The sequence below is a fragment of the Mauremys reevesii genome, linkage group 4 (genome assembly GCF_016161935.1).
Source record: "Mauremys reevesii isolate NIE-2019 linkage group 4, ASM1616193v1, whole genome shotgun sequence".
Taxonomy (NCBI): domain Eukaryota; kingdom Metazoa; phylum Chordata; order Testudines; family Geoemydidae; genus Mauremys; species Mauremys reevesii.
The window spans coordinates 7,699,368-7,941,026 of NC_052626.1; the positions used below are offsets into that span (position 1 = coordinate 7,699,368).

The 241,659-nt window shown below is 48.7% G+C and overlaps 1 protein-coding gene and 2 long non-coding RNA genes across 5 annotated transcripts; 2 read left to right on the forward strand and 1 right to left on the reverse strand.

Moving 5' to 3' along the window:
- Positions 1-42,735: 42,735 nt before the first annotated feature.
- FRMD6 (FERM domain containing 6) lies at positions 42,736-201,287 on the forward strand. Of its 3 annotated transcripts, none has more exons than XM_039538054.1 (15): positions 42,736-42,835; positions 89,848-89,925; positions 160,295-160,544; positions 162,251-162,341; positions 166,439-166,518; positions 167,792-167,868; positions 170,546-170,732; positions 179,791-179,946; positions 184,092-184,157; positions 185,403-185,471; positions 188,411-188,585; positions 191,256-191,591; positions 192,667-192,798; positions 195,807-195,898; positions 197,477-201,287. In XM_039538054.1, the coding sequence occupies exons 3-15, from the start codon at positions 160,446-160,448 to the stop codon at positions 197,747-197,749; spliced, it is 1,833 nt and encodes a 610-aa protein (XP_039393988.1). In that variant the 5' UTR covers positions 42,736-42,835; positions 89,848-89,925; positions 160,295-160,445; the 3' UTR covers positions 197,750-201,287. The 3 variants fall into 3 exon arrangements, with proteins under 3 accessions (XP_039393988.1, XP_039393986.1, XP_039393987.1); XM_039538053.1 differs by lacking the exons at positions 42,736-42,835; positions 89,848-89,925 and adding exons at positions 127,889-128,008; positions 130,993-131,080; XM_039538052.1 differs by lacking the exons at positions 42,736-42,835; positions 89,848-89,925 and adding an exon at positions 127,885-128,008.
- Positions 54,633-68,183, reverse strand: LOC120404948. Its single transcript, XR_005598277.1, has 3 exons — positions 68,090-68,183; positions 57,729-58,054; positions 54,633-55,953 (listed from the first exon to the last, which is right to left on the reverse strand). It is a non-coding gene; the product is annotated as an uncharacterized LOC120404948 (long non-coding RNA).
- Positions 201,288-209,264: 7,977 nt separating the features above from the next.
- On the forward strand, positions 209,265-220,597 carry LOC120404846. The gene is made up of 3 exons (XR_005598212.1): positions 209,265-210,100; positions 218,657-218,812; positions 219,192-220,597. It is a non-coding gene; the product is annotated as an uncharacterized LOC120404846 (long non-coding RNA).
- Positions 220,598-241,659: the final 21,062 nt, after the last annotated feature.

A 241,659-nucleotide genomic window follows, 5' to 3' on the forward strand; every position in this document is an offset into this window, starting at 1 on the left:
TGTCTGGTATCCCAGTGACAGGTAAAATCCTACTGCTGCTTCCCAGCAGGATATGCAGGGCTATCCTCAGCTGATGCTACTGTACTTCCCCACCACCCCAAATCCTACTGGCAGCCATGAGAGCTTTGGGATCTGGGGGGAGATGAAATAGGGTCCGTTCACTCTGCCAAGGAACCCCTGCTCAGCCTAGGAATGCATGAGAGAGGCTGGGGAATTAAATGATTATTTTCAGGTAAGGTGTCTCGTTAATGAGAAAAATGTCTGTCTGAGCAACTTAAACACTGTCTGTGTGGAACCACTGCTAAGTCGACAAACTAATCCTAACAAACAGCTGAAAGTAGCTCCACTATGATTTACTTTGTTATTAAATGAAGCCATTTTGAAATCTGTTCTGCATGTTGCAGCTTTCCTTGTCCTGCATTCTTCCTCTGAAATGGGCTGTTTTCTACTCTGTGCAGGTGACTTGGCTTTTGCCTAAGGCAGCCGATGTTACATAGGGTCGTCACTGGAATAAATGTAGGGGGAAAACCCTCCCGACAAAGAAGGGACTGGAAAGCAGGCTTTTGCTTAGCATTGCAGAGCGCTGGTAATGTTTCCCCTCTGATCATTCGTGCTTTAATATCAAAGTAGAGGGGTAGCCATGTTAGTCTGGATCTGTAAAAGCAGCAAAGAGTCTTGTGGCACCTTATAGACTAACAGACGTATTGGAGCATGAGCTGTCGTGGGTGAATACCCACTTTGTCGGATGCAAGTAGTGGAAATTTCCAGGGACAGGTATATATATGCAAGCAAGAAGCAGGCTAGAGAAAACGAGCTTAGTTCAATCAGGGAGGATGAGGCTCTCTTCTAGCAGTTGAGGTGTGAAAACCAAGGGAGGAGAAACTGCTTTTGTAGTTGGCAAGCCATTCACAGTCTTTGTTTAATCCTGAGCTGATGGTGTCAAATTTGCAGATGAACTGAAGCTCAGCAGTTTCTCTTTGAAGTCTGGTCCTGAAGTTTTTTTGCTACAGGATGGCTGCCTTTCAATATCAAAGTAGACGACATAGGGCAGGAGACAGAGTTGAGGTTATCATTTCCGTGACTTATTTCCAATGCAATGTCAGGCCTGACGGGGTTGCGCGGGAGGAAACCGAGTGTCTTTATTATTATTGTAACTGGGTCCAGGCCATTCCTGGAACGTGTCTGGGAACAATCCAGAGAGTTTCCAAAAACCCTACCTCTTCTGGTGGGCTTTGGAGTTGGTGGCATGCAATATTTACAGTGTCCTGCAAGGAAAAAGTTAACTCCCTCTTCCTAATTTTACCGCAGCAGAGTGAAATGTTCCCTCAGAGCCATTCGGCAATATACGCCGTGTGAATATTAAATTTCTGCTTTATTACATGGGATGTCAGCCTGTCTATTCAGATAAGGGCCAATCCTGCCCCCACTGAAGTCAATAGGAGCTTTGCTATTGACTTCAGTGTGCATAAAATCAGGCCTCTAGTCTAAAAAGTTTCTAATAGATCAAAGGGGGATTCCCCCAGGATGCCAAAGGGGAGTGTCTGGTGCACGTGTTAAACTTAGAGAATAAGAAGATGGAAATGTTAAAGGGCCAGTCCTCATACCTGTCTCTCTATCGCCTAGCTTCCTGCTCTTCTTGAGGCTTCTCCATCTAACCCCCGCCCTCCGTGTGTGTGTGTGTGTGTGTGTGTGTGTGTTAACGCTGCGTGAATGTGCCAGCAGGCGTTGTGAGATTGAAGGACTCTTTAGTCACACTGAAGACCTACAGCACGGACAGGAGTGCAAAATTACTCATGCCGCCTAGCCATGTACCTCAGCTTGGAGACACCACTTCTCCATGCAATAGAGAAGGTTCTGTCTGTGTGTTTTATTCAGTCCATGGTGCGTCCGCTGAGCCTGCCATTAGCAGTGCCAATTCCTATAGTGGGTCTAATTCCCATTTACACAGAGGCCCCTTCACACAGGCAGAGTGGTGTAAAGTGGCCGTGGTGTACATGAGAACTAGACTCAGTGTTTTTTGTCCAGTCAGAACCAGACTGAAGCACTTTACTCCTCAATTAATCCCATGGAAATGAATAGAAGTACTTGAGGGTTGAAATTCTACTTATCTAGACTGCAAGCTTTTGGGGGCAGGGCCCATCTCAGTTGTGTGTGTGCAGTGCCTAGCACATTGGGCTCCAATATCTGAGTGGGGCTTCTAGGTGCTTTGCAATACAAACAATTAATACCAACTGCCCAGCTAAACTATTAAATTATGAAAGCGTCAGGTAAGCTCGCCATCTGTTTTACTTAATCCACTGAAGTTTGCAGAAAGCTTTGTATGGAATCACTCGATTGAAAAACAGTTGGTGAAATAGGTGGTGCTAAGAAGATCCATAAGAAGGAAGGCAATTGTAGCTTCCATTCTACCACCTTAAGTAACTTCCTAACTAGAAATAGAACAGTAAAGGAGCACCTCTTTTGGGTTTAGTATTGTACAGTAAGCCCCTCTCTACACATAATGCACAGTCAACCTGTGGAACTCCTTGCCAGAGGATATGGTGAAGGCCAAGACTATAACAGGGTTCAAAAAAGAACTAGATACATTCTTGGCAGATAGGTTCATCAATGGCTATTAGCCAGAATGGGCAGGGATGGTGTCCCTAGCCTGTTTGCCAGAAGCTGGGAATGGGCGACAGGGGATGGATCACTTGATGATTACCTGTTCTGTTCATTCCCTCTGAAGCACCTGGCATTGGCCACTGTCGGAAGACAGGATACTGGGCTAGATGGATCTTTGGTCTGACCCAGTATGGCCGTTCTTATGTCAATGTCATAATCCTTCATCTACCACCAGGAATACTTTATGGTTCCAAGGAGAACATACAATGCTTTGCTAACCACTGAGGGAGGCGGTAATGCTAAGGAAAACCACTACATTCCTAAGTCCAATTCAGAACAGCTAAATCCAGTGGCTGTCTTCATTGTTCTCAAGGGATGCAACTCGATCTCAGAGTCTCAGCTGGTGTAAATTGAAGTAACTCTGGGGATTTGGGCCAGCGTGTACATTATAAAAACAGATCGGGATTAGCCATGTCATTCAATTCATTCATTTTTGAGCAAAATCAGAACAAAAGTAGCTCTGAGCGCTCTAACACAAGCTTTCCTGGTATGTTGAAAGTGAAATTCTTTATACCCCAAAGGAATTAATAAAATCAACTGTTGTTTCCCCTAAATCAGACTACAAACCATTGTCCTCTTGCTCTGAGGACAAACTGAAGCTGTACGCTTGCCATTTAATGCCACAAGTATCAGAGTTGCTGTGAGGCGACCTCACCATTACAGCCGAGGACCCTTTAATCCCTTGTCTAGGCATGTAAAACCACAGGACTCACAGGAATGCATGTGATGTTTCCGCTAGCCTTTGAGACGCAAAGAACATGTGGTAGATCACTAGAGCAGGAACCCTTGAAGAGAAATGGAGTTAGTTAAGGAAACAGTGCATGGCTTTGTGCATGAAGAACCTATAAACGCTTATAATGGGCCATTCTGAAGACAGTTGAGGTGATTGTTTTCAGTGTGAGGCCATACCTCTTGGAGGGAACGGGCCCGTGGGCCCAGTGCCATCATACTGGTGGTTTTCTGACGAGTTCAAAGGGGGGATGGGAACTGTGAGGAAAAGCAACCTCTGTTTTTCTTATTAATGTTTAAGCCTTTGCTGCTGATAAGCAGCTTTCACATTTTGCAAACACAGATGGCTTTGTGTGTGAGTGGGGGGGAATATTCAAGGGTGGAAAGTTTTTTGTTTTCTTTTCAGAATGCATCCACTGTCTTTGTGGAGTGAACCATTTTAGTGCTGTAAATCCCTCAAAGTAGACTGTATTTTACTTTTTACTCTGACCCGACTCTGCCTGTCTGTAGGCTGCTGGGAGTAGGTCAAGCAGAGGTCGTATTCAAGTCCATTGGGCCAAAAGCTGGTCAAACTGATTGGAATCAGAATTGCTGGATCTTGCAGCATTTTTTATTCCAAGCAAGTCATCCTAAACCCTTAGGGTGACCAGATGTCCCAATTTTATAGGGAAAGTCCCGATTTTTCGGGCTTTTTCTTATATAGGCTCCTATTGCCCCCCACCCCCTGTCCCGATTTTTCACACTTGCTGTCTGGTCACCCTATAAACCCTTCCAAACCAAAGGGTAACTTTGGACTTGTCTACCCTACCCACCGAATTGGCAGGCAGCGATCGATCCAGCGGGAGTTGATTTATCACGTCTAGTATAGATCCGACAAATCGACCGCTGAGGGCTCTCCCATTGACTCCGGTACTCCACCAGAACAAGAAGCACAAGTGGAGTCGACGGGAGATCATCAGCTGTCGGCTTACTGCAGTGAAGACACCGCGGTAAGTAGATCTAAGTACATCGACTTCAGCTACGCTATTCATGTAGCTGAAGTTGCGTAACTTAGATCGACCCCGCGTGGTAGTGTAGACAAGCCCTTTAATGCTTGTGGCACCCTTTATAGAGTCTAAATGTGGTGGTGTGGAGCAGCCTGCTTTGGTCACTGGGTTGCTGTGCCACAGGCTGATGGTTCAAGGCTGCATGAAGATATCTAAAGTTGATGCTCAGCTATCCTGATGATGGCCACTGTACAAAACCCTGAAGAGAAACACTTTCCATGGGAGTTAGGTGCCTAAATAACTTTTGAGAATCTAGGCCTTAGGGCCAGATTCTTAAAGGTATTTGGGGGCCTGAAGGTGCAGATAGGCACCCAGTGGGATTTTTCAAGAGCACCTAGGCTCCTAACTCCCATTGGCTTCAATGAGAGTTAAGTGCCTCTCTCTGAATGTTTCCCTTAGTTAGGGCCAGTTCTAACTCCTGTTTGGGCCAGAGATTGCCTGCAGGCAGAATACAGATAACCTCTCCCAGGGCACATGTATTTTATGGAAGTAATTGGCTATGAAGAAGCTGCACCGATTGAAATGTGCTCTTTCAGCTCCTGTGTAATTAAACTGCCACACGTCTGTCCACTTGCCTGCCTGCAGCCTCGTTCAGGAGAATACAGCTGAACTGTACTTCCATCGGCATGTCGTCTGGGTAAGGGCCCGACTAAAGACCCATAGGACCCATTCCACTGACCTCAGCGAGCTTTCGATCAGGCCATAGGTGTGAATTCAGCCTGTGGCCTCCAGCTGTATTTGACCTCTGGAGGTTGCCATTAGAGGAAGTGATGCTTGTGGTCCAGCAGTTACGAAATGATAAAGCACCTGTGATGTTTTGGAGAGCACCCAGACCAGCAAGGCGGTCTGTCACCACCTGCCCTGAATTTTGGGGGATGTTGGTGCCATGCGGTTATGCTTCAGAACCCTGTCACCAGTAGCAAGCCCCCGAGCATACGGTCTCATCCTAGCTCTCACAACCCTAGTTACTCCATGCACGGTAACACCAGCTGCCCTTCCAGTCTCGAGTCTCCCCAGAGTTGGAAAGTACCAGACGCTCGAGCCGTTCCCTCTGATTCGTCATCTCCGAAAGCGTGAAACCAGCCTCTGCCCCACCCGTTATCATTCCTGTTGGCACCCCCACTCCATGCAGCTTGCACATCAGAGATCTGCGTGGGGTAAGAATAAACAAAGTTTATTTAATAGAAACCCCCCAGATTCAAAGATGAAATTGTAAAGAAAAGCAAACACATCCAAGTGACCCAGAAAATACACATCAAGGTGCAACCTCAGGCTTCACGCTTCCATAGGAGATCAAATCTCTTTTCTTCTACAAGTGACCTATTGCCTTTGAACCGTTTCCCAGCGTACCCAGTAGCTCTAGTGGGGAATTCAGTGTTTCACAGACAGCTTCCTGCCTAGAGGCTGTCCCCCAGGTTGTGGAGGAAAACCTCAGATTCAAGCCTCCTTTTCAAAAGATTTTTTTTCCTTTTGCTCCTGTTATGTTATTCAGAGCGGGGGGGGGGGATCCCCTCTTAACTTGAGAGCCAGGATGTCTCAGTGTCTTTCCATTAACTCTAATTATTGTCTTTTCCTGGGGGTGAACAATGGATGGTTACTTGGAGCCTGTTCCTGTGTAAACGCATGGTTTTGTGAGGTGCCCCTCCCTGCTAGGAGGTGTAGCTAAAATTGTACCACAGGTTGGGCAGTTTCCTATATACTTATAGATTCATAGCCACAGTCTGTGTACATATCTCAGCATGACCATCAAGCTCAGAACATTACAAGCTGTCATAAAATACCATACTCAATATACTCTTATAGTACAGTAATCTACAGTATGCAATCAGCTTAACTGCTCATTTTGGGGGGTTAAACCTTCTGTGCTCCCCTTGGGGGTGTCTGGACCCTGGGTTCAAAAAAAAAATTAGATAAGTTCATGGAGGACCGTTTCATCCATGGCTATTAGCCAAGATGGTCAGGGATCAACCCCATGCTCTGGGTGTCTATGAGCCTCTGAGTGCTAGAAGTTGGGATTGGACAACAATAGCCCTGTTCTGTTCATTCCCTCTGAAGCACCTGGCATGGCACCATCGGAAGACAGGATAGGGGGCTAGATGGACCATTGGCCTGACCCAGTATGGCCGTTCTTATGTTCTAACTGTCGATCGTTTTCTGTTAGCTGCACGAGTTGCCAGCATTCACTGCGGGAGCAGGTTGTTCTGTGCTTGGCTTTAATAGTGGTGAAAAACTGAATTTTAAAAATGTGCCTTGTATGAAAATCCAAGGGGACACCTGGGGAAAAAGGCCCATCTCACACCTGTTGCCTGACCAAATTGTTTGTTTAAGCAGCTCTCTTAATAAATAAGCTTCTTCTGTTCAAGGCTGTGAACAAGCATTAGCTGCTGCCCTCACCGGCCAATTCTCTGCACTCCCAGCATATAGCGAGCTCACTGCTTTGGAAAGCCCTGGGCCTGAAAGGGACCCTATAAAACTAGACCGAGTGCTAAAGCATGTCAGCTTCCAGAATTTACCACTGCAATAAACTCAACAGCCAATAAATGGTGGGGAGAAAGTGAAAAGGGGCAGGCGATGGCTGTGTGGTTGGAAGGCGCGACTCCTACTCTGCTCTGGGTAGCCCAGAAAACACGGTCCCATGTCAGACGGACAGCCTGGCTTATGCTGCTAAGGAGGAGGAGGCCGTTTTACGGGGCAGGAATCTGAAGCCGTGAAAGTGTTAACGCAGTGGGGGAGTTATTTTGCCCAAAGCAACTAGAGGATGAAGCATCTAGACCAGGACACCAGATCGGAGCATCTGGAGAGGCCTGCAGCTGGCCATTAGCCAGGATGGGCAGGGATGGTGTCTTTAGCCTCTGTTTGCCAGAAGCTGGGAATGGGTGACACAGGATGGATCACTTGATGATTCCCTGTTCTGTTCATTCCCTCTGGGGCCCTTGGCATTGGGCCACTGTTGGAAGACAGGATACTGGGCTAGACGGTCCTTTAGTCTGACCCAATATGGCCGTTCTTATGTTGGATTCAGGTGCTGTGGCTTGCTGCTATCTCTCCAGTGAGATCCTGCATCGCACCCCTGGATCAGATCACCCCAGAGCTTTGGGGACATGTGATGTTAAGCCATGGAGTTCAGAGCCTGATCTGTGTCATCTCTAATCAGAACAGCGTGTCTGTGTCTGCCTCAGCTGCTCGGCATATGTGCCTGACTTCAGACCTCTCTCTCTCGCTCTGCTGACCTGAGATGTGCAGTTAGCTGCTGAATAGGGAAGGGAAAAGTCGGGTTGGATCCTGGCCCCCGCACTGCTCTCTTTGCACTGCTCTGCAAGCACAAAGGGAGTGAAAAGCACCTGCATCACACCTGGCGTGGGAAGGTCCCTGGTGAGCATAGAGCTGGTTTGGTCAGCTCCTCTGCCACCCTTTCCTCAGCCCCCAGTGCAGGGTGCTTCAGGGCAGAGCGTGCTGGGGAGGAGGCCTGGCCAGAGAACGCACCATGCTGAAGCTCTCCCCAGCCTCTCCTCTGTTTGCCAGAAACTGGGAACGGGCGACAGGAGATGGATCACTTGAGGATCATCTGTTCTGTTCATTCCCTCTGGGGCACCTGGCATTGGCCACTGTTAGAAAACAGGATACTGGGCTAGATGGACCTTTGGTCTGACCCAGTGTGGCCGTTCTTGTGTTCAGCTGGCAGGCAGCTCCTTGGCATATAAAACCAGCTCCAGGGTCAGGGAACTGCTTCTGGTTCTTTGCTGGCTGGAGACCAACAGACAGGGATCAGCAGATGATCAGGGCCCTGCTGCCATATCCACTTCTCACTCCGCCAGCCCCCAAATGCCAGGGAGCTAAAGAACATTGCATCTGTACAGAGATGTGGCTTGAGATGTACTGGGGCTGTAGACGCACAGCTCCTACTGATTTTAACAGGATCTGTGTGGCTAAATCCCCCAGCTGGCTTTGTCAGTCTCAGCTGTGAGATCTCTAGCCCCTGTCACTGTTTTACAGGTAGCATTTCAGTGACCCAGTGCAACAGGAGACCATTAAGACTCACTTGGCCTCTCTGTCCCATTCAGAGATCCATGCTGGGGGGTTATGAACGCTGTAGGGGTCAGGGCTAAATTAACTCATGTCCTCTTCAGTTTGACCATTTAACATTTAAACAGCCTGCTTTTTGCTAGGGCGGCTGTTTGATAATAGACACCAGGGACCAAATTCAAGCCTGTTTAAACTCCTTTGACTTCACTGAAGTTGCATCTGGAATTTGGCCCAAGGTCAATACAAGATTGAGATGTTCTTTTACTCACTTCTTTACAAGTAAAAAGTTTTTGTCTTTCTCTTTTGTTGGTGGGTCAGAATGTTAGTAAGAACTAATTGAGCCATACAAGCACCGACTGGGAATAAACCATTCCGTTCTAGAACTGCAGGGTGAGGAGGGACCACAAGGGTCATCTAGTCTAACCCCCTGCCAAGATGCAGGATTTGTTGTGTCTAAAAACCATCCCAGGCAGATGGCTCCAGCCTCCTTTTGAAAACCTCCAGTGAAGGAGCTTCCACAACTTCCCGAGGCGTCTGTTCCATTGTCCTACTGGTCTTACAGTTAGGAAGCTTTTCCTGAGATTGAATCTAAATCTGCTGTGCTGCAGTTGGAACCCATTGCCTCCTGTCCTGCCCTCTGTGGCAAGAGAGAACAACCTTTCTCCATCTTTTTTATGGCAGCCTTTCAAGTATTTGAAGACTGCTGTCATGCCCCACCCTTGATCTCCTCTTTTCCAAACTAAACATACCCAGTTCCTTCAGCCTTTGCTCACAGAGCTTGTATTCCATCCCTTTGATCATCTTTGTCACTTGCCTCTGGATCCTTTCCAGTTTCTTCACATCCTTTCTATACAGCAGTGACCAAAATTGGACACAGTGCTCCAGCTGAGGCCTAACCCTGTGCCCAGTAGAGCGATACTATCACCTCCTGTGACTTGCATTCTGTGCCTCTGTTAATACAACGCAAAATTGCATTTTAAATTTATTTTTTTTGCAGCAACATCACATTTGAAAGTATAAAACTAAGCAGGATTTGCACTTACTGGGCAAGCAGTTTAGATGGTATAAATTGTGCTTGCTTTGTTGAAGTCAACGGAGCTATACTACCTTGCACCACTTCTGACTTTTCCTCCAGTCCATGATTAGACTTCTGCAGACTCCCAAAGAATAAAGAGCTTACTGCAGTCACAGTAATGGCCCAGATTCCTGGTGTAAATCTAGCCTGATGCAGATAACAATGGGAGTGGGTTTTTTTCTCTCTCACTTGTCTCAAAATGTAAACAGGAGTCTTAATAAAAGCCGACTTGGCCTATTTTTAAGCAGCCAGGGACTCAGAGGCTTACCTCTCATGTCCTCTTCAAGCTGCTCTCTTATGCTTACTCAAGCATAATGACAATGTCACTCATGGTATATTGTTCAGAATCCAAGCACGGCCATTCATTCTTTGCTGCTAACTTTGTCTCTCATTCATCAGTGATAAGTTTTATTCAGGCTCCCTGCTGGTTTTTGTGAATTCTGAACTGGTTACAGAAAATAAACAGATTCTTCTGCTGCAAAAAGTGTAGATTCCTGGCAGTGTACGTGGCTAAATGCAAAGGGCCAAAGTCTGCCTCGGTGTAAACCTGAGTAAGCTCACTGGGGCGGGAGAGATTGCACTGAGTGGAAATAAGGACAGAATTTGCCCCAAACAGTAAAATTTCATGCTATATTTAGCTTGATTTGTATGTTAAATTAGCATGGTACTCATGGCATACATGCTACCAGACTCAATTCCCTTATGGTGTAGAGGTCAGATGTTTTCACCACTGTGTCCTAGGTTCAATTCCCCATCAGGGAATGTTTATCTTTCTGCAGATGTGCTTTTGGTGGACAAATAATACAGAGGCTGGTACTAAATGGAGAGATGACCTGGCTCCATGGAACCTGGAATTATCCTTTAGATTGCTGTAGTGTCTGGGGAACCATTCAAGGGTCAGGCAAGGGTGTTGCCCTACAGAGGTTACAGTCTAAGGGTATGTCTACACTACTGGCCAGATCACCAGGTATCAGTCGATCCAGCAGGGATTGATTTATCGCGTCTAGTCTAGACACAATAAATCAACCCCCAAGCGCTCTCTCGTCGACTCCTGAACTCCACTGCCGCAAGAGGCGCAGGCAGAATTGACGGGGGAGCAACAGCAGTCGACTCACCGTGGTGAAGACACCACGGTAAGTCAATCTAAGTACGTTGACTTCAGCTACGTTATTCATGTAGCTGAAGTTGTGTAACTTAGATCAATCCCCCCCGCAGCGTAGACCAGGGCTAAGTTTATTGCAAGACACAACAGGGGGAGGACAAGGTAACAGTGAAAGGAACAAGTTATCAGCTCTGCCAAAGCAGGAACTATAGAGAACTCCGACTCCTGGCAAGAGGACTTTAATTAATACTGCAAACGTGTAACATAACAAGGGCTTCAGAGAGACAGTGCAGTCACTTAATACTGGGCCACTCTCTGCAGAAACATGTTATCTTTGTAAATATCTGCAATCTTCCTGGTGAAACATTGTCCAGATTCTGTCTGGTTTGAGTCTGCCCCCATTCTTCTAGCCTAGCTTGAAGCACCTCGTTGAAGAACACGGTAGACAGCATGTGGGAGCGGTGCCTGGGTGATAAGGTCCAAGGCAGAGGTTGTTTGCAGGCTCCCTGATGTACTGGAATTGCTTGTCCACCCTGGGATTTACTCAGTGCCACTAACTGCTTATTGCCAACAGACCCTGAAAAGCCAGCAATGCCCAATGCCAGAATTCTTGTCCCAATAGGTAAAATCTTTGCCTCGATACTTCTCCCCTGCTGATCATTTCCACCGGGGAAATTCCCACTAGCTGGTTGGCGGTCACTAAAACTGTGTGAAGTTCTGTTAATTGATGGGTGAGTTCATACCTATCAATCTCAGTGGGTGCTACCTCAACCCATAACAAGGTTTCACTCCGATGATAACAAAAGATAGTGCTCTGCACTGGGCAAAAGGGGTGGTAGAACCTTCTATGGAATTGTTGCATAGCAAATAGGAGACCCAGGGCTTGCTAGAGAAAGGAGGATTGGAAGAGGTAGAGTTCTTGGTTTTGTTTTTTCAGATCTCCGACCCCAAGCTGCAGCTGCATAATAAGGATACTGACAGTTTAGAGAAGAGCAGCTTCATGGGGGATCTGCCAGGGAGTTTAACTGATGGAGCCAACTTGGGGAGGAAACTGCTATGGAGCAGTCGATCGGAAGCTATGGCATTAAATTCTTTTGGCAACCCAGCCCAAGCCAGCGCTTGTAGCTGACAAATAGAGGGGCCTGCTCTTGCAAAATGCATAGCAAACAACCCAAAAGAACAAAAATGTCTAGTTTAATGCTTAGTCCTGCCACGAGTGCAGGGGATGGGACTAGATGACCTCTCGAGGTCCCTTCCAGTCCTGTGATTCTATGTCTTGGAGCCAGTGTAAGATGTGTGCCTGTCATCACCCTGATTATCCAACGTGGGTGTTGTAGCTGGAGCTCATCAGCATTTTGGCCAAAAAATGGGGTGTGGGTGGGAAATAACAAACTCGTGAATTTTTTTTTAACCCTCTCTCGTTGTATCGTAGCTCATGTTCCCGTCCTTCATATGTCCAGGCTTTCTGCTCTGTGGGGGATGGGCCGTGACCTCCTATGTGCATTTGGGGCACAACCAACATTTCCAAAATCTATTTAAATGACTCAGCCCCAACAGGGGCTAACATCCTAACAAGTACTAGCAGGGCCGGCTCCAGGCACCAGTGAAGGAAGCAGGTGACTGGGGCGGCCAGTAGAAAGAGGTGGCACTCCGTGTGTTATTGGGGCGGCACGTCCAGGTCTGTGGCGGCAATTCGGTGGCAGGTCCTTCACTCCCTCTCTTCCTCTTCGGTGGCACTTTGGCGGCAGGTCAATCGGTTTTTTTTTCCTCTTCTCTGCTTGGGGCGACAAAAAACCTGGAGCCAGCCCTGAGCACTAGTAAGAATAGCTTGTCCCATTCTGTTTCTCAGCCATCTTTAATTTAAAAGCTTTCTACTCACACATACTTTCCCTCCGGGGTATAATTGAGTAGAGGCTATGCATCATGTTGGAAGCATAAAATATTCCATATCCATTTTTTGTCTATATTGAAGGACACGAGATGTCTTTTAAAAGGGGGGGGGCAGTGGACCAGAACCTCAGTTGGTGTAAGCCAGTAGAGCTCTGACTTCACTGGGTCTCTGTTGATGTACATCAGCTGAGGTTCTGGCCCAGTGTGTGGTGAATTTTTGCAAAGAAGGCTTTTTAATCGGACTGTCTGCTGCAGTCGGTGGCCTGAAATCCAGTACGGTGGCCAGCACTGCCACATCAAGGAGCTGGCTGGATCCTTCAGCTCTCATGAATACAAAGCAATCATCTTTTCTAGAACACTGAAGAGACATTCCATCAGCTTGACCTGCCGCCACACAATGCTAGAAAGTGAATGGTCTCAGGGAAGATTTATACAGGTGCATTGTGGGAATCATTGTGTTGCTATGGAACACATTTCATTTGACTCGCCTTACTCCTCTCCTACCCCTACCCTGGGTTAATTCTGAATAATGTTTCTGTCAGTAGTAGTATGCATGAGCAACACTCAATGGTCACTTAGGACTAGGGAGAAGAAAGGAGATTCAAACGTTTTGTCTTTCCCGGCATTTTGCACTGCAGCTTGTAAATGTCACCATCTAGCGAGGGTTTCCTTGGTGTGGTGGTAATGGCAGATGGAAATGACTTTGACCCTTTGCTGGGAGAACAGCTTGGTCAAAGGCCAGTATTTCTCCTGTCCCTGCATCCATCTGCAAAGACCCCAAGAGGCTCGGTACACGCAAGGGTTCTTAGGCCAATGGACCCTCTGCACATTTTTCAAAACGTTCAGCATGTGTAAAATGTTTGCTCAGCCAAGACCTCCTTTTCAAGGCTCCCTCGTAAGTCATTGCACTTGATAAACTAAAGATAAACGTGCCCCTTATTGAAATGCTCTGGAGCCTGCTGGACTTTGATCATGCAGTCTGCCTGAAGAGTTGTTTATTTTCCTGTTTGTTTAATGTGCGTCAGTGGGGAGGGTTCTGCTGCCTCCCATCACCACAATCAAAGCCTCAGTCTAATCTCTCTGGAGGTCTGTTTCTAACTCGCAAGAAAAATGGCTGTCGTGCAAGCCAAGGGGAGGAATGAAACTCCCCTTCTCCTTCTGCAGGAACATGCATTCAGGACATCACGCCTGACCTGGCTGAGTCAGATAATGATGTGTGAGGTCAAAATTGTGACTTGACAGCTCTCCATCAGGGTGATGAGACTACAGTGTTGAGGGCTCTATAATACCATGTCAAGGGGACTTATTTTTCTGAGGGAAGGAAGATTATTTTTGCATTTCTTGGCGCCTCCATTCTATTCCTTTTGAAATCAATTAGAATATGGATTGGTCGCACACAGTCCTCTTCATTGGTCAGCCCATCTTTTTGTCATTTAGGCCTCCAAATTGACAAAGCACATGCTAAGTTAGACAGCATGAATCTTTCAATCCAGAAGAACCTGCAGTTACTTACAGAGACCTTCCTTTCTCAGACCTTACTCTGGAAGGCAACGTTCTAGGTGGAACAGGTGCTCTGGAGATAGTAGATGACACAGCTCGGTAACTACTTAGAGGAGAGAGCGCTCGAAGAAGCTGTCTGAGTGTTTCGTGCATGTGCACCTCCTCAAAAAGGGCCCATCAGGAGAAGAAGCTGCAGGGAGTGAATTATTTTCAAGGGAAAATAATTATGAAAGACAAAGCAAAAGGGAATATTCTCAAATGTATCCCTTTGCCTTGCCCATCCAGCCCAGCTTCCCATAGATGAATGGGGGGCAGGGGAGTGAGTCACCCACTGGTCAGTGTGTGTCACAGGTCCCCCTTTGTGCCTGATCCACAGCGGATATAAATCTTTTACAGCTGCCAGCTATAGCACTTTAGCAGTCTAGCTTGGGAGGTTCCTGGTGTGTCTGCCAAGATGGCGTCCATCGCATATGCAGGAAGAGAGGGAGAAAGTGTAGATTAGAACCTGGGAAAGAGTTGAGGCTCAATGGACTTAGAAAAAAGGGCCAGACCAAAACTCTGCCGTTTTCCGGTGGTGGAGTGTTTGAACCTGGATCATGGCTTTTGCAGTCTGAGCCCATTCTAATTGGAATCATTCACGTAATGCAGGTGAGGACTATGTTGCTATGGTTTAGGTTTGTTGTGATGGGGTGTTGGCATTTTCCTTTCCAGAGTGGGCTGGATTGGCAAATAAATGGGACCTGCTTGAAAAGGAATAGACCCTTTTGCTTTGCCTATGTCTTTCACAATTGTATTTCTCTTCGGTAATTCTTTCTCAACTGAAACCAAGGACTAATGCCCTGGGAGACTTACTTCCCCCTGAAAATGACTCAAAATATCAAATAAATTCAGATGGAGTCTTCAGTTTTCAACCTCTCCATTCTCTGTGCATGTGGATTAACCCCTGTTCCCCCACTCTTTTCTTATCTACTGCAGTATCTACTGCATTTCAGTGCAGAGTGGAACCTCGTGGTGTGATGTTCAGAGCAACGGGCAGGAAGTCAGTGAAAGCTGTGGGTACTCATCAGCTTTGAAAATCTTGCCACCAGTTCTTTGAACAGAAACTGAATGGGATTTAAATTCTTTAGCTAATGATATTCCTAGAGCTGGCCGAAATCTTTCACACAATATATTTTTATCCAAAAATGGGTCTTTTTTGTTTCTAAAACAAATCTTTTCATGGAAAAAATGTGGACATTATTGAAATTATATTTCCATTCCATTTATTATTTATTATTATTTGTATTATTATATGTAGGAGCCACCATCATGGACCAGGACCCATTGTTCTAGGCACTGTACAGACACACAAAAAGACAGCACATTTGAATCAATAATTTTACTGAAATAACTTTCCAACTCATTCTTGAACTGGGAAAGCTGACTTTCTGGTTAACATTTTGTTTTGGCCAATTGAAATTTTTTATAATATATTGTGAAAAAGCAGAAGAGGGAGCCATTTTGAACCCTAGAAAGTAGGAACAACTTCAGAAACTCTTGCAAAATTAAACCAGCTCTAGATATTCATGGGACAGATTCTGCCAGCAAGGAGTTCCACAGTTGAAGGTGTGCAGCAGCCCAATGTGTATCTCCAACAGACTCCACGTTTTAGAGTAAAGAGCAAGATGGTAAGGGACATCCTGGTACATAATTACACAGTAAGATGTACGAGGCCAAAACCGCCCAGCATTTTAAAATACAACCCAGGATTTTAATAATATACTCCGACTCCAAAAAACCTCACTTGCCTCCAGATTGTGATGCAGATAATCTGCTAAAATGCCGTGGAGTAAGTGAGGTCTCTAGAGACTTAATGCTCTACTCATGCTGGTTTAACTCCATCTACTCTAATGGAATTACTCCTTCAGTACAACAATGCGAGGGGGCGTTGGGGCCTTAGCTGGAAGTGCATCTCATGAGTTTTCTGTTGCTCTGGTAAAAAATAGAGGTGGTTGGAGACTTTCTGATGTAATATTTTTCTGTCAGAAAATAATAATTTGTGGTAAATTGCTGGGTATTTTTAGTGAAATTTTGTTTAGGAGAAAAAAATGGAACAGAGCAGTCTGATAACATGGTTATCTTCGGGAATGGAGAGGAGTTGTTTTGTTTTCTCCATTTTTGACTGCTAGAAGCTGAGACTGGACGACGGAACAGATCGTTCAATAATTGCCCTGTTCTGTTCAATACCTCTAAAGCAGGGCTGCTCAAACTGGGGTCAGACCCCTCAAGGGGTCACGAGGTTATATGGGGAGTCACGAGCCGTCAGCCTGCACCCCAAGCCCCGCTTTGCAGCCATCATTTTATAATGGTGTTGAATATATAAAAAGTGTTTTTAATTTATAAGGGGGGTCACACTCAGAGGCTTGCTGTGTGAAAGGGGTCACCGGGACAAAAGTTTGAGACCCACTGCTCTAAAGCATCTGGCACCGGCCACTGTCGGAAGACAGGATACTGGGCTAGATGGACCTTTGGTCTGACCCAGTATGGCCGTTCTTATGAAATGACCATTAACATTTTCAAAGATTAAAGGGTGTTTTTTCATGTTGAAATCAGAATAAAATGCTTTGACTAACCTGAATCCATTAAAAAAAAAACAAACTTCATTGTGTGGGAACTTTTTTTCCTTTCCATTTCAGGAAGGGAAATTCTAAACCATGGAATTTCCTGCAAAACAGAAAATCTGCCCAAGTCTAATGAGTAATGCCTTGCAGTCTTCCAGAGGGGATTGCATAAACCATGGACAGCAGTCCCCCTCCTGAGACCAGCTCTCCCACACAGTTCCTAGTAATAGCTAACCCCATTACATCTGCCCTCTTGTGAGTGATGCTTTCTCCGGGTCTCTCATTTTGTGCTGAGTTTGGTTCCAGCTGAATAGCCTTTATAGCTGTGGGTTGGCACGATGAGGCAAATAACAGCCGGAGAAATGTGTGGAAATTTGTAATGACAAGGGTGTGGTGTAGCAAACTGAAAGGACGCCCCCAGTGTACTGAGAACTGAGCCAGAGGGCCAGATTTGGATCTCTTGTTATGCTGGAGCAAATCTGGAATAGCTTCATCAGTGTGGATGGAGTTACTGCTGATTTTGCTCCAGTGTCAGGGAGATGAGAATCTGGCCCGGAATATTGTACTGGGCTGGCTGTTTGGCCAAACTTACAGGAAGATTAAGTATTAAGGGGGTGGGGGGGGGGAGCAAGCACAGTCACTTCATGTTCTCAGTTTTCCAGAAACAAGACCAGAACCAAACCCATTCTCTTTTCGTCCAGAGGATCTTGTCTGTCATTGGAGCAGGCCGGGAATGGAAAACCCAGCCCAGTGCACAGAGGGAATCCAGGCACAGTGGTGTGGTCAACGCACGCCCCAACCCAGCTCCCACCATTCTGCTCCCACGGATGCAGACAGGAAAACTCACCATGCCCAGATGATGAAGCTCCCTGCAGGAAACTGCTGTGGGGTTTCAAGCTGTTGGAAACCTTTCGGCTTTGGTCCCCCCCCACACACACTTTTTTTTTTTGTCCTGCTAGTTTTGGGCACTCTCAAAGTAACCAACAAGCCGGAGCCTGGGGTGGAGGGACAGGGCTTCCTTCCCACCCAGCCTCTTAGGCACACGGTGCCATGAAACAAAGAGCCTGATGGGAGTCATGCTAGCATAAAACTGGGGTAAACGTGTTGGGGAAACCAAGCCCAAAGCCTTCCCCAGCCCTGGGTGTCTCATTCCCAAAGTGCTAGTAGATGACGTAGATCAGAGGTCCCAACCTAGGGGGTATGGGGGAATGTTTGGGGGGTGTACAGCGGGAATGGGCCAGCCCCCACAGGGGGTGGGATGGAGCAACACCCAGTCCTGCTCTGCCCCCAGCCCAGCTCCGCCCCCCCGCCGCAGCTCCACTCCGCCCCCCAGCCCAGCTCTGGCTGCAGCTGTGCTCCACTCCATCCCCTGCTCCGCCCCCAGGCCAGCTCCACCTCTAGCCCCAGTTCTGCCCCCAGCGCTGCCTTCAGCCCAAGCTTCTCCGCTGAGCCCACTGTGCAATAATAGAGGGGGAGCGCGGACCAGACCCCGTTACTGTAAGGGGTCGGGCGCAACAGGAAAAGTTGGGGCGCCGCTGACTTAGATCCTATTTTTCCATCCAGGGCTGCAGATTTTGATGCTTATGATTGAAAACAAAGTAAGCAAGAGCACTCTAGCCTGGACCAGCGTTTCTCAGACTGGGTCCTGGGGATCCGTGAGGGTAGTCCAAGGGGTCAGCCAGCCCCACTGATCAACTCCTCCCCCGCCCTCCCAGTGCCTCCTGCATGCCGGGGAACAGCTGTTCAATGGTGTGCAGGGGGCACTCGGGGGAGGGGGCAGAATCATGTCTGGGGCCACTGGCCCCGCTGATCAACTCTTCCCCCACCCTCCCGCAGTGCCTCCTGCACACTGGGAGAAACGGGGACAGGGTGCACTCAGGGGAGGGGGCAGAATCATGTCTGGGGCCATCAGCCCCACTGATCAACTCCTCCCCCTCCCTCCAAGTGCCTCCCTACGCCAGGGAACAGCTGTTCAGCAGCATGCAGGAGGCGCTGCGAGGGAGGTTGAGGAGCGGGGACGGGGTGCGCTTGGGGGAGGGGACAGAAAAGGCAGGGAAGAGAAGGGGCAGGGTGGAGTGGGGCTTGGAAGAGGGAGGGTGGGGCCTTGGGGGAAGGGGTGGATTGGGGGTGGGGCCTGGGGCTGAGTGGGAGGCTTCGGGGTCCATGGAAATTTTTTAAATCAAAATGGGAGTCCTTGCGTTGCTAAAGTTTGAGAACCACTGGTCTAGACCAACTAACTGCACAGGGTGTGGTCCTGTAAGGAAAAAACCTCAGTCACTACTACAAGGGGATGTTCCTTGGCACAGAAAGGTGGCACATTCCAAAGCAATAGAAGGAAATACTTTTTTCAATCAGTGCGTAATTAGACTGTATATAATTGCCACAGGACACTGCTGAAGTCAAGAATTTAGTAAAATCCAAAGAGGGATTAGACTTTTAAATGGATAACAAGACTAGAGTTGTTCTAATTAACACCGAAGAGCAAAACATTTTGGAAGGGAAATAGACACTCCTGCTTCAAGGCTGAAACCAATCTCTAATGATTAGGGATTAGGATGAGGCCTTCAAAGGGGCAGGCTATTGGGGAGTTTCTTGCACCTTTCTCTGAAGCATCAGGTGCTGGCTGCTATTGGCGACTGGATACTAGATTAGATTGGCCACCGGTTTGATGCAGTCTAGCAATTCCTGTCTTCCTATGTGGACCTGACTTGTTTGGCGTGACGGGTTATACGAGTATTGCCAATGCATGGAAAAGGAGACTGGTATTGTGCCTTCTTTTCAGGGCCGGCTCCAGGCACCAGCATTCCAAGCTGGTGCTCGGGGCGGCATTCTGCAAGGGGCGGCAGTCCCTGTTGTTTTGCCCCCAAGCAGCGCGCCGAATTGCCGCCACGGACAGCGGGGGGAGTCCGTGTGCCCTTAGGGCGGCAGGCGCGTTTCCGTGGTGAGGGCAATTCGGCAGCAGCTTCTATGTTTAGCTGTCCGGGGCGGCTTCAGCTAAACATAGAAGCTGCCGCCGAATTGCCGCCGCCGCGGAAACGCGCCTGCCGCCCTAAGGGCACACGGACTCCCCCCCGCTGTCCGTGGCGGCAATTCGGTGCACTGCTTGGGGCGGCGAAAACTGTAGAGCCGGCCCTGCTTCTTTTACAATGCGTCTGTTTCTTTCCTAGACTTCACTGATTCGCCTGTTTTCCTCCACTGGCTCTGAAATGCTGACCCTGTTATAGTTTTACCTTGTAAAAGGATGGCAGCTTTCAGCAGGGCCGTTAAAGAACTACACGCTGAAGTCCTGTTCTCCTGATGTAAAGTATTTCTTTTGATTAGATTCAAGTTTGCTGCCTTCAGATAAAATCAGTTGCCCCTTTGCAACTCAGCTTCTCTAAGCTATTCGTTATTTTGTATTCCCTACAGTATGGCCTCTCTTAACTTCTTTGTCCCTGAATAGTCTTTAACCCAGTGTGGTGTGTGTTTCATCACAAAGTGCAATGGTGAAATAAGCTGGTTTTCCCAACCAGACCATAGCGCTAAAATATTTGAGCTTTCCGGTGGTTGAAATATTAACAATCGTGGCCCAAACCAACGAGCAAATTGTAAAAGCAGCAAAGAATCCTGTGGCACCTTATACACTAACAGACGTTTTGCAGCATGAGCTTTCGTGGGTGAATACCCACTTCTTCGGATGCAAATTGTAGCAATTCATGCCCTGTGCCAACTTCTTTATGTTGTTCAAGTAAAGTTGTTACATCTCCAAGCCTCTCAACCCAACGCAAAGAGACTTTATTCCAATTCTCTCTGATCAGTAGCTGAAATGATGCTGTTCCTCTTCCCAACCCATTTATTTTTAAACTAATTACGGGCCTTAATTATTCACCATTCACTCATGAAGGATGGCCACATCGGCAGCATACTGAATATTCACAGCTACTTACTCCCAACAAACGTGGGCATTCTCAAACAGGTTTGTAAATGCAAAAGGAGAGCTAGAGGGGCAATTTGTAATAACTCGTTAGAATCTGGTTAGATGGGTCTTGGCTTTTTTCCCTCGTCTGTTCTTCAACTGGCTGCAAAGAGATGATGCTTTTCTCAGCTGTGTCAATTATCTGATACGATCTGCCAGACAATTTCTGTGACTATCTCTTGGTCTGCAGATTGTTCAGGAACGGTTAGTGACTATTTGATATTTGAGAGTCGAACTGCTCTGAACGGACACACAAGCCTTGCTTTTCAACAGTGGCTAGTCACTTTTAGCTGCCCAGAAAGGGGCCTGACTTTCAGAAATTACCAAGGGAATGGGGCATAGGTGGCCTGGCCTAGTAGTCACGGCTGGGCTGGTGTCACCAAGCGAAGGGCAGGCATGAGGTGGTAAGTCAGTGAGCAAAGATCAGAGTAATCACTCGAATCAATAGGTGAGAACCAGCGTCAGAGTCAGGCTGGGCTCAGAGACTGGAGATCAAGGGATGAGAAGTCTGGAGTCACAGCAAGCCAGAAGTCTGTGAGGCTGCCCAGACGACTTCCTGGGGTACCATCCAGGGCTAAGTAGTGAGCATGGGCCAACCAGAATACCACAGGGTGCTCTCACACTGGGCCCTTGGGCGGCACTTCCTGCAGCACCTAATAATTCCTGCTGCTCTTAGAGGTGACTTGGGTTCCAGTCCTGTGGAGCCTCACATCACCACCCGCTGCAGGGGCCCTTCCTCTGGGCTGCTGCCAGGCCTGGTTGTCCAGATGGTCTTGGTGAAATCTTCTTAACAGGTCAGGGGCATGGACACGGACAGCAGGTTCCCAGGAATACTCCTCAGGACCGCAGCCCTGCCAATCCATGAGGTAGTGCAGTTTAGAGCCGAGGACGGCATGGAATATATATTCCTCATGGGCTTGAACCTGGACTGATAGTACCAGGCTGGAGTCAGGAGGCTGTACCAGGCTGGAGTCAGGAGGTCGGAGGCAGGCTGGGGTCAGAGGTTGTACCAGGCTGGATTCAGGAGGTGAGAGGCAAAAAGCTGAATCATTCATGGACATGTGACTTGCCCAGGTGGCTACAAACTCCATCTTGTTGCTGTGATTTTTCACAGAAGAACCAAGGGGTTTCCGCCCACAAAAGAGAGAATATAAAAGGCCGTGGAAGCCCCTCCATGTTGTCTTCAGCTGGCTCAAGAAATGGCCTCTCCACCCCCCAAAGAATTGCCTGAAAGAAACTGAAACAAAGGACTGTACCTATGTGTGTGGGGGGGAGGGGTGAGTGATTGCTGGACCCAGGCCATAAACTACAACTTGGTCTGAAAAGGATTGTACCTGAGATAACATCTAGGGTGAGAAGTTAGTATTTGTAACTAGATCCTTAGTGTATTAAGTTAGCCTTGCGTGTTTTGTTTTATTTTGCTTAGTAACCGACCTTGTTCTGTCTGTTATTACTTGAAACCACTTAAATCCTACTTTTTATACTTAATAAACTCTCTTTTATTTATTAATTAACCCAGAGTAAGTGATTAATACTTGGGGCAGCAAACAGCTGTGCATATCTCTCAATCAGTGCTCTAGAGGGCGGACAATTTATGAGTTTACCCTCTAAGCTTTATACAGAGTAAAACTGATGTATTCGGGTTTTAGGCTCCCAGAAAGAGTGAATACTGGGTGCTGGGAAGGTCCCTGTTAACCGGGAAGCCCCTGGGCTAAGTGAATCTTAGTTTCTGTGAACTGCACAGGGACATGGCCCAACCTCTTGGTCTGTGTTGGAGCCGACTGGTGTGTCTAGCACAGCAAGACGGGAGTGGAGGGAATAATAGTGTCTCCTCCTCCATTCCTCTGTGGTACATAGCAAGCAGGACGCTTGGGCGGACATTGTGCCACACTGCACTGCTTATATCCTCCAGCAAATGCCAGAGCAGCAGAGGTAACTGACAGCGGTTGGTGACCTTCTGAACCAGGCTTTCTATCCTTTGGACACTGAAATAATGTTGGCCCGTTTTTGTCTGTAAAAAGGAGCCCAGGCAATGCTGTGAGAGCATATGCACCCAGGGTAAAAGTAAGGGCCAGATCCCCCACTTCTGTAAATTGGTGTAACGCCACTGAAAGCAACGAGCCTATGCCAATTTACGCGGAGCTGGCCAGCTGTGTTTACTTAGGACCAGTGTCCAACAACCTGAGCCCTCCTATTATCCACAGTTGCTTCCAGAGCTCCAAGGATCCCGTTGTGCAAAGTCTGCAGGATCTATTCAGTGGGGATAAAAAGCATTCGGGCTTCTTTGGGGTTGAGATTGGGCCTGAAATATATTCTAGCAGGGGTGATAGCACTACCATTCGCACTCTTTGTCTGTCTCGTCCATAGAGATTGGGAGCCCCTTGGGGCAGGAAATGTATGTACAGCGCCTGCAGCAACAGGGACCCTCTATCGTGGCTGTGGCCTCTGGCCTTGCTGTAAAACAGATCATGAAAAATACTTTTCCGCACTTCCAATAAAAGTGACCCGCCTTCAAACGGAGTTTGTGGAGTTTGGGTCAGAAGTTTGAGGTGGCTTTGGTCAGTCCTTGCTTGTAACCCGTGGAGGCTCTTCATGCCACATACCATCAACTGGAGAAGCTTCGGCCAAGGAAGAGAGAACAGTTGAGGAATCACTTCGCTCCTACCCATGGCTCCTCCATGGATGGGCGATCCCAATGCAGCTGGTTGTGAATGTGCCTCGGAGCTGCAGGGGAGGAGAGGGATGAGCTGGGCCGTTCTGTTTTGAGGCCGTCAGTTGGGAGTGTTTGGTATTCTCCTTTCAAAAGCCCTCCTCGCTTCTCAGCAGGCCCCAGGCCTTTGTCTGGGCTCACTTAATTGACTTTGTGGCACAGATGGGCTTCAGTTGCAGAATTCACAGCTAGATTCAGATTGTGAAGACCCCCATGTTTGGGGTTGGTCCAGCCTGGGGCTCAGATCTGGTTCCAAATACAGATTTCAAACAGACCCGGAATTAATTGGAGATCTAGGTTTCAGATCCATCTCTAATGAACACTGTCATTACTGCAGTAATTCCCCAGGGGAACACCAGAAACTGTGGCAGGGTGGTCCAGCGGCTAGGACCACTGAGACTGCAACTCAAGAGGCCTGGGTACTATTCCTGGCTCTGCCACTGACCTGCTGTATGACCTTGGTGGAGTCACTTCACCTCTCTCTTTGACCTCCTGCCCCTTGCCCATTTAGACTGTAAGCTCCTCAGGGTGGGGACTGTCTCTTCTTATGGGTACGTACAGTGCTTAGGACAAATCTAGAGAACCTGGAGACTTCAAATGCCTCCGTAATATTACTAAGAAGTGGCACAATCTGGAGCTGTTGCTGGTGCCCAAAGTATGAGCTGCAGGGATATTTTACACAGAGATTTCTACCTCTAGAACAAGTGGGCAGTAGAAGCCCGCAGAGGTTCCCGGCTAAAGCATGCGTGTCTGGCTAGCCTGGGCAGGGCCCAGAATGAGAATGTTAAATGACTAAAATGAACAGTTGGTGTCTTTGCCATCAGCTGGATCTAGCGGCCGCATTTCCAAATGGCATCTATTATTATCAATACATTCCTGGCAGCGCAGGGCCCTATTTACTGGAGTGATTGTGTAATAGCTGGGGCGAAAACACAACTGTCAAGACACTTTTCGTGGAAATGGCAGCTTTTCTTCCAAAGGCCGGTTCCAATGGAAGCACAAAGCGCAGCGTTTTCCTTCTTGGGCATTCGACAAACCACACAGAGGTTTGGATTTAAAAAACAAAAGTCAGAAATGTGATTGGGGTGATTGTCGAGTTCGGCAGCGGCAGCACCTCTGTTGTGGACGCTGATTCCCCACCTGAAACTGTTGTTGCCTTTTGGACCTGATCCTGCTTACTCTGAGCTCAGGACAATTCTGGCAACTGACTCCATTTGAGCAGGCCAGGGACCTCTGTGAGTTTGAGCTTGCAAGGCAGAATGAGCCGTGGCCTGAGGCTGCCTCTGTAGTTACTGAGCTAGAGCTGTTACAGGGGAGGACAGTAAAGGCTCTGAATCAAGCAGCTAGTGTAGGGAAAGCTTATGAGGGCCAGAGGCTCCAGCTGGGCAGGGCCGCCCGGGGGGGGCAAGTGGGGCAATTTGCCCCAGGCCCCGAACCCCGCAGGAGCCCCCACGAAAATATAGTATTCTGTAGTATTGCAACTTTTTCTTATGGAAGGAGCCCCTGAAATTGCTTTGCCCCAGGCCCCCTGAATCCTGTGGGCGGCCCTGCAGCTGGGAGGGATCAGCCGACACTCTGGCGAGCAAGCAGCAAACCCGGTCTGCCCACTTGCCTGAGTGCCATTGCTGAGCCAGCTGCAGTACACATCTGGATACTAAGGATGGGCTGGGGCTAGTGATCCATTACAGCAAGAGTAGATAGGGCAACGAGGAAACATTCCCCTTTCCTCCCACTGCTTTCACTTTATCTCCACCCCCTCCCTGTTCTGTATTGCTAGTGCTCTGCACCCAGAGGAGAACGAATATTATGGGCCTTCCCTCAGCAAAGCACTGAAGCACATGCTGACTCCCCAGTGGAAGTCCAGGGGACTTGAGCATGGGTGTCAGTGCTCTGCTGAGGGAAGGCAGACAGCTGGAGAGGTGAAGGGTTTTTCTCTCCAAGTAAATCGTCAGAGACTTTGGGATCTTCTCACCCTCCTGCAGGGCTGCTACTCAAGGAGCTTTTGGTGAGGTCAAGTAATCACATTCATCAGTTTCCTGCCTGCCCTCAAATTCCATATTACTGTAGCTACCACTCCAAACTGGATACCCTGCAAGCCCACATTTTCTCATAAGAATTCCAGCATGCTCTGGTCTGGGCCAGGCTGAAAACTGGATTAGAACAGCCTGTTTGGTTTGTCTTTCGCTACAAGCCAGATTAGAGAGAGCACAGGTTAAAAAATAGTTCGATGTATTCAAGTTGGTAGGGCCTGTTGAAATTCATCCTAGGGTACTTAAGGAGCTAGCTGAACTGATCTCAGACCCATTAGCCGTTATCTTCAAGAACCCATGGAAGATGGGTGAGGTCCCAGAGTGCTGGAGAAAGGCAAACATTGTTTTAAAGATAGGTACTAACAGGACCCAGGGGATTATAGACCAGTCAGCCGAACTTCAATACCTGGAAAGATACTAGAATAAATGATTAAACAATCAGTTTGTACGCACCTAGAGGATAACGGTGATAAGCAATGGTGTAAGTAGGGTGGTACGGTACGTACACCATACCAGTAAGATACTTATAGCCGGTACACTGTACCAGTAAGATATTTATAGCGGTACACCATGCCAGTAAGATATCTATAGCTGGTACACCGTACCAGTAAGATATTGATAGCGGTACACCGTACCAGTAAGATATTGATAGCGGTACACCGTGCCAGTAAGATATCTATAGCCGGTACACCGTACCAGTAAGATATTGATAGCGGTACACCGTACCAGTAAGATATTGATAGCGGTACACCGTGCCAGTAAGATATCTATAGCCGGTACACCGTGCCAGTAAGATATTGATAGCGGTACACCATGCCAGTAAGATATTGATAGCGGTACACCGTGCCAGTAAGATATCTATAGCCGGTACACCGTGCCAGTAAGATATTTATAGCCAATACATCATACCCAAAAGACACAGGAGAAGAATGTGAGGCAGCTCCTCCCATATGGCTGTATCGCCCCCAGTCCCGCCCCCAGCCCTTCCAAGCAGCTGCGTCTCCTGTCTGGGGTCTGTAGAGCAGCCCCACCAGAGGACATGGCTGGGGGTGGTACAGCCGCGCCAGAGGAGCTGCTGGCGTGGGACTGCCTGGCAGCCCCACATTATGCTCCTTTCACCGCTGTGGGTCCCAGGAGAGTCCTGAACCGCAGGGCTCTCCCAGGACCTGCAGCAGCGAAAGGAGCTGAACGTGCAGCTCAAACTGGCAGGCTTATCTCGTGGGATCCTGTAAAGGTCAGTCTTGGGTCTGGCACTATTCAATATTTTCATTAGTGGCTTGGCTAATCGGGTGGAAAGGATCTTTATAAAATTTGCAGATGACACCAAGTTGTGAGGGGTTGCAAGCACTTTGGAGGGCAGAATTAGAATTCAAAGCAACTTTGACAAATTGGAGACTTTGTCTGGATTCAACAAGATGAAATTCAATAAAGACAAGTGCAAAGTGCAAGTTGCAGTCGTGCATTCAGATGCACGACTGCAACACAGGGAATAACTGTCCTTGTGCTAGCGCTGCTGAAAAGGATGTGGGGAGTTATCGTGGATCACTGATTGCAAATGAGTCGATAATGTGACACAGTTGCAAAGAAGGCTAATATCATTCTTGGGTGTGTTAACAGGAGTGTTGTATGTAAGACATTGGAGGGAATTGTCCTGCTCTACTCAGCACTGGTGAGGCCTCAGCTGGAGGACTGTGTCCAATTCTGGGCATTGCACTTTTGGAGAAATGTGGACAAATTATAGAGAGTCCAGAGGAGAGCAACAAAAATAATAAAGGTTTAGAAAACCTGACCTGTGAGGAAAAGTTAAAACAATCTGGGCATGTTTAGTGTTGAGAAAAGAAGCCTGAGGTGGGGAAGTGATAACGGTCTTCAAATATGCTAAGGGCTGTTATGTAGAGGATGGTGATCAATTGTTCTGTGTATCCACTGAAGGTAGGACAAGTAGTCACGGGCTTAATCTGCAGCAAGGGAGATTGAGGCTAGATATTAGGGAAACGTTTCTAATTCTAAGGGTAGTGAAGCTCTGGAACAGGCTTCCAAGGGAGGTTGTGGAACCCCCATCACTGGAGGTTTTTAAGAACAGGTCGCACAAGCACCTGTCAGGGCTGGTCTCGGTTTACTTGGTCCTGCCTCAGTGCAGGGGGCTGGACTAGATGACTTCTTGAGGTCCCTTCCAGCCCTACATGTCTGTCATTCTGTGATCATCTTCCGGTACCAGCTGCAACTATGGAGCAGAAAGAGACAGACTAGTTAAAAAAACATTAAATTAACTCAACTTTTGTGATGCCTAAAAAGAGTTTGTTCTGAGTTCAGCGGGCATTTTGGAACAAAGTGAGGGGCTGTTCTTGGTCTTAACTGGTTCATTGATTCATCCACTTAATGAATACCTGGCACCAATTCGGCACACTGCCAGTCCTGCCTGGGTCATGACAAGCTGAGTAAAGTTTTAGGCTGTTTAATTTTTCCAGACTGCGGGAAAAGAAGAAAGCCTTATTGTTCTCATGGCCAGAGAAGAACAATGTGTAGAAATGGGAGGGGAGGTGGCAGGAAGGCAGCTGAGTGCCATCGGTCAGAGGTGGGCGGAGGGGCGATATTTGTGGAACTGCTGTCAGTAAGATTGTTTAATAATAAACAGAAATGGCACAGTCATTCATTTTTGCAGCACTTTATACGCATTGATAAACATGTTCCCAAACTTGAAGAGGTTAACGTCCAACTAAGACAAGGCAAATAAATGTCAGACAATACAAAGCTCCCCAAAATATGTTGCAAAAGCTCAAAACTCATAGCAGTTGGTTCTGTTTGGCACCTATACAGCTGGATGGGTGTCCCTCCAGCTTGCTGTGACAAGTGTCTGATAGCAAAAGAGCTGGTTTTATACCAATTAAACGTGTATTACATCCAAAAATCTGGGTTAAAGAACATTATTAAGGTTGCAAAGTCAAGCACTCAAAAGTTATGAAATGCCAAAATTAAGATTGCCCATTCAACCTGAATTCTGCTCCCTTGTGTGTGTGCATTATAATACAGTTTTTAAGTACATAATCGCACAATTTTTTTCTGCAGGAGCCCTCCACACTGCCTGGGTGCCACTGAGAGCACAGGAGAGACAGTCTCCCTGCACGGTGCTGGTGCCCAGTGCCCAAAAGCAGACAGAAGTAATTGCAAGGAAAGTCTGGCTCTGCCCATGCAGCCCTGAACTGGAGCATGTTCAGTGCAGATGGAATCGTTGGCAATTTTAGCTGTTAAATCCTAACAAGTCTCTACTGAGCATGTGCAAACTAAGATTCTTTTTTCAGAGGTTTATAATTTGGATGGATTTTCACAGCGATGGCAAAAGGCATATGCCTGGCAACCAGGACAACCTCTCTGCCAAATTTCAAGTCCCTGCTTGAAAGCATGAAGGCACTGAAGTGTGTCAACAAAATGGTAGTAAGAATTTTTTTTTTAACGTGGTGAGACTGTGTACCCTGGTTCTGAGAAACTATTGAACTGTTTTAGCTGAAACTTTCCAGAAAAATACCTATTAGGCAGAAACCTGGCCTGAAAAATTTCAGCCCAAACAATTTGGCAAAATTCTAAGCAACGGACGATAGCCTCTTATAATGAAAAGCTTTGGGCAGCTGTAACCTTAGGCATTGCTACATGCTCAGCTTATAATAGAATCGTAGGGCTGTGAGGGACCTCAAGAGGTCAGCTAGTCCAGCCCCCTTCGCTGAGGCAGAGTTAAGTAAACCTGGACCATCCCTGACAGGTGTTTGTCCACCTTGTTCTTATAAACCTCCAATGATGGAAATTCAACAGCTTCCCTTGGTCACTTAGTCCTGAGCTTAACTACCCGTTGACTGGAAAGTTCTTCCTAATATCCAACCTAAATCGACCTTGCTGCAGATTAAGCTGATTACTTCTTGTTTTACCTTCAGTGGATATGGAGAGCAATTGATCACCGTCCTTTTTATAACAATCTTTTCCATATTTGAAGACTCATGCCCTCCCCCAGCCTTCTCTTCTCAAGACTAAATGTGCCCAATTCTTTCAACCTTTCCTCATAACTCACATTTTCTAGGCCTCTCATTTCTGTAGATCTCTGGACTCTCTCCAATTTCTTCTCATCTTTCCTAAAGTGCCGTGCCCAGAACGGGACCCCGTACTCCAACTGAGGCCTCACTAGTGCTGAGGAGAACGCAGTAATCGCCTTCTGTGTCCTACGTACATGACTACTACAGATGTAGTGTGTGCATGTTCGTCACTTAGTCCAACAGGCAGCGCGCTGCAAACTGGAATCATAACATCAGAATGACCATAGCGGGTCAGACCAAAGGTCCATCCAGCCCAGTATCCTGTCCACTGATAGTGGCCAATGCCAGGTGCCCCAGAGGGAGTGAACCTAACAGGTAATGATCAAGTGACCTCTCTCCTGCCATCCATCTCTATCCTCTGACAAACAGAGGCTAGGGACACCATTCCTTACCCATCCTGGCTGATAGCCATTAAATCGTGACTGTGTTCCCTTCCTCCAAGGCTTTCACAGCCCTCCCCCGCCCTCCCCCCCCCCCCCTCCCCCCGCCTGGCACCTTCCTCCAGTATTTCCTTGGGTGCATTCTATTATTTTCCCCATTATGTCCCAGGCCAGAGGAGCCCTCAGAAATTGCAACCACTCATGAGGTGCAGCTTTCAGCCAGCCCCTTGCCCGGGTCTGTGCTATAACTGCTAATGCCCAAGTGTGAGTCTGGAGAGGTGGGAGTGGAGCAGCGCTTTCTATTTTCTTGCCCATGGGCCCAATCCAAAGTGCACTGAAGTCACTGGGAGAGTTTCCATGGATTTCACTGGGCTTTGGAGCAGGCCTTACATGAGTAGCATCTGAGAGCCCTCCCGCCCTCGTGCTGCAGACACATGATGAAGAATGAGCTCTCATCTATATCTCCTTACTATATGTTCCAGTCTGTGCATCCGATGAAGTGAGCTGTAGCCCACAAAAGCTTATGCTTAAATAAATGTGTTAGTCTCTAAGGTGCCACAAGTCCTCCTGTTCTTTTATCTGTGACATGGCTGATCATTTGAATCAATGGAAGGCATTGGGCTCCTTTGATTGATGGACTTGATTTGAGGTCCAACGTTCTTTAAAGATGATTTCTCACCGGCTTGATTTCTGCTCATGTTTAATTAAGCTCTCTCCAGCTTTACAAGCTGTTCCCCCCACCCTCCGCCTCCCAAGTTCGATTTCCCAAGCTGGCTTCTCTCTCGAAACATCACGTAATCAGGAAGATCTGATAGAAAGTGTATCCGACTTCTGTTAGCAGCAGGGGTTAAATGTAATAGGCTGACACAAAAGAATCATCAAAATATATGAGTAACAGAACAGAAAAAAGCTTCCTTTTTTATCTTGGATGAACGGAGACTGAATTTCAAAGCTGTTCCAATAGCAAAGTAGGGTCTGAGCAGCGATGATGAATAAGAAATCGCAGACAGTGCAGTGATGTCCAGATGATGGCTATTGTTCTTGCACTGTGAAACCAATCTCCCTGATACATTATTAAAACACAATACTGCATTTCCCCCATCCCTTCTTTGCAAACAAGGAGGACGCGAACTCTGCCTGCATTGAGATGAATAATAGCACAAGCCGGCACTGCAGGAATTTGGAATTGTACTCGGAAATGACCAGGGCTTTTTGTTTGCTTTGCCCTTCTAGGGAGATTAAATAATATGGACATAGGTGATAGTGTGGTCTAGTGGTTACTGCACAGCCCAGGAGCCAGGACTCCTGTATTCTCTCCTAGCTCTAGCACTGTGGGCAAGTCCACGTTGTGCACATAGGTGCCAACTTCTGCTGGTGCCGGTGGGTGCTCGACCCCCCTCTGACCCTGGCCATGCCCTGACTCCACCCCTGCCCTGCCCCCATTCCTACCCCTTCCCCAAAGTCCCTGCCCCAACTCCGCCCCCTCCCTGCCCCTATTGGACTCCTTCCCCAAATCCCGGCCTTGGCCCCACCTCTTCCCCACCTCATCCCCTGAGCACGCCACGTTCCTGCTCCTCCCCCCTCCCTCCTGGAGCTTGTTACGCTACAGAACAGCTGTTTCATGGTGGCAATCACTGGGAGCTAGGGGGAGAAGCAGGGATGCCGCATGCTGAGGGGAGGAGGCAGGGGAGGGAGCTTTGCTGCCGGTGGGCGCAGAGCACCCACTAATTTCTCCCCCGGGTGCTCTAGCACCCACGGAGTTGGCACCTACGACTGTGCAGCTGAGGTAGTGACCCCAGGTAAAACCCCTTGTGCAGGTGCAAGGTACCAGTATAAACTGGGACTTGTGCTGCTTTCCCCAGTGTGAAGACAGTGCAAGTCCCCGTTTACACTGGCGTAGTTCATCTGCGCTAGAGCAGCTGCAGCAGTGACTAAAAATTCTATTACAGGCACAGCCCAATCTCTCTGTTTCCCAGCGCAGCCATCTGCAAAATGAGAGCCGTGATCCTGAGGCACAGGGGGGTTGAGATCGTGAATTAATATTTGCCAAGCACTTTCAGATCCTGGGATAGAATATCAGCAGTAGTAGGAAAAGAAGAAAGTATTTATACAAATCTGGAAAAAAAACATCCAGAGCGTAATAAATCTGCCTCTTGTTTCTCTCACTGTGAACACGGGTTCTTGTTTATTGAGGTCATTACTCCTGAAAGGGGTAAGCTCAAAGTTTGATCCTCAGCTAACTGACCAGATCCTCAGCTGGTGTAGTTCTGTTGCAGTTAATGAGCCTGATCCTTGGCTGGTGTGAATTGGATTAGCTCCAGGGCCGGCTCTAGGCACCAGCAAAACAAGCAGGTGCTTGGGGCAGCACATTTCCAGGGGGCGGCATTTTAGCCATCCTTTTTTTTTTTAAACTCACTTCCTCCCCTCTCAGAACCCTTCAGAAGCAGAGCCATGGAACAGCTGGGGATCCAGCTTGGGAGCTGAGAACCCATGGGACCCTGGGAGCTGTAGTTCTTTGCCTAGCTCCCTGCCTATAGAGCCAGCCCTGGAGCAGGGAAAGAACTACATTTCCCAGCAATCCCTTGGCAGCTATCAACAGGAAAGGGAGGGGAGGGAGTGAGGTAGCTGAGCCATGCTGTGAGTCGAAAGGGGTGGCACTATGAATGGGGAACAAGTGTGCCCAAGGAGTAGAAGGCTTTGCCCCAGATATCCCCTTCAGAAGACATCCCCAGACTGCATTAGAGATACTGGTGTGACCTCACCTTGCAGCCCCAAAAGAAGGAATTGGGTGGACTAAATGGACAGTGCCCCTCTCTATCTGAAGCCTAGCAAGGGAGGTACGTGGATCCCACTAGAATTTAAAATGAAAAGTAAGGGAGGGGAGGCTCTGCTAGGGGACTTCGGCAGCTTTAGATACAGTACCAGGCACGTAGGAGGATTTCCATGTCTGAGCCATGGAAGCAGAAATTGACTTTTCCTTTCCAGATTTAGCTAATATTCAGAAAGGGAATCTAGCACCTGCGTTCCAGATTTGAGCACCTTCAAAATTCAGGAGTGCTCAAGCTCAATTTGGGCAGCTGTTACTTCATTTCTCAAAAATCAAATATACTGACCCACTGTAACTTTCTGTAGAAAAAGTAGGATAAGAAATGAAGAAGCAAGAAATGCTTCCCAGTGGTTTTTAGGACTGGAATTGCTATTTTCAACAACTATTGCCCCCTTTTTTTAAAAAAAAGTTTTATTTGTTTAAAAGGAAGACAGTGATATTGCATTGGCAAATTCCCCATAGAAAAAAAGAGTGGAACAAAAGAATAATAAAGGCACCTCAACTTTTCCTCATTTATGGAGGACAGTCTTATAATATGCATCCAGATATCTTCCAATCACACAAGCTGAAAATTGTTGCACTTTACTGCAGTTCTGTAACCATATGGGAAACAATTCTGTCTGTGTTCTGTGCTCATCCAAAATTCCTGCTGAATGACCCACCCATGGGAGCGAGTTACCAGTGACCCAGGGCTGGGGCGGCAGGAGGGTGCAGGTTGCGGGGGAGAGCCCAGAGCTGGGGAGTGCAGGTGGGGGGAGGGCACTGGTGGTGGGGAAAGGAGGGAACCCAGCGCTGGAGTGACAGGGGGTGTGGGTGGGGGGGAGTCCAGGGCTGGGGCAGCAGGGGAGTGTGGGGGAGAGCCCAGGGCTGGGATGGGGGGGCAGTCAAATTTTTTTTGCTTGGGGTGGCAAAAAACGTAGAGTTGGCAGTGATTATCTCTGTTGTGTCAACGCGCCTGATGAGCTGAGGGATGGCACAATATGTATTTTTAGCTCATGCGATTGCGCTTCCTGAGGTTCTTGGGAAAGTTTTTCAAGTTCTTGAAAGTAATTTCAGACTAAAAGAGCTTCATACTCACTCAAAACTGAGTGACTGGGCAACAAAATGGCAGATGAAATTCAGTGTTGATAAATGCAAAGTAATGCACATTGGAAAACATAATCCTGTATATACATATAAAATGGTGGGGTCTAAATTGGCTGTTACCACACAAGAAAGGTCTTGGAGTCATTGTGGATAGTTCTCTGCAAACATCCACTCAGTGTGCGGTGGCAGCCAAAAAAGTGAACAGAATGTTGGGAATCATTAAGAAAGGGATAGATAAGAAGACAGAAAATATTATATTGCCTCTATATAAATCCATGGTACGCTCACATCTTGAATACTGCTTGCAGATGTGGTTACCCCACCTCAAAGAAGATATATTGGAATTAGAAAAGGTTCAGAACAGGGCAACAAAAATGATTAGGGGTATGGAACAGCTTCCATATGAGGAGAGATTAATAAAACTGGGACTTTTCATCTTGGAAAAGAGACGATTAAGGGGGATATGATAGAGATCTATAAAATCATGACTGGTGAGGAGAAAGTAAATAAGGAAGTGTTATTTACTTCTTCTCATAAGCAAGAACTAGGGGTCACCAAATGAAATTAATAGGTAGCAGGTTTAAAACAAACAAAAGGAAGTATTTTTTTCACACAATGCACAGTCAACCTGTGGAACTCCTTGCCAGAGGATGTTGTGAAGGCCAAGACTATAACAGGGTTCAAAAAAGAACTAGATAAATTCATGGAGGATAGGTCCATCAATGGCTATTAGCCAGGATGGGCAGAGATGGTGTCTCTAGCCTCTGTTTGCCAGAAGCTGGGAATGGGCGACAGGGGATGGATCACTTGATGATTACTTGTTCTGTTCATTCCCTCTGGGGCACCTGGCACTGGCCACTGTCAGAAGACTGGATACTGGGCTAGATGGACCTTTGGTCTGACCCAGTATGGCCGTTCTTATGTTCTTATGTTCCAGACTGTAGAAAGCAGCAGCAAAACACAAAACCTCCCTAAAAGGTTGACTATGTTGATGTTTTTCAATAGCCATTGATTTGGCTCCCAGATTGTGTCAGTTGAGAGAAATAGGATAGCAGGTTGTAATGGGAACTGCTGAGTTTGGAAAGTTTCCTTCCGATGTGAATGCTCAATGTTTGCCCTGGTGTGTTTCCAGGTTTAGGATACCCTCCAAAGTCACTGCAGTGGGGTGGAATCCCTTCCAAAGCACGAGTCCCTGGGCACAGCAGAGGATTAATTAGAAACGTGCATGACAATAGCCAATTCAGCACGGAGGGAGCCCATTTCTGAGGTGCTGAAAATGCTGTACTAGAGAGCAGACTGTTCCTAGACAGCTGGAGAGAAGCACTGTTGCTTATTGTAACACTGCAAGTGGTTTCTGTATGGATGTGCACTCTGAAAGTGAAGGCTTTTGATGGATGGGCCCAATCTGTTTTAAACCATAAAATACATATGTGCCCAGATGCTGTGATCTAGTGAGCTGGTTCAACAGAATGCAGTTCAGGTGCTCATATAACTTGGCCATAAAAGTTTTTCTGTAATGAAATTTGGCTCATGAGAACATCCATCCTACGTTGGTCTGAGCAGCAGAGGGGTTTGAAAAACCCCAGCTATTTTTCATGGGAATTTTTAATTTTATGTGTGTTTTTTTTTATTTCTGCAAAAAATATATTTTAAATAAATAATGTCAATAAATAAAAATTCCTGAAACTGCACACTGAAAAAAGGTCACTTTTCAAAAACCTTTCTCAGTAAAAATATTTGGGTTTTGGTTAAAAAAAAAAAAATTAAGGGGAGGCAATGGATGGGCTTCCTGATACCTAATCCATGGCCCCAGGCTCAGAGACGTAGCTGCGATTTTGTTAAAAATTGCTACCCCAGCACCAAAGGAGGAGTCGCTATAGATAGGCAGCCAATGATTTGGTTCATAGAGTTATGGATTTTAAAGTCAGAAGAGACCATTAGATCATCTCATTTGACTTCCTGCCTGTTACATTTTAGCTGGTTACTCTTGCATTGAGCCCAATAGCTTGGGTTGGATTAAAGTATCTCTTCCAAGAAAGGCCTCCAGTCTTGATTTGAAGACACCAAGGGATGGGGGATACATCCCTTCCCTTGGGTCCATTCTGGTGGTTAATCACCTTCCCTGTTTAAAAAAAGACAACAGTTGTGCCTTATTTCTAATTTGAATTAGTCTGGCTTTAACTTCTAGCCATTAGTTCTTGTTCTGCCTTTTTCTGATAGATTGAAGAGGCCTTCGGTGCCAGATCTTTTCTCCAGGTGACGGTATTAATACATTGTAATCAAGCCATCATGAAATCTTCTTTTTGATAAATTTACCAGATTGGGCTCTTTCAGTATCTCACTGTCAGGCATTTTCTCTAGCCCTCAAATCATTTTTTTGGCTTTTTTTCTGCACCCTCTCCAATTTTCCAACATCCTATGAAAATGTGGACACCAGAACTGGACACAGGATTCCAGTATCAGTCACATCTATGCCCTGTACAGAAGTCAAACCACTTCTCCTTGCTATCCCCCTGTTTCTACAGCCAAGGATCACATTTGCCCTTTTTGCCACAGTGTTGAACTGGAAGCTTATGTTGAGTGGTTTGTCCTCCATGACCCCAACTCCATTTCAGAGTCACTGCTTGCCAGGACACAGTCCTCTCTTGGGAAGGTGCGGCCGCGGCTCTTTGTCCCGCTAGGAAGAATGTTGTATTTGGCTGTATGAAAACACATTTCGTTTGAATGGGCCCATCTTACCAAGCAATCCAGATCTCTCTGCATGACTCCGCTGTCATCGTCATTTACCATACCACCAATCTTGGTGTCAGCCACGGATTTTATTAGAAGTGATTTATATTTTCTTCCACATCATGGATAAAAATATTGACTAGCACCGGGCCCAGTATTGATCCCGGTGGAACCTCCTAGGAACACCCCCATTTGATGATGATTCCTGGCTGACATTCAATAAGCCAATTCTTAATCTACTGAACGTGGGTTTCATTCATGTTTTGTTAGTGGTGGGATTGGACAGATGCTCCCCTCACTCAGGTGCATACTTATGCTCTGAAAATGTGAGGCCAGATCCTCAGCTCCGCGTAAATCCCATTGCACGGGCTCCAGTGGTGCAGAGAAGACCATGACACCTAAGCAGGCAGTTGTAGAGTCCCCTAGCCCAGCAGGGGAAAGGGATTATGCATAAAATCTTTCTAAGTGCCCAAGTGGCTAAGAGAGGGGACTGGTTGAACTATAAAGGTGAGTGGAATTTAGCAAGAACTTACTAAGATGCAAAAAGCGGTTGGCCATTCACATGGATAAGAATATCTTGGGTTGTCAGAATTAATTATATGAATTTTGGAAGGGCTATTAAACCTTGGGTGTCAGGGCTTAAGTGAATCTCTATTAGAGAACAAGATGAGGTCTAACCAACGGGGTAGATTACCCCATTTCTGCTACTGTGGGGTTCTTACATCTTCCTCTGCTAGCCAGGATACTAGACAAGATGGACCTTGGGTCTGATCCGGTCTGCAAATTCCGCTGTTGCACCCACAGGAAAAAAAAAACACAGTGGGTGCTCAACACCCACCAGCCACCCGCCAATCAACTGTTCAGCGGCAGGCGAGAGACGCTAGGAGGGAGAGGCGAAAAGAGGCAGAGTGAGGGCAGAGCACTGCGGGAGGGGGCGGAGCAGGGGTGGAAAAAGGCAGAGCGAGGGAGGGGCATTGGGGGAAGAGGTGGAGCAGGCAGAATGGGGGTGGAGCACCCACCCAGAAAAGTGAAAGTCGGCACCTGTGGAGGGGAGGAATAGTGATTGGCTGCAAACTGAGTTAAAAGCCTTCAAATCTGCTGTGTGTGGCCATTTCCAAACAAACTGGAATTATCCAGTAGCAAATAGTGAAGGTCTCGTGCATTGACATGTGTCCCCCACTCACCCCAAAGCTGTGCCTTTTTGCAATTTACAAAGGGCGGCGAATACAGAGTGATGCCGATGTGATGGAGCAGTAGGATTGGAGAATCCACTCCAGTTAGCCAGGCTGCTTTGACCTTTGAGCCGTATAAGAGCTGCGGTCAGTGACTGCGGTGACGTAACTCCGGGCTATATGGGAGAAGGACAAGAACGAATTTAGCCAATGTTCTTGCACAGCTGGAGAGAAGCAATGGTTTAATTGGAGTCACTGCCAGACGCTCAGACTAACAAAAGCCCCTTTGGGGACTGAGCCAGCGGTTGCAGCGGCGGAGACAGTAGTAAGGCACAGTTGTGAAAGCAGTGAGCAGCACAGCCGTGTGTGTTTAACATGCTCACAAGTGCCAAAATGCACATACGCTGCCATTTCTTAGGCTCACTTCAGTGCAGAATAATGGTTTGCTCAGCTGGCTAGAGCCAAATGGGCTCTTCCCTGTCTGCAATCGGGAATTCGTGTTAGCAGGTGAAATCTTGACTCCACATCTAGTCCTCAGTGAATCTGGCTGTATTGGTAAAACTGTATTGGTAAAACTGGTTCCTTTGCAGTCAGAGAGGATCCTGTTGCTACAGTAATGATAGCATGGCCTACTACAGCCACTGTTTCACTCTGCTCCCAAGCATGCTAGAACTGCACTTGCATCACAGACCCCAAAGCTGCCATAATACTTATACAGCACCCTCCTGACAACTCTGAGACCCATCCTAACAATATATATATATAAATATAAATAAATAAAATACAATATTGTATAGCACCCATCAGCCATAGAGCTCAACACACGTTACAAGGGGGGTCAGGATCATTATCCCCGCTCTGTAAAATGGGGAAACTGAGGCACGGGGAGGCATAGCAACTTGCTCAAGGTCACCCAGTGGGGCCATGGCAGCACCGGGAATAGAACCTTGGTCTTCAGAGTCCCAGTCTAGTGCTCTATCCACTCTTTGTCCCCCTCTAGTGGCTGGTCCACAGGAAGGTTTGAATGTCATACTGTTCATACTAATGTACTTAGACCTTTGGTGCCGGTGGTATAGCCTCATGCTTTTGGTGCTGAAGGTCCTGTGGTCAAGCCCTGCTGTTAGCCATGACAGGGTTGGTTAAATCTGTACCACAGCATCATCCTTGCCTCTAGTCCCTGCTCAGTGGAACCGCTGAAGACCCCGGATAAAAGACCGTAGACCAATAACGACGGAATGGATAAATATCCACCCCATCAGCTCCTTTCAAACCCCCATCCATCGTAAAAAGGATGCCCCCTGCCCCCTGATCAACTCACTAACTCGAGGAAAGCCTGTGAGAATAGAGGGCCCTTGTAATGTAGAGAAACTGGAAAGGACCCAGAGGCGAGCAATGGAATACAAGCCCTGTGAGCAAAGGTTGAAGAAACTGGGTATGTTTAGTTTGAAAAGGAGGAGATTAAGGAGGGGACATGACAGGGGCCTTCAGATACTTGAAAGGCTGCCATAAAGATGGAGAAAAGTTGTTCTCTCTTGCCACAAAGGGTAGGACAAGAGGCAATGGGTTCAAACTACAGCAGAGCAGATTAAATCTCAGGAAAAACTTCCTAACTGTAAGAACAGTAGGATAATGGAACAGATGCCTCGGGAAATCCTGGAAGTTCCTTCACTTGGTCTGTTGCGTTTGTGAAACACGCCTGAGTAATGCAGTTCGCAGCTATCGTAAACACTCCTGAGGGTCTATGGCAAGGGACAGTAGTCGTCCTGCAGCAGGGTTCTTTAACCAGGGCACTGATCCTACAACTACGCCAGCAAGGGAGTAAATTTAGTCCCATGAGCAATCCCATTGACTCAGCTGAGTGAAGTTATGTGTGGGTGTGATGTTTTGCAGGATCAGAAGCCCTAGGGTTTCATTTGACCTCAAAACTGGATCCCGTGAGCAGCAGGGGCCGTGGAAAGCAATAATATGTTTCCTGAATTTGCAAAAGGCAAAATATTTAGCAGTTTTGTCTCTGAATTTTCCACTTCTCCCAGGAACGAGAAAGTCTTTGGTCTTTTTTAAAGTCAAAATGGCCTGCCTTATTTGTGCCAGAAGAAAAAGGCAATTCCACTGGCAAAACTGACTTGGGCCTCTGGGGCAAGGAGTGATTAGCCAAAACCGCCCGTAGAAATGGCTGGGGCCCTGGTCTTGCAGGGAGCTCCATGCAGGCAGCCCTGTGAGGCCCAGATAGAGGCCTGTTTAAGTTATCAGAGCTCTGTGTGGGCGCTGTAGTGTATAGGACCTGGGGAATATCCCTTTAAATACTTTGTGAGCCCTCTAGTGGCGCTCACTGTGTTCTCCGGGTTAGCAGCAGTCAGCAGCACCCAGCCAGAACAGCCGTGTATATCTGTGGAGTTCTCCCTTGCACGTTGTGTACGTTCAGTCAATACAGTTTTGTCCTTTCCCCCTCCCCCCCACCCGTTGCATCTTCATGTTATGTTTGTTGAGTAAGGAGCAAAAGACACATGTGTAGGGCTCCTTGTGCATGGAACTCACTGCAGGATCAGACCCTAACTTTGAAAATCACCCTTTGGTGAAAAGGGTGAGTGTTTTTGGAGAGGGGAATGAATGCAAATTGAATAACTCTCTCCCCCAGGATGGGACGATTTGCCAGGGACTCCAGTTTTTATGGGTGAATGGGGCTGGCTCACGGAGCACTGGCTCACTCCGGGTCTGATGAAATGCAGCCCAAGCCTACAAGCAACACAGAACGTTCATTTGTGGGGTTTGTACAACCTACAGGAATGAAGTGCCTCAAGCCCCAGCCCTGCTCTCGCCAATTCCCAGCCCCTCCCTCTGATGGCTATCTCACATGCCAGTAAGTCATGCTCAGCCGGAGATGAGGCTGTACTAACCTCATTATAAATGGCAAGAATAACCTATGAACTTAGGGTGCTCTGCTTTCTGATGACCCCTCAAGTGCTTCCCAGACTGTAGGGATAAGGAGCGGGAAGGCAGCAGCTATGCTGTTCCAGCAGCACAATGCAGGAGGAGGTTCGGAAGTGAAGGTTTGAAACAAACAAAGGGAAGTATTTTTTCATACAATGCACAGTCAACCTGTGGAACTCTTTGCCAGAGGATGTTGTGAAGGGCAAGACTATAACAGGGTTAAAAAAAGAACTAGATAAATTCATGGAGGGTAGGTCCATCAATGGCTATTAGCCAGGATGGGCAGGGATGGTGTCCCTAGCCTCTGTTTGCCAGAAGCTGGGAATGGGCGACAGGGGATGGATCACTTGATCATTACCTGTTCTGGTCATTCTCTCTGGGGCACTGGGCATTGGCCACTGTTGGAAGACAGGATACTGGGCTGGATGGACCTTCGGTCTGACCCAGTGTGGACGTTCTTATGTTCTTATGAGTGAATAAGAACTCCTCTAGCTGGAGCTCCAGGAGGAGTTAGGCAGGCAGAACTCAATTACCCCCTTTGGAACGTGCCCAGCGCTGACTGGCAAAGACTTATTTCAAAACCAAAACCACCAAGAACAACGACCTGCCGTAGATAGCGCAGTTATTGGGAGGGCTTCCAAACCTTCTCCTGTCATTGCTCTACCACCACCCATCTGTGTGGCTGTAGAAGCTCCGACTTGATGGAGCAGGTGACCGCCTGAAAGGGAGTTTGGGGCAGGGCCAGTCGTCTTGTTCTGTATTTGTACAGCACCGAGCATAGCAGGGTTCCGGGCTGGGACGCCTAGGTACTACGGGAATAGTCATTCTCATTTTAGTCATGGCTGGGCATTGAACTAAGAACTCTTGGTGCAAACACAAGCTTGAGCTAAAGGAACAGCCTTCCAAGCTGCCCACCCATTGCAATCAACGGGACCCCTTGCATTCATTTCAACAGGCCTTCTGCTGGGTGGTGGAGCAGAATCAGATGCTCTGTGGATATATCACACACACTGACAGCTGGGTTTCATTTGCTTTTCTTCCATACTCAGTCGGTTGTGATGGATGGTGTGAAATTGTTCTACCTTTGCCTAGCCAGCCCTGGAAACGGTGGCTTTAACCAAGATCTTAACTTCTGGCACCACTGCTTTCTTGATTTAAAAAAAAAAAAAAAGCCATCTGAGCCTGACCTTAATTGTTATCTTTAAATAAAATATCAGAGGGGTAGAAGTGGGTATTCACCCACGAAAGCTCATGCTGCAAAACATCTGTTAGTCTATAAGGTGCCACAGGATTCTTTGCTGCTTTTAAATAAAATGAATTAACCTGAAATCCCCGATCCTGCTCAGCTGGGCCAGTTAGCTTAGTATGCAGTTGTTTTTCAAAACCATCTTTCTCCTACACTTTAAAGCACCAGGAGAAATCCACTCTTCAGAACATGTCAGCAACTTACACGAAGAGACTCTGAATTCTCATTGTATAATGTGGCGGAAATTAGTTGCCAAATGAGTTCTTAGCAGGCCTGCTCTGCTGCTTGATCTTGGAATAAGTTATGTTAAATACTATATCTCCTGGTATTAGACTCAAAGGCAATGTGATTACACAACTGTCATCATTTTACTCTGCTGTGTTGACTGCTCATAGTAAGTAAATCACATTCCTTCTCTGCTTAATAAGCTCTGCTGTTCCTTTCCTCTTCGGGGAAGCAAGTCCCAGCTTGCCATAGATGTATCTTTTGATCTGCTTGGAAGAAGCTAAGCTATTAGCCCCGGTGGGAGAGTTCACACCATGTTGCTCCTTCCTAAATTGGTTTTACTTTTTGTTTCTTTTCTATACATATCATTTGGCTAAACAGAAAAATAAGCCTGACAAGGTTGTCACTTGGTTAGCTTGGTTCTCTAAAAGGTTTTCGTGGCAGGACTCTCGTCTTGTGAGCAGGTAAGAACATGCTGTGAGAAGTTGGAAGCTAGTCAAAAAAAAGGGGGCAGGTCTGGTTCTAGCAGAGCAATAATTCCCAGTGACTAATACAGTAGCTGAGGCTTCACCAGAAGCAGAGATGGAAATGAATGTTTTACTCGGCTCCGAGAGAAAGGCACTTTGAGGACTATTTGTCCCTGCCCCAGTGCTGGCCTGAACTTCCTGAAGGATGAGATTCCAGACTCAGCCCAAGAGGAATCTGGCCTGAGTTATTCAGCCCTTTCAAAGACACTTAGGTTTTTCTCTTGACGGTTTTATCTTCCAGTTCAATTAAGTTACCCTGGAGTTTCCCATGGACCAGACGCAGGAACCCGACTCATAGATGTCTCCAGCAGCAGGTAGGCAAATGATCGTAAACCTTTAGAAGAATGTCTTTGGAAGGGAAATAAAACACAGCAGACAAACTTTTGGGTTCTCAAAGGCACCAGTGATGCTAAGCTGTTTAAACGTGTTGTTTTATAGGTAGTGGGCGAATGGCGTTAACATGTAAGGAGACACTGTACTCTTCTAGTTTGTTGTTAGCAGATAGTGTTAAAGGGTTTAAACGCCCGTCGGGGGCCTACTCCGGCGATGCAGCTGGGGATTTTAATGGGGAGCAACTGTAGACTCATTGGTCATTTTCTGCATTTCGGCTGAATGAGGCTTTGGGCCTTTGCACTGCAGCTGGGTTGTACGAGGCCCAGCCCAGGCAGACGGACTTGTGCTAGCATGCTAAGAAAAGCAGTGTGGATGTTGCGGCTCGGGCTAGCCAGCTGAGCTCGGACCCAGGGGGTGGGGTGGGTTTGGACTCAAGTGGCTACTGCAGTGTCCACGCTGCTAGTTTTAGCTTAGTGTGAGTGTGTCTATTCACGCTGCCTTATGGGTGTGACAAACCGTGCAAGTGTAGCCGAAGCCTGCAAGAGACAGATCGCTGGGGTCTCTCTCACAAGTAGTGGTTTGGACCCGGACGGGGCTTTGTGCTGTGTTTGGGGGTTGATCGTCAGTGTCCAATTATCACTGGGATATTTTAGCTCAAGACGCGTGATCCGTGTATTGCATCATGGGTCGGCCTTAAGAGCAGTCACTTAAACTCGTGACTTGCACTCCCTCAGCAACACCTCGCGCAGCGTTGTTTGGCTAAAAGCTTTTTTTTTAAAAAGAGTCTGACTGCTTGTGAGGGGCAGCTGTAAATCTTTCCAACCTGAAGTTACTGGAGAGCTCGGAAACACAACGGAGGCACCGAAGGGCCATCAGTTATGCGGCTGTGAAGTGCTGTTCTGCTGGCTTATTGACAGCGATGGGTGCAGACGTTGCATGTCAAATAGCGCTTTGCTAGGACAATGCTATATGGGAAGAGGAGACGAAATAACATGAAAACGAATGCTATGAACTGCCCCCCAAAATTACCAGGGCGCCTGAGAATTACAAAACCCAAAAGAAAATTAAGTGCATGTAGGAAGGAAAAATCAAACATGGAAAATGAGAAGGGTTTTGTGTAAGTTGGCTCAGCTCCATGGCTGCTGGGTCTGTGTAGAATAGGCTGACCAGGTGTCCCGATTTTGTAGGGACAGTCCTGATTTTTTTTTTCTTATCTAGGCTCCTGTTACCCCCCCGCCCCCGTCCTGTTTTTTCACACTTGCTGTCTGGTCCCCCTACTGTAGAATAAAGAGCAGACGCTGTGGATCACCAGCTTTGGGAGATTTCTAAAAGCAAACCTGGCTCGATAAGTAGGGTCAGACCTCAGGGGGAATGTAAATTGATCGAGCATTAGGCAAATGAGGGCAGTAATTCCTGCAATTTGAAATGTGTGTGTGAGAAGGACCCAGGACTGAATGCACCGAGGTCGGTCCCCTGCTCAGTCAACTGGGAGTCGCTGAAGTTGACGGAGTCCCATTCAGATAAAACTAGCCTGAGGTGAGACTCAAGCACATTGAATTGTTTTCCTGCCCCCAGTATCAGCTCCTGATAGCCTCCTCCAGGAGTAGTTTAACTGAACTCCCAAAGCAGGGCTCTGTTCAGCGTGAGTGCAGAGATCAGAATGTGTCCCGGAGTGAGGGCTCCGGTTATTCCTGGAAACGCTGGGTTTCCCTTTGAATTTCTCAGGAGAAGGCTCACACCGCTGTGATTCTCAGGGAAGCAGCTGGAAATGTGGCCTTGGACACATTGTGGTGCTGGGGAACGTGACACATTCACTGATATCGGGTCCCAGGGCCAGACAGCCCTGCCACACCACTGCCGTTCCACCCCCGGGGCCTCCACCTGCCCCATTCTGGGATGGGCACAAATCTCCTCTAGGAACCAGGCCAGGAGCTCAGGCTTTGCCTGAGCCAGATATAAGCCACAGAGCCAAATTCAGCCCTGCTCCACTGAAGCTAAACAAAGCCCGCGATCTATTGTGAAGCCACCTTTGCTTTCCTTAGCATTCACCCCCATGCTTCACCTCGTTCTCTGTGATCTGCACCACTTGTCTCACTCCCGCAGCCTCTCTCTCTGGGTGTGTCTACACTGCGATTGGACACCCGGGGCTGGCCTGGGCCAGCTACCTCAGGCTCGCAGGGCTTAGGCTAAGGCGCTGTTTCATTGAGATGTAGACATTTTGGCCTGATCTCTGGGACCCTTCCACTTCGCAGGGTCCTAGAGCCCGGCTTCCAGCTTGAGGCTGAATGTTTACATTGCAATTAAACCGCCCCTTAGCCCAAGCCCGAGTCAGCCGGCCCTTTTAATTCCAGTGTAGTCACACCCTCTCTGCAGGCTGCACTGCTCCCTGCTGTATGCACTGCCGCTCTCTGCAGAGCTGACGGGGCGATGTAGCTACACAACCTCCATTTTTTCCATTGAGTCGCAGAGGAGTTTTGCAAATCTGTGCCTTTACTTGTCTAAAGCAGGCCTTGTAACTCCTCCTTAATGCTGGTGGCATCTATGCATCCATTGCTGACAATGAACGCCAGCAAAGCCCTCTCTGAGGACAAAAGGACGAATGAAACGCACATTCGCTTCTCTTCCCTTGCTGTCTGGACTTGCTGTGCACGGAAAGCTAGAGAACTGGTATTCCTGGACCTGCCCTGCAAATAAGGGAGTTGTGGGGTATTGAGAACTCAGTTTAAATTGTAGGCTGTTGCTTTAAATTTCTGGTCCTGCTTGCTGGCTAGTGGGATCTACATGGTAGTGTGCCATCTAGGCCTAGCAGTAGTCAATCTGCAGCCAGCCAGCCTATGGTAACATGGAGGAGCTATGCCTCTGTTGTAGGAAGCAGCCTGCTTTGTCTCTCTCTGATCTGGGGTTCTTGTGTGTTCTGAGTTCTGAAATGAAGTAGGGTTATGCTGCAATCTTCCAGCAAGAGTTTCTTATGGTTTTTATCTAATTTCTCTGTTTGTAAGCCGTGAAACATAACAAGAGTCGCATCTCAAGGGAGCATCCTCTGTTTCACCATCTCTCATGCATTCTGTATTAATGTCTTGTTGGAAAGGAGCTGACATCTCAGGTCAGGGTGAATTGCAATGTACACAGGCTCAGCCTGACAGCGCAGGATGCTAGTCTTTGGTTCTTTCCATTTCCTTGCTCAATCTGCTGGAGCACGTCAATTTTTTTTTAAGCTGTAGAATAATTTGAAGGAAGACCACAAAGGTGCATGCTTAATGCTATGGCCTTTGCGGGACTTGAAAAATAGGCATTGCTCAGGGCATGCTGTCAACCCCTCTTCACGCAGCTTCCGAATGCCTGCTGCATGCATAGCCTGCTCTTTAGAACGACAGAGTCCACCCGGACAAGCACTCTCCAGCGATATGTCTGTGGGTAAATGTTAGCATTGCCGCTCCTTTCCTGTAGGCCTTTTAAATGGTCTTCAAGCAACCCACAGCAAGTGCAACAAAACCTAGAAACCAAGGCTGTGACCGTTGCAAAACCATGTCCTGAAACCCAAACCTTTTGTGCTGACATCTCTCGTTTGTTTTACCTTTTGAGGAACAATTTTCCAGGCACATCATTTAAAGAGAAATTTGTCATATTCTGGGGTCACTGACAGTTTGGCTGAGCCAGTCTGAGGTACATTTTATTCATGTGAACCAGGCCGAGGTGGCATAAGCCGTGAAAGGAGATACAGATACAGAGTCCAGGCACTCTACACTAGCATAAAAGCCACCATGTCAGGAAAACTGATCTAGAGACAACGTGTGTCAGGCTATAGAGCCCGTGCTCTTTTAAACAAAAAAATGCACCGTCTGGTCTGATCCAATAGCAGCCGCAAAAATGACTGCATTTCAAGGAGCCACGCTCGATAAACAGGAAGGTGAGACTAGCTGACCAATCCAATTAATCCTTTGATTCTGCTACGGCTTGTGGCACTGCAGTGACAATTTGGTGTTGCTGGGAGCAAAAGCCCTAATAGATGAGCCCAGGTGGAGTGGTACAGAGGATGTTTAGGCCTGATTAGACCTCAACCGGAGTCCAGTTTTGGGCGCCACATTTCGGGAAAGAGGTGGACAAATTGGAGAAAGTCCAGAGAAGAGCAACAAAAATGATGAAAGGATTAGAAAACGTGACCTCTGAGGGAAGGTTACAAAAATTGGGTTTGTTTAGTCTAGAAAAGAGAAGACTGAGAGGGGACATGTAAAAGGTTGTTACAAGCAGGAGGGAGAAGAATTGTTCTTTTTAACCTCTGAGGATAGGACAAGAAGCAACGGGTTTAAATTGCAGCAAGGGAGGTTTAGGTTGGACATTAGGAAAAACTTCCTAACTGTCAGAGTGGTTCAGCACTGGAATAAATTGCCTAGAGAGGTTGTGGAATCTCCATCATTGGAGATTTTTAAGAGCAGGTTAGACAAACACCTGTCAGGGATGGTTTAAATAATACTTAGTCCTGCCAGGAGTGCAGGGGACTGGACTAGATGACCTCTCGAGGTCCCTTCCAGTCCTATGAGTCTCTGTTAATGTGTATAATGCCACTGAACTGCCTTCCTCAGACACCTGCATGGTGACATGTGAGCGTTGCATGGGACTTGTAGTTTTCACTGAAGTGAGTGGGAGTTGTGCCAGTGACTTCAAGGGAAGGGCCTGTCCAATGTGAGATGTGGGTCTAAGCAGCAGTCTTCCTACAAAACCTCTGTAAATACAGCAGAGGGATGAACCCCAGGGAAGGAGCAGAGCTATTTGAGCTAAAGGACAATGTTGGCACAGGAACAAATTGGGATAAACTGGCCATGAACAAATTCAGTCTAGAAATTAAAGGTTTCTAACCGGCAGAGGAGTGAGGTTCTGGAACGGCCTCCCAATAGGAGGAGCGGGAGCAAGAAATCCTAACTGGTTTTAAGATGGAGCTTCAGAAATTTATGAACAGGGTGATCTGTCAGGGTCGCCGGTGATAGCTGGGACTGGACTCAATAGCCCAGGAGGTCCCTTCCGGTCCTATATTTGGAAAATTGTTCTGGGGTTCTCAAACCGACCCGTATGTGTTCCGTCTTCCATGTTGCAGGCATTTCTATTACGTCCAGCTGTGTATGGGAGATTTGGGTTGGATCAGGGTGCTCTGTACCAGAAACATGTTTGTGTACTCCTCTTTTCTTCCTACTGGTGGCACTTAGTTTTGTTTACATGGTGAAGGATCTGAGTTACCCCCAGGAACATGGTGTGCACCTCATGCTGCAAAACGTCTGTTAGTCTATAAGGTGCCACAGGATTCTTTGCTGCTTCTACAGAACCAGACTAACACGGCTACCCCTCTGATTCTTGGAGTCTGCATCTTTACCGAGCCCTTCCACCATGTATTTACTTCCCAGCCTTCTCATTTCAGAGTTGGGTGAAATTTTTAGGACAAAACATTTTTTTGCTGAAAAAATGCAGATTTGGGTCAACTGAAATTTTAATATTCCCCCCCCCAAATTGAAATGTTTTGTTTTGACCTTTTCTAAACAAAATGTCTTGGTTTTTATATTTGAAATGACTTTTTGTTTCAAATTATACTTCAATTTTATTGAAAAATGTTTTAAAATTTAAACAGAATAAAGTGTTTCATTTTGGGTTGAACTACATGTTTCATTTGACCCAAAACAATTTTTTTTAACTTTCTTGGGTTGCCAAAAAAAAATTAAAATAATTGTTTTGGGTCGACCCCAAACAAACTTTTTTTTTTTTCCAGTGGTTCCGTTTGGCCAGCAAACGGAAAAGTCAGCTACTTGCACAGCTCTCGTCTAGAACTAGGTTGCAGGACAGAGCCTCAAATGGCATAGCTCAGTGCAGCTTCATCAGTGTTCAGGTGCTACCTCAATTGAGGATCTGACCCATAGATACTGCGTTGTAAGCGTTGCCTACAGAAAATTGCCATTATAGTTCTAAACAGTTTATTCCACATTAGTTACAGAGAAATTTTTTTTCAGTTTTTCATAAGAACGGCCATATTGGGTCAGACCAAAGGTCCATCTGTCCCAGTATCCTGTCTTCCAACAGTGGCCAGTGCCAGGTGCCCCAGAGGGAACAAACAGAACAGGTAATCATCAAGTGATCCATCCCCTGTCGCTCATTCCGAGCTTCTGGCGAACAGGCTAGGGACACCATCCCTGCCCATCCTGGCTAATAGCCATTGATGGACCTATCCTCCATGAATTTATCTAATTCCTTTTTTAACCCTGTTATAGTCTTGCCCTTCACAACATCTTCTGGCAAAGAGTTCCACAGGTTGACTGTACATTGTGTGTAGCTATATTGAATATACCCCAAAATCTTGAGTGCATGTTGTATCTGTTTTTGAATAAAAGCTTGAGCTAGAGGAATTGTTTCTGGCAGAGGTCAAATTATACTTAAGTTCAGAGATGTTTCCTAGATGTTGATGTATTCACAATGGCATGGCTTCTCATTGCTTCAAGTTAATTTGTGAGGGTGTCTGTGGTGCCATCTTTAAATATTTATCACAGAGGAGGCTGGAAGTTACTAAATGTTTCCAGCCAATTTGTGGCCCAGATAAGAACAGAAGAACGGCCCTACTGGGTCAGACCAAAGATCCATCTAGCCCAGTATCCTATCTTCCGGCAGTGGCCAGTGCCAGGTGCCCCAGAGGGAATGAACACACAGGTAATCATCAAGTGATCCATCCCCTGTCGCCCATTCCCAGCTTCTGGCAAACAGAGGCTAGGGACACCATTCTTGCCCATCCTGGCTAATAGCCATTGATGGACCTATCCTCCATGAATGTATCTAGTTCTTTTTTGAACCCTGTTATGGTCTTGGCCTTCACAACATCCTCTGGCAAGGAGTTCCACAGGTTGACTGTGCATTGTATGAAGAAATATTTCCTTTTATTTGTTTTAAATCTGCTGCCTATTAATTTCATTTGGTGACCCCTAGTTCTTGTGTTAGGAGTATTCTCCTTTCAGTTACATTGCTGCAACTGCTTTGAAGCCAGTGGGATTGCACTGGTGTAAATGAAGGCAGGATTTGTCCCACAGACTGTATGTGTGAGAGTTTTTGGCCATAGTCCATTGAGAGTTTATCATCAGATTGGGAAGAGCTTTCTGCTGGTGTCAGGAGGAATAATACAGAAACGCAGGAAGATTAAAGAAGGCTACAAAGCTGAAAATGGAAACTGCTGCCTGTTGATCATATCTAGGATAAATTATCCAGGGCTGAATGGGAAATATGGAAATGATCTGGACGCTGCTTACCCTGCTAGCTTCTTTTTGTGCTATTGCATTGACATGTACTGGCTCTGTAGGCACCAACTTAGAATGACTCCGAGTGCCCCGCATACAGTGTCCCTGCAGTCCTTGTACAAGTGTGTAACTCTCACAGGAGTTAATGGGAGTATTGTCTGTGTGAGGACTGGGCCCCAGGTTGTTTTAAAGACATTTTCAACATGGCCAAGTGATGAAAAAATACGTATTTATATTATGGCACGAGCGGAGAATGAATCTGCAGTGATGAGTTTAGCAGAGAAGTCACCTGAGAAATAAATCTAGCAGCCACACCTATTTTCTCTGCTCCCAGGGTTAAGTGGTTTAAAACTCATCTCTGGTGAGAGAACAGCTCCCTTTAATTCAAATTCCTTGGATCTGCCTGAAGGCAGCTAAGAAGCATGAGACCTGAGTTCAGGCTGGTGTAAAGCTCCACTGACTCCCATGGTCAGTTACTCCTGATTTAAACCTCTGTGAATGCAAATCAGGCCCCTGGGCTCTTTGGCAAGATGGCAGGAACTTGGATTTCTGGGTACCTGTTCTGGGAAAACAAGACAGCTAATTGCCTGGGTTGACTGCCGGCCTCGGAGGACAAGCCTGCTTTGTGGAACAGAGGAAAGAGCTGCTTCCACCCACAACTCTTGCTCTTCTCTCCCTCGTGTTATGAAGACAAACGGGTTTCTTGGCTGTTCCTTTTCAAGTTCCTGCATGTCTCTGAACAGCAGGGAAGAGGGCACAGATGGGAACAGGCAGTGAAATGGATCTGTAAACAGAAGGCAGAGGGACTCTGCCAGGCGTTCTAGGCTGTGAGATGCTCTAGAACCTTAGAAAAGGCCCACGTGCTAACAAAACAAGTTCCCACATTGCGAAACGACCCACCTGCTTCACTAGGAGCAAGGAAGGGCGAGATCCTGGCCTGACTGATGTCGACGGCAAAGCTTCCATGGACTTCAGTGGGGCCAAAATTTCAGCCACGGTTCACAAAAAAATGTTTTCCTAATTCAACCAGATCCTGTTCTTTCAACCCTTACTCACGTGAGTAGGTTTTCTTCACAGGAGCTCTCCACTGAAGTCAGTGGGCTTCTCACTGCTATAAGATCACTCAGTCACATAAGGCTTGGCAGGTTGAGCCCTAAGTGACATCTTGTGGCACTTGAAAAAGTGTGTGAATAAAAACGTAGGGCCAGATTCTGCCTCTTTTATCCAGGCTGAATAGTGCTTGGTTTGCATTGATATGAATGGGCCTATTTGTGGAGTAGGGTATGTCTCGGTGTGAATGTAGCTGGCTCACAATAGAGATTCATGGCACTTATCGCTGGACAGCACTTTCCAGTCCCAATTGGCTGCCGGCAGAACACTTGGCTAAAACTAAAGCTGGTCAAACAAGTCTGCATGGGACCGATTTCTATTGGAAAAGGCTGTTTTATCACAACTCGATGTTTCACAGGAACATGTGGATTTTGATGACGTTTTGGATGGAAAAGTTTCAGACTGATTCAAAATCAAAAGGGAATATTTTGTTTTGACTTTCTCATTTTTGTTCCGACTTGTATGGGCTGTTATATTTCTTAACGTTTTGAGGTTAGGCACTAGTACTGCAGAAAAGGGTCTGGGGATTACCGTGGATCACAGACTGAATACGTGCCAACGATCTGACGCAGCTGTGGAAAAGGCTAATATTCTGAGACGTGTTAACGGAAGTGACGTATGTAAGATATTGGAGGGAATTGTTCTGCTCTACTCAGCGCTGGCGAGGCCTCAGCTGGAGTCCAGTTTTGTGTGCCACACTTTAACAAAGGTCTGCACAAGCTGGAGAAAGCTACAGGGGAGCAACAAAAACGATCAAAGATTTAGAAAACCTGACCTGTGAGAGAAGATTTTTTAAAACTGGGCACGTTTAGTCTTAAGAAAAGAAGACTGAGGGGGAACCTGATAAGTCTTCAAATAGGTTAAGGGCTGTTATAAGAGAATAGTGATCAGTTGTTCTCCATGTCTGCAGATGGTAGGAGAAGCAGTAATCTGCAACAAGGGAGATTAAGGTTGGAGATTAGGAAAATCTTCCTAATTAGAAGGGCAGTTAAATACTGGAGTAGCTTCCAAGGGACATTGTGGAATCCCTTCATTGGAGGTTTTTAAGACGAGGTTGGACCAAACACCCATCAGGAATGGTCTAAGTCAGGGGTTGGTGACCTTTCAGAAGCGGTGTGCCGAGTCTTCATTTATTCACTCTCATTTAAGGTTTCGTGTGCCGGTAATACGTTTTAATGTTTTTTAGAAGGTCTCTCTCTATAAGTCTATATATTATATAACTAAACTAGTGTTGTATTGTAAAATAAACAAGGTTTTCAAAATGTTTAAAAAGCTTCATTTAAAATTAAATTAAAATGTTGATCTTACGCCACCAGCCCGCTCAGCCCGCTGCTGGTCTGGGGTTCTGTTCACCTAGGCTGGCAGTGGGCTGAGTGGGGCCTGTGGCCGGGACCCCGGCTGGCAAAGGTCCGGCAGCCAGAACCCCAGACCAGCAGCGGGCTGTGCGGGGCCAGCGGCCGGTACCCCAGACCACAGGGGCGGCTCTAGGAATTCCGCCGCCCCAAGCAGGGCGGCACGCCGCCAAGGGCGCGCTGGCGGTCGCCGGTCCCGCGGCTCCGGGGGACCTCTTGCAGACGTGCCTGCGGGGGAACCCCTGGTCCCGCGGCTCCGGTGGAGTATCTGCAGTCATGCCTGCGGGAGGTCCACCTGAGCCGCCTGCCGCCCTCCCGGTGGCATGCCGCTGGGGTCTGGAGCCGGCCCTGCCAGACCGGCAGTGGACTGAGCGGCTCAGCCCCCTGCCGCTCAGCGGTTCCATCCGCCGGCTCCTGCCAGCCAGAATCCCAGCTGCCAGACCCGCTCAGCCCGCTGCCGGTCTGGGGTCCCGGCCCTGCCCACATACAGTGGGTACCTACCTTCTCCCTGGTACTGGCCCATTCTCTTCCTCTCTCTGCACTGAGCTGAGGGTGGGAGTGCACTGAGCACAGGGCTGGGGGTGCAGGGTCTGGCCAGGAGCTAGAATGAGGGAGGGGGCTCAGGGTTGGGGCAGGAGGTTTGGGTGTGGGGCACTTACCTGGGCAGCTCCCATTTGGTGTGAGGGGTGCAGGGTGTGTGTGTGTGCAGGAGCTCCCGTTTGGTGCTCAGGGTGGGGCTGAGTATGTGGGGGTGCAAGAGTCAGGGCAGAGGGCTGGGGGCATGTGAGGGGGTGCAGGTGTCAGGGCAGGGGGCTGGGTATGTGTGGGGTGCCAGAGTCCGGGCTGGAGTTGGGGGGGGATGAAGGAGTCAAGCAGAGGGTTGGGTGTGTATGAGGGGGGTCCAGGGCTCTGGGCAGGGGCCTGGGGGGATGCGGGGCACAGGGCTCAGGGCAGAGGATGGGGTGTGGGGGGGGCGGTGTCAGGGCAGGGGGTTGGAGGGGATATGCCCCTATTCCACCCACCCCTTCCCCAAGGCCCTGCCCCCACTTCTCTGCAGACCATGGGACTCCCCTGCCCCCTCCAACCCCCCCTGCTCCCTGACTGCCTCCTCCAGAGACCTCCCCGCCCCTAACCATCCCACCTGGGATCCCACCCCCTATCCAACCCACCCTGCTCCCTGTCCCCTGACTGCCCCCACCCCTTATCCAACCCTCTCGGCCCCGGACCCCTTACCATGAGGCTCCTAGCAGCATGTTCTGCTCCGCGCAGAGCCAGACACGCTGCCCCATGGGAGCAGGCAGCCTGCCCCTCAGAGCGCTACACGCGCAGTGGCAGGGCTCCAGGGGAGGGGGGAGTGTGTCTGTCTCCCCGCGGAGCCAAACACTGCCCCACAGGAGCGCGCAGCCCCGGCCCCCAGAACGCTGCGCGGGTGGCGGCAGGGCTCCAGGGGAGGGAGGAAGGCAGGGGAAGGGCCGGCAGCTTGCTGTGCTCGGCCGGGTGCTCCGGCCTGGGAGCGCAGACCCTGCAGCTTGCCGCGCCGGGAGACTGGGGCCATTTGCCCACTCCTACATTAGGGTGTGCCTGGGCACACCCTGTACGCACCGCACGCCCATGCTTCTGCCCCCTGTCCCCACGGGTCGGGGGGGGGTGGAGGGCGGAGAAGAGCGGGCTGGGCCGGGCAGGATTTTTAATGGCATGCTGCTCTGGCAGGCAGCAGTGTGCCATTAAAAATCGGTCTTTGGCACTCATGCCATAGGTTGCCAACCCCTGGTCTAAGTTTACTTGACACAACCTGCCCTACATTGCTTTGATTTTATAAGGATCAAATTGAAACATTTTGATAAGTTCATTACAATGTTTCTGAATTCTGTTTTTCCAGAAATTCTGTTCTGTGAAAAACTTTTACTTTTCGTCTCGACAAATTTCAGAATGTCAGAATTTCCCAAGGGATGGAAATTCTGTTTTCTGACCAGTCTATCCAAAACTAAGGAAGCTACACCCAGTTTGTTTAAAGCAGGATTAGGGTTTTAATCCAAGTTTAAAGAAGGTATCTGCTAGCTCATTTCTTCATGTCTGTGCACAAAGTTTCAAAACCAATGTAGCCTGGTAAAGGCATTTCTCAAGCTTTGTTGTGGTACAAACTTTCTGTTACTTCAAGTGTAGTGCCAAAGTAGTGGTAGCTGGATGAATAGAAACTTGTTCTGACTGAATTTTAATCTTTGGACCATCCAATATTATGGACCTCAGACCCAATAGTGACACAGGCATAGATTGTGCTTGGCATCCTGGGTCAAATAATCCAGTAAACTGTCTTCATTTGAAATGTGTCCCTTTGAATAATTTTGGCTGTTTGGGGCAGATGAAGTTCTCCTTCAACAGAGTCTTCCTCACATGATCTTCGGAGGGCATGTCCAATATCCTAGTTGAAGGGGAGCACATCACATCCTTATTCGTGTACTTGGGGATCTGGAATGTCTGAAAGGATACAGGATTTTAGTTCAGTGCTGTGAATGTGGCCAGCCAGTATCATCCCCAGCTGTTCTAGTGTAGCTATTCAAAGCCTTGTGAGGCCCACTAGTTTAAAGACTGGAGCCACATCTTCATTCAGTCTTGCCTCTTCGGTGTATGCTATTAGTTCAGCAAAGGCAATCTTCCCACGTGACATCTTCTCTGTGTTGCTTTGCTCAGTTTTGTTCTCCATGACCTTGTTGTAGAGAGACGTCAAACATCTTGCATGATACTTTGCCTCTTGGGCCACTAAGTCCCATGTACAAGCAAGTGCTGGTCTTGCAGCTGAAGTGCTCTCTTGTGGACTCGACTATCGATGCTGAGGGTGGAAGCTTCATGGAGATTTTCTAATGGTGCATTAATTTCACGCTTCTTTTTCTGGAGGTCCTTTGTGCTGGTCACTTAAATAGGTGTGTTTCCTCTGCAGTTCATCAGCGTGATCCACAACTTTATCCGTTTTAGCCTTTTAAAGTTTGGTCCTGTGAAACTTGATGTAGCAAGATTTGTTCCAATGTCCAGTGTTCTCGTTCAAAGTCTTTTCAATACCATCACCATCCTCTACATACCTCTGTGGATATTGGAAGTCCATTCAGCTTATGGAAACATCTGTTATTTTCTAGTAGAGTTTGTTAGCCAGATCCAACATGCTCTCTTTTTTATTCTGATGGATTACTCAACTCTGCACCTGTGTCTTCCTGACAAAGCGCACACTTGTCCCAGTCAATAGAGGAATGGATGTCAGACATGCTAGTATCATTTTGACATATTTGAAGCATTAATATTAGCCAATAGTAATATAATATACATCGCTGCTGTGTACAGGTAATATTACCCAATCGCCAAGCAGGTTTCAGGCAGCCAAAGTAGCATCTGAAAGAAAAGAGAACTGGGATTAAATTCTTCCAAGACCATGCTGACAATCAAAATTAGTACAAAATGTATCCTTACACCAGTGTTAAGGTCATGGTGAAGCAAAACCAAGACTGCTCCCCTTATATGTCCACCTGTAAAACAACAACGTTTCCAATTATGATGGTGTTGTTAAAATGGCTGCCACAGGCTACATGGCATGAGTTGGTGATGGCCCCATATCTGAAAATCTTTATTGGGTCATGCCCTAAGACTGTAGCACCTTTCATGCTTTTATCGTAACACCCACAATTCCATCTTTTTCCCCCCACAAATCTGATCAGCTGATGGTGCCTGGCTTTTCTGGCAGAGGCAATGTTTTGATTACGTTATGAAACCTGGGGTGTGCACATCAAAAAACTGGATACCTTCTTGCTTCCTGGAAAGGCTTCCTTATTGTAATGAGCATTTTTCCAGTGTACGAGCCTTCTGTCTCCATTAGAGATGGGCAGAACATGGAAATTCTTTCCCACAACAAATTTCACTTTTTTGCAAAAAAAAAACCAAACCAACAAAAACATCCTGAAGCGGGATGGAATATTTGGCTTCCCAGCTCGCCTCCTGAAAATCTCTTGTCAATTTTACTTTCTCTCTCAGCAGGCTCATCTTGCTCATCTAAGAGCCTTCCAGAAAGGCAACCAGGGAGCTAAAATTTTGATTTTCCAGATGGGAAAATCAACATTTCTTGGCCAAATAAAAGGTGGCAAGGGCATTTTTAATTGGAATGACTTTCCAACAAAAAAAGCTCCTGACCAGCTCTAGTCTCCAGGTCTATATAGTGTCTACAAGAGCCATGCTGAGCACGACTTTCTTTCCATCAATTCCATTCAGCCAACATGTGCCACTTCTTGGGCGGTTAAAACCGCTTGGTCTTTGGCCTTGTCCCTTTCTCACTCTGCTCCGGTTGTTCCCAGAAATGCACTGCCTCGAAGGCCTTATTGCATTAATAATGGTCAGTCCCCCAGACACTCATGAGGAAGAATAGTCATCAGACTGGCTAGCATCAGTTTCACGCCGTGAATAGTTGCTACAAGGCTATATGCACCAGGGAGCTTGCACTCAAGCCACATAAGAGCATAGGGTGGAATTACAATGGGCTGACTTTATTTAGAGAGAAGTTAATAAATAGAATAAACTGCTCAGAGCAGCAATCAGAGCAGCTAATAGGAACAGTCTTTAACTGAAGGTAGTAAAGTGCAATATTTGGGGGAAACAGCTGCTAGTAGAATAACACCGGGTGACCCCACTGGCCAAGTGGTTCCTGACCTCTCTCCTTTCCTGTCCTGGATCCTGGCCACATACACTCCAGTGCTGGTTGAGATGGGTTTAGCCACAATATCTGGCTCTGAATTTCAAACACCCCTAAGTCTGGGCAGTGTTTAGACCTGGAGTTTTGGTGTGTGTTTAAAGAGAGATGCCTCACCCATTTTCAAAAAATGCTGGTTTGGGCTGGGTTTTGGATTTCAAACACACCTCCCCCTTCCCCACCCCTCTTCAATAGTCAATGTTTGGATGTGTAGGGGCTGGGCACGCGCCATCGTTTTGTGGTGTAAGGGAGTGTCCTGCTTTTCCCCTTCTGGACAGAGAAGGAAGGAAAAAGCAGCTGCATCTGCTCCAACTTCAGTCAAACTATAGTTACGTTAATCCTGGAGCAAATACGTGGCTTCGTAGGAAGCTTGGAGCAAGGCAGGTGTCCGATTTAACAGCCCTGAGAGAAATAAACACAAAATATGTACCATAAAAGCTCTCCTTGTGCCAAGGAATGTTGCAAGATGAGATTCCAGGTGAGATCAGAGGCCCAAACCAAGATAAGGCTAAACTGATTTCCAGGCCGTGTGCAGCACGCTGCCATAAATCCAACCCACTGAGTCCCTTGAGCGGGAGCTTTAGCTGCATTGTTCAGCTTCCTGGACGCCTGATTAGTAACTTCATAGAGATGGGGCCTTGCCATTTTCTAAACATGAAGATCGGGGCCGTTTCCTATTCTGTCTTTTTACCACCGAAGGGTCTTCTGTTGTAAAGCCCGAGTGTTGAGCTTTAGTGGAGGCTTTAATTATTCTTTCTATTATAAAAAAAAAATATGTAAATATGGAGCCGGACAATAAGAGGGGTTATTAAAGCAAATAGACTATAATTGATGCACTCCTCCCTCTCAATCATATTTTCCTCTCATCTGTTTGTACAAAGCCGGCCAATCCAGTTGGGTTTTCTCCATCCATGTGATGCAGTATCTCTCCCTGGAGAAACCCACTGGCAGCAAGAATAATGAGTTTTCCAGTCCAAATCAACCAGAGGTAGCTTTTATTATTCCATTCTGTAGCGAGGAATGCATCATTTGTCACCAGTGATAACCATAAAAAGTCTTAATGAGGCTTTAATAAAGAGGAATATCTTTTTTCCATGCTGTTCATCCATCATGTGCCCATTAGCAAACCCAGTAAAAACAGACATGCTAAATGACCTACAGAGTATAAATCTATCTGCATTTTTGTGTTGTTTTCTCTCTCTTTCCCTTTGTTGGTAGTGAGAGAAGAGAAATATTGTTAGTCATGTATATGATGCAGAAGAAAGCCAGACTCTCCTGTACTGAAAATGTACATTAAATATCTTTGCCATAACTACAGTAGCTGGGACAGAGTCAAACACATTTATCTTCTGCAACTAATTTATGAAATAGAATACGAAAGGGAGATTATAATGATCAGATTAGGCTTCATTTCAAACCAGCATGTTGGAGGATGGCGTGGTATTGGATTTTGTCCTTATAATATTGAAAGAGTGGGATATACTGTGCAATAAAACAGATTTATATGTCATTAAGGAAATGCTACATGTACCCTCCAGCTTCAGAATTTGGGGAGCTGGTCAAGATGTTTTGAATGAAAAGGGTGGGTTTTTTTCTGATTGGAAAAAAATGGCCTTTTTGTAAAAATGAAAATGTTCACCAAAAAACGGAAAATGTGGGAAATGTCATCTTTTAAAAAAAATGATTGAAAACATTTCCCAAGTGGCTATTGAAATGTTTTGTTTGCAGAAAACCAGGTTTTTAGTAAATGAAATACTGCAATAATGTTTTGATTAAAAACATTTTAAATATCAAAAATGTTGGCAAAAAATGGTTCAATTTCTAATGTTTTGGAGAGAAAAAAAATCCAACTTTGAAACTTGGGGCAAAACTAGGTTTTCACCTTTTAATCAGCTGTCGGTGTTTTTCATGCTGAATACCTGCATTTCCCACTGGCTTCCCTGGGAGTTGCCCTGGGTAATAAAGAGTTGTCATTACAGATGCTGCATTACGGGGTTTGATGAAACCAAGAGCTCTGTTGTCTTATACCAGGGAGTCTTCTGAACAGGAGCTGTCCTGAAGGCAGAGCAAAGAGACCCATTGACAGTCATCCCACCCGGCAAATATCTGCTCTCAAAACCTTGCCAGCTGCATGTCTCTTTAATAGCACTGTATGGGTGTCCTAGGCACTCCCCACCTGGGTGGTGGGAAGGGTGCATGATGGGTTTGTGATGGTTCTGTTCAGACATAACATTTTCATCCTCCCCTTCCCTTGACTTGAAGGAAGTCCCAGGGGAGCAGCGTTCGCTGGAAGTTATTTTCTTTAGACCGGCCCTAAAGATGGACTTATAGCTTGGGAGAGGGGGAGAGGGTGTCCTAAAATGTAAGAGTTTAACAGAGACCTGGAGAGAAGGAGTCTTCATTGCGTGCTGCTGTGTGTTAGGTTCTCTAGCTGGTGTCGCTCTAGCTGGGCTAGGAAATAATAAAAGGTGGCAGGTTCGAAGCAGCCCCACCTCTCGGCTGTGCCTAATGAGCAGTGGCTTGTGCATTACTCCTGGACGTGCTTGAGGATGTAGCAATTGTATGTGACGCGTAGCCCTAGATTATATGGCTGGCTTCAGAAGAGAAACCACAAAGTTCTTCCACGGTAGGAGCTCCCTGTTGCTTTTTCCATCCTCTGAAGTCCAGATTGCAGCTGAAATCTCCTTGGCTGGGCACCCATCCAGCTGGCGGATAATTCCGAATAGCAAGGTGGGGGTTGGATGGGAGAATGACACCTTTACTGAAGTGGCAGTGTCTGCCTATCCTTTTCATCTGTGGGGTGATTAGCACCTATAGATGTCATTCATATGATAATAACCGTCCTTTACGCTTACATAGTTAAGCTGAGTTATGTCCCACGAAGGGCAGTTTTGTGGATATGATATTCTTTGCTTCCTGTCTCAAGCCTTTCAGTGCCGTTGCGGTGCACAGTTAAAACAGCTGCTGTACTCTACCTCAGAGGTGGCTGCATTGCAGTGGTGGGCAATATCTAAAACTCTGTCTAAACTCTGGGTTTGAATCTGCTCTCACTTACACTGATTTTCTCTTGTGTAACTTGACTTACTTGGGGGAAGTTGCTCTGGGTTTACGGCTGTGTACACATCTGAGAGCAGAATCCAGCTTGATGGGCCAGATTCTTAGCTGGTGTAAAATGGTGTAGCTCCATGGGCTTCACTGGAACTATTAATAGGAGTAGGGGGCTCGCAATCTGGGCCGCCCTTGCGCTTGGTGCACAGAGACGGTTTTCCCCTGTCTGAGCCGCAGGGCATTATTGTCTCTGTAGCTAGAAGGGACGTCTAACGCTTTGCCCCTTGCACAGCACCATGTCCCCAAGAGGGCATGATGGGATATTTAGGTCCAGCCACTCAGCCAGCTGGTGCTCTTGGTGGCAAGTACTAGGGCCTGGTGAGAGAAGCTCCCGCCTACCCCGGCCTGCCCTGGAGCTGAGACGGCACTGAGATCACTCACTGAGGGTATGAGCTGCTGACCCATGCCCAGCCCATGTGTCTCACTGATGCTTCGTTAGTGCCATCCTTGCCCTGGCACGAGCTGAGACCGTAGGGCCAAGGGGAATATTCCAACAATGCCTCTAAATCTTCCAAACTGAGACCTGACCAGGCAACACGGCACTCGGCATCTCTGCTTTCCCTCCTGGTGCAGGCATGGAGCTGTAGTTAGCAAAGTGATTCCAAACCTTAGGGACGAGGTCACACCATAGGTAAGATTCCCTTGTGATACATCCCATGTCCGAGAGATCCGATCCATCTTGGAGAAGTGCTGTGCTCTGGGCTGACCCAGAGCAGCACAGACCGACTGCTTGCCATGGGATGTGACTTCGGAGCATGTTAAGGAACAAGCCTGTTATGGTTAACGGACTGTGGGAGGAAGGATGGTCTTAGGGTTATAGCACTGGCTGGGACTCAGGAGATCCTGGGTCATTTCGCTGCTCTGCCGCAGTCTTCATCTTGGACCTCAGGCAGTTCAGTCGATCGCTGTGTGCCTCAGTTTCCCATCTATAAAGCTGGGACAACAATACTTCCTTTGTCTGTCTTGTCTATTCAGACTGTAAGTTCTTTTAGGGGAGTCACTTACTGTGTGTATGTACAGTGCCTAGCACATGGCCCCGATCTCAGCTGGGGACTGTATACTACTGTGATAGAGGTAATATTACCCCAGAAAACGGGTAACTGCTTACCTGAGTAACAAATAGTGGGCCAAATTATGGTCTGTTTTACTAGTGTAAATCCAGGGTGGCTCCACTGATACCAGCTGGGTCACTCCAGGATTACACAGATGTAGCCAAAGGAGAATTTGGCCCAGCTTTTCTGGCAATGTTTGCAATGCTTTAACGTGCATCCCGATGCTTGGAACGGAATCCCCCATTCCAGGGCTGGCAGGGGGTTCCTCTGTCTTTGTGCTCAAAACCGAGAAGGGGTTTGCTGATGATGGCTAAGGGGCCTAATCGCGATTGAAAGGCTACTGGCCAACACAATTTCATGTATTTAAATTAAACGATCTGTGGCCTAGATAATAGCTCTAGGCAAGCCTGAAAATTCAAAGGCCAGAGCCAAGCCAAGCCTCCTCGCTTGACTCTAGCTGCCAAAACACAAGCTGAGTCAGTGCAGTTGAGTGCAAACATCTGCAAGGGGAAATACACAGTGCAGGGTTGGGTCGGGGAGCGTTCCAGGGTGCCGTGCCACAATGTTCAATTAAAACAATTGATGCTTCTGCATTTGTGGACATGAACCTAGGCTGAAATTAGGCCCTTTTCTGCACGAAATCTCAGCTCTTTGTTGATTTCTCAATCTCCTTGGACAGGGCTCCTCTTCTTGCTAGCATGAGTGGAGGTCCTGATACCCAGCCCCCACCGGTCATTGCTAGGGATGGTAGCACTGTGTTCAGAACATGGTTCTCCTGGTGGCTTCATTAAAGAGAAGTGCATTAAGCTCGGAGAGTCACAATGGTGACTCACGGTACCTCTGAGCAACCGCATACATATCAGTTGATTTGGGGCTGCCACGGCCGGGAAAAAGGGCTGTGCATTCAAGGCAGGGTAGACATTCAAAGTGCCGTCTGTTGAGCGCTGGATTTTGCAGGAGCCAGGAAGTCCTGCCAGCAGCGATTCCAAAATACGCATTGTGACATCTTAGATGGAAGGGGCTTAGAAAGGTGATTCTCCCTTTCTCCATTAGATCTTAGGCCCCCTGGCTTCTTGGAGTGTGTGCATGTGCATGTGTGTGTGGGATGCTGTGTGGTGTTCACATTGTTGCATTAGAGAATAACATGGTAATAAGCCATGCTATGGCTTTCAAGGCTCATCAGCTAATGTTGCATAATGTAAGGGTGTGGAACAGCTTCCATACGGGGAGAGACTAAAAAGATTAGAACTGTTCAGCTTAGAAAAGAGAGAACTATGGGGCGGGATATGACAGAGGTCTATAAAATCATGAATGGTGAGGAAAAAGCGAATTGAGAAGTGTTCTATTTACCCTTTCCCACAATACAGAAACTAGGAGTCACCCTGTGAAATTAATAGGCAGCAGGTTTAAAACAGACAAGAGGAAGTCCTTCCTCACACAATGCCCGATTAACCTGTGGAACTCGTTGCCACAGGATGTTGTGAAGGCCAAAATTATAACTGGCTTCAAAAAAGAATTCGAGAAGTTCATGGAGGAGAGGTTCATCAATGGTGTAACCCCATGCTGTGGGTGACCCTAAACCTCTGACTGTCAGCAGCTGGGAGGGGAAGACGGGTGGATCTCTCCAAAATTGGCTTGTTCTATACACTCTCCCAAAGCTCTGGTACTAGCCACTACTGGAGACAGGGTATGGGCTAGATGGACTGTTGGTCTGACCCAGTATGACAGTTCCCCAGGCTGGGAAAAGACAGAGAGAGGCAACCCAGGAATGGCCCTAGGAGGGATAGAGGAGCAGATCATAAAGAAACTGAGGTGGGGGAAAATGCCGCTTAAACGCACTGTGCCCCAGGAGTGCAAGGGCATCTCCGAGTTTGAGAAGGAAGGACTATGCTTGCAAGAATAGTTCAGTCCATGCAACAGCTGAGCCCGAGGTGCTGGTAAATCAGGCTGTGACTGTCTGCATGGCCCGTCCCTCACCCCAAAACCCAGGTCCAGAGGACAATATTCTTTGTGTGCCGTTTCCCACCGGGGCTTTTCCAAGAAGCACACTGACGCGGGCCTGTCACTGGGGTGGCGATGGTGGTAAAAACCTCCGCACTTCTCCGCCAGCTACAGCAGAGGAAGTGCTCCATGTAAGGAGGCTGTAGCACCTGTTCTCGGGGAGAGGCGTCTGACCACGGTGCTTATGCTCACTCTGGAAGGGCTTCCCTTACAGAAATATCCGACCACTGCGGCTGGCTTTACCGCGGCCCCTGCGCTGCGGGAGCAAAGGGAAATCTTCCCCTGTAAGGGCGAGTGCCAGAGGTTCCAGGGGAGCGCTCAGCACCCAGGTAATTGGGCAGCAGCTATTGGTGCCCAAAGGGTAACCGTGCCAGCGAGGGCTGCCTTGTGATGCTGAGCCACAGCGAGTAGGGGAGATGCACTGGTCCGGAGATCCAGCAAGCACATAGGAGGGGACACATGCTGCACCCTCCCCTTGGACGATGCAGCTGGCTCCCTTCGGCACAGCTAGCCAGCCTTGCCCGTAGTGTGATGCAGCGTGTTCTACTGCGTCCTGGCATCACGTGACGGCAAGGCAAAGCCGAGGGCCTCGAGGGGGAAGCGTGTTTGAGCCATGACGGTTCAGAAAACGTCACCCCTGGTGCACATCAAGCCAGTGGTGTTACACTGAGGGGGCACTGGGCTCCCTCCGTGTAACGCATCAGCCTTTTTACCCCTCTGCACTAATGTACGCCCCCAGGTCCCCTGTCTTCAGACTCCCACCCGATCCTTGCTTTGAGCTCAAGAGGACTGATCTTTCCCCGCTGGAGATGTCAGCCGCCCATGTCGCAGCAGGGACCTGCCAGCTGGTGATCGGGGGCAGAGCTGTTCCTTTTTGAGCTCTTTGCCGGTGGATCTTGCTTCAGGCATTCTGCTCTCTCCACGTGCCTGGTGCTGGGAGCGGATCTGAGAGGAGGCGTTTGCCCGATGGCCACAATCTTGCTGTCACTCTTGGGTGAAGCAATCCGCTACACTCATCGCCCAGGAACGAGATGAACCCTGAGTGAGCAGGAGCGGAGGCTCGCCGCCTACTTCAGATGAGCTTGCAGTGACTTGTTCGGCACTTCAAATTCCTGTTGAGCGGCTTAGTGCGAGTATCCTAAATAAGGATCCTGCGTTCCTGAGCGGCGCTTTGGGAAGTGGCTTCATAACAAGCACCAATGTGGGTGCGTTACCCAGGTAGTATTTCCCAGCTGGGTGGCTTGAAGGCCTTTCCTGGCTTGTTCCTACTACAGCAGTGTGCAGTTCCGCTTCAAATCCAGCAGCCGGAACATCTGCTGGTAGCTGTGCTGGGTGGTGCTGAAAGCGAGGTGCTAACTCTGCTGGGCAGGGATTCCTGGGGACAGATTAGCATTGTAGCCCCATGCTCTGCTCCTGCTGCAATAGCTTCTCTCGCCCAGCACTGTGAAAACTCCACCAATTGGGAGGGTTCCTTCAAACTCACCCACTGCACCTTTCACCTAGCAAAGCTGCCAGCCCCACTCCAACCTCCCTCTCTCATTTGGTGACCGGCCCTTTGCAATCTCCTCGTTCCAAGCAGTTCAGAAGGGCCTCGTGTAACCATCCGCCAAACCAGTAGGTTTAAGATTTCAAGGCAGGGGCAAAGCACCGAAAAGTTGCTTTGTCAGGAAACCAGTTAATAAGCGGCAGGCCCTGCAGCGAAGGGCGCAGGAAGCCAGGATTTTGCGGAAGGGCGATGTCATTAAGGCCGAAGGCAGCCTGCCTGCCGTGCTTGGGGCGGCAAAATGCCTAGAGCCGCCCCTGTTTGGGCTTGACCCAGTATTCTCGGGGGAGCCAGTGGGATGAGAGGAGGCCATGTGCTCTCAGAGCTGGGGTTGCTGAGGAGATGGGCTATCAGGGCTGGCCTGAGGGGTGTGTGATCAGGGGTGACAAATCAGCACATCTTTGGGGAAGGCAGAGGTGGGGGGGGCACCGCATCACTAGGCTCGTCTGCCTTTTTTGCTCTGATGGTTCAGGAATGTGTGTGGGGGGGGAGAAACGTTTTCCACCCTGGGTAGAAAAACACCCAGGGCCAGCTCTGTGGGCTGTTGCATTCTTGACTCACTGAGGGTTTTCTGGTGTTCAGGAGCTCAGACCTAGGTCTAGTGAACTGCAGGAATCCTGCAGCCTGCAGGTCCCAAGGGTGCTCCAAGCTCCATGCACAGAGCAAAACTGGAGGGGGGAGATCTTGTGTGGAGCTTTCCCCTCTGTCTTCAGCAGCTGTGCTGGCTGCGGTGCCTGGAGCAGTCTGAAGTGCACCTGCGCTGGTTCATTCCACTTGCTGAGTCCACTGGGCAAGCGGCAATGAACTCACAGGCTTGCAGGGGCTTGTACTCTGCTTAACAGCTGCAGCTCTGCTTGCGTTCCGGGGCAAGGCACCAAAGGTCACTGGCTCTTCGACAGCTTTTCTCCCACTAGAAACTGCCGTTGGATCTCAAAAGATTTTTGCCGGTTGCCATTATCCAGCTTAAGGCTCTTGCTTTCTAGAGCAGGAGGATCTGCCTGCCAGACAGTCTCTTATGGGTGGGCACTACGAAGCCAGGACTTGTCTGCCTTAAGATGGCACCAGAAACCTCACGTGATCACTTCTGAAAAATATTGTGCATGGACGTTCCAGTGATTTCTCATTAGAACCAGGTTTCATTTGCCTTTGCCCACCTCCTGATTTGATTTTCACCCATGTTTGTGCGACCGGGGTTTTATTCACAGGAATATCTAGGGAAAGTACATTTCGTGGTTGTAACCCAGATTGCTTTCACCGTGAGATCCAGTTTGTTTGGGGCAGAAGTGGATGGACTGTTTATAAAGGTTAAGTCGTCCAATCAGGGAAGAGACACAGTACCATGTGACAGTCACACATCTCGGAGAGCGAGCCAGCCATTCCTGAGATTTGTTCACCCAAATCACTGGTGGAAATATTTCAAACACGCCCCAGCTTTGCTCACATTGAGTGAAATCACTGGCAAAATGCCCATTGTCTTCAGTGGATCAGGTTTGTAAAAACTGTAGTTTGTTTGCAGAAAATTAGTGACTAGGAGAATGGACTAAATTCTCCCACATGATTCTCCCAGCTCTGTTCATGATCCTGAAGGGGTGTACACATTTGTGATTAGCAAGGGAAACTGGAACACACCTGTCAAAACTAGGTTCTCTAGACAAAATCTGAGTGGGTGGCAACCTTCCCACCCAAAATGTGTGGGCTGTATGCACATTCATGACTGTTCAGTCATCGGGCTCATAATAAGTAGGTTAGCCGTAGTCTGGGCTTACCCAGATGGGTGGAGAATATTTTTACAGCAGAAAGATCTTAATAACTGTGAATAAGGCATAGCTAAGTAGACAGGGTTGATCAGGTGATTTACTGAAGCTAGCTAGGTGGGGCCATTTTCCCTACATATTTATACGCTTTATTCTCTGGAATTGTTTCTAATGAATCAAATGAAGAATTATGGAGCCCACCTGAACTTTCTCTCCTAGGCTGGGCGGTAACTGAGACACTCACTGAGCATTCGCTGTCACTGACCCTTCATTTCCTTAAAGAGAAGGGGTGCCCCTTCTTGCTCTGTTTGTGCGATAGCTCTTCTGGAGTAAAACACGCCAGGTGGCAATTGCACTCCTCCTTGGGCCAGGTCCTGGGGCCAGAGGGTAAAGGAATGAAAAGGATGGGAAGCATTCAGAAAGGCTTCACTAAGATCTGGCCCTACTGTACTTCTTCATCAGCTAGTAAACCTCTTGATCTACAGTGACAGGGCTAGATTCTCCATCCCAGCTGTGCCCAGCCTGGGAATGTCCGCTGGCCGGTGTCCATCTAGGAGTGGACAGTGTTTCACGGAGCACCGTGTTCCCACACTAAGGTATCAGTTTGCTTATACAACTGCTGTGAAAGCAGCCATGAGGCAGGACAGGAACTGTCTTGGCAAATGGAGGGGTCTCCTGGTTGCCAGGCCATGGAAACCCTGAATGCTACAAATCGATGGGCAATAGGGATTCTATGGAATGGTCCCTATAGGTTTCAGTCCATCAAATGAGTGGCAGGTAGGGTCAAGCCACAGATCACACCATAACCGATCTAGCGTATGTGAGGCCAACTGCAGGAATTCTTGTTTAGGCCTAAGCCAGTTTTCCAAATTGAGTAACTTTTTGTTCCAGAAATTTGTATGAACCAACAAACAGGGGGTGAGGGTGGGGGTGGGACCGGTTCAGCTCACTGAAACATTTCCTTTGAATACATTTGAAATGTTTCGGATTTGACCTCTTTTTCTTTAACTTAATTACTTTATACTAAAGTCATTTCAAAACAGAAACCTGAAACTTTTCATTTCAAAGGAGTCAAAATGGAATGTCTTGACAATTTTGAAATGTTTTAGAAGGATTTTTTTCAAGTCAGGAAATTCATCAAACCAACCTTTTCCCATGAACAATTTCCATAAATCTGCATTTAATGGCAACCAAACTTGTAATCTCATCGAAAACAGATATCAAATTAGATTGACAGGCTCTGTTTTCCATAAATGCAGGGTGATTTGCATTAATTACATTACTCTCCTTTAATTCTTTATTAATCTTCCCATTCACCTCTGGCCACACTAACCTGTGCTTTCCCAAAGCCACGTCTGAGTGTATGTTGTGGGCAGGGGAGGATACCATCTCCACTGGCCATGTCTCCTTTGCTTTTCGACTGCCGCTCTCTTGGAGCTAGGTGTGGGCTGAGCGATGGTGATAGGCAGTGTGTGTGTGTGTAGTAGGACCATTATGACAGCTCTGGTATTTCCACGTCAATTGTCCATTTTTTTTGCTACATTGTACAATGTGCTAGTGAGGCCATAAGAATGATTCATTCCGCTCACAACCCAGTATCCACCACACATGGCAGGTATTTTGAATGAATTTCTGTAGGAAAAGAGAGAAGAGATTGTTGTAGGATCTCTGCATATATTATGCTGGATTTGAGGATGAGGTTGCGCTACATTCATAACTATAGAGAGTTCTGACTTTGACTCTTACAAGTTAGAGATATGAATTAACGATCTTAAAGCTGGCTACAAAATCCACTGAAACAGAACAGCATCTGATAAGAGCCTAGGCTATTCAGTAGCAATTGAAAGAAAAATTGTCAGGTTAAACTGATACCCAGTTTCATTTACAATCAGTTTCACTTTCAGGGTCTTAGTGCTGCTATTTTTGAGTTGCAAACACTGCCGGGAAACTCTTTTCACTGGAATTGTTTTACAAGTAGCAAACATTTCTAGTGTTCTTAAATTCTCTAAGAGCTTATTCTTGTAAAACCTACATTTAGGACCAAATACGAGTTGGCAGTGTTCCTTTAACAGGATATATAATATCTAATTCAGGATTCTCCTGCTCATCTCAAGAGAAAAGTCCAAATTTCATTGGCATTTCCTGGATAAATTCTAGTTCCTTAAAGGGACATGGTTAACTTAAATAGATAAAAGTGTGATTTAAAAAAATAATCTACTATTGTTACAAGTGACGCCCACTCACTGCAACTAAAAGATCAAGGGAAAGTATTCCCATTTGTCTGAATAAAGTGGTTTCTTATCCTTCACAGATGATCTTTTTGTGCATGTGGCAGCAAGCCCTGTTGGTTCTGGTTCACAGTTTACCCCTGTATCACCCATTAGGCCCCAATCCTGCAAACTGTTCTGTGGCCACACCATGAGGTTCGTCACTCCCCCCAGGAAACTGATTGTAAAAAGATCACAGAGATGCATTCAGGGGAACTAGGATAGATGTGATAGCTCAGACTATGAACTCATTTTTATTAAAATTGACTAGCTCTCGAGTTTATTTATCTGGATTTATACAGCTGATGGCGTCCTTTTTAATACTAAAATAGCCTTGTCATTAAGGCCCTACTTGAATTGTGGGATGATTATCAAATAATGGTGGCTAAATTGCAAACACAAAATGGAAAATTTTGGAAAAGTAATAATGGACATTAATTGTGGTAATTCGGAAAAGCCAGAAAAGACCTATTTGTTTAAGAAAAAATTGATGGAACAATATAAACACTCAAATATTACATTATGCCTGCTTTTTTTTTTTTTATAACTAGACATTTTGATGCAACTATATTATAGTCCTTAATGTGTGGGGTTGACAGCAGGATCCCGGCTTCCAGCTGCCCCAGGCTGACATCAGAACACCCGCCATGTTCGGGGCTGACAGTGGGAACCCCAGCCGCCCCGGGATGACAGCCGGAGCCACACAAAATTGCAGCAGAAGCCTAATATTGCGGGAACCCCAATATTGCCAATTAAGTAGGGCCTTACTTATCATGCAGTCATCAGAATCAGCAACATTGGTGATAAAAATTGGCTCCTATAAACTAAATATAAGGGGGAGTGAAAGAGGACAGCAGTCCGGATTGACTCCTTGGTGTAAATTGGTGCAGCTCTCTTGAAAAGCGTCTCTGATTTACACCACTGAAGATCTGAGCCTAAGAATTAAAATAAGTAACACGGGGCAGTGTGCCGTTTTCAGACACTCTCCTCCTCTGGAGTTTTCACCGCATGTTTGCAGTAGCAGCTGCATGGTTAATGAGGTCACAGCCGGGGCATACCAGACATAAATATCAGCAATAACAGCACTCCGGCTTGCAGTCAGGGTGGGCTTTGAAGCTGAAGTGCAGTGGCCATTTCACAATGAACGGGACTTTAAATAGAAAATAAAATACGTGGCTCTTTGTTTTCCGCTATTCACCTCAGAGCAAGAGGCCACACTAGAGCGATCAAAGACTCTGAGGGAGACTTGAGGGGAGTCCGAACACAGCACGTTGTCTGGGGCTGAAGAGGCTTGTGGAGCACAGCCGGTGGGAGCTGGCTGTCACTCGGCGTTATTTCCTTACTCCAGCGAGTAAGATCTGCCTTCAGTGTGATGAAAATGTCTCACTCTTTACACCTGAGCAACTGGACTATCCATGACTGTGTTAGAGACACATCTCTGATATAAGCTAGGACCCTGCTCTTTCTTTCAGTCCCACCATCCCTCCTGGACTTTCCCCCTCTGTTTCCTTTGAACAGTTTGCATGGTACTGGCTAACTTCCCGCTGCTGCTGCCTGGGTGTGCTAAGGCGGAGTGAAGGATGCAGGGAAGACTTATCCAGACATTGTTGAGCTTGGATACTAGATAATATTTTACTGACAAAAAATACCCACTGTGTTGTTCAACCTCAGAGAAGAATAAGTGTGTGAAGGAAGTCCAAAAAAAGCAGCTCTGTGATGCTTCTAGGGTGAGGAAGGATGGAAGCAGCTGGCTTTCTTTACCTTGGCGGAGTGAACTAGAAAGCAGGACACGAGCCAACAGAAGATCTCTCTGAGGAGTAGACCCAGAATGCAGGAAGGAGATCCAAGTTGGGGTTTTCAAAGCAGCCTATGACAGTCAGATGTCCAACTCCAAGGAAAGTCAGTGGGAGATACGTTCCTCTCTCCCTTAGGCCTCTTAATGAATCCCAGCCTTCATGGAACGAGAGCACATCCCGGCAACATACTTGAAAACCCAAGGGGTGGGGAGAGAGTGCATGGCTTGCAGCGGCCTAGAAGTTTGTGGAGTACTTTGGATGAGACCTTTACCTTAGACGAGTGCCCAAAGGCAGTTCCCTAGGAGACACAGCATAGGTGGTTTGGACCAATAGCAGGAGGAGAAGGCTCTAATCCAGTTCACTTCACGCAACTTTAAATCTAATGGTGACTTGGGAAGAGTGAGGCACAGAGGAGATACTGGCATAACATCTGACTGACTCCGCTCATCATGGCAAACAAGGGGGGTGAGGTAATATCTTGAACTGGACTGAGAGGGACAAGCTTTCGAGCCACACAAGGACTCGATGTGGCTCGAAAGCTTGTCTGTCTCACCAGCAGAAATTGGTCTAATACAAGCTATTACCTCACCCACCTTGTCTCTCTAATATCCAGGTACCATCACAGCTACAACCACTCTGCTCATCATGGAAGATACATTCTGATTTGGGGTTTCTCAGAGTTACTTGCCTGTAGAATTCCTCCTCCTGAGCGGGGAAGAGAGCATGCCGATCTAGGGTATGGCCACAGGGTGTTCATTTTAGATGAACACCAAAAATTCCAGTATGAAGCTATTAGAGTTGTTCTGAAGGCTTCATACCTCTGTCTGCCTGTAGTTGTCTTCGTAGCAGAGAAGATTGTGCAAGAATCCTGGGACTTGCAGATCTTCAAAAGGAATATACACTGCTCACCTGTGCTTTCCCTGAGCAACCTGCCCTATTGTTGCAAAATTCTAAATCTCACTTTGAAGGACTGCTATTTTTCCTACTGCAGCTAGTCCTTTTATTATTATTATAATTGGAGATATACCTATCTCCTAGAGCTGGAAGGGACCTTGAAAGGTCATTGAGTCCAGCCCCCTGCCTTCACTAGCAGGACCAATTTTTGCCCCAGATCCCTAAGTGGCCCCCTCAAGGATTGAGCTCACAACCCTGGTTTTAGTAGGCCAATGCTCAAACCACTGAGCTATCCCTCTCCCCAAAAGTCCTAAAGCAGCGACACTGTTTAATGTGTAAAGGTATCCAGGTATGTAGTCTCCCTGTGCACCTGTAGGGAAACCTTGATTTCTAGCATGAGATTTTGATTGCCTGTGTTCATGCCACGTATGGTATATCGATCAGTGTGCAAAAAATAGGGGGAAAGTCGTGTTGTTTGATCATTTTAGGACTGTACAAAGTCTCTGGGTACCCATATATGACAAGGTACCCAAGTCTTCAAAACATCTTCATGTAAGAAATAGGAAGGCATATTTGATCATCTGATGTGGTCTGGTGTTCCAGGGTATACTTAGTTTAGTTATCCTATGATCTGAATAATATGGATGAATTGTAAAGTTTTCAAAAACAACAAAGGGGACAATCTTCCATTGACCTCAGTGGTGCAGGATCAGGCCCCACATGACTTCAAGGAGGCATAGCTCAGTGGTTTGAGCATTGGCCTGTTAAACTCAGGGTTGTGAGTTCACTCCTTGAGGTGGCCATTTAGGGATCTGGGGTAAAATCAGTACTTGGTCCTGTTAGTGAAGGCAGGGGACTAGACTTGATAACCTTCATGGTCCCTTCCAGCTCTATGAGATAGGAGTGTAAGTCTTAGGGGGTGTGACCCAGATTTTTAAAAGTAGCTGGGTACTGCTCCCCTCAGCATTGTAAGGCCTAAGGCCCAGATCCTCTAAAGTACTTAGGTGTGTAACTCCAATTGGAAGCCATGGGAGTTAGGCACCTACATAATTTTGAGGATCTGAAACTATCCATCTGTTAGTCTATAAGGTGCCACAGGACTCTTTGCTGCTATTACCCAAAAGAATTCATGACTTTCTCAAACTCAGTCATTCCATGTTAAACCTACTGCTCAGGCTCTTTGAAAGGAATTTTACAAAGCAGAATTACATATATTTAACCCCTGCCCCAGCGACTAGCCACCCTAATCAATGTAAATAATCAAACAGAATTTTTCAGTCATGTCTTAGTTCTAGAATATGGCTGACTGCACGTCACTGGCCCATGTACTGAAATAAAAACCACTCCAAAGTTACTGTAAATGGCCCAATTCATGCTGAGAAATACAGATCACTTGTAATTAAAAATGCTCCTGCAGCCTCCCTGCACCCCTGCTGCCATTGGTAATTCAGTACATTCTGCATGGCGGTTATTTCCAGTGTGCCTCCACCGAGAAATGGGTCAGCCACGTTTAGGGGTGAAAGGGGCTGATGGAATGAAGGTCACCCCGGTGCACCCCCTTTCCATCAAGTCTGGTGCTGCACGTAAGCCTGTGTCTCACTTCCCTTCACCCAAGTTATTAACAAGTCCAGACTGACCGTGTTTAATTAGACTCACTTTCCATAAACCCACACTCAGTCAAGTACATCTAGGGCCATTCATCTTTTCAGGCTTAGTCCCGCCGGCTCCTTCAGGAGACCACCTTGTCCTGCACCTGAAAACAGTCTCTGGTCTGGGCAGCCTTCCCCGTTCCTTTTAGGGGTTATCCCTTTTCAACCCCTCCTTAAGCCAGAATCCCCGGCTCTCCTCTGTGGACTTGGGCTGGTGGTGCCATCTTTCTCTTTACGCTGAGTTCTGGGTTAGCCAGCTCTGGGGCCTTTACCGGCTTCTCCGCTAGCTGGCCTCTTTTCCTCAATTACCCTTTAGGCTGCTCGGCAGCCCGCCCTTCCCCTGTGGGTATCTCCTGGTGTCTGTCCTGCTGTAACAGAGGAAGCAGCCTTTATGCTGGTCCCCAATTAATTGGGGGAGTGGGGAGCCTTGCCCCACCCTCTCTCCAAGGCTCCTGGCCCTTAAAGATATAGCAACAGGATTATCCTCCCAAGCACCATTCGTTCCTGGGACAACTTCCTCTCTGTCCATATCTCCCTTGATCCTTCTATCTATAGGTATTGGACTTTTCAAACTCTTAAAGGGCCATCCGCATTTCGGGGTGGGCTGACCGCTGGGTCCCATTACCCTTAATGGGCAGATTAGCCTGTAGGCGTTTTGTTCTCCTGATCCAATCAGCCTCGGGACACTGTCAGTTGCTGCACAGGACCAATCAGCGCAAAATTTGGCTGTGGTTTCTCCGTGGTGTGGACCGCAGTGGCCTGATCCCAGGAATTCATTTCACGTGGGCTGCCAGAGCCATCCGAGGATAATGGCCCAGTCACGTGACTTGCTCGTTTACCGGGGAACTGGTGAGCGGCTCGCTGCTGCTGTCCAGCAGCACGTGGCTTTTTGCACATGCTTGTGCCCCCATTTCAGTCGCTGGGTTGAGTGAGGCACAAGGAGCTCAAATGACTGGTATAAATTCGGTAGAAGCAAAGTTCACCCCAGTGCAGAGGTGGCTTGTCTGTCCGCTGCTGCATGGGCCTTGTGCTGGTTCTTGTGCACAGGACTGGAATGGCTGGTAGGCAGGGGCCAGCTCCGCAGAAAGAAGCTGTTACCTGAGGGGTATTATCACCTTATGCTGGATGTGTGGCCCAATGCAAATGAGAAGGCCTAATATTTGTACGTATCAGGTTTATATTCAATAGATTCATAAATAGGAATATGTTAATTTTACAAAGACAAGTGGAGTTTTGCTATTGACTCGAGTGGCAGAAGGATCAGGACTGATGTGATGCAGGTGTTTTCTGTAATGAGCAGCAGTTTTGGGTCCTGCAGTTTAATTTCTAACACAGAACAGGGAGGCTGGTGGAGTATTTGGTGCTAAGAACTAGAGATGGGCATAAATCTGAACAGCTGAACTCACTATCTCAGTCTGAATGTGATTGCTGGCTCTTTGTGATGCTTGAATTCCCAAGTGATGTGCCTAAGGTAATAATTGGAGATATACCAATCTCCTAGAACTGGAAGGGACCTTGAAAGGTCATTGAGTCCAGCCCCCTGCCTTCACTAGCAGGACCATTTTTTGCCCCAGATCCCTAAGTGGCCTCCTCAAGGATTGAACTCACAACCCTGGGCCTGGGCCTGCCTCCCCTCCCCCCGAGCCTCTCAGAGAGACTGTAGCTAGGCATATAATGGGCTGAATGTCAAGTCAGAAGACAGTTGCTCCGGTGCTTTGGGGACATTTGGATCTGAGTTCAAATCAGGATCCTAAGTTGGTGATTGTGCTCAGCTCAAATCAGAACCAAACTCTGCCCGTGTAACTGGGTTTGTCTCTATTTGAAAAATATGGACTCTCTTATGGGAATCACATTTAGAGTAATTCCCAGCCATATTCAGCAACATCGCACACCGGGGCTTTGCTAGGGAAGTGTTTGGATAAAGACCTCCAGCAGAAGAGCAGTTCTTTGATGCTCCTGCTCTCCAGCGGTGAACTGGCTCGTTACACAATGGACATAAGCCATCCAAAAGACTGGGGACAGTTTCATTTACCCACTTTGTTATGTTAGTGAGTTGCCATAGAGATTTATGGAACGAGGCCTCAAGTCTCCGTGTTTCTGGGTGCAGTTGTGCACATGTTGCCAGCAGGGTCTGAGACACAGATCTGACCAAAAAAAAAAAAAATGGAAACGTCATTTCTTGGCTTTAGTCACATGACCTGGGTTAGCATTCCCAAGGCTCATGCCCTTGTCCCATGCCAGGAGTCAATAGCCACTGACTCCATGTGCTACTGTTACACACACAATTAACAGTGGGTGCAAACGCTACTATATAGGCATCGAAGTACCTGAGTGCTGGACACGGAAATGTGCAATGGGTGGTGGCTGTATCCACAATTAGCTGCAGGGGGCGCCATTTTGTGCCTGAACGAATGGGAACCACTAGGGGTGGAGTGAAAAGGCCACCATGTTTCCGCAGGAGGGTGCTGAAGTTCATGGATCTGCTCCAACGTATGCCAGGTACAACAGGTCTGAGTGATCACTCTGCTGGCCAGGGAGCAGCAGAGTGAATCTTGCTCCGACTCCGCTCCTTCCGGCCCCGTCACGCTCTCTCGCCCCACCCCAGCTGGACTTGACATGCCCTCTGCACTGGGAAGGGGGCCAGCCCGGAATTCTCCCCCGCTAGGGGAATCCCCCATTGTTCTTTTAGAACAGTTTCAAGGTGGCTTTGTGCTGCTCCACCAGAGCAGAGCGACCTTGGCGGGGCCCAGTGTTTGGTCTGTGCCGTACAATGTACATAACCTGTAAGGCAGCGGTTCTCAAACTTTTGTCCTGGTGACCCCTTTCACATCGCAAGCCTCTGCGTGCGACCCCCCCCCCTTATAAATTAAAAACACTTTTGTATATATTTAAACACCGTTATAAATGTTGGAGGCAAAGCGGGGTTTGGGGTGGAGGCTGACAGCTTGTGATCCCCAGTAATAACCTTGCGACCCCCTGAGGGGTCCTGGCCCCCAGTTTGAGAACCCCGGCTGTAAGGCTTACGAAAACCAGTCCCCGGTAAGTTCACACTGCTCCCAGCCCAGTCGGACCTATGGCTTGGCATTTCAGGGCACCGTTCTGATTGATAGGCAGCAGGTTTAAAACAAACACAAGGCAGTAGTTCTTCACATAATGCACCATCAGCCTGTGGAACTTGATGGGGGATGCTGTGAAGGCGAAAACTGAAAGTGGGTTCAAAAAAGAATGATCAGTTAAATGCATGGAAGCTAGAACCATTAATGGCTATTAGCCAAGATGGTCAGGGTTGCAGCCCCATGCTCTGGGTGTCCCTAAACCTCTAAGCACTGGAAGCTGGGACTGGATGACGGGATGGATCACTCAGTAAATGCCAGTGCCATAATGAGGGCGAGGCGAGTGAGGCACTTGCCTCGGGCGCACAAAGCCGAGGGGCACAGAAAGCAGCGGATTGGGGTAAAAGGTCATGACATCATAGACCTGGCTCCACCTCTGCCTCATTTTTTCCAGGGGATGGGTCTAAAGCTCTCATTGCTGGGGCAGAAACTACTGAGCCCTGTGTTTCTAAAAATACCCCCTGGATTGTTCTGTGGTGCCGATCTCTGGAAGCAAAATTATACAGGCCGTGCAGGTTAAAAGAGCTGCTGGCAAAGGTTACTGCGGTATGCCCTGTCCCCCACGCCATGCGTATCGCAGCAGGGCTGGTTGTGCCACAGTAGTTAATGTTGTATCAATGTCTCCACATTAATCCCCGACATTGAAGAGTTTATAACTTGGCCATAGAAATTCACTATGCTTTTTACACGTCTCTAAGACAAAAAATGGCTTTTTTTTTTTAATACCCAAAGCTCTCAAGCTACAGTGTCTCAGCCCAGAATGGGGACCTAGTGCCTTTGGAGAGCTCATTTAGAAAAGCGGCTTCTGTAGATCCATAGTAGTAACTTCTTCTGCATAAAATTCATAAGGACTTTCAGTCTGGGGAAGAGAGCACATGAGTCATCGTCACCGACCCAGCAGTGGCTTTTCATCTGCACTGCGCCAATAATCTTCTTACTCTATTAAAATACTAACTGATATGCTAAGCTGCTAAAGGCTCCTTGAGATTATTGTGAGCCATAGTATCAAGAAGAACCCAGCCATCCCTATGGCCCAACACTGCACTCGCTGTGTGCAGGGCCGGCTCCAGGCACCAGCTCAGCAAGCAGGTGCTTGGGGCGGCCAAGGGGAAGGGGTGGCATGTCGGGCTCTTTGGCGGCAATTTGGTGGCGGGTCCCTCTTGGAGTGAAGGACCTGCCGCAGAATTGCCGCAGAAGAAGAAAGCGGCACGGTGGAGTTGCCGCCGATCGCAATTGCGGCTGCTTTTTTTTTTTTTTCCTCGCCGCTTGGGGCGGAAAAAACCCTGGAGTCGGCCCTGACTATGTGAAATTCAGGACCCACCCTTTAGTCATAGAAACACATAGTTTCACTAGACTAACGCACATCCGTCCTTTGGAGACTAAATTGTTGTGTGCCACAGGCAGAGAACCAGAGGGACTGAGGCGCCCCAGTGCCTGAGGTCTCTGCAGTGGCAGGGAATGAGACGTGCTTTGTTGTGCTAGCAGGAAACTGGGGAACAAAATGCTTGGACACAGTAGCAAAAACTAAGAACATTTGCCAAGCAGAGGCCTCTAAAGGCTATGGATGCTGATACAAAGGGTGGGTGACAGAAGTCGGGGTGAGGTGGTAGGAGCCCATGAAGCCGGTGGTTTTCTCTCTACATGGCTCCTGGAAAAGGTTTCCTATAGAGGAGAATATTCTGCCGCTGAGGCTACAGTAAGTACAGACGGTCTAGCTGTGGGATGAACATGGAGCTGAGCATCAGGCCATGTAGGTTCTGTCACTGACTTGCTGTGCGACCTTGGTCAAATCACAGCACCTCCCCGACCTTCGTTTATATTCTGTATGGAAAACAAAGATAATAGGTCAGATTTTGGCCCTGGTCTAACAAGCTGGATATTCCTCTGGTCTGGGGGAACCCCTGGGAGCCAGCACTAGTTAGTGCTGGCTCCAGTTCACTCCTCCTGGCAGCTGCTGGGTTGAGGGGCGTGTCCAAAGTCCGGCTGTGCTCCTGCAATCCCTGCCTGGTGTCACAGACCTTTGGAGGCCACGTCCAGCTGCACAAGTTAAAGCAACCATCAGACGTCTCTACCTTGTGCCAAGGGCTGAACTGGGTAAGGACTCAGGGTGGCGTAAAGCAACCCTTGTCTCCCACTACACGCCCCAGTAACTGCAGCAGACCTAGGGATTTGGAGATAATGCTCAGGGCCGCCCAGAGGGGGGGGCAAGAGGGGCAATTTGCCCCGAGCCCCACAGGGGCCCCCACCAGAGATTTTCGGGGCCCCTGGAGCGGGGTCCCTCACTCGCTCCGGGGGGCCCGGAAAACTCTTGCGGGGCCGGGCGCAGGAGCTTCTTCGCTCCCGGTCTTCGCCGGCGGGGGGTCCTTCCACCCCGGAGCGGAAGGACCCCCCACCGGCGAATTACCGCCGAAGACGGAGCGGGACCCGCCGCCGAAGTTCAGCTCGGTCTTCGGCGGCAATTCGGCGGCGGGGGGCCGTTCCGTTCCGGGCTGCACTTCAGCGGCGGGTCCCGCTTCGGCGGTAATTCGGCGGCGGGGGGGCCCCCGCCGCGGATCTTCGGGGCACTTCGGCGGCGGGTCCCGGAACGGAATGGCCCCCTGCCACCGAAGACCCCGGGCCCCCGGAATCCTCTGGGCGGCCCTGATAATGCTACTTTGTAAAGTCAAGAGCTATAGATGAAAACTTCTGTGTAAGCACAAAGTACTAGTATTAATTACCCCGGGGGGTAATGCAACCTCCCTGTCATCACTGGGGACCTAAAGAAGAAAGCCAGTGAGCCAGAAATGTATGTTTAACAATCTGCATGCAAGGTCTAAATCAGGGGAACAGTGGCTTATGGAAATGAATCCAATCCCCTGCCAAATGTGGTAACAGCAGAGAACAAAACAAGGTCATTAGAACCACTGACTACAACCCCTGGTGTATCTGCCATCGGTTATAGCTCCTAGCATTTGCTAGACTTTGTTTATGCTATGGTCCCTTCTCATATCAAGTGGTGAAATTAATCAAAAGTCCCTCCTAGCAGCCTAAGCTGAAATGATTTAAGGTGAGTTCTGTTTAATAGATCTTCGTTTGGCCCAACATCCTAGAACTGTGGTGAACAAACAGTGCATGGAAAAAATGTGTACTCTAGACAAAGCCGCCCCCACCCCCGCTGTGAATCACGCCTGCCAGGAGCAAGGTGTCAGACAGATAACAAAGGGCCTGAAAAGCAGAGCTGGTGCCTAATCTGGCAGAGAGACCGCCTCAGGGTATTGAAATGATTTCAGCCCAAGGGTCAGCCTAGCAGATGAGCTACAGACAACGGGCATGGGGCTGGAAATCCGGGCTGCTCCCAAACTGCGTGCAAGTGAACATGCCAAAGTCTCCTGTGTGGGACTGAGGGGATTGGACACAGTGAAACATTGAGGCCGGGACTTTCAAAGGAGCCAAGGTAAGTTAGGCACCAAACCCCGCTGCATTTCAATGGGAGTTCGGCACCTAACTTCCTTTGATAATCCGGGATTAACGGCCTAATCCTGGATCCTTTGAAATCCGTGGGCGAGCTCTCATTAACTTCAGTGGGCACAAGACCTGGCCCTAAAACATGACAGTCCTGAATGAGCATCACTATAACCTCTTCTAAGGGGCAACATTCCTAAGTCTGGGCTGGTGGTGGACGGTGGAGAAACTCCTAGAGACATTTCTAACTTCATCAGGTTCAGTTCCTGGATCCCAGTCAGAAGGGACCCACACCTGTCACTGGTTTTTAAGCAGAACTCTCGGTGGAGTTCAGTAAGAGGCTCTTCTTGAAAACGAATGGCCCAGAAATTGCCAGGTGGTTCTCTCTCTGTGTTCCTTTTAGTGCATCAAAAAAGCAAAGGGTTTCCGATGACCTGCTCGCTGGCTTTTTCCATGAGTCCCTGTTTGCCCTTCACCATCTGCAGTCAGCACAGACAGGCATCAACAACTTTTTCCATTATAGATGAGCAAGAAATGAAAGATTAAAGGATGCCTGACTCAGGAGGTGTTTATCTTCCCTTCAAAGGCTGCTGGGTCCAAACACAAGGACATACCTGCTTGCTTGGGGAAAACATCACATTAAATAACCCTCTCCATGACGGGTTATGTCTGTGACGTGAGGAAATGAAAGCACTGCACCCGGCAGGAGGATTGGAACCAACCCTAGTGTTTAATCACAGGACAGCAAAGTGCTGCTCAGAGCTGGCTAAGAATTGTTATCCATGTTTTAGAGAAGGGGAAACTGAGGCACAAAGCCATTAAGAGAGGTGGCCAAGCCAGGAGCAGGGGTCACAAATAGAACCTAGGTCTTCTGAGGCTCCATCCCCTGCTCTTACAGCGCTTCATTATAGAGCAGCTGAGGCTTTCCCCCCATGTGCTAGTGTGTTATGTGCCGTGCCCCGTCTGCAGAGGATGGGAGTGTGTTCCAGCCCTTGCCGCAGATGCTGGGTCTTTAGCTCAGGCCACAGAGCCATGCTTTCAGCTCTGGAGGTCCCCAAGGGGCTGGCCAAGATGGCAGGCGTCATGCTAGCAGGACCCAGGTGACAGTGGCCGATGACGGCGTTAGTGTAAATAGGGAGTGACACCGCTGCAGGGAATGGGGCAGCCTGGGCAGTGAGAGGAGCAGAAAAGCCACGTGATCTGGATGCGCCCTGCCCCCTTGCTGGGTGCCGGCCTTCGCAGGCGTTCCAGGGGGGTGTGGAGAATGTTCGTGGAACCGGCTCTCAAGGGCCCTTCTTCCATCGCTCGGCCCGGCAGCTCCTCCACATTGGCCCTGACAATCCCAGTTCAGTGAAACGTGCCCTCAGCCCTAGGAGCGAAGTGCCGTGTTGTGAGCGGCTAGCAGCAGCAGCTGCGAAGGGATGAAGGGGATGGTTTGTCCACTGCTTTGGAGCTGGGTCAGGAAGGCTGGTGGAAGGGAAGCCAATTCATTTGCTTCGTTTTCACTGTGCTTTAAACCAAATCTGCCCCTCCCCTGGCATGTTTCCCCTCCCAGCTGTTTGGTGCAGCTCCCTGGATCTCTGCCAAGCTCGTCCCCAGCCTCTGCGCCTCTCTTTTATCCTGGTTTCCGTCTGGATGAAGCTGCTCACGCCAGCTCCTCCCCAAGAAGCAGGACACACCCTTGGGGTTGCTGAGCTGAACTTCAAGCTGCCCTGAAGCTGCTTGTCCGTCCCGACCCTGTGGGGGAAATTCTTTCCTGGCTGCTTAAGTCTGAACCGTTGGAGCGAGGCAGAGCTTGCATTTCAGATCGTTTGGAAGAGCTTCTTAGCTGGTTGCAGCGAAGTCAGTGGGGTGGGATGAGTCCGTACATGCACGACGCTCAGCACTCTGCCACCGACACATTCTGGGGCCCTGGGAAAGTCAGTTAAGCCCAGTGTTTTCAGCAGTGCCCCCTCTCTGAGTGTGCCCCAGCGCTCAGGATGACAGACCTCACTGCTTCGCTTCCCGAGCGTGAGGCGCACTTCTTCCATCATCTCTGCTGATCGAAAAGCGGAGGACAGCGTGGCTGGAAGCAGCCCCCCAGGAGAAAACTGCTGGGCCAGGACTAGGGGAACGTGCAGAGCGTATGCAGCACGGCGAACGTGGCCATGAAGCGCCCCCCCTTACACACACCTTGTGCAAATGGCCCATACCAGCCTGACGGGGGAACACTCCCCAGCCCCTCTGAGCTCCCTCTGCTCTGCAGGGAGTGCACGAGGCCCAGGCCATGGAGAATCGGGCCTCTGGTGTTTATCCCGCAGCGACAAGGCCCTTTTAAATCTGCTGTTTCCACCGCGTGGTTCAAACCCTTCTCTTACTGCACCAGTGCGACACCATGGAAGTGACCACACAATGGACAGTTAATTCACTCAGGGCGGAGCATTGGGATCGCCTGGGCTGATCTGCTCTGTGGCAGCTGGATTTGCCAGCCCTGGTGCTCCAAATGCAGTTCACCAACGGGGAGCTGGAGCACGGGCTCACGTCCCTCTTTCGGCAAATGGATTTGTTCTGCGAACAGATTGTAAAAATGGAGGAAGGCCTGTGTCTCTATTTCTCGCCTTCCTGAAATCCGAGGGGATGGATTCGGAGGAGGAAAAAAGCCTTGAGCCATGTCTGCATGGGACTGACCTGATGACACATCTCAGCCCTAACAAGAACGCCGAAATGCAGCCTGAATTCTCTTCCCGCCCAGCCTGCGTGAAGGGCGGCCGTAAGGAACCTCTCCTCGTGACTTTAGGAAAGTGCGACTCCTGCAGATGTTTGGAGCAAGAAGCCACATTCCATAGACTGGCTCCTCGCTGGGAACATCTGGGCTACCTTTGCCTCTTCACACCTCTCCTGCCCCCTCCCCACAAATCATCTTAGCACTTTGATTTCAGTCTCTTTCCAGACACACTAAAAGCTGCTGCGTCGCTACCACAGGGTCTGTGTTAATTCCTCACCCTGGCTTTAGTTCCCCGCATTCCCCTTGGATGACCTGCAGTCACCTGCGCCGTTCATGTAAAGAGACCTGGGTTTGAGAGATTGGGGACTGTCTCCCCTTGCTTTGCAGTTAGCACATTCTCAGCCTCCCTGAATAAAACCCTCCAGCGGATGTCAGTTGTTCTCTTTCTCGGCCTCTGGGCCAGGTCCAGCCCTGCTGTGATGAGTGCAACTCCTTTTAAATCAAAGATCTCGCCTCCTGCATTCACCAACACAGAATTTGATCCAACACTCGTATCTCTGAAGAGTGGGATTTTCCACAGTGCTTAAGGAATTGAAGAGCACAAGTCCCATTGGATATGCTCCTAAATCCCCTAGGGGCTTGAAAAAGTACCGCTCAAAATGAATAGCCTTCTTTAGATCAATGGGATGATTTTTTTCAGATACTACTTCAAGGTCTCAGTTCTTTGGAGGATCAGTACTTGACCTGCCTGATTTAGTTGTGGGTACTGTGCATTCAGGTTATCTGGTCCCTAGCTGTGCTCGCGTGGATCTAGGGAGGCTGATGCATGCACGGAGGTCGCCAGATAATAACCCAGTGGCCCCATTCACCCTTAGGCAGGCTGAGGAAAGTCTGTGAAGTTCAGGTCCTGGAGGCCCTGTGCCTCTTTCCCGCAGAAGTGGCAGGAGTCCGTTCCCTCGGGCAAGGGGTCTTGTCAGAGACAAGGGGGCTTCACTCAAACACTTGGCCTGCTGGCTCCACGCAGCCCCTGGAGAGCCTGTCTCCTGCAGGAGCAATGCGGCCAGTGCCCCCCAGACCAGGCTGTCCTAGGAACCTCCTAAGGACAGGCAAGAAAGCCCCATCAGTCACTACGCCTGCCCTGTCTGCAGTAATTCACACGCTTTACTCCTTGGGTTTAGCAGAGGAACAATTAAGCAGAGACCAGCTGTCTCCGTGCCTTGTCCCTGGCTATATTCCCTCCTCCCTGGCCATGCCTCCGGCTCGCCTCCCGTGCAGGGGATGCCTCTTGAGGAGATGGCTGTCTGCCACCTGAGGAAGCCCCTGGACCCAGGAATGTTCCCTTCCCCCATAGCCAGATCAGCTGGTTTAACCGCTCCTTCGCACTGCTGGGTACCGTCCACCTGCGCGAGGGTGATGCAGAATCGGCCACTGTCAAGTGTGGGTAGAATTTATACAGGCCCTACACAAGCAGCCGCTTCAGGCTGGCCCCCATGCTGCCTGCCAAACTCACCCGATCTCTCCCAGTGAAAGCCTACTGTGAGGGACCTGCCTACCTTTGTTAGAGACCTGAACCGTGTATCCAGTCGAGAAGGATGTTGATAAATGGAAGAGGGCTCAGGGAAGAGCCATGAGAATGAGTGACGGATTAGAAAACCTGCCTTATGGTGATCGCCTCAGGGAGTTTGATCCATTAGCTGAACAAAGAGAAGGTTCAGGGGTGACTTGCTCACAGTCTGTATCTACCTACATGGGGAACAAATATTTGATAATGGGCTCTCCAGTGTAGCAGAGAAAGGTCGAACACGATCTGGTGGCTGGAAGCCGAAGCTAGACAAATAGACTGGAAATAAGGCGTACATTTTTAACAGTGAGAGTAATTAACCATTAACACAATTTACCATGGGCCATGGTGGAGTCTCCATCAATGACAATTTTTAAATCAAGATTGGGTGTTTTTCTAAGAGCTCTGATCTAGGAGTTATTTGGCAGAAGGTCTCTGGCCTGTGTCATACAGGATGTCAGACCAGATGATCACAATGGGCCTGTCTGGCCGTAGAATCGATGAATCAACCACTCAGCAGCTCTACTAGACTTCAGGGCCCAGAACCTCAAACATATTTAGGTCCTAATGTCCACTGATTGGTCCTGCTTTGAGCAGGGGGTGGGACTAGATGATCTCCTGAAGTCCCTTCCAACCCTGAGATTCTATGATTCTAAAGTCCCAGGCTCTGTTAGTCAGCCTGAGAGCAGTGCCTGCTCCATCCGTTGTTCGGGGCTCTTTCACCAGAAGCAGGGACTCTTACAATGGTTAGTCCAGGGGTCTCAAACTCAAATGACCCCGAGGGCCGCATGAGGACTAGTGCATTGGCCCGAGGGCCGCATCACTGACACGCCCCCTTGCTGCCCCTGGCCCCACCCCCAATCCACCCCTTCCATGAGGCCCCGCCCCTGCCCTGTCTCTTCTCCACCTCCTCCCCTAAGCGCGCGGCTCCCCGCTCCTCCCCCCTCCCTCCTGGAAAGTGCTAAGCGCCACCAACAGCTGTTTGGTGGCTTGGCGGCGGGGCACTTAGGCGGCGGGTCCCGGAACAGAAGGGGCCCCCCACCGCCGAAGACCGGGCTGCGCTTCGGCGGCGGCGGGTCCCTCTTTTCCCCACCCCGGCTGGTCCCGCTTCCCACCCCGGCCCTGGCCGGTCCCGCTTCCCTCCCCCACCCCCCAGCCTGGCCCGGCCCCGGCGGGTCTCGCTTCCCTTCCCCACCCCCGGCCCGGCCCGGCGGGTCTCGCTTCCCTTCCCCACCCCCGGCCCGGCCCGGCGGGTCTCGCTTCCCTCCCCCCCCCCCTGGCCCGGCCCGGCCCCGGCGGGTCCTGCTTCCCTTCCCCCCCCCGGCCCGGCCCGGCGGGTCCCGCTTCCCTTCCCCCGGCCCGGCCCCGGCGGGTCTCGCTTCCCTCCCCCACCCCCCGGCCCGGCCCGGTGGGTCCGCTTCCCACCCAGGCCCGGCCCGGCCCGCCCGGCTCCGCTTCCCCCTTACCCGAGCGCATCTCGGCGAGGCCTGAGCTTCGTCCCGCTCAGAGCCGCGTGGTGAGGCGGGGCTGTGAGCTCCGGGCCGAGCGGAGGCTGCTGCCCCGCCCCCTCCCCACGCGACTCTGAGCGGGGCGGGGCTCAGGCCCCGTTGGAGCTCCCAGCCCCGCCCCCTCACCACGCGGCTCTGAGCGGGGCGGGGCTCAGGGGCTCCGGCGGAGACTCGGCGCTTGATGCGCTGAGGCTCCAGGAGAGGGGCGGAGGCGAGAGCCTCCGCTTTTCTCTTGGGGGCCCCTGCAGAGCCCGGGGCCTGGGGCAAATTGCCCCCTTTGCCCCCCCCTCTGGGCGGCCCTGGGGAGCTCCGCGGGCTGCAGGGAAGAGCTCCGCGGGCCGCATGTTTGAGACCCCTGGGTTAGTCTCTAAACATGGATGATGATGCATTGGCAGCAAAAGGAGGATTGTCGTTGTCTGCTTTACGAGATCTTAGTTCTCTAGAAATACCCAGTGCAGCGGCAATGTCCTTTAAGGAAGGGTTGCACCTAGGGAGTGCAAGAACAGTGAGACCCCTCTAGAAGAAAGGAGGGAAGCTGTGTTTAATAATGAACTTAAGAAATAAGGCAAACTGGTTCCAGAAAACATGCATGACGTCCTCCTTATTCAGCTGCTGGGTCTCCCGGCCAACCTTTAATCTAACCTTGATGATCGTTGCTGCAAGATTTTTCTGAGTGTAACAGAAGATGCGTTTCTTCGGATGCAGATTAAAGCTGTGTATTTTGTGGATGGAGTCAATTTCAGTGCCTCCCAGTTATGCAAACAGATCAGTATCATAAAGATCCACTAACGATGTGGCATGGTAAAAATCAAAGGGCACAGGCAGAAGGCAGGGTTTCCGTATGCAGCATTAAATGGCCTCTGTAAATTCTGCCGCCACAGCTTGGGCTCTGATTTTGGTAGAGTGAGATTGAGCCTGGCTCGCACTTGGATGCAGGGTTGCCAAATGTCTAATTGCATAAACCCAAACACTCTTGCCCTGCCCCAAGGCCCCGTCCCCCTCACTCCATCCCCCCTCCCTCTGTTGCTCGCTGTCCCTCACCCTCACTCACTTTTACCGGGCTGGGGCAGGGAGTTGGGGTGCAGGCTCTGGGCTGGGGCCGAGGGGTTCAGAGTATGGGAGGGGGCTCCGGGCTGAGCCTGGGACGGGGGCTTGGAGTGCAGGAGGGGGTACATGGTGCAATCTCTGGGAGGGAGTTTGGGTGCTGGAGGGAGCTCCGGGCTGGGGCAGGGGGTTGGCGTGCAGGAGGGGGTGTGGGGTGCAGGCTGCAGCTGGGAGGAGCTTACATTGGGCCCATGGGAGCTGCGAGGGGGCGGCACTTGCAGGGGCAGGCAGCGTGCGGTCCGCCCCCCCTCCCACGCCCCCCCAGGGGCTGCAAGGATGTGCCAGCCACTTCCAGGAGCGGTGCGGGGCCGGCGCAGGCAAGGAGCCTGCCTTAGCCCCACTGCCCTGCCGGGCTTTTAGTGCCTAAAATTTCCTGGTTTGGCTTCAGTAGCCACCGCCGGGAGATATGGCCTGATTCTGGGAGACTCCCGGAGAAACCAGGAGGGTTGGCAACCCTACTTGGATGGGAGATCTTCAAAGAAAGCCCCAGTCTCCGCACAGTAGTGATTCACCTGGTGTCATTCTGAGTAAGGACTGAAGCAATGCCGAGCATTAGAGCCCTCAGGAGATATCTGCTCAGGTACCTAAATTGTCCCTCTTGCAAACGTCAATGTATGTATCCTCACCAGACTCTCCGTGAGTCCAGGACAGTGGTGAGGCACAGAGATCTTAAGTAACTTGCCCAAGGTCAGACAGGCAACGCATAGCGGAGCTGGGAATTGAACTAGGGTCTCTTGAGTCCTGGCCCAGTGCATTTAATCACCTGGCCTTCAGGGAAAAACTCTCTGAGAGGGACAGGATGCTCCAGTGGTTAGGTCAGTAGCCTAGAGACCTGGGGTCAATGCCTTGTGCTGGCACAGACTTCCCGTGGGACCTTGGGCAAGTCTCTTCGGACCAGCTTTTTAATGGTATTTAGGTGCCCGACTCCCATTGAAACCACTGACTAAAATATCTTTAAAAATCCGGCCTTTAGCCTCTGTGCAACAGCTCCCTTGCTGTCCCAGGGAGATAATAGCACGGCCCTGCCTCACAAGGGTGATGTGGGGATAGATGCAGTGCTGGCGGGGCCCTGAAAGTATCTAAGATAGCTCATAGAGTTTTCTTCGGCTTGGCCTGCTCCTCTGTGTTTTCCCATGGGATGGGTTGATTTGGTCCAAGACTCTTAAAAATGCTGTATCACTTCTCAACAGAGATACGGTAAGTGCATTCTGCTGCCCTAAGTGCTCCGTGTGTTTTCAGTGAGACGTGTTCTTCTAGACCACCTGTGCTAAACTGCAGTTCTGTCCGTTGCCGTATTCCACCCCAGAGGTGGCTGCATTTCACTAGCAGTTGAAGTCATTCTTGTGCATTTTACATGCAGTAGGTGAAACTTTTAGAGATTCTGTGGGAGGAAAGGCGCTATCTCACTGTAAGCTGTGATTATTAGTTATGATATTACTAATAATAAATCACACCAGCCTGGGTTAGGCCTGGAGGCTCTTTCAGCCAGCACAGATACCGTGTAGGCATTTCTTCATGAGAAGGTACAAATTGTATTCTCCTGGATTTTGTTTGTCTTTTTTTTTTTTTTTTTTTTTTTAAAGTAAGGCCTCTGAAGAAGTCTGGCTCTAGGGAAGTGTTGTGTAAACACAAACCAATGCAGAGCTGGAGTTACTGACGTGGAAAACAAGAAACACCTGGAATTTCTCCCTGCGTCTCTGGCCACACTCACAGACTTGAGGCTTTTTGTTCTCTCGATGATTTGTTGGTGCAAACTCATTGGAAACGACTGCCCAGAGCTGCTAGCGAGGGATTCTGGTTGGAACTAGACCCTGAGGGTGGAGGGAGCCTCGAAAGCAGGCTCATTCTAAAAGTTTTCACTTCTAATCAGTCAGGCTTCGCTTTAGCCACCACAATCAGCCCCTACGTCCATTTTGGATCTGACAAGAGATGGAAGTTGTGCTTTACTAAATTCTTTAAAATGTAGTAAATGGACGTATCTATAAGCTATTCCTCCCTGCAGTGTTGTCTGGTTTGATGGAGATGTTTGATTTGCATCACATTCCATTAAACACACATCGTGTTCCACTTTCCATTGTCCACCAAGGTCACTAAAGCAGAAATAGGCCTGCTGAGATATAGAGATTTCCACTCTTGCTGGCCTCTGGTAGGACTCTCAGTTGAGGGCTTGGATTGTGGTTCCTTGTCTCCCTTAACTGTGAGGACATCCAGCCTGATTGTGGCATTGTTATTTTTCCAGCCATGACATCATGGAGCAGGGCGGGACCTGGCTATCAATCTCATTCTCTCTTGCTGTACCTGATGTCTCACAGCAAGCTGTCACTAGAGCAGGGCAGATGTCGCTCTGCGAGGAGAATATTCCAATCACACTAGGGGAAAGGCAGACCTGAAACGAATGCCTTTCTAACCCGCAGAAGGCAAAAAGAAAGAGAATCTAAAATGTCCCTTATGGATCAGCCTGACAGGGATGAAAGCCATAAGGTGCTCTAGAAATTACTCTAAAATGCCATGGAATTTCACAGAAAATGAGATTCTTTACAATAGAGATTCTATTGAATTTTTAAACCAACAGTGCGGGTTAGAGACGCCACCTTACTCTTAACAAAGTAAATGTGCATGCGCACACACACAAGTGCATGCGCACACACGTGATTAGTGTCCAAATTCCCTCTCCCACTGCCCTGCAATTTGCCTTGTTCATTAACTTGAACCACATTCAAACATAAAATATAGTATCAACTTTTTCTGGAGCTTTGCTTGTTCCTAGACTTCCTGTAGAACCTCCTTTCCCCTTCTCCTAGTTCCCTCAGCCTCTGCGAGAGGCTCAGCCAACCCCCAACTCCACACCCCACCCCTTCCCTTATTTATAGATGTAGGTTGGACCTAGTAGGGCTCACCTGGTCTCGTGAGTCAGGAGAAGTAGCTCTGCATCTCTCTGCAGGAGACTGGAACTCTATCCCACCAGCCTGTGGAATGGAATAGAAAAAGTCAGCTCTGCTGTCGAATTCTAAAGGCTGGTTTTAATATGCCATCATTCTGTATTAATTTCTGCAGGACTTTTCCATATGGAGCTGACCTAATGGCCTACAAGTCAAACTAGCCCAACTAACGGACCCAGATTCGAGGTTGCAGGTATTTTTTATTGATTGATTTTATTCTTCTTCTCCAAGTTTCCTTACCTAGAATTTGTCTACCGAATGCTGTCAAGAATTGCTTTTGTGTATCGGGGTTTTATACAACATCTGGCCCTCAGTAAGAAATCGTTTTCACTGTGGAAATCCTAAACGCCTTTTGTTTTAAATTCCTTTCTAAGCACGATGGCAATAAACCAAACATTTCCTGTTGATGCCGTAAGAAGGCTCAGCTGCCCAAGCCACGTAGCAGGCCCAGACAGTAAAATTCTGAGGATGATGCCGTTCTGTGTGGCACAGCTCACGTTGCACCCCAGTCTGGCATGTGACAATGTGGCTGGAATCACTTGCTCCAGCCTTTTCAAGACAATTAATTCAATCCCTCATGGAGTTCATTTCAGTGAACATCAGCTTAACGTCCGATCTAGACAGATGCCTTCCCGTGATTTCCTGGTATGCTCAGCTGTACTCTCAGATAGCAAATACCTGATGCATTTATTAGTAATGCAGGATTGAGCTCTGCAAAAGCAATAGGAAAGCGAATTGCATCTAATTTATTAAATGTGCATGCGCTGTCCCTAAATTACTACTCAGGCTTTATGTACAGAATGAAGAAGTAAAATGAAGAATTGTTGCTTAGTTAGCTCAGCTCACACTGTATAACCCCATTATAATCCCAATATATTGCCAGTGTTGTTGGTTTGTAAAGCAAAATCCGATACACCGCAGCAGAACTGTTCAGAAATATACCTCTATAAAGGTGGGCACTGAAAACAATCAAGACCTGAAAAGCTTAAGGGGCTGCATTCAATTCGTGTGTGAGAAGGATGACATGCTTCCCCAGAAAGGAAGTAGTGTGAGCTTAGTGTAGTACTTTTGACTTCTTTTTGATTAATAAAAGAATTAACCATTCTTATTTCAAGCTGGCCACTCTCAAGTCAATGGGCGTTTCGGCCTTGACTTCAGTGGGTCCAGGATTTCCCCCCAGATGCCAAGCTACCAATGGCAAGACTTACTTGGGGATCAGACCTTACTCCAAGGCCTGAACTTGCTTCCACTGAAGTCCATGGTAAACCTCCCCTTGACTTCAATTGGTCTCAAATCACAGTTGCGGGCCACACTCCCACACCCTTACTCATGTCTGAGTGGCATGGTAACCTGCAAATGATCCCCGTTGGCTTTAGTGGGACTATCCCAAGTGAGCAAGGGTATCGAAATACAGCCTCATGCGAGGTTGTGAGCTCCTCGGGTTAGCTTCATCCAGGTGTTGGGATAGTTGTCTTCTCGTCAGAGAGTATATGTGTGGTACGTGGGTGGGGGGATGGCGGTGAAGATAGATGTGATGTCTATAGCAGATCTTCAGTGTAATCTTGACGAACGTGCGCAGATGTGCCATATTCACTCGACTGTGCTATGCTGCTTTCGTGGGAGTGAACGTTTAGAAGAAACAACTCACCCCAAATAACAGGGGCAAGGGGTCTCCCTCATTTTGTGGTGGAACGATCAGCTTTGCCAACCACACACAGGTCTTTGACACCGGCTGAGAATCTGGCCCACGATCAGCCTAGCTCCATTAGAATCAGTGCCAACTTATCCCAGTTGAGAAACCATCCCAGACCTTTTACTCCGTTTCTTACCTGCATGAATTGACCTGCATACCAGACCATGCTATTTATGTCACGAATAAGACAAAAGTGTATGTACAGTAGGCGGTTGTCTGTATAGCCTGGAAAATGATTGATTGTTTCTAAGCAACCTCTTCAACCCCTGTGAGAGGCAGGCTTGCTCCTCTCTGTGCCAGTGGAGAAGACAGCATATTCCATCCATGGGGGATGGAGGGAATAGAAGTTTTTAAGGCGTGGCTTGACAAGGCCCTGGCTGGGATGATTTAGTTGGGGATTGGTCCTGCTTTGAGCAGGGGGTTGGACAAGATGACCTCCTGAGGTCCCTTCCAACCCTGAGATTCTATGATTCTATAATCAGAGTGCCGTGCATTGATCTTTACTGAGCCCCATCTCACTGAATGCTGGGGATGATGTTGGTGGGCTCTGAGGGGACCATGTCCAGCCCTTCCTGGCTGCAGGGTGGCTCTCAGCATGATGACGTCTGAGGATGGTGTGGGGAAGTGGGTGAAATTGTGGGAGTCGCATCCCAGCGGCGGATCAGCTGAGTGCTGCACAGCACAGGAAGCCAGTTGAATGGAGATTATTTTGTAAAATGTAACTGAGAAACTTGGACCGTGCCTCACAATCAATCAAAAGGGTTTCTTGGCCTCGCTTGGCGCTGGGCTCATGTGAGAACGGAGTGAAGGAAAACGGGTTCTCAAATGTTTGAGCTTTAGCCATGTGGCAACGTTCTTTGGACTGAGATGGGTGGTGCCGTGTGAACAGAGAGTAACGTAACGTCCTGTAGGGTGTCTTCAGCACATTCCCAACTGTCCACTCTGGGTAGACTCGTTTATTGTTCCTTTTACTGCTAAAGTGCTGATTACTCTTTGATGGTGAAATTTGTGCAGGTTATCTGCATGGGGATGGGGAATCTCACCTTTCATTGCTTAGGCTGTTATTTAACAAACTCAGTATGTACTTAGAAGTGACAAACTTTCAGTGTTTATTTCCCGGAGGCCTTGTCAGTGTTAATTTGATGCTTATTTGTCTGAAAACTCAGTGCTTGCCTGAGCTCATTCTCCTCTGTTCGGCCTTGGTGAGGTCTCATCTGGAGTACTGCGTCCAGTTTTGGGCCTCACACTACAAGAAGGATGTGGAAAAATTGGAAAGAGTCCAGTGGAGGGCAACAAAAATGATTAGGGGGCTGGAGCACATGACTTATGAGGAAAGGCTGAGGGACCTGGGATTGTTTAGTCTGCAGAAGAGAAGAATGAGGGGGGATTTGATAGCTGCTTTCAACTACCTGAAAGGGGGTTCCAAGGAGGATGGATCTAGACTGTTCTCAGTGGTACCAGATGACAGAACAAGGAACAATGGTCTCAAGTTGCAGTGGGGGAGGTTTAGGTTGGATATTAGGAAAAACTTTTTCACTAGGAGGGTGGTGAAGCACTGGAATGGGTTACCTAGGGAGGTGGTAGAATCTCCATCCTTAGAGGTTTTTAAGGCCTGGATTGACAAAGCCCTGGCTGGGATGATTTAGTTGGGGTTAGTCCTGCTTTGAGCAGGGGGTTGGACTAGATGGCCTCCTGAGGTCCCTTCAAAGCCTGATATTCTATGATTCTAGGTCTTACCAACGCCACACATTTCTCTTGCAAAGGCTTGTGCAAGCCATAGGGACGGCACAGCCTGTGTGGCTGCACTAAATGCATGAGGGGAGGGTTTACAGAAGAGCCTAAGGGAGTTGGGAGACCAATCCCACTTAAAGGCAGCACCTCCCCACTAATCGTTTGCTCGTAATGGGACTGCTGCATTAGACACTTTTGAAAGTCCAGCCCCCAGCTGCGGTCCAGATGGCTTTTAAAAGTCCTGCTTTCCCCAGACAACAAAGGGCCTGATTTTTTGCCCTTAAAGTCAGCGGGTCTCTTTCTACTAACTTGCTTGGGGATGGGTGTCGCTTTCTCGAGTTTCCATCAACCAGAACTTCCTCTTGAAACAAGTCTCCCTTTTACAGCTCTGCTTTTCTTTTAGCGCCCTGCCTCTTCCCCATGGCTGGAGTTTGTGGTACTTCCAGGCCAGTGCTGAGAAATGTAGTCAAGCTGAGAAGGAATCTTGCAACCTGTTGTTTCTCTGGGAAGGGAACAGAGAGTCACTTACATGCAGAATCAACAGAGACGTCTTTCTCCTGCCTATGTTCTGATCCGTGCAAACATTCCTTTTCACAATGAAACCCCTCTCTGCCATTAGGAGCGGAAGGGGGGGCTACTTCACATACTCACCCATCTGGGGTTTCTTTTACCCTCCCCGCCTTTCAGTACCGGGGTCTGTCTCTTTCTCTCTCTCCCTTTCCGTGTGTGTATTACGGACAAAAAACCTGAGTTAAACGAACGTTAAGGCTGCAAAGTCCAGCACTCAGAAGTTAGAAAAGGGCAGAATTCAGGTTGCTGTGCAGGGATATTTGCTGACAGCAGAGGGATGATGAGACTCAGGAATCTTGGGTTCCATTCCAGGTTTGTGCAGGGGGTGATCTCTAGTGGTCACAGACTCTTCTGGCCCTATTCCCCCCAAGCCCTACCCCTTTGTCCCTGTCCCCATTCGCTTATCCCTGTGCCAGTCCAGTCTTCCCCAGTTCTTGGTTCCTTGCCCAGCCACTTGCAACATCCCCTATCCGACCCCACCCCCTGCTCCCAGGTGCCCATCCCAGTCTTCCCTTCCCACAAAACCCTTGTATCAATCCACCCCTTTCCAGTTCTTGTCCCTTGTTCTTCCGTCAGCCAGCTTCCTCCTCCTTCCCGCTGCCTGGACCACAGCAGGGGAGCACTGACAGCACAGGAGAGACAATCTACCTGCTCACAATTCCTGTGTCCAGCACAACAGCCCCCTGTAACCATTTGGAGGAGCAATTGCAGAGAAAGTTCTGCTCAGCCCTGGGCTGGAGCATGCTCAGTACAGACACAATCTTCAAGGAATTTAGCTGCCAAACTCCAACAGGTCTCTACTAAGTGTGGGCAAGCTGAATTTTTCAAAGGCTTACAAGTTGGCCAAATTTGGGCAGTTTTTCATGGAGACAGCATAAGGCACATCCCTGACCTTCCTGCCAAATTTCAAGGCCTTATTTCAAGGCACTAGAGTTTCGCCAGAAAAGATTGTAAGAATGTTTTCAAGATGGGCAAACACAACGTATCTTTTCCTAATCTTGCTCTTGAAAATGACTGACAATTTTTGCTGAAACTTTTCAAAAAAGTTCAGCCTGAGGCAGATATCTGGCATGGAAAATGTCAGTCTCATCAGCCAAAATTTGTCTAACTTATAAGCAACTGAAAACAGGGTCTTATAATGGGAAGTGTCAGGCAACATTAACTGTAGGCATTGTACCAGCTCCACCTGTAATATATCTGCACACATAGATAAAAGATACGGCTGTAATTCTATATTGATATCTCTAGCTCACATTAGAGATATAAAATTAGAATCAGAGCCGTCTATTTTATGCCACTCTGTAAGCTGGTGTCAGTGCTTCTATTCTAAACCTTCATTTTCCAGAGCTTTATATCTGGATCATAACAACTGAGGAGAGAAACAAAGCACATAAAAGACTTTAGCAGCTGCAGCTGCTTTTGCTTTGTTGTGCTCGTATAGCTCATAAACAGCTTTGTTTTCCAAAGTGAAAATATTCAGGCCAGCAGTACATAACACAGAATCTTCCCTTTTGCCGTCGGGTGTTTGCTTTAGCACACAGGCGCTGATGTCTTTCCAACAATAACAACTCACCAAGATTTTTAGGATGCAAACTCAGTGCGACTGTGCAGCAGCTCTACTGATGCCACAGCAACTCTGTACCTTCGACAAGCTTGGGCCCCGATCCTGCAAGCTCAGACGTGCAGGCTGCCCCTCGAAACCATGAAGAGCCAGCGGCAGGTCATGACCTTGGGAAACACATCATGCCATGATAGACTGTAGTGGTGCCATTCTGTTCTGGTTAGTGTATTGCACCCATCACCGTGAAGTCCCAGTGGCTTCCAGAAGGACACTGAGTGACATGAGTAGTAGCTACCCTTAGCTTCTTTCTTTCCCTCCCTTCCTCCCTCCTTTCTTCCTGGAAAAATGGCATGTGGATTTTTAAAAAAATAAATGTTTAAATGTGTATTTTGGTGTGCTGTGCCCTGTGCTCACTTTAGTGAAGGCAGGTGAAAAAAAATGCACGTGGCACTTGGAGTGGAAGGGGGTGAGGTTTGTGGCAGTCCCTGTGGGAGTTCGTTCTACAGTCTGGGAGAAGCCCCCCAAACACGCCTCTCCCCCACAGACAAGTTTTGCCCTTGCAGCAGAAAGCTCCACTATCCCTGCGGAGTGGAGTTGCTGACCATGATCTTCATCCTGATGCTTTACGTGATCTTTACCCCAGGCCTTGGTGGGAAGGACCAAGGAGGAAACCCTGCTCTCACTGAAATCAGCGGCAAAACTCCCAGCGACTGCACCCGACTCCTTGAGTCTGATGTGCTATTCACTGGGAGGCCGGGGTAGAGAGCAGGTCGGATGTGCTCACAGCAGCCGGTGTTGCTGAGGAGACGTGCTGCAATGTTCTGTGCTGATTGCAGATGCCTCAGGGCTGATGGGTTCATGTCCAGGCAAATTGCATTGCTGGGGTGGAGAGTACCCCATGCAAATAGGAGCAGTTTAAAAACGAAATAGTATTTCCTTCTCTCTCTCTGCCCCTCCTACAAGGGGAGTAACCTCGCCGTTCCACTCCCCTTCTCTTCCTGGGTCTCCTACAGACTCTGCCGTGAGGCGTCCCACAGCCTAGCCAGAGAACCAGTCGTCAACTTTCCAAACTGTGCCCAGGAACTGAGCTCCTGGCTGAATGTTCTCTGCAGGCCCAAACGCTTTGTACCATTGGAGGGGAATGTACATTTTACATGGGGCCGAGCGTGGGAGCAAACCCTGCAAGCCCTGAGCACTCTCCCGGCAGTACATACGTCATCTGTAAGAAAGCAGAAAGGAGCTTCACAGCTGAACCTTTTCTCTCGGCTCCTCCCCAGCCTCAGCCATGCTTAAACCCTAACGAAGAAACAGTGTGTGGGATCCAGTTCTCCTGGGCTCTAGGAGTCTCTGGCATCAGGGAGATCTTTGTACGGGCCTTTTATTCCTTTGTTAAGGGACCTGGTTTATTTCCCCAGCAGCACATCTCTCTGCTAGAAAAGGGTCACCCATGGCGCTGCGGGGTTGTTCTTACAGTTCATAGAGCTTGGATGTAATCAGCGGTTGTGGGTCACCGGTGTGGTTAGATGTTCAGCTGCGTGTGTGTGTTCTCCCTGTGTGCTGCCCCCACTGTGCGCAGAGAGCCGGCACAACAGATCTGGAGCGAACTGCCCAATGACCACAAGCTCTGTTAAGGTATGAAGGTGCCCAGCCAGGTTTATTGTTAATGAAGCCATAGGTGCCGACTCCGTGGGTGCTCCGAGGCTGGAGCACCCACAGGGAAAAATTAGTGGGTGCTCTGCACCCACCGGCAGCCAAGCTCCCCTGTATGTACTGGAGATCCCGTTCTTTTTGCACCCCCGGGTGTGACCCAACTCCGTTGATTTCTACTTTAGATTCTTAGCAGTCTGGGGCAGGGACTGTGTGTGGACACATAGTACTGCACCCAGCACCATGGAGCGCCTAGGTGGGACCCATACATCCTGCTGACTATGGTGATTTCACTGGGGTGGTTTGGGCCCCTCGCATACCTCTGCCTCTGATTGCTCTTTGCCCCCTGCCCCACATCTCTACTCCAGCAACGCCCCCGTTAGATGACTGAAACTCTCTGCCACTGTCAGTGTAAACTCAACTTTAGTTTGCAGGCTCCTTGAGGGGCAGGGAGCTTATGTAACTAGCACAAAGTCCTGTGCACTCCTGACAGCGCTGCTTATGGGAAAGCAGCAGTAATTCCCTAGATCCTGCTTCCTTGCTGCCTCCCAGCTTTGCCTGCCTGACTTCAGGGGCCCTCTGAAGTGAATTTTCCCATTGATTTAAGTGGGAGCATGACTCAGGCGTCTGCTTCACCCTCCAACCCTGCAACTCACCCACACAGGCCGGTCTAACTAGCTAGCCTTGGGGGAGGTGAGTCAACCCCTCGCTCCAACTCCCTCCTGCTCCGCTTTAATTAGACAAGAGTGTGATGAACAGCACTCCAGCTCCCAGAGCGGTTCCAACCCGCAGGCCCTGGGAAGAGTCATAAAACTCCCTTTACATTTGGATCCTCACTGGGGCTTCCTGATTCTTCCGTGCTGCTGTCACTTCTTGTAGGAACGATTCCCAGCTGGTCCCTCCTGCTTTTCACCAGCAGGGTGACCCAGCCCCATTCATGGGAGTGGTGCCGTTGACTTCAGCTGTTGGGGAGGTGATCCTGGAAGCTTTTCCACGTGGCCGTGATGCTCTTAGCATTAAACCTTGACCAGAGCCCTTTACAAACCCCAGCTGGGGGAGACCAGTGAAAGCAGGAGGGGAGCTCGCTCTCTCTTGCAGTCCTCCTCCCCGTGTCTGGCCTTTGCCCTCTCCCCTCTGGCAGCAGGGCAGGGGCGTCTCAGAGAGGCTGATGAGGTGGCTGCAGACAGAGCTCCTGGAGGCAGGCTGACAGATGCAGGGGGAAGCCGGCATGGCAGGGGTCATTTTGTTACATTTTTCCACAGGGCTTACTTGTAATTTCCCTGCATCATACGTCAACGCCTGGCCTGATTTACCATCACTTCTCTGCAAGCCTTCGGATCCCTCCCCTCGCCGCGCTGTGCCCACGTCACACGAACGACATGTCGGCTGAAGCCCTTTCCAGGCAAGAGCCAACCGGCTGGCTGGGGCCTTTTGGTTACCGCTGCAGATCACCACGCCCAAAATCCTGGCCCCTGCGCACAGCCCAAGCAGCCAGGCAGCATTACTCTGGGGACTGAGGGCTAGAAACCACTGCTCCCAGACGGCTGCTGCTGCAGCCTGTGAGCTGGCAGAGCCTCCAGATGGCTGACCCTCTTTCCCTATCAGAGCAATGGCCAGAGGATCAGCCAGATCCCCATTGCACACCGGGCTGGGCTCCATTGCATGCAGTGGGTACAACCCCCAAATCCTGTTTTCCCTGCTTTTTGCACAGCAGAACTGCACTGGCACCGTGTGCGTGTGTGGATGGATATAGATAGCAGAGTGTGCATGCGTGTGTGTGTATAGATAGGGTGGGGGGTGTCCATGCAGGGAATACAAAACCCTCCTCTACGTGTTTTATTTATAGTGTGCATTTCTTGTGCCATATTCGGTTACATTTCTTTCTACCCCCGGCTCTACTTTGACATTGTGCAATGAGACACTTGCATTTAAAAGAAGACAGGCTGATTTCACCTTGGATATATCCATCTGCTGTGCCGCTGCATTCTGCCTGCCAGCAACCTGGTGGGCCAAAGGAAACGGAAGGCAAGGAACATGTCGAGTACAAGCTGAGATCGCTGGGGTTTGCTGACTATCCCAGCAAAGTCTTTTTGACTAGTTCCGTAGAGATGAAGCATTAGGAGGAGGAATATTGTTTCCTAAAGCCACACGTGCAGATCCAGTTCTAGCTTTGGGGCCAAAGGCAGTATGGTTCTCGGGACAGAGACTGGGCTTCTCACTGCAAGTTTCTACAGTGCCTAGCACAAAGGGTGTGAGCCCTGACTGAGCCCCTACATGCTACAGTTATTATCAGCAAGCGGTATGTGCCTGACAAAGACGGGCATCTGATGCTTTCTCAAGTCCTTTTATGCCTGAATGTGTGAAGTGTAGCAGGAAATTCAAGCTCATCCTAGTATTTTCAAACGGCGTCTCTCCTAGCCAAGTCTGCTCAGGATAATTTGGCTCCATCACATGTAATTCCCTTTGGCTGCCCGGATCTTGCTGTTTTTGAGCATCCTCCGTTTCTGTCTTTATGCATCAGGATTTTTGATCTCTAATGGCGGTGTGGGAAGGGAGCAAGCACAGTGTAGGGGCCGGAGAAGGTCCTTGCACCCTGGAGCAGAGCCCATTTGCCAGGACAGGCAGTGCGGTCTGGTGGAGCAGGCCTGAGACCGGGAGTGAGGAGACCTTGGTCCTAGTCCTAGCTCTGCTGCTGCCCGGCTGGGTGACCGTAGGCACAACCCTTCTGAGTCTCAGGTACTCGTGTGGCCGCCATCGCTGTGGTAGCTGAGCCCCCGGGGGCTGTGCGGAAATCTGGTCCCTACCGGGCACCTCACCTGGCTGGGAGTGTGCTCGGGCCTGGGGCCGGAACCAGGCACCTCACCTGGCTGGGAGTGTGCTTGGGCCTGGGGCCGGAACCGGGCACCTCACCTGGCTGGGAGTGTGCTCGGGCCTGGGGCCGGAACCGGGCACCTCACCTGGCTGGGAGTGTGCTCGGGCCTGGGGCCGGAACCGGGCACCTCACCTGGCTGGGAGTGTGCGTGGGCCTGGGGCCGGAACCGGGCACCTCACCTGGCTGGGAGTGTGCTCGGGCCTGGGGCCGGAACCGGGCACCTCACCTGGCTGGGAATATGCTCGGGCCTGGGGCCGGAACCGGGCACCTCACCTGGCTGGGAGTGTGCTTGGGCCTGGGGCCGGAACCCATGGCAGCCCCGCTCCCTGCCGGGGGTGGAGGAAACCTTGACCCAGCAGGGAGTGGGGGTAAGGAGCTGGGGGAAGGGCTCTGGCAAGGCTGGCACCTGGAGCCTGCTCTGGCTCCTTGGCCCTCCTGCTGCTGGGGCAGGGGTGCCTGGTCAGCATGCTCCAGACAGCAATGGGGGCAGGGCTGGCTGTGTGGCACAAAGGGGAAGACCCTAAATCCCTTCCCCCAAGGAAGCTGTGAGCCAGCGGGGAGGGGTAAAGGAGCAAGGTGAGGGAAGAGGCAGGGGGTCTGGGAGGGGATGTTAGGAGGCTCCTGGGAGGGGAGTGGGGCTCATAGGGAGACAGGCAGGGGGTCTGGGAGGGGATGTTAGGAGGCTCCTGGGAGGGGAGTGGGGCTCATAGGGAGCCAGGCAGGGGGTCTGGGAGGGGATGTTAGGAGGCTCCTGGGAGGGGAGTGGGGCTCATAGGGAGACAGGCAGGGGGTCTGGGAGGGGATGTTAGGAGGCTCCTGGGAGGGGAGTGGGGCTCATAGGGAGACAGGCAGGGGGTCTGGAAGGGGTGTAGGAGGACAAAAGCAGGGGCCTGGGGGGGTGAGGGGGACAAAGGCAGGGGCTCTTGCTACCCTGGGTTTTGTGTGGTTTTTAACTCTAAAACTCTTGAAAGTTAGCAGGTGCTCAACCCACTGCACTGTGTGCCCATGTGTATCATCATCAATACTTTGTGCTTTTTCAGTGCAATATAGCGTAAGAAAATGTCAAAATACAAATACAAAAGGGTAAGCCTGCCCAGGGACAAAAATATGGTGTTCAGTGGAATTCGTAGACTGCTCAGAACAAAGATTTCAAGGGAAGGCGGCAGATTTCTCCCTACAACCCCCGTAGGGCTGTTATCCACATTGTACAGATGCGGAACTGAGGCACAGAGAAGCTAAGTGACAGGGAGTCTGTTGCAGATTAGGGCATTGGGTCCACCTCTTCTGAGCCCTAGGTTAGCACCCTATCCATTTAACCGCTCTTCTGCTTCTCCTCCCCGCCTTTCTGCATCAGGCTGCAAGTTCTCTGGGACAGTGACTGTCTCTTCTTATGGGTTTTTACAGAGCCTCACACCCTGGGGCCCTGAGCTCAGCTGGGCCTTCTGGGAGCTAGTGTAATATATACAATCTACTTGGGCTTTATGCAGGGGCTCAGGATTTGACCCAAAGTGTACGTCGACATTGTAAACCCAGGGCTGCGGAAAACTGTGCTTGTCGACTCGGTAGTTCCAAGCCTGCTCTTGAGCACCCGCACTGCATTGTAAACCTGGGCTTACGATTGCTGTACCTGGTCTAACAGCCGTGCTAATGCATCCACACTGCATTACACAGACCTCCTGACTCCGGTGTGCAGCTTGAGCTGCGTCCACACTGCACTACACAGACCTCCTGACTCTGGTGTGCAGTTTGAGCTGCGTCCACACTGCATTAAACAGACCTCCTGACTCCGGTGTGCAGCTTGAGCTGCGTCCACACTGCACTACACAGACCTCCTGACTCCGGTGTGCAGCTTGAGCTGCGTCCACACTGCACTACACAGACCTCCTGACTCCGGTGTGCAGCTTGAGCTGCGTCCACACTGCACTACACAGACCTCCTGACTCCGGTGTGCAGCTTGAGCTGCGTCCACACTGCACTACACAGACCTCCTGACTCCGGTGTGCAGCTTGAGCTGCGTCCACACTGCACTACACACCACCTGACTCCGGTGTGCAGCTTGAGCTGCGTCCACACTGCAGTACACACCACCTGACTCCGGTGTGCAGCTTGAGCTGCGTCCACACTGCACTACACACCACCTGACTCCGGTGTGCAGCTTGAGCTGCGTCCACACTGCAAAATGACAGGGCTTGGGCCCAAGCCTCATGCTTTGACCCACCTCCCAGAAGGGTCCCTGAGTGCTTGCTGGCCCGACTCAGGCAGAAGGGGTGTTGAGTTCAAACCTGAGTCAGAACCTGGACTTAGTGTGCAGGATAGACATACCCACAATGACAATTGCACATGAGGCAAAGCTAGTCAAAGCCAGGTTGTCTTAATGTGTCAGTTGTGGCAAGTTTTGAAAGGTCAGACCCACAAACTGGTCCTTGCAATGAACAGTCATAACATAACTCTCCCCAGTGCATCAGGCCCTAGATTTCATTGTGCGAAGACTTTGTGCAGCACTCAATGAACAGCACTCTGAGCTGTCCATGCTTCCCTCACATCGCAGTGACAGTTCTATGTAAAACCACTTATCTTCTCAAAGGGCTTCCCACGGTGGCTCCAGGGCCACCCAGCAGATTCAGGGGGCCTGGGGCAAAGCCACTGAAATGCTGCCAAAGACCCGGGGTGACTGAAGGGCCCCCCGCCACTAAAATGCCGCTGAAGACCTGGACCGCCACCAGGCCAGGGCTCGCAGGGCCCATGCGGGGCCTGGGGCCTGGGGCAAATTGCCCCACTTCTCCCCCCCCCCAACAGCCCTGAGTGGCTCCCTTGGGATCTAGATTTGGATGTGAAATCTAAATTAGCTTCAATTCAGACAAGAGGATGTGGCTGCAGGCTCAGCTGGAAGCCGTTCACCACTTCCCAGTGGGGGATTAGCGCAGCTGGGTGGAAATTGCCAGGCTCAGGTTATAACTGGGAAGAACAGGAAGGTTTCCCTGCTCTGCAGCGCCTCCTTGTGACAGAGCCACTCCATGTGTGAGGAAAGGGCTGTGTCTAAATGCCAATTCACTGCTCCTGGCATAACATAATCAGCAAACCAAGAATGAAAACAGGGCCTGGGAAAGAGGATTTGCCCCCACCCACTGTTTTCTTCCTTCCCACAGAGGAGAGTTTGCACCAGCATTTTGGTCCCATGCAGGGTACCTGGTAAAACTGCAAGGAGGGGGGTACAGCCCCAGGAAAAACCCAAAATAAGGTAGGAATTGAATGAGAGACTACTGCAAGGAGGATGTGGAAAAGTTGGAAAGAGTCCAGCGGAGGGCAACAAAAATGATTAGGGGGCTGGAGCACATGACTTATGAGGAGAGGCTGAGGGAACTGGGATTGTTTAGTCTGCAGAAGAGAAGAATGAGGGGGGATTTGATAGCTGCTTTCAACTACCTGAAGGGGGGTTCCAAAGAGGATGGATGTAGACTGTTCTCAATGGTACCTGATGACAGAACAAGGAGTAATGGTCTCAAGTTGCAGTGGGGGAGGTCTAGGTTGGATATTAGGAAAAACTTTTTCACTAGGAGGGTGGTGAAGCCCTGGAATGGGTTACCTAGGGAGGTGGTGGAATCTCCTTCCTTAGAGGTTTTTAAGGTCAGAATTGACAAAGCCCTGGCTGGGATGATTTAGTTGGTGTTGGTCCTGCTTTGAGCAGGGGGTGGGACTAGATGACCTCCTGAGGTCCCTTCCAACCCTGAGATTCTATGATTCTATGGTTTTTTTCTGCCAGATTAAAAATCCTGGTGCCCTGCGCTAGCTTCGCTGGCACTAGAAGGCCTGAGCGTGTTGCTCTCATGTGCCCTGTACTGTGTGTTTAGCTCTAGATTAGAAGCAGCTCTGAATTATTTGGTGATGTGATGCAAAGCCCATTGACACCTGGACCCTCAGAGCCACCTTTTCAACCGGCTTCAAACCAGCCTCTAAATGTGCATGTGCAGAATAATTGATAGCTCAGTGGTTTGAGCACTGGCCTCCTAAACCCAGGGTGGTGAGTTCAATCCTTGAGGGGCCCATTTAGGGAACTGGCGTTGGACTAGATGCCTCCTGAGGTCCCTTCCGATTCTATGACTCAGATTTCTATGAATTGGCAGGGCCAACCATTTGCATGTGCAGTTACCCAATTTGCATGAACAAACAGATCTTTGCATGTGCAACTCAAGTAGTTGGCAATCAGGCTCCTTGATTAGTGCAAACAAATGTTTGGTTTTTCAGTGTAAATGTAGATTTTCCAATCAGAGGCTGAGGTTATTCCAGGTGATACGTGGCTTTTACTCATGTTGTGCATAAAATAGTGCAAGTGGATTTGTTTAATCTGCTGCGGGGGAGGGAAGGATTTGAGTTAGAATAGAGTTGCCACTGTCCAGGCTTTCCCTAGGTTGTCCCTCCTTTTGAGTGGTTGTCATGGGAAGTCTGTAATGTTACCGGTTGTCCAGTTTTATGGGCTTAGGATCATGTCTGATGTCCTGGGTTTTTGTACCTGAGATGTGGCAACCCTCAGTTACAAATGTCTTTCTAACAAAAGACACACAGGGAAGAGACACTTAACTTGCTGGCCACTAAACATTTTGAATTAAAATTAAATCTCCCCCCAGATTAGAAATGAAGCCAGCAAACCGAGAAACTCCGATTACCAACTATATTATTAAGCAAACCAATCTCTAATTGACCACAGTTGTGCAGTACTTCAAATGCATTGAATTACTCACATAATTTAGACTTATTAGAACAGTTCCTGTGTGTCTAATATTAAACATCAGAAAATAGGTTCTTAATAATTAGTTAACCACACATTCCTATGTAGAACAGTGAACCCAGTATCTGCATAGGCACCGACTCCAAGGGTGTTCCTGGGCTCATGCACCCGCCGAAAAAAATAGGGGGTGCTCAGCAGCCACGAGCCACAGTCATAGGCAGCATGTGACTCTTGCATTTGGGGAGGCTGGGCGGGAGTGCCGGAAGCTCCCTAGAAGTGTGTGGGGGCTACCAGTGCCTGCCCTGTGATCCCGCCCCCCCTCCACCCTGTGATCTCGCCCCTGCTCCACCTCTTCCCCCCAGGTGCCCTCCACCTGCTAAGATACCAATTATAGACACACATTCATAGACTCATAGACTTTAAGGTCAGAAGGGAACCATTATGATCATCTAGTCTGACCTCCTGCACAACGCAGGCCACAGAATCCCACCCATCCACTTCTATAACAAACCCCTAACCTATGTCTGAGTTATTGAAGTCCCCAAATTGCGGTTTGAAGACCCCAAGCTGCAGAGAATCCTCCAGCAAGTGACCCGTGCCCCATGCTGCAGAGGAAGGCGAAAAACCTCCAGGGCCTCTGCCAATCTGCCCTGGAGGAAAATTCCTTCCCGACCCCAAATATGGCCATCAGCTAAACCCTGAGCATGTGGGCAAGACTCACCAGCCAGCACCCAGGAAAGAATTCTCTGTAGTAACTCAGATCCCAACCCATCTAACATCCCATCACAGACCATTGGGCATATGTACCTGCTCATAATCAAAGATCAATTGCCAAATTAATTGCCAAAATTAGGCTATCCCATCATACCATCCCCTCCATAAATTTATCAAGCTTAGTCTTAAAGCCAGATATGTCTTTTGCCCCCACTGCTCCCCTTGGAAGGCTGTTCCAGAACTTCACTCCTCTAATGGTTAGAAACCTTCGTCTAATTTCAAGTCTAAACTTCCTAGTGTCCAGTTTATATCCATTTGTTCTTGTGTCCACATTGGTACTAAGCTTAAATAATTCCTCTCCCTCCCTAATATTAATCCCTCTGATATATTTATAAAGAGCAATCATTTAATAACTTGAATATAAAAGTGTATAAATATGCTGAAAATAGCCTCCCCTCAAAACTGTCAGAGTCCCTCCTCCCCCTCTTCAAAAGCACTCACCAGCAAAAACAAAAGTGAGGACCGGTGGGTAGTTGCCTTAGAAAAACCTAAGATCAATGGGAAGATCCAGACACACGCAATACAACTCATCTTATGGTACTGAACCTTACAAGTAAAAATTAGTGCCCCTGACTTTGGTGGAGTTTTGCCGCTAGCTCCAGTGGGCCCAGGACTTGATCCTTAGTGTTTAACTTCAATACATTTTGGGGGGAAAAAATAATCTAACGTTTAATTAAAATTGTCTAATTAGGGTGGAAATTCAGCCAGGGCCAAGGGCTTCCACGCGGCTATGCACCATTCAAGCCTCACATGTAGGGCCTAGGAGGTGCATGGGAGCTCTGCACTGGAGTGATTCTTTTTTCACTCAAAGGCCCCATCCTGCAACTGGATCCATGCAGGCAGCCCTCTGGGCAGGCATGGTGTCCCAGTGCCTGCAGTGTGTGACTGAAAGGGCTTTGGGAACAGGCCGGGATGCCCCTCATGCAGCGCTCTGGGTATGCACCGGTGCTTTGCAGAGCTGAATGTTACTGTGTGACGACTGCATGTGCAAACATGGCCAGTGTGTTTCACAGCACGAGGGCTCAGTCTGCTGGATTGCGTCTGTTAATTAAACAGAACTGGATTATTAAAATCTATTTACAAAGGTCTAATGTTTATTGACTAGTCTAGAGATGGATCCTTGTACATAACCATTAATATCCCAGCTAATCTGTTCTAATAAGTAATCTGCATCTAATTAAAAGTCAACAGCTGCTTCATTAAATCTAAACACGATCCTTAGCAGAGCCCCTGTCTGTAAAGCCAGGGTGAAGTGCCGCGCAGGCATTCTCGCTGCCAGCCGTGGCAGTAAATGCCATGAGGAAAACTGCAGCTCCGGCAGCTTGCTCCCACGCAGAGCCTAGGACACAGCCCTGACAAGCTTAATCTGCTCCAAGGCTACCTACTAGCTGTGGGATTCCTTGCGCTTCGGGCCGAGCTTCCTTCGTCTGGGCTCTGACCTAGCATCTGAATAGGTTGCTTTCTGCTGACCCCAATGAGTTTTGGATTAGGCCTCTGGGGTGTGCTGAGAGCAGCTTGCATGAGGCTTTTATGCTGGGGGATACGTCGTAAATAGCACGAACATAAGTGCCCAAAGCAGGCCTGCTCAGAGCAGTCATCCTGCCCCCCTTTCAGCCAGCGTGAGGGGCACTGCAGGTTTCTAAGCCCATCGCAGGCCCCTCCTTCACAAAGCCGGAAGAAAAGAGAAAATGTGCCTGGAAGGGGAAGAATCCCCCTTGCACTCCTGTGCAAGCTACTTGGGTCTCAGCACAGAGAATTGTAGGACTGGAAGGGACCTCAGGAGATGATCTAGTCCAGTCCCCTGCACTCATGGCAGGACTAAGTATTATCTAGACCATCCCTGACAGGTGTTTGTCCAACCTGCTCTGAAAAATCTCCAGAGATGGAGAATCCACCACCTCCCTAGGCAATTTGTTCCAGTGCTGAACCACCCTGACAGGAAATTTTTCCTAATGTCCAACCTAAACCTCCCTTGCTGCAATTTAAGCCCATTGCTTCTTGTCCTGTCCTCAGAGGTTAAGGAGAACAATTTTTCTCCCTTTTCCTTGTAGCAACCTTTTGGGGAGGTAAGAGGACGTTGCACACCACTATTGCTCTCTGGAGAAGATGGGTATCCACCCCACACTCACCCACCTTCTCTTCCTACTTGCTAGCCAGAGCAGGGGTGGGAGGGCAGTGCAGTGTTCAACTCCTAGTAGAGACCATCAGCAACTCACTACCACTCCCCCGCAGAGCCGGGAAGGAATGGGTGAAGGATTATGCCAGAGAGGGGTTTCTCAGGATCACGGCACCTCTCAGTGTCACATCCGGGACGTGGGTGGTCTGGCCTAGCGGGTTCTTGTCTTCCAGATCCTTATACAGGGCCTGAGGGTGCAGCTGGTGCACTGCCCCTTGCTGTGAATTGCCTTGGCCATCCATCCCTTTCCTCTCATTCTTGTCGCGTAACATTCTAATTCTGCGATGTATTTATGTTGTTTTATGGGAGCTCAAATGGGGGACATAAATTCTCACTTGCTGCTTCCAACCGGCAGAGATTTACTGGCTGTTCAGTTACACTGCCTGTGCCTGACCCCGTAAGATTGATGTTCTGCACAACGAGGATGCAGAGAAATGTCGCTCTTGATGGGAGTGTGTAAGAATGGAATTGGGCCTCATTAAACCCACCTTCACTTGGGCATCTGTTTGTGTACATGCAGCAGTGCCAGGGGACAGAGAACAGAGCAGTTCGCCCTTTTTAGATGGAGAATAAGAATTGAAACCTTGCTTTTCCCAGCTTTACATTAGCTTGAAAGTAGCACCAAGAACAGTTTACGCAATCGCTTCCTTGAATCGTGCTTCTATACACTGGGAGAAATTCAGATCTTGGTTACATTAATGTAACTCTACTGACTGCAGTGGTGTTACTCTGGATTTAAAGCCAGTGTCAATGAGGTTAAAGTCTGCGTTCTCCACCTGTCTGTTATGGGAGACAGGCAGGAAGCTGCTGTGTATTTTTATTGTTTCTGGAAGTTGCTGTATATTTTAGCATGTCTGGAAGTTCTGTGCAATCCATTGACCCTAGCTCCAGTACAATAAACAGCGGTTCCACATTCCGATGATGGCATTTACTGCAGTTCATGGACACTCGCTTGAGTGTAGAAAGAGGATTCGTGTTGAAGCTGATCAAGGGTTCAGTGAGGATCCTTGTCCATAGGTGATGAGTAGGTGACACTAGTGAAATGCTCGATGCTGTTTCTTTCATCCTCTTTTCTAAGGAAAGAAATTCCTACAAACGCTACAGTAAAGGCAGTACTGGACAGTGAACACCCAGGGCCGAGTCCTCGACTGATGGAAGTGGATGTAGCTCCGTCAATAGAGCTACACCAGCAGATGATCTGGTCCCAATTGTTGATGGCGTCTTCCGTGAGATGGATTTTTCATGATCAATGACAAGCTGAATGTAGAAGACTCAGAAGAGCCTGCCTTCGCTTCTTCTTATTGGTCTTGTGGCAGTGCCCTAAAGCCCCAGTCATGGCTCGTGGCCCATTGTGCAAGGTGCTGTACAAATACAAAGCAGAGAGACGGTCCCTGCCCAGAAGATCTAAGCATCGTGTAATGATTGTTTCAAAGAAAGTCTAAGCCTCTTGCAAATAGTCTCATAATCTGCACATTGACTGAAACAGCCTGGTTTTAGCAGTGTTTGGGGATTGGTTGGCTCCAGAAGGTCCCCTTGTTCATTTATCCAGAGAGATTGATGACAAAAGGTTGTCCTACCCACCTGTGACAAAGCAGAGACTTTGTTGGCTAAGAGTTAAGAGCCGCGGAATGTCTTACCTTTTTTCTTCTTACGATAGTATGTAATGTACCTAGCGGCGTCCCCTCTAGCAGATGGTAACCTCATTTGGGATAGGGGCCCTTCTCGCCAGCAGCACTATATAAATATTATTCCTTCTGGAGTATTCCTCCCAAATCAGCTTAGGGTCTTAAATATTGGGGCTTCCTTTATCTGTGATCTTCAGGCTTCACTGTACCATGAAGCATGCCTAATATAGACAAGGGCATCAATATGTATGTACCGTATATCAGCTGAGCTACATAGAAACTAATAATGCTTCAGGAGCTGATCCAATACCCATGGAAGAAACTGGGAGTGTTTCCATTGACTTCAGTGACTCATAGACTCTAAGGTCAGAAGGGACCATCTCTGACCTTCTGCACAATGCAGGCTACAGATCTTCACCCACCCACTCCTGTAACAGACCCCTAACCTCTGGCTGAGTTACTGAAGTCCTCAAATCATGATTTAAAGGCCTCAAGTTACAGAGAATCCACCATTTACACCAGTTTAAACCTGCAAATGACCTGTGCCCCATGGGTTTTGATCTCACTGTACAGGCCTGATGTTGCTGTACAACACTTTTGGGGCAAAATCTGTTGCTGACGAGTGACTTTTCTATCTTGCATTCCCCTTCTGAACTGACAGGAATGAGGCAATGTGTAGGGCCAGGTAGTGTGAAGAAAAGGTCCTTGCTAATCACTAACACCCACTTCTGCAGGGGCACGTTTGTCAATTGTTGAACCTGATGGAACATCCAGAAAAGTAGCCTGTGTCGGGCACAGGGGATAGATGTTGTGTTTAGGGTAACCAGACAGCAAGTGTGAAAAATCGGGACAGGGGGTGGGAGGGTAATAGGAGCCCATATTAAAAAAAAGCCCCAAATATTGGGACTGGCCCTATAAAATCGGGACATCTGGTCACCCTAGTTGTGTTTCTCCCAGGACATAGAGAAAATTGTGCCTATTGTCAGGAAATAAAGGCTTGATCCTGTCCGACTGGAGACAATGGGAATTTGATCAGAATTTGACCAGCATTGAAGAGGTTAAAATCTGGTGTACATGTGCTGGGGTAAATTAGTGGACCCCCAATGACTGAGGGTCTGGCTGTGAATACAGTCCCACTGGAACATCATATAAAAAAGTAGAGCGGTGAGCCAGCTGTGCTGTAGTTAAGGTTAGTGATCTCAGAGGACTGCCCAGAATCCTGGCCAAGCCATGTGACATCTGCTGCTTGCCTGGCCTTGTTCAGATTGACAATTTTCGTACTGTTGTATCAATGACCCACTAGTGAACTGGTTGATACCTACACAATGAGTCATTGTTCTGGCGCAATTCCCTGCTCTCCAAACACATTTTTTCACCTACCTTTGGAATGTGGGACGACTGACCTTGCGAATAAAAACTCAAGCAGGAAAAGCGGGGCCGTCAGTGGCTTTACAATGGAGAGGACAAACAGTGGGGGAGCATTTTTCCATGCACGGTGTGACCAAATGATGATTTTAAAGTGGAAGGCCAGGGGCAGTTTAAGACAGATATTGTAGTTGCTCATGGGTCTGCTAAAGTTGCAAAGTTGCCCCCCCACACGCACACACAGCTTGTGTTTATACACAGTAGGCTAACACCCATGTAACTGACAGCAGCGTGTGTACACATTTAATTGCAGACACAAATCCCGAGCTCACTGAGAGCTATGAAGATTAAAGGATGCTGGGTGTCCACAATTTGCTATAACACTGAATCAACAAAGGATGTTGACATTCCTGCTATTCCTTACAGTCTTCAGCTGTGTACATAATGGCATTGAGCTGCTCACAAAAGGCATTACATACTTACGGGTGATTCGACTGATAAGCGAAACCAACCTCACCTTAAAGATGCTGCTTTGCAGTGGATTTCTGTTTGCCGAGTACAGTAACAGAGAATTATTAGAGGTGTTAACAAAACAAACAAGCGCTTACTCTTCATTATTCTGAAGTTGTTACAATAAGGCCAGCAAGTACTCTGCAGAAATAAATAACTGCGGGATGCGACAAACAGGTCCCCAAACACCAGATCAAATTAATAATCCTTACTCCCGCTGAGCTGTAGAAAACTGGCCTGGACGCATCTAGAAATCCCAAGTTGGACAGGTACATAGAGAGATATAATGTGCATCTTTTTGGTTCCACTTTATGATTGAATCTGGCCATGGAAATAGAAACACTCTGCACTCCAGAGGGTTGTACTCAGTGCCTCAGGATAAAGAGAGAGGGGAGAAGGGATACAAAGCAGGCTGTAGCATTCTAGGAGGACTTTTATGCAAGGAGTAATTATACAAAATCAATCTAGATTGGGGGGTGGGGGTGAGTCAGTGGATATTAGCTACTAGCTTGAAGAAGTGTGAAGCAGACACAGCCGTGGTGATGGATGCAAGAGGGAACAAATTCACTTATGAGGAGCAAACACTTTGGGATTGAACAGAAAGAAACAGAGGACGGAGAGTCTCCTGGTTAATACACGGAACAGAAGTTAGGGGCCTATTACAGCAGTGGGTAGGTGAGGTTCTGTAGTCTATGATATGCAGGAGGGCAGACTAGATCAAACTGTGGGTTGGGACCCCAAAGTGGGTCGAGACCTCATTTTAATGAGGTTGCCAGAGCTGGCTTAGACTTGCTGGGGCCCAGGGCCAAAGCCAAAGCCCGAAGGCTTCAGCCCTGGGCGGCAGGGCTCAGATTGGGCTTCGGCTTTGGTCCCCCAACCTGTAGCATGTGGTAATTTTTATTGTAAGAAGGGGGTCGTGGTGCAATGAAGTTTGAGAACCCCTGGACTAGATGATCACGATGGTTCCTTTATGACCTTAACGTCTCTGAGTTCATATCCTAGTTTTGCCACTCTCTTCCTGTGTGACCTTGGGCAAATCATTTAACCTCTCCGTGCTTAGTTCCCCATCTGTAAAATGGGGATAATACTTCCTTGCAGCCTTTGGCCGTCTTGTCTGTTTAGATTGTAAGCTCTCTAGGGCAGGGCGTGCCGCTCACTAAGTGTATGAACAGCAGCTGGCGGAACGGGGCCCTGATCGAGATGGAGTTCGCTAGATTGCCCTGTAATTCAGATGATGATGATAGTGAATAAATAGATCAAGTGCAGGGTTTGTCTTTGTGTGGTACAATGCTGCTCTGATCGCATGGAATAAGATCATAGAACTACAGGGCTGGAAGGAACCTCTTGAGGTTATCTAGTTAGCCCCCTGCGCTGAGTTCACATATCCATGAACTCGAAGCATCATGCTCATGAATAAAATGTGGCCCACTACCTGTCACAGCTGGGTCATGGGGCAGTCAGATCCACAGTCACGAGACAGGAGTCCAGAGTCAGCTAGGTTGGGATACCAGGAGGTCAGAACCACAAGTCAGGACCGAGAGTCAGGCCGGATCAGGATACCAGGGGTCAGAGGCAGGAGACAAAATGGAGGTGAGGAACCACAAGTCAGAGGCTTGGAGTCACGCCAGGTCAGAATGCTGGGAAATCCAGCCGGGGTAGCCGGAAGCACAAGGCATGCAGTCGATGGAGCTGGCATGATGGAGCGGAGAATGCTGGGTCACAAACAACCAATGTCAGATTCCCAAAGTAGACCAGATTCCAGGCAGGTGGAACTTACATGGCCCAATGCCTCAGAACAACTGACAAAGCCTAAGGACGATCTGCCTCAGTAAATGCATCTTGTGGAATTAGCACTGGCTTAACTCCTCTTGGTGTGTGACAGCTCAAAGCATGGCCTCTGGCCTATTGCCCTGGTAACACCAACCAGAGAGGAAGTAGAGGCATCATCTTCTAGGGCAGCAGAAGCTTTGGACTCAAAACTAGCAGAACCAGCAGACTGTGCACTAAAGTGACTCTTTGGCCATGTGTTGTTAAACCACTCAGCCCATGGTAGTGGAGTATGACTTTGTCGTGTCTAACTAACTCTGGGCCTTAGGCACTTCTGAAAATTGTACCTCTCCTGTAGGTATTGATGGATAGATTAGAAAACATAGTAAGATTGCCCAAGCATTTTATCTATTTATTCGTGAAAAATCTATATTAAAGGTAGGAAGGTAAGTTTTGCAGCCAATTGAAGTGTCAGTATAAGAAATACTCCTCCCCTCCCCAAGTAAATATTACTGTTGGAGTAATGGGAATATTAGTACTCGAAGGCAGCAGTTTAGAAACCCCCTTAAACAGTAAAAACACAGTATTAAGATCCTCGACTAGATGCCAAAGGCCCAGTCAGCATAAATTTCAGCTTCCCCATGCTGCTAACGTTTTTAAGATCTCATAATTGGTGCGTTAGTCACGCTTGTGGTTTGAACTGTGCTCGGATGAGATGAAGCGAGATGGCAGCCAAGTTTAAAACATGCTGGAGAATTCATAAAACAGAAATCGGTGGCATTTCTGAGTGGATCTGAAGTAAAACAACAAGACAGTGTGAAAAAGCACCAGGTTTCCGGGTAGAATCTGTTAGTAACATTTTGGGGTATGTCCCATTTTAGCATGGGAGTTTTGGTTATTTTAAAACCATATGGCAAAATTCTAATCTGGGTTATACCACTGTAAAACTGAATCACTCCAACTGGAGAAAGTCTATACTGACTTCAGTAGTTACACCATGTAAATCTGAGACCAAACTCTGACCTCAAGTGCCAAATTCCTTCCACCTGTACCTCCAGTGAAGTCAATGCATTTACACCAGGGATGGACCAAGCTTTGTCTTCATTTAATTCTGAGTGTAGTTACATCAGTGAAACTGATGTGGTCGAGGATAGACAATTATCCCATAGTGACAAAAGGAGTCGTTTGTTAATTTACGGTGAAGATTTGTCTTTAAATAGAATATTGTGTACCCAGATCAGAGTAGCAATCAGACACACTGCTGTTTAACTCTTTGATTCCTTGATGTTAACTTGATAGTTCATGTGCCCTCTGTGGGGCAGGAGGGAGAGAGAGAGAGAGAGAGAGACCCGCTGGTGAAGAGTTTCTCTTGAACTGTGTAATTGCCAATGACAGAGGTAGAACAATGTAATTGATCCAGTGATCTGAACCAAAGTGAAGGCTCTGATCCTGCAGTCAGATCTGCTTATGCAGACAGACCCTTGTACTTATGCAAAATCCCACTGAAGTCACTGGCGCTTTATGCGATTGAAAGGTCTGCCCCCACATCCAACTGCAGGATTGGAGCCTACACGTTTAGGTGTATCCAGATCTCACCTCCCCCAGACCCTCTTTTGTCAGTGATGATGTCACTGCAGTCATGCCTATCAAGGAGAGTCTAATGACTGAGACAGACAGGCCACTCAGTACTATGTCCAGTAGTCAACAATGCATTACTCTCTCTGAAGCAGCACCCAAATGGCTCATGACTACTGGTTTTGTGCCCTGCCACTTAGCTACTCCCTGTTGAAAATAGGTGTCTTTACAAAGCCCCCCACAAAGATATAAAAAGTTGCTGCTAAGAATAAATATATTAAGACTCCCGTACTTTACATGATTGTCTTAAAACTCTGTGCTTACAGCAACATCTTGTGTATAAAGATCTGACAAAAGATGATCCCCTAGATCCATTTTATAAAGTAAGTGGTGAAATGGGTCAATCATTCCTGGAGGCTAAATGCTTCCCCTGCCCCCGTTACTCGACTATGTTGGTTCTATTCCCTGTTAACACAGCACCTCTACAACTTCAGTACCAGAGTAACTCTGTTGCATAAGCAAAGCCGAGCACTTTCTGTGCAGGACTCCTGATCAGTCTGAAGATGACAAGAATAAAATAGAATCTTTAGCCAGACCCCAAATCAAGCCCTCCACTGAACTGAATCAGGTAAAGCATTGGAAATGGCCTTCTGCCATAGCTTTAGGCCTGAGATGGTGGTATTAGTATTTGGATTGCATTAGCTTTGAGAGGTTCCAGCCCTGGTGAACATCCCCCCTGCCCAAAAAAAGATGTTTTCAGATCCCATGAGTTGCTGCAGCAAATGGGGTGTTCCCCCCCCCCCCCCCCCCCCCCGCTTTTGGCCAAAAGGCTTTCAAGAATGGAACTAGACTAGAAGAGCCATAAAGAGGGGTGGTCTGAAAGTTGTAATCAGACTCAGAACCAGGGCCAGCTCCAGACCCCAGCGCGCCAAGTGCGTGCTTGGGGCGGCATGCCGCGGGGGGCGCTCTGCCTGTCGCCGGGAGGGCGGCAGGTGGCTCCGGTGGACCTCCCGCAGGCGTGCCTGCGGAGGGTCCGCTGGTCCTGCTGCTTCGGTCGACCTCCTGCAGACGTGCCTGCGGAGGGTCCGCTGGTCCCGTGGCTCCGGTGGACCTCCCGCAGGCATGCCTGTGGATGCTCCACCGGAGCCGCGGGACCAGCGGACCTTCCGCAGGCACGTCTGCAGGAGGTCCACTGGAGCCACGGGACCGGCGACCGCCAGCGCGCCCCCTCCGGCGTGCCGCCGTGCTTGGGGCGGCAAAATTGCTAGAGCCGCCCCTGCTCAGAACGCCTCCCTTTTACTTCTCATCTGTGTCATGACATTGCAAAAATACATCCCCGGAATGTCCTCACGGCAGCCATCTTCTCTTGCACTCTTCTAAACCTCCTGGCTGTCATGGCCAATAGATTTCCTTAACAAAGGGACTTGGGCAGGCAGAAATGGAATGGACACATAGGAGCCTGCAGTGTCGTCACATGGCAAACACTGTGACTTTCTGGCCTCCTAAATGACTGCAGGATAATTGATGCCTTTTTCAAACACAGTCATTTGGTTTCCAGAAGGATAACATTTTTAAATACCTTCTGTAGCCCTAAGACTTGAATTGCCTGAGCCATGTCAGACTCTGGCCCTCAGCCAGAAGAAATGTTGCTGGTCTCAACTGCAGAACTGAGACAGCTTGGCCATCCTCAGCTTGCCACACTTTTAGGCTCAGCAGGATGATAAAAATTCATTTTCAGCCTAAATTAGAGCCATGGGAACCCGGGAGAAGTTGCCTGGAAAGCAAGCTTGCTCTTTTTAAATTAAATGACTTGCCACCAAAGCTTGCAAGAACACGGAGATCTTAAAGTCGACAGAGAAAAGTGTTATATTCTTAACACGTCTTAAAGCTACTCCAGGAGAGGTCGTTGCTGCAGTGGTCTCCTGCAAGAAAATGTGGGGGCAAGGACTAAAAAACTGACTGGTAGAGGTGGTTGAAAAATGCTAGTTGTTGGGGGTGGGGAGGAGGGTTGTTTCTTTTTTGTTAGGAAGTTTACAAAAGATCTTTCCCCTCAAAATATCCTTTCAAAAATGTTTCGGGGTTTTGTTTTGTTGAGAGAGAGAGAAAAAAAAACTAAACAGAAAACTGGGGGGGGGAATCTTTTTCTTTTAAAAAACCAAAAAAAAGGGGGGGGGGGTTGGAGGGGGGGGTTCAGTAAAAATGTTCAGTTTTAGAAAACCAAATACCAACACAGTTTTATCAGACACCAAAAGAAAATTCCATTTTTGAACAACTGAAAAATGGTCATCCTTCGGTCTTTGAAAATCAAATCTTTTTTTTGGTAATTATTATTACCTTTACCTTACCTTAGCTTTTTTTTTTAGTAGAAAAATCAGAACATTTTGGAGGGAACAAAAGTCCTTGCCTTGCACTGAAAGGTCATGCTTTCAAGGGCTGCATGAAAAGTCTGGTCTCCAGGTATTCCCTCTATTATCTAGGGGTTAACCTAAGAAGGGAAGCAAGGGCAAGGCACCTAATCCTTTAAATCTCTGGGCACTAATTGAATTGGTCCCTGCCAGTTGCCCCCTTCTCGGGCAACGCTAGGCCTGTTAAGCAGGACAGAAGGACTCCTTGGGGACTCATGTTCAGAGCATTCTTTTTTTCCACTGTGTTCTAGCTTCTCCTGCTGAACTGTCATTTCTCACCATCCATCATTGTCTGTCAGGACCCACATCAGCATGGAGAGAAGCAACAGCTCCTGCTGATTGCCTGTAAGAAGGGGGAACGTTCTCACACTGAGCCAGTCTTTCGTGCAGACCATTTAGCTGAAGATTTTTGCTTCTCTTCCTGCTCCCAGCAGATCCCGGAGCAGACCGCTATTTTGGTTACTTTTCTAAGCCTGCGTCAGAGCCAAAAAGTAAACAACCAGCATAAATATAGGGCCCAGGTCATTCGCTTGCGTAAATCGGTGTAGCCCCATTGATTTCATTCATCCGGTGGAGCTGTGTCGATTGAGGCCAGCTAAGGATCTGGCCCTGGAGTTTAAAATTCTATTCTTTGAATAATATAAGGTGGTGTCCCTAATTTTAGGTAAGAAAATTTATTATTTAAAAACACAGGGCCAGAGTCTCGTCTGGTGTAAACAATGTAGCTCCATTGAAATCTATGCTAACTTATCCCAGCTGAGGATCTGGCCCATGATTCTTAGCCCGATAATGCCCTTTTCAAGTGCTTCCATTGTGCTTTGAGGTTCACCTAGCTCACTCTCTCTTCCCTCCACACTTTTGCTCCCCCAGCTGGTGTCCAACACAATTCACCACAATAATTCTCTTCAGAGCAGGGACTGTCTCTTTTATTCGGTGGTTATACCGCGCCGGGCACAACTGGGTCTTGACCCAGGCTCTTAATGCTACAAATATATAATAATAATAATCTATGAAAATATTATTGTTCCTTGATCTCTCCTCTGCCACCATCCTCTGTCCCCTTGAGCCTGGGCTTACGTGCACCAAACAAAATCCTGTTTCGAATGCACTAATTTCATTGTGAATGTTCCATGTGCTTTCAGTGGCTCCACTGAATCCCAGTGCAGTGCAGCGGGGAACACTCCGCCTGTCCAGAAGTTGATTGACAGGCCGTCAGGTGTATTCTCTCTCTGTAGTGAGTCGGCGTCTGTACAGAGCTTTGAACGTGTGAATCGCTGAGTCAGTGCTAAGAACGGTGATTATCTGGAGCCTAGCAGGTAGGTATCATTGGCCTTGGAACCTGGTGCTCTGGCTAGCGGCTCCCAGAGATTACCTCAGTTCTCACACTACAACAGGAACAGAGAGTAGCACAGTCCCGATTTTGGGGTCTTTTTCTTATATAGGCTCCTATTACCCCCCACCCCGTGTCCTGATTTTTCACATTTGCTGTCTGGTCACTCTAGGTATAGCTTCAGTGAAGACAGGGGAGCTGAGCTCTGCTGGGTGACACCAGCTAAGGATCTGGCCTCGTATCTATTTGAGTGCAAATCAAGAGTTCCTACTGTTCATTCTTGTGCTCAGGCCCTTAACCAACAGTCCCTTAAATATCTGCACATCAGAAGGCATACAGGGCCAACATTTCCTTTGTTACACCAGTGCAACCTCACTGACGTCACTGGGATTGGACTGGCGTGCATGACATGAGAATTTGACTCACAGCTTCGAAATGGTTCTAAGTCCTAGGCAGCTGTAAATGATGGTCAGAACACACTGTATCAATAGTAGCTGTATTTTTGTCTCGATTAAGGAGCTACAGACAAGATGTAAATTCCAATATACCAAGAGACGCTGACAATGGATCCTTAAATCTTTCTCAGTCTTTCAGACATTTCTTGTGAACTGAGGTTGGATCTTATTTCTTATCCTCTCATTCCAGTGTAACCCCGCTCTCCTCAGGAACTGTTTGGCTCAGCCCAGATCTTGATTCCTTTTGCTAATCCCTGTGTGTGTTAGATATCGGCTTCCTCAGCTAGGACAGAGCATTATTCCACAGTGTGTGGGGAACACATCTCGAATGAAAGTGGAATATACTGAGCTACTGGAGTCAATCAAACCAGAACCTGAACTCTCATTCGGCAAGAAGTTTACATTTATAACAGCAGTGTATACTTGTGTGCTCTTGCTGTGAGTTCCATGGAGCACACCAGGCCTCAATAAGGGGAATCCAGGCTCACTTTGCCAGCAGGCAGAGGGAAGGACAGTCCAGGATCCTGGAACTGTGTGTGGTTCTGCATTTCTGACATTCCTGCCTGAGTCTCTGATGGCTGCCTGCCACTGGCCTGGCAACCCCAGCTGACACATCCAGCTATCATCGATCATCGCCGGGTAAAGTTAACAATTTAGCTTGAAGTCAACAACTCCAGCAATTTCAAACAAAGCCTAAAGGTTGAAATCAGTTTCGGTGACAGTGGGTCAGTTTCCCCTGTAACCTGAACCAACTTCTCTTTCAGGGCAGAACTTTGTTTTCAGCTCCTGTGCACAGCTGGGAAGTTTTTTCAACACAGTGGAAGAAGCAGAATTGCAGATGGAATGCTAGGCGGTAGGTACAGTGGACTGGTTAATTCCCATGTCTTCCATCTCAGGAGATCTGGATCCAAATCTGATTAAGATCACCAGCCAAATGAGTTTGGTGAGGTCGAACTGGTCATGCTTGGACATTTTTATTAACAGAAAAAATTTTTTTTTTTTTTGCTGCAATTGATGGTCTGTCTGAGAGGCCTGGCTCAGCTAGGGATCACAACTTTTAATAATATTATTGTATTACCATAGCTCTAGAGTCCAGGAGCCTGATGTGCTAGGTGCTGCACAAACATACACAAAAAGATGGTCGCAGCCTCAAAGAGCTTCCAATCTAAGCCTAAGACAAGAGTCAACAGACAGATCCGGGCAGACAGAGGGAGCACAAGGAAACAATGAGACAGCGTTGGTCGGCATGATTGGCAGTGCTCTCTGCACATCAGTAACCTAATCATTGTCAGCTTCATTGTAGACATCACAGCAAAGGAGAGTTTTGAAGGTGGCTAATGAGGTATCTCTGCAAATGTTTACAGGGAGCTTCTCCCAGGCGTGAGGAACAGCATGGGAGCATGCCCGAAGTTGCTCGTTTGAAAGCATAACAAGGGGCTGCTGGAAGCTGGCATTGTGGGCCGATTGGGACGAGCACTGACAGATTGAAAGTGAATGAGAGATGATGGGCAGGGTGGGGATAGGCCATGAAGGACCTTGACAGTGGAGTATCAGAGGGGTAGCCATGTTAGTCTAGATCTGTAAAAAGCAACAGAGTCCTGTGGCATCTTATAGATTAACAGGCGTATTGGAGCATGAGCTTTCGTGGGTAAATACATATTAGGTGTTCACCCACGAAAGCTCATGCTCCAATACGCCTGTTAGTCTATAAAGTGCCACAGGACTCTTTGTCGCTCTTGACAGTGAAGACAAGCTGCTTTTGTTTGATGCAAGAGAGAAGGGGAAGACGGCAGAGGAATTCAAAGAGGGGGTGACATGGTCAAAGCAACAGGCTAGGAAAATGATCTCTGCAGCAGCACTTTGAATGGAAATGAGTGAGGCCAGGTTGCATTTGTCATGGCCAGAAAAAAGGATGTTGCAGTAATTGAGACGTGAGATCATGACAGCTGGGACAAGAGTTTTAGCACTGTGGATGGGTAGGAAAGGCTTAGAGATCTTAAGCAGAAGATAAGAAAAAACTACGGCCTTATTGAATAAGAAAATTGCACTGGTTTGATGTAAATTGGGTTTTAAACTGATTTAGTTAAACCGGCGCAAACCCGCGTGTAAACAGTTTTATTTCTGTTTAGCTTAAATTGATTCCTCATCGATTTAAGTTAAATCGAAATAAGCCTGATTTAGGCCAAAATAAGTGTGTCCACACAGGGGTTTGCAACAGTATATCAAAATCAGTTTAAAAACACACCTATAGTTAAAATGGTGCAAAACTGTCACATGTGGACGAGCCTTAAGTTGCTTTGGGCAGCTGTTTGAGCAAACTCATCCAGCCCCTCCCCACATTCGCTAGAGTTTAGCCTTTGCAATCATCCACCTCATTTTTAATGAACGTTCCAATTCACTCCATACTTCACTTCCCTGAGGAAGGCAGTTTTTATCTTCCGAGGCCACCCCTGTGATTGATTGCTATGGAAGCTGTGGACTCTCTCAACCTTGCAAGACTGGCCCCTTGATGATGGAAGTCAGATTTCCAGCATGCAGTCAGTTTCTGCTAATGGGGGGTATTTTATGGCTTGAACCAGACTAGTAGGAACCAACAGCAAGACCCAGGCTTTTACACAGATGCAAAACTCAAAGACAGAAAACAACCCCTCCGTTGGATTTGCCAGTAACTCTTTGGATTGCCATAGGGCAAAGCTGCAGACTAAGATAAGAGCAAACCAAAATGTAACATGGCTTGATAACTTTACAAGAGAAAATTTGAGTTGGTGGCATGGTGGATACAATCCTCAGGAATAAACCACTTATAGCCTAGCACAGATAGCTGGTGCAGCCCCTAAAACGTCAACATAATTTAAGACTGTTTCCATAAAAGAAACTCTAAAATGTATGTTGCAAAGGTTTATGATTTGAGTCCCCTCATATGTGCTTGTGTCTTTCTTTCAGCTGTATGGCCAATAGCTGGAGCTTACTGCTGGTTATTTTCAGCTCAGCCAGGTAATGAGGGAGCTGGTGCTGATTCTGTGGCAGAATGGATGGTACTAATGGATGGAATTTAGAATAACACAGCACTGCAGGAATAATGTGAGAGGCTATCAGGGAAAGTCTACCAGGAAAAGGGCACAGATAGGTATTTTATATTCAGTCTTCTGTGTGGTTTGGTAACACATTTTGTTCCTGGACTGGTAATATGAGTCTTCTATTTAATCTGAAAATGCCGATACTACAAAATGTTAATAAAGATAATAATACCACGCACTTAGAGAGAGGTTTTCATGAGTAATCTTAAAGCACTTTACAAAAAAGGGCAGTGTCATTATCACTATTTTATAGATGGGAAACGGAGGCACCGACAAAGTGACTTGCCCAAGATCATTCATAAGGCTAGTGGCAGAGCCAGGCAGGGCCGCCCAGAGAATTCAGGGGGCCTGGGGTCTTTGGCGGCGGGGGGCCCCCGCTTCAGTGGTAATTCAGCGGCAGGGGGTCCTTCCGCCCAGGGCAGAAGGACCCCTGGCCACCGAAGACTGAGAGCGGAAGAAGCTCCGGAGACCCGGGCTCCGCGAGAGTTTTCTGGGGGCCCCCAGAGCGAGTGAAGGACCCCGCTCCAGGGGCCCCAAAATACTCTCGTGAGGGCCCTGAAGGGCCTGGGGCAAATTGCCCCACTTGCCCCTCCCCTCTGGGCGGCCCTGGAGCCAGGAATAAAACCCAGGTCTCCCGAATCCCACTCTAGTGCCCTATCTTCTAGGCAACACTGCCTCCTTTCTTTCTGCAGTGAACCTGTGCAAGCCCAGTGCTGAACTCCTTTCTCAGGCAAAACTCCTACTCAAGTCAATGGGAATTTTATCTGATGAAGGAAAGTGTGTGTGTGTGTGTGTGTTCATGCATGAATATGCATTAGTGCCCATCTATTGTGCATGTTGTTAAGTAAGACATAATTATGTCTTTGTCTTTACATTGACAGAGGCTATCTCTAGAACCAAAATATAATGAGACTGTCCTGACGAGAGCAGCAAAAGCCCAAGCTTTATCTTTAGCAAATGGCTTCTAGTGTGATCCACTTACATTGCAACTTTTACTTATTCTAAACATGACCACAAAAGATTAAGGACAGAACCAGCCTCCCCCAGAATGTCAGGCTGTAATGATCTCAAGAAAGAGCTTCAAGATTTTAATTACTGGAGCACTAAAGTGATCTCTTCATTTGCTCTAGCGGGTTGTGAATATTGGTTGTAAAAAGGGCATTCTGTGGTGTTACTCATGACAACAATTGAGAGGCTTCAGCATTTCTCCAACACAGTCACACTTTTATTACTATATTTTCCCCCGGACATAAAGGTTTTAACTATAAGTGATGCCGCCTTCCGTTATCCATACCTTCAGCAAGATGTGCGCTCAAAGGAAGCCATGGGTGTGGCCTTCCTTAATTCTGCCCTCATGTGCTGGCACTGGCCCTAGTGGAAGCAGCTAATGGCAGTCCAAGGGCAGAATTTATCCCTGTGGTCTCGGTATACTGCACTGAAATGTTGATGCCATTTCTCAGCTTGTATGGAGATGCAGCAAGAACTTTCCCAGATCCTCTGGGGAAAAAAATGTCCCAAGTCTTCATTAGAGTTTACAACAATCAATATATGGTGGTGACTCTGTAGAGAGCGGCTCTTTTTAATTAAGGTCTAAGTCGTCCTTTAGCAAAACACTGATACAGAAAAAAACAACAACTTCTTCCCCCCTTCAAGATTAATAGAACTCCTTTTTTATTACATGGTCCATGCAAGGATTTCTCAGTAAGGTTTAATGTAACTGGAAACAAAAGCATTTGGCCCTGCAGCCAAGCCAAATAATGCTAAAGATACATTAGCCTTGCTACTGATCTCGCCCCCTCCCCCCCAGCATGAAGAGGGGGAGTTTCTTCACAAAAGACAATGGAGTTACGCAGGTGTGAGCAGAGAATCAGACCCCTGGTTATTTTGTCAGCCCTTATTCACACAAGCAGTCCCATTACTACTTACTCACCGTGAATAAGGCTTGCAGAATAAAAAGTGGTTGATTCCTCCATAAACAAGGTACCAGTTCCTGGAGATATTTTATACCATGTACCAGTGGCTCTGGATGTTTATAAAGACGACACATTATTAAAATGGTCCTTACTTACCCAAAAATGCATAAAACCAATTACATTAGACTTGTATTATGTAAAACATGCACAACCCCAGTACAGGCAAGTCCATTGATACTGAACATGGTAGAGCTCCTTCTCTATCAAGACAATGCAGGAAGCTCGTATTGCTGCTGTTCTTGCTGTCCCGGTCCTAAATTCATATTGCTGCTGGCATTGCTCTACCTGTGGTGAAGTGCTTTCCAGGGTTGGGGCCTATATGCTTCAGTCTCCGGTGATGTCAACCTAGCACCTTTCACAAGGACAAACTTCATATCAGTGTGTAAAATGGAGATGAGACTGAATTCCTTTGCAAAGGGCTTTGAGCTCTACCAATGAAAAGCACTAGGTGGTATTACTAGGCGGAGTACCCCTCTACCCCGATAGAACACGACTCGATATAACACAAATTTGGATATAACGTGGTAAAGCAGTGGGGAGCCCCGGGCCCTGTAAAGCACCACCCGAGCCCTACTGCTTTACCGCGTTATATCCGAATTCGTGTGGAGCCCCAGGCCCTTTAAAGCACCACCCGAGCCCAGCTGCCAGAACTCCAGCAGTGATTTAAAGGTCCTGGGGCTCTGGCCGCTGCGGGGAGCCCCAGGCCCTTTAAATCCCCACCCAAGCCCTGCTGCCAGAGCTCTGGCGGTGATTTAAAGGGCCTGGTGCTCCCCACAGCAGCTGGAGCACCAGGCCCTTTAAATCCCCACCAGGGCTCTGACAGCCGGGCTCGGGTGGTGATTTAAAGGGCCAGAGGCTCCAGCTACTGCGGGGAGCCCCGGGCCCTTTAAATCCCCGCCCGAGCCCCACTGCCAGAGCTCCGGCGGTGCTTTAAGGGCCCGGACCAAACCCGATATAACGCGGTCTCACCTATAAGGCAGTGAGATTTTTTGGCTCCGGAGGACCGCGTTATATCGGGGTAGAGGTGTAGTTTAAAAAGAATAGTAAGTGAAGCTGGAAAAGGAGATGTAAGAAACTTAAGAACCTCCTGATGAGGGCTTTATGGATTTAAAGATATTAGATGGAAGAGCATTAAAGTTTATATTCAGTATAGTTTTGGGTGAGTGGTACCACAGCCTTAATTATCACTGAACAAAGCTTTTGTCTGGGTTAAAACAAACTATATTTGGTGAGGCCCTCAGTCCAGCATCTCTCTACACCCTGTGGGCCTGTATTATTGTCAGATGTGTTGATATATTGTGTGCAGTAGTTTAGACTCTATTATATTAGTAAGTTATTTGAGGCTATCTTTTAATTACAGGTACACACCTAACACACAGGGCCGGCGCTTCCATTTAGGCGACCTAGGCAGTCGCCAAGGGTGCCAGGATTTGGGGGGGGGGGCGGCATTTTGCCGGGAGGACGGCAGGCGGCTCCGGTGGACCTCCCGCAGGCGTGCCTGCGAAGGGTCCGCTGGTCCCGCGGCTCCGGTGGAGCATCCGCAGGCGTGCCGGTGGCAGGTCCACCGGAGCCCCGGGACCAGCGGACCCTCCGCAGGGACGCCTGTGGGAGGTCCACCGGAGCCGCGGGACCGGCGGTGAAATGGGTAGAGCCGGCCCTGCGCCTAGGGTGCCAAAAACCCTGGTGCCACTCCTGCTAACACAACAGGACCTCAATCACTGATTGAGAGTTCTAGGTGCAAATGCAAATATTAAATAAAAATATAAAGGGAAAGCTCACATGTTGTTGTTAAAAAACCAACCCTCTGGATTTAATTATTATGGTATAATACACATGGTAAACCTGGTTATATCATGAAAAAAAATCTTAACTAATTATGTCAATTTTTTTGCAATGGCCTATAATTATAAAATATATTGACATAGGATTGTGCTCTATCCCGTCACAAACCAAAAATGCATAGAATTAAAGATGTTTAAAAATAATCTCTGTACTAAATGGCTCAATTAACTTTGGGTTGCCAATTTTTTCAAATGTTCTTTAATGGGCTTGGTACTCATGGACAAATGAATTCATTTTCTACTCTGGGTCATTGCTTACATTTTTCAACTGGTTAAACAAAATCATAGGAAAATCTGCATGAGAGAAGCCAGTTTTCTTCGTTGCATAGTTGTGTAGCTATTCTTGCCATCAACAATGCTACCACTGAAATGCTGTTGCAGAAGCAACTTGACCGGCAATGACACAGGATTGAAGAAAGCAGCTGCTAGGTCCTGCAGACTCAATTCTGTTAACGTAAATATATCCTAGTTTGAAATATTTATATTTATTTTAAGTGAATGATATATTCAGCCACAGTAATGGCTCCCTTTCTGAAGTTTGCAGAAAAAAGCCATTGTTAAGACTCTATTACATCTTGTCCAAAAATAATTTAATTTATTGCAGCTGCATTTTCCATCTATACTTCCATTTCCTGTTTTTAATAGTATTAATTCCAGAATTTGTAATGGAGCAATTGTTTGTCCTAAAAAAAAAAAAAGATAGAGAGTATACCAGCTAAAGTTTATTTTTCTCTCTCTCTGCATAAAGAGACAGATTGTCAACTGGTATAAACTGGCATATCAAATTGGCCTCCACTGGCTATTCTGGTTTATGCCAGTGGAGAATTTGGCTCAAAAACTTTCACTTAGCCATTTAGCATATATGTAAATTAAATGAGCATGTTAATTGTATTGCTATATGTACTGTACATCTTGTTATAATCACAGATAAGAAACCCCTGTAAATTATTCAGGTTTTCGAATTCTACTTCATTTGCTCCATCTAATCATCTCAATTTCTTTGTAGCAAGGTTTCATACCCCAAGAAAATGAAGTATTCATAATGCATAAAATGAGCAAGCTCAAATGATGTGGAAAAGGCAGGCTAAGAAACTGTGTTTATGTTCCAAGATATTAAACAGAACTAATTTATCTTTCCCTATGAGATACAAAACTACTTTTTGGCATCAAATGTGTCTTAAGAGCTAGCAATGTAGAGATGATCATGAACCAATCCTAAGAGGAACATAAAAAATATTGACTATGCCTTTTCCAGATGTCTGACCTGCAACAACTTTGTTCATTTAAGCACAGGTGCTGAAATATTTGGTGAATTGAGCTAAAATTAATGATCATTCTCAATAGAACTCCAAGAAAGCAATGGTATTGGTTCTTACCAGATCAGTCCACTCATATGGTAGACTAAAGTAGAACATATTTTTCCTGGTACTGTGCTCATTTGTTTGACTAATCCAAAATCTGTCAGGGACATCTTTGCCTACACAATTACATGTCCACTTTTTGTAATGATTCCCTTTTGAACTCCAGTGCAACAAAGGCATGTCTCTTGCAGATAGCAATATAACAAATTCAGTTAACTAACCTTGTCCGAGTACCATTGAAAAGCAATGGGATTATTCGTATAAGGCGGCTCTGATACAAGAAAATGCTTACATTCATCCCTGTTCAGAAAAGCACTTAAGTATGTGCTTAAATCCCACTGGTGCCAGTTTAAGTGTTTTGCCCAATACTAACGCTTTCCTGAGTCATGCCCTAAGCTACTGCACAATATGAGTAAAGGTGGCATAATTGGACTTGTGATATGACTGTTTTAGTGATGATAGGTGCCTTTGATGTCTATGTGGGGGGAGGCACATACAGGGGTCCAGACACATGGGGGTGTGTGCTAAGAGCCATTGAACCAGTCAACCCTGTATATAATGGAATCCACTTCAAGCCAGGGGGTGCAGCTGTACCCCTAGTTCCAGCATCTATGGGCATGTACTTGCATAATGTAATCAGGCAACACAAATTGTGGCTCTGTGCTGCAAACTACTCCACGCTGTGAGCCGTTCTTACTGGAACTGCTCTTCAGTTTGGTTTACAACCTAACGACTGTTTGCTCTTGAAAACTGGGCACTTGTTCTGGCTTTGTTGGGCTGGGCGGTTTGCTCCAGAATTACAGGGGCCGGGCTTGAACCCCGGGCACAGCAGGATTCAGGCTCTGAGCCCCCACCGCGTCCTGGATCGCGGCTCCTGGGCGCTCGCTGAGCCAGTCAGCCTGAGGCTCAATCCGGAGTCACTCCCGGGGCTCAGTGTAGACATCCCCTGGGAGGCTGGGGGCGGCTCTCAGGGCTGTACCAAGGGCTGCCCTGCGGGGGGGTCCGAGGCGCCGCGAGAGGAGGAGGCGGCGGCGGCCCTGGGGAGTGGCTGCGCCGTGTCGGCGGGGGGCGCTGCGCTGCCGGAGCGCCCGGGCCCTGCCCCCCCCCCCGCCCAGGGCTTGGTACGTTCCCGGCTGGCGGCGCCGGGGCCGCGTTCCGGAGCTGGCCGCGCTCTGGGGCCGGCGGGAGCAGCGCGGAGCCGGGAGCCGGGCGCGGGCGGACGGAGTGCGGCAGCCTCTCGCCCAGGTACCGCAGCGGCTGGAGCCCGGCTCGGCTGGGGTGGGCGAGGCGAGGGGACCGGGGCGGGCAGGGAGCCGCGTCCGGGGACCCCCCTGCGGGGAGAGCCCCGCTGGGCCGGCGCCCCCGTCCCCCAGCCCGGTGCCGGGGCTGCGGGAAGGGCTCCGGCGCGGGTCCTGTTGCGGGAGGGGGGTTGTCCGAGGGCCGCGGCGGGATGCAGCGGTGGGGCTAGGGGGCGAGTTTGGGGAACTGGGGGTCAGGGTCGTGCCTCCCCTGGAGCGGCCAGGCAGGGCTGCCCTAATCCCCTCTGGTCTCAGACTCGGATTCTAAATACAAACTCATTCGCTCTTTGTCTTGCGTTTACACGGTGAGGTCCTGGCCCATGGCCGGGGCTTCCAGGAGTTATTCGAAAACTGGCTTCTCCTGGCACTTTGCATGACATGTACGGGGAGTGCAGACCTGAAAACTCTTCAGGGCAGGTGTGTCGGCGGTGTCTTGAACATAGAGGGCGCTGCTAAAATGCAAATAATTAAGAGCCATCGTTTCCAAAAGTGGCTAGTGATTTGGGGTGCTTCTGTGTTTGGGTGAGAACCTGCTTTGCAGAAGGTGGGTGTTTCAGAAAATCCGACCCTTATAGGTAGGTCAGGTTGAGAACCATTGACCGTAATAAGGATTGAAGGCATAAACTGGTGAAAATGTGTCAAAACAAGGAGATTTTAAAGCACACATGAAGGCTGCAAGTTTGTTAGATGTATCACCCGTTAAGTTGGTGATCACAGGAACCTTGAAATTTTTGCTGAAGCCAGTGTCTTGGTGAGAGATTTAATATGACACAAATGTAGCAGCAGAAATAGCTTCCTTTAGAAATAAAAGTCAACCCAGTTAGTAGATGCCATTATTCCTAGTAGTGTGACATTCAAAACACTCTTTGTTTGTCCTACAAAAGTTTGAGTTTAAATGTATTTTTTTTTATTTTGAATGTGGTCATTTGAAAAGCTGAGACGATGTAATAAAATCTCCATGGATTGCCTTTCCTGTTCGTTTGGGAACATATGGACGTTTTCAATGTTTTGGTTTCATACGCATCTATTTTAATTTTGCTGTTTGTTGCATGAACTACTCTTTATTGCCACAGGGTGCAATTTTAGGGATTAGTAAGTGGTGTTGGAGAAACTGCAAGTTGCTTCATTTTCCAAGAATGTTAGTCATTTCCTTTCAGTGATTTCAGGGAGTTGAAATTTAACAGCATCCGTACTTCTAGAGGAAAACTTTTCCATGCTGAACTGTCATTTCAGCTCTCTGCATTTCCTTGCCTATCTCACAGAAGCAGTTCTTACTCCTGCACAAGTAGGCCTATTGACATCAATATAGTAGCTCATTGATATGAGTAGGATTTACCCAAAATCAGATTTAGCCTTATCCTGCTCCCATTTTAATCAATAGTTCTGCTAACCATTTTGTGGGAGTAGGAAAGGGGTCCTTAAGTGAATTATTAGTTTGGTGATTTCATATCACATTATTAGGATTTTGTAGGAAAACAACTTTACAAGTAAACTGATAAGACAGTTCTGTTAAAACGTGTGACCAGTAAAAGAAATAAAACAGATGAATCCTCTCTGGATTATGGAAGTCTGGTAGATAAAATTACTTAGCTTTTTAATGATGCACTTTGGTGAGAAAGTGGAAATTTAGGTCCCAATCCTGCAAACATACTTAACTTTCTTCATGAAAGTAGTCCACTAGGGAGCAAGTTACCATCTAAATTGGGACATATTACTCCAAGATTTCCTAGTGTGACTAGTGATTTTTGAGTGACTCGGTTTTGGGGTATCCTTTGGGGCGGTTCACATGAGTAAAGTTATATGGGAACCTGAGTCTTTGCGGAATCAGGGCCTTAAATATTTACTCTTCTACTGAATATTGAAAATGAAGTAATACATTTTTAAAAAGTAAAATGAGATTTTTAAATCTGTATCTGGAGTAATATATCAGTTAGAAAGATGTCTACAACAGAGTGCTATTATCTGGTTATTTTATCTGCATGATATCTTGTCCAGACTGCAAAATACCTAGAGTTTGAGTTGGTGTTTTAATTGACTTGCAAGAGTACATAAAAATCTGACCAGTGGGTGACCACAGCAATCGGCACGTGTGTCATTTCTCATGGAAGCACTGCCGAAGCAGACAGGAAGGCCTGGCCTTTGCCTAAAAATTAGATTGATCTAGCTACATTGCTCAGAGCTGTAAAAAAATGTTGTGCTGTGTGCGATGTAGTTAGGTCGACCTAACCTCCACTGTAGATGCAGCCTGGTTGATGGAAGAATTCTTCTATAGATCTAGCTACCACTTCTTGAGGGGTGGATTTACTACAGTGACAGAGAAACCCCAGTAGCTGTCCTGCTGTAGTGTAGACATGTCCAAAGTGTGTGTTAGCAACATTGTTGCAAGGGGAAAAAGTTATACAAGTTTAGAGTTGCTGTAGGGCAGAGGTTACGCGTGGTGGGGGGCAGTATGCTGAGTCACGTGCCCCCCAGGTTTACTGCTTGGCTTGTACTGAGCATGTCCACATGCCTTAGCATCCTCAGTAACACCGCTGAAGCCAGGGCTGTCCTCACTCTACTTCTCCCCCGGTCCCATCCCGTCGGCAGGCATGGGTCGTCTCTGCTGTAAGACTTAGCAGCTCTTCTAAAAATATATATTGTAACACAAAAAACTATTTTAAAAGAACAATATTAAGGTTGCTAAGTCAAACATTCAGAAGTTAGGAAAAACCAGAATTCAGGTTGCCTGTGCAACCTGAATTTGCCTCCTTGTGGGTGTGTATTATGATACAGTCTTTAATTACATGCCTAGCCCAGAGCTGCAGTTGCAGGGAAAGTATTGCTGAGCTGTGGCTGGAGCGCGCTCAGTGTGAACAGATACTGTGTCTTTTAGCTGCTAAAATCTAAGTTTCTACTGAGCGTGTGCAAACCGAGATTTATTTTTTTCCCCAGAGTTTTATAACTTGGCTGAATTTGGGCAGTTCTTTATGGGGACAGCAAAAGGCACATCCCTTGCACAAAGGCCATCCCTCTGCCAAATGTAAGTTGTTGGGGGTTTTTTTTTGCTCCAAAGCCTGGGGGTGCTAGAGCTTTTCAGAAAAAAAGGTCAGCAGAATTTTGTAACCTGGGTAAAACAATGTATTTTTCCCTAGTCTTAGTCTCAGAAATGACAGAACCATTTTGTCTTTAATTTACCCTCCCCACATTCCTCCCTCCCTCCCCCAAAAAAACAAATCAGTCTAAGGCAGACACCCAGCATGAAAAATTTCAGTCCAAATGGTTAAAGTTTGGCAACTTTGTCATCAACTGAAAACAGGGTCTTATCATTAGAAGTGTCAGGCAACTTCAGTGAGAAGTGGTGTTACTTGCCTGACCTATTTAGTCAGTGTGAAGAACTTGGCTAGTGCAGCAAAAACATTTGAATATATTTGCCCTGTTGGGACAGGAGTCAGCTTTTTTGTATGTGGCTGGTATATTTTACTTTCATAAGAATGTTTTCATGCCAAACCAAAGCCTTTTTTTTCCCAGAAGAAAAATTACAAAACTATGCTGATTGAACTGCCAGATCTTTTCTATTCCTAGGTTGATTTAACATTTATATAAAATCTCTGACTCTTTTAAATGGAGGATAAGTTTGTGGATTAGTTTGGCCTTTTTGGACAAAATGCTTGAAACTGAGGCTATTTCCTTTAACTCAGCTACTTTTAATGGCGAGTTCAGATTTGGACACGTGTACTTTGTTTCCAGGATTACTTTGTAAGGGAGTTCTTGGTCATACTCATTTTTAACTCTTAGTTTATTCAAACTAAGAATTCCACAACGAGTCCTGCATCTTGGCAGGGGGTTAGACTGGATGACCCTTGCGGTCCCTTCTAACCGTATGATTCTGTGATTCTATGAAATGTTCTTTTAAATCAAAATCTGCAAGCAATTATTCCTTTACATGAAAGTCAGTGCTCTGAAAAGATTAATTCAGACCAGATGTAAAAATAAATGTGAATTTCAAATTAAGATGATCTCAACTCCTTCCTCCCTGTTTTTTAAATGCTGTGGACCCCATATGGAATATACAAATTATGGCTGTTAAAATATCTGCCTGGTGGTTAATCTAGCTTTATGCGCTTTCTGGAAAGATGGTTTATGATGTTTTTTTAAAACAATCAGCATTTTCCTGTTTCTGCTGAGGAAATGAAGTTTATTAACATTGTCAATTGAAACAAAGCACATTGCTGCTCTGGTTTAGTAGAGGTTATTTCCAGCTGAAATGTAAGCAGCCAGTAACCTAATTTGTAATGTGTGCTCATTGTAAGGATGCTAAATTCATACTGGATTATTTAAGAACGGCAATATTGAGTCACTTGTAGAAAAACACCTCAATGCCATTTTGTTTGTGGCCATTTGGTTGCTCATTTATGGAATGCCATTGAAGATGATTTCAGGGATTAAAAAGTAATTCCTTATGGTTTAATCTTTCTCCCATTTGACATTAGGGCAAAGCTGCCAGAGACTTCAGTGAGAACAAGATTGGGCCTCAATCTTGAAGGATCAGATTCTGTTCATTTCAGCGTAAATGGAGTTCACTTTATTAGGGTCTATCAAAAATCCTTTAAAGTCTTTCTGGGACCGCAGAGTGGGTTGCGACCCCATTTTAATGGGGTTCCCAGGGCTGGCTTAGACTTGCAGCAGCTTGGGGCCAAAGCCCAAGGGATTCAGCCCGGGTGGCGGGGCTCAGGTTACAGGCCCTCTGGCTGGGGCTGAAGTCTTTCGGCTTTGGCTTTGACCTCTTCCCCACCCAGGGCGGTAGGGCTCAGGCAGGCTCAGGCTTTGGTCCTATCTCCTGGGGTCGGGTAGGAATTTTTTGCTGTCAGAAGGAGGTTGCGGTGCAATGAAGTCTGTTTTTGGATTAGGCCCATCATGTGCCTTCCAAGAAGCTTTTGGTTATCTTCCACTGTTGATACCCATCGGACTATTTTGTAGGCAGATACTATCTTTCTCTGTGCAATGTACTAAACTGCTCTGGCTAAACTAGTTCTGTGATGTTGGATGAGGGAAAATGAGATGTAGCTAATAAACAGCTGAAGAAAGTGCAGCTGATATTCATCCTGGGGAAGTCTAAATAAGAGAAAGGGCAACAGTTGTCAATGTGGTTAAGAAGAGGGACGAAGAGTCGTAGGAACAATACACAGAAGGCTTTCAACAATGTAACCATTCTAGCAGGAAAGAGCATTGGAGGAAAAAATTATAAACAAATTAAAAGTACTTTCATTGGACCAAAAAGGAAACATTGGTTCTTGGATTATAAGGAGCTCAAGGCAGGATTCTTAACTATAATCCCAGTAAACAGAAGGTGAAGAAAAGAATGGTCCATTTAAACAAGTGATGGAGAACTAGAATTCTTGGTTGGGAAGGGTTTACAAGAGATTTACTGGTATGGGGCAGAATCTCCTTTGTGAAACATCTGGATGAGAGTAATAACCCCAGCAGACGTTCCAGTCAACACCATTAGTCTTTCTGTGGGTGCTCAAATACTGCAATGATGTAAATATTTAGGTAGGGGCCAGGAGCCTGGACACAAGTAGATGAATCAATCTGCTGCTCTGTTGCAAAACCTAGCAGACCAAATGGAACTAGAGGAAAATTTTCAGCTGGAATTTCTAAGGAAATGTAAAATGTCATATTTTTTTCTTGACTGACACCAATGGCAACAGTTACGTTAGCAACTAGGGACAAAGTGTTTTTAATTGCGGTCAGCGCGTTACCTGTATGGTTTACTCTTGCCATCACTGTGCTTGTCTGTGTATAACCTATGTGGGTGTGCTATAAAGGAGCAGTTGTGCAGTGTACATTACTGGCGAGGAAAAGGATCTATACTCAGATCCTCCAGCGTATTTAGGCCTCTAACTTGCATTGATTTAAATGGAAGTTACGGGTTAAAATATCTTTGAGGTTCTGGGCTTGAAAGTATGTTGTGGAAAAATCCTTGAATCCTTCAGGTCACTGTTTAAGTCCAATGGAAAATAAACAAGCTACAGGAATGTGTCACAGACAGAGAGAATAATGTCTTTGAATTTATATTCTGTTGTGCTAGGCACTGGGGAGATATTGTCTAGAATTCATTTTGGACACCTTTCCATTGGAAAGAGATTGCCGTGGAGAGGGTGCAGCATAAACAACTAAGATGGTTGCTGGTTTTAAAGACAATTCTCTGTATAATGTGGGATCATAACTAGGTTCTGAATATTTCCACTTTCATTTGTGTTGCTTATTACAGTTGTGGATAAACAAATGGATTCTGCCTCCTCCTGCAGCCAAATCATAATGTCTGAACATATGACGTCCCAGACATTCCCGTGGCTGTGATTTCGCAAAACACTGGTTATTACTTAATTGTAGAAAGAGAAGCCGTGGAGGGAGACGTCTCTTACTCAAATGCATGCTTTCGCATGTTATTTGCAGAGTTCTTTTAAAGAACCCAATTCTGCACCTTCACACTGAGTAGCTGTTACTCAAGTGAGTCATCCCAGTATCTTCATTGAACTGTTCCCATGAGTAAGGGATGTCTAATGGGGTCCATGGAAAATAGCCTTTTGTATACATGTTCCCTCTTTCCTCTTAGGCTCCGTGTAAAAAGCTCTATGTAAGAGGCGACGTACATAGTTACGAGAGAGGCTAAAAGCTTGAATTTGTTCATCATCCTTATTTTGGGCCAGATAGGGACAAAGGGCATCACGGCAGTGACTTGAGTGGGCTTTCTTGTGGCGTTAAGGCCAGATTTTTAAAGGTATTTAAATCCCTAATTTCCATGGAAGTCAATGAGTTAGGTGCCTAAATACCTTTTAAAAATCTGCCCAAAGGTACTGTTAATTATGAGCAAGAGCCTCCCTGTCTGGCCTCAGATGTGTTAATCCCCACTCTTCACACAGGAAGACACAGCCTGGAATGAGGTGCCCAGCTCCCCTTGATGTCATCTGGAAGTGACATCTGCCTGAGGCACTTTTCTAAATCCCACCCACAGTCCCTTGCCCTGCAGAGCTCCTGCTCTGAAAAAGAAAAAAGAAGGCTTGGAGGTGACTCCTGAAATCTTGTGAAGGGCAGGGGGCCTGGGTCACTTGCAGGTTTAAACTATGTAAATGGTGGATTCGCTGTAACTCAACGGAGGTCTTCAGTAACTCAGCCAGAGGTTAGGGGTTTATAACAAGAGTGAGTGGGTGAGGTTCTGTGGCCTGCAACGTGCAGGAGGTCAGACTAGATGATCATGATGGTCCCTTCTGACCTTAAAGTCTAGGCATCTATAAATAGGAAATCAAGAGGGGACAGGATATTTTGACTAGATAACTTAGAGAGAGGGAGAGAATGGTGAAGGATTGGCCTTGTGGCTAAAATAAACAAATGGGACAGACTTATTTAGCTGAGTGCCGCCTTCTTGTCCAGCAATTCCTCATGTCCGTTGCCCCCTTAACAATGTCATCAGGGCAGACTGGAACTTCTGGATACAAACGCAGTGTAAACTGTGCCAGCTGGCCTGGTACATGATACCCCTGCCAATTAACTGCAATGCTAATTGATCCAGTTAGCTCTTCTAATTCTTCTCTAATACCCAGCAGCCTCCATTTTAAACATAATTATGTCTCCCCTCCTAAGCTCCTGCCTTGTAGTATAATTGTTTCCATCCAGATACAACAAGCCATCCTTAAATTGCACTATAATTGTGCTCAGCTTACCCATTCTATTGATTAATATTACATGGGTCATTTAAAAACAAGAAGAGTTACAGCCTTCAGAGTCTCCTCGCTAATTGCAGTCCTGAGGTACCACTGCCTGTGGAAAAATATTCATTGTCAATGTAATGCCATTTTTATGCTACGCCAGGGTGAGCTCAGCTTTGCTGGGGTTTATTATAAATCAGAGGGAAAGAGATTGTATGTTCCAGCAGCGTTGGGTCAAATAGTAAGATTTGTTCCTGACATTTTACTATTGAAGAATATTAAAAAATGATGAACAGAGCTCTGCCTTGATATTGCTATTTAATCATTTGGAAGGGATGAGGGATTCTCCATATCTTACTACTAACTGTTTCATTAGTTACGACTATAAAGCAAAGCAACACATGGGAACTTCTGTGTCCTAAGGATATGCTGGAGGAAAACAGGAGCCAAAACAGAGTGGCACACTTACTATGGTGTAGGAAGACAACTGGTCAGAGGTCCTGAACTTGCTTCCCGTTTGATCAGAGACAAAGCTCCCCTAGATTTCAGAGGGAGCAGGAGCATAAAGATGAAGTGATCTCTCTCTCTCTCTCTCTCTCTCTCTCTCTCTGTCTGATCTTGCAGATTTCCCCTTGACATCAGTGGGAGTTTTCAAGAGAGCAGTATTGGCGGCAGAGTGTTTAATGCCCCGCTGCTCCCTAAGGAAAGGTGACAATCTGAAAAGGAGCACTAGTTTACAAAAGGGCTCTGTGTGTTTACAGGTTATGCGGTTTTGTTTAGTGTCGTAGCTGTGTTAAGAAAAGGCAGGAGGCATCCTCCAGTGGACAACGTTAGTGGACTTCTCTCAAGTGAAGTTTTAAGGACTTCTGTGGTTTCCCAGATGAATTCAGCAGGGCCCCAAACTGCTACAAATTGAGCACCGTCCTGCAGCCTGCACCCATCTGAGTTCTTGAATGAGCAGTCTGACTACACTCAGCGGGGAAAGGCTGCAGGATCAAGCCCAGAGTGCCCCGGAATTAAATCTATTCAGTAGTTCTTGTTACTTCTGTATAAAGAAAGGGGGATGGGATTCTGGCCCTAGGTCCTTATTCCCTCCTCTGGAGGTATATTGGGGTTGTAAAGGCACTGCAGCTTGCTGGGGGGTAATCCCCCTGGTACCAGAGCAGTGCAGGGCTACATGGCCCCCCCCGACTCTCGCAGGGCCTGGTGATGGGGCAGTGTCTGGGGCTGGCGAGGTGTTTCTGCAGCACTGCTGCGAGGAAGATTCTGGGTTGCTCCAGGCTGCGGGACAGCAGCATGGGTAGGGCTGCTGCAGACTAGAGCAGCCCTCTGTCTGCTTTCCTCTATTCCAGAAACCGCATCAGCCCCCAGCTGACCCAGAATATGGGGGATGCAAATATGGCTGGCAGCCATCTTTGCCCCCGACCCTCCCCAAGTCGTTCCTTATGCCTCATGCCCCCGGACCATGTCCCCGAACCATTCTGTGCTCTGGGCGTGATCCTGCGACGTGCTGAGCGCTCTGAGCTCCCGCTGACTCCACGGGAGTTGAGGGCATTCAGCGCCGTGCACAGTCGAGCCCACAGTGAAAATGTAACCACATAGGCTGGCCAGATTGGGCCCTTCCTCACTCAGGCGTTGCCCCGGTTCCTGTGAGAGCCCTGCCGCAGCAAGAACTGCTTATGTGAGTAGGAGTTGGTGGAACGGGCCCAGCGTTAGTCTGTGTTTTGCCTGGGGTTAGTGCAGCCAGGCTGCGCGCCTCTTCTGGAGACGGAGGTTGAGTTGTGAGTGTACCAAACGTCGCTGTCATCAAGGCAAATCCCCCCCCGTCTGTCTATGGCAATTGCCTCCCTTCCCTTTAAAGCTGTTCAGTCACATCCCTGCCGTTGTCTTCAGCTGCAGCTGACTCGGCTCACGGGGCTCAGGCGTAGGGGCTGTTTCATAGCGATGTAGAGGTTCAGGCTTGGGCTGCAGCCAGAGCTCTGGGACCCTCTGTCTCGCAGGGTCCTGGAGCCGGTGCTCCCGCCTAAGCCCGAACGTCTACACTGCAATTAAACAGCCTCTATTCCTGAGCCCAGGTCAGCTGGCACGGGCCAGCCGCGTGTGTTTAGTGGCAGTGTAGCCATCCCCTTAGAGGTTCTGCCCTAGGAACAGACCAGAGAGTGAATTGCGGCTCAGTCACACCCTGGTCTCTGGCTCCCCTGCCCCCCAACTCCTCTGGAGCAAGGTACCTGGCACAGATTACTTGTGTGAGTTGTGAGGCAGGGCAGAGACAAGCCTGCCCCCCCCCCCTTCCACAGAGGCTGCTCTCCCCCTCAGTCTGGGATGAGGATAGGAAGCACAGGGGAGTAGGGAGGGTGCGATGTTGAGAGCCCTACTGCCTGAAGCTCTTTGTCTGGCTCTAGAACGAACAGACCTTGCTCAAGCAAAGCTGCTGCCGAGTCTGTGCTTGACTGAAAAGAACAGGGCTTGGTCCCACAGGTGCATCGTGGGCAGCAGGAGTTTGCCTACTCTGGCCCACCAGCCCTGCACAGCAGTTCAGGCTCAATATCCAGGGACCGCCGGATGCTGCCAAACTTTCAGAAATAGGTGGCTGCCCCCTTTGGTTGTCAAACCTGTGCAGCACCCACTGCAGGGGCTCAGCATCTCAAGCTGGGAACTTGCGAGTAGTGAGCCCTTCCGGACGTTTGGTTTTTGCAGCCTAAATAGTCAAGACAGCCAAAGCGTGGAAGAAAGGAAGTATTTTTATCCCCATTCTCCAGATGGGGGAACTGAGGCCACAGAGCAGACAACGTGATTTACTCAGTGTCACACAGGGAGTCCGTCACAGAGCCGGGAACTGGATACTGATCTCCAGCATGCCAGTCCCTTACAATTACATCCAGCCCCCACAAAGCAAGGTCTAAAACAAACACTATTTACAGTGCCACCATTTGTCATATGCTGCCTTACGTCAGGTCCTTTCTGTTCTTGTTACTTGGTATGATTAAAACAAAAAACACAAACAACATTTCATTTATGTGTGGTTAAAACAGCAGGCCTGGTGTATTTCCATTGCTTTTTGCAGTGTTGCCTTTCTTCAGTGGCATATACCTCTAGTGGAATGTCATGGGTTCAAATATTTTCAGGGTTGATCGCAATCAGAAATGGTTTTGGTTCTTGTCTTTTGTAGGAAATCACACTTCACGCCAAAGATTCAGAAGCAAATAGATCAGGAAACCTGTTTGTTAGCATGATGTGGTGGTGGGTTGAAACAAAGAGAAGACTTAGCAATTCTGGGGCCCATTAAGCAAGCAGTTGTTTTTCTCCTGGGAGGTAACAAGTTAGTGCAGACGAAATGCCTTACGGGTGCAGTTGTCAGTAAGTGCTTTAGGTGTACAAAACACCCAGGATTTGGACCTGAATGGTTGAGCCTTCAGAAATGCATTTCCTCAGGAAATTGGCTGCAGGTGAAGCTGTATCTTTACAAATTAACATAGAATATCAGGGTTGGAAGGGACCTCAGGAGGTCTAGTCCCACCCCCTGCTCAAAGCAGGACCAAGCCCCAGACAGATTTTTACCCCGGTTCACTCAATGGCCCCCTCAAGGATTGAACTCACAACCCTGGGTTTAGCAGGCCAATGCTCAAACCTCTGAGCTATCCCTCATGAAAGGCTGGCTGCTCAGCTGGGGTAGGTTTTTGCATAGTTACAGTGGAGCTATGCAGATCTATACTTTGCCAGCTGATGCCAGCTGAGTCTTTGGACCTTGAAAACTGTCAGGCGTTCTGCACCCAGACCAGCACAGCTATGACTGATACTGTGTTGTGCCGCAGGGCATGCTCTCCCTTTTCATGATATCAGTTGGTTTTGTTTCTGTGTTTGAACAGAGCAAATGACACATGATTTCAGCCAAATCTCCTTTGCAAGTAGCGTCGCTGACCGTCTGTCCCTTGCAGCGCAGCTCAGCCAGGGCTCTGTACATTCCAGTGAGAAGGGGTGGCAAGGGGTAATCCGTCTACAGAGGTGTCTGAAGCCCTGGGTGCTGCAGGAGGGACAGCAGAGCAGCTGCACAATGATCAGTAGAGTGTGAAACTTACAAGGAGTTGTGAGGAGAAATATGGTGGTTATGGGGGCCAGGTCAGTGGATTTACACCAGTTTTAGTGAAACAGCATAGTTGAGAGACCACCTTCCGCTGATACTGGAAAACTTACTCCGTTTTCAGTGTTTGTCTGGATGTTCAGGTTTTTTAAAATCTTTCAAAGCTCATTCCTCATTCTCGATTGCCCTGCATCTTGGTCCTGATTCAGCTCCTGTTGGTGGCAATGGGGCACCTTGACATCAGCGGGAACTGGATCAGGGCCCTTGTGTGCTCATTTTTATTTGTGGGAAAGCTTGGCTGTGCGGCGGAGTAAATGAGTGCCCAGAGTGCAGGGCAAAGGAGAATTGGGTCCCGTTTGACTTCTGCCATCCCCCTCCAACAGCTCCCCCAAGCGCTGTTTGCTGACCACCTAAGCTGGGGTACACCCCCCTGGGGTAACAGCATTGGCTTTACTGGAGTTACGCTAGGAATGACTTGGCCAGTGATTTTTATTTTGTGCTGCAGTGTACGTTCTTCGTATATTTACATCATGAGAGGCAGGCCTTCCCTACAGGCTTTGCCCCGACATGTAAGGATTCAGCTGCCCAGGGTAGATTGGCAGCACTTGCAGAAACACCTATTTAAATCCTCAGAGTGCCACCCCTTTGATCTTAAATGAACAGTCTTAACTTAGCTTGGGCAGAAACCAACTTTGGCACAAGAATTCCTGGCCTCGGTGTGGCTGGAAGTGCTTTCCAGATATTCCACTTAATCCCTGGGGGTCATGCAGACGTTTCCAAGGAGAGAATAAACTTTACACCAGGCGGGGCGTGAAGGCCCGAGCTCAGTATTTGAGCGGTTTTTTTGCATTGTTGGGGCTGATGGATGGTGGTGGAAGCTGGGCACCAGCAGTTTTCTGTGTGCATCTTTTTCAGGGGCCGGAGTGCACCATTTAATTGCATTGGGCTTGAGGTAAAGAAATGAAGACAACTGAAATGATTGCCCCTCAAATACGGGTAATTTACATGCATCTTATGCAGCTGGAAAATGGAAGTATGATAAATTACATGGTTTTAGGGCCAGCTCCTGCTTTTGCATTGCGATTGCGGGTCAAAGCCTGTGCTCAAATTACTGGCTGTGTCTTTGCTAGAGACTCTGCTGTGTGGTAAAATGAACAGTCATGGGATTTTCTCCTAGGAGAAATTCAGCTTCTTGTACGTGTCACAGGAACAAATTTAGAGCAGTCTCGAGGCAGCTGTAATCTGGTTGGGGGCTGAATCGGAACCCAGCCTGCCCCAGGATCATGGGGCAGTAAAGGAAGGATAAAGCCATCTTTATTGCTCAGCTCCTCCTTCCTGTTGTTCATTATTTGTACTGTGGCTGGGATCCGTAGTCATGGATCCAAGACCCTGTTGTGCTAGGTGCTGTACAGACACAGAACGAAAGAGTCCCTGCCCCAAAGAGCTTCCCTTTAGCTCCTGCACTGACTACAGCTCTGCTGGGCCTGAGGATTTGACCCTAAGACATAACCTTCAAATCCAGTTAGTTGCTTTATGATGGAGTAAAATAAAACTGCAATGACAGATTCGTGCTGGAAGGGCTAAGCAACTGTCAAAGGAATGTGATTCGCCACTGGGAGTAGCCACTGAGCATTCAGTATCCTGGTCAGGTGACTAATTCAAACTTCCCAAGGCTGTTTGTGTAACCCTTTTTGGTGAGGTTGGTAACTAACCTGTGCAGTTACTGTATCTGCAGCTCAAAATGGCCACCGACTCTTACCACCTTTATGAGACTCTTTTAATTGATAAATTAATGAACCAGTTGGTATGTGCCCTTGTGACACTGTACTTCTTGTCAGAGCCTATCTTGATAGGACGTCACTCTTGGATCTGATTGATGACCATTGGAACTGGGCCATTCAGATTGACCCGATGGAAACTTACATTTTTGAGCAGTTAACTTTAAGATCTGCTCTTTTGAAGGGTAAAACGGTATTCTGCCTTCATCCTTCACAGAGCAGTCCACAGTTTGCTTGTTCTTAGTTCACTGTGTAAGCACATCAGCTACCTTTCCATCCTCTCTGTGCAGAGGTATGTGCTCTGGCAGCACTCCCCTTGGCTTCAGAATGAGACATAAGCAGGATGGTGCTGAAGGATGTCATGGAATCAAATCCTGTGGCTGGGTTTCAGAAAGGATCTGGAGAACTGTGACCATTGCTAATGTTTGTAGATAAGGGTAATCTCGTCATACGGTCAGTTGCAGAGCGATTGGGCCAGGTTCTGATCTCAGCCTCAGTGTTGTAGATCTGGAGTAACTCTCTTGACTTCATTACAGCCAAGAAATTTTATATCAGTGTTAAGATGCTCAGGATCCAACCGTCATCTGCTATGATCAGGAATGAATTGTTCACCCATATACAGCAGTGCATAATTGGCTATCTTGTGTTCATTTTTCCTTCCCCCAAATCATCAGTTATCGGCCACCCCCAGAGGTGGGGTATGGAAACTGATGGTTCAATCATCTAATTCAATATGGCAAATCCTCTATTTCTCATTCTACTTTGGTTTTTCAACATCCAATCTCTGGCTTTTTGTGGCAGATGAAGTAATCTGATACTTATAATGAACAGTTCTTGTTCCAATGAAGGTCTCTTTCATCTGCTTGCATTTAGTACATGGAAACTTTTTAATGCATGCAGAATTGGAGACAATTTTAATTATGTGGCAACCACAAACATGAATTAATCCAGCTTTAGGTTAGCAGAAGTTGTGTTAAGTGAGGGGTTTAAAACTTGTAACAGTAGCTTGCTGAATACTACATTGAAATGATGTATCATAGAGCAGACATTTTTAAAATTGAAAAATAAATTCCTCCAGAGTGAAATGAAGCATGATAAATTTCATCTTTCCACTCTCCCTCGCTTGGACACTTGATCCTTACTTTCCTTTCCTTGCACACATCTTTATTGTATAACCCTCAATTCATCCATTCCTTTTCATCATATTAGAGGCTCTTAAGAATTAAGGGCTCAGCCAGTAGTCGGTGACTAGTGAGTTCGTTTAATACTCTAAGGCGGCTGCATGAAAAACATTTGGCAACATTTGAAGCTGGCATTTAAATGTTGTAAAAATATGCAAGGACTTATTCAGAACTCCGTTTCTCATGTCCATCGATAATCCCTTTGCTATTTAAATACGGTAGGTGGAAAATCTGTTGTAATACTCCGAAGAGGAATAAATGTGTCATTGAGCGATCGGCAGATAAACCCTGGAGCTAGTCTGCATTGCTTCAATACCAACCGGTTGGCATCGGAGCAGTGCAGACTAGCTCCAGGGTTTATCTGCCGATCGCTCTGAACTGGTGTTCTCAATGTTCGCCTTCTATGATCATTATTAAAACTCACGATGAAGGGAGGTCACAAATAGCATTCTCGTGACGATGCTAACTCGGTGTGTTCTGGCAGGGAATGTGATTGGGGTGAAGGAAGAAATCTGTGTTGTAATGAGGAAAAATGATACAGTGTGAGAAATAACCAGCCTTCTATGGCCACAGGGGAAACGTGAGCAGAGCAGAGGCCCTGGTTGGGTGCGCCAAGGTGAAACTCATGGAGTTTCCTTCGAGGGGTCCACTCGGGAAGTTGGGGACCACAGAGGAGCTGGGGGCATGGACCTCCAGCCCTGCAGTGGCCAAGGATCTGCAGAAAGCTCTGCTCTCAATCCCACAGATCCCAGAGCTTTTGCCGTAGAGGGCCACTGTTCCTCTGTGGTGAGCTGTGATCTACCTCCACTTCGGCAGCCAAGCAACCATGACCTTGCCCCTGTGCAGATACACAGCACAGCTCATTGAAGGGACCGAGTGGCAGATAACACTGCTTGGAACACCAAGAGTTCCCGCGTGATGTCCGGAGAGGGAGGCCTGACCCTCTGGAGTGGGAGCTGAAGGATTTTCATGAGCTCGGAGACCAGGGAAAACATGTTCTGCAGCTAAACAGCACCCACGCTGCACCCCCATTCATCCACCACAGGATGAGAGCATTAGCTCCTTATAGGCTGGTTTTTTTTTCCCAAAGAAGTCAGCACCCCTTCCCCTCCACCCCCCAATCCAATTAAAGTCAGCAGAAGCTGTGAGTGTTTTGGCTTTTCTGGAAATCAGGCCCTGGGGTTTTTAATGCCTCCTTTGATCACATAATGGATGGAATTCGTCCAGGGCAGTTCAGTGTGTCAGGATCCTTCTTAGAGGTAACAGATGCAGATATTTTAGGGACAGAATAACCAAAGTTAAATGTGCAGATTCAATTCTTAACTACCAGATAATAGGAATTTCACAGTAGAATCACTCACTCACTGGTAAACAGCACGGCATATATGCCAAAGGGAGCTCTGTGGAAGACCCATGCATGAAGGAATCAAAGATTACATTGTAGAAATAAGAAGCAGATGCTTGAAAAGAATTTTCCAGAGTCCAGCGTTTTCCCCCTCCCCCCCCCCCCTTGGATACAGGCTGGATCATGATTGAAAGGAATTTTTTGTGCCTGGTTGCTAAATCTGACATGGCCTCATATTGCAGATGGTTGTCAAAAAAAAAAAAAAAAAAAAAGGCAAGTGGATCTTGGCATTTAAAATTCATGAATTTTAGAAGTGTGCACAGCCTGGTTGTACAGTGCCTTTCAAAGACACTTGTCAGCCTAAAAGTTGAGCTTTACTGGACCAAAACTAAATGTCTGCATCTCTTTCAACATGGAAACCGATTTTTCAGGGATGGATCAGACTAGTCATTTTGATGGTTATTTGTATTACCGTAGCACCTCTGAGCCTCAGTCAAGGACCAAGGCCCCACCGCGCTAGGCGCTGTACAAGCACAGAACCAAAAGACAGCCCCTGCCCCCAGGAGCTGACAATCCAAATGTAAGACAAGGTGGATGCAGACAGGCTGGTGGAATACAAGGAGACAGTGAGACAATATGGGTCAAGAGGCTAGGCACTGGTCTCAGACTAATCGAGTGTTTTGTAAGCACCATGGCAAAGGAGAGTTTCGAGGAGGGATTTGAAGGAGGCCAGTGGGTTAGTTTGGGGGCTGTTTATGGGGAGCTCCTCCCAGACGTGGGGCAGCAGGGGAGAAAAAACAAAGGAGATTGTTTGTTTGACAGCATAGCAGGTAGGCAATGGAGGTTGGTGTCCTGGGTGGACTGTAAACGGGAGTCGACATAGCAATAGTGAATGAGAGATGACCGGTCGGCTGACCCATTTGCCCCCATAAGTTTCAAATTCACTGGGAGTTCTTGGTGTGTGGGGAACTATTGTTGTTGTTTGAAAAAGAGCACAGCTTATGGGTCCCACTCACGGATCAAAGCCCTTTTGCACTAGGTCCTGTACAAACAAACAATGGAGAGTTCCTGTCCAAAGGAAGTCATAAAGCTAGTTTGTGAGAAGGCACAAGTGGATGTTGCAGACAAATGGAGTGAGGGAAGAAAAATGGGTACAGGATTGGTCCCTAAAATTTTACTTCTGATAAGCAAGGGACAACTTATGGCCAGTGTCCTTAGTAAGCTGCCTCTTTGTTATTGGACCATTTAATTAATCCTTCCTGACTAATGAGCATTTTTAGTTCGGAGGAATTGTGTTCATGCACCCAAGCTATGCTCTAATGATCTTTCAAAAGTCACTCTAGCTGCTTCCTTGCAAGTAAAAATCTAGTGATCTGGTTATTCTGATGTGCGCATCTCCTACCCTTCAGAGCACCTTCTGGCATTTTTGACTAGCCTTTGGTGGAACAGGAACTGCTGGGTGAATCTGAGTTGACAGGTAATAGCTGCAGGTTGCATCTCTGAATGTCGAATTGTATTCCTGCCCTGGGAACGGCGTGAACTTTCCTTTATAAAAGGATACTCTTCATGCTTTCATTTTGTTTTTTTCTAAGTGTTTAAGTCTACGCTACAGTGACACAGCTGTGACCGTCTAGTGGTGCTGCTGTTGCATAGATGCTCTCTACGTCAACAGAAGGGGGTTTTCTATCACAGCCATTAATCCACCTCTCCAAAAAGTGGGAGCTAGGTCCGAGGAAGAATGCTTCTGTCGACCTAGCAGTGTCTAGTCTGGGGCTTAGGTGTACCTACTCAGGGTGCGATATTTTTTCATAGCCCTGAGCCATGTAGCTAGATTGATCTAATTTTTAAATGTAGGCCAAGCCTTATTCTACTAATATTGTTATGAAATCCTAGGGAAATGAGGGAGCTGGCCCCAGAGAATTGCTACAGGCCGCTGATTTTTTGGCAAGGAGGAAAGCTTGGGGTCAGGAATGGACTGCAGCTTACATTCCCAGAGATGGCAAAGACTAGTCATTAAACACAGGAGACATGCTTTTGCCTTCTTGGGTTGAATGGGTGGCTGCCCATTCAGCCACTGCCCAGCACCGTTTACTGTTTGCCGCATTGACTTACCACTGACGCAATTTGCGGTGATCACAGCAAGCGGGAGGGAAAAAGAAGGATTCCAGAGGAGAGCAGGGGTCTGAATTGAGCAAACCGGCCCCTGACTGCCCCAGGAAAGAACAAGATCGGCTGGGTGATTAGTGGTGTATGTGAAGGGAAGGGAAATATGACACCATCAGCAAAACACCTTCTTTGCATCTGACATTCCTTCTCTTGCTGAAAGTTCGTACCCCGAAGCCATCAAGTGGGATGAAATAAGAACCAGACCTGTTTAGAACCACTCACCCCACCATCACACTTTGCATTCTCCACCTGCTGCCCCTTCTCTGGATTTCTCAGGGCTCCAGGAAAGAAGAGCCTCTACTCTTCACCCAAAACCTCAGTCATTGTTTTGGGGGGAGGGATAGCTCAGTGGTTTGAGCATTGGCCTGCTAAACCCAGGGTTGTGAGTTCAATCCTTGAGGAGGCCACTTAGGGATCTGGGGCAAAAATTGGTCCTGCTAGTGAAGGTAGGGGGCTGGACTTGATGACCTTGAAAGTTCCAGTTCTAGGAGATTGGTATATCTCAAATTATTACCTATTTATTACCTATTACCTATCTGTGTTTCCGTCCAGCATTTATTCCTAGTTTATTATCTCAATTGTGTTTTGTTATAGCTGTGTAGCAAATACAATGCTCCCTTGTTCTGATACAAGTAGGATCCTTCGCCCTGGCTTGGCAGCCTCTCTCCTGCACGCATTCTCTCTCTGGCGCCATTTCTGACTCCTCTCTATTATTGGTATTGCAGTAGCACCTAGAGGGCCCCGGGTCTCTGTGTTAGCAGCATGTGACCAGTGCCAGCGGGCATTGCACACAGGCAGGGCAGCTGGGCTTCTCTGGGGCTCTCACCAAATAGGAAACGCTATTTTGCTGCTGTTACTCATCGGTTAAGAGCAGGGCTGATGCAGGATTACAGCAGCCAACTCCCATCCTGGAACTCGGGACGCCAGTGGAGACCCAGCTTGTGCTATGTCTGGAAGTGCTTAATATTGCAAAGCAATTAATCCTTCTGCATGCCTACAGTAAGCAGTAATGGCTAATGTTACCGGGTCCGTCTAGCTTCACAGACCAGATCCAGTGTTCTTAAAGTTACTGGTGAAGTTAGCAATGGTGTTTTGGATGATATTTTCTATAGGTACAGGGCTAAATCCTGCTTGCCTTACTCAGAGTTTATGAAGCTGTTACTCATCATTATTATTAATGATTTTATCATACTGTGCAGGAGTCAGTCATGGTCCAGGACCCCACTGTGCTAGGTGTTGCACAGACACAGAACAGAAGGACCATCCCTGTCCCATAAGCTTGCAGTTACAAACAACAGACGGATGCAGACAGATGGGGAGTGTCTCCTTGTTTCCGGGTAACGTTAGTCAGCATGATAGGTAGTGGTCTCAGCATACCACAGGCTCACCACCATGGGTAGTTCCTTACTCTAAGCAACCTCCTTGCTCTCCTGACAGAAAGTCCTATTCCTGGAACAATCTCGATGCGAAGAAGGGTTCCCCAATTCGGCTCAGCAGGGCTGCTCTGCTGAATATGATTTGTGGGCCTTAGGCTGTAATGTAATCTCTCCCTCTGGGGTTTAGAGCTATGCAATGCAAAAAACCAAATCTCCGTTTTCAATTGGTTAGTAGCATCGGCCCTAGTGAGAAGAAGAATCAACTTCAATAACTGTAGGGCAAAAAATAGTACCAGATATTGTAGCTGACTATGAGCCACGGTACCACAAACGTGATGACTCCCAAATCAGACCAATCTTGCTGTCCGCACTTCTGTGGCTTGCAAAGGAAGCCAGCTCCCATCCAGTACAGTAATATCTCGCAGATGGTGGGGGGAGGAGGGCTGTATGTGAAAAGCACAGTGGGCCAGGAGTTTGAGGGGACTAATGATTATGGGTTTCTCAGTTCTGGGGGCCCAACTTGAGTCCCCTGAAGCAGGCCGGATTTCAAACGGCTGACGTCCTACCCGTGGGTAATCAGGTTCTCTTCAGGTATCTCTGTTTGGGCCCTTAGAAAGGGAGGCACCCAGAATTGCTAGTCCCTTTTGAAAATATTAACCAGTGGTCTTAAGCATGGTGAGTGTTGTTCACACAGACCTCGGCAGTCCAGGCTCAGCTACTCCGGATAGTCTCTGATCAATTTGCACTGTACGTAGCATGCATGAGATACCTTATTTGCTTTAAATAATGTTGTGTGATGCTCCTGAATCATTCGCTGTGAAGTCTGTAGGAGAGAGGGCATGGCGGGAGGGGAGCTGACCTAAACTCAGCTCCTTGCAAAGAGACTTTTTATGCTGCAGCTGAGCACTGCGGGGAGTCCCGGCTGCCAAATGGAGACCAAAAGGGACAGGAATGGTAACTTGTTTTTAGGCAACAGAGAGGTTGGGTGGTGGTCGACAGCTTGTTGCTCCGCCACAGACTGGGCTGTTAGTTTTGCCAGCTCTTTCCCTGAGTTAGTTTCTTCGCTCAGTATCCTAAGGCCATTGGCTTGTTTTGCAGGGAGTGCCTTAAACCGCTGTCTCTGAACCACGTGGTGGCAGATGTTTGCTTCTGCATCAGGCTGCGCTGACTGTCTGAACGAAGCAATGCAGGCATGCTCTGCGGCTCTAGCTATTTTCAGCGGGTGTATCTTTTCTGGCCTTTTCATTTCTAATTTAAATGACAAGGCCAGTCTCAAGTCTAAGCAGGAAATATATTAACTTGACGCTCTGTGGAATCGGAGCCGTATTCTCTCCTGACTCTGAGAACGGTTTTTAGTTTAACCTTTCCAATGCCAGCGGCTAAATTCACCAACCTTATTGCGTGCTCCCCTCAGTATCAGCAAGTGCTTATCAGTAAGGACTCCTGGTTTCTGTTCCCGCAGGCTGAGGAGATTGTGTGGTTCCCTGACCTCAGGTTTAATTAAGTTTGTATTCCTGTCTGTGTCCATTGGTATTCCTTTACTTTTAGGGGTTGGTTTCATTTCCTGCCGCTTTAAAGAGACCTTTTTTGTAACTGAGCAAGCTAGAAACAAGGAACCGGTTACAGAAAAAGCCATTTGCTAAGTCTGCCCTCTTCAGTATTCCCTTTGCTGTTGTCTCTGAAGCCTGTATTTTATAAGGACCCAAATCCCTCACAGTTCAGCTTGTCTTTGCTTGATTCTTCAGCAAAGTAACTATCAGCCCAGCCTCTTACTTATTTAAATTAATGTGATGCCACAATTTAGCACTTGTGAATTTTATTGTAGGATCACCTAGGAAGAGCAGGTGATCTGAAGAAACGGAAATAATATTATCTGAGCTAAAAGCCAACCAGGTTAAAGTCCCACTATGCAAACTGAGTAAAATTTCCAGCAGTGCCCAAGTGACTTAGCAGCCCAAGACGCATCTGAAAATGTTACCCAAGTCTCTCTTTGACAGTGATTTAGACGTTTACAAACCCAACTCCCACTGACTTTCAATGAGAGAGTGACTTAAGAGTATGTCTACACTCCTCACCGGATCGGCGGCTAGTGATTGATTGATTGGGGATCGATGTGTCATGTCTCGTCTAGACACAATAAATCAATCCTCGAACACGCTCCCTGTCGACTCCAGAACTCCACTAGGGCGCGAGGCGGAAGCGGAGTCGATGGGAGCAGCAGCCGTCGATCCCGCGCGCGAGGACGCGAAGTAAGTCAATCTAAGTCGATCTAAGATGCATCGACTTCAGCTACGCTATTCTCGTAGCTGAAGTTGGTATCTTAGATCGATTTCTCCTCCCCTCCCCCCAGTGTAGACCAGGCCTTAGGCACTAAGGATTCTAAGTCACTTTTGAAATGGGACTCCTAATGAACGTAGATGCTTTGAAAAATGCTACCCCTAGTAAATGAAAGTTCCCTTCTCCAAAGAGCTTATGACTGAAAGTCTTCACTAATTTGCAAACATTGCAAAAGGTATTATGGAAAAACAAACTGAAAGCTGAAAGTGTATATTTTAAATCTAATATGTACAAAGAACTTTCCTCTAACAGGAAGCCTTTGTTTTAAGGGACACGCTCAGAAAATTGTATAATAGCTCTTCAGAATGCCCTCTGGACCAGATTCCCATTTATGCTCAGGCCCCTTTACGCTGCCTGGCCAAGAGCATAAGTGAAAATCGGCTGTCTGCTTACAAAACCTCCTTGGAAGCCTAAATGGCTTTTCTCCCTTGTGGTTGTGATTATGATGAGTATTAGTTTAAATTTATGGCTGAGATTTTGCAAGCTGAATTTCATCCTACACGCTCTACTTTGCCAAACCAAACTCATCCATCTGAAATTTCACATGCCGGATTTTAGCCCAGGATAGAACATTTTTGGAAAGTTTGGGGACAAACCTGACCGGGTATTGCGAAGATTTGGGGGGCTGAAAAATGAGATGAGTTTCACTTTTGGAAACTGTTTCCATTGTTTCTGTTGGCTCACTTCATCCAAATGGCTTGGCCTAGAAACTCCAGGCTTGTGTAATTCTGTTGATCCCCGTGAGAAACAGTGCCTTTGGTTCGTATTGTGTGGAACTGGTTGGATATTAACTGCATTTTCGGTATTGCCAACCCAAATGTTGAAAAATCATGAGTGGAGCCCCCAAAATCATGAGGTTTTCTTAAAAACCATGAGATTTTAAAAATAATAAATGTTAGGGTTTTTTGTTTGCATCTGAGTTAGGGTGTGCTTGGATTAGATCTTCAGGCTTTTCCCTTCACCCATAAGGGCTAGAAACTCACTTTGATTTTAAATGGAAGCTGAGAGTCTCTCACAGTCGCTTTACGTCAGGAAATGGGGCTTTAAGAAAACACCAAATTAATAGTGAGAACTGGCAACCTTGAGGTTTTCATGTTCATAGTAAAGTCTGCGAGGCGCAGGCATGGTGGGGGGGAAAACCATTGTTCAGGCCAGTGCACTGTTTATAAAAACCTGTATCAGTCAGATGTGCCCATATAATGCTTCTGCAGAGCTTCTAAGCTAAGAAGGAAGGAATTGGGAGCTATTGAGGGTGAGGTAGCCCCAGTGGAAATTGGAAACCTTGCAGAGCATGTCTTGCAATGCTAAGTGCTGCAGGGCTCAGACTGAGGGGTTCTGCAGGAGTAGAGCTCCACCATAATTACGGACTGCACTGTCTGGACTAACGAGAGGGAGAAAGTTGGGAACTATAGGTTGACTGAGATCTGGAGAGACCCGAAAGGGAACCACACTCCCACTGATCACAGCTTCTGAACACCACAAGAGCAGAGCTCCATCAGTGCCCAAGAATTCTGTGTCGCAAATTCTGTGTCTGCTCCCTGTAGTGGGAAAAATAATGGGTTGCTGCTTTGGACTCCTGTTAGCTTTGCAGAGACAGCCCAGCCATGGGAGAGCAAGCTGGGTTCTCTTCCACCTTATCACATCATCAACCAAAGGGTCTTCGGGTTCAGTGAGTCACACCTGTGTAAGCTCCAGCAGTGGGGGTTACAGAACTGCCACGAGCGGGTAACGGGAAGGCCAGGGGCTGCACAGGTATTGCTGAGGAGAGGCCTCTGTTCCAACTGGTGTGCGACGGAAGGAGCTTTGTTCCACACTCAGGGCCCAGGCTGTGGTGCTGGCGTAACCCACGACCGAGTGTGTTTTCCTGGTCCCCTTCCACAGATAGGAGTCTGTTACAGCTCCCAGCTATGGAGCCTTGGTTCTTTAGGTCAGCAGTTCTCAACCAAGGGTTTCAGGGGGGCCTCGGGACCCCATGACTGAAACCCAGAGCCCAAGCCCTAGCACCCCTCACCACGGGGCTGAAACCCCAAGCCACGGAGTCCCTCGCTGGGGGGGGACCCCCGAGCACTGGTTTCCCCCTCCCCACTGCAGTGTCAGAGCAGGGCAGTCCCATGGGAATCTCCAAATTCCCCCCCCCCCCCACTCCCCAGGCCCCACCCCCTGCCAGGTCAGAGGCGGGAAGCCGGAGGCTGGCAGCTGCTGCTCTGGCTGGTGTCATGGAGCAGGCAGCCAGGGCATTTCCCCCGTCTGCTGCTGGTGCCCGGGCTTGCGGCTGCTCCTCAGCTCGTGCCACTGGTAAGAGCCACCCAGGCAGGGGGACCCAGCTCTGTGGAGCAGAGCCCTTGGGGAGCAGTGACCACAGGGGAGCCCTCCCTGCACACAGCCCCTCGCTACTCCCTCTGCCCGCACACAGCCCCTCGCTACTCCCTCTGCCCGCACACAGCCCCTCGCTACCCCTCTGCCTGCACCCTGAGTTATCCCCCTGCCTGCACACAGCCCCGAGCTACCCCCTTCCTGCATCCTGAGCAACCCCCCTGCCCGCACACAGCCCCTAGCTACCACCTCCCCGCACCCTGAGTGGTTTTCAAACTTCTTGAGCTGAATCCCTACCCCACACATCCCAGACAGGTGGGTGACCTGCGGAGGTGAGTCGGGGGTGGAGGTGGCGCCGCCTTCCTGGACCCTGCTGTTCGGAGCTGGCCCGAGCCCCACCGGCCCCTGCCCCCACCCAAAATAGAAGTCAAACCACACCTGTGTCCGAGGGCCCACCCAGAGCCCCAAGTCTTCCCCGTGCGCGCGCACACACTGGACCCTGGAATTTTTATAGCATGTTGTGGGGGGTCTTAGAAAGAACAAGGCTGAGGACCCCTGCTTTAGGTCATGCTGGAGCAACTCACACTTTTAGGTCTGGAGTGCCCAATTTGATCCCTAATGTGTCAGCTCAGAGGGTGGCCCTCACATTAGCACTCGCTAAAATCCCTCCACATATTTAGCTTGTAAACTGAGCATACTTGCTGCAGAGTCACTGAGAGACTGTTTGCAGAACGCTGTCAAATGCTGTCCAGAGTCAACAAGCTGAAAAAACAAAGCCCTCTTCCTCTAATCTCACTTCATCATAATAATTTGAGTATTACTTATAGAATGGGCCAATAGGAATTCAGGCAGAAGTGATTTTTCCACCCTAGATTGATGGTGTCCCTTTTAATGAAGGCTTCTGCCTTTGAATAATTTGCATTCAATTAGCTCCATGTGTCCTCCAGCATCGCTAGTGCTTTCCTGACTGTACATAGGAATCCCAGAGCCGCTTTTGCATCACAGCAGCCGTTCTGCACCAATGACGTTACATGCTGGAAGAGGGGAAAAAAATCTTGGATTGAAATTACAGGGGGACAAGGAGAATAGAGAGTCACGCTCTTCGTTGCGTAAGTAGGCCAAGCTGTACGCCCGGCCAGGCCCTCACCCTCGCTACGGCCACCCGTCCCTGCCCGCCTACTCTGGGCAGAGCCCTGTTGATTTTGGTGAAAACTAGAAGAAGCTGATTTCCATTCTGCTCCGTCCCACCGGCGTCTGTGAGGTCGCTGCCCCGCCCCGCCCCCTACGTAGCCCGAGTGACCAAATGATGAGTGTGGAGGAAATCGGAGTTCTCCAGTTTGAGGTGTCAGGGCTGTGGGCACATGGCAAGTGCTGTTTTGTTTTCTCCTGTCATTTTTAATGAGCCTTGAAATGAACGTGGCTGTTCTGTGTAGACCTTTGTTTGTTCATAGTCACGACTGATTACGTCAGGTCAGTTCAGGGAATTTCATCGGCAACACGCAACTCGTCCCCCTTGGGCCACATTACATGTAATTGTGTACGCCCAAATCCTGAGACCAGTGTCTGCCCCGTGTGGACAGGCCAATACCTGAGCAGATGCAAGAGAGAGAGAGGGAGGAAGACTCCTTCCCCATGTAGGTGATAGAGGCTCCCTGGCCAGGCTCCAGCCCCCTCCCGATCATAGGAAGATCAACACAATATGCGGCCTTGCCTGCGTGTCCACCCACCTGTCATGGTGTGGTGCAGGAAGCCCATGCAGAGTGAGGCTCTGCTCAGGAGTGCGCCTCCCCCCCCCACTCCCCAGTACAATCCATAGCTCCCTTTCTGCCCAGCGGAATCAGACCAGTTCTCCTGGGGGGACTCTGCGGCCGTGGAGCACTGGGGCTGACTTGCCCTTACTGAAAGATGTCTGCGTAATGCCTACGTTCAGCAGCTCAGAGCTCAGGTTAGCCTGGGACCCTTCGCTCTGAGTTTCCTGATTTTGTTACTGCGGCGGTAAGGCTGGGGTTTAGTGTGAGGCACTTTCAGAATATGCAAATGAAACTGGCACGGAGGTCGGAGGCAGATATCCGCTGAAGGAAGGGGACAGCCTCCTCCAGTGCAAGCGTCAATCAACAGGTTATAAAAAGGAAAAACTAGTCTCTTCGCGAGACATTTGGGTGTTTCATTATGTAGGTTATCTGTGCACTCATAAATCATCACGGTGACTTAAAACTACTTGTTCACAGCTCACTCTTTAAAAGAAAACGCTTTCGATAACCGAATAACATTACCACTGTGTTGCCTAGTTATTCTTTATAAATACCATCAAAACTGCTCCTTTTCTTCTTATCAGAGGCAAAACTGGAAAGATTTTAAGGGCAGCTGCAGTAAATGAATCTCATTCTATTCAACCGAAACCTCCGTCAGCTGGAGGACCCCTTCATTTCTGTGCCTAGCATGTGCTGAAGTGTATTTCATAAGACATCGTGCCTTGAGCTGACTCTTTCTCTCTCCTCTTTGAGGGCCCCTGAAATACTCAGTGACGAGCTTGCTGCAAAGGAGAGAGAACCCAGCTTTTCTCTGCTATCCCATTTAAAGCTTCTTTGCGTATCCTATTGTCACAAGTGGCGCCATCGTCTCCATCAGGGTATCAAAGTCCATAGCAGAAACTGGCTCCTACAGTTGAAGAGAAAAGAGCCCATAGGCAGCAAGAAGCAGCCAGCCAAGATCCATGCATTTTCAATAACTGCCAAAGATCATGCAAATCTCGGACTGGACTCTTCAATCATGTGAGACATTGCAAACCATCTACATCACAGGCTGCGGTTCCCACCGTCTCTCGCAGATGAAAGGATGCCAACAATAATTTTGCATTTCCTGGTTCAGACGCCCACAAAGCGCAGGGGAGTGTCTGAGCAGAGGAAATGGTGATAAATGTGCAGTGGAGGCCAGTTTCCAGGTTCTTTTGGACTGTTCCATGACCATTACAAGAGTTTGGTTAGTTTAGGGCCTGTCGGTGGTAAATCTCCCCAGGTCTGTTTTCCATATTACGGCAGCATCCAGAGATCCCAAGTATGATCAGGGCCCTGTTGTGCTAGGCGCTGCACTAACACCTACTAAGTGACAACCGTCCCTACCCTGAAGGGCTCTCAGTCTAATTCAGAGGTGGGCAAACTACGGGCCACATCTGGCCCTTGAGCTCCCGGCTGGGGAGGCCAGCCCCTGGCCCCTCCCCCGCAGCCACGCCGGCAGCGCTCTGGGCAGTGGGGCTGCAAGCTCCTGCAGGGCGGTATGGCTGGCTGCAGCCGGGCGGCGCAGCTGCCCAACACGCTGCTCTGAGTGGCATGGTACAGGGGCTGGGGCCAGGGGGTTGGATAAGGGGCAGGGAGTCCCGGGGGGCAGTCAGGGGACACGGAGTGGGGGGGTTGGACGGGGCAGAGGTTCTGGGGGGTGGGCAGTCAGGGGACCTGGGAACGGGGGGGGGTTGGATAGGTCTGAGAGTCCCAGGGGCCTGTAAGGGGTGGGGTGTGGATAGGGGTTGGGGCAGTCAGGGGACAGGGAATGGGCGGGGGTTGGATGGGGGGGGTTCCGGGGGAGCGGTTAGGGTCGGGGGGGGGGGTCCCGGGAGGGGGCGGTCAGAGGACAAGGAGCAGGGGGGAGTTGGATGGGTCGAGAGTTCTGAGGGGGGCAGTCAGGGGGCGGGGACCAGGCTGTTTGGGGAGGCCCAGCCCTCCATACAGTTTTGCAACCCCAATGTGGCCCTCAGGCCAAAAAGTTTGCCCAGCGCTGGTCTAATTAGACAAAACAGAGGGCAGGCGGGGAGATGGAGGCACAGGGAGGTGCAGTGACTTGTGTGAGGGTGTACAGCAAGGCCATGGCACAGCCAGTACAAGATTAACCGGGTTTAAGCCTAAAAGGGACCACTATGATCATTTAATCTGACTTCTTGCATAACACAGGCCAGGGAATTTCATCCAGTGATTAGCCCAGCACCTTACAGTGGAACTAGAATGAATCTTTTACAAATCTTGATTGAAAGACTCCAAGTGATGGAGAATTTACCCCACCCTTTAGCAATCTGTTCAGGGGTTAATTACCCTCCCTGATAAAGCCATTTTATTTCCAGGTTGAACTTTGCTCTCAGTCTGAACCTAGGTATCCTGAGTCCCCGTCCAGTACCCTAACCATTGGACCATGCTGCCTTGAATGGCACGTGTCAGATGTACCATCATGGCACTGAGTGTGAGCGCAGTATCAGAACTTTGATACACTAGACTAGAAGAGAGGGACCAAATTGTGTCCTTCATTCTCAATGTAGCCTTCAGAACATCAAACAAACAAGTAAATGAACGAGAGGGAATAACCTATTAGATATGGGATCCATGGGGAACAACAACGGAGATACATCTCTGTGGGAGAACGGAGACATACTGGTGTCTTACTCTGCAATGCAGCTTATAAGTGTCCTGATTTGAATACAAGTGAAGTCAGAATCAAAGGACGCAAGGATCTTTTCCTGGAAAAGACCAGAAGCAATAGTAAATTCTGCCCTTCATAAAGTCTCGCCTGGGTACTTGGAAAGATAGTTCTGCCCTTGTCTGCTAGGTAGCCTGGAGGATTGTTGCGGCAAGACCTCCCTGCTGGGAGGGAGATGGGTTAGCATCACTTATGTGCTCTCTCTGACACCAGATAGAAATAGAGGAGTCTGAATGTACTCCAGCATTTGAAGTGCTTGGAATCTGAGCACAGTCATATTCTGGGCAGCCTTGGGCTGGCCCATCCGCTTTATTACAAGATCAAAACGGAGCCGTAAGAGATGGTGAATTTTACACTTTAGACCGTTGCAAATTATATCAGTAAAGCAACTGCAGTAATATCTCCCATCTGACTGGAGCCTTTCAGCTGTTGAATTACAAAATGTTGTATGTAGTGATAATTCATGTCTCAGAGCTTTTTCCACTTTCTCCTTTTTTTTAAAGCTGCTAAGAAAATTAGGGTTTCCTCCCAGTGGTGAGACTTTAGGTGCTTCTAATTTAATATATTGAAAGTGGGTCAGAAGAAACATTCCTTCTATTTTCTAGGTGTGTTAATTACCACTGGCTAATTCCTGAAAAGAGAGACTGCACAGTTTAATTCAAACTTTACAGCCAGATCCGCAGCTGGTTGACGTCAGTGGAGCTGTGCTGATGTACATCAACTGAGGATATTTGACGTATATTTTCAGAGGAAAGTTTCCTGAGGTTAAGACCATTTAAGGAGTTGAATAACTTCTAAAATCCCTCCTATAGACCAGTTTTGATGGGGAGGAGGGGAACAGTGAAATGGGAAGCACTTACACTAACGGTATAGGAATGAATAAATCACCTCTATAAAACCCAAAAGGAAGGAATTATGAGCTTCCAATTTATAGTCTCGTAAAAATACAAGCGCGTTTTGATTTTTTTCGTTTTGTTTAAATCCTGAAATAATCAGAGGTCAGAATGTAAGTGATTGTGGAAGAAATAAATGGATTAGGTTCATCAGAGCTATTGGGTGTGTGTTGCTGAGCAGTTATAAAGGTACTACCCATTCTTTCTGCTAGCTGCAGCAAAATAAATCCAAATGCACTGCTGTTTCTTTCCAAAAAGAACTGTTTTGTTCCCGCTGTATATACATTTTCCCCTTCTTAATATGCCAGTAAAGCCTTTTAGAGGCTGGTCTGAAACCAAGCCAGAAGAATAAAACTGCCAATTCAATGCTTTTCAGGGTCAGCTGGGATTTTTGGCCACTGTAATTAATGTCTCTGTGAGCTTTCGGTCCTAGGAGGTTTCATGGTTTTGTGTCGCTCTCTGGTACGTACTAGGTTGGCCTCAGACCTGTTTTTGTTCATATGGGTAAAATGGTATGGCATGTCCTCTTTGCAACAGGGCCTGTATAGGTGGGAACTCAGAGTGGTATTCAAGTAACATAATGGATGGGTTTTTAAGTAAGTATCTCTGATTCTGCAAGATATTGAAGCAGATGAATAGCCCAAGTCAGTGGGACTGGCAGCCGGTTTTAATGTTATCCAGGTGCTTAATTTCCTTGCTAAATTGGGGCCTTAATACAGGTGGGAGCAAAGACCCAGTCCAAATAGTTTCCGTGAGTGACTGTTTTAGCAGAGTGCCTTGCAGATCACTTAGGGCTTCCAGCTTGAGAATGCAACAAATTGGGTGGTAAAAGTCTGCCCAAGGTAAAGCTGATTTAATAGTATGTTTTACCTTGTTCAAAACCTCACCAACTTGTCAGGCTTTAACATACCACTCCAAGGAGTGCAGACTCTGCATGAGGAGTGTCTGTATATTGGGAAATATACCGAGCAGGAATTACCGCCTTGATCTTGTAAAACATTTACACGTTGAACTCAATGAGACGGCTCATGTATAGACAGCTAGTTGTATGGGTGTGTGCAGAATCCGAGCCCACATGGCCAAAGACCAACCCGGCACAAAAATGCCGGCGTTCAACTTTATTTGAAGGATCACAGACACAGTGTATGTCTCCAAAAAAAGGGAAAGTTGAGACCTGGACACCGTGGTGCTTTAGTTTACCCTTTTCAGAATCACTAAAGTGGATGAGATTATCATTTTCAAACGTCTGAAAGCTCCTATCTGTGCTAATGATGTTGGACTGAGAGAACCCCTTATAGAAGATGTCGTTTGATTGCCATTTCAGTAGCCGTGTAGTTTTTCATGAAACAGGTCTGTAGAAGTGGGGCAGTGAAATTTCAGCATCATTTGCTGCTGTCTGCGATGCCTGTTATGAAACTGATATTCCTTGGTAATTCTGTCTGCTGCTGTACCTTTAGAACTGGGCAGGGATGTTTTAAATGAGAAATAATAAATCCCACATTTAATCCTCTGAGAGGCAGATGGTCAGAACGTACCTTGAGGATGCATTGGTAGCATTAGGGAGGTAGTATAGAGGCTACCATATAAGACATTGAATAACAATGAATTGCATTTCATCAAAGCAAGCTAACGAAATACAAATACTTCTGCACTGACAGTGGCAGCTGTTAATTCCACATCACTTTGTAGATGTATAACGGTGTTAGGAAATTAATGTAAATCCAGCTGGCTTTTTGTTGCTAGGTGTAAGTGACGGGTTCCCAACCTGAGGGGCAGGTGCCCGAGAAAGAAAGGTGGGACCAGATTAACCCAGGCAAACATGCACTTCTGGCCCCTCTACAATCCAGCTAATCTAGATGCATTCCTACTAACCCTGCCCTGCCCAGCACAGCTGCGCTAATGGTTTAGTAACCCAAGTACAGCCAGCTTGCGCTGCATGGATGTCGCTTAGTTAACCTTCCCCTTTCCAGATCAGTCAGTGACTGGCTTCTGCTGCACAGATACTGCCCTGTTAACCCCCTAGGGTCCATCCCTCTAGGTTTCCTGGCTGGCTCCCCTGCATGGGCACTCACTGCAGCTCCCCGTACTTGTCGCCGGTCTCGAGGCTGTTGCTGAGCGAGTCCTGCAGGCAGAGTAGAGGGGACGCGGGCTGCTGGAAGCTGGCCGAGGAGGAGCAGCGCTGGCCACCCCACTGCCTGCTCAGGTTTGGCCTTGTCACGCTGGGCCAGGTTGGAGTGGAGCTGTGACCCCGTGCGCCGGGTCGTGATGCCACTTACTCAGATTTGATGCATCCCCCCCACAGCCCCATTGTGACAGAGGGGCAGCCAGGCCGAATTTGAATGAGTGGCATTGTGAGCTGGGTCACAGGGTCGCAGGACTGCTTGGGTTGGGCCCCCCAGGTACATGCCCGGTGTTTTTGTGTGTTAATTCAGCCTTGGAGCAGGGAACCCTTTTCTGCTGTAACATACGGTCTCAGGATGGGAGAGGCTGAGAGCCCTGAGGGAAACGATGCCACTGAAATGCAGCCCAGGGTGTAAAGCTCTGGAGCCCTTCCACAGTTCCAAGAAGGCTGCTGAGATTCCTTCCCTGTTGATCTGACACTTGCGTGTTCTCTCCTTCCCAGCTATGGCACCCCCGGAGAGAGAGGCCAGAACGTCCCTCCTGTGACGGGTTTGTGATGAGGAGAAGCTGTTGGCTGCTGAGTGCTCTGAACCTGAGGTTTCTGCTGGGTCTCGGAGCGCCGCATTGAACCACTAGAGAGAGCCCAGAACACAATGAACAAACTGAACTTCCATAATAACAGAGTCATGCAAGACCGCCGGAGCGTTTGTATTTTCCTTCCCAACGACGATTCCCTCAACATCATTATAAATGTAGGTAAACGCCTTAACCCAGGTATGTCCTGTGAATTCGTCTAGCATTGGTCTCCTAGGATGTTGTACCCGCAGCCAGCATTGTCCTGATTGCCTCGGTTTTACTGCTGGAGTCTGTCTCGCTTTATCACACGCTGACACCTGTGACACAGGTGATCTCCAGGCTGCTACTTGACCGACAGATGAGCAGAATTATCTGCCCCGGGCAACTTTCCTTGCAACACATTGTTCAAAACGAGTTTAAAGCAGGCTTGTTTTTAAGAAGTCCACTTGGCACGCAGTTGCCTTACTTCTCTGTGTATATTTACATCAAACAGTGTGGAAAAGCGGTGACTGGAGGGCGTGCACAAAAGCTCAGCTACTTTCATCACTTTTTTTTTGTAGTCTCTCCATTTATATAAAATATATTTAATTTAGGACACAGAAAGTGTGTGTGTATCTAACAAATGTGTTTCTAAAAGAGGTCAGTCTTCTGTCCTTTTACAGTTACTCACATTTGCAGGCGCATCAGGATTTTACTCTCTCTGTCTCATTGGGCTTGATGCTCTGAGAATTCATTCTCCGTGCACTGCTCTAGCTAAATCCAAGTGACTTATTTTAAGTGTGATCCATTCCTTTATGTATCATTAGAACTGGGTCCAGTTAAGCCCTCTGACATGCATGCCCAGCCCCCATTGGTTTTGAAAAGACAAACAGAGAGGCAGAATAGAGCCGTTTGAAAATAATATGGGTTTCTTCGCTCTTCCAAAGGGCCGGGCTGGAATTTATTCTGGAGAAAGAAACCAAAATTGTTCCACTGTACAGGTTAATGAGATTCTGAATGAGGAGTTGTGTGCCCTGTGTAAATTACTGGGCACAGTGCAGGGCAATGGAGAACCAGGCCTTTTGGGAGAACTCCAACGGGAAGAAGAACTATACTGCAAATGACAGGGGCAGCAACATGGGGGTCACTTTTAGTTTGCTTCATTCTTAAACTCTCGTGAGCCCTTGACATTGTAATATGTGGGCTAATGGGTTTTTGACCCACAGCCCTCTACTGGCTGGAATTTGAATTGTTGGGCTGTGTCATAACTAAGCCCTAATACTGATACCACTAAAGAAGATCCTCTTTTTAGCACAAGTGGTAGGTTTTGTCCCTTCTCAGGGACTATGCAGAACTAAGGTCCTGGGTCTTTGGGGGTTCCTAGGCCTAACACCAGCCCTCTGCCCAAGGTTGATTTTCATTCTTGGAGAAGATCGGAGTTTAGTCCTTCCTGTGCAGTGCTGAGTGGCCACCACCTACAGTATAGGGACACCCTTGAGGTCCTAAGTGACACTGGATCTGTTGCACTGTAGCCGAGGCCTGTAGGTGTGAAAGGCCTTGCCTGTAACAGACATTTTATTTTGTTAGAGGCAAATATTTTGTTAGACTGATATCAAAAGTAGTGACCATCTTGGCCTACCTTTGGGAAGTTAAATGTCTGTCTCGTGCAGTGGGTAATGGGATCAGCTGGAATTTGGAGTATGCATGGTCTCCAGAATACATAATGTATGTGCCTAATGTTTTACATTTCTTGGTACACACTCAAACCTCCCATTGACCTTCAGTGGAAGCCGTGAATGTACAATGGATTCAGGATGGGGCTTGATTAAAGATTATAAAACACCCGAAGAACATATTGGCAGGTTCTCATTAATGTTTTCAATCCTGTGTTTTTCTGCTGCAGGTTAAAATATTATGTCGTGAGTTACTTGTCCAGGTGTGCGACCTTCTGAGGTTAAGGGATTGTCATCTCTTTGGACTCAGCGTCATACAAAGTAAGTCTCAGTCTGAAATTGTGTACTTCAAACAATGCTATGTCACATACAGATGCGCAACAGAAGTATCCGGGTTGCCAGGATAAGAATAAACCTGCCATGTCATGAGTGAAATGTTGATTAAACCACTTGAGCATTATTATAACAAGGGATGATAAATATAAAGTATTGTCCATTGTATCACGGTCCCTCTTCACCCGGAAATCCCCATTCATTGTGTGCCCAGATTGATGACAGGATAAGGCTCTGTTTGGAGCTGGCTCACGCCTAAGTTCTATTTTCTTGCAGTTTTCTGTATATTTGGTGTGTTCAAACAAACTGTTGTGTGCTCTCTGATATTGTCTCGTCACTAGGGAACCCAACCAGTCCGCACTAAAGTCAATGAGAGTTGGATCGAGTCCCGGGGGAGCGCTGCTGCTGTTAATGAGGCACTCCCACGTACTTTTCATAGATCCCGAAGTGGTGTTAAATCACCGCTTCAGAAAACAAATAATTCTTCTTCGCATCTTGAGTCAAAATGTGTTTTGGTGTCCTTCGAAGTCCCCCGCAGCTTGTATGCTAGATTGTTTACTTCCTTCTCTGTTTCCCAAGCAGCATCTCTTGGAGTGGTGTTTGCTAGGCAACTCCCGGAGGGCGGACTAACCACACAAGGCCGAAATGTCTGAGGAGTTGCAGTATGTGCGAAGTGCCCTGCTGCATCGAGACCCCAGTTCAGCACATACCCAAGTTGTTCAACAAAGTGCTTGAGTACGTGCTTAATTCTCATTGAAGTCAATGGGATTTAAGCAGATGCGCAATTGCTTGGCTGAATCAGGGTCTGAGGTTACATCTGCGCTGCACCGTAAACCCAGGTCTGTGGGACCCGGGCTCGTGGATTCAGTCTGCATCTGGAGCTGCGTCCACACTGCACAATGACAGGGCTTGGACCTGACTCTCAGCAGGACTCGGGCTCTGACCTACCCGCCTCGCAGGGTCCTAGGACCGGAGACCTGCGTGCTTGCTGAGCCGAGTCAGGCTGATTTTGCATGTGGACAGGAGGGGGACTCGGACTCAGTATGCAATGTAGGCGTACATAGAGTGCCCTGCTGTCATAAACAGTTAGTTAAGGGTTAAGGTTTTTGTCTACCTGTAAAGGGTTAACAAGCAGTACCTGTGGACACCTGACCAGAGGACCAATGAGGGACAAGATTATTTTCAAATCCATGGAGGGTTAGGGTTAGGGTTGTAGGGGTTGGGGTTTATTTGAGAAGCTTTTACTCTCCAGTGAAGACCTTGATCATGCAAATCAAATTGGGGGACTGGGTCTAGAGGGTTGCATTAGCTCTAAAAGCTTTGATCATTCACTTGGAGCTCCAGCCCAGAGTCTCCAGGATATTTTGGCTCCTAACTTCTAGTGATTTTAAGATACCCTTGAGCATCTGGGCCTTGCCCAGGATAAATCCAGCTCCCGATAGCGACTCCCATGTTTGAGATCCATTTGGCAATGGAAGGAGTTGAAGGGGGCTCTGAAAGCAGCACTTCCCCTGCATGCGATTCCGGCGAGGTCTAGTATAGAATTCCCCCATGTTGGAGGCAACACTTTTGAGTTAGGAAATTGTCATCTATAATATTTAGAAAGTCCACGGATGTTCCATTACTGGTGGTGTGAGACTTCCAGCATGTGTCACTCACCATGAAGTCCCCATGATCATTCAGCTTTATAGATAGGTACGTAAGGAGAGGGTCATCCTGTTCCTTGGTGTGATATGGTGGTTTTTAACAGATACCAATTAATATCCCATCTTGTGCTTTGTCAGTTAGGACACTGACCCATAAGCATTCAAGATCATTTTCTTCTAAGTTATCAGTGACAGAGAAACAGATAATGCCATCTTTGACATAGGGTGCCCTTCCCCCTCCCCTTTGCCCACGCACACTTTCCTAAATAGGTTATAACCACTGATTTTAATATTCACATCATGCAAATCATCTCACTAGGCTTCAATAATACCAACTAGATCAAAGTTATGCTCACAAATGAGCAATTCCAGTTCCTCTTGTTTGTTACTCAGGCTCCTAGCATTGCTGTATGGGCAATTCAGGAATTTCGTCTCCATGTCCTTTGGTTCCTTGATTAATTTTGTTCTCGTCTTGATTTTGTGCTGAGTGCCTATATCGTCCCTCTTTTTATCCTCCCCTTTTATTATTAGTTTAACACCCTCCTGACTACTCAAGCCAGCCGATCCCTGAGGAGATTGGTCTACCTTCCATAGGGACACGGGGAGCATCGAGTTAAGATTACTTCCACCTCAGTAGAAGGGGAACCAATATTCCACTTAACCAAAACTCTACACCGCTTACCTAGCCAATGGTTTGCTTGCCTTCTGGCTTCCTTTGCTCGTGGGACAGGCAGAATCTCAGAGAAGATCGCTTGGGCATGCTTCCGAGTTCCCTGAAGTGATCGACTATCTGAGATATATCCTGCAACGTGGTGTGATTAGTGCCAAATATGAACCATCACCAGTGGATCCTTGCCTGTCGGCTTCAGAAGCCTATCCGGTCTTAGAGTGACATCTCATGTCTTAGCTCTGGGAAAGCAGCACAGCACCCTGTTGTCTGCCTGTCCCTTGGTGAATGTTCTTTAGATTCTTCTGAGTACTGAACCCCCAACAAGGATTGTCTGTCTCCCTTGGATCATTGGAGAACTTTGTGGGCAAGCTTAATATTCTTACAGGTTGGGCCAAGCTGCCAATCTCAGATGTGCCCTGTACATCTGTCTGTTCCCTTGGACCAGCTGGATCTTGAGAGATTTCTTCCACAGATTTCACGTTGAGGACCTGATATCGATTGGAAACTTCTAGCTCTGTGGAATTCCTCCTGGTCCCCTTTTCTCTCGTGGCCGCAGGCTGCCCTTTCTCAGCTATCTCCAGCCACGTTGGATGCTTCTGTGACCTCTTGTTTCTGGTGGTTGCAAACCACCAGGTCACTTCTCTGACGTCCTTCCTCTCCAATTCCTTGGTGGCCAGCTCCTTTCTTCCTTGAACCTGGGGTACTGGTGTTTCCCGAACTTGGCTGTCTAGAAACTCCTCCATGTCTCTACTTGCTCCTCCAATCCAAGAATCCTTTTCACTAGCACAGCCACCAACATGCACTTTAGGCACAGACAGTCCCTTCTGGTTTCAGGCAGGAAAGAAAACACGGCACATATGTTGCAGATCACCACCATTGTTCCATGGCTGGCCATCGTGAAATTGATTATACAGCTGAACCTGGAAAAAAGAGCCTTTCACACTCCCTCCAAAACTCTCTTGTTAGCTGCCTCTGTTGCAGCTCTTGAGTTCGCCTAGCAAGTGACTTTCCTGTATCACGTCTCCCTGCTTAGCACAGCTCTGCCCCTCAGGGAGCGATTAACCACTCTGGGTATGTCTATACTGCAGTTAGACACCTGTGGTTGGCTCATGCCAGCTGGCTGGGGCTAAGGGGGTTGTTGAATTGTGGTATAGACGTTCCAGGCTCAGGCTGCAGCCCGGGCTCTGGGCCTATCCTGCAATTCAAGCCCAAATGTGTACACTGCAAATAAACAGCCCCTTAGCCCGAGCCCTGTAAGCTTTAGTCCGCTAGCCCAGGGCCAGCTGCGGGTTTTTACTTGCAGTGTGGACATACCCTCAGACTTCAAACGGGGGGGCTGAACAAAGCACCAAGGATGTTACTGTCCCTTTTGATAAGAGTAAGCACAATAAATATTTCTTATAGTCCTGTAGTTATATAGAAAGCAAGAACGTGCCGCCACACTGCATAGTCACTGGCTTCTACCTGTGAGGGCTGGCTCTTGCAAGGAATCTAGAAAGATGCTTCTAGAACCTCTCGGGCATGAGAAAGATGAAGATATGGAATACTCGCCAATACCATGGATGAAGATCTGATACTTTTCCACAGGAAATAGGTGGATTTGTTGTTTACGCTAGAGAGTGTTTAAATAATGATGCATTTTTTTCTTTTGAAATATATTTGGGAGTTTGTGTAACTGTGGATGTGAAATTTTTATAGTACATTTTTTAAAAGAAATCTTGGGGAACCATTTGCATTCTCCTTTCTTATCCCCACCCTTTCTAATGCAGACAATGAGCACGTGTATATGGAATTATCACAGAAACTCTACAAATACTGCCCAAAAGAATGGAAGAAAGAAGCTAGCAAGGTATGACCGGGTGTTGAGTTGAGAGGGGCCAGTTACTTCCTCTCTACAGATTCAGCATTTCACATAGCTGGAGCTGTTACACCTTAGGGGAAGTTTGAAGGGTGCATAATTTATAAGACAAAGAATAAAATTTGAAGCATTCAAAATTAACTAAAAACGAATCACCTGTTACTGATGAGAGTGGCACAGGCTGCTCAAAAAGACTTCTTAATGTGTGTCCCCCTCTACCTGCAAAACAAGAGGGGATCTGAAGTTCTCATTAATCATTAAGTGATTTATAAATGAAAAGCTTGAGAAAATAAAGGTTACCTAGATGGCAATTGAATACTGCTGGATTGCAGGATGTCTGGGAGGCTAAATTATGGAACATTTGGGGAAACCTGGGAACTACATTGGGACCCCAGAGCATTAGCCCTCATGATCACTGGCAGATCTGTCAAAACTAGTCAATCCATATACCAAGCTCTGAGGTAGATGTCAGACAAGAATGGTTAGGGGATGGTTTCTTGTAATGAGAGACAAGAGATCACTGAAAGGAAAGCAGTGGGGGTGAGTGTGAGTTGAATCTCTACAGAAAAGTTCCAACCTAGACAGATTCTACGGCATCTCTTGTACGTTGTAGATAACAGGGGAAAATGCATTAAAATAACAAACTCCAAACACAACACTGGTGTCTGTGTTGTCTCCCCCCACCCCCTTTACAGCTACTAGAAACTACTTTTTAAAAAAATTCACAGGAATCTTGGGCTGGGGGGCGGGTCAGAACAACATGATTTTTTTCTCTTAATTTTTTTGCAGAATTTTCCTCAGAATTCCCCCTTGCCCCATTTTTTAAATCCAGTAACTGTTGAACACAAAACCTTTTCTGCTTTGAAACGGAAACTGAAGCTTTCTCATTTTGAGAAATAACCTCCCCTGTGACTAACCTGGCCATATGAAATTGGCAACTCAGAAAAAGATGCATGAAAAATGAAGGGATAAAATATATAAAACAGCCAACAGGGTAAATATTTTTCCTTTGGAAGTTTTCCAAAAAATGTCCAATTTAGAAAAACAGCCAGACTTTGATCTACATTGTTCCACTAGCTCCACCTTCTTTGGTTTCGTGGATGTGGTGGTCATGATAAATTTTGCACTGAGAGAACCTGATACAGGACATCAAATATTGCATTATCTTTCTGATTTCACAGCAAACTTTGCAAAAAATTATATTCTCAATGGTTTCTTTATGTCCTCTGTGGAAGGAACTCTGAATATTTTCTCTCCATTACAGGGCATTGACCAGTTTGGTCCCCCGATGATTATCCACTTTCGAGTGCAATATTATGTGGAAAATGGCAGACTGATCAGGTAAGGGGAAAATATTCCAAAGAATGTCTTTTTGCACCAAAAAATGCTGTGGTGTTAATGGAAAAAATAGAAAATATCTTGGCTTATTCCTTTTTGGTTAGAGTTCATTGCATGTATTGTAATTTTGTCATAGACCCTCAGTAACAGCGGATTGCTAGAAAAAATTATTTGTAACTAGCCTTTACTCAATCAATTTCATATTTCTATCCTTATAAAGATTAACATTAGCAAAGTGCTCCTCTGTAGCTGGTCCGAGCGGGGAGAAATTGTTTTGTTTTTTACTTTAGCAAAATACAATGAGTCTTTTGTGATATAGTTTGAGCAGGTTGGTTTACAACATATTGTATTTTTCCACTGTATAGCAAAAAGCAGACAGAATTCAGCTTTTGTTCAATTAACAATCTATGCCACCGAGCCAAACTTTCCAAAAAGAAGGGTGATGTAGCTCATCCCAAAAATGCATGTAGACGTGCACCCGTGATTGGGCCTGCGTTTTACTATAGCAGCACATGCACAAGCTGGTATTGCTGCAGCTATCCGTTTGCTTGTTGTATAGCCTCCTCTATCCTATTAGCCAATGTGTGCCTGCAGTTGGGTGTGCATATGTGTGTGAGCAACTTCTGCACAACCCCTACCTCTTGAAAATTGGGGGTTCTGTCAATGTAAGTCCTTGATAACCAGCGCTACTGAAATGTGTAAATAAGCCCATTTGCAAGGTCTGGGGCTGTGTGAGATCAGACTGTCACCCGAAGATGTCAGGAATAGGTAAATAGGTATGTGCAGTAGCTAAAACAGCAATATGTTCCTCCTGTTAAGCTAGTCACTGCTTAGAAATATGGTAGAGTCTCCTCCAGCACAGGTCAGAGCTGAGCTGTTTTCAAGTATTTTACTTGCCAACCATAAGAGGGACTGGCTAGCAGCTTCAGTCCCAGAGGTACAAGAAAGGTAGAGAACTACTGTGATTGTGTTTAGGGTTTGCAGACTACTGGGAATGGCTATTTTAATTCGAGTGGGAAATTGTTCACTAAAGAAAACAGAGGAAAATGCCTAAGAACCTGAATCAGTTCTGTATTGTTTGCATGAACTTTTCACTGTATTTATATAGATGGGCAACCCCCTGTCCTTTGCACAGGCAGTACCCACACAGATGTGTGCACAACAGAAAACCCTGACCTAGGAATTCTTTAGTGGTGACTTCCTCTGCTACGATAGGATTGTTTGGTGTTCATGTAGTTTCTCTAGGGTAGGGTTACCGTACGTCTGAGTTTTCCTGGACATTGCTTCTTGTTTGATCCTCCGCTGTCTCTCCAGGCGGATTTTTCAAATAGGAGGCAATGTCCCGTGTTTTTTGTGGAGCAAATGTTGCAGATCCAGAAAGACCCCCCCCCCCCCCAATTGGTCTGCTTCCCGATAGGTCCCTCCTCTGCATCTGATTGGTCCTTTGCAGCTGCTGGATGCTGCCCATCCAGGCCCCAGCTCCCAGCCCTGGGGATGGGGAGAGCCCCACGGGGAGGGCATTGACTGACAGCCGTCACTGTGTACCGGGTCTGCGCCAGCCACCATGAAAGGGAGCGACGCTGCCCCCCACCTCAGGAGTGAGGCCCCAGGTCCGAGCTCCTTAACGTGCGGGTGAATGTAGAGCCATTAAAAGATGCTAGCTCTGTCAGTAGCAGCCTCCAGACCCGAAGGAGCCCCAGTCTCGGCGCATGGCAGGGCATCCTCTGCACGAGCCTGTGTCTCATTGCTGCTCCTTGGACCCAACCCTCTTCCCCTGGCAGCACAGCTCCCTCCTTGCAAGGAGAGGTAGAAACCAGAGCCAGAGCTAACATTGCAACAAGCACCTGGCTGCACCAGACACCCCTTTCCCTCTCCTCTCGTACCTGCCCAGTGTGCACAGATGTAAGGGTGCCTGTGCCCCCCGATCCCCACTGTCCTGTGCTCAGGCAAGACCTGCCTATACTCAGCCAACCCAGAGATACCATGGGGAGGGGAGGAAGGCAGGTGCTGTGAGAGACCCACTGGAGCAGTGGATGAGACGGGTCTGGGGGGCAGCTAAGTTCTGAGTAAGTTGGGGAAGGACATGGGAATCAGGCAGGATCCCTAGCTCCAATTCCTTCCCTAAGCTGTCCCCACCACATCAGTGTCCATAAGCGGCCGTCCTGCTCCCCCAGTTCCTCCCTGCAATCCCCGGCCTCCTTTCTCAGCATCCTTGCTGGGCACCCCCGAATCAGCTGTGAGTTCTGCTCCCAGCCTCAGCTCCCTCCCTGCACTGGCGGGCCCCACCGCCCCGCTGCCCTCTCCTCAGATGCCCTCCCTTGAGTGTCCTTCACGCCAGCGCCTCGTGCTAGCTGCCTCGCTGGGGTCAGAGTCCCAGGCAGAGCCTCTGAGGCGTATTGAAGGCTGGAGACTCTGCCCCGCCCTCTGGCGGGGAGCTCTGAGATGGGGCCGGTGAAGAATGTAGCCCGGAGACGCATTTGGCCCCCGTGTAGCTTCCCAGCGCTCCCAGACGCCCGTCGCCCCAGCGTTTGGAAATGACTTTGTTTTGCAGGGGGAAAGGTGCTGAAGGTGGCAGCGTGCTGCTGAGCAGCCTGGTCTGCATCAGGGGCCCGTGGTCCGCGGGGCAGGTTCGTTCTGTCGTGCAGGCGCTCACGGTTCTGCTTTTCTTCTCTCTCCGCAGTGACAGAACAGCCAGGTACTATTATTACTGGCACCTGAGAAAACAAGTGCTGCATTCCCAGTGTGTGCTGCGCGAGGAGGCCTACTTCCTGCTGGCAGCCTTCGCGCTGCAGGCCGACCTGGGGAACTTCAAAAGGAACAAGCACTATGGGAAATACTTCGAGCCGGAGGCTTACTTCCCTGCATGGGTACGTGCCGGGGGCTGTGCCGTCTCGTGCGACTCCGTGTGCACGACTGCCTTCTTCCCCCACTCGTTTCCAAAGGCGGAGGGAATGCGACGTGCGTTGGGACGAGAAGTACTGTAAATGGGAGCTTGGTAGGGGAGAGGGAACCCAAGCGGTTGTAGCTGCCGGTAGCATCGTTTTAATCCACTCCACGTGGCAGGATCCCGCGTCAGGGCAGGGGCGGAAGGTGGGGATGTTTGTGCATAGTGGACAATGCATGCTGGGCAAGTGAGGGGGCTCATCACAGGGTCTGAACGCAGATGCTGTGCTTGGGCGTCAGGGTTGCGGTGTTTTTCCTTCATCACAATGCTCGCTGTTTGTTGTCCGGAGACGCCATGGGGGGATTATGTGCCAGGGTGGCCTATGGTGGCAGGGGGCTGGACTTGATGACCAAGAAGATCTCTGCCTGGCCTATGTTCCTGCTACGTTCAGTGCACTCAGATTTCCGGAGAGAGGGAAGGGCTCTCAGCAGCGAGACTGCAAAGGCCTGCGGACTAAGCCACGGGCTGGTGGAAACTCGGCAGCACACAGCTGGCCCAGGTAGCCCAAAGCAAGGGCCTGCTTCCCCCGGAGCTGCAATGGATGGACTAGAGTCTGTGTACGGATAGTAATAGAGAGAGGTGTGGGCTGCAGGGATGGCGAAGCCAGGCCATGCGCTCAGCATGTGCACACTCGGGTCCTCTGTACCCGCACACACCCCATTGCCCTGCAGGGTCAGCTGGGCCTGTGCTGAGCTGGCCAGGTCTTGCTCCACCACCCAGCCATCGCTGGACTGCCAGAGCTCCAGATCTGAGCCCCTGCTTCTCCCGCCCTCGGCACAGCTGCTCGTGTGTCCCTCCAGAGGTGAAGGGAGCAGCCCAGTGTGCTGAGAGGGGCCGTTCGGCCCCAGCTCGTTTGGGGGCTCTGGTGGGTGGGGGGTTTGTGTGGTTCTTCGGCTTTCCGGAGAGAGTGAGTCGTCCCCTCCTGCACTCTGCCCATCACCGCCCGCGTGGCTCCTGGGTCACGCTCCTGTCTTCACGTGGGAGTGGCAGGTGCTGTTAAGACCATACTCTGACAGTAGGTGCAAGTGGTCCATTTCCTGCTGTATTGTTTGATCGCGTGTAGCCTGTGACTGTAGTGTGGCTAGCTGATAGGTGGTGGTGTCGCTATTGGGTAAGATCCATGCAGGACACACTCAGGAGGAGGCTGCAGCCCTGCCTTGGAGATATTTACAGTCTGTAACCTGTGCGACCATGGAAGCTCTGTCCAGAGCAGAGAGTCCCCAGTGGTACTACAGGAGCAGCATAATCTACAGATCAGATCATGCCGTCCAGCTGGAAATCCACACCCTGAATTTGTTTTAATGGGTTTAAAATGGTACATAAGGAAGCCTACAGGAATGTATCTCGCTCAAGCCTGCCAACCTCCCGGCCCAGCCGTTTCCTCTGGCAGCCCCCTTCCTGCATGGCCATGGCGCAGGCGGTGTGAATCTTCTTCTCCTTTCTCTGCATCGCTCCCTGCAGCAGAAGCCAGCCGGGGTGCACGTAACCAAAAGTCAAGATGGGGCCAGCCTTTGTCCTGCACCAGAAAACAGGTGTGAAGTTAAAGGGACAGTCTATGTGTGAGTCGCATTTCAGTCCTCTAATGTTGTCGTACCGGCACCTGCTGCAGTTACCAGAGTGCGGTCGCTGAGAGACACTGGTGGGGAAAAAGTCATCGCTCTCCATTTAGTCAGTTGGGTTTTTCACAGCACCTTGTGTATAGTCAGTTTCACTGTTTTCTCGTTTAGAAGCCCTGGTCCAGAAAAGCCCTTGACTTTTAAGTATGCAAGTGGTCCACTGGGACTACTCAGGTGCTTACATTGAGCACGGGCTTAACTGCATTACTGGAATGGGCCCTTAGTCAGTTTCCCCTTTGCTGAAAAGACTAATAAACATCAGCAGGGGAGCATCAATGCCTTCATAAAACCCTGCTAGGGTGATTTTTAAATGCCAGGTGATACTATTTAAAGGGAGCTCTACCAGAAACAGATTTTTTTAATTATTATTTAGTTAAAGCAAATTGTTATAAACATGTCAGGCTCATGGCCTTTTTAGCAGTTCTTTGGGATTCTTCATGGCTCTTCAGCTGCATCCAACCTGCGTGTATCATGCCCTCGAGTCTTGCAAACCCTTATGCACATAGGTAACTTTACCCCTGTGCATGTTTGCAGGAGCGGGGCCTTACTTTGATTAGTGCACAGATGGTTATTTCTCGTTGCCTGTGGGTTAACGTGGCCACTTGCCGTCTCCGATGTGCTTTGCTGGCTGGTTGTGAGCTTTTGCTGCATGTTAAAACACTCCAGATGACACCTCCTAGTGAAGACATGAGTGCACTCACAGTGTAGGCTGATTACACACTTAGAGCAGGGTTGAGCCAGTGTTTCCATTTCAAACCTCCCTTTTCAGGAGCTTACATCTCACCTGGTTTGCAAGTGCATTAGGATGGAACAGTGTATCCAGGCCTTCAGCCCAGCTGGGAGTTGTTTAAACTTTAAACCCTTTATAGAACTGTCAACAGCCTGCAGACAAATGAGCTCTTTTCTCACTGTCCCTGCTCCCTTGAAAATGAACAGAAGTGATATGTAACCCGTCAGTGTAAACTGTCGCACGGCATCCATTAACTACTCGCTCATGTGCCACAACAGGAACAATCCCATTTTACACTTAGGGAAACCGAGGCAGGTGAGTAGTGACACTCACTCAAGGCCATCTCTCCCTGGGCCGCTTCCTATCCTCCACCTCCCACCCAAAGCCTTGAAGTCTGAGGCAAGGTAGTAAAGGAAAAGCAAACAGCGGCAGCTGCAGCCCCGCAAGGCTCAGCAGGCAGGCATTCCTCCCAGCCAATGGGTTCTGCCGCACCCTCCCTCAGGAGCTCTCAGGGTGGGTCTCTGCCCTGCCCTGTCTGGCCCCTTCTGAGTTGTCTGGTTCCCTTTTAAGCTCCGCCTCCAACTGGGGCCAGCCATGGAGGGATAGAGGGGTGGAGTTTAGGGTGACCAGATGTCCCGATTTTAAAGGGACAGCGCTGATATTTGAGGCTTTTTCTTATATAGAAGCCTATTACCCCCCACGCCCTGGCCCGATTTTTCACGCTCGCTGTCCGGTCACCCTAGTGGAGTTGTCTGGGCCCAGAGCTGTTCCTTAACCCCTTCAGTTCTGGAGTGGGGTTTATACACCCCGTCACAGTGCCCCCACTGTACCACTGCTGTACGTCTGTCCTGAACGGAGGGCACTATGGCAAGTAGAGCTCTTCACAACGGCTTTTCATGAAAATGGAAACTTCCATGGGAAATATCCCATTTCGATGCCTTTTGGTGAGGGCAGGCGGGAGGTTCATTGAGGGATGAAGAATTTGCAGCAACTATCTCGATTCCTTCTCAGAGCTCTTCCCCACGTCCCGTCAACGCGTCAACGTCCTTTCTGAAGTGTGGGCGCCACAACTGGACGCAGTGTTGCAGCAGTGGCCTCGCTGGTGCCATTTGCAGCGTTAACACCTGCCTACTCCTAGTCCAGGGGTCGGCAGCCTACGGCACGCGTGCCAAACACGGCACGCAAGCCGATGTTGAGTGGCACACTGCCGCAGTCCCGGCCCCCAGCCCCGCTCAGCCCCCCCCCCACTCTCCCCTGCGGGGGCAGGAGACAGAAGCTTGGTCCTGCGGCAGCCAAGCCTCCCCCTCCTCCGCTTCTTCCCCCAGCGTGGTGCTTTCCTGCCCCTCCCCCTCTCCTTCCCTGCACCAATCAGCTGATGTCCCTAGCGAGGGGGAGGGGGAAGAGCGGCAGCGTGCACACAGCTCCATACAGGACGCAGAGAGAGGTAGGGACAGGGCCTTGGGGAAGGGGGTGGAACAGGGCATATCCCTTCCAGCCCCCTGCCATAAGCCGCTCATGGCAGGGGGCTGGGAGCACCCCTACGAGTCAAGCACCCCAGCCCTCTGCCTTGACCCCCCCACACACACACTCAGCCTTCTGCCCTGCACCCCCCAGCCCTCTTCCCTGACCCCTGCAACCCCCCACACTCCCAACCTTCTGCCCTGCACCCCCCACACCCCCAGCACTGACCCCTGAGCCCCCTACACCCCAACCTTCTGCCCTGCACCCCACACCCCAGCACTGACCCCTGAGCCCCCACAAACACACCCTTCTGCCCTGCACCCCCACACCCCAGCACTGACCCCTGAGCCCCCCCACAAACACACCCTTCTGCCCTGCACCCCCCACACCCCCAGCACTGACCCCTGAACCCCCCCATAGGTCTGGGGTCCCAACCACAATCCCCGCTCAGCCGACTTCTGGCCTAGGTGAGCAGAACCCCAGGCTGGCAGCGAACTGAGCAGGCTGGCGGTGTAAGATCAGCATTTTAATTTAATTTTAAATGAAGCTTCTTAAACATTTTGAAAACCTTGTTTATTTTACAATACAACAGTAGTTTAGTTCTATATTATAGACTTATAGAAAGAGACCTTTTAAAAACATTAAAATGTATGACTGGCACGCGAAGCCTTAAATTAGAATGAATAAATGAAGACTCGGCACACCGCTGCTGAAAGGTTGCCGACCCCTGTTCTAGTCAATATGCCCCTGCTTTATGCTTCCAAAGTTTGCATTTGCTCTTCAGCCATCACCCTGGAAAATCATCTTCAGCCGCTGTGCACCCTGACCATCAAGTGACTCGTTGGTGTCAATGGTTTTGCAGTAGCCATTGGATGTTAAAGATGTAGGCACTGTTGTCCCTGTTGATTGCTGACCTTATTCTCTTGAACAGAGCTCCCTGGTGTTGGCCAACTCCCGGTTTAGCTGAAGAGTAAATACCTTGTTTTCTTAGCCTAGAGTCGCTGCATGTCCCACACAGCATCTAAAAATCACTTCAGAAAGTTGTTTTAGTACACTGGGGTGTACTTAAATGGGCGGAATTTAGCCAACTGGTCTCATAACCAGTTGCTGAAATGCTTGACGATCCCAGCCTTAAAGCGTTACCACGGAGCCTAAGGGAGTTAGGCACTCAGATCACATGGCGTTTTAGTGGGATTTGGGGGTTTGACTTCGAAATCGCTAGCCAAAAATGGAAGTAAAAATCTGCTTTTGGGGAGTCAGTCCTATTTCTTGCACACTAGGATAATCCCGCTGCAACGTTGTGAGTTCCCAAGAGCTTTGTTAAAGTCTAGGTCACTCTGTGCTCGTAGGTGCTTTGTCCTTTTTCTTTGTTAAGAAGGGGGCAATAAGCTGTTTGAAAAATGGTCATGAGTAACTGTCCGTAGTGGATCACTATACTTCTCTTTGTGACCACTAAGGCCTTATCTACACAAGGAAAGGTTTGCCAGTACAGCTGTATTGGTAAATCCTCCGAGTGGAGATGCAGCTTATAAAAGTTCTTTTGCTGGTATAACTATACCACTTCCCCCAAACAAACTGCATTGTATCGCCAAAAGGCCTTTTTTGCTGCATCTACACTAGGGCTTTTTCTGGCGGTTAGGAGTGTAGGGGTTTTTTTATACTTAACCAACACAGTTGGTTAAATGAGGCTGAAGGGCAAAGCTCTTCTTCAGATCCACACATGCTTATCTCTGACCAGGGCTTTCAGACTGAGTGACATCCAAGTGGAGTGCTCAGCTGGTACTGTTTAGAGTCTGCTAAATACCTAAGTAGGCTTTCTGAGAGACTCGCCTGCTTCCCTGTCTCAGAGGGCAGGGCTCAAGAACAGCCCTTCGCACTGTGCTATTTATCCACATTTTACCACCTGAAAATTGCTTAAATGAAGTCCTTTGCAGGAGCACACTTGCTGCCAGTGAAATAACTGACTGCTTTCTCGGAGGTGGAGTCTATGGAGAGTGGCCGCATCTCTGCATACAAATACTGAATGATTGTTAATGTAAAGATCTCTGCGCAAACTTTCGCATCCAGAGAACCTTGTGTGCACTGTGAACATCATGGAAGAGTCGAACTTAATAAGGATATAAAATAAAAACACACACCTCCCCACTCCCGTGGTTTAGCCTCTTTTTGCGAGAGGATGTTGTGAAGGCCAAGATTATAACAGGGTTCAAAGAAGAACTAGATAGGTTCATGGAGGATAGATCCATCAATGGCTATTAACCAGGATGGGCAGGGATGGTGTCCCTAGCCCTTGTTTGCCAGAAGCTGGGAATGGGTAACAGGGGATGGATCACTTGGTGATTACCTGTTCATTCCCTTTGGGGGCACCTGGCATTAGTGGTGAAGCCAGGTTTTAGCATCGGGGGGAGCGAACACATAAAAAAAGGCGCCACCCGCTGCGAAGAAAAAGGAAAAACCCCAGCTGACCCGGAGCGGCTGAAGGACCCACCACCGAAGTGCCACCGAAGACCCGGTGTGCCGCCAGGTGAGTAAAAGTTAAAGGTGCCGCTTTTCTGCTCAGTGGAAGCAGCCACTCCTGCTCCCCCCAGCTGCGCTACTACCTGGCACTGGCCACTGTCGGAAGACAGGACACTGGGCTAGATGGACCTTTGGTCTGACCCAGTGTGGCCGTTCTTATGTTCTAACTGTTCTATATCCATATGTCTTAGTCCAGCCTCTGAAATTGCAGAGGATAAAACCCACTACTCAGCATGAATATAGTCTATAGCCACTTATAATGGCCATTAATGTAAGGTGATCTTCTAGAATTTCAGACTGTCGGGGTGATATGTTGTGAGAGAATGGTACCATTTTATTATGTTGCTAGGTCAAATTCTGCCTTGAACTTAACCTCTGTGAAACTCCATTGACTAGTGGGATGTATGGATGAGCGGGAGAGTTAGGGAACAAAATGGGATTTCTTCCCCAAAATGTCCAAGGGCGTTGGCGCAAATTGCCATAGGCATGTCATTGGAGTGGAAGGTCTCTCTGTCTCTCTCAGGCTTGGTCTGTGCTATGAAGTTCTGCTAGCAGAGCAGTTAGCTAAGCTTGTGAAAAATTCACACACACACCCCAAGCAACAGAGCGGTGCTGTCAGAGCGCCTACTGTAGGCACACCCAAGCTGGAAGAAGAGTGCTTTCGCCGGCGTAGCTAACGCCGGGCGGGACTTTGGTGTTGGTATTGTATCAACAGATGTGGCTGCAGTAAGGGGCTATGCCAGCCTAGCATGCACACCGTGGAGTACAATGTGCTGGCAATGCCGTGAGGCAGCGTGGTGACCGTCTGCCGCTGAAAAGCAGGTGCATGGCCGGCCTCGAATGCCACAGTCCCTTATTGCTGGTTTTCGGGGACCTAACCTCCTGGCTGCAGTAAACGTGAATGGAGAAGAGAGCCCGTGCTTGGCATTTCATGATGTTGGAGCCGTTTGACGATTTCAGGATCATCTGTCAGGTTGTTTGTTGAGGCTCAGCATCCTGCAGCAGAAGCACCAATGATGTTCTGGTAATACCCCCACTACATCTGGCAGCCAGAATGAATGAAGAAAACGGCAATCCTCCGGGGCAGCGATGTTGGACCTAGTGGTTGGAGTGTGGGTCTGGGAGTGGGGAGTGTTCTATTCCCGACACTGCCTGTTAACCCCTCCATTCCTGCTTCCACGCCTGCAAAATGGGGGTGACTGGTAGCTGCCTGCATCAAGGCTGTGACCGTTCAGGGCCGTGGAAGTGCCAGGTGTTGTTATAATTGAGTGGAAGCCCCAGGCACGTGGCTCACTTGGTTAAACGCTGCATTCTACATGGTTCGGAAGGGAGCTCGGAGCCTTTTCACAGCCAGGGTCTGGGCTTTGCAAACGTGCTTTTGTGATTGGGAGGAATTTCGTCCCTGTGTAGGAACAGATCCACTGAGGAGTAATAGCCCCCTCGCATTGGCTAAGCGCTGTGCAAACTCTGACTAATGAATCCTTGCGACAGCCCCCTGTGCTGAGCTCCTGGGAAAATCTGGCCCAATTGTGGGAGCTGAACTTTTCTGAAAAGCTGTGGCCTGACCCAAAGCCTGTTGGAGTCGGGGGTTGGGTGTCTCTGTTGACTGGTGCACTTTGAACCAGGCCCTGTGTGCTGCCTTGCTCCCCCCACCACCCCAGAGCTTTTAGAAACCTCCCCCGGCAGGTGGTCCCTCTACCCTCAGCAGAAGAGAGGTTTAAGGACACCTGGCCCATGAGAAAGGGAGAGCAGGTCGTCCTATAGATTTATAGCATTAAAGGCCAGGAGGGCCTGTTAGATCGGCTAGTCTGACCCCCTCCGGGGCACAGGCCATGCAGGGGCCTGCACCAGCCTCTGTCCGACTGGAGATGCGTGGAGGGCGAGGCCCAGGCAGTGGTGGGGAAAGGCTAGCGCTCTGTGGCGGTTTCTTTCCTATATCTCTGGGGCACTCAGTGCTGCAGCCACCCTTTCCCCGTCCCTCTGGGAGCAGTGCCGCTGGTGCGTTATCCCTAAGGCGGGGGGCTCGGTCTCTGCCTCCGTCCAGCTCTGGGCAGCTGGAGGTGAAATAAAGCCTGCTGAGCCGGGGAACTTGCTTGGCAGCACCACGGGGATGAGTCTGTTACGCCCCGGTCTGGCTTTAAAACTCTGGACAATGGATCTGCTTTAATACTTCGCTGTTGCCCATGATTTTGTTTCCTCGGTGCTAAGTAACAGCTCCTTAGCTGTACAGCGCTAGCGGGAGGAGCTCAGTGGCTTCCCAGTGTTGCCGGTTCAGCCGCATAACATGGTGACAGATGGTAGCCAGAAGGATGGGCAGTAGCCTGTGGCTTAGGAGACCAGGGTTCCATTCCCTCCTCTGACACAGACTTCTTGTGTGAGCCTGGGCAAGTCACTTATTCTCTCTGCTGCTGTTCCCCACAGGGACATTAGCCCTGCCCTGCCTCACAGGGGAATTGTGAGGTGCTCAGATATTGTGCAAATATCTAAGAGCAATAGACTAACAGGTGGTACAATAGGTCATCACCCCACATGGAAACCTAACTTTAAAAAAATAGTTCCTGTTTTCCTGCCTCTCAGAAGCAGCAGGCCAGTTGCAGGCTGCTGCTTTCATCCCAAGAGCAGGCACTGACTGGTGTCTCTTGATTTTCTTCAAACAGGTGCTGACAAAGAGAGGGAAAGACTACATCGTAAAGCACATTCCAAACATGCACAAAGATCAGTTTGCACTCACAGCCTCCGAAGCACATCTTAAATATATTAAGGAGGCAGTCCGGCTGGATGATGTCGCTGTTCATTACTACAGATTGTATAAGGTGAGAGAGGGCGGCAGATCTGGAGGGCAGATGATATGCTTTTGATTTGGGGCGCTTTTTATTAAAAAGGACAGCTGCTGAATAATTTCTAGCATGCTTTGGGAAGTGCTGCATTTGAGATGTCACTTGATCGTTATCATGGGTCAGTCTTAGAGGCAGATCAGTGATGCACTTAACTCCAAGAGGCCGGATATTGCTGCTTTTTATAGTACTTTTATTTTTAAAAGTTAAGAGGAGACAAGATGAAAAGCAGGCATAATATACCGATGGAATGGGTGAGCTGGATGCTGCGTAGCATACAAGATTTCCGGGGTAATTTCTTATCCTCCCATGACAGATTTTACATTTCTTTCCTCCTGGGAATGAAGCAATTTGTTTGATACAGCCTGATGTTTCTTCACATGACGTTCTGTAATAGTCCTCACATTAAAGAGAAGACGTTTGTCTGTTGGAGAGCAGAGTAACAGCAAACTACAAATACAGATACGATGAATTCCAGCAATGGAATGAATTATTAAAGAGGATTCGAACGCTGAATACTATGGAGATGGCATCCGGCTGGAAACAGCTGCGAGATTTATTTTTCCATGTTGTCTATGCTTGAAATGACCAACATTTGCTCGCCTTCTTTTTGGCTAAATGGGTGAAATAGTAAAGCAGTATGTATTCTTCCTCCTCATCGCTCTTCCTTTTCCCCCCCGGTGCATTAATAAACACCACCCAGTTACGCTTCAACAGAGGCTGGCATTAGCTCTGATAGAACCATTCCTAATACTGCTGTGTTAACATGCAAGCCATGATTCTCTTCTCACTTACGCAGCTATAAATCAGGAGTAACTCCATTGAAATGCAGTTACACGGGTCTAAAGCCAAGTGTGGCAGATCTCTGACCTTGTCCCCGTGGGTCCTGCGCTTCTAGGTGGTTTATGCTGCCTCAGTGGCTCACTGTGACCCTCCACGTAGCCCTTCTCTCTCTAGGGCCAGGGTTACAGTCTACTGAGCCCTTTTCATCATAGGCTGCAAGGAGGTTGGTGAGAGAACTCCCACAGTCTCTTGTCCCTGGGGGCTTATTTCAGAACATCCTACGAAGTGGGTATTCACCCATGAAACTCATGCTCCCAAACGTCTGTTAGTCTATAAGGTGCCACAAGACTCTTTGCTGCTATTTCAGAACAGTTTAGCCTCCTGTCCTGACAGGGGCCTGACTTCCCCTTCCAGGAGCTGTTCCTGTAGTGGTGGGTTGGGGGGAACCCGGGCCTGCCCTCTACTCCGGGTTCCAGCCCAGGGACCCTAATGGTAGCAGCTGTTGGCAGCCAACCTTTCACTGCCAGAGTTGCTACATTTCCCTGGGCCACTTCCCCACAGCTCTCCTGCTTCTCCCTTCTTCACCCTTACCTTAGGGCTCCTTTAACGATGGTTTGAAGGTGTCTTCATTAACCAGCCCTTCAGCCGCACTTCCTCTCCTCTGGCTCCCTGGCTGTCCCCTGCCTGACTGGAGTGAGCCCTTTTTATAGTATCAGCAGGGCCTTAATTAGAGTCAGGTGGTCACATTAGCTTAATGGCCTCACCTGACTCGTTACAGGTTAATTAGAGTCAGGTGTTCTCATTAGCCTGGAGCAGCCCCTGCTCTGGTCAGTCAGGGAACAGAAAACTGTTAATCCAGTGGCCAGTATATCTGCCTTCTGCTATTCTGCTGTACCCAACTGGCCTGGGTCTATCACACAAGTTAAATGATTGTTCACCTAGGCCCCGATTCAACAAAGCACTGACATGTGCCTAAGCACATACTTAACTTCAAGCAAGTGCTCTGCCGAAATCAGGAATCACTTCACTGAAGTCACTGGATCTGAACTGTTCAATTGAGTTTTTAAGCCTTTTTATTGCGCTGTTGTTCCAAATCCTCACGTGGGGCCTGCTCCTGCTCCCGTTGATGTCCATGGCAAAACGCCCATTGATGGCCATATTGGGTCAGACCAAAGGTCCATCCAGCCCAGTCTACTGACAGTGGCCAATGCCAGGTGCCCCAGAGAGAGTGAACCTAACAGGCAATGATCAAGTGATCTCTCTCCTGCCGTCCATCTCCACCCTGACAAACAGAGGCTAGGGACACCATTCCTTACCCACCCTGGCTAATAGCCGTTAATGGACTTAACCACCATGAATTTATCTAGTTCTCAAACCCCTTTTGTAAATCGGCAACGCTCCACTGCCTTCAGTAGAGGCATGCCCACTTCCACCGGCTGTGTAGCTGGCCTGTTGCTGGGATAAAAGGGTTTCTCCAATGATGGGTTCTTTGGGGCAATTCTCCTCTTGTCAGCATTCTCCTGCCTGTAAGAGGACTCAATACATGTCAGTCGCTGGAGCTTTTGAAATAATGGCCCAGATTATGCATTGTTACATGCCGGGGTTTGGCTTTGCTGTGTGAATGCCAAGGGGGGGAACCCTTCCCAAATACCCATCTCTTTAATGAATCTCAAATCCTCAGTTCAGAATGGTAGGGACTGCTCCACTGCAAACGCACATCTGGAGCCTCTTACTTTCGCACTCCAGCATATGGGTGTGGTGGTTACCTGATTTTTGCCTTACGGCTAGATTGTCACCGCCCTGCCATTCCTGTTCCTCCTTCGCTAAGATAGTGACTTCTGGCTACTCACCTGGTACCCCCTGTTGGGTGCAAGTAATCTGAGACGGGAGCCCCCCCATCCCCTTCCATCTATACTCACTGACCAGAGTAGCTGGCCAAGTGAATAGGGGTTACAGGGGGTAGCTTGCTCCTCCCACCACAGCAAAGGGGAGCCATGGAGGATCCCAATATCTCGGCCTGCTCCCCGGGCACTACAGTGATGCACCAGCCCTTACACAGGGCACATTGTAATGTCACGATCCAGCCATTGATGGTTGTAACAACGACAGTCCAGCCCTGGATGCCTGTAACAGTAACAATTCTCAAGCCACGGTCTTTGTGAAACCCTTACAGATGATGCCCAATAATGACGTCACACACCTTCCAACACGGGTGCTTGCCTGGATGGATAATGCCTAATATGTCCTGAATATCCAGGGTTAACATGCATCAGAGACTTTTCCAGCCCTGCCTGTGTGTGCTCTCCTGCCCTCTTAAGTTTTTGTCTAAACATCAGAAAATGAGTCGTCTTTTAAAATAAAGACAATTGAGCTTCTCTTTTAAAATGTCTTCTGCGGAAACCTAAAGCTTTTTACGCCCTCTTTTTTGGGACTTTCTTTAATTTGTCACTTTTCTGTGAATCCTGTTTTTTGGGGTCCAAGTTGAGAAGTTTTGCTTAAATTTATTTACATAAAGTGCTTCAAATAAACCCAGCAATTGATGTGCATTTTTAATGACATAACATCTAGTATAGAACATTTGAGACTGTGTGTTGTTACTGCGCAGCAGATGGAAGCGATTAGAGAAGATACCTACGCAGTAGGAGTAGATTTATTTACTGTAGGTCTTTCAAACACGTCCAGTATTTGGAACAGATGCAGTAGGCTTAAGCGATTCAGGAAGTTGTGCGATCTTTGGCTCCAGGTTTCCAAATCTTTCCCAGTAGCAAATGGGAATGCAAACGTGTTGGTTCAGAAATGCAGAGGAGTTGTGCTTAGTATATTGCTATAGAAGTTGAAACTAGAAAATGTTCGGGTGGTTTTGATAGTGTAATGGAATTCTTGATGGGGGTGCGTGTATCTGAGTATCACACCACTGTCAAAACTGTGGGTATATCACCAATTCTAGACCATGTTGTTTATATACAAAATCTCTCTCTCTCTCTCTCTCTCTCTCTCACTCACTCACTCTGCTGTGCTGTGCTGTGCTGTGCTGTGCTTTTATTTATATATGTATGGGCCTGATTGTTCAGAAGTGCGAGCACCCACAACTCCAGTTGCAGTCGGTAGGAGCAGCGGGTGCTCAGTGCCTCCTGTAACTCAGACCCAAATCCTTTTTACGTATTGTATTCAGGAAACCTGAGCCATCCGCATGCAATTATTAAACAGCATAATGCTACAATTATTTCCCACAAAATGACAGCCTGGGCTATTGCCTTTCTTCTCTTCAGGGATCTACTGTATGTTTATTTTATATTGAAAAGTATTTACTAAAAGCACTGTGGATTTTTTTTTTTTTTTAGGACAAAAGGGAAATCGAAGCCTCATTAACCCTTGGGTTGACAACGCGGGGCATACAGATCTTTCAGGTACGTAGCTGAATGTATCCATCAGCCAATTTTTGCTCTCATTTATGCTCTCATATCTTGAGCATTTCTCACTGAAATCAGGCTGTCTGAAATTAAAACAGTGATACATTTTTCTCACCTGATGACCTCAGGTTTCATGGTCTAGAACAGGGGTCGGCATCCTTTCAGAAGTGGTGTGCCGAGTCTTCATTTATTCACTCTAATTTAAGGTTTTGCGTGTCAGTAATACATGTTAACGTTTTTAGAAAGGTCTCTTTCTATAAGTCTATAATATATAACTAAACTATTGTTGTATGGAAAATAAATAAGGTTTTTAAAATGTTTAAGACGCTTCATTTAAAATTAAATTAAAATGCAGAGCCCTCCAAACCGGTGGCCAGGACCCGGGCAGTGTGAGTGCTGCTGAAAATCAGCTCACGTTCCGCCTTCGGCACGCGTGCCATAGATTGCCAACCCCTCGTCTAGAATTAGTGGCTTTTGCTTCACCAGTGGAAGTTGGCCATTTTGACTCCTGCTTATTTTTCAATCTTTTTTTTTTTTTAAATCAGAAGTTTCTCAAATATTTTTGAAATTCAGCAATCCCTATTTGGGTCAATCATCTAGTAAAAATGAACAGTAAGATACTAACTGCACTAGCAATGTGCTAAACTGCTAGCCAGTGCACCAAGGAATGAACTGGGGATCTCCAGAGCCAACAGCATGAACTAAAGAGTCACAGCTCCCTAGCTGAGATCTGTAACACACAGGGCGACCTGCCAGACACGCACACACCAGTAGCTATCAGAGACAATTTACAGTGTATTACAGCACTTGGAATTGCACAAATGTCTTCCTGAGCAAATTGCAAAAAGGGTGCAAATATTAATTGCTTTGACTCTGCACGATGTCAGCTTCTGAAAAGTCATTCAGCAGAATCCTCTTCTCTGAGCTGCGCTTTGGATCTATGTTGGATATTCTGCACGCATTCCAGAGGCTGTTTTCTCATTGATGTCATTGGGATTGGCAGGCAAGGAATGAATGCAGAATAACCTATGTGCATCACAGAGAATTTTACCCTTTGGATGGCTTCATGAAACTTAAGCCATGTCTACGCTAGAGACCTTAAGAGGACAGTGCTTCGAAATTTGAGCGTGCCGGGGGAAAGAAGTTATCAGCTGTGTTTCAGCTTGTTCCTAAGTCAGTAAAAGTAATGAATCTGTCTCAGGTTTCCTAAATCCCATTCTCAGTGTGCAATTTGTTTCTCAGAATTTAGATGAAGAAAGACAGTTGCTTTATGACTTCCCCTGGACAAACGTGGGAAAACTTGTATTTGTGGTGAGTACAGAACAATAAGGGGTTCGTAACATATGTAAAGAAAGTTATCTTTCCTTTTTAACAGTGAGGTTTTCCTCTCACCTTTCAGCAGCTTCCCATTGACCTGCAAACTGCCTATAAGAACATTGGAATGGCCGTAGTGGGTCAGATCAATAGTCCATCTGGCCCAGTATCCTGTCTTCTGACAGCGGCCAATGCCTGACGCTTCAGAGGGATCACTCGATAAATACCCCTCTTCTGTGCATTCCATCTTCTGTCATCCACTCCCAGCTTCTGGCAGTCAGAGGTTTAGGGACCCAGAGCGTGGGATTGTGTCCCTGACCATCTTGGCTGATAGCCATTGATGGACCTATCCTCCAGGTCCTCCTTTTTTGAGCCCAGTTACACTTTTGGCCTTCACAACATCCCCTGGCAAATAGTTCCACAGGTTGACTGTGCGTTGTGTGGAAAAAATACTTCCTTTTGTTTGTTTTAAACCTGCTGCCTATTAATTTCATTGGGTGACCCCTGGTTCTTGTGTTATGTGAAGGTGTAAATAACACTTCACTATCCACTTTCTCCACGCTGTATATGATTGTATACCTCTGCCATGTCCACCTTTTGTCGTCTCTTTTCCAAGCTGACAGTCTTTTTAATCTCTCCTCGTGTGGAAGCTGTTCTGTACCCCCTAATCATTTTTGCTTCCCTTTTCTGTACCTTTTCCAATTCAAATGCATCTTTTTTGAGATGGGGCAACCAGAATTGCATGCTGTATTCAAGATGTGGGCGTCCTATGGACTTATATAGTGGCATTATGACCATTTCTGTCTCATTATCCATCCTTTTCCTTATGGTTCCTAGCATTCTGTTCCCTTTTTTGATGGCTGCTGCAGCTAGAATAGATGTTTTCACTGAACTGTCTGCAATGACTCCGAGATCTTTTGGGAGTGGTAACAGCTCATTTAGACCCCATCATTTTATATGGATAGTTGGAATTATGTTTTCCTATGTGCATCGCTCTGCATTTATCAACACTGAATTTCTGCCATTTTGTTGCCCAGGCACCCATTTTTATGAGCTCCCTTTGTAACTCCTCTCAGTCAGCTTTGGACTTAACTGTATATCTTACAAATCTGTGACTGTCATATGGCCAGATTCTGATCTCAGTTACATACCTGGAACTCCACTGAAGACAACCCCTTTCAAAAGCCTGAAACCAGTGGAATTACTCCCTGTATACCCCAGCGTAACTGATCAGAACCTGGTACAGAAACAGGCAAATGTTACTGTGCTCGTAGGACCAGGATGTGAGACTATAAGATGGGTTGTTAACTGATGGGTTGCAACAACAGTTTCCAAGCCATGAAGGAGCTGGGTGGGAGTCTTGAATATTTTAGACTTAGGGTTTTGTGTTAATAGTGGCCAAAATGTTCAGAGGCCGGGTGCTCAGCGTTGCTGAAAAACAGGCTCTTTGAGGTGTCACAGATTTGGCATCTAAACTCTGAGACACCCCAAATCACTAGTTACTTTTGACATTTTTGCCCCGATACATTTTGAGGAATACTGCTTCATGGACACACAACAGACTGCAAAGAGAGTCATACCTTTTATCAAGCTCTAAGATCATAGATACGCTCGGCACCTGAGTGGGAAAAGTCTGTTTCCTTTAGCCTCTTCTTTTTTTTAGCCCAGCTCCACTCTGCACTCTAGACCTAGCAACAGCAAGAAGTTGAATCTCAAGTGTGAAGTTGTTTTGAATTGGAGAGCAATAAAAAATGTTGACGTGAGGAAAATCAATATGAACAGTCCTGGTTTGATTCTTTTTCCCCATAATGGTACAGGTATAAAAGCAGTTTTAGAAACTCTGCTTTACTGAAAACTTGCTAGAATCTCCTCAATCCATCGAGTTGCCTGGTTGCTGGGTATTTAAATGTGAGCATCATAAAGTCAGTACAATGTACAGTCAACCTGTGGAACTCATTGCCAGGAGATGTTGTGAAGGCCAAAACTGTAACGGGGTTCCAGAAAGAACTAGATAAATTCATGGAGGATAGGTCCATCAATGGCTATTGGGCAGGGATCAACCCTATGCTCTATGGGTTCCTAGCCTCTGTCTTCCAGAAGCTGGTTGTGGATGACAGAGAATAGATCACTTGATGATTGCCTGTTCTGTCATTCCCTCTTAAGCACCTGGCATTGGCCACTGTTGGAAGACAGGATCCTGGGCTAGATGGACCATTGGCCTGACCCAGTATGGCCGTTCTTATGGTCTTAGTAGTAAAGGGGGAAATAATTAATCCAGAGTAACGCCTCTGTTATTTCCTTTAAGCACCAAATGGAATGTACAGGTTGGGAACTTGTTAAACCAGGGCCGCTCTTACTGGAATCAGTGGCAAAGCTCCCAGTCACACCAAACGGAGCCGAATCGGTGCTAGAAAGATTCATAGATGTTAAGCCCGGCGGAGACCATTATAATCCTCTTGTCTAACCTCCTGCCTGACACAGGAGCATTAAGCATTGTTTGTGTATTAAATTGTGTAAATGCATCTGTTTGTTCTCCTGCTGAAGTGTCTCGTGCACTTACTATTTTCCCCCCCGTGAAACGGAATAATTAACTGCGCCAAACCACCTGCCTGGTCTTGCAGTGGGAACCTGCCAGCCCTGACGCTGGGCATGGTTTTTGGCAGCGTTGTGTAATGCAGAGCAAACCGTGTTTGTTTCCTGTGTTTGACTTTGAAATGCAGTGAGACAATGTGCCCTGGGGTAACTGATTGTTCTGCTAGTAATTTCAAGGAGTGGTCTTAAATAGAGCAAACTTCCACCGTTTCCTCGAAGCTCCCTTTACCTTTCACAAGGGGCCAGCGGGAACAGAGTAATGGGTCTCTGAATTCAGGGCTGGACGCCTCCCTTTACAAACCTTTGCAGTGCAGATACTGAGATTTCCTCCTTGTTCCGCACAGGGTAAGAAATTTGAGATTTTGCCAGATGGTTTGCCATCAGCCAGGAAACTCATCTACTACACGGGCTGTCCCATGCGCTCCAGGCACCTCCTGCAGCTGCTCAGCAATAGCCATCGCCTCTATATGAATCTGCAGCCGATCCTGCGGCAGGTCAGGAAACTTGAGGAGAATGAAGGTACTTGGCTGTGTTTTAATCTGGCTGTACTGTGTTTTACTGCTCCCCCCTTCCTCCCCCGCAGCCTGCAACAGTCTGACTCCGAACACTGGAGCTGCAACCTCTCATCTGGCTTGAGCTGCTGCCTAGAGCTGGGTGGAGAAAGGCTATTCCAGGTCATGGAGGGAAACCAAGAATTTCAAAATTCTCCATGAAAGGGGATGGAGCACCCCGGGGCAGGCCCAGAGACTCCCCCAGCCTCAGGACAGATCTCGTGGCGGGCAGGCCCGGAGACCCCCTCAGCCCCGGGACAGTCTGCCTGGTGGGCAGGCCTAGGGCCCGGAAACCCCCCTCCCCCAGCCTCAGGACAGACTGCGTGGCGGGCAGGCCCGGAGACCCCCTCAGCCCCAGGATAGACTGCATGGTGGGCAGGCCCAGGGCCCAGAGACTCACCCAGCCTCAGGACAGACTGCGTGGTGGGCAGGCCCGGAGACCCCCTCAGCCCCGGGACAGTCTGCCTGGTGGGCAGGCCTAGGGCCCGGAAACCCCCCTCCCCCCAGCCTCAGGACAGACTGCGTGGTGGGCAGGCCCAGAGGTGATCCAGAGCCGCAGACCCTGGAAGCCCTGGGGTCCCCACCCCTGCGGCATTCCAGCTGGCAGAGTTTCAATGGGTTCTTGGGGGAAATCGGACCACATGTGAGAAACATTCTGATTTCACTGAACTGGCAAATTCCAATGAGAAGTGTTTCCTCGGACCCTTTCTGACCAGCTCTCCTGCTGTCCGCGGCTGCGGTTTGGTCCTCTGTGGCCTCCTGCTCTAGCGATGATGGATTGGAGGCGATTGCGTAAAACTGACGAGAAAGCGACCGGCCTCCCTGACAGGACAGAATTGGCGTCTTCTCCTGCAGGGCCTGGCTTGCCTTACTCTTGCGGTTTCCTGCTCTGGCTCACGTGCTGTGCGGTTTGCGTGCACAGGTTTCTGAACGAGTCCCCACCCGTGCTGGGAGGAGGGACTTGGACTGTGGGCTGGGCAGCTCCCTCCCCCCCGGTGCTCTTGAAATCAGGGGAAGTTTCAGCCCCGGCTGTTACTATCAAAGGGCAAACCCCTCCATGTGGCCGTGTGAGGGCCAAAAGCCAGACAGAAATGCCGTCTCCCCATTGTGCCACGGGGCTAGGAAGTGCAGAGGGAATCTGGAGCCATATGACAGCAAGGAGTCAAGCCCCATGACGGAGATCAGACACCATGGTGATGGGCACGGTCTAGGAGCTTGAGAGTAGGCTGGGAGAGTGCAGATGGCATAGCCAGTGGGGGTGTGCCGTGTGGGTCGTGTGAGTCCCAAAGCTGGAGGTGATGGTGGGGGATCAGAGCTACTGCCCCTTTATACCCCGTGGGGGTGACGCTGGCCGGCTTGCCCCGTCCCCTGCACCATTGAGTGCCCAGAGCTGTTTGCCTGGACTCCGTGCTGTTTGCCAGCACTGGGCCCAAACTGCAGAGAGCTGTGCGTAGAGGTGCGTGAGCGTGTGCTGTTCGGCAGGTAGCGCTGGCAAGACGCAGTCACGTTAGGCATGAGAGAGGCAACCGATCTCCCTGTGCCGCAGTGCACTCAGCCCCCGGCCTGCCGCACTGCTGCTTCCAGCGAAACGCAGCCAGGCAAGGAATGGGGCTTTGCCCTGAAACTCGGCCTGCCTTCAGTTTCCACAAGCCTGCAGTCCAATGGTTTGAATTTACCCTGGCACGCTGCGATGCCACTAGAAATCCCTTCCATCTCCATCCGAGGGGCTGTCAGGGGATCCAGCGTGTTCCCAGTCAGAGCCTGGCCTGACGTGGCCTGCAGCTCACTTAGATCAGGAATGTGTTCCCTGCGGGAAATCTGCTGCATGCTGCTGTTTGTGTGGGCTGAGCATCTGCAGGACAGGCTGTGCGATAACCACGCCGGAGGCAGATGCTGGCCTACTGATAAGGCCGGGGGCCATCGGAGGAGTCAGAAGGAGGCCCTGTGCTGTGATAAACACAACTCTAATTAGATAGCTGCACTGCATCACCAGAGCCTGTCTGGGCCTCAATGTGCAGGCGGTGGGATTGTGCATCAGGATACAGAGACTACAGGGGAAGGGTGCACCCTGCGTGGTCCCATTTAGCTGGTATTTCACAGGCTGGGGATGGGGGCTTGTTCTGGCTCCATCTCTCTCTTCTGGCCCCCTCGGGGGCTGCACATCACCACAGAGGTGCTGGGAGGGAGCAGTGTCAGTCCTCCCTTTGCTGCCGGGGCTGACCCTTGTGCTGCCTGACGCAAGGTAGCCCAGAACTACCAGGGAGGGCTCTGGCCCTGCCGGGGTTGGGGCTGTTCAGAGGGGGAAGGGGGAGCAAGGGGTGTCAGAATCCAGCCTGGGGAGGGAGTGCTCCTGCCATCACGCCCGCGGGGCAGCCGGTCCCCACTTGAGTGCTGAGCCAGTTGCTCCGAGGGCCATGGCCCTGTCTGCTGGGATGCTGGGAAGGGCCTGTCCCTGCACCGTTGCCTAGCAGCTGCCCAGAGGCAGGAGACACAGGGTGGGTAGGAGAGGGAACAAGCAGCTTCTTGCCCCCAGGCCCAGTCTGGCCCAGAGTCGGTGTGCATCCCGGGTGTGTTGGCACCCCTCGCAGGCCACCAGGCTCCCGTGGGGGAGTGACCATGCTCCTGGCTTGCCTTGCAGAGAAGAAGCAGTACCGGGAGTCTTACATCAGCGACACGGTGGACCTGGACATGGACCAGCTGGAGAAACGCTCCCGAGCCAGCGGGAGCAGCGCAGGCAGCGCCAAGCACAAGCGCCTCTCGCGGCACTCCACGACCAGCCATAGCAGCTCCCACACCTCCGGCATCGAGGCGGACACCAAGCCCAGGGAGATGGGGCCGGAGGACAGCTTCTTGGGCACCGCCGTGCACCGCAAACTGAAAACCTGCAGCTCCATGACCAGCCATGGCAGCTCCCACACCTCCGGGGTGGAGAGCGGGGGGAAGGACCGGCTGGAGGAGGACTCTCAGGATGACGGTAAGCCGAGTGGGTGGCCCTGCCAAGCTAGTATTTCTTCCGTGCTATGTGTGTTCTCTGCAGTCTGTCTCACTGGCTGCTGAGTTGCGATAGATCTGTGACCAAACCATCAGGGTGATTGCTCTCCATCCGTGCACAGCTGAGCCTCTGAAATAGGCTGCACATAGGAAAGAATTGATTTCTGGCTTAGACTGCTATATCAATGCTGCTGGCCGGGAAAACGCTTTCAGTGTTGTGCCTGTTCCAAGCAGCTCGTCCTCATCGGTCTAGTATCCTAGCTTGAAATCGCTCGGGGGGGATGCTAGAGACACTGGGGGAAAGAATCAGGGCTGGGCTGTGAGAATCCTGAGCCTCGCTGTTGCATCGCAGCATCCAGTCGGAAGCAGGCATGGCGCTGAATATTGCTGGTAGGATGGAGCACTGGCCAAAGACAGCCAGGGGGCAAATGATTTCCCCTCTGCGTGTCACACCCACAGACATCCCTTTTCAGCATCACGATGCGGGTGATTGGGCCCCTGGGAGTCCGTCCACACTGGCGCTTAGAGGTGGGTAGACAGACACGCTAGTGCACTAAAAACAGCAGTGTAGACGCTGTGGCATAGGCAGTAGCCCGGGCTAGCCACCAGAGCTCGAATCCAGGCCATTGGGCCACCTTGGACTTGTGCCTGCCCATGCCGCAGTGGTCACGCTGCTGCTGTGAGTGCGTTGGCTGGAGCTGAGCTAGTGTGGGTCTGTCTCCCCGGGCTAGGAACACCACCTCCCAGTTGCTGTGTGGATGTTAGTGCAGTCCCTAGCAGCCGTGCGCCTTAGAACTATAGGCGCTACCGTAATACACATAATAGATCAATTTCTCAAGCATTTCTGCACTCGTGACTGGCATTCAGTGCTGCTTTTTAGGACTCTGCAGCTGTAATGGACTCAAGAATTGTCTTTATGCGGCAGCTGCTGGCCGGTAGGGACAACCCATTATATAGTGCAGAGAGCCTCCGGTTGTGTTTTTGTTTTGTTTTTTAATTTTCAGGCACTCTTTCCATGTTAGAAAATCATTCAATCTTTTCTTCCTCTTCTGCTTCAGAAATAGAAATGCTGGTGGATGACCCCCGAGAGCTGGAGCAGACAAATGAGTCGCCCCTCGAGGTTAGCCCAGACATGTGTATCTACATCACTGAGGATATGCTGACATCACGGAAGTTTAACGGACACTCGGGTAAAATGCCACGGGGAAATGCCTGACCTTGCTTTCTATGATGACGGGTGAAATCACTCAGAGCACATAGACAGAAGTGCTGGAGATGAGAAGCCATACTAAAAAGGGTTATCTTGACAAATGCCACAACAGAGCTGGAGTCAAATTTTTCAGGAGATCAGATCCCCCTGAATTTACCTTTGGGTGTGAGATCAAAGCACCAAGTGGGATAGTCTACTAGATTGCTTTGAGGGGCGAGGGGAGGCGGTGGTCAATAGCACCCTTTCCAGCTCCCTTCACCTCCTTTCCTTTGTGGGGCCGCATTGGGTTCGATGGTGCAAATCCCAGTTTTAATTTTGAGGGACGTGAAACTTGCCTAAGGCAACCGCTCACGGGACCAGCAACAAAGGGTTTGCGCAGTAGCAATGGGTCCAACCAAAGATCAGATGAACGTGTACTGGAAACCATGGCGATGCTTTAAGATAAGGGATTGCCAGGAGTGGGAGGATCTTAAAAGCACATTTCACTACAGTAGCTTGTAATATATGTACTGTATCCTTTTATCAGTACATCTAGGGTGAAATTCACCTCTTGGCAGAAAGTCTGTGTACCACATCACTTCAGTCCCACCTAATCCCTCCAAATAAAACTTTATGCACACAGGTGAATTTCATACTGAGTGAAAATAGACACACAGCCAAATTCAGTCCTGGTGTAAGCGTCTCTCTCTCCTTTGGAGCTACTGGAAGTTTAGCCCACTTACACGGGCAGAATTTGGCCCAACAGGCAGTCCCAATTGTTTTTCTTGAGTCCAAGAGTTGAGGAACAAAACGTGTCATATCTTGCTCAGCAATTTTTCATGCACAGTTCCCTGACTCCATGTGTAGTTTCGGTAGTCGTGTGCAGATCCCGTCTACATGAGCGTGCAATTTCCCATGGTGCAGTCACAAATAGTTGTGCAGATGCACATATCCAGAGTTATGGAAAATCTGACCCATTTACGTATGTAAAATGGGTTCTTAGGTGATGTAGTCAGTTGAGCCAAAGGCTATTTGTGTGGAGGATTTTATTTTTTGCTGATCCAGTCCCATTTTGAAGGACACCATCGACTTGAAATCTAGACCATTTCAGAAATAAGTTGGAAGAAGATGCAGGCTCTGCACCTGCCCTGGAGGGCATCTGGCACTCACTGTCGTTCTGCAATCCTATTTTCCTTTTATTAAATAGGGGTTTCACTCCTTTGTTGCTGAGTGATAGGCCCACATCTGAAAGGAGATTGACTATCCAGGGGAAATGGTGAAACTGACTCTACGCACAAGGCCACTAAAGGCACAAACTGGAAAAAATAGGGAGGAATCATCTCTTTTTCTAGTCTCTTGTAGCTATAGCAACTGTAGGTGTGGCTTGTAACAATCACAGGTGAAATCTCATCAGACAAAATTGTGATTTGTTTTTAAATATCCCTTTAGTCTCTTAGTTTGTGAGAGATTAAAAACTAATTCAGTTACTTTCTGAATTACTAGCACCAGTTCTAATGATCTTTACATAGTATCCTTTCTTCTTTCATCTAGACAGAAAGTAAAACCTCTCTTGTATAAACGGAGCTGTTAAACTGACCTGCATGGTGGCTTTGCCATGTTGGCCTTCACTCCAAATGAAGATACTTTAACACATTTTGTCTCCGTTTTCCTTGATCTCGCTTCCCTTTCCTGTCTGCACTCAAAGGACAGGAATGCTTCAGCACTTCTCTGTCAGCTTGGCCATTCTTTCAGCAGCACTTGGTCAGATGAAGGCCACCCTGCCCTCTGGAGAGACTGTGTCAGTGAATTGTCCCTGCGCCCTGGGGCCCCAACCCAGGCATGCCGGGATTTGTACTTCAGATTTTCGCGGCGCGCCTAGAAAAGGAGAAATTCCTGTTCCTAAGTACTAATGACATTTCAGCTTCACACGGATGCAGGAGATTATGGGGAGGGTTTATAACTGCTAAAGATTAGGTAGCTCTAATGGTGACAATAACACCTGATGCATTCTTAAGGTGAGAAAACTGTGGCCTGAAGTTTGAAGTTCCAGCACTATAACGTGAACACCGTTAGCCCATCAGCGTACAAACATATAGGGCCAGATCCTGAGCAGGTGTAACTCAGTGACATTGTCACTGGCATTGTCATCCCAGTTTTCTCCCTCAGTCACAGGCCACCTATAAACCATAGGAGGAATCCTGGCCTCGCTGAAGTCCATGACAAAGCTCCTGCCAACCTCAGGGGAACCCTTCACCTTGGGGCTCCGTTGGAGCATCAATATAGTGCCAGAGCTACAGAGGTTCATTCCATTATTTTCTTACTTCAGGAATTATCAGCTATTGGCTTTGTTTACATTTTGCATAGGAGTTTATTAAAAGATACAGACTCAGTTTCAATCATCTCAGCTTTCGACTGTGGCTAGAGAAGCAATTCAGGGAGCCAAATGCAGAGGCAGGGAGTATGGTGAACTCTTTATACTTAGTTTCTCCATGTGCTTCTGAAATCCTCTCTGCTCCGCTGATGGGAGTCGTATCTGCTGAGGAGCTGGAGAAAGACACAAGTTAAAGTGGGGCGGGGAAAACCTCAACCTCTTGCATCGTCTTAGGGCCCTTTAATATGTAACTCACAATTGCTTGGACCTACGTACACAGTGACGTCCTGTGTGTAAGCAGAGGCTTTGAAGATTAATGTAAAGGGATCTAACGTACATTGCACCTCTGAATTTGGTCCTGTGTGCCTGAGGGAGGCTGCATTGGCGTAACATACGTGTTGAAGGGGCACCAGTGCAGACTCCCTCTAGATTGATTTATGAATCGGGCCCCAAGTAACTAAAGAGGATCTCTTTGGATGTGACAAAATGTTGATACCAAGTATTTTCATCTGTGCAGTTTTAAATGTGGCCTTCCGCAAGGTGACTTAACCAGGCCGCTACCTATCCTAGCAACCCAGAAGGTGACTCTAAATCAATCCAGAATTTAGATCTGCTTCTTTCCTTGTTTCCTAATTCAGGGTTAATCGTAAAGGAAGTGAGCTCATCCACATCCAGCTCTTCAGAGACAGTGGTCAGACTTCGTGGTCAAAGCAGCGACTCGTTGCCCCAGGTATGCATGCGTTGAGACTTCAGACGTACGGCTTGATCTAAAGCAAACAACGTGTCTTGCTTAGACATGGACAAACCAATCTGGAGGGGAGGAAAAAAGAACCGTCCAGTACCTTGCTCCAAACTCGGGTGGAATTTCTTTGAGTTTGGGTAAATTACAGCTTTTGGGGGTGAAAAAACATTATATTTCCTTTTTGCAAACCTGGGCCTTTTGGAAGCAGATAGCAGGGAGGGCCTTTTCCTGCTGCTTTTCTCACCCCATCAGAAACAGGGAATGCTGGAAATCTTACAAGAACAGCAGATCAACTCTCGAGGTCCCAGAGACTTTCATAGATTGGAATACACCAGCCCTGTATCCTGGTTTTTTATCCAAACCAAACCCACATCCCGTCTGAGGTGACTCATTGCTAATCTTGATCCTGAGTGGTGGTGACTGGTGGTGTGTTACAATGCCCAGGAAAGTTTCCTTTGTCCAGAGACATACAGCAATATGGGCTCCAACAGCTTCACTTAACACCGCAGCATCACCCATATCCTGCTTTCACTTTGTCTGCAGAGACAGTTCCCAGGAGCACACGGGAATGTCTGCTTGAGCTGGAAATTTCACCTTCCACTCCAGAATAGACGCCCCTTAACTCAGGGGTGGCCAACCTGGGGCTCTGGGGCCGCATGCGGCTCTTCAGAAGTTAACACGCGGCTCCTTGTACAGGCACCGACTCCGGGGCTGGAGCTACAGGTGCCAACTTTCCAATGTGCCGGGGGGTGCTCACTGCTCAGCCACAGGCTCTGCCCCCACTCCACCCCTTCCCGCCCCTCCCCTGAGCCTGCCTTGCCCTCGCTCTCCCCCCCCCCAGTCTCCTGTGCCACGAAACAGCTGATTGGGAGGTGCGGGGAGGAAGGAGGAGGCACTGACTGGTGGGGCTGCCCGTGGGTGGGAGGCGCTGGGAGTGGGGGTGGGGGAAGCTGATGGTGGGCTGTTGAGGTATTGCTGTGGCTCTTTGGCAATGTGCATTGGTAAATTCTGGCTCCTTCTCAGGCTCAGGTCGGCCACCCCGGCCTAAGTCTCAATGCTGGATCTGACTTGTTTGCTCTCCCGAATGACTGCGCCAGAGTAAGTTATCACTGTCTAGAGATGGGTCCAAGCCCAGAGCCCAGGTCTAGGGGTTATTTGAAATCCAGCCCCACATCTGGATTTGAATGGGACAGCTGGCCCCTATCTTTGTCATGAGTCCAAACAAAACCTTGTTTCTAAACACCTACGGTGGGTCTTGACCCTACTGAAGTCAATGGGGGTTTTGCCAGTGACTTTTTAGTAGGGTCAGAATTTCACCCCTGAATTTTGCTGACTTGGTGCCTAACTGCTATTTTTGCCTTTAAAAATCTCCCCCTCAGTCCCTGGTCATAGTCTCCATATCTCCAAATGTGTATGTAACGTGAGAGTTATATTTAGGGTGAGCAAAGAACATCAAATGCATAATGGTGCTGTCTGGCTGCTGTATCAGGTGCTCCAGTGATGTAGTTTTTAGATTCATGACTGATTCCTGCTAACACTCTTCCTGTAACCTTCTCTTTTGTACAGACCGTCTGCAGAAAACCAAAGACTTCCACCGACCGGCACAGCTTAAGCCTGGATGACATCCGGCTTTACCAAAAAGACTTCTTGCAGCTAGCGGACACTGCTCAGAGCTACACGTTTGGCTGTGGCCACGAACTGGATGAAGACGGTCTCTATTGTAACGGCTGCTTGGCTCAGCAGTGTATCAATATCCAAGAAAGTTTCCCAGTGAAAAGAACGAGCAAATACTTCTCTTTGGATCTGACCCACGATGAAGTTCCAGAGTTCGTTGTTTAAGCTCCACAGCTTTACTGTGGCAGGACTGGCTACCTGCACTATTAGAAAGACTTGAAATCTATTGGTGTTTCCTTGAAATGTCTGGTGCCATATGGGTTTTTTCCCTCCCCCTACACACCTTGCTCTTTGCTAGTACAAATCAAGGCCTTAGTTACCATTGCACTTTGAGCAGTACCCAGGCAGTAGGGATAGAGATTGTGTGGCATGACAGAGCCTTGTCTAGGTCAATCAGTCAGAGTGAGAGAGACTCTCTCTCTTATTTGGAAGTAGTTTGTGCAAAACACTGATTGTCTTATTTCAGTTTGGAGAAGCACAACATCGTTTCTTTATTTAACCTAATCAAAAATAATCCTGACTTTCGTCTTCCTGCCTCGGGAAAGCTCTCGAGTCTAGTCGGGTTTGTTTTGAGTCTAGTTGGGTTTGGGGGTTTTTTGTTTTGTTTTTTCCCCTCTAAAGATGCTATTGCCTCTTGTTGTATAGCCATCGCTTTAGCTTCTGTAGATGCTAAAAAGAAAACCTCAGTTTCTTTGTTGTGTTCTGTCAAGCCAAAGAAATGTAAATTATCCTAAATGCCAGTATCAAGAAGATGAGATTTAAGCAATAACTAGACAAGAAACTCTATGCATGTTCATGATACCTTGGAAAACGGTGCGTTAAGTTGCAGTTGACACAGTGTGCGATCCCAGTTCTTCCAAAAATTTACTTTGGAATATAGTTCCAAACAGAGCTTTTGTTCAGCATTTTGTAAAGTTTACAAAAATCAGATTGATGTTACATGGGAACTTAGAAAGCTTCTAAACTTCTTTATTTTTTTTAAAGAAAAATGAAAAATAACAGATCATATATAATGATGTAGCAATAATGTTTGCTGACCAAAGTACCTTAAATATATATAATATACATATATAAATATATAAAATTATATATATGTTTATATATGTTTGGATCTTTATAGACCCTTTTTATTTTTGTTCTAAAATACTTTTTTTATACAAAGAATATGCTTCCTTCCTTTAATAATACGTATAGACAATCATTTTTTTGTTTTTTTCCTAAACTCTAACATTCTGGAAGGTGAAAAAATACTTTCCTATTGCAAATAATATGTATGCAACTGCATTGTTAGCATGACTGTTTTCAGTTAACATAGTTTTGTTTTTATTTTAAATAAGGCTTTTCATGCATCATTAAATACTTTCCAATTTAAATAGTTTCGATGAAAGGATGAAGATGTTCTATCAGAAATGCAGCAGGTGCAGCTTTCGAGATGGAGTGTCCTAATGAAATTAAAATGAACAGGTATTATGATATTTTACCATCAGTAAATATGGGGCAAAGCATTACAGCAACTAATATTTACAGCACAATGCCTTTTTTAAAATGAATGTTTTTAATTAGGGATTTAGTATTTTACAGCCATAGTTTACCATATTTTGATTATATCATATTTTTAACTGGAAACTTTTCTTAACAAAAGGTTATTTTATAAATAAGGAGTGTGATATTTTTATAAGAAATGCGGGTGTGTTTTTGCTAACATTAAGGAATTTAGATTTTTCGATACAGGGCAACGTAATCAGTGTTATTGCTATATGGGAGACAGTGTTATAGAGCAAATAATGAACACTGCAAAATTTGCTACAGCATTGCTGCCTGATACATTTTTTTGCTAGAAAACCGGCCAGATTTTCCATAAACACTGGCTACTTTTCATCACTCTGCTGCCAAGGTTGTGATGGCTTTATGTTGCCAGAGTGCAGAAAAGCATTCAGAACATACCAGTGAATTTTGCCCATTATGTATTAGTGTTTGCATTGTGTGTAAGATAGATAGCCAAATGCTGCCATGGTACTCTCTAGCCAGTGCAGGGAGAGTGAGCAGTGCCGCATGCAGGCGGCTCAATAGGGGGCAGTATTCGGTGGCACCCGGCACCTCACTGCAGTGTGCTGTGCAATAGGACCACCCTACAACTGCTGGCCACCGCTTCCTGCAGATGATAGGAGATGCACAGATTAGCTGTGGGGCTAGATCTGCACCGCTATCCTCTAGACCATCCCTAGCGCTGAGCATCTCTTAGCCTCTCTTGCTAGCAACGGGGAGGATCCGTATCCGTTGGAAGTGGTTTTCCCTTCCACAACAGCACAAGCCAAAGCTAGATCTAACTCGGGTGTGGGCAAAGTCTCCAAACCTTAGAAGTCCACCTTGCTGGCGTTGAAGCGTCTTCCCTCTCTACTGAGGCACGTTGAGTTCCTGCACAAAAGATGATCCCCTCCTGCAGAACAGGCAGAATTTTCAGGTTCTAGGATTGTATCTCTGGGGATGACCACAGATCTATGTACATGGATGTGTTTGATATATACACTATATATATGCGTGCACACAGAGTATATACAACATATATAATATACACAGCTATATCACATTGCAGTTATCAGAGTTCAACTCTCAAAAATGGAGAAGAGGACTTATTCTGAACTCACGGGGTCAGATTTATTTTTTTTCTCGCCAACTGATTGGATAAGCCAAAGTTTCTGTGGTCAAAAGGATTGTACGAAATACCTGCTCCTCTCAGTTTATTCCCCTGTGGTGGTGTGCAATATGTAAGGTTTCCCTCCTACCCATCTTCACACGTTCATTGTTGGCAAACCCGTTTTCCTTGAAATGGTATGTGCTGCATGTTGGTATGACCCTGGCCAAACTGAAAGGTGTAAAGCACCCATATCATTGAAGAGACCCCAGCATGATATGAGCCCTATTTGTTCTTGTTATTTATTTTGTTAAAATATAGAGGGAAGGATGTAATTAAAGGGTTAAGTATGCAAATAATGCTTTATGCAGTCAAGAAAGCAGGCTACTTTCAGTCCAGATCCTGCAATCCAGTCTGTACAAGACAGACCTTCTGCAATCATGCAGAGCCCTAAAGTTGTTCATGGGCCTCTATGAGGGTCTCCTGATATGGATCCAATTGTAGGATCAGGGCCTTTTGCTTTATACTCCAACCAAAAAGAGTCCGAAATCATTCACTTGATGTCACAGACGTGGTGGTTTTGCTCAAGTTGTTCTTCTTGGATTCACAAGCAATTAACTTACATGAATAGGCAGCATTGACCCCTAACAAGACACGTCCTTGCTTTTGTCATAATACTCATAATTTGTTGCAAATCATTCTTTGTAAGGCGGGGTGCAGGCAGTTGGAAAGGCAATATCTTGTATTCTACACTTGGTACTAAAAAGCTGTATGATATAAAATTGTTATTTATTCTGCATCGGTTAGAAATCCCAAGATGGTCAATGTCCGGATTTGGTGTCTGTTGCCTTCTGACATGTACATTGATAGGTTTGCAGTAACGAGCTATATGCATGCACAAACTAACTAATCCTTTCTGTGAAAGGATCTTCCTGTCAGGACCATACGAGAGAGGGAGTGTGCGTGTGAAAACATAGCGGAGTTATTTTGTTACATTGAAGTTTGTTATGTGCCTTTCGTGGCACAGTTAGAGATTACAATAAAGTGACAGTTGTTTGCATTACTATGAGTCTTGACAATATAAAAAAAATTGAACTAATTGGTGAAGCTTTGTGAGTTCTTCAGTGAGAGTATTGCAGAGAAATTATCCTTCATGCGAGAATGGACGAGGCCAATACTGTGATCCTGCATCCAGTTCTGGTGCCCACGTTTTTAAAAGGATGTTGAAAAACGGAAGAGGGTGCAGAGAAGCGCCACAAAAATTGAGGTCTCAAAAAAATGTCTGAGAGTGAGAGAGCTCAATGTCTGCGCGCGTATCAAAAACAAAACTGAGAGGAGACCCGGTTACAGGGTATCCAGAAAGTTCTGTAGCTGGTGTCATACAGGACGTCAGACTAGAGCCAGGGGCAGGCAAACTTTTAGGCCTGAGGGCCGCATCGGGTTTCGTAACATTGTATGGAGGGCCGGTTAGGGGAGGGAGTCGTGGCCCAGCCCTCACCTATCTGCCCCCCCGGGACTCCTGCCCTATCCAACCCCCCCCCCATTCCCTGACGGCCGCTCTGGGACCCCTGCCCCAGCCACACACACCCCTGTCCCCGACCGCCCCGGACCCCACCACCCCATCCAACCCCTCCTCTCATTCCTGACTGCCCCCCGGGGACCCTGCCTCTGACTGCCCCATCCAACCCCCCCCCTCCTTCCTGACTGCCCCCCGGGGACCCTGCCTCTGACGTCCCCATCCAACCCCCCCTCCTTCCTGACTGCCCCCTGGGGACCCCTGCCCCAATTCAACCCCTTGTTTCCCCACCGACCACCACCCCAAACTCTCCTGCCCTTTATCCAACCCCTCTGCCCCCTTACCGTGCTGCCTGGAGCACCGGTGGCTGGCAGCACTACAGCTGCGCAGCCCAGCTGGAGCCGGGCCACACTGCCACTGCTGCACAGCACAGAGCACCAGGGGAACAGCAGGGGAGGGGCCGGGGGTAGCCTCCCGGGGCAGGAGCTTGGGGTCCGGGCAGGAGGGTCCTGCAGGCCGGTTGTGGCCCACGGGCCGTAGTTTGCCCACCCCTGGATTAGATGATCCCAATGGTCCCTTCTGGCCTTGGAATCCGTGAAGATATTGGGCTCTAAAGGGTTCTGTAATCTAGCAGAGAAAGGCAAAACAAGAACCAACTGCTGAAAGGCAAAGCCAGACAAGTTCAAATTGGAAATAAGGCCAAACGTTTTTAACCACTGGAACAAGCTACCAAGGGAAGTGGTGGATTCTCCATCCTTTGGATGTCTTCCTGGAAGAGATGCTTTAACCAAACACAAGTTTTTGGGCTCAATAGAGGGTAACTGGGTGAAAGTCTCTAGTCTGTCGTACACGGGAGGTCAAATGAGAGGAGGTCTCTTCTGATCTTAAAATCTGTGAATGCTACAAAAGCCTTTGGTGGTTCCATCTGTGTAACGTTGAGCTTCTTAGAGGAGAGATTTCCTTTGGCTCACAGATTCCTTCTTCAGTCGTTCTGATCGTCTGCTCTGGCCACTGTGGGACTGAGTTCAAGGAGGGGGGTAGGTTCCTTCAGGTTGAACATAAACGACATTTCAGCCAATCCAACATCAGTGCTGAAAAGCTCAGTCCAGTTGTACATCGAAAGAGAGCGCGCGGGAAGGGGAGTGTTAAAGGCTGAGAGTTTGCTACCTAGGCTCCTTTTCTGAGCCAATTGGGCAGCTCCACCTCGGCTCCTCCCAGCCTGTGTCTGCAGGAAGCAGGTGAGTCCTGGGAGAGGGGGGAAGGAGTGAGCGATGGAGGGAGGGGGGAAGGAGTGAGCAGAGGTGGGGCAGGGCAAGGATGTTCCGTTTTCAGCCATTAGAAAGTTGGCAACCCTAAGAAAAGGCCATCGGCCATCTGCTCTGTGGACTCCCTGGCCCACCCCCCACGAGGATCCTGACCCCACAGAGAGCTGCCCAACGAGTCAGAATCAGACAATGCTAGTTATGGCTCAGCAGGAACCACAGGCTGGGAGAACCTTTGAGTCCGTATGATATCAGTAACTCTCGGGGCTGTGCCTGGCCAGGCCTTAACAGGGCAGCCATGTGAAATGGAAACAAGCGAAGGAATTGTACCATTGAACTGCCTGGCTGATCCACATGACGGGCCAGCTCTAGAGAAGCGGTGTGTGTGGACAGATATGGTGCATATGTGGAGGTGATGCATTTTCAGCACCAGATGGTAGACCAAGCAATAAGAATAATACCACTAGCTCTTTTCATCAGGAGATCCCAAAGCACTTCACAATCTTGACTGTATTTATCCTCACAACTCCCCGGTTAGGCAGGGCTCTTACCCCATTGCACAGATGGGGCACTGAATCACAGGCAGACTAAGTGACTTGCTCAAGGTCACACCAGCAGTCTGTGGCAGAGAAGGGAATTGAGACAGGCTCCCTTTGACAGCTTCACATGCTCTCTGCCCATTAATCCCTCTCCTCCGGACTTAGTCTAACACGCCAGCTCCCTGACCAGCTCAGACCCCTGCCTCTGTGGGCTGTGTTGACTTTCATCCTTACAGCTGTGTCAATAAGGTTAAGTTCCTGGTTAAACATCAGCCGGGTCTGTGAGTGTCCCGCTGTCCCTCTTCAACACGGAGTTATGTTGTGTTTCTAAAGGGAATGATCTATAAGTGATCGATAGGCCGAAGTCCTGTAGCAAAGACGAGCTGTGTGACATGCCAGCTGGGACAACCACCGCGTGGGCTCGGGAGAGCGAAGGAAGAGATGGGTTAAGAAAGAGAATGTAGAAAAACAGGAGCAGTAAAACTAAGGACTTGGCTAGGCCATGTTCGGAGAGACGGGAAGATGCAGTCCGGGGGCGGTGTGGAGAGAGGACTGTACATCTGAACTGATTAAACAGCAGTTGGTCTAAGGGGGGTGTTATTATTCTACAGGCCCAGGGGGGCAGTCAGGAAGGAGGGGGGGTTGGATGGGGCAGTCAGAGGCAGGCCCGCTCCAGGGGGATTCAGCTCTCCAGTTACTCGGACCAAAGGCAGTTTTGTACCTCTTGGGCCAGATCCTCCCCGGGTGTCGAGCAGCAAAGCTCCACTGAAGGCAGGAGAGATCTGCTGATTGGTATCCGCTGTGGATCTGGCCCCCAGAGTTACTGTCTGGCTCTTGCAGCTTCTCCTACAGGCAGGTGGCCAGTAGCCGGCGAGACTCGGCCAGGAGCCCTAGCCCTGGCGTGGGAGTTGTGCTGATGTGTGGCCGTTAACAAAAAGGCCTCTGGGAGACCTTTCCCTCCGTGCACCACAAACCGGCAGATGGCGTCCCTGTAACTTGATCCAGCAGGGGCCACAGGTGGGAGTGAGGACAGCATCTGGCCCTTTAACGGCATCACTGTCTCCTCTGCACCCTGGACCGTCCCTTGGGCCTGTTTTCCTGGTGAGCCTGCCAGGGCTGTGCTAGCAGAGCTGGTCTCCAGGCTGGTGAGCGTTAACCCCTTGTCTCCTGCGCAAGTGGTGTTGGGAAACCCCAGCCCCATGTGCTGCTCCACTAGGGGAGCTCGGATTTCAGAGCCGGACTGAAAGTCCAGGCTCTCCGGCTGTTGTGATTTGTTGCACCTGCTGCTGGGCAGCGTTTCCCTGAGATCATTTTTGTCATTCGCGCACATCAGCACAAAGTGTGGTTGGGCGCGAGGGACTCTGGCTGGGTCTCACCTTGTGCCCTTGACCACAAGGTTCTAAAAAAGGTAGAAGATGCAAAAGCCAAACTGGGGAGGAAGGAGTGTGAACCTGCCTTTGATAAGACCGTCCATAGCACTAAATCGTCATCCCACGCACAAGGAGGCCACTTCGCCTTGCGCCTTTCCTGCGCTGGGGGCATGAAAAGAGCAGGGAGAAGAAAGGAGCCAACTTTGTGCCTCTCAGTGTCAGGGCCTGTGCAGCCATGAGACACTTCCCAGCTTAGAGCAGCTCCCGGGCTGCTCTATATTGAGGTTCCTTGCAGAGGCCGGCAGTGGGCTGTTATCCCAGGACAGCTGGAGTGGTGCTTCAGCCACAGCTTCTCATCCCCAGTATGTCCTCTCCCATCCTGGCCTGACCGCTGCACCAGGGCTTGCAAGTTGTCTATGCTGGAAGCAGGAACCTCACTAGGACAGGGGGATTCTGTCATGTCCATCCTCTTTGACCCCCTTCATTCTCCAACCTATGGCAAACCTTGCCCTGGTGTTTCACCTGGCCATACCTGAGAGCGCCCATCTGCCCATCCTTTGCTGTCCTCCCCTCCCACCAGCCACACCCGCTTCTCCCCTTCCCGCCTCCTCCTCCTGCTATTCTCTTCCCCCACCCTTGCCTGCTCATTGCCAACTGGAATGTGGTGGGGGCTAGACACGGCTTTGGGGCTGTGTTCTCTCCTGGGCCCCTGTAGACGTCAATATTTGGCAAAAGGTTGCAGAGGGGAGTGAAGCGAAGGGAATCTATGGGTGCGTGCACATGTGTGCACCTACATACCTGCTTGCAAATCAGCTGGTGCGTAACTCAGGGCAGAATCTGGACCAAACATTGTCTGTTTATTTTCCTATTCTCCCTTTACGAAGAGACCAAGGCCCTTTTCCTACCTTCGTTGGTAAGTCCTGAGGCGATCGAATACAGCGCCAGAGCGCTCTCGTTCCCCGTTAGTGCCGGTGGGGGAGAGGAGCGCAGAGGGGCGACCTTTCTTTTGACTGAAGCATTTGATTGAGACGGGTTGGGGGCGGGCCCCTTCTGCAGTGCTTGGCTCGCTAGGCCGCAAACCAGGGTGTGTCTACACTGAGGCACCACCTCTGAGCCGGGGTCAATGGACTTGGGCTTACAGGGTTACTAATAGCAGCATAGATTTTCCTGCTCGGGCTGGAGCCTGGACTCTGGAAGCCGGCCAGGGGGGGAGGTACCCTCAGGCGCTCTTCTCAATGAGTGCCTGGTATGTGGGCTTTCCCAACCCTCTACGCTGCCTTCCCACAAATGAGGGGCTTTCCAGGGTCGTTGCTCTAAAGGGCTGCCCCAGGTTCAGTCAATTAGGACGGCTTCTGATCTCACTTCCAGGCGTTTGAAAGCACTGTGACTCCTGCTTTCACTCCCAGTCAGACCCGTAGAGATGAGCCGCCCTCCCTGTACCATTGATTGCTGGGATACAGCTGATCCTCCCCCGGCCACAGGGACAGAAGGGTAGCAAGGGGCTTTAGCATGTTGAGTTATTATTTGCATTGCCCCTGCCCCGTTGCGCTAGGTGCTGCACAAACATAGCACAAAGAGATGGGCCCTGCCCCCTGGAGCTGACAATCTAAGGACAAGATGAGCCAACAGGCGGCTACAAACAGACTGTGGGGGAGGGACAAGGTATCAGGGAGATGCAACTGAGCTGTGTGATAAGCAATGGCCCAAAAACATATTTATCTGGGGCCGGTGAGATCAGCTCGCAGTGTGACAGAGACTCTGACACCACTGCCCGCCCCTTTCCACCCCGCCGGTGTAGCTAGGGAAGGGGAGGTGGCCAACAGACCCTTCGGCTACACCAATCCATGGCTCCAATGTTGGCTCCTTGTGGCCATTAGCAGCCACTGTAAGTCGGAGCAGCGGCTCTCAACATTTCCAGGCTCCCGTCCCCCTTTCAGGAGTCTGATCTGTCTTGCGGACCCCTAAGTCTCACCACACTTCAAAACGACTCGCTTACACAATCAGCGCTAAAAATACCAACGTGGCCCAGCGCACTAGGAGTGAACAATGGCTGACTCTCCTTGCTACCGTAAACGTCTTAAATGACTCAATTGGAGTATGAATCCTGCACTTACGTTTCAGTGCATAGTACATAGAGCAGGGTAAACAAGTCAGTGTATGAAATTTTAGTTTGTCCTGACTTGCTCAGGCTTTTTATGTCGCCTGTTGTAAAACTAGGCAAATAGCTAGACGAGCTGCTGTACCCCCAGAAGACCTCTGCGGACCCCGGGTTCAGAACCAGTGAGTTAGAGCACTTCTCAGGCTGCTGTAACTCGATGCCGAGGGATCAGCCTTACCAATGGGTGGAGGGGGTGCCGGGGAGTACATAGGCGACCGTTGCAGCCCTGGCTGACGTGCTGTCCTGCTGTAGCTGAGAACCTGCCCCCAGGTATTGGTAACGATTGCCTAAGACATTAGAAAGAGGATACGTGGAGAGTGTTTGGAATATAGGGGCAGAGTTAAGGTTGTTTCCACAAACTTAGAATTTCCAGGCTTTCAAACCTTCCAACAAACCAAACCCCTGCCACAGGCCGAGAGATCTAGGCTGTATTGGCAGCTCACACTTTCCATCCGAAGAGTCTGGTTTCAGTTGCTTATGACTTTGCCAAACTGTAACCATTTACCCTTAGCAAACAGCGTGAGAGGGGAGCATTCCCGGCTCTGGCGCTGGAAGGGTTACCAGAGGGTCTCGCACAGGGCTTGCCAAGGAACCCAGCCCCCAGTGCGACTGTCTGAGGAGTGAGCACGCAGGCCTGTGTTAGCACTAGGGGCTGGGAAGCCCTTTCTCCTGCCTGTTTTGCCCCCTCTCCCTGGCCTGGTTTTCCTTCGCCCAGTTCTCCCGGCGTCTGATCTGTCACCCAGTGTTCCTTGCTGGGCTACACGGGGCAGCTCCATTGACGTCAGTGGAGCTTCACCCTTTTTTAGCAGCAGCTGATTCGGCCTCTTTATCCCAATCCTGCTGGGGCCTGGGAGTGGGAGTAGTGCAGCTGGCAGCACCCACTGAGCCGCAGAACTGGCCTGCTCCGGCCCAGAGATGGCAGCAGAAGCGGCGGCGGAGGTGCTCAGAGGCCATGGCGATGGGCACCGATATAGGGCGGGCGAAGTGCCCCTCCAACGCTCCAGGCCTCACTCTGGTCTGTGGCAGCATTTCAGTCACTGAGCCCTTCCCCGGGGGTGGGTCTGTGTGGAACTAGGGGCAAGGCAGATTGGGGAGCGGCACAAGGATTAGTGTCACTTGAACCCAGACCCCAGGCCAGCTTTAAGGTGCAGCCAGCTGCCTCCGTGCCCATTCTGACTCCTCAAGGAGCCAGCGGTCCTCTAAGATCGAGCTGTGCCCCCACAACCAGAGAGACTCCTGCTGCTTCCACCCGTCTGGCTGCACTGGCCTTTGTATCCGCCCCTGTGATGTCACAATGTCCCAGGATGCACTGGGCTATACAGAACCCGCCCCCCCCTTAACGCCAGCTGGGGCAGCTTAGGCTCAGAGGCTGCTGAAGTGGGTGCTGGAGCTTTTCCTTCCCAGTTGATCCAGGCTTAGAGGGTCAAGGGCTCAGGGGGACGATGTTGGGCTGATGTGGCGCTGGTTAGGGATTCGAGAGGCCTGGGCTCAGGTCCCTGCTCTGCCCAGGCTCTCTGTGTGACCCTGGCGAATCGCAGGGGTGCTCAGTGCCACCGGTATCCAGCTAACAGCACAGCCGGCTCCCATGGGTGCCGTCAGGATAAATCCACTGTGGAGTGGGCAGGCCTCGGCCGATGTGACAGGGACGTCCCTAGACAGACCAAGGACAAAGGATTCCCCCACCCCCCACCCCAAGTGCAGCTCGAGCAGTGGGTCTGGCTTTCATTACGCTGAGGCACAGGCACTTCTCTCTCTCTCAAGGCCTAAAGTTTTATTCAGCCTCCTCCCCGAGCTGGGAAAGGTTCTGCACAAGGCTTTTCAGATAGAAAACCACACAGTCAAAGCTCAGGTTTCCCAGCCCGGGCCTTCAGCCTGCAGTCCTCCCAGGTTTAGCCCCAGCACACGAAGCTTGGCTGTCCCAGTGTTTCAATGACATAAGAACCGCCACACTGAATCAGGCCATCTAGCCCAGTGTCCTGTCTTCTGACAGTGGCCAATGCCAGGTGCCCCTGAGGGAATGAATAGAACAGGGCAATTATCGAGTGATCCATCCCGTCATCCAGTCCCAGCTTCTGGCAGTCAAGGTTTAGGGACACCCAGCACACGGGATTGCGTCCCTGACCATCTTGGCTAATAGCCATTGATGGACCTGTCCCCCATGAATTTATCTCCTTCTAATACCTGCACTCAAACTCAGGTCCTGTTTTTCTCTGGCCATCTCCTGTTCTGACTGACCCCAGACACTGTTTTCTTCAACCTGGCCTTTCAGAATTCAATCAAGGCAAATCTCTTTTTTGCCTAATTGCCCACTGTTTCTCACATGTCCTCATTCTCTGTTGCTCATGGGAAAGACACGTAAGTGGGACAGGAACTAGACAGCAAAAATGCTGCAGCATAAATAACCATAACGCGGGGGATCAGGGGCACAAGACGAGATCTTTCGTACACTAGTTGTATCACATGCTCATTTAACCATGCCACCAAGATGTATAAACTACAGCAACCGGCCCTAGTGTATCCAGCCTCGCCGAGCGCCAGACAAACCCGTCACAGCCGAGCCGGGAAGTGACACCACCGAACACATGCTGATCATGCCACAAAGGCCGTCTTGGACTCAGGCGCCTACTCGGAGTTCCTGTAATATTGGATCCCTTCCATTGCAAGCCGACTGCTTCCACCTTCCCTAAGGGGCGAGAGAAAAAGAGGGCTCCGACGCCATCTTGTGGTACTAGGTGAACACAACAGTCCAACGCTGCTCAGTCCTGAGCATCTGTCGTACAAACTATTGTGAGACATAATGAACGTCAGTGAGAAGGGTAGGACGCCGGGGCGCTGAAAACCCTAGTTCTGTTTGCAGCTCTGCTGCGTGACCTTTGCCAAAGCAATTCCCCCCCCCTCCTGCTTGTGCCATTAGACTGCATTTTGCCAAGTGCTAAGACTCTCTCTGTGCCCAACGCCTCGCGCAGTGGGGTCCTGATCTCGGCTGAAAGGCGGCAGCGAACAGAGCGCCTGGCATTTCACTACTGCTTGGGCTGCAAGGTAAGGCTGAAATGGAAATGGAGTGTGAGTTAGTACAGGAAATTGGTAAATGTCTCAGTCAGGGGAGGCAGGAGCGGGAGAGCTGTGGCTAAAAACAATCAGGCCCTTGCAAAGGAAGTGACCTGGTTTGTTTGTGCTCCTCGCCCCAAATCTGGGACCATCACCCCATTCTGCTGGCTTAAGCACCAAATCCTGTGGCATTTACTGCTGCCCCCCCACACACACACACACACAGGCACTAGGGTAGTGGATGTACAGAAAGCCTGTCACCATCATTGATCTAGTAACAGGGTCTTAGGGGCAGAAGACTGGGAAGGCAAAGATAAGGCTCCATCCGCGGCACTGCTCACCCTGCCGGCTGAGCTGGGGGAAGGGGGGCTGCAGCTGATTGAGCAGATAGAAGCTAGCGCTAGAGGCTAAGGACTTGATTTGCAGAGGTGCTGAGGTGCCAGGGGCGGCTCCAGGCACCAGCACAGCAGGCGCGTGCCTGGGGCGGCCTGCCACAGGGGGCGGCCTGCTGGTTGCTGTGAGGGCGGCAGGCAGGCGGCTTTCGGCGGCATGCCTGCGGGAGGTCCGCCGGTCCCACAGCTTCGGTGGCAATTCAGCGACGGGGACGCCGATGGCGCGGCACCGGCGGACCTCCCGCAGGCGCGCCGCCGAATCCGCGTGACCAGTGGACCTCCCGCAGGCGCGCCGCCGAATCCGCGTGACCAGTGGACCTCCCGCAGGCACGCCGCCGAATCCGCGTGACCAGTGGACCTCCCGCAGGCGCGCCGCCGAATCCGCGTGACCAGTGGACCTCCCGCAGGCGCGCCGCCGAATCCGCGTGACCAGTGGACCTCCCGCAGGCGCGTCGCCGAATCCGCGTGACCAGTGGACCTCCCGCAGGCGCGCCGCAGAAAGCCACCTGTCTGCTGTGTTTGGGGTGGCAAAAAACATAGAGGCGCCATGACTCTGATTGGCCGCGACTGGAGTTGTGTGCTCAGTTGTGTGCCTTCCAATCTGTCCCCCCACCCCTGGCTGCTGCATGATGGGTATTTCTGGACTACAGGGGAAGGCCTCTTGGCTGAAATGCCAGCCCTTTGCAAAGAGGCTGGGAATGGCTTTGCTCAGGCTCTTATTGGGTGCTCCTCCTACTCCAGCACGGGCAGAAATTCAGCCCTAATTCTCATTGGCCAGAAGGTGAGATAGGATGTAGTTCTCCTCCTCTGGGTAGACATGACCAGCATTCTCAGAACCAGGAGACGCATCAGGAGCCTGCGTCAGAGCAGCTGCTAAATGCTACCAGAGATGGTAACCAGCAATCTGCACTGTGCACGTGCCGTTTGTGCCGTTCCTTGCAGTGGGTGAGCTGCCTGGGGAAGGAGAGGAGGTGTGGGGCCTCGATTCCTCATCTCCTGTAGACCTGCCGTGACGTGTAATGGGCCAAATCCTGTCTTCGGGCTCATTCTGGTTTAATATTTGTATTGCCCTGGGCTGCTGCCACTGGCACAAAAACCAAACGGAGACTCAAGGCTGAGAGAGCCCCGTCAGCCCCCGGAGCCAGTGCACAGCAAAGAATCTGGGCTTCGGCTTGCAAAGACTAACTGGCCCAGTGCACCTCGCCCGAGGATACCAGCCAGTGGGCTGTGATTTTGATCCGAGTTCCCTGATGCCCCTCCCTACAAAGTGGGGATGAAGGACAAACTTGCTCCGTAGTATTTATTTTTTTTCTGATCTGCTTTGAGGTGGCAAAGCCTTTGGAGCAATTGCTAATGTTTAAAATGTTTTCTTCGGGCGTAACTATGACTTGAGGCGATTGGCAATGATTTTCCTCTCCGATGAGGTCAAGAGATTGTGACAGCAGAATTAGAGGGCTCCGAGTGCAGCAGCCAGGAGCGTTATTGTGGGCTGATGACAGTTCTCTGTTCTGCGTTATGAAATCCTCCCAGTCTTATGTGTGGAGGGAAGGTGTCTGTTTTCCAGGAGTAGCATGTGCAGTCACTGGCCTGTGCTGACCCCTTTTCACTGTTCCCTATGATGGGAGGAGACCCGGTGTCTGCACTCGAAACCTGCATTTATGATGCATGTAAAACACAAACCAGCAAAACACAGAACGGTCAGTGAGTTCTTGGAACACGTTGGGGACACCTTTTTGTTTCAGAAAGAGGCGGAAGTAACCAGGGGGGCAGCCATTTTAGACTCGATTCTGACCAACAGGGGGAAATGGGTCTGAATCTGAAGGTGGCAGGCAATACGAGTGAAAGTGAGCATGCAACGGTAGCTGGCTTGATTCTTAGGAAAGGCAGGAGTGAGAGAAGCAGAATAAGAATAATGGACTTAAAAAAAAAAACACCAGATTTTAACCAACTCAGACTGCCGGTAGGTAAAGTCCCCGGAAAGAAGAAAATCGAATGGGAAAAGGAGTTCAGGCGAGCTGGCAGGTTCTCAAAGACAATATTAAAGGCACCACAGCAAATTACCCCAATGTGAAGGACTGAGAGAAAGAACAGTTTGCGGGGAAAACGGCTCCATCAGGAGCTCTTTAACAACCTGGAAATCAACAAGGAGCCCCCTACAAAAAGGGGAACCACTGATGCATTGCTGAGGAGGGGTACACAACGATTAGCACATGCAGGCAGGGACAAACTCAGAAAGGCTAAGGCCCAGACTGCGTTACACCTAGCCAGGCGCAAAAGAGCAGCAAGAAAAGATGTTATAAATACATTAGGAGCAAGAGAAAGCTGCAGGAAAGTGTAGGACCTCTGCGTGGCAAGGAAGGAGAGCTGAGAAGGGATGGCAGCAAGAAGACTGAGGTGGTCGCTACCTATTATGCTTCAGTCTTCCCTGTAAAAAGGTAAATTGTGACCAGAAACTTAACAAAATGAATATTAACAAGAGGGGGAAAGGCACCAGCCACCACAGGGAAAGAACCGGTTACAGAACATTTAGAAATGTTAGATGTATTCAAGTCAGCAGGGCCTGATGAAATTCATCCTAGAATCCTGAAGGAACTAGCTTGAGCTAGTCGTTGGTGATTCTCTTTGAAATCTCATGGAGGCTGGCTGAGGTCCCAGAGGAGACAGGCAAACAGTATCCGTCTTTAAAAAGGGGAACAAAGAGAACCCCAGAAACTACAGACCAGTTACCCTAACTTTGATACCTGGAACGAATGATTAAACTATCAGTTTGTAAGCACTTGGATGATGATAGGGTTATAAGGAATAGCCAGCATGGATTTGTCAAGAACAGATCATGCCAACCCAACCCAGTTTCCGTCTCTGATGGCGTTACTGGCCTAGTGGCGAAGGGGAGGCAGTACGTGTGCTAGAGCTTGATTTTAGTAAGACTTTGGACACAGTCCCACATGGTTTTCTCATAAGCGAAGTAGGGAAATGTGGTCTAGATGAAATTCCTATCAGGTAGAAAGACTGTACTCAAGGAGCAGTTCTCAGTGGTTTGCTGTCAGACAGGGGAACATAACTAGTGGGGCCCCACAAGTGTCTGTCCTGGGTCTGGCACTATTCAATATTTTCATTAATGACTTGGACAATGGGCTGGAGAGCATGCTTATAACATTCGTGGTTGACACCAAACTGGGCAGGGTTGCAAGTGTAACGCCGACAGAGCCTCCTTGTCAGCGGGCAGGATCGAACTGGGGACCTTTGGAGCTTAGTGCATGAGCCTCTATAGCATGAGCTAAAAGACAACTGGCTGTTAGCTAAGGCTGGCGAGCAGACTCATTTTATCTCTCTTGCGCTCAGTGGTCTCGGTGCCACTAGATGGGCCAGAACACCACCCTCAGGAGGTGTGTGGGTTACACAAGCACTTAGGAAGGTAGGATAAGAATTCAAAATGACCTTGACAAAATGGAGAATTGGTCTGAAATCAACAAGATGAAAGTCAATAAAGACAAGTGCAAAGTACTTCACTTAGGAAAGAAAAATTAAATGCACAATTACAAGATGGGGAATAACTGGCCAGGTGGTAGAACTGGTGGAAAGGATCTGGGGCAAAAAGTGGATCACCAACTGAACATGAGTCAACAATGTGATGCAGTTGCAAAAAACCCCAAAAAACTAGTCTAATTCTGGGGTGTATTAACAGGAATGCTGTCCGTCAGACACAGGAGGCAATTGTCCTGCTCTGCTTGATACGTGTGAGGCCTCAGCTGAAGTACGGTGTCCAGGCCTGGGCAGCACACGTTCAGAAAGCTGTGGACAAACTGGCTACTCCAGAGGGGAGCAATAATGATAAAAGGTTTAGAAAATGTGACCTCTGAGGAAAGGCTAAAAAAGCCTGGGTCTGTTTTGCCTTGAGAAAAGAACACGGGGGAACCAGATAACAGTCTTCAAATATGTGAAGGGCTGTTATAAAGAGGACAGTGATCAATTGTTCTCCATGTCCACCGAAGGTAGGACAAGAAGTCATGGGCTTAATCTGCAACGAGGGAGATTTGGGGTTAGATATTAGGAAAATCTTTTTAACTATAATAATAATTAAATACTGGGCTAGGCTTCCAAGGGAGGTTGTGAATTCCCCATCACTGGCGGGTTTTAAGAACAAGTTACACAAAGACTTGTCAGGGGTGGCCTCAGTACAGGTGGGGGGACTGGAGTGAGCTCCCTTCCAACCCTACGATTCTGTGTAATATTCAATCTGAGTGTGTGCAGAGGAAAGGGAGGATGCTGGTTATTTAAGCTTTCAAGATGCCCCTGTGTGTTTCCTGGGCCCAGCAATGTAACCCCAACCAGGACTCCACTCAGACTGTGGTCGGGCAAGCCTGGGTATTTTGCTCTTTTTCCTGAATATTATTGTCTCCATCCTCACTCGCTGTGCCCAGCAGGGCCGGCTTTAGGAACTGTGGCGCCTGATTTGAATACCCGGCAGTGGTCTGGGTCTTTGGTGGCACTTTGGTGGCGGTGGGGGGGTGGGGCTCGTTCCCTCGCTCCGGATCTTCCGTGGACCCCTCGCCACTGAAATGCCACCAAAGACCTGGAGTGAGTGAAGGAACCCCTCCCTCCCCCACCCGCCAAAGTGCCACCGACCCGGACTGCTGCTGGGTGAGTAAAAAACATTAAAAAAGCACCTAAGGTGCGGAGCCCTCTTAGGGCACAGGCACGGGGCCCTCTTAGGGCGCGGGTGCATGGCCAGTTTCCGGGGAATCAGGGGACTCGGCCTAAAGCCAGCCCTGGTGCCCAGGCATCTACCAGAGAGATGGATTGTCCGTTTCATCTAGCTTTATAGGCCATAGGAACTGCTGTATTGGATTGGCCCACTCATCCATCTAGTCCAGTGTCCTGTCCCAGTGATGGCTGGTACCAGATGCCCCAGATGAAGTTGCAGGAAACCTCACCATAGGCAAGTTGGGATACATGGGTACGTCAGTGCGGGATTGTGGGCTGCTGCTTGGTAGAGTCTTTGACTGGCATCCTTTTGATTTTTTTCTGTGTCAAAATAAACTATAATAGTTCTTTTCGGTGTGTGCGGGGGGATATATTCAGCCAGTCAACCTGAGCTTTTCTCCGTTTGCACTAAACGGAAGTGTTCTGCCGATGGCCATTTGAAGGGCAGGAAGGCTGCTCTTCTGGTTAAACCACAGGGCCAGACAAGCGCGCTCACGGGGGTTGCATGGCTAGCTCTCTGGGACCTGGGGCACGCGGCAGAGGCCCAGGCTTTCCGACGTGTCCGAGGCCTCCATTTTTGCACGCCTGGCTGGAGACACGCCCAGCAGAATTAGAAAACAGGTACAGGCAGCAAAAACTGACCCGCAGCAGCCAGGCTCCAGGTCCAGCTCAGCTAACTCCCAAGCTCATGTGGCTCAGGCTATAATAGCCGGGCAGCCGCTGCGGCTAGAGCCTGACGCGGGGGGAGGGGCTCAGTGTCCAGGCTGCAACGCAAGCCTGAACGTCTGCACTCCCTTTAGCCCCGCAGCCTGAGCCCAAGTCAGTTGACCTGGGCTCTGAGACTCGCTGCTGCTGATGGTTGGGGTATTTTTTGCTCTGTAGACAGACCCGAAGAGTCTTGTGCACGTCCGTGAAACGCTCAGGCAGGGTTCCAGCCATTGCACTATCCTCCGGTTAAAAAGGGAGGGTGATTTAAACCCACAGAACTGGCCACTTTAAACATGTGAATAGAAATGTCACTGTGCTGGTTTTATTCCCTAACCACGGGGTGCAGAGCTCCCTCTGAGAGGGAGAGCAACGGCCCGCGCTCGTTGCTGGGGTTCTGTGCTACGTCTGCCCAAATCCAATGCAGCTGGCGTGCACGAAGCATTGCCCGAATTGACAGCCTCTGACAGGCCTGATTAGACGCACGAGAACCATTAAGCAGGCGGGGGAGTAATGGGCACTGCAGCAGCGAGCTATTAGCCAGAGTTTCAGACCAGCTGCAGCAAGCTGATTAACCCACGACCTGGTAGCTTGCGATGGCAAGGCGACCTGCCAAAAATAGCCCCAACAAGCCATTGGGAAATGGGGCTGGAGGAGCCATGCAGGAAGGTTCGTGCCGAGATCCCTGCATTGGAACACGAGCACGTTGGATCTGGCCTGCATTCACGACAGGTTTCAGAAGGCGAGAGAGAGTTGATTAAACTCCGGGAGTTGGAGGGGAGTGTGAATTTAGCACCACAAGAGCCTGTCAGGGATCTCTCCCCATCAGATGCTACATGGAAAGTGCGTTCACACAAGTCTAGTCCTTTCGGCACGCACGGCCGCTGTGTTACCCGCACAAAATTCTGTTACTTGCACACTCTAGGGCACCCACCCTAACCCTGTTCCTAGGGCTCAGGCGTAACCCTCTTAATTTAGGCATCTAACTTTACCCCTCTGTGGGCTCTACTCCTCTGGGCTCCGGGTAAACACCCAGTCCCTCTGGACATAGAGCAAACACCCGTTCCCTCTGGATTCACGGCTTAATCTTTTGCAGGTTTATGGAGTCTTTTACCAGTGAAAGAGCCTTACACAGTAATCTCCTACTTAACCTCTATTTATTAACAATCACCCAAACAGACTGCACACAGCACACATACAATGCTCACCACTCCCAATAAGAGAGAGAAACTTTTCTTGATGGCCAGTTAGGATCAGGGTCATCTGGGGGACTCCAGCTTCTGCACGGTGTCATTGGCAGAGCGTTGCGGTCTGGCGGCTCTGATCTTGGGGCTGTGTCCTGGAGCTGGTTCCCAAAGAACTTGAGTGACTAGAGTGACACTTGAGTCCTGCTTAGCTGTACCTTCACCAATCATTGTACTAGCCAATCCTAACATATTGTAACAAAACTCTCTAACCAATCCTACCTCACCACCTTAATTGATTTACACCTAACAACATTAATTATGTAACAGACAGAAACAATGAAAGACCCAGACAGAGCTCATACAGACAAACCATAGGGAAGTGGGGACCGTAATGACAAAACAATACAGAAATGAGGATTTCACAACCACAACGGTTGAGAAGTGGTTCCTTGACAGACAGGATGCTGTCAAACTAAGTTTTCTTTAACCATCTTAGGATCTGTTTCTTGATCTGGTGCTATTAGGACAGGATCGCCTTCTTCACAGCCGGGTCTTACCTTGTTTTAATGTCATTTAGATGGAATGTGAGGATGTGACTTCCTGCTTCTCAGCTAATGGCTGCCGCTCTCCTAATATGGCTGCAGACATAGGCCTTAGGCCTTACACTATGGCTTCAGGAGAAGGCTTTAGCCTTACCGCCATCTAGGGTGACCAGACAGCAAATGTGAAAAATCGGGACAGGGGGTGGGAGGTAATAGGAGCCTATCTAAGAAAAAGACCCAAAAAATGGGACTGTCCCTATAAAATCAGGACATCTGGTCACCCTACCACCATCAATCTAGCAATGACAGGCTCCCTGCCCTCCTGCCAAGGGCGTCTGACTCTCTCTCCCCTCTCAGGGTCCTAAGTGAAGCAAACGAGCAATCCAAGGGCAGCAGAAGAATGAAGCAAAAAGATGAAGAAGACAAAAGAAGCCCGCAGGCGGGTCTAGCCAGGATATTTGGCCTCTCATTCTTCAGAGGGGCCCTGGACGGGTCATAGCCTCCCCAAAGCTTGCTGGGGCTCCAGTGTTACCCCGAAACAGATTTTAAGGTGTACACGTTCTGTGGCCGCTCAGAAGATGGGCTAATCTGCAAGCCCTTCTCTCTCCCATATAGACTCATAGACTTTAAGGTCAGAAGGGACCATTATGATCATCTAGTCTGACCTCCTGCACAATGCAGGCTGCAGAATCTCACCCACCCACTCGTGTAACAAACCCCTGACGTATGTCTGAGCTATTGAAATCCTCAAATTGTGGTTTGAAGACCCCGGGGTAGTTAAGAATAAAACCAACAGGGTAAGGTGCAAATACAAGAAGATTTATTAAACCAACGTGGTCTTACAAGCCGAACCCTTGTTACAAAGCTAAATAACGTAAGCACAAGTAATAACAAATGGCTCGGTCGTTAACAGCAGATGCAAATGGACTTGAAGTCCGGAGCCCACAAGCCTGATACTCTGTGATAACCAAAAGACAATAAAAGGAAACTACAGTACCATCTCTCTGCTTGTCCTAGGCTCGAACCCCGATCGTCCAAGGGATGAACCCCGACTGTCCTACGGAAAGAATCCCAAGGCCGCAACGAGGATGGTTTTGGAATCCTGGACAGAAGCGATGGAAACTGGAAACGCTGGACCACCGGAACGCTGGAGCAGGATGCGACAATCACCAGGTACGTGGCTTGTCTTCTTTCTTCTGTCTTCCGTCCCCTGTGCGTCGTCCTGAGCGGTAGTGTGCGGACTCGCCGGTGGAAATGGAAACAGGTGCATGCAGAGTGTGACACCACTGGAACCTGACACCATACTCCTGGGCCAGCTGGACTCCTTGCACAGGCTGGTAACGTGGGAGACACTGGCTGCCTCTAGGATGGACAGCCCCGAGCAGCAGTGGGGCCGCCCCCTAGTCTGCGGTTGCTGGGCAGACTCCGCAGTCACATGATCCTAACCGCTCCCTGCCTTTCCCGCTCTAATTTGAAAAAGGCAAAGGGAGGGGCGGGAAGCTCTCCATGAAGGAGGGCGTCCAAAATGGAGTCCTACTTGTTGTTTTTACAGAACAAGATGGAGACTAGAGGAGAAACATACCAAAGCAAGATTTTACCTCAACGCCAGGACAAGCTCTACGAGACAGTCTCCTCCCCCTTCTTGGGGACAGAGGATCTGTGTTCCCTCTTCCTCAGAGCAGAGCAGGGAAGCTCAGAAACCTGCTCCCTCTCCAGGGCTGCTCACGGCACTACTGCTCCTTTTAAACTCCCCTTCCAGTCCTGGCATGACAGCAGGGTGAGGCGACTCCAGCCCAAAGCAACTCTTGACTCCCTTCTGTGCTGGTGTGGGTTTATACACACCCATCCCAGAGCCATCGTCATTCCCTGGCTCCGGACCTGTGCTGCATCCCACTGCCAGTGATCCTCGAGATACCAGAAGTATGTCGGCCTTCCTTTAACAACAAAACACTTGGAGGCGGGGACAATCCCCTCGCCCGCCCCGTTCACTCTCTGCAGCCATGTATTTAAGCTGTCCTCATTTCCGTTGTCTCGCCACTGTCGCCAGGAGTTTCGGTGCAGCTGGGGAATGCAATTACTAAGCAGTGAGGAAATCCAACCATTATGTATGTACAGTGACTGTGCTGCTGGCAGGCCCGGGGCGAGCTCATGCCAAGGTCTCAGCTGGACACTAACAGATACACAGCTGCAATCTGCCTGGCTCATCTGTGGGTTAATAGTGAGACAATAGGTGTTAGAATGATAAGGAAGTGTTCAGTGTTTGGACTCTGCTGGATACTTGCGCGTTGCTGCCTGCATTAAATCTTACTTGTAATGTCTGTGCTCCATATAGTAATGTAATTAATGTTGGAGCAGGTGTCGTGTGAGCATCTGTGACTGTACGAGTCACCACAAAGGAGAGGGACGTTAATTAGTGGGAGGAGTTGCTCATCTGGAGAAAGCATCACACCCCGCCTGAAAGACGAGACCCCTTGATACCAGAGGGCCACCACTGGAGCTTACAACTGGAAACTCCCTACATCCGGATTGAGAAACCATCAACAACAGGACTAAAGACTCTTACAGTTGTTCTGCTCTCGTCCCCATGAAGAGGAGACATGTGAGTGGACTGCTGCCATCAGCTGAGTGTGCAGCTCAGCACACATGTCAGGAGGGAGATAAAAACTCCAGACCAATGGTGCTCAGGATCTCTTGGACTCTGGGCGAGCAGGGTATTTCTAGGCATAAGCAAGAGATCCCCAGCTGCTTAGCCTGGGGTAGCCCTAAAGGAAAAAGAGAGCTTGCTGATTATAGAAGCCTACATTACCTTTGAAACCTAAGGCCCAGTCTACATTACAGACCTTAATTGGCAGAACTACATCACTCAGGGGTGTGAAACATCCACACTCCCGAACAACGTAGTTATACTGACCTAACCCCTCCATGTAGACATCGCTGTGTCAGTGGGAAAGCTTCCCCTGTTGCCGTAGCTACTGCTTCTCAGGGAGGTGGGTTAACTAGGCCATGGGAGAGCTCTCTCCTGTCTGCTTAGAGCATCTTCATTAAAAGGTTACAGTGGTGCAGCTACATCAGTGCAGCTGCGCTGATGCAGTGTTTGATGGTAATTCATTCATGTGTCTATATTTGTTTGCTTTAACCCTGTAAATAATGCTCCAATTTCCTTTTCCTATATAGGTGCTATAGGATTGGCTTCAAGCATTGTCTTTGGTGTGAGACCTAAAGTGCAATTGACCTGCCTTTTGGGATCAGGACTCGTCTGAATATTGCTGTGATTCTTGGTGTAAGAGCCCAGCGATCACAGAGCTACACTCACCTGGGTAGTAAGACAGGCCCCATGTACCCAAGGGGAGTGTCTGAGCCTCTGTATTAAGGCTGTTAAAGGGCCTGAGGAGTTAGCCCTGGGTACAGTGGTTGGTGAAATTGAAGTTTAGAACTCACAACCCCTGTGGGGCTTGTGCCCTGGTTTCTAACAGCCTGCCCTGAGGTTGGTACTCGTGCTTTTGTGTCACCATTGGGAACGTCACATGATGGATACATGTGGGCACCTCCATGAAAACAAGCAATTCCCTCAGACACTCCAGTTCCCTTGTATCACCACCAGCACCGCTCCTTATGGGGATGAATGGGGATGAAAACCAATACCCCAGTAAAAGAAAAAAGGTTCTTCCGATCCCAAAGGACCAAGCTCCAGACCCAGGTCAATATACCAGTCAGATCTTACCCACAAATCACACTATTCCCAGTCCTTTAGAGTCTAAAATCTAAAGGTTTATTCCTAAAAAGAAAGAAATATAGATGAGAGCTAAAATTGATTACATGGAATCAATTACATACAGTAATGGCCAAGTTCTTGGTTCAGACTTGTAGCAGTGATGGAATAAACTGCAGGCTCAAATCAAGTCTCTGGAGCACATCCCCCGCTGGGATGGGTCATTCAATCCTTTGTTCAGAGCTTCAGTGTAGCAAAGTTCCTCCAGAGGTAAGAAGCAGGATTGAAGACAAAATGGAGGGGTTTCCAGGGCCTTTTATATCCTCTGCCATGTGGAAGGACCCCTTTGTCCTTACTGTGGAAAAATCTCAGCAGCAAGGTGGAGTTTGGAGTCACATGGGCAAGTCACATGTCCATGCATGACTCAGTTCTTTACAGGTAGTGCAGCCATTGCTCACATGCTGTCTTGAATGTTCCCAGGGAGGCTCCTCATATGTGGATTGGAGTCTCCCAAGGTCCATTGTCAGTTAAGTGTTTCTTGATTGGGCACTTAATCTGAAGAGTCCCTTCTCAATAAGATGGCCAAATGCTTCACTGGTGCTACTTAGAATCAAACACCCTGAGATACAAGTACATAGCCAATATTCATAACTTCAAGAACAAAAATGATACACACATACAAACAGCATAATCATAACCAGCAAATTACAACCTTTTCATAGACACCTTACTCGACCTCCTTTGTACAAGATTTGGTGCAATTATAGGACTGTGATGGCAACAATGATCTGTACGGTTACAGTTCATGTCAATAATGTCACACTAGGACTCCCAAGACCTCAGCTAGAGCCCTAACCATTGGGCCATCTTTCTTCTCGCTTGCACTGCTATTAACAACTGCCCAGTGTGCAGAGCAAAGGAGAACCTGCTTGTCACAGCTCCAGCCGAGCACCGCCCACCTTGGCCACTCGCTAGATGGCTGTGAGAGGATCCTGCCGTTGACTCCCCGGGTGTTTCAAGCCCATAGAGCCCAGGCCCTGATGCTTCCTTAGGGTCTGCAGGCACTCACAGGTTGCAGCTCTTCTATCCGGCACCCTTCCTATGAGCTTAGACCAAGCAGCCTGCTGCCTAGCTGCTGGAACCAAGCTTCCCTTGTATCTTAAGCCCAGGCTCTCTCTGAACTCCAGCCGTGCACCATACTGGCTGCAGTTTAAGGCTCTCAGGGGCATAGGATAAGGTGGAACATGTTAAAGAACAGAACTGGTTACCAAGGGCTTGAGCCAAGGCCCATGAAAACCCTTCCATTGACTCAACTAGACTTTGGATTAGCTGCCACGTGCAGGTGCCCACTGCAGAAACATCACTTTATAAGGGTTCAGGAAAGGGATAGTCAATCATTTTTGTGGCAGTCCAAATTTCTTGGTCAAGGGAGACTCAAAGTCCAGACTCCAAAGAAAATAATACAAAACATAATAAGTAAATAAAAAGATTTTGGGGTCTGTTCAAAAGTGTCTGGGAGTCCGGCTTTGGCTCGCAGTCTGCCTATTGACTACCCCTGTGGGAAGTGGAAGGGGGTGGCATGGTGGGTGTCCCATAGTTATTTGGCTAATCAAATGAGACCAGTCTGCCAACGCCCCATCTCTTTTCTTTGGCGTTGGCTTCCTCTCCGGAATGTGCTTCCTGGTTTTATTTCTTCTTTTCTTGCTTTCTTTTGTTTTTCTTCTTCCTGCATCCGGCCAGAGCCAAATGCACTTGAATGGCCGTCCAAAAATATCCGCTTTCCGCAGGGGATTCCGGGCTCTCTTCCTATTGTCCGCCTGAAACACCTGGCACGTCACTTGGCCTTACGAATGAACGCCAGGAGCAGAAGCAGCATTTGAATAGTTAAGAGTGAGTCATGGTCCAGCTGGGCTCCCAACAGCACTGCAGGACAAAGGGAGCATTTGGGCAAGAGGCGGGACCAGTAGGTGGCAGGATAGGAAGAGCCAATGGATGGACCGGGTTGTAGGATCATCTATTTACAGCAGGTATGGGGAAGCTTTGAAGTCACACACTTGGGCATGCCAGAAGAAGTGATGCTACCCGTCTCCTCAGCTTCCTGCAGCAGTGGTTCTCGTGAGGCTATCAAAGGGGTCTTGTTTCAATTTGGGAGCCAGGACAAGTTCATGCAAATCTGTCTCCCGGTACTGGTGAGGTTATGTCCGCAGTCTGCTGTCCCAACCATAAAGGAAGGATCCGTGCACACCCGAAGCAGCAGTGGCAGTCCAGACGTAGGCCTAGTCTCAGATGCCCCCTCTGCTTTCTTGGGTGGGCATCCATATGGCTGTTGGGCATGCAGGGTGCAGGAGGGAGCTCTGAGAGCAAGGAGTGGTGTGGCAGGAGGACTCAAGACGTGAGTGGGAGGAAGAGGCAAAGGAGATGTTGAAGAGGTCTGTGTGGGAGAAGGGACATGGGAGTGCGGGGGGGAAGATATACTGGGGTTTGAAGGTGAGTGGGAGAGGGTAGAACTTGAGGCAAAAGGCAAGAGAGATGGCGGGTGGGTTTGGATTTGCAAACACTTCATTTTTTCCTGTGTTTTTTTTTAATTGACCTAAAAATTGCAATTTGGACAACATCGCCCTGCCCTGCATAGCGGGATTGGGAAGCAAGTGTGAGGAGGCAGCAAGAGAGTGGAGATAGGGGGAGATACTGGAGATACTGTGCAGTGAGGGGGCGACCAAGGGAATGGCTGGATTGGAGATCACCAAAGGGTGGAGGGATGAATGGTAGGGGGGAATGTGTCTACAGATACGGCAGCACCCCGAAGCTGAGAGATCAGTCTTCAAGCATTCATGTGACTCCCAGGATGCACCATGCATCTCAGTCAGAGGGGACGAGACCCATGGTGCATGGGGGCGATGTAGTCCAGTGAGCTCAGCCCGTCAAGGAGCTGAACTACAACTCCCACAAGCCCGTGCAGCCCCGCAGGAAAAAGCGGTGTAATGCTGAATATTTCAGTTCACGTTGAATGGAGGGATTTTGTTTCAGTTTTTCCCACTGGAAAATCAAAACATGTTGGATATGGGCTGGCAAATTCCCAACCCGCTCTAACCCCAGCGAATGGACCCAGAGGGTTACGTGCTGTGTGCGGCTGTCCAGGCATGGGCCTGTTATTTTGGTATAAACGCACATTACACGTAATGCAGAATGCCTGGGCACCAACGAGAATGAGACCGACTGAGCCGCCTCCTGCTTGGCGTGTTTAACTGGATCAAAATACAGACACTAGACATCTGGTCCTCTTTGCCCAGGATTCTTCACTGGCCCATCCTCTTGTTTGGGATGCAGTGATTCAAACATCAGACCCAACTGCCTCTCAGATACCAAAACCCGCATGTGACCAGCATCCCCAGGGGCTCTGGCACCTCCCCCATCTAAACAACCAGGATCTTTTGCAATGGACCAGGCAGCTCTGAAATAAGATTCCCTTATGGCGTGGACTGGGTTTGAAGTATTCAGGTGCCTTTTCTTCCTCCTATTGCCTTGTTCTGGTCCTCCCCAGGCCACTTTGTGTACAGCTGCCCTTGCTGGGAGGAGATTCAGGCTGAGGCCAGATGACTGGCTACGACCTGCTGCTAGCCAGCAGGGTAACATTTGCCAAGTGCTGGATAAGGGGAGCAGATCAAAGGAGGCAGATGTAAATGTTATTCACCCCAGGGTACAACATGACTCAGGAAGGAGATTTGCCTGCCTGGTTCAAGGGGGTTACTGAGTGGATTTGAACAGTAATTGACTGACACGTCAATTACTCTCATTGTCGCAGACAGTTGATCACAGGTGAGCTTAGCTGAGGTCACCTGGGAATCCAAGACTTTACTCTTTCAGTTGGGTTATTTCTGTAACGCCGACAGACCCCGGTCATTGGTGGGCAGGATTGAACCTGGGATCTCTGGAGCTTAGTGCATGAGCCTCTACTGCATGAGCTAAAAGCCATATAGCCCTTAGTAAAGCAGACTCATTAATCTGTCTCTAGGTGGTCTCAGTGCCACTTGATGGGACAGGGCACCACACCCAGGAGGTGTGTCGGTTGCATTTTGACTTTTTCATCCCACCAGCCATCTGGCTGACGATGGACTGTAGGAAACAGCTACTAGCGATGGGCCAGCGTCACCCACTCCAGATCCAAATGCCTTTAGAATTCAGGGGTGCTCCAGGCCCGGCGATGCTTTGAGCCCATCCTTGTTACTTAGGTTCTTTGTCATCATCCTCAGCCTCATCATGCCCCTTGACTACCACACTCTCTTCGTCCCTGGCCTTGTTGCCAGCCATGTGCCCCCTCCTCCCACCCACTCCAAGCCCATTGAGAATGCTGCTGCCAGGATCCAAGTCCTGGCTCATTGCTCTGGCCACATCACCTCTTTGTGTCCTTCCGCCGGATCCCCCTCATCAGCTATAGCAAACACAGGCTCCTTGCCTACAAAGCCCTTACCCACAGGCTCCTTGCCTACAAAGCCCTTACCATTCAACCCCACCTTCTCCATACGATCTACTCGTTTACTAAGCTTTTGTTCTGCCCGTGATGGTGGCCTCAACCACCTGCCTGTCCACTTCTCCTCTAGTACCTTTCTGATGATCTCCCTCCCGCACAAAACTGCCACAAATATGGTGGGGAAGCCCTGTCAAGATCCATAAAGCTGCCACTCTGTTCTCCTTTAACCCCCCCTCAAAACCTGCCTCTGTCACGAAGCCTGGGCCCTTCCCCGCTGCCATTGGCAAGACAGGGGGGGAGCTGTGACCTCTCTGCTAAACTTTACTTTAGCTTTCCCCTGGCCTCCCATCCAGCCCGCCCTGTTGGTCTGTTTCACGCCCCTGTTGTGGCCAAGCTGATGTGTCGCCTGTGAGCTCGCTGAGACAGCGACTGTTGGCTTTGTTCCTTGTCAGAACAGCACCAAGCACAAAGGAGGCTTGACTCTTGATTGGGATCCTGGTGCCCTCTCGTAAGACAATCACACAGTGCAGTGGCGGGCATGTGCAGTTTAGGAACTCTAGGATGCAAACGCTACAGCAATTGACTTTCCTACCCTGCCCTTTAATGGAGTTGAGTGTAGGCTGATGCGTCCTGCAAGAGGAGCTTTCTATTGCTTCATCTACATTTGTGCAATTCTAAGAATACAAACAAACCCACTCTGCAAAACAGAGGCTGACTAGAAACCTACACACACACACACCCGCCCCTCTGGCTGTACAATTGACCCCCTGGGAATTCTGTAATCCACGGGTGTTAAGGGCGATCTCCCCCTGGACCTCCATGCTGCGCTTCACAGAATGGTGTGCACCTCATTTATGATTTCCTAAAACAATTGCCGCTGACGAGCTTTCCTTCTGTGCCCCAAGCCTAGAACTGGTCCCAAGAAGAGATGTGTCCAAAGATGGACAATTGAGGCATTAGCCGTGACAGATATGCTTCAGGGGTTGGCAAACGGCTCACAATCGTTCCTTGCTATTTGCCAGTGCAACAGGAAATACCGAGTATAGCTAATTGTATCACTCGGGAGGCAGAGGCAGGAGGAGAGAGAGAGAAACAGACTCAGAGGGTTTTTTATTGTTGTTTGTTACTAAGAATATCCTCCAGATTTTATTATAGTCAGATGAAAACTTAGATGGTTTCAAATTATGATCTGATAGTTCCCTGCGCACAAACCTTCAGCCCTGCTCTGCCTCCTTTTCCCAACCACCGGGAGCCACCTCTGAAGTCTGAGGAAAGAAAGGTAAGTTAGGGTGTTTCAAAGAGCTCAGCAATGGCCCAATTCTGCTCCCATTGAAGCTGGTGGTAAGCCCCCCATTGACGTCAGTGGTGGCAGCGGTAGGTAGGCCAGTGCTGAAAGCTTCTGAAAATCTCCACCGTGCAAGGAATGGCACTAGCCCAGCCAGTCCTGTGCTCCCCAGCACCGCACGCTGCTGCCCAACCAAAGAGGGGCACTGCACAGCATCCTGGCTCAGAAGTGCCCTGACATGGCCCTCGTGTGAAGCACTGGGAGCGTCAGTGTTCAAGGACCTTCCCTTGGGCTCTGCATCCCTAGGAAAATGGCCTATTGGTCACCGCCACGGTGCCCAAGACCTCAATCCCCTGCCAGCTGAAGTCAACAGGAATCTTTCTATTGACTTCAGTGGATGCTGTGGGTCCGGCCTATAGTTCCCTCCACCCCACTGGGCCAAGAGACATATAATGGTGATAGAGCGACTCTGAAAATGTGCTTTGAGGTCTGTGACCAAGTCATCTGGCCCTTAAGGTCAGTCCTCTCCATCACATGGCGTGGCTCTTTAAGAGGTGGAGGTGGTCTGATACGCAAGGCCTGAGGAGAAATGGGCGTAGAGGTCCTGGGCAGATGTAGCATTTAGATGGGCTCCTGTTACTGTGCCTTGGACCTTGCAGCGAGGGTAAGGCAGGGCTCCCCTCTCACCCTCCGTCATATCAGGGCAGATGCCTGGAGCCACTCATGGGAGTAAGAGGACAGCTGCAGGGCCCTGCGTTAGCTGGGAGAAGACAGGGCAGGTCTGGTTACTGAACTTACCCAACCTGGGGGTAGAAGGATGGGCTGGGAAAAGGGCCAGCTGCCTGTCTCTCTACAGCTGCCTTAAAGTACAAGTCCAGATGTGGAAGGAGAGTTAGGAGGCCCCTGTCTTAAGGAGGGGGGCAAAAGGACTGTGTGAAATGCAGCCCAGCTCCAGGAGAAGGGCTGGGACCGCCTGAACGAGGGAGGCAACTCACCAAGATTCTTATAGGGGCCTAGAGTGGGTGTGAACTGGAGTTTCCCTCTGTAGAATGAGTGAATAAACCAGTCCCCAACGGGCACTGTATGCCTGCAGGGCCACAGCAGGCCACAAGGGGGCATGATGGACAGGCTTGTCCTGCACACTACACAGTCAGTATTTAATGATCCCTGATTGTGCTGCCGTGAGTAGCACTGCACGCTCTGCAGTGGCTGTTTGAGAGTCTTGTAAAACCCCGTCTGGGTATGCAGAGGTGTGATTTGCAGCTTGTGTAGACGCAAACCATGCTACCTTTGATCCAGTCACAGTCCACGCTGTTGCATCTTCACGGCTATTTTTAGCCAGGCTAGATGCAACAGCATGGACTGTATTGGCCCACCTGGATTCGAACTCCCATCACTAGCCCATGCTGGAGCCCATGCTGCTGTATCTTCACCGCTATATTTAGCGAGCGAGCTGGATCAAAGCTGGCACGGGTACCCCTCCACACGCTGCAGGCACACCTCTGGTTGCAGCTGCTACTGCTACGTAAGGATGTGGACAATTCTAAGGGTCACCTGGCCACGCAACAAGGCTCTGTGAACGCTGCCCAGAGCAGAGAGCTGGCTGCAGCCAGGGGCAGGCTTTCACTTGTGTGCTGTTATGAGGCGGCAAAGTTCCAAATGACAATAAACATATTTGTTTAATGCAAGCGCTCCTTGCATGGACACTGGGGCAGGGTGGACTAGGCCCAGAGGCCCCCTAGTGGAGGCCTCAGGGTCCTGCCACACTCCTCCCAGGTAAGCAGCAGTGGAGAGGTCCTCCAAGCAGGCTAGAGGGGCTGCAGGGGAAACAGCCAATCAGGACCCAAGAGGGACCTATATAAAGGATCTACAGCGTAGAGAGAGAGTGTGGTTCCTTGCTGGAGCTGGAGGAGTGTGGATGGTGTTGCTGGTTGATGGAACTGCAGCACAATGGACAGCCCAGTGCTAGTAGGGACCAGGGAAGCAAGGAAGAGCTCCTGGCTGGCTACTGGGCCTGAGCGTAGAAGAGCCCTGAGCTAAGGGTAAGACACTGATGAAGGCTGGGGCCACGGGGAAGTGGCCCAGGGAACTGAAGACAGTTTTACTAAAAGGACACAGCAGTGAGTGGCTACTATTCTGAGGGTTCCTGGGCTGGGACCTGGAGTAGTGGGTGGGCCTGGTTCCCCCTCCCCCACCCTGGCTATAGGTCACTGGGGAAGGCCCTACAATTGGACATCTTCAGTGGTGTAACTGTAATGATGCTGGTTCTGTTGAGACCCAATTGAGCGTGCCAGTTCAGGACAAATTGCTTAAAACAGGGCAGTCACAGCCCAAGGCTGGGGTTTCTCCACCTCTAAGGCAAACCAAACCAGCCAGACTAAGAGGACTTTGTTTTCACCCCACTGGCTAACCACAAGTCACACAAGCAATTCCCTTAGACACTCCAGTTTCCCAGTATCACAACCAGTGCCACTCGCATGGGGACAAATGGTTATGAAAACCAACACCCCAGTAAAAGAAAAAAATTCTCCTGATCCCAAAGGACCAAGCCCCAGACCCAGGTCAATATACACATCAGATCTTACCCACAAATCATGCTGTTGCCAATCCTTTAGAATCTAAAGATTTATTCATAAAAGGAAAAAGATATAGATGAGAGCAAGAATTGGTTAAATGGAATCAATTACTTACAGTAATGGCCAAGTTCTTGGTTCAGGCTTGTAGCAGGGATGGAGCAAACTGCAGGTTCAAATCATAGAATATGAGGGTTGGAAGAGACCTCAGGAGGTCATCTAGTCCAACCCCCAGACAGATTTTTACCCCAGATCCCTAAATGGTCCCCTCAAGGATTGAGCTCTCAACACTGGGTTTAGAAGACCAATGCTCAAACCATTGAGCTATCCCTGGAGTACAACTCCAGCTGGGATGGGTCATTCAGTCCTTTGTTCAGAGCTTCAGTTTGTAGCAAAGTCCCTCCAGAGGCAAGAAGCAGGATTGAAGACCAGATGGAGATGAGGCATCAGCCTTTTCCAGGTGTAAGAACACCTCTTTGTTCTTACTGTGGAAAATTACAGCAAAAAGGAGTCTGGAGTCACATGGGCAAGTCCCTGCACTTTGCTGAGTTACAAGGCATATCTGCCTTCTCTCAATGGGCCAGTTGTATAGCTGATGATGCTTAATGGGCCATCAAGCAGGCTAGGCAGAGCTAACACCAACTTGTCTGGGATGTTTCCCAGAAGCACAGTGTAAGTTTGAAATATAGACGGTATAGAGCCAATATTCATAACTTCAACTACAAAATGATACATACATACAGACAGACAGCATAATCATAACCAGCAACCCATAACCTTGTCTTAGTCACCTCATTTGACCCCCTTAATACAAGATTTGGTGCCACTACAGGACTTTGGTTGCAACCATGTTCTATATGGTCCCAGTTCAAATCAATAACGTGACAGATGCATCCCCTGTTGCCCATTTCCAGCTTCTGGCAAACAGAGGCTAGGGACACTTCAGAGCATGGTTTTTGCATCCCTGCCCATCCTGGCGAATAGCCGTTGATGGACCTATCCTCCATGAACTTATCCTTCAACCAAGGGGCTGAAGCCTCCAGGAACTGAATATAGGTGAGAAACCCGCTTAGGAAAAGATTGTAACGTGCAAAAATGAAGTTTTAGTCTTAGAAGTTTTGTTTGCTTGCCACCCTTTCTATCTTTATTCCTTATACTATGTCCTTTTGTTAAATATACTTTTACTATTAAACGAGTCTGATGCTTGAAATAAGAGGGTTTGTCGAAGCCAGTTAAATTGATGAGCCTGCAGTGTGTGGTCTCTTTAAAGGAAAAACAAACTCAATAACTTCTGAGTGTGTTCCAAGAGAGGGCTGGACACTGCAGGCGGATGTCTGGGGAACTCGGGACTTGGGGTTCACGATTTGTTACCTGAAAGGCAAGGTTTAGGCTGGCAGAGCCCTAAAAAGTTTCCTGGTAAGGCTGACAGGCTGGTGTCACGCAGCTGAGCAGTAGCAAAACTCTCACTTGCTGAGGCTGAGAGGGATAACACGGTAACTTGGAGTTCTGAGCAGCTCGGCAGATTGTCACATTGGCAGCCAGTGTTGGGGAAATTCGGGACTGGGAGGGGATTGGGATCACCCTGCAAAGAGTCACTGGGCAGTGGAAGCTAGGATGGGACCAGCAGATGTGTGTGCTGGTGGTCGGTACCCAGGCTGTGAGCCTCAGCAGCCTAGCATTGAAGGCTGAGGGGGTTTTTTTTGTTTGTTTTTGTTTTTTTCAGTGTCAGAATGCAATGTATACTGAAAGACACATGTATACTTAAAGACACAGCAGCTCATTTTTACAAAAGCAAGAAATATGTTTCAAATGCCAGGAGTACAGTTTGTTACACGTATTTAATTGCTGAAAGAAAGATGGAACAAGCAAGTTGGATTTCTAGTAACACCATGAAAGCACCAAATGCAGGGCAGGCAGTGACACTCCCCTCCACCCCCTTCCTGGTCTGCATTGAAGAGACGCTCTGGGCACTGCGAGATGATTGCCCTGGGCCTGGGTCACACCTGGTGTGAATCAGCACTAAAGCTGTTGAACTCAGTGAAGGTTTACTGGTGAAAAATCAGAGTAAGATCAGAACTGGGCCCCACTCTTGATATGAGCTGTGGTTTCTGTCGTTTGGGCTAATATCTCAGCGTACGTTTGTTTGGGGTGGGACGTATGCCCTATACAATGAGGACTGGCTAGGAGCTCTTCTTTGACCTTGCTTTGCTATTACAAACACAGAGCATGGTGAACATAGACTGTATTACTTTGTTCTTAGACACAGAAAAGAGTTCTAGCTCCGAACTGATTTGGCAGGGGCAAATTAACCCAGCAGGAAGAGATTTGTATAACTGTTGCTTCAAATACCTTGCGGACCCCTTTCCAGGTTCTGCAACAGGCAGCTGACACCGAAACCTGTTGGAAACTGAAACACCGAAACTGCAGTTAGAACTGGTATCATCTGGTATAGCAAATCCCCTGTGACTCCTTCCACTACCAGTACATTTTCTCGTAAGTTAAAGGCATCAAAGTATTCTTGATTTCTCCAGACCACTGCATAGTTCTTCCCTTGCTGCTTTGCTAATATTAGCTGCCGGTGGCACCATGGCAAAGGACTCGCCCCTATAAAGCAGAAGATGAGGCTTGCCACTTCAGGCCAGTAAAGCATAAACTGAAAGCATGTGGGCATGCTCAGTTAAGAACAAAAGTTATCTGAAGATAAATGTAAAAACGGCATTGGAGTAAGGAAACTACAGAGCAGCTGCAGACGGGGTCGTGGAGCTGGCTGATACAAATATTAATGCTCTACAAGTGATATGGAAAAGGAGAAGTCTGTTTCTGCTGAGTTTCTGCTTTTGCTGCTCTATGATTGTGAAGAGAGCCTGAACAAAACTAATTTTGTTTGTTTTATACTTTAGGAATAGCAGGAATATTAACAGTTGTATTCCCTGTTTTTTACTGGAGAACTCCTAGGAGGACTAGAGAAATGAAGCAAGACTTGTCTCAGCCTTTGCCTGTGCTTGAATCTTCTGCAAAGAGCTTTTCTCCCAACTAGCTGTCAGGAGTTTGAAGTATATAGAAGTTAAACATAAACTCTTCGGTTTTTGTAAAAGCAGCAAAGAGTCCTGTGGCACCTTATAGACTAACAGACGTATTGGTGCATGAGCTTTCATGGGTGAATACCCACTGTGTCAGATGCATCACCCACGAAAGCTCATGCTCCAATATGTTTGTTAGGCTATAAGGTGCCACAGGACTCTTTGCTGCTTTTACAGATCCAGACTAACACGGTTACCCCTCTGATCTTTGGTTTTTGTTGCCCCAAACACCTTCCCACTCTCAGTTGTTCAAGCTTCAGTCTCTTGTACGTGTGATTTCATAATTCCATAGAGACTCTTAGCAAAATCACAGTAAATTGAACTGGCTTTTTCTAATGTGACAACAAGCAGCCCTCAAGAAGGTTGGTGGCGATTGGACGTCTAACATAGTGAATGCCAGTGAAAATGAGGTAGGATCAGAGTCTAAAATAGAGAAAGAACAAATCAAAAATTACTTAGACAAGTTAGATGTCTTCAAACCACCAGGGCCTGATGAAATACATCCTAGAATACTCAAGGAGCTGACTAAGGAAATCTCTGAGCCATTAGCAATTGTCTTTGAAAGTCATGGAAGACTGGAAAAGGGCAAATCTAGTGCCCATCTATAAAAAGGGAAATAAGGACAACCCAGGGAATTACAGACCAGTCATCTTAACTTCTGTACCTGGAAAGATAACAGAGCAAATAATTAAGAAATCAATTTGTAAACACCTAGAAGACAATAAGGTGATAAGTAACAGTCAGCATGGATTTGTCAAGAACAAATCGTGTAAAACCAACCTAATAGCTTTCTTTGGCAGGGTAACGAGCTTTGTGGATGTGGGGGAAGCGGTAGATGTGGTATATCTTGACTTTAGTAAGGCTTTTGATACTGTCTCGCATGACCTTCTTATAAACAAACTAGGGAAATACAAACTAGATGGAGCTACTATAAGGTGGGTGCATAACTGGTTGGAAAATCGTTCCCAGAGAATAGTTATCAGTCGTTCACAGTCATGCTGGAAGGGCATAACAAGTTGTGTCCCGCAGGGATCGGTTCTGGGTCCAGTTCTGTTCAATATCTTCATCCAGATTTAGATAATGGCATAGAGAGTACGCTTATAAAGTTTGCGGACGATACCAAGCTGGGAGGGGTTGCAAGTGTTTTGGAAGATAGGATTAAAATTCAAAATGATCTGGACAAACTGGAGAAATAGTTTGAAGTAAATAGGATGAAATTCACTAAGGACAAATGCAAAGTGCTCCACTTAGGAAGAAACAATCATTTTCACACATACAAAATGGGGAATGACTGTGCCTAGGAGGGAGTACTGTGGAAAGGGATCCAGGGGTCATAGTGGACCACAAGCTAAATATGAGTCAACAGTGTAACACTGCAGCAAAAAAGCAAATATCATTCTGGGATGTATTAGCAGGAGTATTGTAAGCAAGACACGAAGTATTTCTTCTGCTCTACTCCGTGCTGATTAGGCCTCAACAGGAGTATTGTGTCCAGTTCTGGGCACCACATTTCAGGAAAGCTGTGGACAAATTGGAGAGTCCAGAGAAGAGGAACAAAAATGATGAAAGGTCTAGAAAACATGACCTGTGAGGGAAGATTGGAAAAAATTAGGGTTGTTAAGTCTGGAGAAGAGAAGACTGAAAGGGGACATAAGTTTTCAAATATGTAAAAGGTTTTTACAAGGAGGAGGGAGAAAAATTGTTGTTCTTAACCTCTGAGGATAGGATGAGAAGCAATGGGCTTAAATTGCAGCAAGGGAGGTTTAGGTTGGACATTAGGAAAAGCTTCCTGTCAGGGTGGTTAAGCACTGGAAGAAATTGCCTAGGGAGGTTGTGGAATCTCCATCATTGGGGATTTTTAAGAGCAGGTTAGACAAACACCTGTCTGGGATGGTCTAGATAATACTTAGTCCTGTCTTGAGTGCAGGGTTCTGGACTAGATGATCTCTCGAGGTCCCTTCCAGTTCTATGGAAGAATTCTGTTTATCTAGCTGCTGCCTGTCAGGGAGGGGGATTACCTGTGCTAATGGGAGAACCCCTCCTCTCAGTACAGGTAGTGTCTACGCTGAAGCGCTACAGTGGCGCTGCTGCAGTTGAAGTGCAGCCAAGTCCCTGGGTGCCATTTGACTCTCCCAAGTGTTTAAAGACTGAACTGATTGGACTCAGTTGAGAGTCCTTGTTTCTCATCCGTGACGACTAGAGCTGAAATCACACCTGAGCCGGTTTAGGGGTGTGGGGACAGCGTTGCAGCAAAAAGCGATGAAGAAGCAGCGGCAGCCAAAGTGGCATCACTAAGAACTGGGCTGAAGGGTGGAACCTCAGAGCGTGGCATTGCCGAAGTGGCCGTGAGTGGCAAGCAGCAGCAGAGGTGGTGGCCAGCAGTGGCAGAGACAACAGCGGGGAGCAGCAGCAGTGAGCCAGTGGCAGAGCTGAGGCAGCAGCAGCAGCACCTCTGAACTCTGCGTCTTCGCTGATCAAGGACAACCACTGTGAGTGGGGCGCCGCGGGGGGGGGGGGGGGGAAGGGAAGTGCTGTATTAAAGGACATTTGTCTGTGAGACTTTTAGTCCCATGTCCCTCATTCCTGCTGTGTGTTTATTTGTTATACAGTCAGCTGGAGGCACAAAGGAAAACTGGGGGAGAAAGAAACCCAAGTTTAGCTCATTTGACAATTCAGAGTTTGATTTCAAAGCAGCTCTCCTGACTGGCTGGGATTCTGACATCGGAGGTGCTGTTCCTCCGTTGGCTTTGGTTAGATTATTGGCATGTGCTAATGCTGTTGAGTAGGGTTCTGAAAAAGCGTTTATGAAAGTCGTATGTGCAGCAGTTATATATAGTCATCCTCTGACATCCCGATGGCTGGCAATGGTAGTCACGCTCGGTCCATTAAATGTAACAAATTCAGTTACGAAATTCTCAGTTAGTACCGGGCGTGGTAGCAACATTGGGGATGGTGTACACTTCCTCCTGCTTCAGAAGCACAAGCCCCTCCCTCCTGGGCTAATGGAGAGTATCCATTAGTTGTTGGCAGTAGAGGACCTATGACACAGATGAGCTGTGTGCATGTGCACTGAATAAAAACGAAAACTTGTGAATCAGATGAAAGGAAAAATCATGAGAGAGACACTGTGGCTATAAGTAAAGTGGATGGTCAAGGCTTCCAGTCTGGTGGAATCACAGTCACCAAAAAAGGCAGCTGTGTAATTCTGTCATCTGCACAATATGCCTGGCAAAAGGTATATCCCCCACCTCTCCTATCCAGGCTCATCCTCATTGAAAAGGATCCCCACCCCCAATCTGGGACAGAAAAAGATTTACAATGAGAATGTTTTTTCCCTCTCTTGGGTCTGAGGAAATAGGATTACAGGTTGTTGGAGAGGGGTTTTTTTTGTTTGTGGATTTTTTTTTTTAATTACTGCATGCCCTGTGTTGCACAAAGGCCGACATCATCCAGTGCATTCGCATGGCAACATAGGAAATCAGTCATTCAGTGTTGCCATGGTAACTAGAGGGGAAACCCATGTTATCACAGTCCATTGCATCCTTTCCAGGAAATCTACAGAAATTCTAGATGAATGCAAGAAGCAAAAGGGGAAGAAGCTCAAAAGTTCTTATGAAATGCCCTAGCAAGACAAGCTGATTGTAGCATGTGTTTATGCAAGAGTTAATCAACGGAATTGCAAATGATAGCTCTCCATCAAAGGTTTTTCTCCTAAACCCATGATGCAATATCAGGCCCATGTGGTCTAATTTAGAATACACAGTTAGTGTTTCTAACTGAATTGAAAAGTGGTCTGTTTCCGGTCCATGCTCGAGCAAAGTCACAGGATGCAAAAATCACAGCAACAGTGTGTAACCCAGGCAGTGCAGCAGATATAGAATAAAAACGATGGTGTAAATTGTCATAGCACCATTGACTTCAATGGCACTGCAACGATTTACCCCACAAGTTGAGGATATGGTCCTGTGAGCGTTTTAAAAAAAGTCAGAACTTTTCTATTAGACCAGGATGGGCAAACTACGGCCCGGGGGCCGCATCCGGCCCTTCAGATGTTTTAATCCGGTCCTTGAGTTCCCGCTGGGGAGCAGGGTCCAGGGCTTGCCCCACTCTGGCACTCCAACCAGGGAGCGGGGTCAGGGCTTGCCCTGCTCTGCACATGCTGTGGCTCCGTGTGGCTCCTGGAAGCAGCAGCATGTCTCCTCTCCAGCTCCTACATGTAGGAGCAGCCAGAGGGCTCCTCATGCTGCCCCCGCCCCAGGTGCCGCCTCCGCAGCTCCCATTGGCTGGGAACCGCGGACAATGGGAGCTACAGGGGCGGTGCCTATGGATGGGGCAGCTCTCTGCATAGGAGCTGGAGGGAGGACATGCAGCTGCTTCCGGGAGCTGCTTGAGGTATACACCATCTGGAGCCTGCACCCCTGACCCCCTCCCATGCCCCAACCCCCTGTCCCAGCCCTGATCCCCCTCCTGCCCTCCAGACCCCTCAGTTCCAGTCCAGAGAACCCTCCTGCACCCCAAAGCCCACACTCCCAGCTGGAGCCACACCCCGCACCTCAACCTCCTGCTCCAGCCCGGAGTCTCCTCCTGCACCCTGAATTCATCATTTCTGGCCCCACCCCAGAGCCCTCACCCCCTCCCACACCTCGACCCCCAATTTTGTGAGCATTCATGGCCCGCCATATAATTTCCATACCCAGATAAGGCCCTCGGGCCACAAAGTTTGCCCACTCCTGTATTAGACCAACTAAAAAATCAGTCACCTACCACATTGCTACTGTTCTTTATTCAGATCTGTGCTTATATGAGATGTCTGTTTGCTGCGATGTGAGAATTTCCAGAAATCGCGGAAGGAAAGGAAAGTCTTGTGGTTAAGGAGCTGGAGTGGGAGTAGACCAGGGTTCAATTCCTGTCTCTGCCCCTTTTATTCCTTTGTGCACGCTATTTAACTTCCCTTGACCTCCACGTCCCCATCCGTAAGAGGGGGATGGCAAAGCTCACCCACTTCGGTGAGGCTTTATGAGCCGCCTTCCATTAAGCTTGTAAAGTGCTTTGAGTTCCGTAAGTGAAAACCTCTCTTGGAAAAGCTAAGTGTTGCCATTATTTCATTAAGATTGTACATAAGGCGGGTAGATGTAGTCCGACCGTTCTGTGGCATCGGTCTGATAAGGATGCTTTAGGGAGGGGTTAGTTGTACTAACAATTACAAAATGATGCGTGAAAATTCAACTAAAAGACACTACCTAGAATGGCATCTCATTGAGCTCGGTCTCTGCGGGTGATCCCGTGTAGCAAGCTGGGGCTGCAGGCGTGCATACATACATCATGGTTGTCAACAAGGATGACATTTGTGATTTGTCGTACCAAACGGCCCAGGGCCCTACTACTTATGATAAAGGAGCGACTGTTCGCTGTGAGTAAGCAGCAGGTTGATGTAGCTGCTAGTGAGAGACATGCACTAAACCAGTGCATTACACTGGGCTATTCTGAGTGGGTATAAATGGAAGCCATTAGCTTGGTTACAGAGGTAGATTCTGACCCCGGTGGGAGACGTTGCTGAGTGTCCTCAGGCTCAAGCTTAAGGGTCAACTCTTGGTGATACAGGATACTGGTCATGGGTCCGCCTATGCATCCAGGCTTAGAAAGTCCCCTTACTGGTAAACACCCCTCCAAAGGATTTCATGCAGCTCGATAGTCCCCATGGGACTCAGTGCCTCTGAAAATCAGGCTCAATGTGCCCCCCAAACCAGTGACCACTTCTGAACATTGCTGTCTTTTTATCCTCTTAATAAAGTGTGTCTCTTGTAAAATGCATATTATCATTATTGGTGGGTATTGCCAGAGCACCTAGAGGTCCTGATCAGGACTCCATTGTGCTAAGCACTACGCACTTGATCGGGTATGGAACAGCTTCCATATGAGGAGAGATTAAAAAGGCTGGAACTGTTTAGCTTAGAAAAGAGACAACTAAGGAGGGATATGATAGAGGTCTATAAAATTGTGAATAGAGTGGAGAAAGGGAATAAGGAAGTATTCACCTAACACAAGAACCAGGAGTCAGCCACTTTTTTTTTTTAAACCTGAAATGAATAGGCAGCAGGTTTAAAAAAAAAAAAAAGGAAGTATTTTTTCACACAACGCACAGTCAGCCTGTGCAACTCATTGCTAGGGGAAGTTGTGAAGGCCAAAGTTATAACTGGGATAGATAATCAATTAGCCAAGACAGTGAAGGATGCAACCCCCATGCTCTGGGTGCCCCATAACCTCTGAGTGCCAGAAGTTGGGACTGGAGGACAGGGGATGGATCACTTGATAGTTGCCATGTTCTGTTTATTCCCTCTGAAGCACCTGGCATTAGCCACTGTCGGAAGACAGGATATTGGGCTAGATGGACACTTGGTTTGACTCAGTAGGGCCGTTCTTATGTTCATATAAAAGGAGTCTCTGACTCAGAGCTCTGGTGCTTGCCAAAAGCTCTGTGGTCTCCCACATTCTTCGGGGCCTGTACCCCTGCTTTAGAGAGGATTCACGATACTTTTCAATAGTTTGAAGATTTCAAATCCCTCATCTAATTCCTTCTCTTTGCAATCTTTTCTGCTAGTCAGGAACACAAGCAGCTCCTAAGCCGCTTGAGCCAAGCCGGACAGTGAGTCCATTAAAATGTTATAGCTTTCATTAAGAGTGTTAATAAAGCAGCCACATGTAAAATGCCACCTGATTCCACGGAGATTCTTGCTTCGTAGCCCCAAGGGCATGTCTACACTGCAGCAGGGAGTGAGCTGCCCAGCTGGGCAGTCAGGCTCGCACTAACAGGGCTCAAGCTAACTCAATAAAACCAGCAATGCGGACCTTGCAGAGGCTCAGGCTGGCTGGCCACCCACCCGGCCCCCTGGGTGAGCCGGTATTTAGCAGCTCAGATTAGCATTTTGAACTAGCCAAACCTGCCACAATCCAGCAAAAATCAAAACGTTTTGTGTAGCTAAAGCATTTCATTCCATCTTCAGTGTATATAGTTTTCTGCAAAGAACAACCGTAGACTTCTTTTGCTCTCTCTGTGCCTGTAATTTTGCAGGTGCAAATAATTATCCTGGTGTACAATTTAGGCTACTTACACCTACAAATCAGATATTTAAAAGTCTAATCAGGTGATGACAGCAAAATGAGCTAAATTGTGTCTGTGGTTATTTTTGGGTGCAAATACTGGGTGCAAAAAAACAACCCATCTTAAAAAAACAAAAACAAAAAACCTGTCTCAGTGCTTCCCTATGGTCGTTTTCTTCCCAAATGGCCCCCTTTAAAGCTTTCAGACTTGTTACAGGACATTTCAGATTAGATTATTAGAAATGGAGTTATATTTGTTCTTATAACGTCAAAGAAGATACCAGGGACCAAATATTCAAGTGGCCTCCTTACAGATGTAGTTGTCAGCACACAAGGCAGTGTAGCTAAGTGGACGGTGCACTGGACTGGGACTGAGAAGATGTGGATTCTATTCCCAACTCAGCAACTGGTCTGCTATGGGAGAGGGAGACGGGGACAAACCTGCCTGGCCTGCAGTTACCTCACCACAGAGGATTTACTGCTTGGTTTGGAAAGATTTGCCTAGAAGAAAAACCCTTTGATTAGCTCCTACAGGCAGCGTGGTGGTGGGTCAGCTGGGGCGATACACGGGGCAGTGTATGTAGGGGGTGAGGCCAGGGGGATATCCGCAGGGATATCAGTGTGTGGTGAGGGTCAGGCTAGGGATTGTGGGGGGCAGCAGGGGGTGCAGTGTGTATAGGGGGTGAGGCTGGGGGGATATCAGTGGGGCAGAGGGGCAGTCTGTGCAGGGGTAAGGCTGGGAGGATATCAGTGGGGTAGAGGGGTGCAGTGTGTATAGGGGTCAGGCTGGCCTGGGGATATCAGGGGGGCAGAGTGTGTTGTGTGTGTGTAGGGGTTGTGGGGGCACAGTGGGGCATGGTGTGTGTGTGTGGAGGGGCCGTGTGGGGTGCGGTGTGTGTGTGTGTAGGGGCTGGGGAAGAGGGGGCGGTGTGTGTGTGTGTAGGGGCCATGGGGAGAAGGGGGCGCGGTGTGTGTGTGTAGGGGCTGTGGGGAGAGAGCGGGCGTGTGTGTGTGTGTAGGGGCCAGGAGGAAAAAGGGGCGGTGTGTGTAGGGGGCTGGGGGAGAGCAGGTGTGTGTGTAGGTGTAGGGGAGGGAAAAGGGGGCGGTGTGTGTGTAGGGGCTGTGGGAAGAGCGGGCACGGGGTGTGTGTGGGGGAGGGAAAGGTGGGGCGTGTGTGTGTGTAGGGGCTGTGGGGAGAGCGGGCAGGATGTGTGTGTGTGTGTGGGGCCTGGGGAAAAGGGGGCGGTGTGTGTGTGTGTAGGGGCTGTGGGGAGAGCGGGGCGGTGTGTGTGTGTGTAGGGGCCGGGGCACGGTGTGTGTGTGTGTAGGGGTGGGGGGCGGGCGTGGGGCGAGGAGGGAAAAGGGGCGCGGTGTGTGTGTAGGGGCTGTGGGAGGCGGGCGCGGTGTGTGTAGGGGCCGGGGAGGGAAAAGGGGGCGCGGTGTGTGTGTAGGGGCTGTGGGGAGAGCGGGTGCGTGTGTGGGGCGGGGAGGAAAAAGGGGCGGTGTGTGTGTGTAGGGGCTGGGAGAGCGGGGCACGGGGTGTGTGTGGGGAGGGGAAAGGGGGCACGGTGTGTGTGTGTAGGGGCTGTGGGGAGAGCGGGGCAGTGTGTGTGTGTAGGGGCCGGGGAGGGGAAAAGGGGGCGGTGTGTGTGTGTGTAAGGGCTGTGGGGAGGAAAAGGGGGCGTGTGTGTGTGTGTAGGCTGTGGGGAGAGCGGGGCAGGATGTGTGTGTGTGTGTTGGGGCTGGGGAGGTGGGGCGGGGTGTGTGTGTAGGGGCTGTGGGGGGAGACAGCGGGGCAGGATGTGTG

What these genes read in the sequence shown, in the direction of transcription:
- FRMD6 (XM_039538054.1), top strand. Translation starts at nt 160,446, where the DNA reads ATGAACAAACTGAACTTCCATAATAACAGAGTCATGCAAGACCGCCGG. An exon ending in AGGCTTACTTCCCTGCATGG is followed by an intron (nt 170,733 to 179,790) that starts GTACGTGCCGGG and finishes TTCTTCAAACAG; the next exon opens with GTGCTGACAAAGAGAGGGAA. An exon ending in GAAGTTTAACGGACACTCGG is followed by an intron (nt 192,799 to 195,806) that starts GTAAAATGCCAC and finishes TTCCTAATTCAG; the next exon opens with GGTTAATCGTAAAGGAAGTG.